General features: G+C 35.0%; 2 protein-coding genes across 2 annotated transcripts; one reads left to right on the top strand and one right to left on the bottom strand.

The window, feature by feature from the left end:
- Positions 1-55,515: 55,515 nt before the first annotated feature.
- Positions 55,516-204,880, top strand: COL5A2 (collagen type V alpha 2 chain). The gene is made up of 54 exons (XM_030802717.1): positions 55,516-55,887; positions 127,044-127,268; positions 133,221-133,234; positions 137,339-137,371; positions 138,725-138,757; positions 140,162-140,215; positions 145,044-145,154; positions 148,677-148,754; positions 150,711-150,755; positions 151,713-151,766; positions 152,271-152,324; positions 153,443-153,496; positions 156,434-156,487; positions 157,452-157,505; positions 158,367-158,411; positions 158,905-158,958; positions 162,025-162,069; positions 165,350-165,403; positions 168,531-168,629; positions 169,145-169,189; positions 169,302-169,400; positions 170,638-170,691; positions 170,923-171,030; positions 172,354-172,407; positions 172,753-172,851; positions 173,384-173,437; positions 174,149-174,247; positions 174,356-174,409; positions 174,501-174,554; positions 175,848-175,901; positions 176,690-176,743; positions 178,563-178,607; positions 178,929-179,027; positions 180,009-180,116; positions 180,406-180,459; positions 183,186-183,239; positions 183,455-183,508; positions 183,926-183,979; positions 184,391-184,498; positions 184,607-184,660; positions 185,184-185,237; positions 185,928-186,089; positions 186,753-186,860; positions 187,975-188,082; positions 189,179-189,232; positions 191,540-191,647; positions 192,209-192,262; positions 194,168-194,275; positions 194,653-194,706; positions 195,732-195,839; positions 197,845-198,136; positions 200,601-200,788; positions 202,253-202,492; positions 203,186-204,880. The coding sequence occupies exons 1-54, from the start codon at positions 55,791-55,793 to the stop codon at positions 203,330-203,332; spliced, it is 4,500 nt and encodes a 1,499-aa protein (XP_030658577.1). The 5' UTR covers positions 55,516-55,790; the 3' UTR covers positions 203,333-204,880.
- A 16,913-nt stretch (positions 204,881-221,793) lies between these two features.
- COL3A1 (collagen type III alpha 1 chain) lies at positions 221,794-259,867 on the bottom strand. The gene is made up of 51 exons (XM_003253838.3): positions 259,672-259,867; positions 249,463-249,665; positions 249,178-249,228; positions 248,645-248,758; positions 247,292-247,372; positions 246,299-246,352; positions 245,790-245,843; positions 244,969-245,022; positions 244,271-244,324; positions 244,062-244,115; positions 243,368-243,421; positions 242,894-242,938; positions 242,703-242,756; positions 242,200-242,244; positions 241,486-241,539; positions 240,970-241,068; positions 240,378-240,422; positions 240,128-240,226; positions 239,873-239,926; positions 239,637-239,744; positions 239,368-239,421; positions 238,683-238,781; positions 238,295-238,348; positions 237,995-238,093; positions 237,350-237,403; positions 237,179-237,232; positions 236,818-236,871; positions 236,248-236,301; positions 235,895-235,939; positions 235,231-235,329; positions 235,037-235,144; positions 234,719-234,772; positions 233,138-233,191; positions 232,999-233,052; positions 232,233-232,286; positions 231,522-231,629; positions 231,129-231,182; positions 230,806-230,859; positions 230,450-230,611; positions 230,229-230,336; positions 229,144-229,251; positions 228,343-228,396; positions 228,150-228,257; positions 227,612-227,665; positions 226,949-227,056; positions 226,617-226,670; positions 226,413-226,520; positions 225,330-225,627; positions 224,183-224,370; positions 223,659-223,901; positions 221,794-222,915 (listed from the first exon to the last, which is right to left on the bottom strand). The coding sequence occupies exons 1-51, from the start codon at positions 259,748-259,750 to the stop codon at positions 222,769-222,771; spliced, it is 4,401 nt and encodes a 1,466-aa protein (XP_003253886.1). The 5' UTR covers positions 259,751-259,867; the 3' UTR covers positions 221,794-222,768.
- Between the last annotated feature and the right edge of the window lie 28,491 nt (positions 259,868-288,358).

Raw genomic sequence — 288,358 nt, 5'->3', positions numbered from 1 at the left:
TACTCCTTTGTCAGATGAGTAGATTGCAAAAAATTTCTCCCATTCTGTAGGTTGCCTGTTCACTCTAATGGTAGTTTCTTTTGCTGTGCAGAAGCTCTTTAGTTTAATGAGATCCCATTTGTCAATTTTGGCTTTTGTTGCCATTGCTTTTGGTGTTTTAGACATGAAGTCCTTGCCCATGCCTATGTCCTGGTCTTTTTAAAATGTTATTTTTTTACTGTCTTTTGAGAGTTCATGTGGGGGAAAAGTTGAAATAGTAAGAAGTTAAGCTGAAAAAAATTTTTTGAGCTCGAGAAAATATAAAAGACATTAGATGACAGGTTAGGAGGCTTAGAATTTATTAAGTAGGCAATAAAGAACTATTTAAGACTTTCAAACAAGGAAATAACCCATCATGATGGTTCTTTAGAAGGATTAATCTTTTGGAGTGGGCAGAGTCAGATGGCAGAGAGATTCTGTCTGTTTAGTTCACTATGAATCTCAAATGCCATGAGCACTGCTAGGAGCACAGTAGGTGTTTTATTAATATTTGCTGGATGGATGAATTCTAGTATACCTTTTGAGTATTAGTGTCTACAGAATATCGTTTCCTCCCCCATGATCTTGATCTGTCTCTCATTTACACACTGGCACTCTCTCCTTTTCATCCATTTTGATCTTTTTATTGATTATTAGAGGATATTTTTCTAACTTTATTATTATAATCCTTCTAATTCATATTCAACAAATATTTAAACATTTTTTATTGTGTAGAGCCATGCCCCCCATCAATTTGAGGGCTTTTTCTACACTTGCTCACATGTAATCCTCACAAGAACCCAGGGAAATTGTGTCATTATTCCCATTTTGCATGTGTTTGATGCCCAGAATTCATACCATTAAGCAGGGTAGACTTCTGGCTCCAAGTTCTGTTCTCTTTACATCACAGAAATTGAAAAATTCACATCATGATTCCTTTTTAGTCTCTGACTAAAGCTTCGTGATTGATTTGGACCCACTTTAGCTGCTTTTCCTGAAAATGAAAATATCAAGGGTGAAGGAATGAAGATGGTATGGTAGCTCTATGGGGGAGTAGGGTTGTGGGATTATTTCTTTTCTCAAAGAAGTAGAGATGGGAATATATAGGCTTGGGTGAAGAAAGAGATACTGTGTAGTAGGGTCAGGACAGTTAAGAATCAAGGTTATTTAAAGAGTATGATAGGGGATGGAATTAAGTGCTAAAGTGGAATGTTCAGTTAGCCTTGGAAAGGAAGAGGGATACTTATCCCCATTGAAGGAAGAAAGTAGAGAAATCCGTAGAGGTCTAAGATAAATTTTCAAGTAAGGGAGGGAAGGAGGTTGCAGAAAATAATATCAGTAATGTTAGCCACTCTATTGAAGATTCTAGCTAAAGTGACTCCACATTGTTTGGTCTCAGATATTTGGGACAATTGGCCAATTATTACTCTCTAGCTTGGTTAAACTTTGTTACTTGGCTAAGAGCATGGGTTATGAAGTCAAATTGTCTGGGTTTTAATTTTGGCTCTTTGGTTTACCAAGTTCATGACCTTGGCAAGTTACTAACCCTTTCGATGTTTTAGCCCTCATCTGTAAAATGTGATAATATAGTAGTAACCTCATGAATTTGCTGTGCAAATTAAATCAGTTCATATATCCAAAGCTCTAGGACCTGTACTCTGTACACAGTAAGCCCTATTTAAGTGGGAGCTGCTGCTGCTATGTGTTTCATTTCCTTAGCACCTTAAGCATCTTGAATATTGTTCATTCTTACCATATAGTAAATATTTTCATGGGAGACATGACTTGGCTGTAGACCAGAATTGAAAAGTGCTATTCTTCCTTCCTCATTTACAACCATACTCATGTACATGGAATAATAATACACAGATGGGCTGGGCACAGTGACTCACGCCTGTAATCCCAGGACTTTGAGAGGCCGAGGCCGGGGGATCACCTGAGGTCAGGAGTTCGAGACCATCCTGCCCAACATGGCGAAAACCCATCTCTACTAAAAATACAAAAAATTAGCTGGGCGTGGTGGCGGGCACCTGCAATGCCAGCTACTTGGGAGGCTGAGGCAGGAGAATCACTTGAACCCAGGAGGTGGAGGTTGCAATGAGCCGAGATCACACCACTGCACTCCAGCCTGAGTGACAAGAGTGAAACTCCGTCTCAAAACAAACAAACAAAACCAAAAACACAGATAACTACACTGGCCTTAATTCAGCTGACAGTTTGGGACTGAGTGGTGTCTGTGTTATTTGAATTGTTTTATGCTTTAATTAAATAATTAAGCAGGATTACTCAATCAAGATAATCATAGATAAAAGAACCACTTTTAACACCTAAATTTGGAACTCTGGAATAAAATTGCAGTGACAATTTATTGTACTTCAATTATACTCAAATCCCTTAATGACTTCTAAATTATTTTTGAATAAAGAAACTTGAACCTGAATTACCATAGGAAACTATAACCAATCTACTCCCTATTTATAAATTAGTCAGCTGCTGAAGTTTTGCCATAACATACACAGTAAACCTCACGCTTCAAGACCAACTGGAGAAAGAATTTAAGCTTTTCATTAATGATAGGTTCATTGCTTAAAAACTGCTACCTTATTTCAATATGACATGTAAACTATCTCTATTTTGGCTATTTTGGTCTATGCTTGCAATTAATGATAATTGCTGATATGAAATTTCAATAGCCATCTTAGAGAATTTTAGTGAGAAAATAATCCTGAGATAATATATGCCTACTATATATATTGCTAACTTCATTTCCTGAAAGTTTATTTTAATAAAACCTTTTTTGGTCTGCCAAAGAGAACTGCAGGATTGGCTAATCTTGTTACAAATAATTAAAAATAATTGTACAATGTTGGGTTAAGCCAACTATTAATTTTTCCCAAATCATTTGAAATATAACCACCTCCTATGTATTGGAATTATCTCTTAATATAGCCACAAAAATAGCCTTGTGGATACTTTAAAATTATACTAATGACGTAGAAACATACGTTGACCAAGAATGAAATGAACATATGCAAAATGGCCAGATAGTTCCAGAAACTTGAATTATTATTCAAACCACAAAATCTTTCAGAAATCATTGCAGACTATTGGGTCATGAATTAGTCTATTTTCTCAAGTAGGGTTAATTTGAAAGCTATAGTATAAATTCAAAGGTAGGGAAAAAAGGATAAAATCCCCAGGCTTATTTTTAAAAGCCACATATTACAAAAAGCAGAAAGAATTTGTAGTTTTTTCTTCAATATAGTATATGTATGAATGGATGCACAGAGTTTTATGGACTCAAACTCATGATGATGAAATACAATGTTTACTGAAAGTTGTTTTCCTTATTAATAAATGTTTCTATGATAGACATTTGATAATACTTCTTTGTTTCATTTTAAATTATTTTTCTTTCAAGAAAGTACAGGCAAAATAAACTCGCCATTTTTACAAGCACTGTTCTCTTACTAATACTCTAGTAGTTGCTGCCAAATACTTCTAAAATAATTTAAAATAAATTTCATTATTCAACATCTGTTTCTTCTCCAATTTTTTAAAACATAGAAATAACTGTAGATAAGGGAAATTTCTCTGAAATGCCAGACTTTGTTGCACAAATATAAATTATGAAAGACACAGCTGTATCTAACAAATGAAAACTACTAATTTGTGACACTGAAAAAAGCACATTGCTATTATCAAAGAAACTAGTAAGAACTATGTTTTTAAAATGTGTAGCTTAAACTATTTTGGGTATAAAGCATTTTCATGTGAATTAATAACAATTAATTTTACTTCTAGAAAAATTAGAACATGTATTGACTTTAAAGCTTTTGAATATTCATTAAACATTTCTTAAGAACCTATCATTGTTTAATACATTGAGTTGCTTGCTATATTGTGGTAGTTTTAAAGCTTGAAAAATTTTAGGCTGAGTGCAGTGGCCCATGCCTGTAATCCCAGCACTTTGGGATGCTGAGATGGGTGGATCACTTGAGGTCAGGAGTTAGAGACCAGCCTGACCAACTTGGTGAAACCCTGTCTCTACTAAAAATACAAAAAATAGCAGGGTATGGCGGCTCAGTCCTGTGATCCCAGCTACTGGGGAGGCTGAAGCATGAGAATCACTTGAGTCCAGGAGGTAGAGGTTGCAGTGAGCTGAGATCATGCCATTGCACTCCAGCTGGGCAACACAGCAAGACTCTGTCTCAAAAAAAAAAAAAAAAAAAGAAAATTTTTTTTAGAACAAGACTTCCTAACCTGGTATGCCATGTAATCTGTTCCTCAGTGTGACAGTGGGCATGTTGCAAATAAGAGTGCCCCAGGAGCAAATAAATGTGGTCACATTGGGTTTCTCTGTGTGGAATTTTTCGGACTCTAATATGTGTTGTGAATCTTGAAGGGGAGTTATGGGTGCATGTTTCACAATCCTGTTTAACCACAGGGCTGCTTTTGGGGAGAAAGGATGGGTTACACAGCACATATTAACATAAGCATGTATTAATGTATATTTTAAAATCCAGTCTGTGTCCCTGCACCTTTACTTTTGTACCTGCCATCTACTTGTGCTGTTGGCATCCATCACTTTGCTCCTCACTTTTACACTTCTTGCACCATCTACAGTGTTCTCTTCTTGGCCTATCTGCTGTGCAGATAGGTGGAGAGGAGTTTGTTGGAGGAATTCAGAGGGTGACACAGCAAGAGAGTAAACATTCCACACAACCAGAAAGGAAGAAAGGTCTCTGTCCTGCTCCATTTGGGCATCCCAGGAAAGTGGCAGGACTTTTAGAATGGTTCCTTGGTGGAAGAGGAGAGACTGGAACCTCACACTGAGACCCTTCTGGGCCTGAGCACTGCTGTGCAGATAGGCCACAACTGGTCCATGGCCGTTTTTTCTCTATTCCTTGATCTTAAACTTCCCAGCCTTGAGAACTATGAGAAATAAATTTCTTATGCTTATGAGAAATTAAAGAGTGGGTGGAATCACCCCTGAGAAAAATTCTTTCTGCCAAGTGACTAATATTGAAACCTAGTTTAGCCTTCAAAGCTGCTAAGGCCCAGAATCACTGATACATGAATAAAATTTAAGAGAATAAGCAGCTGGATTTCTAGGATACTTAGTTTTCTATTTCAGAGTTTTATCAAAATAGAGCAAGAAAACTTCCATCAAAAGCAAGCATGTAGTAATAATAGTCTCAGCACCATCAATACATATGGTCATTATACAGAGGGTACAAATCATTGTTTTCCTGTTGGCATCTGTGTCTTTTCTCTCACTGCTTTCATTTTGTTTCTAGGTAATTGGAGGCTGAGATCCAGGAAAGATTAACAGGGCTTTAAATGCTTCCATTAAAGAATAAAGTTATTATTGTTTCCTAAATCAAAGCTACATGTAGCCACAAGTTGAGGTAAACAATGACAATTAAAAATAAGACATTAACATTTCTACTTCCTGTAGCTGCTTGTCAATAAATATAAACGCTGTAAATAGTCGACTGGAATTGAGACCCAAAGAACTCTAAAAATGGACTTTTATATCATACGGTGTTTTATAACCTTTCTTACTTATAAAATAATTATGTCCTAAATAGCTTCCTATGTGTTGATTATAGGTGTTACTACCTGATGTGAGGTGTGGAAGAAATGGCCTATTACTTTATTTTTACAATTAAAGAAAAAAAAATGAGTCTGAGTCCCTTACCCACCGGGGAAATTAGAACCTCATAATTTTAAATGCGGGTGCTTATCTGTGTCTCTAGTTTGCACAAAAATTCAGGAGGTTTACGAAGTTCCCAGAAAATAGAAGGAGAGTGTCTGAGTCACCATGGTCACTGAGTACTTTCCACTTATCCAAACCCTTGGAGTTACTTAAAGGCAAGTGGCTCTTCTGTTGCTATGCTCAGGCCCAGAAGGGTCTCAGTGTGAGGTTCCAGTCTCTCCTCTTCCACCAAGGAACCATTCTAAAAGTCCTGCCACTTTCCTGGGATACCCAAATGGAGCAGGACAGAGACCTTTCTTCCTTTCTGCTTGTGTGGAATGTTTACTCTCTTGCTGTGTCACCCTCTGAATTCCTCCAACAAACTCCTCTCCACCTCAGCTTTCTCAGGAATATCTGAGAAAGGCCTCCACTTCCTTCTCCTGAGATAGCAATCTTCAGGATTTTCTACATATAAGATCGTGCATCCGTGAAGGGATAATTTTCCTTCTTCCTTTCCAATTTGGATGCCTTTTGTTTCTTTTTCTTGCCTAATTTCTCTGGGTAGGAATTCCAGTACTGTGTTGAATAAAAATGGCAGGAGTGGGTATCTGTGCTTTTTTTCCTGATTTTGTAGGAAAAACTATCAGTTTTTCATTGTTGAGTATGATGTTCACTGTGGACTTGTCATATATAACCTTGTTAGGTTGTGATGATTTCCTTTCGTTCCTGGTTTGTGGAGTCTTTTTATCTTGAAAGGATATTGACTTTTGCCAAATACTTTTTGTACATCTATTTCTATCATCCTGTGATTTCTACCCTTTATTCTGTTAATGTGGTGAATCACATTGATTGATATTTATATGTTGAGCCATCCTTGCATCCCAGGGATAAATCTCACTTGGTCATAGTGTGATCCTTTTAATACACTGTTGAATTTAGTTTGCTCATATATTTTTGAGGATTTTTGCATCTAAATCATCAGGGATATCAACTTATAGTTTTATTTTCTTGTGATATCTTTCTCTAGGTTTGGTATCGGAATAATGCTGGCTTCATAAAACGGGTTTCAAAGTGTTCCTTTCTCTTCCATTTTTTGGAAGAGTTTGCAAAGAATTGCCACTAATTATTTAAATGTTTGGTAGATTTTATCATTGAAGCCATCTGGTACTGGGTTTTTCTTTTTGGAGAGGTTTTTGATTACTGATTCAATCTCTTTACTGGTTTTTAGGTCTGTTTGGTTTTTCTGTTTCTTTATGATCCAGTTCTGATAGGCTATATGTTTCTAGGAATTTATCCATTTTTTCTAGGCTATCCAATTTGGATAATCTATAATTGGTTTATAATTGTTCATGGTAGTCTCTCATAATTCTTTTTGTCTGTGGCATCAGTTGTAATATCTCCTCTTTGATGTCCATTTTAGTTTTTTTGTCTTCACTCTTTTTTTCCTCAGTCAAGTGTAAAGTGTGTTGGTTTTGTTGATTTTTTCAAAAGACCAATTAATTTTGTTGATTTTTCTATTGTTTTTCTATTCTCGATTTCCTTTATTTCCTCTCTAAGTTTTATTATTTATTTCTTTCCCTCTGCTAACTTTGGGTTTAGCTTTTTTTTTTCTATTTCTACTTCCTAAGGTGTAGAATTAGGTTGCTTTAGATGCTTCTTTTTTAACGTAGGCATTTATTGCTTTAAACTTCCTTCAGAACTGCTTTTGCTGCATCCCATAACTTTTAATATGTTGTGTTTTCATTTTTATATATCTTTCCTAATTTCACTTTTCATGTTCTTATTTTGCCCACTGGTTGTTCATGAATGTGTTGTTTAGTGAATTTTTGTTTTCTTTCTGCAATTGATTTCCAGTTGCATTCTATTGTGAGCAGAAGAGATACCTATATGATTTCAATCTTATAAATTAGTTAAGATTTGTTTTGTGACCTAATATATGTGATCTATACTGGAGAGAAGAATGCATATTCTGTGTCTGTTGTATGAAATGTCCTGTATATGTCTCTTAGGTCTATAATGTTCTTCAAGTCCTCTGTTTCTTTATTGATCTTCTATCTGGATATTCCATCCATTATTAAAAGTAGTTTTTGAAGTTTCCTACTTTATGTTGTTGATGTCTATTTCTTCCTTCACTTCTGTCAATATTTGCTTTATGTATTTAGGTGCTCTGATATTGGTTGCATATATATTTATAATTATATCTTCCTGGTAAATTGAACCGTTTATCATTATGTAATATCATTCTTTGCTGCTTGTTACAGTTTTTTACATAATGTCTATTTTGTCTGTATAAGTATAGCTACACCAGTTTTGTTTTGGTTACCAATTACGTCAAATATCTTTTTCCATTCTTTCATTATGTGTGCCTTACATTTAAAGTGAGTCTCTTATAGATGGCACATAGTTGGATCTTCTTTTTATTTTAATCTATTCAGCCACTTTATATTTTGATTGGTGAATTTCATCTGTTTACATTTAAAGTAATTACTGATAGAGGAGAACTTATTGCTGTTTTGTTAATTTGTTCATACACTATTTTCATGAGCTTACTGAGCATCTTTATGATGTTTATTTTTGAATTATATTTTAGGTAATTCATAACCTGTATCTTTAGGGTCAGTTTCTGGAGATTTATTTTGTTCCTTTGGGCCATTATTCCCCCATTTGTGTTGGTGTCTGGATATTTGAAAATACAAACCACCTCTCTCACTCTTTGCAAACTAGCTTTATAATAGGGGAAAACTTTCACCAATCAGCCCAAGTAGAGACTCTGAAGGCCTCTCAGAGTTTTTCTGTGGATGTGTCTTTTCTGGGCTTTGCATGTGTAGATTTCTATTTAGAAGAATGTGCTAGTTTCCTTTTTTCAGAAGTTCATAATCTTTTGCCTTCTCTGATGTCTGCCATCCTGTGGTGGGCCCTCTGACCTGTTGTCAGACCATGCTATCTGAGCAGCAACATGCCACTCAGATCTTTTATACTCTTGGTGGCTCCTGGCATCTAGAGTATGCTAGGTCCCATCTACATTACCAGAAATTCAAGAAAGAAACCAGCCCCTTGGGCAACCCCTCAAAAGGCTGGACTGTTGGACATGTGTTCCACTTTTTTCTTTCCTCCTTGAGGGGGAGGCCTCTGTCTGCGATACTGTGTTTCCTCTGGAGCAGCAGCATACACCCAGTTCTTTTTCTGTTCTCAGTGGCCCCCAAGCATCTAGAGTATGTCTGATGTTATCAGTGCTCCAAGACAGGCAAGACAAAAACCTCCCTGAAAAGTAAGAACATTGGATGTATGGGCTAGTCTTCTCTTTCTCTCACCAGGGAGAATCGAATCCAGAAGCTGGTAGTTTCCCTGCAGTCACATGGTGCTCTGTCAGGCAGAGGGACTATGGTGAGAGGGTGACAAATATTTTTCTACTTGCTTCAATGTGGCTGGCTTTGTATTCTCCTGGGATGCAGGTTCCTCTTAACTGGTTTTGGGATTTCTCATAAACAGAATTAGCCCATATATTGTTATTGATCTGATGTTTTGTGAGATGAAGGAGGTGCTTTTTATTACTACATCTTGCTGATGCCACTCCTCAATCATTCCTCTGTTTACTATTAGGTTTTGCTATTTACATATGCTTTTGTTTGCGAGTTTTGGGGAATGTGATTGCTAACAAATCATGCTCTATCATTTTTATCTGTAGTAGAGAAAATAGCTAGGAGATGTAGACATAATGACAGATACTATTTATTAAGCACTTTTATTGCATCAGGACATACCTGAAGTGTTTATGCGATGATATTTAATATTCATAAAAGCATTGTAGGCATATTGCCTTTGTTTTCCAATTTTGTAAAGGTGAAAACTAGTGCAGAGAAATAATAATACATAACTTTCTGAAAGTCATGCAGCTTAATAATAGAAGAACTGGGAATTAAACACAGGCAGTTCAACTTCAGAGTCTGTACCCAGGAGTCAGAGAAAGCACATATTAGTTCTGTACTCATGTAATTTAACTCACTGGTTGTTCCACAAGTGAAAAAGTATAAGAAACAAAACAAAACAAAACAAATCAGTATGACAACCACACAAATAAAAAAATCACAAAACCCTCCAAATTCTGTGTTCAACTTAGAACATATATGTGAAATGGTGTTTTTTTGTTTGCTTGTTTTTTTTTTTTTTTTTGGTTTTAAACAGTTTAATATTCTTATTTTTCATAGCTGGAAAATAACTCTTTTTGCTGAAAAACTATTTTTCTCCAAAATACTGATTATATTCTGTGTGTTATAAATGGGAAAATAAAACAGGCCCTCACCAGATTTTTCATTTAGCAAAACTATACAAAGAGAAGAAATCTGGTGTTTGGCCAAATTTGAATACAGATTTCCCGGAGAGTCTGACTGTGAAAAATAAGCTGTGATAAGAGTTTTTTAGATTAAGATAATACTAAACACTATATTGAAGATGGGAGAGGTGATTGCCATTTTTCAACTAGTCCATCTGGGTCAGTTTGATATGAATATTTTTCTTTATTTTTACCTCATTAGGAACTAACTCCTGTTGTATCAAAGGTCTTGAGAACTCTGGCCACCTGCCACTCATCTGTGCTATACCCAATAGCAGCCTTATTAGGCTTTTGGATCCTAGAGTTGCTGCTATCTCTCGTACCACAAAACCACCTGCTTCTGATTCTCTAGGAAGACTGCTGAGAGTCAACATTGAGCCACTGGTGGTATGTACAGTATAAAGAGTTTTGATTAAGCTTGGTTAATTGTCCCTCAGTATAGTTTTAGTATTTATACCCCATAATATCTCTGTGTTAACTCCTTGCCAGTTTTATAATTGTAAAATGTCTCACTGTTTTGATATGCCTTGCAGTTGATTTATTTTTTATTAACTTGTATTCTTTTGTGACGTGCCTGCTTGTGTCTCTTGTCTGTTTCTCTGTTAAAAGATTTTAATTGGTTTTTAAGAATTCTTAGCAAATCAAGTATATTGACTCTGCCTTTCATATAAGTTGCAAATATTTCCTCCAGTTTTTTTTTATATGTTCTTACTTTCACTTAATGGTTTTTGGATGCACAGAAATTTTTGACTTTTCAAGTTGAAAAACTTATGTCATGCTTAGAATTGCTATTCGTGCTTCAGAATTGTATTTTCTAGTCTTTATTTTTTTTAATATTAATTTTTTTTTGAGACAGAGTCTCACTCTGTCACCCAGGCTGGAGTGGTGGCATGTTCTCAGCTCACTTCAACCTCCACCTTTTGTGTTCAAGTGATTCTCCTGCCTCAGCCTCCCGAGTAACTGTGACTATAGGCGTGTGCTACCACGCCTGGCTAATTTTTGTATTTTTAGTAGAGACAGGGTTTTGCCATGTTGGTCAGGCTGGTCCGGAACTCCTGACCTCCAGAAATCCGCCCGCCTCAGCCTCCCAAGGTACTGGGATTACAGGCATGAGTCACCGTGCCCAGCCATATTTTCTAGTTTTTAAAAAATAATTTTCTCTTTCATATTTTATTATATCCTGTTCTATATTTTACCTCTCTCTAAATTGGAATGGTAAGTTATTTCTGGGAAATTACCTGGGGTAAGACAGGGAACTAACTTTATTTTTTACATGATTAGTCAGGGACTTCAGTGTCATTTATTTTTCTGGTTGTGTTTAATTTTTGACATATATTTTGCTCACTGGAGAAGAAACTTTTTTTTTAATTTAGGTTTTATCCCCAGTTTACCTCTTCACATCAAGAAACAGGCAGTTATTTTTACGAAAGCATCCTTTCATCTTATTCTTCTTCTCTCTCAGCTTCCTTTGGCACCACCCCTCCTTCCCTGTTGTTATCTCTCATCTTCATATTTAATATATTTTACATAATTTTTCTTAGAAGTATCACAGTGTGACAGAATTTTCTTAACTGAACTTTTTATTGATGTATAGTGTACATACAGAAAAGTACGTGTATAATTTGTGTACAATCCACACAATAAATTTGCTTAGAGCGAACAGACCCTTATAGCTAGGGCACAGGTAAGTAAACAGAATCTTATGAGCAACTTAGAATACTCCCCTAGTATCCAGCTTCAATCAGTACCATCTATCCCTTCCCCTCAAGTTAACCATTATAATGAATTGTAGCACCAAAGTTTACTTCATATAAATAGAAATATACAGGATGGAATAACAATGTAGCTCCTTTTGCTCATCATGTTTGAAAGATTTTTGCATAATTGTGTGTAATTATAGATCATTCATTTTCATTGCTGTATGATCATAACCACAAATTTATTTATCCACGATGTTGTTGATACACATGTGGGTGGTTGCTGGCTTTTGGCTATTAAGAATGGTTCTGCTATAAATATTCTTGTGCATGTCTTTTCATGAACACACATATTCCTCTACAAGTTCATTGGCTTTTTCTAGACTTCTTGGTTTATTTCTGAGTTTCCAACTGCCTAGCTTGGTCTAGTGTTCACAGAGACTCAGTGAATGAAGAGAATGATTTGAATTTGGAAAAACAGGAAGTGGATATGGATTAGGCAAGCGTAGGCCAGGCTAGCTATTTGCATAGAATTCTGTTCAGTGTATGGCTTTGTTGCATTAACTTTTGTAAGTGAGATAGTCTGGAGGAGGAAAAAAATGTTAAATTTGGTTGAAAAACTGGCTTTTCCATAATGGCTTCATTCAGTAATTATTTTGGTGGAGATTTTTTGTGTAAGTCATTTGAAGAAATTTATTGTCTAATGAACATAAGATAAGATGTTTTGTTGTAAAACTAGTTTATATGGGAGCACATTTTTAGCTGGACTGACTTAGACAAAACCCAGATATTTAACCTTTTTAATTGAAATTTAGTATTTATTCATTTATAGCCTTGAATGTTATCCATGAATTATTCTAATATACTCCTGGGAACACTCATACTGGGTGAATGAGAATTTCTCACAATAAGAGACTAGATTAGCCTCATGTGAAGTAGCTTTCAGGACCAATGCTGGCTTACTCTAGTCTTGAGATCTATTTTTCATTGCTTGGTGATATACTGTATTCAGCTTGTAACAGAGTTATACTGTTGGAATTCTGGGAGGCTTTCTACTGGGCATTAGTGATTTCCTTTCCTAAACTACAAACACAACTGCCCCTTCTGAGGAGGAAAGCAGGCAGGTTTGCCTTGGCCAAAGTCCAATGGCCGGGAGTCAAGCCCTTAAGTGCTTTCTCAAGTGCCCAGCCTAGTTTCTCTGAAGATCAGTCTGCTTGGTAGCCTAAGAAGGAAATTACCCGGTCATTTCTATTCTGGCATTTACTAGTACACAGCTGTTTCTTTTGATTCTGTAGAACAAACCTGAACTGGCACCTTTCCTGGATAGGAGGATATCACTGGCAGGAGATAGAAAATACTTTTCATTGATGTACAAGGGTTGGAGAATATATTATAAAAATCATACTTGATAACATATTTATTCATTACATATTTTTTATCTGTGCTACATAGTATTGTTTCTAAAACTACTTCTAACACCAACAAGAGCTTGAAATTCATACATATGTGCTCTAATACTTATTAATATGTGGACCACACCCTCAATCCTACTGAATCTGAATCTCTAAGGAAGGGGCCTAAGAATTTCCATTTTTATCAGTCATCTCAGATGATTCTGATGTACACTAACATTTGTGGACATCTGGCTTAAACTCAAAAGCACATTTAGACTAATTTACCCTACTAATTAGCATCTGTTTGAGAATAAGAGAAAAGTTAAACAGCAACAAAATGATAGTGACTTATCTGAATCAACTAAAATAATGTTACGCATTTTTTAAGTGCTTAATTCTAGTAATGCCCTATAATTTTTTTTTTGAGGCCTCAGGCCTGTGACTCAGAATGGACTCAGGGTGTGGTACAACTGTCTCATGTACACATTCATATTTCAGAAGACAAATATCCTTATATTTAAATCTTGAATAGATCCACATTAGAGAAAACTCCATTCTGTAGAAATGCAGTTATAGTGGGGTTCCAGCATTATTAGTTTGTCAAATTTTAGTCTAACTTTTATAACATTGCCATTGACTACCCTTGCTGCCTGTGAGGGGTAGATAACAGAAGTATATGAAAAATGTGAATGAATTTTTCATAGGGACATGATCTGTTAGAATAAGAAATCTTTCTTTGCAAGGGTCAAGAACTACTCCTGTCTAAGTTTCATGTGCCTTCTTCAATCCTTTATCTAAATATAAGCTTACCTCAGTCACATTTCTTATCTTATGATAAAGAGGTTGTAATGTCTGAAGATAGACTTCACATCAAATATGTGCTTTCAGTGTTAATGTTAGCATCATGATGATTATTATTATTTTAGCCTTTCATTCTAACATCCCACCCCTCTTCCCCAAGGATTTATGTTCCTATATATCAGTGAATGATAAGACCTTAATCATATCCCGAGCAGCAAGGTAGAAACCAAGCTTTATTACCAGCACAGGATACAATTCTCTAGGTCTTTATCCATTTCCAAAAAGAATTAGAATAACTTTCCTATACCTTCCTCAGCTATTTAAGATACCCATTAGACTGCAACAAAAGCATGATTCTGAGTAGATATAATCATCCATGAACAAAAGCTGAACTTCAAACTGGTTTATGCTGTAATTATTTTTTCTAACTCAGAGTGTTTAAGAGTATGAATATTGTCTTATCATTTTGATTTCGATTTCTGTTGAGATCCAGTATAACAGCTCTCCACTTTTGTGAATTGTGAAAATGTGAATTTACAGATAGTATTTTTAGTTGCAATTCTAGAAAGATTTTTAATAGCCTTCTATGGATTTACTTATTCATTCATTCATTAACTGATATTTGAACACCTATTATGGGCCAGCCACTCCTCTTTGCCCTGGAGATATGACAGTGAACAAAACTGATAAAAAACCCTGAGCTCAGAGAGCTTATATTATAGAGGGAAGAGATAAGCACTGAAACTAAAAAATGAGAATAAATTAGAAGGTAATTAGTGCTATAAAAAAATGATCAGGGTATGAGTGATGGGGAGGCCTAGGTGATGGGCCTCATGCTCATGATCTTGCCACAGACCACAGTACATAAGAAATGATACTGAGATGCTAAAATATTGTTTTGGGCTTTTAATTTTAAGTATTGTAACTGCTGGTGATTTATTTTCTAATTTATAACCAAGGTTACAGATGTTGATGTTTTTCCAGATTCCTCTAAATTCAAGATTTTTCTAAAACACATATTTACCTGAAATAGTCTATTTGGAATGTATATCTAAGTGATATTTGATTTAAAAAAATCAGAGACTAAAAATTTTCTTTTTATATTGGCTAATGTGGAAGTGATTGGCATGTTCAAACCATGGAAGAACATTTGCACTTACCGTTTTTTTTTTTTTTTTTTTGAGACAGAGTCTCGCTCTGTCGCCCAGGCTGGAGTGCAGTGGCACAATCTCGGCTCACTGCAAGCTCCGCCTCCCAGGTTCACGCCATTCCCCTGCCTCAGCCTCTCCGAGTAGCTGGGACTACAGGCGCCCGCCACCACGTCCGGCTAATTTTTTGTATTTTTAGTAGAGACGGGGTTTCACCGTGGTCTCGATCTCCTGACCTCGTGATCCGCCTGCCTCGGCCTCCCAAAGTGCTAGGATTACAAGCGTGAGCCACCGTACCCGGCCACCTTTTTTTTTTAATACACCGAGCTTATTAGAGCTGTAACTGTAAAATACAATTAAAATAATTCTGAAGAAACAGTTTTCTACTAATTTCAATTCTCTAAAGAATTTTCTCACTAAGACATTGACTTTGGAAAATGACAGACTTTCTGGTAAACTTTACACACTTATAATGAAGAAGGGGAAAATCGGGCAATGGAAATTATTTTTAGTTTTCTGATAAGATGTTAACACACATAGAGTAAATGGGTGTTATGACTGTGTTGGACACAGCAATATACTACCTGGATCTCGCTGTAAGAAAAGGCTTGTTGTCCAGGTGTCAGCCCCTTCAAGGTGGGCCTCAGCTGCAAAGTGTCTCTTCACCTGACGTCATGTCCTTCTTGTGGCAGCTGCAGCTAGTGACAGCCAGGTGGGCATAAAGGCCTGCATTTTGACCCATCGTGGGACATTGTAATAGGCCATTTGTGCTCTACACAGAACTGCTACATAATTTTATGGCTCAGTGCACGATGAAAATGTGGACCCCTTTGTTCAAAAATTATTAAGAATTTCACGATGACAGTATGGTATTAAACTCAGCAAAGAACACTTCTAAGAGTGGGGGTGGGGGCACTCCATCTGCACAGGTCACGTATCCATGAAGCTGACCCTGGCTCCATAGCTCCCAGATGCTAGGCCAGGGTTTATGTCAGGCTTACACTGTAGTTCAAACCTAGTACACAGCTTATTTCACTAACTCAAGCAAGTTGCTTACTTTTCTAAATCTCAAAGACTTTATAATAAAAAGTTTAAACTATATACTTTTCCCATTCATTCAGAGTTCTAAATACCATGATAGGAGAAACTCTGGGATCTATAATTCTATTTTACCTAAGTTATTTCCAAGTGTTTTATAGTGTAATCTCCACCTTCTTGCCTAAGTCATCATGAATGTGATGATATTAATCCGTTCAGTTTTCACCCTTACATAAAGGTAGTTCCAGATTTTTGTGGGGCCTGAAATGTATTCAATTTGAGAAACTCTCTATAAGGAAAGAACTACAAAATTACAAATATAAATTTGGTATGAGAGTGAATATTTATTTAGAATGAAAAAAGAAATAATAAATTTGAATGTAAAAACCTGACAAATACAAATATGGAAGAGTTTTTTGACTGGAGTGTTAACCAGTCTTTTTTATGTTAATGTTTTTGGCTCCTACTAGAACACTTCCTGTTACATACGAATTTTGGTATAATCAATAATTGTGAGAAATACAAAAAATTAACCTAAAATTAAGGCATAACCAAGAGCAATTTAAATGCATTTTTAAATGGCTGCTATTTTGTATCGTATGTTGACTGATACATGTGTGTGCACTAGCTTTGTTATTGGAACACTAGCTTTTTCAAGCAATTTTTTTGCTGCATCAGTGGCAATTTTGTGGATTGTTTGCTCTGAAAGTACCAGACTTTGCCAGGGGAAGGTAAATCAGATACAGTAAAATATGAACTAATATATTAAAATGCGTAAAACAAGCATTTCTGCGCACTGAAGTAACTTCTGGTTTTTACTACTGTTTTCATCCTTCAAATAGAGGTGTCTGAGAAGTTCATTTTTTTTTTTTTTTTTGCTTTCCACAAAAAAAGCAAAAAGAATATCTAGTGCATTTATCATTGTGCACACTGAAATATCAAGCATACTGTTGACTGTAGAGAACTTCCATTTTGACGAGGCGTCAATGAGAACCTAATGTTCCAATTCAATTGTACACAGCTGATGACTGGAAGAATTTTCCACACACTCGTTGCTGGTTTTATACATTTTAAACCTTATCTTTCCTCTACTACCAGCATATTTTCATTGCAAAATACCATAAGACATGTTCATATTAATATATAAATTCTAGCCCTGGGTGCTGGGTGTTTCTTCCTTTTTTATGGCTTAAAACAACAGAAATTTATTCCCTCACAGTTCTGGATTCTAGAAATTTGATATCAAGGTGTTGGCAGGGCCATGCTCCATCTGCAGGCTTTGGAGGAAAATCGTTCCTTGCCTCTTCTTAGCTCCTGGTGGCTCCTAGTAACCGTTTGTGTTTCCTGGTTTGTACACAATCCCTCTAATCTGTGCTGTGTTGTCATATGGTCTTCTCCTCTCTGTGTTCACTCCTCTTCCTATAAAGGAACCAGTCATTAGATGTAGTGTCTACTTTAGTCCAGTATGGTCTTAACTAGCTACATTTGCAAAGGCCCTATTTCTAAATAAGGTCACAGTCTGAGGTTTCCAGGGAACGTGAATTTGAGGGAGAAAGTATTCAACCCATTATGAAAACCTATAACAGTAACTTATATCTGTTATTATTAGTTAGAAAGTCTCATCAAACACCTCAGTGTATCTGTTAGCATAACGTTCTTAGAATCTGTGACTATCACAGAAAGGAACCACTGAGCAAACCTCAGAAGTGGTCACAGCAAAGGTGGAGTGAGCACAAGGAAAACCACTTCTGCACATGACCACATGGATGCTGTTTCATGGATGAAAAGACCATGATTCCAAATTCCTGAGAATAACAGCTCTTTGTTGAAGGAAATCTGCCAGAAAATCTGCCTGTGAAATATTAATGCTGAATGTGATTCCATGAACTCTGCGGGACACCTAAAATGTGCTCTGAGCTTCATCATCACAGTCCCTTCCTCACTGGGTGTGTGACAAGCTACTCAGGAAAAGGCTAGGGAGAGAACAGGATATGCAAGCTTCTAAACGTACCAGGCCTGTCTGGACCACCCGTGGAGATGCCCCAGCTACACTAATGACATTGCAATTCCCTTTTGGAAGCTGTGCCTCTGCTAGACTTTCTTATCAAGCTTAGCCCTGAGTTTTTATGTTACAGTGCTGCTGCAGTCAGTAAAATGGGTAGGAGCATTTCTGGAAGCCATTCCCACACTAGGATTGTTAGCCATAACGTATGTGTGTAATGGACTGTGAACCACACACACACACACACACACACACAAATCTCACTAAATCAAAGGTAAGTGTTTCCCCCGTTCAGCTTCTTAGTTGGATCCCCAAAATGCCTGTGGCCACTCCAACAGTACTGGACCACAAAGGAAAGAATGACAAAAAGGAAGCCAGAGTGGCCTTAATTTATTACAGTTAAAATGTCTTCTTTTTATACTTTTATTAAAAATATGATTATGTGCACACATTGCTACGGCATATCCCAGAGCTCAGAAGGGCAAATCCACTCTGCTTTTACACTGATTACAGTCCTTTTAAAGGAATTTATGATGTCTAGTCCTGGCATTTTTCTATGATAACAAGATGCTGATGCCTTTCTTACTTCAGAAAGTGAATAAATGCAAAAACTGTACGGAACTGTTTCATTATCTGTAACTAATGAATCTTCATTCTTAAATAATGAAGCAGAGTATTAATTTTTGTTTTGAGAATTATTTTATCAAATCAGGCAGACAGAATGCAACATCGTCGTATCGATGCTTGTTGTCACTTTCCTCCTCTCTCTCTTTTTTATCCTTTTTTGAGAGTTACCTTCACCTACTTTTGCAATTTCATCATGTTGTCCCTCACTGCTCAGTGAAGTATCCATGGGTCTGCCCATGCCTTTCCCCTCCAGTAAATTTAGGTTTCATTAGACCCATTAATAATAAAAATCATACATTATTGAGTATACACAATGTGTCCAAAGACAATGTTGAGGGCTCAGGGTGTTATTAAACTTACTTAGTTACTACTTTTCCTTTTTGAAGAAATGGAGACTGAGAAAGCCTAGATAATTTACCCAAGTTCACACATCTCATAAGTAGCAATGTTCAGAATTAGAATTGTGATTTGCTTGACTCCTGAACTTGTGATCCTAACCTTAAGACTATATTACTTTTTTTTGAATCCTACTATCTGTCTTCCAGTGTGACTGCTATTTAATTTGGTTAATTCACCCTAGCGACAGATATAACCTTGATTGTAATATCAATTGAATTATAATATTTTTAATTTACATACTAGATTTTGAAATCCCAAGGCAGCAGGCATCTCGATTTTTCATCCTTTGAATTTGTATCACCTAGCTCTTAGAGAAAAGAATATTGAATGAATGAGTTAGTGAGTTGTTGAATAAATCTAACAGCACCCAGTAGAGATTAGTGGCTTGACTCAAAGGGATGAATCTTAATATGGAATTTCCAGGCTAAAGTGGGAGGTATTTGGAGGCAATAGAACCTTTGGGACATTACTGTTATCCCTCAAATCATTCCACATAGCTGTCATTGCATAGTACCAATCATGAGAAGAAAAATGATTATTTTCATTTTGCAAATTATATTGATATTATTACAATTAATTTGACTTGCTTTCTTAACTTGCTAAAAATGTGACCAAAGAAGTGTTTGTTACAGGGCTCACACATAAGTGAAACCACTATTCTATATTTTATAGGAGGAATGAGTTATTCTCAAAGCCCAATAGCATGTTTAATTTATTGATACCGAGGTGACTAGCTTAGTAATTGAGCCACACAAGGTAAGTGAGGAGAGGTGAAAAGAAGAAAAATCTGCACCTGTAACTATTTTTGCTGTGCTAGTTACAGGGAAGAAGCATTTGAATTTTGGGAGCTTTCCTACTTTGGAAGAGGTGGGAATTCCCTTACAGTTCTATGTCATTAGCTATTACTTTAGCTAGTTTTTTAATTTAGAATAGGTGAAAGGTAGAATTGAATTTTGATCAATTCTGGACAGGGAAACTACTTTTAGAAGACTGAAAGTTTGAAAACTAAATGTTAAGAGTCTTTCAAAAATGTTTTAAATAGATATGAATTTAACACTATATATGTCTATGTATATATATATATATATATATATATATATATATATATATATTTTGTTTTCTCAGAATAGCACCGCCGAAAAGATATGTAATGTGAGATATCAAATGCAAGCCACACATATAATTTAAAGTTTTCTGGTGGCCACATTAAAAAAAGTAAAAAGAAACAGGTGTAAATAATTTTAATTAATATGTTTTATTTAATCCAATATATCAAAGTATTCTTATTTCAACATGTAATCAACATAAAAATTATTAATGAGATATTTTATATTTTATTTTTTATGCTACATTTTGGAGAAATCTGATGCATATATTACTCTTACAGCATGCAGAATACATCCAGACTAGCCACTTTTCAAGTGCTTAATAGACGCTTCTGCTTAGTGGCTGCTGTTTCAGACAGCCATGTTCTTAGAGTGACTAACCATCCCAGTTTCCTTGGGACTGAGGGTGTACCTAGTATATGGGTTTGTCAGTTTTTAAACTGGGACAGTCACAGGTAAACAGGGATGATTAGATAACCCTACGAGATCTAGCTCTTCTTTTATTATGTGTAACTATTTATAGATTTGTTTCCACTGTAGCTTGAAGTACTCAACAGAGAATGAATCAGAAGACCTAGGTTCAGTTGCTAGATCTGCTATTTACTACTATTGACCTGTGTGTCAATAAGAAATTCCATTAATTTTTCTGAGCCTGAGTTATCACAATTTTAAACTGAAGATAGTACCACTTAACTCACAGGAAATTCCTGAGGATTATAATAAAATTACATAGGAAAATATATCTAGATCAGGTCCTGGCAAAAGCTGATAATAATAGGTGCAGTTGGATACAGATTTCAAGTACAAAATTTATCTAAAGGAGTTCTTTATATTATGCATATAGAAGAAAACAAGTACCTTTCGCGGAATTTCAGATTACCCCAAGAAACTACCCATTTACTACTGAGAATTAGTCACATTGGTTGGTTAGTCAAGCTACAAGTTTGCCATGAACTCTTTTGTCTTGTCTGCCCTGCCTTACCTGGCCTCTACTGCTCTCCCTTTTTCATCAGAAAGGAAGAAATCACTTTTAACTGCCTTTCGCAAATTACACAGGTAATCCACACTTTTTAAAATAAATATTAAAAAATAAAGATAGAGAAATTTTAATAAATTACTCTGTAATGTCACTTCCCAGAAATAAGCTCTATGAAGACTTTTCATCATTTCTTCTTGGAATTTTCCCTATATATATGTGTGTATATAGGGAAAATTATGCACACAAATATAAGCATATATGTATTATTTTTATATAGTATGTTGTGTCTAACATGACATGAATGCTTTCCATGTCATTAATTAGGCATCTCTATTAGTTTCATTATATTAATTTATTATCTATATAGGATTTATAATTTATTTAATCAAGCTGCTATTGTTGAACATTAAGGTATTTCTACTTTCCTGGACATAAAGAATAAGGCTGTGAATAATATGTCTTTGTTCAGGCATTCATATTTTTAGGCATAAATTCTTAGAAATGGAATTGCTGAATAGATGAGTATAAGCTTATCTATATTTTTAAGGCTTTTGATTATGTTTAATATGCCATTTTACATATTTTTAAAAATTTATTTACACAAATAATTATAGAAGTGTAGAAGTAGATGTGTCTTTTACCCCACATCTTAGTTTACACTAGGTACTACCATTAAAAACATTTTTCATTGTATAATATAATCCAGATACAAAAACACACATGCATATATATGTATATGTGTATATGAAATATAATAAGGCAAATAGCTTTGTCACTATACCCAGATCAAGACATACATTTCCAGCTACCCAGAAGCCTTTCTGTGTGTTCCATCCTGATCACAACCCCTCTCTACTTTCCTGCAGAGGAACTGTGAAAAATATCCAGGGACTCTCCTTATTTTTGTATCAATCCCTTTCTTGCATTTCTCTGTGGTTTCGTCACCAACTATGTATTTATAGGCATTGGGGTTCACTCTTGCTCATGATTTTAGCATGATATGTCTCTTAAGTCTTTTAATCTATAAATTCTCTCTCCAGTCCTCCTCCCTTTCGGTTAATTTGAGGAACCCAGGCCATAGCCCGTAGTTTCCTACAGTCTGGATTTTGCTGCTTGCATAGTCATGGTGCAGTTCCTCTTCCCTCTATATTTCCTGCATATTGACAGCTGGATCTAGAGACTTGATCAGAGTTAAATTCAATCATATGGCAAGATCATAGCTGATGTGTTCTTTCTTCAAGAAGCACGTAATGTCTGGCTGTCTCTGTTTTTATGATGTGTTTTGGCACACTTTCAGTGTTTGTAGGAATATTATTCTTCTCTGTATTCTCCTTTTCTTATAGTAACTTTTTATAGCATTTAATCTTGATACTTTTCTCTTGGTCATTTTTTAAAGTTAATTTGTTTTTTCTGAAATTTTAGAAAGAGGCTTGGTTCAGATGATTTTTCTAACTTTATACAACTCCCCCCTTTAAGATTTTTAAAAATATAGTGTTAAGGCAGGGCGCGGTGGCTCATGCCTGTAATCCCTGCACTTTGGGAGGCTGAGGCGGATGAATCATCTGAGGTCAGGAGTGCGAGACCAGCCTGACCAACATGGTGAAACCCCGTCTCTACTAAAAATACAAAACATTAGCCAGTCGTGGTGGCGTGCGCCTGTAGTCCCTGTTACTTGAGAGACTAAGGCAGGAGAATTGCTTGAACCCAGGAGGCAGAGGTTACATTGAGCTCAGATCGTGCTGTCACACTCCAGCCTGAGCAACAGCAGTGAAACTCCATCTCCAAAAATACATATATATATGTGTGTGTGTATATATATATTTAACACTATATTTATACTGTTAAAAATTATAGTAGCTTACTTTTTGAGAGTTTCTGATTCTCTTGTTTCCCCCTCCTCTTGCCACCCCAATTTATCTCGGTCTTGTCTTTCCTTTGTCTCTATTGCCCATCTACCATTCAATTTTTCTTTCACTCCTATCAGTGTCATCTCAGTGTGGGGGCCTGTTCTGGAGGAGAGACCTGGCAGATACTTTTTTTTTGAGACAGAGTCTTGCCCTATTGCCCAGGCTGGAGTGAAGTGGCATGATCTCGGCTCACTGCAACCTCCGCCTCCTGGGTTCAAGCAATATTAGCTGGGATTATAGGCGCCCACCACCATGCCCAGCTAATTTTTTGTATTTTTAATAGAGACTGGGTTTCACCATGTTGATCAGGCTGGTCTTGAACTCCTGACCTCAGAAGTGCTGCGATGACAGGCGTGAGCCACCGCGCCCAGCCAAGTTTTAAGAATTCACAGGAGACAGATTGCCCCAGCCCATTTCATGGGCCTTTTTCATTCATTTGCTATTGTATTTGACAAAATGCCTCCTAGTTCCAGTAAGCTCAGTAGCATCTCAAGGTATAGAGGTGGCAGTGGAAGCAGTTTGCCTTAGGTACAGGCAGGAAGGAGGCCACATTGCCTATGTAGAGGTAAAATACAGATGAACTACTGAAGGTTGATCTGCTTTGTATTATCAGCCTGCACTGGTGATTCTAAACAATGTAAGTGATAAAATAATCCCCCCACTGTGCCACCTCCTCCTCTAAGCCTTTGATCTCAAAGTGGTCTATGGGATTTTTAAGTGAATACTTGCTGGCAGCTATTTTGGGGTTGTCCTGTCGTTTCTCAAGTCCATCAAATGCACTTTCCTCGCTTTCTTTTCACAGCTTCCCAAATCATGGAGGCTCGAGGCTATTGGTGGTTTGTACCCACACATTTATATATTGCCATCAAGTTTTGTTAAAAATGTTGTCCATGGGTTTTTAGTTTTATTTTCTTGCTGCTCTTTTAATGTAGGGTTTCTGCTAGAGCCAAAAACTGTGCAGTCACTGTATCTGTCATCTTCCCAGGCTCCCCTCTGAGTATTTTCATTTTTAATCTTTGTTAATCTGAAATGTAAGAAATATTACTTCATTGTTTTTTAGTTTTTGTTAGTTGATTTTTTTATTTTCTTATCTATTTATTTGTGGCCATTTATATTTTTTAAATATATGGGCTGTCTGTAGTTTTGCCCATTTTTCTCCTGGAGTCTTTGCCTTATTCTCATTGATATATAGGAACTATTCTTAATATATAAACTTTAACTCTTGGTCTACACTTTCTATAATAATAGCGATAATGACTTTTAACAGTGCAGTACTTATCATCTAATTTTTTGGCACAATATAGTTTTAAACTTAAGGTGAGAAAATTTTTTAAGTTTTTAAAATATATGTTTTGATTATATTTAGAGAGACCCACCTACTGGTTGTTGGAGAGTTTGGTAAGTTTTACTCATGAACAATATTTAATGAATGTCCTTATAGGATAAAGAACAATGAAATTTTGGAAAGCATCAGGATTTCTTAATTTGAAATGATACCAAACAGTGTTACTCCCATTTTAGATGATCTCTATATGCTCAGGCCTGTTAAACAAATCATAACTGAGGTTTATATAGGGCTTCGCAATTTACCCACGTCTTTCGCTTATGTGATTTGAGCCTCACAATAATTCACATACTTAGAAAAATAACTGCCTGAAGTCTGCAGTAATAGATTTCTTTTCCAAGTGAAGTCTGCTTAGTTATACGTCTCTAATTGCTAATGGAGATAAAGGTCAGTATTAGCAGCTACAGTTTAAAAAAAAATCCTGGGGAAATCAGTTAGCAGTCATTGGCCAGGAAGTGGATTGTTTGCAGATTACTTGGCATAGATCCCCATAAAGACGCAAACCTTTGGTCCCACCCCTTCACTCTGCTTTTCCTGCCTCCTCTGTTCCAGAGAAGCAAATATTTAGATACATTTGAGCCATCAAAACCAGCAGTTTATACAGTCTGGACAAAATGAGTTATAAAGACCAGATGATGCTTAAATACAGCTGACAAGATTTTAACTTCATACTTTGAAAAACGTTATAGATCACCTTCTTTTAGTGTTTTCTCCATTGGTATTAAGTTAAACATTAAAGAAAACCCTAAAGCACTGTGATGGAATTTGGGGAATTATTTATTGAATAAAAGTTTTTGGTTTTTGTTTTGTGAATGTCTCTTTAAATCAAAGTTATTAGTTTCTATGATGCTGCAATTCTGGTGAGTCAGAAATTCACCATATTTGGATTTTCAGTTTTCCACTTTCAATGGCTTCCTCTGTCCTTTTTTTTTTTTTTCAAGCTCAACCAATGTAAAATATTTTAATCAAGTGAAAACAGACGAAAATATGACTCATTCTCCTCAGCTAGGGATTGGTTTGCTGATGTCATCCCAGTCTCTGCGGCCAAAGCATTCTAAGGAGTATAATCAATCTTGGGGATCCTGCATTTCAGTTAGGAACTAAAGCATTTCATTTTCAACTATCTTTATTTCCTTTTTCCTCTTCTTTTTGTTTCCTCTAAAGAAGAAGAAGAAGAAAAAAAAAAACCAGTTGAATAGTTTCATACTTTTCTTGTGTGTCATGCCACATACATTTCCTTTCATCCCTCATGTCTCCATTTTGTTGTTTAATATATATTTCTTCTGAAGACTGTTTGCTATTCTTTATGTAGAAAAAAGGACCAGAAAGATTTATATTTAACAGCCTGAAAACTCAGCTCACTCTCTTTCCCTAGCTTCCCTTTCAGGGCAGGCATTACCATCTGCCTTCATGGCTTCATGTAACCTCTTTATTCTCAGGGCTCTGAAATCTTTATCTCCAGTGTCAACTTTTTTAAAGGACCTGACTCAAATTTAACTTTCAGCTGACATCACTCTTATAAGCATCTTTAATTCAAAATATTCAAAACTGAATTAATTAGTTATTCCTATCAGGAACCCCAAACTGATCTTTTTGTTTTGTTTTCCATTGCAGTTAAAGGCTTCATAATCTACTCAGCCAAAATTAAGAGTCTGTAAGATTTTCTGACTTCTCCTTCTCCATGATCCTTTGTGTTGAATTAGCATCCAAATATTGTTGCTTCTTTCTCAGAAGTACCTCAAGAATTCAACCCTTTTTTGTTGTTAAAAGGAAGTTCTTTAGAACCAAAAGACTGAGGTTTAAATTCTGTCTCCTGCACTACTATCTGTGTGACCTGGGGCTCATTACTTGAAAACTTCCTGGGTCTCAGAGTTCTGGTCTATAAAATGGAAATAAGTATAGTACCTCTGTCATGGGGATTATGAAACTTAGAACAGTACCTGTATATGTTAAGTGCTACAGAAATATTAGATATTATTATTTTTATCATTTAATCAATCTTCACTCGGATAGTCACTGACTTTATCTCTTGGCTAGAATATTGAAACAGCTTTTTAACTGGTCTCCTAATTCTAGTTCTTCCCACTCCATTTTCTAATCCACAGTAAAGTGGTTATGTCAGTCAGGGGCCAGTCAGAGCAACAGAAGCCAAGCTGAGTTTTTCAATATAGAGAATTGATACTGTATTGATTATCAGTTGTTAGAGGGGTTAAAAAATAAAAGGAATCACTGTAGAAGCTTCTACCACCTATACAGTGCAGGGAACAGAGGCAGAAGGCTGGGGTTTTCAGAAAGAAGATTAAAATAAAGACCCCCACGAAGCAGGACTCAGACTTGGAAGAAGGGGCACTGCCTGCATGCTACTGGTACCTCCGAGGGGGCCAGATGAGGCCAGTTATGGGAAAGCCAAAAAAAGTTCTGCTGCCGTGGTAAGAGGATATTGACAAAAATACAAAGCAAACAGGAAAAAGGGAGTGTTTTTTCCTTTCTTCCATTCTTCCAGTTTCCCTTTATAATCCTCTACTGGAAGAATCTAACAAAGAAACAGCTGGTAAAAGAAGATTTGCAGCATCCCTGTGTCAGCATACCAGAACAGGGTACAGAAGTATGGATTCAAAATGAGAATCAATAGCTCAATAACCAATGTAGTATACTTTCCAAAACACAGATCATCTCTCTTCCTTAACTTTCACATCTAGTGGCTTCTCATTGCCTGTAGGATAAAGTTCAGATTCCTCAAACACTGGTCAAAATCTGATTTTTCAGCTCTTTTCCCAATCCTTCGTTTCTATTCTTATCACTGCCCTTATCCTGCCTCCTAACTTCCAGTCCCTGCTGCACCATGACCTTTGCTCTGCAGTTCTTGTTTCATTCCCCTGAATTATTTCATCCCTCCATTGTTTTGCATCTGTTGCCTCTTCTGCCATCCTTTTTATTGACAAAATCCTATTCATTCTTTAAGAGTCAACTCCTTCATTAAACTGAGAGTTCTGGACAACATTAATGACCTGTTCCTCTGTACTTCTATAGATTGTTTGTTCATTCATTCAGATCAAGTGTGTATGGACTCCTTATTATGTAATGGGCATTGTGCAAAGCACCATACAACAATGAACAAAACATCCTTGGTTCCTGCTATGTGGAGTACCCTGAGGAAGTGACTTTTGAACTGGAATTGGAGGTAACAAGGGGGTAACTAGGCAAAGGAGGGTGGGTTGGAGGGGAGCGGTAATGAATTTGGATTTAGTCAAGTTGACTTTGATATTCCTTTGAACATTTAAGAGGGGAGTTGAGAGGATTGTTGCATAAATGACTTCGTAGCTCAAAAGGAATAGCTAACTGGAGAACTACATTTGGAACTCTAGCATGCACACTCTAACTAAGGTCTTAGTAGGAGAGGAGAGCTAGGCAAAACAGAATTACGGCTAAATTTTTAATAACTTTAACAATTAAAGTTGAGTGAAAGAGGATGACCCCAAATGGCAAGAGTAGCGATCAGAAACAAGAGGAACAGAAACAGTGAGAAAAAAATTCAAAAGGATGGATTAGCAACAGTTTTGAATGTTACTGAGGCTTAGTAAGATAATCATACAGATTTTTGCACTGGATTTAGTGACCTCATTAATGATCATAGGGGGATCCTTTATTCTTTTCAGTAGAGTGATGGCTCTGCCAAGTGGAATAGAGTGAAGAATGAGGTAGTGAAAATGGAGACAGCTAACGTGGAGAAGTTGTTTGAGAAATTTGGCTAGAAGAAGTGACCTAGAATACTTATTTCATTGTATTGTATTTATTTACTGTCTTTTCTAACTAGCTAGCGTGTATACTTCCTGTAGGCAGGTTATTGATCTTTGCAAACCTTAGCACTAAAACCAGAAACTGGCATTTAATGGATGCTTGATAAAAGAATTGTATGACTGGTGAATGCTATTAAAGGGAATTAATTGAAATTGTAAAATAACAAAACAAGTGCTTTGTAACTTACATTTAATAGAATGGAAGCTAAAATGTTTGTTAATTTTTTTCTTGAGTTATTTTTGACATAATTTTGAAAATATGGGTCAGTGGTACAAAAATATTTTGTTTACTAAAAGTTAAAAAAAAAGGATTAGAGGAGTCAATGAGAAAATACAGCCAATTTTTGAAAATACCATAATATGAAACTCCAGTTCACATTCCTCTAGTTTAAGTTTGAAAAGCCATACACATATCCTAATTTAATTCCAATTTAGCATACCCAAACAAAAAACTAAATTTTCTTTTGATCGGCATTGGTATTACTCGTTTACTTCAAAAAATATTCTCCAATCTTTTAAGTGCAAACATGGTTATTTTTCAGTCTTTAATTTGCGTAAAATCCAAGGTTATGTTTACAAAAGTACATTTGTTATTCTTGAAAGTATTCATTAGAATGATCTATAAAAATTGTTGGCAATGTTACAAGACAAATAAAACAATTTTAATTTAGGCCTCTGCATTTAATAGAATTTACAGGTTCTTATTTAATCACTGCTCAAAATTCAGTTGAAACAAATTATCAGAGTACCTTGGGCCAATTCTACATAACTTTCGAGTATGTGACATTGTTATCCAAATCTTCCAAAGTCATCTTTCACAATCCTGCTGTACTCTGTGGCTCTTCATGCCTTCCCCATGTCCCCCATATTTTATTGATCTCAAGCAACTTCCTCAAAATTGCTCTCAATGTGAATAGGTTGGGCAGATACTGTTTCAGGTAAGTTGTAAATGACAAATAAATATTGGTAGATTTTCCTTTCATCTGGTGGTTATTCAGACTTGGCCCTAGTCCTACGGTTTTAACAGGGGACCACTCCTTAGCTTGTAGAACTTCTATCCATCCCAGGGTATATTTTGGAGAAGAAACTTCTTATATTCTCAAATTACAATAGACAGGGATATATAGGCAACTACTATTTGTGCCTCAGCATGCAGTTGGTCTAAAGGGCACACACATGTAGCGTGAAAGCATATGTGCCCTCTGTTCAAGCTGAGTATAGGCCCTTAGGTTTCTGAGAGTGTCGTGACAGATAAAGACAGCAGAATTTGATCTGGGATGCTGTACATCTACTGCTTTGTTGAATTTACCCCCTTTAAGCTTCTTTCAGCATTTGGTTGGTTCCATCTTGGCTGCTCTTGCTCTTGCCATTTGTTTATGTGATTATGGTAACTCCCTGCCCTTCCCGGTTCCCCCCTTCCCAGCTTTGACATAGTCCTAACTACAAATCCTTCCTATGGAGTCCACCAGTGAGCCTCAATTCACTTAAACTAGCTTTTTCTCTACAGTTTCGTGTTCCCTACTTAGCTCTTTTACTCCTGGGCTGTTATGTGATGTACACACCTAGTAATCATTGAAAAGTTTACTGCAGACTTGAGAAATGGTAAGAGCAGTTTGTTAAATGGGGAGGGGCTTATCGCTCTCCTACTTTAAACAGTTTATTTTAAAATACAGGATTTTTTGGGGTAATAAGAAATTGTTCTATAATTACTTAAAACTTCCACCAATTTTTCTAATAAATGTGATATCCTAATTCTATTATGTTATACAAACTTCTAATTCATAAAAAATCGTTATTTTTGCTTCTTTAGTAAATTATGTTTTTTTAAACCTAAAGGTCTTATTACTTACAGGAATCACAAGAAATTAAAATATGAATGTAGATAACCAATAATTACTGACATTTACTATGGGCCAGGTGTCCTATATGCAATTACTTTACTAATCTTCATATTAATTTCACCATTTAGGGAGCATTACTTCCATTTTCCATTCAAGGGAAGTGGTTCATAGTGACTCAGGTAACAAGTAGATTATGAACATAAGAATCAAACCCAAGGCCAAATATAAACTGCTGTTTCTGAACATCAACATTCAGTTCCATTATTTTACTGAAAACTAGAAGTGGCCATTGCCTTGTTTAGAAAAGTAACCTCACATTGTAATTAAGAACATGAGATTTGAGATTTGATTTCATGGGTTCATATTCCTTTTCTGCTACTCACCAGCACTGGGTCCCTGAACACATTACTGAACATCTCCAGGACTAAATGTCTGTGCTAATGAAATAATCCACGTAAAGCACTTAGCACAGTGACTGGTATAGAGTGAACACAAAATGTTCTTTGGTTAATTCAGATATTTTGGCCTCTTTAAAGGTTTCTTCTCTTTTGGCTAACAAAATGGGAAACAGAATAAGCTGTGTTTTTAAGGCAGGAGTCTCCATATTCTTGTGGGAAGATACTATACTTCTTTGCTTTTTTATAAATGACTCAACATGAAGGTGGGAGGTAGAGGTGACTATCAGTAAAATCCTTCAGTGAAACAGAGATCAAGTGTCACTGTTGTTAGGATAACGGTGTTAGGAGTCTCCTTCCCTATTTCCAGGTGTGAAAAACTACAGAGAATGCTGCAGAAAGATGTGTGGTAGTTTTAACTAGTTTAGAGTTTTATGAGATAAAACATTAATGTCTACCAGGAGATCCCAAGACCTGGGGTCACAAATAAATCACAGGTATTCTACCACATCCCACTCCACCATTCCAAGCCCATAGCAGACATAATTAATTCAACACAACATAATTAATCCAAGACAAGATAGAGACTTGTCCTCAGGCTCTTCCCATTACAGTGCTCCAGGCAGTCACATGAATCAATCAGGAGTTAACCCACAGGATGAAACACCTGTTTGTGGTCTTTGATTAAGTCCCCATATTTTTTATAGTATTAGGACAGAAATCTAAAGGAAAAATGAATTAAAGGAGAGAGATACCCTAGCATGCTGAAATTAAAGTTTAAAGATGAAATGGATTCAGTAGTTCGAAAGTGTATTTAAGACAATTTAAGAATTACTGAAACATGAGTCATACAGATCTAAAGCTGAATCAGCAGGGAAGTAGACACACATGAACTCCTAACTTAGAAACAACGTAGGTTGCAGTAGGTTCTTTTAAGAAAGAAGTCCTTAAAATTTTGAAGAGTGGGAGAAATAAGGTACTATGGGGATATTTAGTCATTATTCATTTAGCAAACATCTTTGGGCAAAGTCCTGCTTGGTGAATGGAATGGTGCTTGTCTTTCATTTTCATTTTTGAAATATTAAAGCGACCTAAACTTCTCCATAAAATAGCATAATTTACAAAATTGGGGAATTCGAAGAGCCTTATGTGAAAATGCTTCATTCTGGCCGGGTGCGGTGGCTCACGCCTGTAATCCCAGCACTTTGGGATGCAGAGGCAGGCGGATCACAAGGTCAGGAGATCGAGACCATCCTGGCTAACACGGTGAAACCCCCGTCTCTACTAAAAATACAAAAAATTAGCCGGGCGTGGTGGCGGGCACCTGTAGTCCCAGCTACTCGGGAGGCTGAGGCAGGAGAATGGCGTGAACCTGGGAGGTGGAGCTTACAGTGAGCTGAGATCGCGCCACTGCACTACTCCAGCCTGGGCGACAGAGTGAGACTCCATCTCAAAAAAAAAAAAAAAAAAAAAAAAAAGAGAAAAGAAAAGAAAGAAAATGCTTCATTCTTAGGAAAAGTTACAGACTAAGTTCTCCAATTTTATTGTCAATAATTTTCTAGCATTGCTTTTCTGAACTTCAGTGTGAGATATTTCACTTTTATTGAAATTTTCACACATATGTAACTAATTATACATTTAATTAAGTCTCTTTTAGGCTAAAGAGTCACCGGTTCCTCTGGAGTTAGGAATATACTTGTGGAAAATAATAAAGTCTCTAAAGTAAGAAAAGAACTGTAACCATGTAAGTAGGGCGTGGCCTCGACCATGAAGCTGGAAGTATTTCATTACAGCTAACAAGGTGACAAAAGTGCTTAGTACAGATGACAGATTCTGTAAAAAGCTTTTAAAATATCAAAATGGCACTTTGTTCTGTAAACCTGCTGATACATTGCAACTTTGGGTATTTCTTTATGTCTAATTCAGCAGTTTTAGAAACACTGAAGTATTCTGCATACAGCTGTATTCCTATTTGCACAGACTCCACATCTGCCAAAGCAAATACTGGTCTGCTCCCTGTAATTCTACCACTCCACTAGAGTTTCTCCTGTATTTATGGGATGGGTGTGTTGATTATAAGTTAGAGTTCTGGTGTTTGGTTCTTGATTGTATTTAAGTTCATTCTATGCTTTTTTGGCTAAAACTTGAAAACAATGCCACTTTTAGATTTGGGCGGGTGCAAATAAATGAGGCAGGGCAATTATATTACGGTCATGATATGTCCTCATTGTATTTCTTTGACCTGTACATATGTTTCAAGTACTCATCTTCTCTTTTCCTTCCAAAATATACATTAAAGGGCTGCATTACAGATTTATGTTTTATCTGTACCAATGGAAAGTTACTGAATTTGAACTTCATTTTTAGCATTTTAATGCATTTCCATTCTACCATAGGAAAAAATACTTAGCAGAAGAGGGGTTTGAAAGATATCAGTAATTGTATCATTCTGGAAGAGTGGGCTGTTAAGCAGAACTCTTTTGAAGAATAAATAAGTTCATTTTCAGATTAGAAAGTTTAAGTGTAATAAGTAGTGAAATCAAAATTGATAACTAGAAAAGGTTAATAAATGAATTTTATGTCTCTGATTCCACTTTCCTGTCCTCTTATCCTCATCCTTACTGTCTTGCCAAATCTCCCAACAAAGATAATGATTTTAAAGATGATTCTCAAATTCATCATGCCTATAGTATTATCTTCCTCAGAGTGAGTTATGGAATCTCACACTCTAACCCATGTATGTCAATTTACCCTCCACACTTATGTACTACCATTGTCATTTCTTTCTTTTGCTCAGTAGCTCACAATTTTCTACCACGTGAATTCTAAACCTGGAGAAATTAATTTCTACTGCTTCTGAATGTGAACACTCTGCCACATCTGACCAGTTTACTTATTGCTTCTTCACTAAGTCAAGGTTATTCTAGTCTCCACACTTGTTCTTCTCACCTCTCTTCCATTCATTCCAACTCCTGTCTTTTCTCAACACATGAGAATTCTGAACAGTCTATTGCTGGTCTGATAATCTGTTACTTTTAACTGCATAATTCTGTTTATTTACATTTTCTGTGAATTACATTTAACATTGCATTTTATTCTTTTGATTTATTCTACTTTTTCTCTTTTCCTATTTTCTACTCTTGCTTTTGCAGGGAGGAGTTTAGTGCATTTTGTTTATTGTTCACATTGTATTCTCCCCCCACTGCTAGATTGTGTTTTTTGCATTTAATTTTTACCCTTTTAATTATTATCCTAGGTATTTTAACACACATATTAAAATTAACAGCCTAAAAATAGTATCTTTAATCTCTTACCAGCTAAAACAGGAGCTTAAAATGCTTTGCTTCCCAAATTCTATGAATATATATTTATTATTATATGTGCATATATAATATATATAATTTTAGTTTTATTCTATTTTTATTAACAGACTAGATTTAAAAATGTTTTATATGATCAATGGATTATTTAGATTTACCTATATGCATATCACTTTTCCTTTCTTGTGTTTTCCTTTTGTACCTCATATGTTTTTTCCGAGATAACCTTTTTCTTCCTAAAGCATATCTCTTGAGAATTCCACTGCCTTCTGATTTTTATTGTTGTTGAGAAATTAGCTCTTAGCTTATATGTTGTTCCCTTCACAGCAGTTCGTCTTTATTTTCCTCATGCTGTTTTTGTAATGCTTTCTCTTTGATGTGCTACAGTTTCAATGCAATGTGTTTATTGATTATTTTATTTGTATTTATCCTTCTTAGGTTTTTTTACATTTCTCTAACTTTAGAATCAATATAATTTCTAACTTTGGAAAATTATTAGCCATTATCTTTTTGAATATCTCTTTTCCATTTTCTTGTTTCCCTCCTTCTAGGATTCTAATTAGATATTTGTTAGTACTGTGTGCTCTAATCTCTATTATTTCTTGTGCCTTTCATGTTTCTCATTTTATTGTTTTCCTGTGTTGCATTCTGTATATTTTCTTAACTTGTATCTTCCAATTTTTGAATTTTCCCTTTAAATATGTTAAGTCTGCCTCCTTTGGATTAACTAGGTATTTTGTATTATTTCATTTTATCTTCATTATGGACTTATTATTAAAACCTCTTTTTAATATTTTGTTAGTGGTTGCCCTAGGCTTTAGGATATGCATTTTTAATGAAAGTTAATCATCATATGTATTGTTAAACTTTCCAACAGCATTTTTCCAATTCCTTTTCACATCTTTTGTTCTACCTTTATCATATAATTAACTTTTTATATAATTGCTAGTATTGTTGCTTTAGAGATTCAATTATATTTTAGAGTAAAAATAATAGTCTTTTTTGTTTTTTAAATAAAATATTTACCTTCACTTTAACTATTTCTAAAGATCTTATATTTGTGTATGTGTAGATCCAGGTTTCCATGATATTTCTTTTGTCTGAAGAACTTTCTTTAACATTTCTTGTAGTACAGGACTGCCAGTAAGGACTTATATTAGTTATTGTTTGTGTGAAAGAAAGCCATTATTTCTTCTTAATTTTGAAAGGTAGCTTGCTGGGGAAAGAATTTTTGATTGACATTGTTTTTTTATTTCAGTACTTCAAAGGTGGTGTTCCATTGATCTTCTGTCTTGCAATGTTTCTGATAAGAAATTTCATGTAATTCTTTTTCCCTCGTTATGTATTATATCTCTGTATTCTGGCTGCATTTTCCTTTTTAAGGCTTTCAGGAGCATAAATACAATGTGTGTAGTTGTTTTGTCTTTGGTATTTATTCTGCTTGACATTTTCTGAGCTACTTGAATCAGTATATTTTATTATTTTGGGAAAACTCTTGGTCATTATCTCTTCAGTATTTTTTTCTGTTTTATTCTCTCTCTTTTCCCTCTATTTGTACTGCAATCCCATCTTCTTCCCACATTGTTAGAATCCAGCTTACTTAGCTACCCTATAACCTAAACTTTCTGCTGGGTTAAGGAAAAATTATAATTTTGAAGGTTATCTGGCATTTAATTACTATTAAGCTAGGAGTAATTCACTCACCAGCTTCCTACTTTCTTGTCAGAAGTTAAAAGCCTTCTAATTCCATATTTATTTTGAGGTGTTAACAGTTTTGAGCAATTAAAGATGTGAAAAATAGTACATTTCAGCTTCTTTCTGCCCCCCTCTTCTCCAACTCTTAATTTGGATTAGTTGTTTAGTTAGTTTACTTATTTTTTATACCATCAAGGTATTATTTATGCCATCAAAGTAAGACCAAAAAGATGGTACAGAACCCAGGGCCTGCCTTTATTACCCTTGAGCCTGAAGGTGCAAGGAAGAGAGAAGTTATTGAACTTGAGGAGATGTAACTGTAGGAAAAAGCTACTTCACTGGACTGTAGCCACTCTCTAACCACAGCTGGCAGGAGAGGATTGGGAGAATCAGTGCCCTGACCTCATTCTCTTCCTGCCTTTCAATCCCCTACTGTGCTTTCCATTGGCCTAACCCCAATAAAAAGCCAGAGGACAAGAGTGTCTGTTGATGCAACCTGTAATGGTCAACTTGTAGGATATAGTGACATACAAAGAAGCATGGAGAATAAATCTGGTGGAGTAAAATTAGAAAACCGAGTACACTTATGTTGCTTCTTTTAGGCATTTATTGTATTTTATCTGTAGAAAATTTTGTTTAGCTGTATTTTTACAAAATTAGAACTTTGAATTGTACAGGCTTTTATAACTAGATTCTTAGGATTCTGACTTTTATTTTACTTTTTGATTAGCCACAGTACAGCTTGATGACTTAAACAAACAACTTTGTGGCTGTTCTAGATTTTAAAGAGAAGATAAACCTTTTGAAGAGAATACTCACCACCACCCCTCTATGTCCCTTTCTGCTTTGGTTATAAACATGTGTTTGCTTGTAGTGGGTGCGACCATGCCTTTTTTTGCCCTTGTGCCTAGTTAAGAGCTTTCAAAAGTATGATGGACATTTTTATATGTTATTGTAACTTTAATAAATGCTTTATTTCCCTCTAAACAAATTAAAGCTCTTGACTAAAAGGTATTATACCTTTGTGAATCTTACTCTGTAGATGATTATGGCCTTACTCCATGATCTATCTCCATTTTTGGCAATAGTCATGTGCTTTTACATTTAAGTTTTTAGTTATTACTTAGATAAAGGTTATACAAATCTTTGCTAAACATGAATAGAATTAATAAAGTGGCCAGTGTTGCTTTTTGATCATGTACTGAGCAATTAGTCATGTTGATGGGAATCCAGCTCACAAAAAGTTTCAAAAGGATTTAGTCTTGATTTTTTCTCTTAAGGAGCCATAGTTTACTGAGGTGATAAACATAATCATATGAAAGGATAAATAATAGTATACACCAGCATATGATATGTAGGGAATTAAAAATTTAGATTAGTAAGTGTTATAGAATTTTAGGGAAGGAAATGTTAGCATGGTCGAATGAGTGAATACATAAAGTGGTTGATTAAAAAATTGTAAATTAAAGTAGAATTAGTCTGAAAATAAAAATTATCAACTTTCTCTTGCTTCCTAACTTGGAATGGAAACAAGTGACTGTTTCTGAGAAAAATTTTTAGTTTACCTTTCAGGTTGAGAAATGGTGGCTTGATGTTGACCATCATTTCCAATAATTGCATATTATTATTACCTTATTATATCCCTCAAAATGAAAACTTATACAGGTTTTACAGGGGCAGGTACAGAGTTGATTTTCACACTTTTAACTTCACATTTTCACTATTATGAAAACAATTTCTGCGTCCAGAAATTGATTACATTGATTTCTCAGGTATATCACTAATGAAGGTGTCTGATAAATGACTCTGTTCATTATGTCTCAAACCAACAAATACGACTTTTTCTTGTCCATCCCATCTCTGTAACAAACTTTCTACCCTGTCTTTTCTTCACCACTGGATTTCTTCAAAAAGTGGTACCTTCTACTAAATGTCTCCTCTTTTGCTATTCATATCCCATCCAGTTAAACGTAAATTATATATGGTTTTATATTTATAAGATCTTTTGCTTATAATCAAACAATCACTGAGTAGAGATAAGAGATCCCACTTTACTCCAACAGTATTGCAAAACATAAATGATTGCCAGATTAGATTCTGTACTTGTCAACCCATTACTTATCTTTATAATTGTCTTTGTACATCTTTATATTTATTATATAAAGTTAACATATCCTATGCATTCATTCTCCCAGCATCCATGTGGAAAATGGGCATGATAAAGACCAACATACTCTTCTTCAGGTAGGGGTAATGTACTCCTAGATCTAAATATGTATCAAATTAAAGGTTAAGGTAGGTGGGTGGATCACGAGGTCAGGAGATTGAGACCATCCTGGCTAACATGGTGAAACCCCGTTTCTACTGGAAATACAAAAAATTAGCCAGGTGTGGTGATGGGCACCTGTAGTCCCAGTTACTCGGGAGGCTGAGGCACGAGAATGGCGTGAACCTGGGAGGCAGAGTTTGCAGTGAGCCTAGATCACGCCACTGCACTCCAGCCTGGGTGACAGAGCGAGACTCCATCTCAAAAACAAAAACAAAAACAAAAACAAAAAACAAGAGCCTATGAGAAACTTTTGCCACGTAAGAGGAAAATATTAATTTGAAGCATCTGGTCATACTGGTCATTTCTGTTCCTTAAAGATACCAAACAGATCCTGCCTGAATGTATTTGTATGAAGTTTTGCTGGAGTGTTCTTCCCTGGAATTTCTCACGGTTGGCTATTTTTCTTTGTCATTTGAATCTCAGCTCAACAATCATTTGTAGAATAAATAAATTAACCTAAATGGACATTATTTAAAGCCAATTTAGTTGCATTAGCAAATCCTTCCTTGCCACAACAAAGCATACGAGTTCTTTTGTGTGCCTTCATCTACCACCCAGAAACAGGGAATAGCATTAGGAACTCTTTGCACCTTCTCTTATTTATAATTTTTTAATTAATTAATTTTTTATTTTACCTTAAGTCCTGGGTTACAAGTACAGAACGTGTAGGTTTGTTACATAAGTATATGTGTGCCATGGTGGTTTGACACAGCTATCAACCCCTCATCTAGGTTTTAAGCTCCACATGCGTTAGCTATTTGTCCTAATGCTCTCCCTCCCATCGCACCCCAACCCCCTGGCTGACCCTGGTGTGTGTTGTTCCCCTCCCTGTGTCCATGTGTTCTCATTGTTCAAGTCCCACTTATGAGTGAGAACTTGTGTTTGGTTTTCGGTTCCTATGTTAGTTTGCTGAGGATAATGGCTTCCAGCTTCATCCACGCCCCTACAAAGGACATGATCTCATTCCTTTTTATGGCTGCATAGTATTCTATGGTGTATATGTATCCAGTCTGTCATCGATGGGCATTTGCATTGGTTCCATGTCTTTGCTATTGTAAATAGTGCTGCAAGAAATATACGTGTATATGTGTCTTTATAGTAGAATGATTTATATTCCTTTGGTTATATACCCAGTAACAGGATTGCTGGGTCAAATGGTATTTCTGGTTCTAGATCCTTGAGAATTCGCCACACTGTCTTTCACAATGGTTGAACTAATTTATATCCCCACCAAGAGTGTAAAAGCATTCCTATTTATCCACAGCGTCACTAGCATCTATTGTTTCTTGACTTTTTAATAATCACCATTCTGACTGTCATGAGATGGTATCTCATTGTGGTTTTGATTTGCATTTCTCTAATGATCAGTGATGTTGAGCTTTTTTTCGTATGTTTGTTGGCTGCATAAATGTCTTCTTTTGAGAAGTGTCTGTTCACATCCTTTGCCCATTTCTTGATGGGGTTGTTTTTTTCTTGTAAATTTGTTTAAGTTCCTTGTAGATTCTATATATTAGACATTGGTCAGATGGGTAGATTGCAAAAATTTTCTCCCATTCGGTAGATTGCCTGTTCACTCTGATGATAGTTTCTTTTGCTGTGCAGAAGCTCTTTAGTTTAATTAGATCCCATTTGTCAATTTTTGCTTTTGTCGCAATTGTTTTTGGCATTTTCATTACAAAGTCTTTGCCCATGCCTATGTCCTGAATAGTATTTCCTAGGCTTTATTCTAGGATTTTTATGGTTTTGGGTTTTACATTTAATCTATCATGAGTTAATTTTTGTGTAGGGCATAAGGAAGGGGTCCAGTTTCAACTTTCTTCATATGGCTAGCCAGTTTTCTCAGCACCATTTATTAAATAGGCAATCCTTCCCCCATTGCTTGTTTTTGTCAGGTTTGTGGAAGATCAGATGGCTGTAGATGTGTGGTGTTATTTCTGAGGTCTCTGTTCTGATCCATCGGTCTATATGTCTGTTTTGATACCAGTACCATGCTGTTTTGGTTACTGTAGACTTGTAGTATACTTTGAAGTCAGGTAGGGTGATGCCTCTAGCTTTGTTATTTTTGCTTAGGATTGTCTTGGCTATATGAGCTCTTTTTTGGTTCCATATGAAATTTAAAGTAATTTTTTTCTAATTCTGTGAAGAATGTCAGTGGTAGTTTGATGGGATTAGCAGTGAATCTATGAATTACTTTGGGCAGCATGGCCATTTTCATGATATTGATTCTTCCTATCCATGAAGATGGAATGTTTTTCTTTTGTTTGTGTCCTTTCTTATTTTTTTGAGCAATGGTTTGTAATTCTCCTTGAAGAGGCCCTTCCAATTATTTGTTAGCTGTATTCTTAGGTATTTTATTCTGTTTGTAGCAATTGTGAATGGGAGTTCATTCATGATTTGGCTGTCTGCTTGTCTGTTGTTGGTGTATAGGAATGCTTGTGATTTTTGCACATTGATTTTGTATCCTGAGACTTTGTTGAAGTTACCTATCAGGTTAAGGAGTTTTGGGACTGAGACAGTGGGGTTTTCTAAATGGAGAATCATGTCATCTGCAAACAGACAATTTGACCTCCTGTCTTCCTGTTTGAATACCGTTTACTTCATTTTCTTGCCTGATTGCCCTTGCCAGAACTTCTAGCACTATGTTCATCCCTGGGATGCAAGGCTGGTTCAACATACACAAATCAATAAAGGTAATCCATCATGTAAACAGAACCAATGACAAAAACCACATGATCATCTCAATAGATGCAAAAAAGGCCTTTGATAAAATTCAACATCCCTTCATGTTAAAATCTTTCAATAAAGTAAGTATTGATGGAACTTATCTCAAAATAATAAGAGCTATTTATGACAGACCCACAGCCAATGTCATACTGAATGGGCAAAAACTGGCAGCATTCCCATTGAAATCCAATGCAAGACAAGGATGCCCTCTTTCACCACTCCTGTTCATAACATTTTAAATTAGGGCACAGCTTAAGAATTTAACAACTGGGAAGTGGCTAAATTAATTGTAGATATGAGTTAGAATATTATGCAGCCATTAAAAGACCTGTACATAGGATTTGTAGCATCACACATTAAGTAGTCCTTGCACAGTGTTAATTGGAAAAAAAGCATTATGTCAACCAAGAGATTACATGTAAAATGTATTCCTAAGTGAGAAAGAAACCTCAGAGAGAAATAAATGTTGTAAATGTTAACAATGATTATATTAGGGTAGTGGGTTTGTTAGTCAAATGATTTTTTAAATATTTTCTGCATTAGCCCTTTTCTAGGAGTGAGAGAAAAGCACGTACTACTTTGGTAAACTTGAAAATTAAATGCTATATTAAAAATGTAGATGAGAAATCGACTCACTTGGACCATAGTGTAGAGCAGTATTTGTCAGACTTTTGGTTTGGTATCATGAGCCCTTTGTACTCTTTAAATTATTGAGGACCCCAAATAACTTTTTGTGGTGGATTATATCTATTGGCATTTACCATTTTAGAAATTAAAAATGAAAGACTTCTAAACATTTGTTAACTTATTTGAAATAACAACAATATACCCATTACATATTAATATAAATAATGCATTTTATGAAAATAACTGCATTTACTGAATCAAAACAACTAATTAGAAGAGTGGCATTATTTTTCATTTTTGAGTCTCTTTAATATCTGGCTTTCTCATGATTGCATGAGAATTCTCATGATTGCATCTGATTTTAATCTGTTGCCATAAATTGTTATGGTTAAAGTATATGAAAAGATCTGGCCTTATACAGATTTGTAGTTGGAAAAGGAAGAATCTCATAAACTCATCCTCTCTCCCCCAGAAAATAATGTCTTGGGAGCATCTAAGAGTGCTTATGCCCTTCTCTGGAGTACAGGAAGAACTGTAAGTCAGATCTGGATTTGTGTCCTGAGTGATTTACTCACTACTTGTGTAATTTTTGCATGTTATTTAATCACTCTTAACTAAATGTTATCTATAAAATGAGGTTTGTGCTGCCCATTTCAGTTGAGACAATTCAGTGGGGTCAACTGAATGTTGTGAAAGTCCTTTGCAATTTCAGAACAAAGACTTAGGATCAACAAATGTCATTTTTGCATTATCACCATTCCATCAACAAAGATCATTTATAGTTTATATATTTGAAACTCTTATGGTCATAAGTGGTAAATAAATAGGATTTTGATTTTGTATATTACTTTTAAGCAAATGAAATGTCTATTTTTTTCCCAGCAGGATATTAGATGTCTTCCTTATTATTCTTTATCTTTCTTTCCCTCCAAATTTGTTTTCCTTTTAGTTCATCCTATTAGATCAATGCTCAAGTTGGAAAATCTTTCTGAGTTTAGGCAGTTTGAAAACCAAGTCAAACCAAGCAACATTGCATTGCTCATTGATTTCTTAGTCTGCTTTGGGCTACTAAAACAAAATACCAGAGACTGGGTAATTTATAATGAACAGAAATTTATTGGCTCATGGTTCTTGAGGCTGAGAAATCCAAGATCAAGGGGCCAGCATCTGGCAGGGGCCTTCTTGCTGTGTCATCTCATGGCAGAAGATAGAAGGGCAAGAGAGGGTGACAGAGACAAAACAGGACCAAATGCATCCTCTTGTGATAAGTAGCACTCTTGTGATAAGTATCACACTCTTGTGATAGGAATCCTCTTGTGATAAGTAGCACACTCTTGTGATAGGAACCCATGCTTGAGATAAAGGCATTAATTCATTCACAAGGTCAGAGCCCTCATGGCTTAATCACCTCTTAAATATCTTAACTCTTAATATTGTTACAATGGCAATTAAATTTCAACATGAGTTTTGGAGGAGACATTCAAACCATAGCACTGGTTTTGTCCTTTTACCTATTGAAAATACACTTTTAATGTCCAAAAATAGCTTTGAGACTTCATATTGTTCATACACAAGCAAAAGATTGAATAGGGCTCTTCTCTATTTGTATTGAATCACTCTTTATATGTAGGTAAAATAAGTAATGAGAATGACAACATATTTTATTAATTTATAGAATTTACAAAACTTATTCATGAATGTTCTTGTAACAATACTTGGAAATATTAAGGGGCTTTTACCATTTCATTTTGCAAATAAGGAATGGGGCTCGAAGGACCTATGGGGTCGTCCTCATGTAAAGTGGTTAGTGAGAGGCTTGTAGGATCAAAGCTCATGTTTCCCAAAGACCTACTTCCAGAGAGAATATTCTGTAGAATAGTCCTTTCAGAAATGTCACACTTCAAGTTCTTAATGACACAAGATACGTTTTTGTTTCCTTTTTTTTAACTTAAAATTACTTTGATTATATTAGATATTCATTTCCTTTTCTTCAGGATTTGGAATTTAGAACTATATGCTGTCTTTAAAGTAAAGCATTTTACTTTACAGATCTGGTAACCCTCACAGATTTACATAAATTAGGAGCCTACCTATGTGTATCTTGCACTTCTCTGCTATGTTGATGCAGGCTGCTGAAAAAGATGACTATTTTGAGATGAGCTTGGAAGATAGGTTGAGGTTGTTATGTGAAAAGCAGAATTCAAATCTATGTACGGTTACTGATTCATCCACATTTTTTCTTGAGCTATGTCTTCTTTTGGAAGCAAAGATATGGGTGTGGTTGTACAATAAACAAAACCATGCAGAGTAGTAGAAGTGCTTTTTTTTTTTCCTATAAGAGTAAAGATGTGGGGATATTATTGATGTCTCTCTGTGCCTCCCTCAAGACACAGCATTCTGAAGAATCCAGTTCAGTAGTTTATTAGCTTAGTAAAATCATAAAAAAATAAAAGTACTCTGAAGTATAATGATAAATATATAAATTATCTTGAAATACTGGCTAGACCATTAAAAGATGAAAGTATTGTTAAGGTTGAGATTCATTGCAGTTAGCTTTATTTATTTATTTATTTTTTGAGATGGAGTCTTGCTCTGTCACCCAGGCTGGAGTGCAATCTCGGCTCACTGCAATCTCTGCCTCCCAGGTTCAAGTGATTCTTGTGCCTCAGCCTCCCAAGTAGCTGGGACTACTGGTGCCCCCCACCATCCCTAGCTAATTTTTGTGTTTTTGGTAGAGATGGGGTTTCAACATGTTGGCCAGGCTGGTCGCGAACTCCTGACCTCAGGTGATCTACCCGCCTCAGTCTCCCAAAGTGCTGGGATTACAGGCTTGAGCCACTATTGAGGCCGGGAATACCCGGCCTATTGCAGTTAGCTTTTAAAATATTTCCTGGCATTTTTCTTATCTCCTTTACTGTAAATTCAACATGCTTTCCTCTTAGAATTTGAAAATGTTAGGTTTTTGGTCCCTGCTGTTGTAGCTGTCTTAACTCTGCTAGGCTACTAACCAATTTCTTTAAGCCACCTGAGTGGTTTTTTTTTTTTTTTTTTTTTAATGGTTTCCCTAATCTCCCTTCAGGCAATCTTTGTTGGAGTGCTATGCATTTTCTCAAGCTCTGCTTAAATCCTATCACACCCAGAACCTCTTTCCAAGTTCCTTGTGACTTCAAGTCCTTTTATCATACCCTGTTCTCCTATTATTGTTCTGTGTGTTTGTATAATACAACTCATTCCTTTATTATGTGTTAGATATCAGTGATTGGGTCTATTACCACCAAACCACGTAAGCCCTTGGTGGGCCAGGACTATATCCTGTACATATCTGCATTCTCAAAGTAATCTCTCTAACAAATGTGCATTACATTGATTTGCATATAAATCATAAAACTTTTGAAACCAAAACCCCATCTTAAGCAGGATGAACATATTGGGATGAATAAGTCACATTTGAAACAAGGGTGTGACGACTGATGCTCCTGCGTTAGGAGCACAGTAACTTCTTAATTCTTCCTGCTATTGATAATTTCAATGTCCCAAATTATTTGGAGAGATTTTATCAGATTTATAAAAATGGAGTAGAATACAGAAAAAAAATCTAGGAAATTAAGTACATTGTGGTTTCTGGAGTCAACTGCTGGGCTTTAGAAATTGATTACAAGTCATAAATTAATAAAATAACTCTTTTTACAAATAAATGTGTATACATTTTTTTAAAGTAAATTAACAGGAAGACAAATTGCCAAATGCTCTAAGTATCCCTTGACTGTGTTAGCTGTGTATTATATTTATGGATTTTCAAGATTCCTTTCATTCCAAAATTATGGAAGTGAAGATGATGCTGAAAGGGAGGACAAGGCACATTTATAAAATCTTACTCCTCCAATAATATCTTCTGATTGCAGTTATTCCAGAGAAAACAAAAGTAAGTCTCTGTAAAACAACAAAATGAAATCCATGTGTTCCTCCAAATCTCATGAGATGATATCACTCACATACTTTAAGAAAACATTAAAATAGTACACTCTCCAACTAGTGAATGAAACCTGCTTTAGTATTTACTGTGTATTAAGAATGACCCCCCCGTTTTTGTAGTAAGTGTTCACAGGACCTTTGGTTTTCTTACACTTGGGTGTCAAGAAGGACTCAGATTTATGTAGATGGAATAATTTAAGAACATACACAAAATCAAGTTTATGAATTGCTCTTTCATCAACTTTTTTTTTGCATGTATATTTTAGTGTATGGATATGTACATGTTTAAATTAATTAGTGCCAAATATATGGATTGCTGTTGATTTCTAAGCAGTATCATCAATGCATGGGTCCTTGTGATGTTTAGGACACTGAAAAACTTGGTTATATACTGACCATACTTTAATATATAATTAAGACTTCAATTCTGTGGTCAGAGATTTTCTTAATGCATATTTGTTATTTATACCAATGTGAACTCATTGATTACTTGAAGATATTTAAATAGAAATTCTAATTCAAATGAAATATGTATATACACACACATACATATTTTCCTTTTACTTAAGAGACAGAGTCTTGTACTGTTACCCAGGCTGGAGTGCAGTGGCATGATCATAGCTCACTGCAACTTCAAATTCCTAGGCTCAAGTGGTCCTCACCATGCGTGGCTAATTTATTTTATTATTATTATTTGTTTTAGAGATGGGGTCTCATTATGTTGCTCAGGCTGGTCTCTAACTCCTGGCCTCAAGTGATTCTCCAGCCTTGGCCTCCCAAGTAACTGGAATTATAGGGACATCATATATTTTTAAATCAATAATGCCATTTTAGCTTCATAATGATTAATAAAGTACTTACATACTTTAAAGAATTGGGATGGCAGGGATTGTGAGCACAAGCTTCTGCTTTTCAGTATTAATCAAGACTTGATCACTGCTGGCCATTTCCCATTTGGTACATCTATATCAGGAGAAGAAGAGAGGGATGAATATTTTTATTACTGAGATTTTCTAAAAAAGTATTTTCAAAGAATTTGGTATTGAATTCTTTTGGCATGTTGAGGGCTAGTGCAATTATTTCATTCAAATACAGGACACAAAAATACAACAGAAATGGCACTTAAAATGGCAGATTTGTATAAAATTCTATTTTTCTCTCAAGGGCCAATTTATAAAAAAACTCCTTTCATCTTCTCTCAAAGACAGAAAATTCTATAAATCTGCAAAACAGAATTAATTTCACTGAAGTAGTAGAAGAGATAGTTTTCTCCAATACACAGGAGTCTTTAAAGTATTAAACAAAATACTGATGGACTAAATATGAAAAAATATATCACTTTGACTTCCCTGCCCTGTGCTGCCCTCTCCATACCAAGAAAAGACACGTTTTCCAGACCTCTGGTCGCCACGTAATTGTCAACTGAACAATGCTAGAACTCAGATCCTGTTGAGATGAATGACTCCTTATTTGTTGAGATACAACTTGAGACTTAGGCCTTTAACTTTTTAAAAGCAGGACATGGAGCATAGCACACTCATTTCTTATAGGAGGTCTTTGGTGCCATTGCGTTTCTGGACAATTTCCCCTTTGTAGCCTGTGCCTAGTGCTGCCATTTAAAAAGCTTCTCTCAGGGGAAGCCTTGACTCATGGACTCTCAATTTAGCTACAGAGAATTGTCTATTCCAATACAAACAATCATCCATGTCTCAAGATTTATTAGGCTTAAAAAATAACTGATGGATGAATGATTAAGAATGAGGAAATAAATTTTAAAAATGTAAACATAAAAGCTTTAAAGAAAGGAATGAACTGCTTATGCATGCAACAGCATGGATGAATCTTGGAATCGGCACAAAAAGCTGCATATGGTATGATTTCATTTATATAACATTGTAGAAAGGCAAAACTAAAGAAATGGAAAATGGATCAATGGTGCCAGGGATGGGAATGGAAGAAAGAGATTGACTCCAAATGGTGGAACTTTTTGCAGTGAAGAAAATATCATATAATGGCAGTCACATTATTGTGTACATTGTATACATTTGCTAAAACTCAAAGAACTACACCTAAAAAGATGAAATTATGTAAACCACGTCTCAATAAACATAAAAGAAGGAAAACACAGCAGAATGAGAGGGTGAGTGGAATATAGTGTGGTACATGATTAAACTTCCCTCTAGTTAGCCTGGGTTTTTGGTCTTTAAGTAAATTTTAATAGTAACTTTTTTTTTTTTTTATTTTTGAGACAGAGTCTCGCTCCGTCGCCCAGGCTGGAGTGCAGTGGTGCAATCTAGGCTCACTGCAAGCTCCGCCTCCCAGGTTCACGCCATTCTCTTGCCTCAGCCTCCTGAGTAGGTGGGACTACAGGCACCCGCCACCACGCCCGGCTAATTTTTTGTATTTTTAGTAGAGACGGAGTCTCACCATGTTCGCCAGGATGCTCTCAATCTCCTGACCTTGTGATCCACCCGCCTTGGCCTCCCAAAGTGCTGGGATTACAGGTGTGAGCCACCGTGCCCAGCCAAAAGTAACATTTTAAACTAATGACACATTATATGTTTTTTAGAAGAAACGCTAACAGTTTCTTATTTTTATTTAACCAGCACTTATGTAATATTACCTCTATGCCAGAAATTGTTCCAAGAGTTTTATAAATGTCAACTCATTTAATACAACAATTACCAATAAGGTAGGTAATATTATTATCCCCATTTTTCAGATGAGGAAATTGAAAAGCAGAAAAGACGTGATTTTTTCATCATCACCCAGGTAGTAAGTGGTGGGGCCAGCATTTAGACTGTGTCTGGCTCATAACCACCACATATCTGCAGACATTTTTGTTGCTATCTTCCTAGTTCATAAAATTTGAATTGCAGTTTAATTATCAAGGTACAGTGGATAGAGTGCTAGGTCTTGAAAACCAATATAGGAGGCCATTCATTATATTGTGTGACTTCTGACAAGTCACTTAATATCTCTGAATCTCAATATAAAATGGGAGCAATCATCTGGTGCATATTATTTCACTGAGTTATTGTAAGTCTCAAAGAGTATGTGTGAGCTGGAATAGTATGTAAAGAGAAGAGTGCTACACAAGCCAAGCTCTCATATTATTTATGATCTTGGCTCACAAGACTCTCCATAATCTCTAAATGTAACTGTTGATGCCTTAGGAGACAGCACAATATTCTAAAATGTAAAATGCAAAGTTTTCTCAAAATATGACTAAGTTAAAATATAAGTATTCAGATTAAAATGAAAATTCATATCGTAAGAATGTTAGAATGAAGGTAAAAATTTCTAATACAAAAAAGGAAATATCTTTAATAATGTCTAAATGTTAAAGATATATTTTCAGCAGAGATTTTCAGATAGAGGTAACATATTTATAAAGTTTGGATATAGATAGCATTGATAATTAAATTCATTGGTACATGCATTTGTTTTCCTTGAAAAGATATTATTATAATGACATTTTGGGTGAGTCTCTGAATATTGTAATTTTTTAAAAAAGCAGTGATGGAGCTTAAGCTATGAAAATAAACATCACATAGTTTGTTTGAACCTCCTTGTTAAGAGAAAAAACTGTGCAGCCAGGATTTCAAAGCAGGATCTGTTAATAGTCATTCCTTCACGTGCAATTTGATGCAAATTAGTTTTTTTATTAGCCTCAATTTCCTTCCTCATCTGTAGAATACGAAAAAAAAAATAGCACTTACCCCACAGTGTTGATTTTAGGATTAAATTAATTAATACATTTAAAGTACTGACACAGTATTTGACACATAGTAAGTACTTAATACAGTCTAACCATTATTATTATTGTTCTGGTTATTATTTTCATATTGGCTTTCAGTGAGAAAAAAGTATATTCACAATATGCAGTCTTTTTCTGTTCCAAAATTATGGTTTGTTGCCTTGGTAAGGTGGCTCATGTCTTTAATCCCAGCACTTTGGGAGGCTGAGGCAGGAGGATTGTTTGAGCCCAGGAATTCGAAACCAGCCTGTGCAAGATGGAGAGACCCGTCTCTACAAAAAGGTAAAAAAAATAGCTGATTGTGGTGCTGCGTGCGCAGGAACCTGAGGTGAGAGGATCCCTTGAGCTCAGGAGTTCGAGGATGCAGTAAGCTGTGATCGTGCCACTGCACTCCAGCCTGGGCGAGAGAGGGAGACTACCACTCTTAAGAAAAAAAAAAAAAATTATGGTTTGCTATTTCGAAGCATATATGTGCACAGATGCACCTAATCATTTCTATGCTCTCCTGCTGTATTACTAGTTTCCCCTCCTTGCTTAGATATTTCTTTCTCTAGGACAATCATTTTCCTGGTTCTCCGGGATTGACACCTTGGAATCACATTTATTTATGTTCACTGCCACTTGTCTCATGGTCATTCAATCATCATTTTCTATTGATTCCTTATCAAACAATGTATGTTCAGGAAATAGCTATCAAGCAAACAATGACCCAGCAATGCCTTTAATCTCAGGAAGGTTTCAATATGATAAGGGAAACAGGTAAATATAGTGTGATGTTAATAGAGGTCTACACAGAACATGCTGATGGGATTTATGAAGAAGCAGACCCATTTGTCAGGGGAGGCAATGGTTGAGCTTTGCCAGCTGTATCATCCACTCAATCAGCAAAAGTGTCTTCCTCAATTTCTCATTTTTTTTCTAGCTCTTTGTAATCCATCAGAAATGTTATTTTCAAAATACATCCTGAATCTTTCTGCTTCTTTCTATTTCCACTGTCCTTTTTTAGGACTCCATTATTTCTCATTTGTAGTAAGAGTACTTCTAACTGGTGTCCCTGCTTCTATCTTTGCCTTCACATAATACGTTTCTCACATGCCATACAGATCTTTTAAAAATTAGCATATTAGGGTTGGGCGCACTGGCTCACGCCTGTAATCCCAGCACTTTGGGAGGCTGAGGCGGGCGGATCACAAGGTCAGAAGTTTGAGACCAGCCTGGCCAACATGGTGAAACCCCATCTCTACTAAAGATACAATAAATTAGCGGGGCATAGTGGTGCGTGCCTGTAATCCCAGCTACTTGGGAGGCTGAGGCAGGAGAATCGCTTGAACCCGGGAGGCAGAGGTTGCAGTGAGCCAAGATCATGCCATTGCACTCCAGCCTGGGCGACAGGGCAAGACTCTGTCTCAAAAAAAAAAAAAAAACATATTAGAATATGCCATTTGTTTGTATAACGATGCTTTGTTGATTTCTCATTGCATTTAGGAAAAAAATTTAAATTCTTCCCCATGACCGACAAGGAATTAATGATAAAACCTCGTGTCCAATCTTATATCATGCTAGCCATAATGGCTTTCTGCCTACTTTTACACAATCAAAGTTTATTTCTGTCTATGGTATAGAAAGAATAATAGCCCCCAAAGATCCGCTCACGTCCTGATCCCTAGAACCTGTGAGTATGTTACCTTACACATCAGAAAGGACTTGGCTGATGTGATTAAAGTCTTTGAGATGAGGGAAACTATCCTGGAATATACAGATGGGCCCAATGTAGTCACATGGGTCCTTAAAAGTCCTTTCCAGTTTGTAGTCATGGAAAAATGTGACAACAAAGACATGTCAGGAATATGCTATGTTGCTGGCTTTGCAGATGAAGGAAGAGGCCACAAAACAAGCAATGCAGGTAACTTCTAAAAGTTCAAAAAACAAGGAAATGGATTTTCCCCAAGCACCCCAAAAAGGAATGCAGCCCTGCTAACAGTTTGATTTTATCCCAACGAGATCCATGTCAGATTTCTGACCTTCTGAAATATATTAGTGTTTTATGCCATAGTCAGTAGTAATTTTTATGGCAGCAATAGAAAACACATACACCAGTCCAGGCCGTTCCCACTTGCTGTTTCTTTAGCTTGAAATGTCTTCTTTTCTGTTTTCCAGTGATTTTTTTTTTTTTTTTTTCAAATTTTAGGTCTCAAGTTCACTGTTGCTTCCTTAAAATGCCATCTTTCCCAATGGCACTATTGAAGCATCCCTTCTGCCAACAACTCCTGAGCAACTCTTAAATAACTGACTGTTTATTTCTTTCACAGCATTTAATTGTCTAAGATCACCTTGTTTGTATATTTGCCTACTTGTTTATTGCTGTTTTTCCACTCAAGATTGTAAGCTGTGTGGAATCAGGGACCTTGTCTGTGTTGTTCACAGCTATATATCCTTAGTGCCTTCATTAGAACCTGACGAATAATAGACCCTCAATAAATATTTGTTAAACGAGGGAATAAATTTGACCAGGGAGGTGGTTATTTCAGGCAAAGGTCAGAGCCTGAGTAAAATTATGAGGTGTGAAACTGCTTTATGTGTATGGGAAAATCTGTTTCCTCTGGATAAAACAACGAGAGGAAAGCAGAAGATTGGAACCAAGAAATAGGCATGCATTATTATTATTATTATCTAAACTCATGTTATTATGTTTTGTAGGTAACCGGGAGTCAGCTTTCTTAGAAAGAGGGGTAATTGAATGAAAGAATGCATAACAAAATCCAGAGGACTTGGTGAGTAATAAGATGAAGGTTGAGGGAAAATGAAGAGTATCCTTCCCTCTTTGGGACTAAGATGATGGTGGTAGTGTTAATTGGTATAAAGAACAATTGCAGATAATGGCTTCATTTTGGATTCTGAGTTTTATGCTTCTTCAGTGGGAGATGTTTAATTGAGGCACTTGGAAAATATAGGTCTGTAGCTCAAGAGGAAAGCCTTGACTAGGAGTCATTAACATGTAAACAGAAATAAAGTCAAGGGATTTAATTTAATAGTTAATATACCCCAAGTCAATGGACAAGAAGAGAAAAAAGCTGATAGTACAAGACTGGAGAGCATAGATGACTTCCTGAGAGGAATTAGAAAAGGAAGTTTGACTAGCAAAGCAGGAGGCATAAAAGGAGTATGTGAGACCAGGGAAGCCACGAATGGAAAGAGTTTCAGTATTAAGGGAGTAATCAGAATGTCAACTGTTAGGAGGGGAAAGAAGAAAGATCTTTGGGTTTATCAACAAAGGGATGTTGGTGTCTCTGGCAGTGCAATCTATACGAGAGTGCTAGAAATAAGATCCTGATACAGGGATAGAGGATTACTGAAAGAAGAAGGAGTGGAAGGGAAAAAGAGGCCACAGAAGATGTGAGGTTAAGGGAAATCTCCCCTTCTTTTTTTATTTTCAAGATCGGCTATTAGTGAGGAGCAGCTTTACAGGCTGTAGGAAAGGTACTAGCAGAAGAAGAAAGGTGGAAGGTAGAGAAGAGAGGAGGAGACACTGACAGAGTAACATCTGCAAGGAGATTTGAAGAAATGGGATAAGGAGTGCAGAGGGAGAGATCAACCCTGAAAGGGTGCTGAGACAACTTTTCTTATAAGCCAGAGCATATAAATATGTGTGGCATGCATTAAGCTCAGCAGAAGTTTGGAGAAAGGGAAGATTATAAAATGAGATTAGGTAAGTAAGGCATTATTATCACTTTTCTTGGTGGAAGAAATACAAGAACCTTTGATTTTTATTATTTGTTTTTCTGTTATTCTTCCTGAATATTTAGCAAGGTGGTTTACAAGTCCTGATTTTCTCATACATTCCAGAAAGAAATAGCTGAAGGGTGATTTTTGGTGCTTACTCAGCCCATTCATTAATTGGAAGTAGGCTCGTCCTGGGGACAGTGTGGTGGTAATAGAAGTTTGAGTGTCAAGTAGGTCTAAAAAGAGCTAAAAAGGGGTGAGAACATTCACTCTGGAGTCAGACATCACTGAAGTGGAACCCTAGATTTACTGCTTATTAGGTGAGCAAACTTGAGCAAGTAAACATCTTTGAATGGTAATCGCCTATATATGATGTGAGAAAAATAATAAGTACCTTTCAGGGTTGCTGTGACAATTGGAAAATATTCACCCACTAGCACATATTATTAAAAAACATACACTGTTAGGATAGGCTTCACTGGAATTGGGACAGATTTCTGAGTACCCCACTGCAGCAGTGAGGTCTATAATCACTTTTTTAAGGACTAAGAAATGGCATTGTCCTCTATTCTGAATTCAACCACATATATTAAACAGACATTCCTGGTCAATACCTGCGTATATTTTAGTCTTTTCCAAATTGTAATGTGGGACCCTAAAACCAGACATAGAGAAAAAGCCCAAGTTGCAAAATACTTTGCTATTTATGACTTGATTGCAATAAGATTTCAAGAGTTCACAAGGACAATATGGAATATTTACTTATCTCAGGTCTTCTGACAAATATTTGCTATGCTTCTGTCATACCATGGGCTTTCAGTAGGGTGGGAAGAGGAGACTGAAACTGGTGGCAACCGTGAGAGACTGCTTGGTGGTTTTAACCTTTCTTACATAAGCCATGTTTATAGTTAAATTTAAAACAACTTTATTAACAGATAACAGATACTAAACTACTGATCTGAGCAGCCACTGAGTGTTCCATACACTGACTCTGCTACAAGTCCTGCAATCTTATCTCATCATTGTTTTATCTCCAGCATAGGATCTGAGAGTTGTAGATTCTCCATAAATGTCTGCTGTCTTGCACTTCGGTAAAAATGCTGCACAAGGTGCCTGAAAATTGTGCCAGCCCTTTGGTATCAGGGTGGTATTGGTCTAAAATTGCCTCATGGTAGAATAGGACTGGCAAGCTCAGAGAAAGGTTAATTCCTTCCCCCCACATTTACTTATCTTCCTGTTATCTTTGAATATATAGTCAGATGGATTTCAAGTCCTAGCCTAAGATATTCTAGAAAAAATTAACTGAAAGGTGATTTTTGGTCCTTACTTAGCCCATTCATTAAGTGGAAGGGCACCCCTGAGAACAGTGTGGTGGTGACAGAAGTCATTGAAATGGGACATGTCTAAATGAAAAGATAAACTGAGGGGTACAGGGTTAGAAAGCTGGAAACAACTGGGAAAGTTGACCTCCACTGGAATATTTATCCAGAGTCTAGTTCCAAAGCTAAAATGCAAAGGTTCTTGGATTTCTTCTATTAAGAAAACTAATAATAATGTCTTACTTGCCTAATCTCATTTTATAATTTCTCCTTTCTCTGGGCTTAATGCATCCCTCACATATTTATATGCTCTGGCTTATGTATCTTTATTTCTTGTGAATTTAGTTTCTCAACACCTACATATGTTCCTTGAAGGTGATGGGTATGTCTTTTATTTCTTTTATGTCATCCTTTCCGCCCAGTGCTTAGCACAGTGCAAGGCACCTGTTGCCCAATAATTATAAACAATTGACTCACTTGTTTTGTATAGAACATCCATTCTGATTCTAGGGAGACTCAAGGTGGCAAATACATTAGATTATGTAGAACTCTCTAAGGTCATTAAGATCTTGGCAAGTGTGAGGGTGGCACAAAAGTTCATCGATAATTGTCCTTAAAATGCATGTGCAACTGGGGCTATCATATTCCCTGCAAAGCTGGCTTAGAGCTAATAACACCACCATCTACTTTTATGTAGCTCTTTGCAATTTGGAACTTCATTAATAATACATTACTCATTTTAGTGTCACTAAACCCTGTACACTGGTCAGGGTAAAGCCCTTTTCTCAAATGAGAAAATTGGAGTGCACAGAGATAAAGGACTATGTGCACATTTACAAAATTATTGAGTGGCAGAACCACTCACAAAAGGCAGAAGCAAGCCTTTTTTCATCCAAAGGTAGACTGCTTCCCATTCCTCTGCACTGCTTAGTACACTATTTTTCAACATGGTAAAACTCTCCGGGACAAGAGGAACCTGAAGATGTGGCCCCTTAACAAGAGATGTGGAGAAATTAGGAAACGACCTGCCTTCTTAATTCAGGTTACAATGTATCACAAATTCATTTATCCAAAATGTTTTTCTTACCTGGACTTTACCTGGGCAACATTCTAATAATCCCCTTCCAGAGTATGGGAAAAGAAACCGAATCTGAGAAGGGGATAAGAATACTCCCTATTCAGTCAAAAGAAAGGGTTAAAATGTGATTCTTTAAAGATTTAAGGTGGACAAGAGAGTCTTGAATTATCTAAATATAAAAAAACTAGGGTAAAAGGCTGGATTTCCTTCGGAATGTCTTTTTCAGCTTATAGGGGAAAAGTTAAAGGGTGTGTGTCTGGGGGGAAGGGTTAGGGAGGGGAAAATAGAACGCTTTTCTTCTAACAGCCTTTCTTAAAAAATAAAAGAAAAGAGAAACAAATGTTTGTTTCTGTTATTAAGCCCCATCTATGCTTAAAAGTTAAATGAAATAGGGAAAGTTCAGGCACAGAGACGCGTGTTCTGATTTGGTTGTTTACCATCAATCAGACCGTTGCTTGGCAGACACTGGATGGTTATGAGCCTGAACAAGCTGAAAAGGGGCAGGAAAAGAAGTGGAGGCAGCATTCTTCCTATTTAAAGCTGCATCGCTTGAAAAAAGTTTTCGCAGACTGTGCTGGAGCTGGTGCTGAAAAAGGGGGTTTGCAGAGGCTGCCCTGGGGCTGGTGCTGAAAGAAGAGCCCACAGCTGACTTCATGGTGCTACAATAACCTCAGAATCTACTTTTCACTCTCAGGAGAACCCACATGTCTAATATTTAGACATGATGGCAAACTGGGCGGAAACAAGACCTCTCCTCATTCTTATTGTTTTATTAGGGCAATTTGTCTCAATAAAAGCCCAGGAAGAAGACGAGGATGGTGAGTTTGCCATTTGCTTTGCTTGTAGTGTTTATTGCACGGTTTGGGAAATAGGTGGAATGTTAAGCCTCAGGAAGAGCGTGAAGAGGAGGTTCTGGTTTGAAGTTTGAGAAGGGGGCTGACGGATTTGCACCTGGAAAACGACTTGAAAGACAATTGGGATGTTTGTAAATCCGGAGCTTCTAGATCTGCCGTTGGAGAGAGTACACTACTAAATTTTTCTGGGAAAGCCTACAATAAGTCCTTTTGGCTGAGTGTGAGAGTGGAACGTTTAAAAGAAGAAAAGAGTGAATGCTTAAAACGGAGCACTAAAGGCATTTTAGTTAGAGGAGTTCTGTTCTGTGGGCTGGAGTTTTCAGAGCAAGGAAAAGTCGCGGCAGAAGCTGGGTAGGGTGGAGTCTTTTTGTACTGAACTTCAGCTGCTTCATAAAATTCTTTGTTTAGTAAAACCTCTGCAGCAACTCTGATAGCTTTGATTTTTCTTTGTCTTTGGCTCCTCATTCTTTCCTCTTTAACAATTTACACTTCTTTTTACCATTTTCATTTGTGAAAATGTGATCACTTTTGCTTAGTGGGAGGCAGTCTCGTTTGCTTCTCCATGACAGAGGCTGATAGAAGCCAGATTTCTTAAACAGTGGTATTTTCCCACCCTACTGGCTTGATTAACAGGACAGTGGTGGTTCCCGGTTGGATGGCGGAAGGCAGGAAATCAGCATGCCTTGTATATATCTTATTTGGCATGGAATATTTGCATGGACATTACCCCTTAGACACAAGCTTTTTTTTTTTTTTTTTTTTTTTTTTTTTTAAAGATAAATCTTGCCTGGTGACCACATTTTTTTCCTATGCAATTTTCATATGTTACAGTTGGGTTATATGGTATGGTTAAACAAAAATGCATAGCTGTTGTAGTATATAAGAAAATATTTAAATTGATTCCTCTATTAAATCTTTACTCTTGAGGGTTGCAATTTCAAATACAGACATGTACTCCTTTAAAATAAGCCACTGTAGATTTTCATCAACTCAACCATTTAACATCAAACTCAAGCTTTTAAAACTTTGGACATTCATTAACCTTTTCTATTACTTTCATATATAGACACATAACATACAAGTATATATGTATATATATATGTGTATATCTATATTTTTAGAACAAATATCTGCTTCTGTGTGTTTTTGCTTTCAAAAAGTTTATAAAATTAATCTAGAGATCAGAAGTTCTAAAAAGCTTAAAAAGTGAAAATACAAATTTGTAGATGAATATCCAACAGTCTATCAGGAGTCCCATAGAGGGGGCACTTTCTAAGACTTGGAACTTTTTATGTTACATTTTATGTTTTTAAAATATGAGGTAATTTATAAAAGGTAAAAACTTTTGAGTTTCTTTGTAATGGCGTAAAAAGCATGTGTTGTTTGGAAGGGTGGCAAAAATAATTGAATAGAAAGTAGAAGTAAGAAAACAGGAGGAGAAAAATACAGAAAAATTACAATAGAAATTGAAAATTTGACTCTAAAAAGAACAGTTTACTCCCCTCCCCCACCAAAACAACCAATTTTAATTTAAAACCTTTAATACCACTTTCTTTGTTAATTTATGTTAAAATAAATAAAGTAATAAAGTATGGAAATAATTGAATATGTGAATAAATGAAAGGAATGTTTCACAAGGTACATGAAATAGGCCATATTTTAAAAGACATTCCAAAATAGTTATAATTACTCTGTAGGTGTTTTTGAAAAATGAACAGATAATTTTTCTTAATAGTAATTGACATAAATGTAAGGAATGTGATGCTTGATGCAAAAAAGTCCCCAACTCCAATCCAACCCCAGTGCCCCCTGCAACCAGTATAACCAAATAGCACAGAAAATGGAATTCCAAACATCAAATTTTACAGAATGTGTAATTGCTTGCATATGTGTTGTAAAAAATTCCAGTATTTTATTTCTCAACTTAAGAGAATATAAGTGATAAAAATTCAACAGCAAACGAAAGTCATCATTGCCCTAATCTAAGATAATAGAGAAAAGAGTTCCAGAGCATAGTATATTCAGAGCTGCTTAACTTATATTGTACTTACTTACTATGCGTATTTTGGTTTAAGCTGATATTGTATGGATACTTGGCAATACTTTCTTTTCCTTGTTCAGGTCTATCACAAGCTTAATAAAGGTGTCATAATTTAGAAACTCCATTTGATTTTGAGTTTGGGGAAGAGTAAGCTTAGACCGATGCTTTAAATTAAAGAAATATCTAAGGCACACATTAAAAGCAAGTACATTTTTCAAATTTTATCTATAACAGTCACATAATCTGATATTTACATTTGGTACAAATATGTCTTCTTCAAAATGTAGAGATCTGTTTTTGCATGTAAGTGCATATTAGTAAGTTTTTATTTTTTCTTTCTTTTTATGACTTCAGGGTATATTTCCCTTTACTTGACTGTGGTTATTTACCAGAAATGTAAAATATAATCTGAGTGTGCCTGCCTGATAGAAACACATGAATGAGAAGATAAAAGTAAATAAATAAAGTTTTAGGCATTTTAAGCCAAAATCAGTTCCATTCTCACTGAGTTTTAAGAACTGACTTGATTTTCTAAATTTATAAGAAACTGAAAGGAGAAAGTTTGGGAGTTGGGCTGACTTTAGTTAAAACTAATGTAACAAAAATTAGGGAGTTAAAATGAAAAAAAATCAGCTTTTAAAGAGTTTGTGTGGGTGTATGTGTGTGTGTGAAAAATCAGGGAGTTAAAATGACAATCAGCTTTTAAAGAGTGTGTGTGCATGTGGTGAGTGTGTGCATTGGGGTGGTGGTCTTCGAAAGATTCCACATTTGTGTTAAGGAAAATGCTAGAGCATTTACAGTGTATTTATATTCCTAAGTTAATGCCTAGCATCTAGTGAGCTATATATATTCTTATTAGAAGTAGGCATGCTTAATTTTAGAAAATAATCTTTGTTGTGAATCATTGCATTCAACATGGGATAAGCAATGGAGAAGGGAAGGTGCAGAAATGTATTATTTTGTTTCCAAATACTGTAAACATCAATGCTTTCAGAGGCCAGGCAGGTAATATAAACAAGTGAAGCAAGCCAGTGTTTGTACATCAACAGGTGATGATGGGGCCTGTGGAGAACTGAAGGTGCATGCCCGCTTTAAGGCATTCAGAATTAACATTTTCAGAAGATATTGCATATGACAAATAAAATATATCTGAGTATATATTTGGCTCACAGCCCATGAATTTACAGCCATCATGTTGCAATCCTACACTGATATCCTCCTGGACCCAAGCTAACTTTTGATTACTGAGAGATGAGGGGCTCACAGTCTATGTCATGGTCTCTTGCATTTTTATGATATGTCAGCCATTTATCTCATTGTTACGACACAAAGGAAGCAGATAGTTAACACTCAATAGTATTTGGATGACATAATTTTAAAGGAGGTACACAATATGTAGAAATATGTATACATAGCTTAATATACATGTTAACTCATAAATTGCTTTAAACTCATTACTGTTGAAATACATGCTATGAAACATGTAGGACATTCAGACTTTTATAGTGGGCACATGTAGCAGAACGCAGTAGTTTAAACAAACAAAAAAAGGTTTTCTGGCCAGGCACAGTGGCTCATGCCTGTAATCCCAGCACTTTGGGAGGCCGAAGTGGGCGGATTACCTGAGGTCAGGAGTCCGAGACCAGCCTGGCCAATATGGCAAAACTCCGTCTCTACCCAAAATACAAAAATTAGGTAGGCATGGTGGCGCATGCCTGTAGTCCCAGCTACTCAGGAGACTGAGGCACTAGAGTTGCTTGAACCCAGGAGGCAGAGGTTGCAGTGAGCTGAGACCGTGCCACTGCACTCCAGTCTGGGTGACAGAGTGAGATTCTGTCTCAAAAAAAAAAAAAAAGCTTTTCTTTTTTAAATATAAAGCAATGCTTTTAAGCAGGTAGTGAAAGCTGGCATATTGGCTCCACAAAGTCATCAGGGACTGAGGCTTTTTCTACCTCTCCTGGCTCCCATATCTCTAGGTATTTTTTTTTAATTTATTTTTGTGGTCCTAAATGGCTGCTGAAGCTCCAGCCATTGCATGTACTTTCTAGGCATGTGGATAGAGGATGGAAAACAAAAACTGTGAGCCATTCCCCACCCTGCCCCCTTTTATGAAGACTTTAAAGTCTTCATAACATTTAAACTTACTTACAGTTGGCCAGAATTTAGTCATATGGTCACACAAAACTTCAAGAGGGGCTAGCAAATGTAGCCCTTACCTGGGTGGTGCTGGCAATATACTCTACTGAATTGAGTTCTGCTATGAAGGATATAAGGAAGCACCACTATTAGGAGTTTTATGGTCCCTACCTCAGTGAGCAAAAAGGTCAGCTACTTTTAGTGGCCTAGATCTTATGGTTTCAATGGACAAAATATAGTTGTGTGACTAGATCCACTTTGGTTATTGTTCATTTCTGAGTAGACTGTGAAGCCAAGAAGACTGAATGGAACATAAATATTAGGCTACATTTTCTTTGCTACTTGTCTTTAGATAAATTTTGACACCTATAACTTTTATTCAAACTAAACTGAAGCTTTAGTTTGAAGAGTATATCTCTTTCTACATATGTACATTGGTAGATTCATAGAGTTAGTGAATTTTTAATATTGACTAACACAATGTATACTTGGACCATGACTCATAGGGTAGTTGGTAAGCAAGCCACAGATCAGTGTTGATAAAAAATGGTATAAAGAATCACCTAAGATCTTGTGACTAGTATAGATTCTAGACCCCCCTACTTTCCAAATATCTAGGAATTTTGGATGGAGTCTGGGCATCTGTATGTTTTTAGAGCTCTCCAGTTGACTCTGACTTACATTGGTGAACCACTGTATAAATCTTTGACTGGCACTCTGAATCTTGTTGTGGACCTGTTGGCTTTTATGTTCCAAGGCTACACATTAAGATTTTGGTAATAACTTGCTATTCTAGTTATTCATTTTACTTATAAGGCTGCTTAGTTGAAGTTTGTAGATAAACCATTGCAAATTCACCATCATTTCTGGAAAAATAACTCAAGGCCCAAATCCCCCTCATGGTGGATTAGGCGAATCATTCTACTATGCAAAAGACACATGCCATTCACATGTGTTTCCAGGTGAATGTATGCTTTTCATTTTCAGTATTTCCTGTCTCTTACTTTCTGCTCTTCACACTTTGAGCACTATCGCTACAGGCCTGAAATTCATTGTGTTCATCATTCTAGACAGGTACCTAATGCAGGATGTGAGGCAAAAGCAGAAAGAGGAAGCTTTGTTTTAAGAAGCTGGAAAATTAGAAGATTGGAATCGTGTTAATCTATGGCCACAGAATGTAGTTTTAAAAAATCATACAGTTTTCTCTGGTTCGAAGAATGATTAATGCATCATCACCTGGCCTTACATGGCATTCTTAAAATGTATGGACATGGATCAGCTGATTTTTGATCTGATTTTCTTCTCTGAGATCACAACATTGAAAAGCTTAGATTTACACATTAGAGATATAGTAAGGGTGGGGGAAAAAACTGGAAGTGTTGATTATTAATTGATCTATTGTATAAATTTGGGCAAGTTACACAAGTTTATAGAAGACAAATCTTAGAGTTATATAAAGATAGTCCTTGATTTAATATTTTTTATTTATATCCATGAAACTATAATTTCACTAAAAATGTAGCATGAGACAGTATCAACTTACTGATAAATATGAAGTCTTTGAACTTTTCTTATAACTAAAGGTCACAGCTTGAGTAGGCTTTTGGAGTCCGGATGAAATTATCAGGAAGATACTGATAATCTAGTTTTCCTTTAATTTTATTTCCATATAAAGTTCATATATATTTATCTAAATTTTATGTAAGATGAATGAGCTGTGATATTCAATATTTAAAAGACTATTTACTCTTGCCATTTGCATGGGAAGTAGTCTATCCTATGGAAAATTTTGCTTTAAAGGTGTGACCATATTGGCAGCCTTAAGGTTTTTATTTCATTTTATCAATGTTTTAAAAACGAAACCCTTCAAATAAATCAAGATGGCTTCATCTTATACTAAAATATTCACTAAGAAACAATGTATAAGGGAAATTACAATAAAGCAAGATTATTCCTGTCTAAATCTTGCCTTCTACAGAGAAGATAGAGGCCGGGTGCATGGCTTACTCCTGTAATCTCAGCACTTCGGAGGCTGAGGTGGGCGGATCACCTGAGGTTAGGATTTTGAGACCAGCCTGGCCATCATGGCGAAACCCTGTCTCTACTAAAAATACAAAAAAAAATTTTCTGGGTGTGGTGGTGGGCACCTGTAATTCAAGCTACTCGGGAGGCTGAGGCAGGAGAATCCCTTGAACCTGGGAGAGGGAAGCTGCAGTGAGGCGAGATCACGCCACTACACTCCAGCCTAGGCAACCAAAACGAGACTCCCTCTCAAAAAAAAAAAGAAGAGGAAAAATGTTAACAATATTAATTAATATTAATTCATCAAACTTTGTTCCTATAGCCTTCTGGTGTTATGTTCAAACTCAAAAATGTGTACATGCTTTTTTTTTTAAGTTTAGGATTAGGAAGGAGGAAAGACAGTCTCACAGTTTTGTACCCTTTTTTACCTTTTATTTTGGGATGCCCAATCAGAATTGTGAATTCAGCTTTAAGATGACAGCAAACTATATTATTGGTGGAAACACTACTTGCAACATAAGCATCATAGCCTTGTTGAAGTCTATGTAGTATAACAAGTATAATAAAACTTGGTCCAGCCATCATGTGAGAGAACATCTGGGTTCTGGTCCTCATTCTATTTAGCAGTTTTGCTACCTGCAGAGGGTCCTTAACCTCACTGGGAATTTGTGTCCTCATCTGAAATATTGAGGAAATAGTACCACCTTTGTCATCTGATGGGATTCTTAGGAAGATCATTTAAGACATTTACTTAAAAGTAATTTTAGAGTACTTAAATGAGACACTGAAAGTGACATTACAATCTATTTCACTGACCACAGATATAAACCCTAGTGTATTTTTTGCTTTCACCAAATCTTTGAATTGTTTTGAAGCACCTTCTGGATTTGTTCTTTTGTGTTTTATTTGTTCTCTATCTCCCTGAGGAACTTGTTCCATCAGTCATGCTCTCTTTTCTATAACTTTAGCCACTTCCTATCTGCTCTTTCCCTTTAGCTTGTAAACAAGTCCAGCTCTCTCCCACAGCCTGTGTCTAGCTCCCACCCAGTCTTTATTCTTAGCCCAGCTGCTTTAAAAGGAGCAGTGCAGTTTTCTGTCTCTGCCTCCTGTGCCCTCACTTGGCCTCTTCTTCCACTTAAGCTGGTCTAGCATGGTGAGGATTAAAATGTGCGATGTTCCAAGGGTCCCTTTTCATCTTATCAGGCCTTTCTCCTTTATTGGAGACCATTGACTACTTCAGCTTTCCTAAAATGCTGCTCTCTGAAGGTTCTTCCTCCACCTCCCTGACCTTTCCCTCTCAGCTTCATCCATGGGCTCCTTCTTCTCTGTTCCTGTAGCATTTTGATTTTCTTACAGGATTTAGTTCATTGGTTCTCCCTGGATATTCTCTTCCTAGGCCATCTAGAATAAGGGTTTTAACAGCTGAATGCTGATATAACATCTCTTCAACCCCAATCTTTCACATGAACTTCAGATAAATATATATATTCAACTGTCCCTAAGGCAGCCTAGAACCACTTGAAGTTCAGTGTATCCAAAACTTAATTTATTGGCTTCCCTTCAAGACTTGGTCATTTTGCTTATGTAGTCCCCCTTATGCCAGTTAATGGCAACATGATGCTACCCGGTCATTCAGTCAGTCATTCAATCAGCACAATTCCAATCATTTACTAAGATCTACCATTTTACCTGCTAAATATTTCTCAAGTGTACCTCTTCTCCATCCCTACTACAAATGCCTCAGTTTAGGCCCTCATCATCTATCCCTCAGTTACTGTGACAGCATCTGAATTCATCTCCTTGCCTCTCGTGTGTCTACTTTCCAAAAAACACATATATTGGTGCCTTTTGTTGCTAATGTGATATAAAACTAATATCTAATTTTGTCTTTACCTTCCTTAACAACTTTCATTGGGTCCTGTAACTTGTAGAAAGAATAAGGTTCAAGCTTCTTAGTGTGACATACAAGATCCTGCTGATCTAGCCTATTTCTGTGTTTTAGTCACATCAACTGTCATTCTCAGCCTCAAAATAAGGAATTGCTTGAGGCTCCCACCCCCAAAACACACAGACACACACAAACTCTCTCTCTCGCTCTCTCTCTATCCCCTTTTATTCTCTACTGTCCAGATTCCGCCCAGAACTGACATTCTGTCATTAGTTGAGCTAAGTGCTCCTCTGGCCATCTCACAACAGTCAGTACACCTCTGCCATGCAGGAACCATACCATACTGAGAATGCTTTCTTTCCATGAATCCATTTTACATATTCCCACCAGATTAGTCTATGTCCCACTTTTATAATGTCACTCTCCAGTTTAACAATTTATTCTGAGCTGCCATTGACTATTGCATCACACTTAACACATTATATTGACCTTACTTCTGTGTGACTTTTTTTTAAGCTAAGAGTGCAAAGAGTATCCAGCTGCCTTGCAAGACTGCTCATGTTCTCCTCCACTGTTATCTAAACAAATACTATGATTTCCATTATTGTCCTTAACACTACTGATTGCTGCACACCATGCAGCATCCTTTCTCACTTCAGATCTAACTTTTTACTGTTCCCACATCTAACTTCTGTGATTTAGGTACTTCCGTGCTTCTCTTTTTATCTTCCCTCTGCCTATTGATGTTTTCCTCCAAGTTCTGTTTCGAATCTTATATCCTCTAAGAAACTAAGAGATTCTTATTTGCAATAAATATCCCCTTTCCTTTCAAGGGATGGTCCTTATGTTGCAAGTGTGTTGGTGTTAACCAAGAATAAGTTTCCTGGGAGATAGGGACTATGTCATGAAGTCATTTTATATTTTAGATCCACCCATGCATAAATGCCAATTGAGTACTATTTGTGAAAATCTAGAAAAATTTTTTCCACAATTCATTCACTCAAGTATGAGTGATCCGAATTCAAATTTAGGTTTTGGAAATTGTATTTGCATATTCTTGGGCAATTTTTTTGATTTCTCTGTGTTACAGTTTCTTCATCTATCAAATTGGAATCATACTTCAAATAATTATGATTAATACTATCTATCTATCTATCTATCTATCTATCTATCTGTCTGTCTGTCTATCTAACACCTACATGATCGCATGACTCTCAACTAATAATAGGAACTCATTAATATGGCAGATGATTATTATTAGATTACTATTTAATAATAACAGGCCGGGCGTGGTGGCTCATGCCTGTAATCCCAGCACTTTTGGAGGCCGAGCTGGGTAGATCACCTGAGGTCAGGAGTTTCAGAACAGCCTGACCAACAGCCTGACCCATCTCTGCTAAAAATACAAAATTAGCTGGGCATGGTAGCGCATGCCTGTAATTCCAGCTCCCAGCTACTCGGGAAGCTGAGGCAGGAGAATCACTTGAACCAGGGAGGCGAAGTTGCAGTGAGCTGAGATCACGCCATTGCGCTCCAGTCTGGGCAACAAGAGCAAAAATCCATCTCAAAAAAATTACTATTTAATAATAATAGACATAATAAATGCTTATTGGGTGATTATGAGAACCAAGATGTTAGATGTTACAGAGAAATAAACAACTTTTGCTCTCAGAGAGATTAAGCCTAGCGTAAAACTTTTAAAACGCAATTTTTATGTTTCATTCTACTATGATCATTTTGGTAATATATCAGTGATTTTATCTCTGTGTTAATAAGCTTTTAAAACCCATTTAAAATTTTTACTATTCAAATAAAAAGGCCGTATTGTATTATTTCCTTTTGTAGGTTTACTAATACAAAAAACAAAAGAAAGAAAAACAAAGGCGCTTCCCAATGGAGAGTTTCTAATGGCCCCGTGATCTGAAGCATCACTGCCCCTCTCCTGTTTCGCAGCCCCACATACATTTACTTTGTGTTGGTTCCCAGTGTGTGAGCAAACCAAGCACGATCCACTCCATGCCCCAGTGCCACCTCATGCCTGTCTATCATCCCTGTCTGCTTCAGAGTTTAGTTTGTGAAACTGTGATAGTCATAGAAGTCTCTATTAAAAACTGGAAACCTGTTTTCCACTCTGCATTGCTCTGGGTTGCATTTGGAATGAGAGGCATTGCTTCACTGCACAGGGATTTACAAAGCAGCTCCCAGGACTATTTGGATACAGTAGTAGGGGTGACCATCTTTTCCCAGACTCTGTAGCAAGTCTCTTCACTTTCCAAAAGCTGTGAATTTACCTCACTCCCTTCACTCCCAGGAGACTTTTATGAACTTGACTCCAGAAAGCAGAAACTGGTGTGGGATACTGGCACATTTTTCATACTCACACTTTCCTTACTTTGCTGCACTGTTCTTTCTTTGTAGGTTTTCAAATTCGTAATAAAAAATGATGGGTTTAACTTGGAAGGAGAGATGCAGGTGGAATTTTACCAGATAATTTGTAGCTATGAAATTCTTTAATTAAATTTTTGATATTCAATATGTGGTCATCAACTTTAAATTTTTTTTATTATGGAATTCTGAAAATATGGATGGTTCCCATAGCAAATACAATTTATAGAGATTTAATATTTTCATTTAGCTTTCATGGTAATAGGCTTATTTGCTCTTGAGGAAGAAGAACCTCTCAGATTCATTTATGCTAGTTTGGAAGTATTTTAAAGCTTTTTTTCTCATTCTTTCATTCTCAGATTTTTATATTAAATAAATTGAAAGTTACAGTTTAATTCAGGGCACCATGGTTTTCATGTTGTGATGAATTTTTAGCTAGAATTTTGGTGGAGTGGATTGGACAGTGAGGTTAACTGACTACCATGGAAAGATTAACTGCAAAGTTCCTAGTTTTCTGATCTTTGGCTACAAACATAAAACTTCTGAGGTTTCAGCAAAAAGGGCTATACTTGCTTTGAGAGGACAGAGGGCACTGACCATTCCATGTTAAGTGAGAGATTCTGTTCTAAGAATTAAAAAAAAAAAAACAAAACCCGGGCACAGTGGCTCACGCCTATAATCCCAGCACTTTGGGAGGCTGAGACGGGCGGAGCACGAGGTCAGAAGATCGACACCATCCTGGCTAACACAGTGAAACCCCATCTCTACTAAAAATGCAAAAAATTTAGCCAGGCGTGGTGGCGGGCACCTGTAGTCCCAGCTACTTGGGAGGCTGAGGCAGGAGAATGGTGTGAACCCGGGAGGTGGAGCTTGCAGTGAGCCAAGATGGCACCATTGCACTCCAGCCTGGGTGACAGAGTGAGACTCCGTCTCAAACAAACAAACAAACAAAAATAGGAGTTTGTACTGGGAAAAAAGAGACTCGAGGCTGATGAATGAAGAGCAACTGCAAATTCTATCAGGGAGCTGGTGTTCAAGCCTTTAAGGTGCTACAGTGTTATGCCCTTCTAGGTGATATTTTGTGAAACTTTGATAGTCATAGAAGTCTCTATTAAAAACTGGAAACTTGTTTTCCACTCTGCATTGCTCTGGGTTGCATTTGGAATGAGAGGCATTGCTTCACTGCACAGGGATTTATAAAGCAGCTCCCAGGACTAAAAAAAAAAAAAAAAAATCACTTCTTTCTTCAATCCTTCCCTATTTTTCCTTAACTTTTGATAATTGTTGATTAGATTAGGCAAGTTTTTTATTTGTGGCTTTTGTTGTTCTCTCTTAAGCATAGTATAGCTGAACCGAATTTTGCTTAGACACACAACTCATAGGTTTGTAAACCAATGGAGTTCTCATTAGCCTAGAAATATTTCCTTATACAGTACTTAGAATCATTTTTGTTTGTTTGTTTTAAAAAATGGAGTGAGGGAGTGTATTCTGTTATGTAAAGGATGACAATAAATTGAATTAGAATTAGTTCTATAAAGATAAATCAGTGAATAGACTCTTAAATTTCACTGTGGTTGTTTGTGTTGGGGCATAGGAAGGATGACACAATAAAATAGAATTGGTAAGTTTTAGTATATTCAGCATATAAATATGTCTTGTAAAGTTGCCAAGTGTCCCGCTCACCTGAGCTACCTTGTGCCTCTTGACTTTCCTTGGGTGCAACATTTGCTAAAGTCCTAGGAGTAAGAGCAGGTCCAGTTCTAAGAAAAAAATCTTGAATAGCTGACTTATTTTTAGTTTTTAAGGGAAATATGCTTTCATTCACCTTTCTGTTTGAAGGAAAGGCATTTTTCAGGATTGGGAGGCCATCCTTGCCTTTGCAGTGTGTTGCACTAAGCTCCATCTGGATGTCTCTTTCCCAGATTTTCTTTCGAATTTCAGACTTTTCCTTCCAGCTTGACCTCTTATCACAATTTACCTGTTTGGCATTCTTTTCTTTCCGAGCCTCATGGGGAACTAATATAGTCCAGATGCCCTATAGTTAGCGTCCTAGGACACAGATTTAATGATATTATGCTCTTGTCATGCAAGCTTGTTATATGGTAATTTGCTTTTTAAGATCTTTTTCTCAATATTTTCTGGCCATGAGAATCAACTGACATAGTGGCTCTGGGTAAAAGCCCCAGTATCCCAGGTGGACTCTGTGGCTCACACTATAGACAAATAAAATTCAGCTGTCATAGACACTCTACTTGCCCATGGAGGGTTCCATAATCCAAATGTTAAAATTACTTCAAGTCTTTTCTAATGGAAACTGAAAGTTGTCTGGTTATAATCAAAATGAAAATTTGCCAGCCAGGTTCCTACTGTTTCTGAAGAGGGCTTTTGGGTTTCTTCAGGATAGAACCCTAAAATTGCCCCATGGTATATGCCAAAGTGACCTAACGTGGCCAGCTGAATTTCAGGGAGATGCTTTCCAAGATAACAATTTCACTGGAATAATTTCAGAATAGGTACTTCTCTGCCTATAATGTCCCTTTCCTCTCTTAGGTGATTAAAAAAAAAAAAAATCAACCTATCTTTGTTCTCTTCAAAAGCAAGTTTCAAGTCACACCTGGGTAGAACCTTATTCCTCTATGGAGTCTGCAGGATGTGGAAGACAGGAGAGAGGGTATGGAAAGCAGCAAGAGCCTGGGAAGAAGGGCCCTCCGAGAATATATAAGTGATACCAATGGATATCAGATAGGTGGCTCAGATAGCCTCATTGAAATGCACTAAAATGTAAGGCTCCATGCTAATTTAGTGTGACCATATCTAAATGATGTCTTGGGGGATTTATTTAGTGAATTTCAAAAAATTTGGGAAAGTAGATGACATCTCTCAACATTTGTTCTTTGACTCTTCTATTTTTTACCCTATTTTTTAAACATAGTCATTTTAGAATAAATAAATAGATAAATAAACTGTGTCACAATACTATATTCTTTTGGCTAAAAGCACATACTCTGTCAACTAGGCCTACAGGCAGTAGGAGTAGGACACTGACTCAGCAATAAGTTTTTGTGTTAATTTTTATTTTGGGAGCTTCCCAAGAGTTCCTATTACCATTTTTCTACGTATAGAGGTTTTTACAGTTAGCACTTCTTTTCCATTTACTTTCAACACACAGTTAACAAAAGAAGTGTCTTTGGATTCGCACCTTTGGGTCTAGACTTTGCCGTTTGCTAACCTTGTGACCTTGAGCAAGTTGCAGATCTTCTTCTTTTTTTTTTTTTTTTGAGATGGAGTCTCGCTCTGTGTCGCCCAGGCTGGAGTGCAGTGGCGCAATCTCGGCTCACTGCAAGCTCCGCCTCTCGGGTTCACGCCATTCTCCTGCCTCAGCCTCTCCGAAGAGCTGGGACTACAGGCGCCCGCCATCACGCCCGGCTAATTTTTTTTTTTTTTTTTGTATTTTTAGTAGAGACGGGGTTTCACCGTGGTCTCGATCTCCTGACCTCGTGATCCGCCCGCCTCGGCCTCCCAAAGTGCTGGGATTACAAGCGTGAGCCACCGTGCCCGGCTGTTCCTGATCTTCTTTAAGATTCAGTTTCCTCTCCTCATCTGCATATTGAGGAGTTAAATTAAAATGCATGGCCTTAATGGGCACTGAAGAAATGTGCATGTTATTAGTACTTTTAGAATGGATTCCTTGATTGGCTCATTACAGACTTTTCCTCCAATGACTAAAACAATTTTAATCAGATTATTCCCAGTTCCTAGGTTTGATAGGAGGAGGGATAAGGGAACAGTGAATCCTAGGCACCTGGGACAAAATTGGGGAGGGAGTGAAAGAGGAAAAACTATAACTGGGAGATTTGAAATGACAATAGTAAATTTTCATTTACTATTTATAATTATTTTTATTTATCTCATGTTTTTCCCTTTGGGCAGGTTTGTGCTTAGGTCTTGATTATTTACAAAGCATTTCAGGAAAAGCAAACCAGCAAAACCCCCAAAAATTATCCTTTGGTATTAGAATGCATTTGGCAAATTAAGTGGTACATATACACATTTAATTTAATTCTTTCTTTCTAATATAAAGTTTTTGGCAATTGTTTGCATATTTGGCTTTGGTAGAGTTGTTTGAGAAAAGTGGAAATATGCTTAAGATATAAAACATCTGTTTACTTTAATGATATTTTACTGATGTCAAGACAGACTTATTTGAGCCCTGGGGCAGTATTTTTGTGAGGGATGGCATGCACCTTGCCTGAGCAGTCAATGAAGAGAAAGCAGCTGTTTGAGCTTGCTCAACTTCTACTAACTCAACATGGATAGAGTCCAGATAGCAACTGGCCCTGTGTCAGACGACTACAATAAAGCTCTCTTTCCTTATAGATTCTTTATAAACATGATGTGTTGGGGTCTTAATTTTCTCATTTACAAAACAGAGATAATACTTTATATTTTTCTACCTTATTGATTCAGAAGAAAGAGTTCATAATATCTGTGGAAATCTTAGTCAGCTATAAAACCCTATTACATAAGCATATATTATATTACATAAAGGTGTTATTATTTAGCATGCTTTTACTGTAATGAACAGTTAGCTAAATGCAAAATAAAATTCTTCTCTGAACTAAACCACAATAATAATAATCAAAAGGAATATAAGACTCTCCATAGAAATAAAAGAAGGTAAAGTTGTATTTTTTCAAAATCATATTTAAATCTTTTATTTAGCAAAATAAAATAGACTGATTATATAACTATCTAGAACATCTCCCAAAGCCCCAGAATAGGAATTAAATAATAATAAAAAAAATAAGAATAGAGGCTTTGACTTGAGGAAAAACAGAACAGATAGAAAAACAAAATGTGATTTTTCTGCTATAACTGGACTGTAGTCTCTCTACAAGCAAAATGTAGCTTCCTGGCAGAAGCCTGAATCACTATTATTATTACTTTTTCTTTATTCATCTCGCATCAGGAAGCTTGTCTCAAATTCAAAGTTAAACGCTAAAAGCCTGTTTGTAGCATGGTATCCGTTTTCCCTGGGTCAGAAGGTGACTTGGAGCTAGAAGTTTAAACTGGTGACAAATATCTACAGGCATCTGAGCCAAATGTTTAGAAAAAAGTCCTATCATCCCTCAGGCCTGTCTACATTCTGGTATTTTAAGACTCTCTACTTGTGTAGAGAGAAACATGCAGTTAAAGATATGAGGGCCTCGACTAAATAGGCTGTTACTTTCATGAATGAATTGTTGAAATAATTTGAAAGAAAAGCTTCTAAATTAAAACTGGACCAGGACACAGGAAATCTGCATCATAATTGCAGCTCTGTCACGGACTAACTTGGTGATTTTGTGGAAGTGGCTTAAATTCTCTGGACCTCAGTTACTTCTGTTGCAAAACCTGTGATACATTACCCAGGGCTACTGTCTGCTTTGAAAGCCTATGACTATAGAATATTTACATAAAGGTACTTAAGTCATGTTTGTGCTGTAATACAGTGGAAAGTCTCACCTACACATTTTGGTAACTGGAAGCATCACACATAATCTCTATGGTAATATATTTCTGTACTTGTAAGTTTGCATTTGAAGTTTAGATCAATTCAGGTTTGTAGTTATGTCCCTAAATACGGTTTATTTAAGGAGCACAGCTCCCAATTTATAACTTGTAAATTGATCTGCTTTTCAGTGAGTGACTCTGCAATAAAATTCCTAGACACTGTTATAAAAGGAGATGATTGTAAAAAAATTCAAAATAATCTGATATCAAATTTTTCATATTAACTGAATTTTCCAATTAGAGAGAAAATATGTAAATGCATCATGTGTTGTGTTATACTGTTTAACCACAGGCTCAGTGTTCTCTAAATGTTTTTGGTGAGAAGGGATGTCAGAGTTTAGCAGCATGCCTTCTTGCCCTGATGCTGGTGGATTCATCTTTGCAATGCTTATTTTTTCCAACAATCCTTGAGCATACTACTGCTATTTCATTCAGAATAAGAATAAGAATAATAACGAGGAAAAGAAGGAGAACAATGGGAGAGGTGGAGAAGGAGCAGAATAATGGGGCAAGAGAGAAGGTGAATTATTATTATTATTAAATGGTTGTGGGCTTTTACATGAGGAATAGATCATATTTGTTCTCGATTCCTTATTTTTTGCCTCTTCTTGACTTCTTATTTTTCTTTGCAATCATGTTTATTGGGAGATACGTAAGTGTTTACTATGAATATTTAGAAAATTTGATTTATTCCATTGATATTCCTTGAGCACAGAAATTTTTTGGAATATGCTGCTTGCCCTTGGGAAAATGAGACTCTATTTTTGTGTTTGTTCCCCCATTTCCCTCCTTCACTAGTACTGACTGAGTCCTGCAAACATTTATCTTCTCAAGTCCTGCTAGAATTCCTCTCCCAGGGATTCTGGGCAGAAAACAAGCCTCTTTTTTACATCTTTACAAGTAGTGTGTGTGTGGAATTCAAGTGCATGAAACATTCAGATTAAAAATCTGATAATATTTTAGAAATTCCAGTATACCCACAAATACTCACATCTATGTTTAAATCAGGGATTCCAGTAGGAGAAAACTATTAGGTTCTAGCTTAATGTACTCCTCAATAAATGAGGTATACTTTGGTCATCTTAAAGCACTTGCCAATAATTCACTACTTTGGGGAATTTAAATCCCATTCTATCTTCAGAAGTCATTATTAAAGTGTTATCAGTAACATTAGAATTTGCTTTGGATGATTCTGACAAATTTGACGTTTTAGAATTTGCTTTGGATGATTCTGACAAATTTGACGTTTTATTAAACAAAATGATGCTCTGGTCTCAAATGATGGAGATTTCAACTTGCATTTCTCTACAGAGGAGTATATCCCCCACCATGCAAGTTATGAGGCATTTACCTTCATTTATTCATTAATTTGGTAAACATGTGCTGAGTACCTACTCTTTATCGGGCTCTTTATTGATTAATACAGAAACAAATATTTAATTCTTACTCCCAAGAAGTTAATCGTCTAGTGGGAATGAGACAAATAAAACAAGGATAATACTTTGTGGTCTGTGCTGTGGCAGAGGCAGACAAAGAATCAGGGGAGTAATGGAAGACTTCCCTCCCACGTACTGCCTGAGAGGTGGAGGACTGGGATGGGAGCTCAGGGAAGGCCTCTGCGGAGGGCACACCTGAGAAGTCATTCCGCTGCATGAACTCTGTTATTTTCCTTATCCCTTTTTTTTTTCCTCCCCTTCACATCCAGATCTTTCAAGTCCGCCATTAAGTCTGATGTGCATCCTCTTTGAAACTTTTTTGAACATCATAGACATATTTTTCTCTTTTCTCTAAAAGGTAGCATTTCCTCTTTCTTTAACACGTTTAACACACAATAAATCCTTTTATTTATTGCCCATTGTTTTCTAAATAACATTTATTGTAAATGTCATTGATTTTTTAGTTATATCATACGTTCCTTGAGGGTAAAGACCATCTCTCAAACCCAGAAAGTCAGATCCAGATCCAGTGCTATGCATATAGTAGAAACTCAATAAAAGTTTGTGACTGATATTTCAAGCAAAATATATTTTCTTCATGTTTCAAAATTAAGTGCTTTCTCTCTGTTGTTAGATTGCTGGCTAATTACATTGCACAACCTTGCCTAAGTTTTTATATACATATCACTGAGATTAAAAACATGGAACCAGCTCTTATGCATAATTTAGCTATATTCAGCATCTTTTGGCCCAAAGCCTTATACAAGTATGTACATAAAAGCACTGTAATTAAATGGGAACAAAGTTAAATTTATATTTTACTTGTTTTATTTATAGTGACGAGTATAGGGACACAAAGATGATTGACATATTATCTTGTATTTAAGGAATACATAATGGGAGGAATAGATACGTGAACAAATAACTATAACGCTGTGTAATAAATGCAGTGAAAAAGAATGGCATAAGAGGAGTATCCAACCCACCCTTGAGAGCATGGGTTGGTTTCTTGCAGATGTATCCAAAACATAAAGGATAGATGTGCAGTAACTAGCAGAAATGACACAAGAGGAAGGAAAAGAGGATGGCATCTAGATTTAAAAAAAGTACAGCCGGGCGCACTGGCCCATGCCTGTAAGCCCAGCACTTTGGGAGATGGAGGTGGGCAGATCACCTGAGGTTGGGAGTTCGAGATCAGCCTGACCAACCCCATCTCTACTAAAAATACAAAATTAGCCGAGCATGGTGGCACATGCCTGTAATCCCAGCTACTCGGGAGGCTGAGGCAGGAGAATCACTTGAATCCGGGAGGCAGAGGTTGTAGCAAGCTGAGATCGTGCCATTGCACTCCAGCCTGGGCAACAAGAGTGAAACTCCATCTCAAAAAAAAAAGAAAAGAAAAGAAAAGAAAAAATACATGAAGAAATTCTCAGGAATATTAATTAGCAGTGTTTTGCAGAAAACTACAATTACTTTAATGTCTTAGAGCATAGAATGGAAAGTAGGAAGACATTATTATTAGAGTTTTGATTTTTTTGGCAATTTATTGATTGATTAATTATAAACTCAGTCATCAGTAGTAGGGAAGACAGCAGGTATAGACTTTTATTTTTCCTTCTCTGTGCATTAAAAAGCTGAATTGTAAAGGGAAGAAGAGCTATAGGACCCTAGTCAGAACAGGATGTAGAGTCCAATGAGGATTTTTGTTGTATTTTATTTTCAGATGGCAGAGTAGGCTGTTTATAGGCTTCAGAAAAAAGCTCCATAAAGAGGAAGATGTTGAAGATAGAAAAAAAGGGGAGATAAAGATTGCCCAAGTTATAGAAAGACTTTCTTAGAGACAAAGTCAGGGTTTTCTGAGTTGGCTAATGGTCTATACTCTGTTGACATTTATTTTTGGTGTCTTCTGCCTCTATAAATAATAATATCACACTACATGTAAGTAGTAGTATACAATTCACGAAGCATTCCCACTTCTTTTATGCATACATTCTCAGAACCTCAGATTAAAGATGAGGACACTGAATCTACAAGGAATGAATGATGCAGAGGATGTTGGACAGAAGTATAGAGCTTCAGTTTTCTGGCTTCTATTTCAGGGCTCTCTCAATTGTATCTTACAGAGAGGAGAAAAAAGGGAGGATGGCAATTTTAGTCACCAAGAACAACACTCTATGTTACATGAAAATTATTTGTGTTCACTGCTGAGTTCTTAGAGACTTCACTGAGACCAAACCTGTGGCAGGCAATAATGAGGAAAAAATACAATTTAATGTTTTATTTAAAACAATTATTTATTTATTTTTAATTTTATTATTATTATTATTTTTTGAGACAGGGTCGCACTCTGCCACCCAGGCTGGAGTGCAGTGGTTCGGTCTCAGCAACCCCTGCCTCTTGGGTTAAAGTGATTCTCGTGCCTCAGCCTCGGCCTTCCAAAGTGCTGAGATTACAGGCATGAGCCACCATGCCTGGCCAATTTAATGTTTTAGAAGTTTAGATTTTTTAAAATAATTTTTTCAGTGAATATGCATAAAGAGGAAGATAGAACCACACAACTTTTAATTTATTCAACTAATTCATTTACTTGTAATAAAAGCAGCAACATTATAGCTGGAATCTGGAGTTGAAAACAAATGTAATCACAGGCAGTGTGACAGTGCAAGAGCCAAAAATGACTTTTGAGAAAAATATAATGCTTGTTGAGCATTCAGTGAGACACTCCTAATTGTTAGATTTTCTGTCTTAGCTTTAGATACACTGCTGATTTTAAAATCAATGAAACAGTCATCGGCCAAATATTTATTGAATGCTTTCTGGGTCTCTGGATTCTAAGCACCATGTTAGACTTTGCAAGTAGAAAGAAGAATTAGAAGTGGGCTTACTTAGATACCTAATATGAGAGATAGAATTAGCTATAGATTCCTGTGAAGAGAACCAATGAGTATATAACTAACAACATGCTTGTAGACCAGCTTAAGCAGAGAACACATCTGAACCAAATATTTTCAGTAGGAGGTTCTCTAATGAAAATGTTTATTTGCTAAGAAAATATTTTTCTTCCTGATGTAGTGACATAGATGATCAACACCTTTGTTCAGGTTTCTTTGAGGGTGGTCACAATTGAGTTAAAAATGTAATCATCTGCAGAAATGTTTTACCAATTTGTATGAATGCTGCCTATTTATAATAAATCAATCCATAGAGTATAAATATTTGTGTGACTTCGGTGCACCAAATAATCAATCTATGTATTTAGTAAGAAATTCAGAAGCAGAATCCTTGGTTCCTGACCTTGGGAAGTTTCAAATTTAGTTGTAAAATAAACACTTGAAATAATTAGGCTAAGAAATAGAATATATAAGCACCAAACAAAAAGACATTAAAGTTTTGGTAACAAGTCTAGAGTCAGTTCAGAAAAGGGGAAAATTTGGAGTTGTTGGGAAATGAGTGAAAGATTTCAGAGAGGAAGCAGACAGGAGAATATAGTGTTATGGAAGGTATCAGAGATACTCTTAGAAGAGATCGACAGTTCCTGTATCACAGAGATCCAAGGAAGGATGAAGAAAAGATACTGAATCTGGTACTGTGGTGTTTTCTAACTATTTTTGAGAGAGTAGTTGTCTTTACAGTTAAGAACCAAAGTAAAATTTCCAGAGGTTAAATCTCTTGTATATTCTAACATACTGATTTCTGAACTAATTTCACAGTAGCCATTTGGGTCGTATATTTGACTTAAATTGTACTCAGCTAATTTCTTTTAGTTTTATATTGTTTCTTAATGTTAGGGACCTCTTGAATACTAATAAAATGCTGGCTATGGTCTATTGGTATTTGCACTGTGTTAAACTTTTTAGTACTAATAAATGTTCATAGTGCTAGTAAGCACTACAAAAATAGAGGACTGTGATCAGTGGCTTTAGTAAAGAATTGCAAAAATATTTTGGCTTAATATTTAATCCTTTATGTAATAATAATATTGGTTGTTAACCTAAATAACCCCAAATTTCCATAAATTACTCATAAAAGTCATTACTGTGGAGTCGGTCATTGCACATATCTGTAGCTATTACTGTAATGATTCTTAGTAACTGTACTGATTACTGTATGATTACCTAGCACTATGACTTAATAATTAAAATGCAGCAAATATTTATTGGACCTGTACTATGTTTCAGGTATTGTGCTAGGCTGTAGGGATACCACAGTATATAAGACACAGTCTCTACCTTCATTGAAGTCTATCTAGAGAGAGAAAAAAACAGATGTGTAGAATGGGAATGTTTTGAAAATTTAGTTGTCACAAAAATATTATTTCCTGTTTAGATCAAGAACAAATAATATATGTATGAATAATATCAGATTAAAAATACTGTAGTTTTTTATTGCAGTGATTTCATTGATGGTAAAAATATTGTTTCTTCAAACCAGGACATACCAGAGGAAGTAGAACATTTTGACCAAAGCCTTTAAGTTTTATTTCAAACAAGAATACCACAAAACATTTAGTTCCACTGAAGAATTAGCCCACATTTTATTTTTGTCATCCAAAAACATTACATTCCAATCTTCCTTTTACTGGTATGTGTGAAAAACACTTTGAAGTAGATAATAGTCTGGATTGGGATTCCATGTAGTCTACTCTGTCCAGTCAGGTTTGCAGAGTAGTGAAATATCACCTTCTCTAGAAGATAACAGAACTGTGTGTTTGTAATTATTGTTGAAGATATATGATGAATCATATTCTTGCTTTTTTTAGACTTCTTTATTTAAATGTCCTTAGCATGCTCTGTCAATTTAATGAATATTTTAAATTCTTCTGTACCACTCTTTTCTTTTTTGCCTTTATCTTTGTTTTGGGTTAAACTTCCAGACGTGTGATTATTTGTATATGCTTTAACACACTTGGAAGAAATATATTTAAAAAATAAAGCAGATTTATACAACTTTCATTTTTAATGTGAAATATGATCTAAAAGTCTTAGCACTATTTGTATTTGGGGCTTCATGTGCTAAGCATATATATATATATCTCACAGCTGGAAGTTTCATTAAATTGTGCAGAATATTTAACTACCTGCTTCAGTATAGCCTCAGTGCTATCCATTGTGGAGATGAGTAAAAAACACAGACAGGTAGTTAGAACTATTACATAGTCATATTAACAGTTGCCCAGGGTGAATTTACCATTTTGTCAGTAGATATTATTTTTCAGCTACTGTGGCAACTAATCTTCAGCCATATTTCCACTATTTTATTGCAAATTCTTAGAGTAAGTGAATAGACTATATGCTAATTATATTCTCTAGTGTGAATTAATAGTGGATTTTATGCTAGCTATTTTGGAAGTTTCAGAAGATAATGTGATTTTACACTGTGAGTTTAGTGGAACTTGAGTCAGATAACAGACTCAAATGTTCAGCACAAAAACATAGTTGAGAAATGTCAATACATATTTTTGGCTATAGAAAAATAATATTAATTTTTTGTACTAAAGCATCAATGTGTGATAATATTCTGCTTATAAAAGCCTATGTCTTATTGGTGCAGTCTCTCCAACAAAGCTGGATAGCCAGACTCTTTTAAAATTAATTTATGAGGACAAGACTATCAATATACATCAGTAAACTGAGCATAATTGTAACTTTCAAGTCTTGACAAAGCCTTGTGAAAATGTAATATATTAAAAAGAATGATTTTATATATGAGTTTGTCTTCAAATGTAATTTTTATATTTTTAAAATTCTGCAGTCCTCAGTATATATCAAAACTTGTTCCCCAAAGAAGAAATTTTGAAATTTATTTACTTAATAAATATTTATTTTTAAGGGCAGTGTTGTCATTCTGAGGATACAGTAATGAGCAAGTCTCTGAGCTTCATGGAACTTGAATTCTACTGCAGGGCGTGAATGGCAAAATAATGGCCATCCCCAAAGATGGCCATGCTCTAATCTCTGTAACGTGTGAATATATTACCTTATGTGGAAAAGGGGAATTAAGTTTTTAGATGACATTATGATTGCCAATCAGCTGATTTGAAAATACGGATATTATCTTGGATTAACTAGCTGGGCCCCACGTAATCTCCAGCATCCTTCTATGAAAAAGAAAGAGGTGGAAGATGTGACGAGAAAAGCAGGAATCATAGCCAGAGAGAGAGAGATTTGAAGATACCACTCTTCTGGTTCTGAAAATGAAGAGAAAGCCATGAGTAAAGGAATGTAGTTGGCCTCTAGAAGCTGGAAAAGGCAAAGAAATGGATTTTCTTCTGGGGCTTCCAGAAGGGGTGCAGCCCTGTCAATATCTTGATGTTAGCCCAGTGAAACGCATTTCAGACTTCTGACCTCCGGAACTAGAAGACAATGAATTTTTGGTGTTTAAAGTCACTAGGTTTGTGCTAGTTTATTATGGCAGAAACTAATACAGAGAAATAAAAGATAATAAACAAAAATATATATTTTAAAAAGATAATTTCCAGTAATAAGTGCCATAAAGGAATTAAAAACGGGATAGGATTCTGAAACAGTGCTGTCCAATATAATATACACTAACACATGCAGCTGTTTAAATTTAAATTAATTAAAATCTAAGTGCCACTAGTGTGGCCAGTGGCTACTATCTTGGACAATGCAGATAATAGAACATTGCCATCATCGTAGAAACTTGTCTTGGACATTGCTGTTCTGGAGAATGGTACTACACACAGAGTGGATTCAGTTTGTATGAGGATCTGAGAAGAAGGAATCAGGCAGGTGAAAGGCCAAAGGAGCAAAATATAGAGCAGTGTGTGCTGTAAAATAAATGAAACAGATGTGATGTAAAGCATTTTAAAATCTCCCAAAGGCCTAGTGCAATGGCTCATGCCTGTTATCCTAGCACTTTGGGAGGCCAAAGCTGAAGGATAGCTTGAGTCTAGGAGTTCGAGACCAGCCTGGGCAACATAGTAAGACACTGTCTCTACAAAAAAAAAAAAATTATTTAAAAAAGATAACCAGGTTTGGTGGCACGCACCTGTAGTCCCAGTTACTTAGGAGGCTGAGGTGGGAGGGTCCCTTGAGCCCAGGAGCTCAAGGGTGCAGTGAGCTCTGATTGTGCCACTGCACTCCAGCTTGCACATTAGAGTGAGACCCTCTCTCTAAAATAAATAATCTTTCAGGATACTTTAGGGACCTTATTTTATTTCAAGGTACTCATAACCACTAATTCATTCATTCATCAAGCATTTAGTGACAACCTAATTTTATTTCAAGTTTTATGCCAGGTAAAATATATACAAAAGTGAATATAATGGAGGTGCTAAACTCATAGTACCAAAGTCTAGTAGAATTCTCCTTTTAAAAATTATGGTTCATTTTGGACAGCATGGTGGCTCACTCCTGAAATCCCAGCACTTTGGGTGGCCGAGGTGGGAGGATTGCTTGAGTCAAGAACAGCCTGGGCAACCTTGCGAGACTTCATCTAAAAAAATAAATAAATAAAAATTATGGTTCATTTTGACGGCCGCAGAGGCCATTGATTCTGTAGGTGGAGAATTAAACTGCCATTTCTCATCATGCTAGGGAGGGTGAGGGAAGAGGGAAACCAGCAAGATTCTGCTATGCTGGGGACTGCCCACTTGTCCAGTATCAGAGCCATTCGCCAGGTCATTTTGTGGACCTGATTCCACTCTGATATCAACTCACATCATATTTGTGGAAGAAGAAGCAGCAGGAGTCATGAATTATGATTCTCCTAGCAAATGAGCAGCATCCTTATTAAACCTTGTTAAGTCCTGCGAATAAATTTTGAACTAGAACTTTAACTTCATACTATAGTTTTGTTGGTGTTACTGCTATGCATTCATTATTGCTGTGTAGTTTATATTAATGACATTGACTTTAAAATATCATGTCTTAGAGAATAAAAAATAGAGTGTCTGATATAGTAATCTCCTTTAAGGTATCCAAAGAGTTGTGAGTTGTCTGCATATGTGCATACATATGTGTGTATGTGTATGTGCTTTTTTTGTCTGCTTGATTGTCTTAATTTTTTTAAAAATGTGTTACTTCAAGACACTATAACATTGACTCATAAAATGTGTAGTTATTAATATGACTGAAAGTGCTGGAGTTTGCAGTCAGTAGGTTGCAATTTTCTATAGCCAGGGAATATTGGAAAGCTGTTATTCAAAAGCAATGCAGAATCTTAGGGGGTCTATACGGGAACTACCTTTTAAGGCAAACGCATCTTACCGGTGAAAGTGATGGAGGATGATTTCCAGATGTTCAAATGCTTGTTTTGGCAACTGCTACAGAAAACTGAAACGTGTTGCCAGAACAACTAAAAGGGATGTGAAGCACTGATGTAAGAGTGATCAGGCCATGGAAAGCAAGGCAAGCAGAAACCAGAGAGTATATATAGAGATACCAGAGAGGGGAGATAGTTGAGCCAAGACAACAAACTTTAGAGCCCCAGTAATTACATGTAGTAAAAGCATATCTGCCTCTGTATGAGGATGCACACCCAAGCTTATCACCCCTGTGCACCCCACTTACACTTGCCTGTGCTTTCTTCATTATCTTTCCTGTAACTATTGATATCATTAGTTAATTGGGAAAACTCTTCCTGGCTAATATGCTTGTTAGATATTATGGGTTAGTGAAGCATGACTGGGGTTAAGCAGATTTGTCTTCAAATCTTGAGTTCATTCTTGACTACCAAGATGGTCTTGACTGAATCATGTAACCTCTGGAAGGTTCAGTTTGTTCATCTGTAGAATGGAGGTTATAATATTATTACCAAAGAGCTGTTGTGAGAATCAAATGAAGTAATGTATGTGAAGAGCATGCAAGAATAGGTTTCTTCTTCCATCTGACTCCTTCCAACCAATTTCCAGAAGTAACATTATGTTTTTGCCCAGTTAGGAAAAATACATTTTCAGAAGACATCTGAGAATTGAATGTAATGTTGGCAGACTAACAGATTGAAAATGTTTAGCTAGGTTGACTTTTTATGGGCCCTTGGTTTAGAATCATGTAGGCAACCAGATACTGTGTCTACAAATCAGGCACCCACTTGGGATTGTTTCCTAAATGATGAGAAAATACAAAAAATAAAAATCCAACCTTGACTGAATATGTTCTTTTACACTCTGAATATCTGCAGTGTTTCTTTTCCCCCAACATTTTTTTAAACATATGTGTTGATTTTACAATGCAGACTATTAACTGCCATCCCAAACCAACCAGTTCTAAGCAGTTCAAGGTGAATAAAATTCCCCATCTGCCTTCACATCTTGGTGAGATCTTTGACCTTCATTTCTAAATCATTTTGATTCCTCGCCAACCTCCCCATCGTTACTTCTACAATGCTCTCCACCCTAGCTCCTTTCTGAAAAAGAGATTTTTCCCATCTCTGTGCTGGGCCTGGTCCTGGGCCAGAAAAAGCCAGGCTCTTCCAAAAAGCCAGCCTCTGCAGGAGTTGGAACCTAAAAATCTAATTCATACTGCAACTATTTTCCCAGGGGGTGGAGCAACAGGAGCCAGGATAACAGGAAGGGATCGCTGTAGGGAACTAGCTCATTCCACACCTGGACACCTGGCTGTGTTCCACTGTGAATTCTCTCGGAAAGGTTTTGAAGTCTGTATTTTGAGTTGAGCTACATTGTGTGTTGGCTTTCTTGCCATTTCAACTTACCATATTATCTGTCCATGCCCTTTGACATCTTAATTTCTCTGAGGAAACATCACAGAGATACAATTTAGAACTTTCTGGTATCATAACTTGTAGCCCAGAAGTCATGGAGTGCTGAGCTTACCTATTATTGTAGTTGAAGTTAGAAACTCTCATCTTAAATCCTAGATTTTTCATCTATGAGCTGCATCATCTTGCATTTTAAATCATACATGTGTCAGGTTCTATATCTAAAAAATGTAAATGATGAGAATACTTGCCTAATTAGTTTGCAGTGTGTAAGGATTGAATGAAATCGTGTGTTGAAGTACTTAAAGCAGAGTAGATGGCTCCCTTCCTAGTTATTCTCTGAGATTTTGAAGAATTCTGTTCACATTGCATTGTAATTATTTGACTCTTTCCCTCTACTGACTCAAAAACAGAGATTAATTTTTTAAGCTATGAAGTAAGCAAAATAGCATAATAGTTCTCTTTCTAATATAACTACTGGGGTCTTAGACCCAACAGTACACTTTGAAATGAACTCTATAGTTATGTGATTTTTAAAGTAAAGTGGCTTTTAAATAAATATAGCTTGTATATAATTTCTTACTAGGATAGAGTTTAACCAAAGTTATTGAGAACTATATAAAGTGTGTGCAGTCAGTTGAAGAGGCTCCATTACAGCAGAGTTTTAAGAATAATTATAGAGAGTAAAATTAGAGAAGGTACACTAGTGTGTGTTACAGTGAAGAAGGTAAGAAAAAGAGTTACAGATGAATATGTGTTTTTATGGCCTTGCTTAGATTTTAAACACACCTTGGCAACTCATCATGGAAGAGGGGTAAACTAACTGAAATGAATTGTATAGAAGCAAAAGATAAATGTCAGGTGTTTATTTGATTTGCCAATTATCTAGATCATCCTTACTCTTTAAACATTTACTGTCATGTATGTTTTCAGTCATAGATTCAACAGAAAAGACAGTCAAAACCCAGTTATTTTCACTATTGCTTTTCTTGAGATCTGTTATCTAGATTGTCTTCGCTCTGAAGATTGCTTCATTTGTCATTATGCCTTTATTAAATATAAAACATAAACAATTTAAAGACCTACTATAACACCATTTGCCATAGAAATTAGTTTGCTTTAAAGAAGGTACATTTTGGATGTATATCCAGGTAAGAATGTGTTTATTCTATTTTAATGGAAGGGGTGAAGGGCATGAGCTCATTTCAAAGAATATAAGAGTAAGATGCTGGGGGTTAGTGTGTCTTAAAATGTTTGCAGTGATTATCTGTGTGGAAATGGGTTACATTTATTTCTTATTATAGGCCATGGTAGCTCCTTATGGTAGAAAGAATAATAGGCCAATTTTGGCTGCCAGGTAATCCATGATTTTTTCATCAAATTACATTACAGACTACTCTGCTCCATATTTATGCATGGAAACACTTTCTAAAATGTTATGTGGGATTCCCTGTGGAAAATCTTTTTTAACGTTTGACCTAACTGAGAATACAATGGGTTCCCTTTGAGGTAATGAATTCTCTGTCTCTGGAAGTAACCAAGCAGGAGCTTTACAGCCACTTATGGATGCTATAGAAGAAATTCCTAAGAAATTGGACTAAATAGCTTCTTGTTCTCTTCTGATGCTCTGTGTAAATGAATTTAGTGTTTGAGGAACCAAAGATAAGCTTCGTAGGTTCATTCTAGAACAAAGATCTGAAAATAGTAGAGGTTCCAATAAACATCAAGAAACATTTATTGTCTACAGAAAACTTTTTATCTTTCAAGGTTTTTTAAATGGGAGTAGGAGGTTATATCAAGAAATCCAAGCTTGATTTAGGTTAATTTTATTATAAGATGGAAAATAATAGCAGTCCATGGAGACACTGGCATTTCACACTAAACATTTTAACTTTTGAGAATTTTTTTTAAAACTTTAAAATTTACATCTTCAAAAATTAGCGTGTCCAAGAGAACTCCAGTTGATTAAATTCCAAACAGCAATCACCTCAAAACTGTGTCCTAAGGATTTTTATATTGATATGACAGAATGAGAGTTGCATTTATGTCCTGATATTTGGCAATCAGCATGAGCTCTGTTTGCCTTGTGTGCTCAGTTGATTGTCATCTGAGAGCATTCTGGATATAATTTAATGCCTGTTAAGTCATCTCTAAAGTACGATTGTAATACAGTAAACAATCACAACTGTTTAGTGTTTGAACAATTGCCTGCTTTCATTTGACCTTATTATAGACTGTGAGCCTGTTAGTTTGATTCCTGAAGGCACACACATTGTTCAGGAATGTTTGCCAGTAATGAGTGAGGGCTAGTTTTCCATATTGACCTCATACATAATTACATAAATTAAAGCAAACCATAACAACTGAGGGTACACATAAAATACACTTCACAGAGAGATTTTAAAGCCCTTGCATTGTACCAACCTTGAAATTACATTGCCATAAGACACATATGTCATTTTTGAAAAGTGTATGTTTAAGTTTCTGCTAAGACTTTACAAAGAACACTAAATAAAAGGTTCTATTTTAATAAGCATTACCATGGAGGTTTTCTCTAGAAAAACTTGGCTAAGAGAGAGGATTGCCAGTGTTTTTATTCTGGAGGTTAATGACTTGATGATAGAAATTTCTAATGCTAGGCTTCCAAACAGTCTTGAAACCACTAAACACTTAGGAAAATGCAAATGTAGAATTTAGATCATAACCCCCTGAAAACATTAGTGATTTTTAAAATTCACTTATAGTTTCTTCATTCTTGAAATTTCAGAATAATGTTGATGTTTAGCCAAGTTCAATTTAATTTTATAATTAACCTTTTTCATATGTGATTTTTTTGGTTAATAGTGTAGTCAATTTTTAAAAATATAAAATATACACAAGACCTCTGCAAATGAAATTGCATTATATATGCCTATTTAAAAAATCATAGACTTTCAGAGTTTAATGGAATATAAAGCCAATATTAAATATATTTACCAATAGTTTCTTGTAGATGGTGGAGCCAAAAGTTATAGTTATCAATCAGATATTAAGGTTCCAATATTATGAATCAGCAAGTAATACTTCATTTATTTCACTTTCTAAAACAATTTTGTTTGAAGTTTATAGAACCTTATTTCTATTGTTTTCGCTAGTTTTTGAAGCAACATGTAAGATGTTATCATGGGAAAATCTTCACCTAACATTAGCACATCAAGTTTTCTTTTTGATGAGAAGGAAGTTGAAATGTCCTTGGCTGGAGGAGTATTTTTCATTTTTCAAAACTTTTATTGGAGTACAATGAGTCTTACTCTGTTGCCCAAGTGAAAATGCAGTGGTGTGATCTTGGCTCACTGCAACCTCTGACTTCTGGGTTCAAGTCATTCTCCTGCCTCTGCCTTGCCAGTAGGTGAGATTACAGGTGTGTGCCACCACGCCCAATTAATTTTTTGTATATTTAGTAGAGATGGGTTTTTGCCATGTTGGTCAAACTGGTCTCCAGCTCCTGACCTCAAGTGATCCACCTGCCTCGGCCTCCCAAAGTGCTGGGATTGCAGGCATGAGCCACTGCACCTGGCCACAATCAGTATTTCATGTTGAAGACCATGTCAACATTAAAATGAGCTTAATGACCACTAATATATTTTGGGAATTTCCATTTTTGGTTAAGGCAATGGTCTGTAACTCCATATATGAGATTAAATTTGTGCTTTATGGAAAAATGAAGATTCACCTAAATCTATGATTCTAGAATATGCATTCCTAAGTTTAGCTAAGTCTTTTTGATTGTTACAGCATTTTATAATTTTCTGACAGCCTATTGGAGGGCAATATTGATTCATGTTTATTACTAACTTTATAATGTTTTTCTCTTCTTAATCCTCTTTTTATATCTTTTAAGTCTCAATTCACACCCCTCACAGTTTAGTAGACTTCCCTGGCCTATCACACTCTTCTCGGTTTCATCTTCCCAGGCTAGAAGACCTGTGTCTTCTGCATGGATTCATCCAGAGTCCTTACCTCCCTTGGGCCTGTGGTTGCCCTTTGCTTGATTCTTTCCACCTCTATGTGTCTTTTCTTACATGTGTCAACTTGTGCCACATGACGTTTTTCTAACCCACCCATATTATGACTTTAAGTGTCAGTTACTACTATATATATGTGTATTTTTTTTCTTGACAAATAATTGTTGACCTATAAAACTAGCATTTTGCTTGGCTATCTCAAAGTATGACTGTGCAAAAACTCTGAGATCATTTTTCTGGGTCTTTCCCATCACAATATAGTTTGTCATCTAAGTGAAATTTGGATTCCCCTCCCCCCAGTGAATAGTAAAATAATTTTTTGTGAATGCAAGTATATTTTCCACAAAGAAGTTCGTTTGTCATTTTTCTATTAATACTAAGAGCATCATGGCCCTTTTTAATGATAATCATTGACATTTTTTTGATGCCTGAAGTTTAGGATAATCCAGAAATGGTTCTAAGGATCTGTGATAAAATCCTCAAGAAATTCTCCACCAACTCATTTGGTAGAGTCTCAGGACCATCAGAGAGGAGATAAAGCTTCTCTTCCTCCTTCTCCACCTACTTTCTTACCCTTGGGACTTTGCTGGGGCCCTGGGGTATTAGTTAAGGCATGTAGATGGACTGCAAGGTAAGGAAGCACTCTGATGTTATCTGTTAGGCCAGAACATTCTTGGGTAATGTTTTTTCTAGAGACGTTATAGCACTGTAGTCCTAGGAAGGCCTCAGTATTTGAACTTTTCCACCTGAAGAAATATTTTTTTGGTCTTTACTTGTTTCTTGACTCTAAGACAGCTCCTTACGCATGTTAGAACATCTTTAAAATCCCATGGTGATTCAATCTTCAAGCAGTTTTTGTATGAACCTAGTCATACAAGTATTCAAGCATCATTTTCCCTCCCAGGACCATGGTTCCTCTGTGAGTTGTATTGTGTTAAGAACATAGTTATTCTCTCCTTTGTAACAGATTCCACCAGATCACCTGGTTGGAAGTAAACCTTAGATTTCCAGGGTCTTCACTTAATTCTGTCTTTATGAATGGGGATCATATTGGCAACTTGTCTTTTCTGGTTTGCTTAATTTGTTACTGGCAGGTCATATGTCTTGGCTTACTGTTCAACATTTAACCCTTACGTTTTTTCATAATTTTTGTGTAGATGTTATAGCGTCTTAGGTATTTATCTGTGTCAAATATAACCGCGTTTTTGGCAATTTGATCCAGTGTTTTGGACACACATAATTTAATATGTAGTTTAGGTGTTGAAATAGTCAAATGAATACATTAAAAGAGAAAAGAACTAACTATTCTTTTAGTATTCCCCCAATAATACAATTTTATATTTAGGATTTCTTTGGATTCTGGAATTGGATTCCTTCCTCTGTTTGACATTTTTAAGGGTCTTCTTATTGTTGGCTTTGAAGTTACTTGTGAGATAGTTTCACAAATCTTTTTCTGGTCTGATTTCCAGTTATGTCTGACGTGTCAAATTTTAGAGGCTTCCCTTTCTTCCTTGACTTGGGAAAATTTGATTTAGATGCTTGTTTCTTCCTATGAAGGCAGCTTTTACTGTAATAGTTTGCTGTGAAAGCATTTTTTAATGCATCTGGCTTGTTTTTGTGATTCATGACAAAAAATTCATCTTGGGCTTCTAATGATGTATTTTTAAAATAGTCTCCAGACGTCCTGTGGTTCATTTTATTTTAAACTATTTCTTTTTACTTCTTTTTAAATAATGGCCAGATTTTCCTAAGTTCCATTTACTAAAATTAAATTATTTTATATGGCATTCCTTTTTTCTTGCCAAATGCTAGGCTTAATCATTGTGAATTGAGTAAACGGAAGTGGGCACCCATGATACAACTTGCATCAATTCCTGCTCAAGTCTGCCTAGACTCGGAAAATCCAATTTTGGCAAACTGATGTCTGTAATCAATCTGTATTCTTGTACTCCAATATGTATTCTATATGTTTACGATGGGATTACAATGTAAATTCACCTTCTTTATACTTTATCAAATGTTTTCATTTTCTTTCTTGTTGTACACTATTTAGATAATTTTGCTTAAAAAGTGTCCCTGTAGCCCATAGAATAAGTAAGGTTCATATTTTTTAGTTTAACAACCTATGCCTTTCATAATCTGATCCCTAATTATTCTATCTTCATTCACTTCCCACTGAACTTTTTCTTTTCTTTTGTAGTACAGTTCTTACTAAATGGTAAAATTTCTCAACTGTACCTTCTCCCAGATCTTTCTGGAATACCTTTCCCATTTCCTTCATTGTTCATCCATTCAATGTCATTAAGATATTATCATTCTAATCAGGATGTTAGCTGTAGGTGCCTTTTCAGTTAAATTGCATGTAATCTTCCTAAATCCTTGGTCCTTGCCTTCAATGTAATTCTACTGTCTTGCTCTGTATGAGTCCAGGTGTGAGAGTCATTACCTCACTCATGTGCACGGCAAACTCCACTCATGTCAAGTTTTTGGAAATTTAATAATTTAACTGAAGATTTTTGCTTCTAAAGAAGGATCACAGTATTAAGGACTATCTATCTATTTTCTCCTTTTTTTCCTTCTCCGAAAATAATAATTATGCCTTATCTCATATACTTTTGTAGTCTGGTTTCACCTATTATATGGGTCTCCCCTATACTCTAAGTAGCTTAGAAAAGTATGTATTTTTATCTAAAATATGGTACTTGCCCAATAAAAATCCTTCTGAATAAGATCTTCTTCAGCTCATTAATTGACCATAGTTTTTAAAGAGCCCAGAATGATCTAGGCAATATAACAGACACTGATTATATAGCAAGAAAATTGCAGGTCAGGTTTTTGTGTTCATAATGTTTTAGTGTGTGATCCAAATAGCAATACATAATTGTAAATTAGATATTCAATAGATATTTGGGGTTATGCAAGTGAATATTTTATATTTTCAGCTTAGTTGTATTATTTTAGTGAATTATAGTATATTTGCATTACTGTATTTTACTATTTAAATAGGAAATTCAGTGAACGCTGCCTTGAATCCATGTAAAAAATAAACAAGAAGAAAAAGATGATCAAGAAATATATAATTCTTAATTCCTGACTTGTACAACTTTTCATATTACTTTACTCATTTAAGTAAAATTTTTATTGGATGTGTAGTTCCCATGTCATATTTCTAACCCTTTCTAAGTGCAAGAATCCTTCTGTGTTCTCACATCCCACTTACTCAGAGTCTAAAGTAAGGAAGTTTTTATACAAACATGGAAACACTCATGGCTTCTACTGTTCCATGCATATAGGAATTAAGAAAGTATTTTGAATGCTCTGAAGGCAATTCTGGTTGTGGACTAGGTCAGCTCGGCCTTCCATGAGGTTCTAAACTCTAAGAAGGGCTACTTCAGAAAGGATCATTGGAACAAGAGGAAAATTGCATGCTAATGTATTCCAGGAGATGATGAAATCTCTCATCTTATTAATTTGGCAGTGTTGAGTTCCTCTTCTGTAGAATGTAATTTCCTTTCTAAAAGATATGAAGCATCTGTTCCCACTCAGAACCAAATGGAGAATTCTTCATCTACATTAGCAAGTCAGGCCTGCTTAGTGCCCCAACTGTGCTTACTGCTCAGGATGTTCTACTCATGCTGACTGGTTAGTGCATCTGGTGTTTCACATTATTTGTTGGAATTATAAGCACTTATCATCTTCCCAGTTCATTAGGATTAAAAAACTCTGATAAAAGTGTATATATAAAATGTACGTATTTTTTAATTCAAGAAGCTGGCAAATGGATTTTTTTAGTCTTGAAAAATATATAAATATAACATATACATATAACATATATATATATATGTATGCACATATATTTTTGTTTGTTCTCACTCATTCAGCATTGTATGGTTACAACAAAGATACTGCAACCTATAGTGTCCCTATGAAGCTAACATACATGACTATACAAACACACACCAGTTCTCTAATTCAAAATTTACAATAAATAAACACTGATTGTTTTTCTCCCCTCTCCTTTGAGAAGATTCTTGCCCAAAAACAAAACTTGTGCTCTCCTAACTAGGTAAAACTAAGCAAATTCCCAACTATGTACTTGTTTACTGAAACTGTGTGTCAAACTGCACCTTTTTTTTTCTCTTTCATTTGTCTGTCTTTTGAGTTTTTGAATTGTTCAGAAAATTCTCAAGTACTTTTATGTTCACTGTTTTCAGAGGCCCAAGAGTCTTGCATCACAGCAACATGGTTTCTTGCAGGGAAGAATGTGTTTGAATGTCCACACCCCTTGCCATAACCATCTGGTTTGCAGATGATAAATACAAACACTACGTTGTTTCTTTTTTTTCCTCCCCTAAAGATCTGGGAAACAGATTGAACTTAAAATTCTACCCTGGCAATCCCAATATATTAATCTTCATTACAATGTCTAGTTCTTTAAGAATTCCAGTTCTGCAGCTATATATTTTTTAAAGACTGAACACATAATACATATGATATACCACTTGTAGAATTTTTTTATGTTGTTATAATGTCTTCATTTCTTCCTACAGTCTAGTAATATCTTACTCCTTTTTCAAAGTCCAGTTTAAGACCTGTTTCCCCTGTGAAGTCTTCTCTAGTTATTCTAACCTCCACATGCCTCTCTTTCATTGTTTGGAAGACTTCACACCAAAGCAAGGTATATATTTGTTTAAAAGTTTCATGCATGGGCTTAGCTCCCTAATCAGAGTATGAGTTGTTTGATAACAGATTGTTTATATGTTTTGTAATCATAGTGTAATGGGCACAATGGATATTTAGAACCTAGTTGTCGAATTAATACTTCATTAATGCCATCGAAGAAGCCTCATTCTAATAGAGGACATGAGAGAGACTATATTAGGATGGGATTACATTAGGCAGAAAATTTTACAATGGGAAATATTGACCTTAATTACAGGGTTAGAGTAGGCCTTTATACACCTTTTGTCTGAAATAACATTAGAAATAGAAATAGAAAACAGTGCCACCTCTGGGTGACTTTTGTCTGAAATAGAAAACAGTGCCACCTCCGGGTGACCCTAGGCAAGTGGACAGGAGCAAAATAAAAGGCATTCCTTCTTCCAATAGATACAGCCCCAAGCTAGGGTTCATAGTATGACCAGGAGAGCTTGGATTGAATGTCATTTCCCACTGGTCCCCTCAGTTGGAGTCTTTATGAAGTGTATAAACTGCAAACAATATACAACAGCCCTCCAAACAGTGATATAGATAATGCAGGCAAGTCAAGGCGGCTTGGTGGCTTATGAAGTAGCTAACACTGCATACTCTGTGTGGCATGAAGCTAGAGGCTAAGCACCTAGAAATTTATTTGTTATGCATTAAGAGAGAGATTGAACAGTCATGGCCAATGTGGAAAATGCTTAAGAATGTAGATTTTTCATTGGTATATAAAAATAATATTTAAGAGAATGAATAGCTCAGAGAATAGTCAAGTAGGTCAAAAAGCAGTCGATGAGATTTGTAAGGTATGAACAACAACCAGAGTGAAAAAAAAAAATGACACAACTCTGAAGGTGAGGATGAAGTTATTATTGGGCCAGAGTGTGACTGAGGGCAATTGCTGAGGTTTGAGAAAGGTGACACAATTGAAGGGCCATTTAAGAAGAAGTTTTGATAGCTATGTTTAAGATAGATTGCAGGATAATCATAGTACAAAGAAATCTGAAGGATGTCTATCCTATTAAAAGCAGAATGAACAGGAATTAATTAAGGTAAAATATGGAGAGAATTTTTTGGTTAACTTTATAGAGTGGGCATAAGATAATAAGCATTTAAATTATATTCTTTAGTGGACATTCATTAATATAATGATAATCATTACTTTAAGGCTACCATTTATTGAGTGCTTAATAAGTGCATTCAATTATTAAGTCTGTATAGTGCATTCGTATAAATAAAGCAAGTACATAGTGTTAAGGTGGCATTAAGCTATCTCCTCAGTATAGGTTTAAAGTATTATTTTTATTATAGTACCATTTAATTTCCTCAATTTACAATTTTCTCATAATTTTTATGGTATCAGCTAACTTTATAAATTACCCACACTCTGGAATTCTATGATCTATGAGTGTTTCTCATAGATCTATGAATTCTATGATCTATGAGTGACACTAGTCACTACTAGTACATGAGATAATTTCAAGTAGCACACAACATTTTGTATTTGTAAGTTATATGCTTATATGGATAATAGAGAAAACTATATAGCTTGTTAAACCTGAGGTTGATTTAAAATGAAAGTTTAAGAAAGGGAATAATTTATTCAAAATAGATTTTAGTATAACAAAACACACAAATATTGGTAAATGATATGCACAGATATAAAACATTTATAATTATGGTGAGCTAGTTGGCTGCAGTATGGAAAATATAATCTATGGTATACATATATCATAAATGTTAAGCATTTATTTTAGAAATTAAAAAACAAGGATTTTCAAGGGAAGTATAGATGTTTAAATATACCTAGTTCAAAGAGTAATCTTGTTTTGTACTAAAAAGTATTTTATTATTAAAAACATTTTTGTTTAAAATTATTGTCAATCATAACATGAAAACATATAGATTAAACTTTAAATATTTTGGAATAATCTGTATCCATTCCAATGATAACTTATGAAGTCTATACAATGTTTACATTTACATATAACAGGGAAAAAATCTAGATCTTGATTATATCAGATTTATATTATCTGTCACCATAGGCATAGGAAATTCCAGAAAAGAATTTGACATTATTTATAAAATTACTATCCATAAAACATTTTAAATATTTTTCCTTAGTTTGATGAAGCTCAACCTTTAGTCTTTCATCCTTGACATACACTTCGTTATCAAATCATGCAAGTGAAATATACAGAATTGGATTTCTTCACGTGAAAAAGAGATGGCTTCCCTATTAAATTCTATAAACTCCTTGATCCTATTAAAAGGACTGTTCACTTAATTTTTTAGGTCAGAATACACCTTAAGAATCTGGAAGAAATTTAACAGTGCATTTCGCTATTTTGACGTAGCATTAGTAAATTTCAAGAATTTGGGGGAAGTTGGGAAATGAGTGTGCTAACTTTAAAACTTACATTAACTACATGACCCATGCCCCCAGCTCACTGTCTTCTGCACAGTTAGAAGCTAGTTCAGGTTCTAGTCCATGTGCTGCTGTTTTTTCTATTGTAAAGAAGAAAGGAAAATATTTCCTGGATCCATGGCTGACAAATTAATAAGATAAGAGAAAGCATTTTCCTCTAAGTGAAAAGTATCATTTTTTGTTGAATACACAATGTGTGACTACATCAAAAGAATATTACTTAAAAATTTCAGTACAAAATCAACCCAGCTCACTAAATTTAGATTTCTCTAATCCTGTATTCTTCAATAGTGATCAGAACATAAGTCATCCTTCCTGCTACTTGTACAAAATGACTTCATCAAGTAACATGAGCCAATACAGAATTTGGATTTAGGCATGGCCTTGATATGTATGTTATTATTAGATTTCAAAACTTCAGAAGACATCTCTCTATGTTTAAAATATGAACTTATTTTATATTATTTGGTAAGAGGAAATCTTTAACCGGAGCCATAAATAAATTATCCCAGTCAGATAATTATATATATTAATATATACTCAGCATAGTCTTTTGTTACAGTAATAGAAAGAATGCATCTGCAAAGATAAGGCTCTGAAAACTGACTTTTCACTGCCAGTGAAATCATTTTGCCCCTGTGAACCCCAATCCCTTTATATGTAATAAGGCAAAATAGGCAAATAATTTCTACCTTCAATAGTCATGAGCATTTATCAGATAACATCTGAAAACTGCCTTGAATAAAGTAAACACTAGATGGTCTTTATTATTATTATTAATGGTAACCTTACGCATATTAATTCACCAATGTTTTTAACTGGTCTACTGCACACTAACTTCCAACTTGGCTTCCTTACCAGACCATGGGGAATCCTCAGCTCATATTGCCCAGCCCCATCACTGCCTGTCAAAGTCCTGCTTCATTTCCCAGAATACCTCACTGAAAGCACATCTCCATTAAAAGGAATACATCCGGCTATTTTATAGTTCCTCTTAATAAAAGAATGCTGATTTTATCATTAAAGTATTTTTAAATCTTAAGTGGGCAAGGTGAAAATTTTAATATATTTTAGAATAAAATATTTGAATCTAGGTTAATTAACAAGTAATATCTGTGTAGTGCTTAATAGTTTAAAATGCTTTTTTCATGTAATTTATCCATTTCATTTGCAATAAGAATTATTAAAACTAATTCTTAATTTGGAAAAACTGAGCCTTAGAAAAATATATTACTTAAGTTCTCCCTGATGGTAATTACTAGAGCTACGTCTTCTGATACTAGAAACTGTTTTTCTTAGTATACATTAAGCCTCTACAATGAGAAATAAGATTTAATAAAAAGAAGAGGAGGGGATACAGATAATAACCTAAAAGGGAAATAGTAAGGAAATGTAAAGCTGTAACTGTAGCATTGTACATTTTGAATAAAGATCAACTTCCCTGTTCTCTTTCTTCCTTTCTATATATATATGTGCATATACATACACAGATTTTTCAGTATTTTTATTATAAGCTTTGTTGAAGCACAGTGGTGTCTCTATGTTTAAATTTCTGGTCTATAAACATATCTTTGTTTTATAATATAATGCCAAATGTGCCTCCAGGTTTAAAATGTATTAATGTTCAGAAGAGTCCTCTAATCTGCTTAAGATAAAGGAAAAAAGACAATGTAGAATCAGAGGGCTCTGTTCTGCATTGAGGCCCTGGGCATGTTTTTTTCTGTTTACAATTGCTGGAAAATATTAGTTTTATTTTCTGCCCTATGTGGTATCGTATGATGTATGTACATATGTTAAAGTGTCATTATTTTGGTATAAATACATATTTTACACTTTGATTCTTATTTTTATTCTTGATTTTTATAACTAGAGAATTATAGAAATGCTAACCAATTGTATTTTGAACATGATTTAACATCTGATCACTTTTTTATTTTTTTATTTTTTTGAGATGGAGTCTCTCTGTGTCGCCCAGGCCGGAGTGCAGCGGCGCCATCTTGGCTCACTGCAACCTCTGTCTCCTGGATTCAAGTGATTCTTCTGCCTCAGCCTCCTGAGCAGCTGGGACTACAGGTGCGCACCACCATGCCCAGCTAATTTTTGTATTTTTAGTAGAGATGGGGTGCCACCATATTGGCCAGGCTAGTCTCGAATTCCTGACCTCGTGATCTGCCTGCCTTCGCTTCCCAAAGTGTTGGGATTACAGGCGTGAGCCAACACCCAGCCACATCTGGTCACTTTAAAAATATACTTTTTAATTTTAGAAGTTTTAAATTTACAAAATAATTGTAATGATAGTACAAAGGGTTCTCAAATAATCTGGACCCAATTTTCCCTCCTCTTAACATCTTACATTCACAACGAATAAGCCAATATTGATATTTTACTATTAACTAGAGTCATACTATAGTTAGATTTTCTTAGTTTTTTACCTAATGACCTCTTTCTGTTCCAGGATCCCACACAGGATCCCATATTACATTTAGTTGGCATGTCTCCTTAGGCTTCTTTTGGCTATGACAGTTTCCAGACATTCCTTGCTTTTTAGGATTTTGACAATTTTCAGGAGTACTGGCCTGATATTTTGTACGATGTCCCTCAATTAGGATGTGCATGATTTTTGTTTTCATGATTAGACTGGAGTTCTGGGTGTTGGGAGGAGATAAAGTGCCATTCTCAACTATCAACATGAATTATTATTACTGATGCTAAACTTTAATTAATTAATTAATTAATTTGTGAGAGGGAGTTTCACTCTTGTTGCCCAGGCTGGAGTGCAATGGCGTGATCTCAGCTCCCTGCAAACTCTGCCTCCTGGGTTCAAGTGATTCTCCTGCCTCGGCCTCCCAAAGTGCTGGGATTATAGACGTGAGCCACCGCGCCAAGCCTGATGTTAAATTTGATCACCTGTCTGGGGTGGTATTTTTCCTGTGTCTTCACTGTAAATTTGCTATTTCCTCCCCTTTCCATTCTGTACCCTTTGGAAGGAAGCCACTATGTACATAGAGTCCTTACTTACGGAGTGGAGACTTACTCTTCAACTCTTTAAGGGTGGAGTAGCTACATAAATCATCTGCAATTCTGCATAGGAGATTTGTCCTATTCTGTTTTATATTTTGTATGTATTTACATCAGTATGGACTCACAGATATTTATTTTACATTTTTGGTGATATTCGAATGCTACTTTGCTTATTTTATTTGTCAAACTGTTTCAGTTTTGGCCATTGGAAAGTCCTTCAGTTGGATTCTGTGTCCCTTTGATATATCCCCATCATGTGGGCTTTTTTGTGTGTATGTACTTTTTTACTTTCTGTTACTATAAGATGTTCTAGGCTAATTTTGTACATTTATTGGCCCAGTCCTAGAATCATCTATTTATTCAAAGAGCTCTTGTTCCTTATATTGGAGAATGCTATCAGAAACCACAACCTGGGACCTAGGTGTGTTCATTGCTACTTGGGAGTTGTTGCTTCTGTATTCTGTCAGCTGACAGAGCAAGGAAATATATATGTGTGTACTAATAGGTGTATATACACATATCTATATATATTTCAATTAAGCATGTGTGAGTTAATATTTGGAAACACAGACAGTAGAATAGCCTTGGGTTTTATAGCATTTCTTCTCAAATTTTTTCTATATGTGATATATAAACAGAAGCAAATCAAGACATATTAATAAATAAGATAAGGGTAGAGCTAGACAGAGGCTGGAAATAATACCTTAAAAATATACCCAGCTTGTTGCGTTGGCCCACACCTGTAATCCCAGCACTTTGGGAGGCCGAGGAGGGTGGATCATAAGGTCAGGAGTTCGAGATCAGCCTGGCCAACATGGTGAAACCCCATCTCTACTAAAAAATACAAAAATTAGCTGGGCATTGTGGCATGCACCTGTAATCCCAGCTACTCAGGAGGCTGAGGCAGGAGAATTGCTTGAACCCGGGAGGCAGAGGTTGCAGTGAGGCGAGATCAGGCCACTGCACTCCAGCCTGGGTGACTAAGCAAGACTCCATTATATATATATATATATATATATATATATATATATATATATATATATATGTATATATATATATATATATATATGTATATATATATATATGTCCTAAACCTGGAGTCCTCAACTGGATTAGGCCCACACAGCTATTTTCCTGGGCTCAAACAGTGCTTTGAAAAACTGTTAGAATTACATCATTAACATCAAAAAATTGAGAGATGTCGACCAAAAATACTGATTTCTATCTTCTCTTTAAAATTGCCAGGTCTGAGAAATCCTAGACACACATCATTTATGCATCCATCACCTTGTGCTGAATGGTGGTTCAAGCCTTCCTGAGTATCACACAAGCCCCAGTTCAACAGCCCATCTACCTGTCCCCGCCCCCAGCTCACTGTCTTCTGCACAGTTAGAAGTTAGCTCAGGTTCTAGTCCATGTGCTGCTGTTTTTTCTATTGTAAAGAAGAAAGGAAAATATTTCCTGGGTCCACGGCTAACAAATTAATAAGATAAGAGAAAGCATTTTTCTCTAAGTGAAAAGTATCATTTTTTGTTTAATACACAAGGTGTGACTACATCAAAAGAATATTACTTAAAATTTCCGTACAAAATCAGCCCAGCTCACTAAATTTAGATTTCTCTAATCCCGTGTTCTTCAATAGTGATCAGAACATAAGTCATCCTTCCTGCTACTTGTACAAAATGACTTCATCAAGTAACATGAGCCAATACAGAATTTGGATTTAGGCGTGGCCTTGATATGTATGTTATTATTAGATTTCAAAACTTCAGAAGGCATCTCTCATGTAAGAGTAGGACTTTATTTTCTGTGATAATTTTATGCCTCTTGTCATTTCCTATAAAAGACCAATGATAATTCACTCAAGATCCATAAACCACATTCTATTGCTATATTTAATGTATTATGTTTGTGTTTTTGCTTGAAGAGATTGGTCCAGTTTTATTCAGAATAAACACGAACGAAGAAAACATTTATTAGTTGTAGATTAATAATTGTAGTTATAGAATCTATAATATAGATTTCTACTACACTAAAGAGATGGAATTTAGATTCAGCATTTTATTTGACATTTGACTTCTATTTTTCAAAATGACGAATATTATCAGACAATAAAAAGTTTGGGCCATCAGCAATTAAAATGAATATAAAGTTCAGATTGTAAGTAGCTGGAAGTGAAGCAAGTTTATAGCTTGCCATGGTTTACTAACTGAACCAAACTAAATATATTTGGCAAGACAATGTACTTATGGCAAGAAAATGGAAAAAAGCGGTATGATTACCTGAATAAGGTTGAATTTAAGTCTAATTCCAAGTATTAAAAATAAATGTAAGATAAAATATAATAACTATTATAAAATATAACATTAAAAAGTATAAAAAGATCAGGTTTGGAAATTTGACTATCTCTTTTCCCCACTCTCCATATCATTATTGTTAGCATCATAAAATTTCATAGTGTTTATGACTGTCTGTGTAAACATACAAACACAAGATTTCTCCATTGTTATACATGTATATTTTTATATACATATATGTATTTATAAAAAAGAAAAAATATACAGATGCCAAATGTGAGTGTATATATAACTACCTCCTGGTTAACCTGTGTAACCACACTTGTGTAAAAGAAAATATCTATATCCTCAATACACACATATGAAGCTTTTGCATATATGTAAGTATATACATATATAAACATATATATATAAATATGTATTTATATTTATATACATGTAAATTTGTACTCAGGTATTTTTGTGTATATAGCAGTAAGGTTTTCATTAGAAGATGCTGATTAGCTCACTGGAAACTTTCTGGTTTGCAGAATAATATGTTGTCTTTTTATACACAAATTAATTTCCTATGAACATGTGTAGCATAGAGTAGCATTAAAAATTAATCTGATAAATATAGGGTGAGTTAACTATTAAGTTTCTGCACTTTCAGTGCTGAGAAAACAGAGCTTTAGTCAGGGCCTAGCTCAGTAGGTCCCATACTAGCAATCATTTTATTCTAACACCTCCCTGACCACAACCCATCCAGGGAATAAATGTGACTGGTGGACCTCTTTCTTTGCTGATCCTCCTTACTGATGAAAAGGTTTACACCTGCAATAACACTCTCTTGTTTCAAATCCAGGGCCTATCACTTATGAGGGATGGGAGTTGCTGTGAGCTACTGTTGGTTGCCTCATGGGAATGATACTGTTTATTGAGGATTAAGTGAGATCAAGAATATAAAACAGGACAATCTATAGCACAGATTAAATATTCAATAAATGTAAGCTTCTATTGCTGCCTCTCCTCCTATAACCACTATTATAGCTACTACCAATTTAAACAAAATCCTTTTAAACTGAATGATCTTTTAATATCTCTTATAAAGTATATGTTCTTTTTCATTAATCTGGAGATTTCCTAAATGTATAGATATAAACATAGTGTTTGCCACTACTTGAAGCTGAAACAATTGAAAGATATTAGCCTACGGATTATGAATGATAAACTGCCATGTGGAGTATTATCTTTTGTTGTTCAGTTCACTGTTTGTAACCAATATTTATGACACAGAGAAGTAGGATTTGTCAGAAATCATTGCAGTACTTCATTTTCAAGCTTAGGCAGTATTTCTTTTACCAGATAGGTACTCTGCAGATTCATAGAGCATTCAAAGCCCGTGTGTTACTCTTAATAACTCACAACTGACTGTGTGGCAATATTTTCTCATAAAATATCTCCATTATAAATTATATATTAAATATCCAGGTTAGGAAGAAAAAAGTTGCTAATAGGGTTGAGGTAATAGTCCAGTAATCCATGACCATCTGTGGTAGGTTCTGTTTTTGTAATTTGGTTGGTTTGAGTTAGAATATATGTGGCTTTAATTAAGCCAGTCATTTTTTATTATTTGACTGCAGCCATGATGTAAGCTGAAATGGAAAATAGGAATAGAAAGATAACAAGAAGAAAAGTTATTATTTTTCTTTGAATTGAAGATTTATTACATATGTTATACATAGTCCAGCCAACCCAAGGTTATGAACTGGAGATGTGAATACTATCCTTAAAGGAAAGATAACTTTTCAAAGCTTTAAAATTTATGCTTTGTATTACTTCTCAGTCTATACTAATTTCATGTGGTTAATAAGGCATGCAGAAGCTAGTGTTATTACTAATGAAAGATTAATTGGGATTAGAAGAAATTTCATTTTCTAAATAATAAAAGCTGATTTTCCACCCTATTTTCCTGATTTTAGCCAAGCTTAAGAGATGTATGTGCAACTCTTTTGAATGGCATTTATGATATAACTTGTTTCATTTTCCTGAAATTTGCCCTTGGTTTGTTGTTTGCTGACCCTCAAATTGCAGGAAGGCATTTTCATGTAGGATTTTTTTACTCTATGAGTTTATCAATTTTGAATTTGCTTTATGCAAAACTGTTGACAATGATGTACCTTTAAAAATTTATTTCTGAGATGGAGTCTTGCTCTATTTCCCAGGCTGGAGTGCGGTGGCGCAATCTCGACTCACTGCAACCTCCACCGTCCAAGTTCAAGCGATTCTCCTGCCTCAGCCTCCCGAGTAGCTGGGATTACAGGCACGTGCCACCACACCCGGCTAATTTTTGTATTTTTAGTGGAGACAGGGTTTCACCATTTGGCTAGGCTGGTCTGGAAATCCTGACATCAGGTGATCCACCTGCCTTGGCCTTCCAAAGTGCTGGGATTACAGGTGTGAGCCACTGTATTTGGCTGATAATTATGTACTTTAAAAATATAGTATAGCAAATTGCCAAAAGGTTATATTTATATGGAGGAATTTTCAGCCTTAGATTATAAATAACTCTGTAAAGGCCAGCTGGCTGGTGAGAAGACATAGGGTTCTGCATGACTGGCTTTAATACAGAATGGAGGGCAAGGATACCAATAACTCTCAGAGTGGGATGAAGAGGATGACAGATCTAACAACCTGTATTGATTCCAAAGAAATCAATCAGCATATCATTTTTAGTATTTTTTTTTCTTTTTTGTTGGTGAAAGAAGAGCTTTCATAAAGGGTCGAGCAAATCTGTATGTGTGTCGTCCCTGGACTGCATGGTCATTTTCAAGCAGAGGGTGTGGCAGCGATTTCATGTATGTCTTCCCAGTCCTTCACTCAGAAATAAACACCTGAAGGAAAACTAAAATAGTCATTCAAAGCAGTATATGGTGCTTTAAAAATCTTTTTCTTGTGTGAAACATAACTTCTGAACTCCTTTGATTCTGTCATTAACACTTGGTTGGTGAAGCAGTCTCTCTAGCTTCTTTTTCTTTTCTTCCCCTCTGTTGTAAGGATGGACCCTTCTCAATTTACATTAGGCCCAGAGTAATGAACACCTGACTGGCTTGCTGCATGGAATCTTTCTCTCCTGCCTGACTCTCTTAGTTCATTCTGTAATCTCAGAAGATTCAGTCTTCCTTTTTCCATTTCGCAGCTCAACGAAGGAAAAGACTTCATGCCATCCTTATCACTATCAACCAAGTAAATGCAATGCTGTTAGTTGATGTTCAAGATGTCTGATTAAAGGCAGCCAACACCCTTTGGCATGTATTCCACAAAGAACTTCTTTCTTTCGTAAAGAAGTTGAATAGGCCGGGCATGGCGGCTCACGCCTGTAATCCCAGCACTTTGGGAGGCCGAGGTGGGTGGATTACACTGTCAAGAGATCGAGATCATCCTGGCCAACATAGTGAAACCCCGTCTCTACTAAAAATACAAAAAATTAGCCAGGCGTGGTGGCAGGTGGTGTAGTCCCAGCTACTCCAGAGGCTGAGGCAGGAGAATCACCTGAACCCGGGAGGTGGAGGTTGCAGTGAGCAGAGATTGCGCCATTGCACTCCAGCCTGCCGACAGAGCAAGACTCTGTCTAAAAAAAAAAAAAAAAAAAAAAAAAAAAAAAGGTTGTGCTCGGGCAGTAGTGTAGAGATTGGTTTTCCTGTTACTGAATTCAAACTAATCTCTACGCTGCTTCCCAAGCACATCCTATATTCAACTTCTTTATCCCTGAGAAATTGCTTGTATCTCTCCAACTGTTATTTCCAAAACATCCAGCCAGGTAACACTCAATTAATATTGTTTTATTAATTTTTTTTCTTTTTGAGATGGAGTCTTGCTCTGTTATCTAAGCTGGAGTGCAGTGGCGCGATCTCAGCTTGCTGCAGTCTCTGCCTCCTGGATTCAAGCAATTCTCCTGCCCCAGCCTCCCGAGTAGCTGGGACAGCAGGTGTGCACTACCACACCCAGATAATTTTTGTATTTTTAGTAGAGACGGGGTTTCACCATGTTGGCCAGGCTGGTCTCAACCTCCTGACCTTGAGTGATCCACCCACCTCGGCCTTCCAAAGTGCTGGGATTACAGGCGTAAGCTACTGAACCCAGCCTGTTTTATTAATTTTGACAATAAATGAGATGAATTGTTAAAAACTACATGAAATGCATCTTTTTTTCTTATACATTGTGATTTGGTTATTTGAATTTCACTCATTGTTTTTCAATACTATTCTTCTTTTCCAAAGATACTAAAGATACTTGATTTAAATAAAAGTACATTCAAATTATTATAAAGTTAAGATAGTTTTTACTTAATATCTACAGCCAGGGCTAATAAGTCTATGCAGCTCCCTTAAATACACAAAGTTCATTTTCTCTGTTTAACAGAAATTAAAAGAAAGATGTAAAATCAGGTTTGTAACCTTTCCAAAAACAAGTTCCCTTTTTACTTCTCTGATTTTCTGAAGTTGTCTGTACCAAAATGATACTGTTATTTTGGAATGTTGATGTGGTAGGAAACTTCTACTTATGTCTCTAAAAACTAGACCATGATTACGTATCATAAAAATAGATGCAAAACGTGGCTATTCTGGCCACTTGAGGTCAGAGAACTTTGCCATGACTATGTTTAATTACATGTCCATACAACTCAATGACTTATTTTTTCAAAGAACAGACATTTTAATACAAGACAATCAAAATATGAACCTCAGTGGATGAATTAATAGATACCTTATAATCAAAATCTGTCAGCTTCTGAATTAACCCAAAGTTCAGTATTCACATTTTATCAATTACATTACATAGAATTGCCTTGTTTGAAATATTTAAGTATTCTTATGAGAAATACGTAATTACTAATTTACACGTATAATTTCTTTCTTTCTCCTCTAATTTGTTTTAACAAGTATGAGAGGTAAATTTAGCTAAAAGTTATGTATATGGAGAAACATAAAAGTTATGTATATGAAGCAATTCTCTTAGAGGAACTCTAAAACTAATTGAATCATACCTGAAATATTTGTTCTTTTCAACAATTCAGTTTTTTAATGCATATTTCATTAGGGTACCATCAGTGTGTTTTCCTGAAGCCTAATTACACAAAAAATTATCACATATTTTCCCTCCTTCCGGTCCAGACAGAGCTGTTATTGAGCTCCAGGCCTAGTTGCTGTTTTTGCTCAAAGAAATTTTCAATGTCCAATGGCATCTCAAAGTAAACGTTGGACCCTACATTTTTTGTCCAGTAATGTATCCTGATTGTCTGTGGTCTCTTAAGCCTAATTCATTAAGACATTTTTTTTTCACCCAAGAAATTAAGCAAATGTTAAATTTTCTCAGCGAATTTCATATTTTCGTGAAATTTTTACAATGGCTTGAGCAGTTTAAGAAGAAAAAAACCTTTTTGATGCTTTGCATTTTATTTGCTGGGAAATTACCTAGGCAAAGAAACTCGTTCCATTTTATGAACTTTACAATTCACTTAGCTGTCAAAGTTATTTCTGGTAACCCAAGAAAGAACTTGATATCACTTTTTTTATTATTATTATTATACTTTAGGTTTTAGGGTACATGTGCACAATGTGCAGGTTTGTTACATATGTATCCATGTGCCATGTTGATTTCCTGCACCCATTAACTCGTCATTTAGCATTAGGTATATCTCCTAATGCTGTCCCTCCCCACTCCCCCAGCCCCACAACAGTCCCCGGAGTGTGATGTTCCCCTTCCTGTGTCCATGAGTTCACATTGTTCAATTCCCACCTGTGAGTGAGAACATGCGGTGTTTGGTTTTTTGTCCTTGCGATAGTTTACTGAGAATGATGTTTTCCAGTTTCATCCATGTCCCTACAAAGGACATGAACTCATCATTTTTTATGGCTGCATAGTATTCCATGGTGTATATGTGCCACATTTTCTTAATCTAGTCTATCGTTGTTGGACATTTGGGTTGGTTCCAACTCTTTGCTATTGTGAATAGTGCCGCAATAAACATACGTGTGCATGTGTCTTTATAGCAGCATGATTTATAGTCCTTTGGGTATATACCCAGTAATGGGATGGCTGGGTCAAATGGTATTTCTAGTTCTAGATCCCTGAGGAATCGCCACACTGACTTCCACAATGGTTGAACTAGTTTACAGTCCCACCAACAGTGTAAAAGTGTTCCTATTTCTCCACATCCTCTCCAGCACCTGTTGTTTCCTGATTTTTTAATGATGGCCATTCTAACTGGTGTGAGATGGTATCTCACTGTGGTTTTGATTTGCATTTCTCTGATGGCCAGTGATGATGAGCATTTCTTCATGTGTTTTTTGGCTGCATAAATGTCTTCTTTTGAGAAGTGTCTGTTCATGTCCTTTGCCCACTTGTTGATGGGGTTGTTTGTTTTTTTCTTGTAAATTTGAGTTCATTGTAGATTCTGGATATTAGCCCTTTGTCAGATGAGTAGGTTGCAAAAATTTTCTCCCATTCTGTAGGTTGCCTGTTCACTCTGATGGTAGTTTCTTTTGCTATGCAGAAGCTCTTTAGTTTAATGAGATCCCATTTGTCAATTTTGGCTTTTGTTGCCATTGCTTTTGGTGTTTTAGACATGAAGTCCTTGCCCACGCCTATGTCCTGAATGGTATTGCCTAGGTTTTCTTGTAGGATTTTAATGGTTTTAGGTCTAACATTTAAGTCTTTAATCCATCTTGAATTAATTTTTGTATAAGGTGTAAGGAAGGGATCCAGTTTCAGCTTTCTACATATGGCTAGCCAGTTTTTCCAGCACCATTTATTAAATAGGGAATCCTTTCCCCATTTCTTGTTTTTGTCAGGTTTGTCAAAGATCAGATAGTTGTAGATATGCGGCATCATGATGACAGGACTTAAAGATGACATTTCTTCCAATAAGAATCGTCATTTGAAAATACCATGTTGTTTCCCTCAGGTCTCTGCTCAAATTCTACTTTATTTGTGAGCTTGTCCCTGATTATTCAAAATTAAGCCCAGTCCCCACTCTCCACTCAGTTCACTTTTCTCCTGGCGCTCTTTGTCTTTACCTTGCTGAATTTTTTGGTAACACTTCTTGCTACTAGACATATTGTATGGTTAGTAAGTATAATATTTGCTTATTTCCTGTTTCTTTCCACTAGAATATAAGCTCTTTAAGGACTAAATCTTTTCTGTCTGTTAAAACTTATATTTCTAACATTGATATGTTGCCTAAGATATAGAAGGTAGTCAATAATGTGTTGAATAAATAAAAATAAATATATTAAGCATTTGTGATGTGACTTGGGCTTTATAAACTAAATTTTTCACAGGCACTTGTGTAAAAGGTAGGTTTGTAGACTGGTTTATACTCTAATATTTCATTTATAAAATGGAACGGAAACTTATCTGTGTAGAAGAGATACTAGATGCTAGCTAGATCTGTTTGAAATCTTTTCAGAGCCAAGGTGGCTCTTTAAATATGGTGGCAATACTCTGATTTTATTTCCTCATTTCCCTTTTAGTTCATGTGGCTACAGTGGAGACCCACTATGTCCTAGATCCCTTGCTAGGTGTAAGGGGTACAGCTATGAACAACACACAGATACCCTGCTTCAGTGGAGAGTAGCCTAGCTATTAAAGCAAAAATTAGGAATAAATACGATTAGTGTTTTTACAAGTAAATGCCCTTTTAAATTGAGCACATATTAGGTGCTCAAATATCATTGTTAAATAAATCAGTAAATAAATTTGTAGAGGCTGTATATCAAAACTCAAATCCTGACAGACACTTACTTCTAGAAGTCTATTTCGTAGACTCACCTCTTAAAATATCTCAGTGACTAAAAGGATTTGGAGTAAATTGTCTAAAAGCATACTCATAGGTTCTAACCACAAAATACTTCCATCTTCCCACAAATTACTAAAGGAAGGAAAATTCTCATGTGAAGTTAGACCAGACTGTTTCTTTCAGAAATAAAAGTATTCAGGAATGTGTTTGTCCGTTGCTCTATCACCACAATCCAGGGCAGCGTCTGGCATGGAGAAGACAGAAAATGCATTTTTGTTGAATCAAACTGAAGCAATATAAGGAGGGAAAAAGATTTTAGTTCTATGGCCAAAAAGATTTCTAGAATATCACAATACAGACATTTTTAGCTAACTATTAATTTATTTCATCTTCCTTTGCTTCAAGGTCACATATGCACATATAATTTATAACTGCTGCAGGCAGAACCATTAAGAGAGCACAATTTCAAACAAGTGTAAGCCACATGAGGGCATAAACTTTATATTACGGTAAACCTCCCACCACACAGTCTTTAATGTAGCTGCATAATATGTATATTTGGTAAATGGCTAAATTATAATCCAACCTCTTCCCCTAAATCTTAATATGGATGAAGTTTAAATGGGTGTATGATACAGATAAGTTGCTCTTCAATTCCTAATTTGAAAATGATTTCCTAAATCATATACTATCACTTGTCCCTTTTGAAATCAAATAGGTGATTTACAAAAGTAAATGTCACCTAGTACTTAGTAGCTTTTGCACGTAAGAGAGAGATTTTAAAAGATGAGAAAAAAGGAAATTTGACATAAAATTATTATTTTATTTACACCATTTTCTCTTCATTTCTGAATAATTCAAGGAATGTCCCAGAATCATCTCTCAAAATAGAAGCTTGAAAAATCCTCATTGAAAAAGTCAGTTTTCACACATTTTACATATTTCTTATTGAAAAACATGGATTTTCAGATTTCTTTAGCAAATCATTTATGGGCTGTGCCCCTTTTAGTGAAATGTAAGAAATTTTTTCTGCCAATTTATAAAAGCATGGAAAAACAGGCTGAAGACACAGCTTACAGCCTTTCGGCTTTAGTATCACTAGCCATCTGTTTTCTATAAGGTAGTTGTTTTTTCTTGTTAAGTTCACCGTGTGAAATGTTTTTCTTTTTCTTTTTTTTTCTTTTTGGTTTGTGAATTCTACCCAGTGATAAAACTCACCAGGGGACCATAAAGGCACAAATGGAATCTGGGAGAACTTTGAGACTTCTTATATTCACACCAGAATCTCACTTTACTAATCTAAATCAGAGACTTTTTTCCATGGGGATTTATTACCGAAATACCAAAGAGTCCTAACTGATTAAAGCCATTTTAATTCAAGAGGGTTTTCGCCTTACAACAGATGATTATTGAGAGAGATTTCAGGATTGTGGTAGTTTTTGGTGATACTTTCCTAAGGAGGCAAGTGCCATTTAGCTTTTTTCTGTTATTATAAGGAAGAAGCAGAAGATATAGTCTTCTCTAACAACTGGACATAAGGAAGGAAAGGTGCCTAATTGGGAATGATCATTCTAAAGAACAACAGTTTTCTTGTTGCACATCATTGGAGTGCTTATTGTGAGAACAATAGTAATTATTTCTGAATCTGGCATCAAAATACTAGAGATACTTCTAAAAAATACAAGTTTCCAGTTTCAAAACAAAATCAGAGTCACCAGAAGTAGGGTCTAGGAATCCGTATTTTAAAAAATTCTCTGAGTGATTCTGATGCAAAGCCAGGTTTGAGGAGCACCAACTTAAAAGAAAATCAAGGCTGAAATTAAAAAGAAAAAAATAAAAAACAACAAACTCTTCGATATGAGGGATACACAGCATTTAAAATCACAAACTACATATAATTTTTATGGAACTGACTTTGGATAAAATATTTGAATTACAGAAGAACTGAAAGATCATAAATATATGGTCACAAAAATAACCTGAAGCTTTGGATGGCTTGGAAAGATAATTACTGGGATTTGCCTCCCAATTATGCAAGCAAAATGCCACCTACTTTTTACAAACATAACTAGCAAGGTATGTATGGGTTATATTGGCAGAAGTCACAAAACATACTTCAATGGCTTAAAATGCCTCTTGTCAAGGTGCCCTATAATTAGTTTCAAAAGCCTTCCAGCTGTGATTCCATTAAATGCAGGTGTATTGCTGTGGGCAGCTAGATCAGGTACTGTGGCATTAATAGGCTCAACTAATTGCTGCAGTGGATTTGTGCAGTATCGTATGCTTACTCAGAAAAATTTATCTTGCCCTCTTTCCTACTCTTACCATTTCTGTTCTTGAAATCTGAGTGCACTTCTGTTTTATGATCTTATTTATATAGACAGGCTTGACCTCAGGGCGTTTTGTGGAAGAAGCAGCACTCCTTCACTGTGATCATAGCCTTATATAAATGGATTTTTGTCAATATAATGTAGATTTTTCTCTCCTGCATCATCCTACTCCAGATTCTGATAGGCCCTATAAGGAGGAGAGAGGTGAGCATGACTCTACATTTGATACGCATGTAAATGGATTTGAATCAGGCAAGAGAAATCTGGGAACCTCTGTGCTAAATAATAATGGTTTGTGTCTAAATAACACATACTTATTTTTCAAAGCACTCTCACATCTATTTGATTCTCAGAACAACCTTGGGAAGAGGTATATTATCCCTATTTTTTAGGTGAAAATAAATGACAATCAAAAAAATTGTAATTTGTCAAATGTTACATAGCAAGTAATCTTCAGTGTTGGTGTGAAAAAGCAAAATAAATAAAAAAGCCTAGGTTTTCTGAACTCCTCAATTTCCATTCCTCATGCATCGTTTTGCCTCTTAAGGGTTTCCAGTGAGTAGATTAAGAGCCAAAATACATCTGAAAAGCTGTTAGTTAGAGCTGCAAATTTGCTTTCTCTTCCTCCATTTCTTCTCATTCTTTTGATTTGGGTTGGCAAGATCCTACTCACTCTGAAGATGAAGCCAAAGAAAGAAGACTGAAGGCCATCAGAAATCTGTGGTCCAGACACCTGATGCTGCCATTTTTCCAGCCATGTCCCTTTTTAACCACTAAATTTTGCTTTCCTTTTTTTTTTTTCTCTTCTCCTTCCCTGCCTTTTAACTGTATTGAATTACAAATCGTTTCTGGATAAATTCTACTTCTTTCTCAATTCTCAGTTCGTACATCACTTCCACAAGAAAAGGTATCCCAATCCCCCTACAATGGCTAAGCAATGCTTGTACACACTCCCTTAGCACTCTGAATTTATTTCTGTAAGTTGCTTATTGTTATGCACTTCAGTTCCTTGGTTATCTGATTGTCTTCCTAATTAGGATATAGCTACTTGGAGTTTGTTTGTTTTGTTCAGTTTTGGCACCTAAAGAAGAAATGGCACATAATAGGTACTCAGTATTTGTTGGATGGAAAACTATTGTCTCTGCTCATGGCCTTAGCATTCCATGCAGTGCAGTATTTCTGTGGATATTTCTTTGGAGACCCCAATCTGTTTCCTCACCCTGCCAAGACCACTTCAAATCCCCTACATGGCACACTGGACTGCATATATTTCATTTACTAAATGTAGCCATTTTTGTTACGCTGTTATTAGTCCCTTGGTTTGGAATGCATTTTATTATTATAATGCTACCTCTGTAGGGGAAATTAAATTTGACTTACATGCTTTACTAAAAATACCTAATTTATTCTTCCTGAGTTTTAGAAGCCAAAGAGCTTATTTCCTCTTTCCTCTTAAGAAATTCTGCAGAATGTTCCACTTGATGTGCTCTAAGTGCCATTTCACTTTTCTTGAAATTCATTCTTGTTTAGCACTATGAAAAGAAATAAAAAACTTATTTTTTAATAACTTTAAGAAAAAGAAATAATTTCTTTTGATAATAAACACTAGATATTAACATTTTAAAATAAAAATATTACTTTGGGTTTAATGATCATAACTTAAAGAAAATTTCCATAAACTCTTCTCATTACACAAAATATTACCATTGGAAAGAATCCACATATACTGACTTTTAGGTAATATGCATTTTGCTACTTTATCATACTGGTTTTTTCCTTTACTAATATTTCTAATATTTAAATCTTAAGATGAACAAGCTGAATGATTAAGTGAAATTAATCTCTAATAAATTTAAGTGTAACATAGTTCCTGTGTAAAAATCAATTTTTAAATTTTTGAAAACTTTAGAACATATATAATGGAGTTTGTAATTTATCATATGTAGGCTGGTATAAAGTAGTGTAAAGTCATGGCTGGGAGAGGGTTATTGTTGCAGATTTCATACTCCTGTAAGTTTTGACTAAACTCTTCACCTATCCATCTACAGTTAAAGGAATCCAAAGTCTGGGTCCCATAAGAAATAACCAACTATCTCTTAATTTTATGAGATGAGGAAGAATCATGTTGAATACAGTTGTCTCTCAAACAATATGGGGGTTATGGGTGCCAATAACCTGTGCAGTGGAAAATCCACATACAACTTTCAACTCCCCCCAAAATTAACTACTAATAGTCTACTGTTGACTGGAAACCTTACCTGTAACATAAACAGATGATTAACATGTATTTTATATGTTGTTTGTATTATATACTGTATTCTTAGACAATAAATGAAGCTAGAAAAAGGAAGATGTTCTTAAGAAAATCATAAGGAACGGAAAATATATTTATGATTCATTAAGTGGATGTGGATCATCATAAATGTAGTCATTCTTATTGTCTTCATTTTGAGTAGGCCGAAAAGGAGGAGGAAGAGAATGGGTTTGTCTAGGGGTGGCAGAGGTGGGAGGAAATCCCTTTATAAGTGGACCCATGCAGTTCAAACCTGTGTTACTCAAGAGTCAACCGTATGTGAATACTGCTGTATTTGCAATTTGGTGTGGATATGCAGAATAATTTTGTCTATGCCTTAGAATTCCTAATTCCCAGGGAAGTCATTGGTAAATGTAGCTGGACATAAAATAATGCCTCTAAATCTACTTAACTGTTCTATTTACCAATTCAGATACTGTGAATGGCCTTATTCCCTTATGGTTGAACCTCTACAACATCAGAGAGGTTTCTATTGGTGGGTACATACCTTGAGTTTCTTTTCGTATCTAGCACATCTTGTCATCTCATTTGATAATATGGTCCAGTCATGAAAAGTTTGGTTGAGTTCATAATAAATCCCATAGTTCTTTATACTTGATATTTAGCCCGTAAAATTCCATTAAATAATTTTGTCATTGCTATTCCATTAACACTGTAAGAATATCCAGATTCACTCAGTTATCTTCCATTAAATCAGTATGCAAATGGATCATACTTAGAATTTTTTTATTAGATCATATGCTTTTATTACTATAAAACAAAATGAGCAATTACATTTATTTCATTATTTGCTTTTATTTCTAATGCTTATTGCCAGTCGAATCTATTGTGACTAACCTGACCGTTACTAAACAGGAAAAAATTGAAGTTATAATTTGGTCCTGGGAGGAAGATTCCATTTTCAAATCTATAGCAAAGATTAAATTAAAAAAAAAAAAAGGAAAACAGTTAAGAACTTCTTAAAATACTAGTTCAGACTTCAGAAAAATGAAAGAAAATGAAAACATGAATGTAATGTTATTTAAAAAGCAGCAGTTGATAGTTTTCTTTAAATTGTATTTTATAATGTTGAATTTTATTGAATTTTTCCTCAATGACTTTTTTATCATCCCTTGTTTAGTTTAAATGAAATAGCAAGCATAGTGCATTCTGTTTGCTGAATGGAGTCATGTTTATATAATGCAAGCTGAATATTTCTGGGGAAAAATTTCATTTCCTGCGCCCTATAAACTAATCTAAACAGAACTAAATGATAGTTGGTATGCAATCATTTACTATCCCTACTCATTAAAATACCTGGAAGACTTATTCATGTCATGGAGATAGTCTTTCCCCCATCAATATCCTGTGAGGCCTCAGGAAAGCCAGGGGAAATTTCACCGGATATTAGCATGGTAACATTTGGTGGCTACACAGGCGGAACACCAGGAAATGAAATTTCCACCATTTAGAGTTGGGAAATGAATAGAAAGAATGGGGTTCACAATCTTAGTATATTTTAATTGCTTCTCGTTCTCACACATTTTCTTTTAAAACACCCTTCTTAATCGCTTCCTTTTCTCATCTCTAAGGCAAACCATGCTTTACCTGTTTTTTCTTTAACCCAGGCTTCTCTTGCTCTTCATTCTTCACAGCTCTATTTGTCACTTTTTCACTCTCTTATTCAAAATCCACATTTAGAGTGTGACTTAAGACTTTTGTACATGTAAATGTGCCATCCCCTTATCTTTTCTCTGACATAGCAGTCTGGCTGTCTAACACAATGTATAATAGTTATGGGCGTATATTTTTTTAAATATTGGCTCTGCCACTCACTAGCTTGGTGATCATGATTGACTCCAAGCCTCTACCAGGATGGTTGTTAGGACTACGTGGAAAATTTTTATCAGGCACTTAGCATAACTCTTAGAACACAATTAATAGCTGTCATTAATATTTCTACTGGGTTATTCTTCCTTAAGATTCACTCCAACATGCCTTGAATAAAGTTTAGAATTTTTAAAATAAAATTTGTTTATCTCTCCAAAACTTTTATTTCATTCGATGTCTAGACCATACACCTGTGTTACTTTCCTAGGGGTGCTTGATAACAAAGTACCACAAACTGGGTGGCTTATGACAACAGAAATGAGTATCTGAGTCTCTGTGTCTATTCCCCTCTTCCTTCCTTATAAGGACACCAGTCATATTGGATTAAGGGCCCATCATATTCCAGTATGACCTCATCTTAACTAATTAGGTCATCTTCAGTTACCTTATTTACAAATAATGTCGCATTCTGAAGTACAGAGGATTAGGAATTCAGTATTTCTTTTAGCAGGACACAATTTAACCCAAAGTACCCAGTAGATATTTCTTCCTCCATTCATTTCTGAGACTCTGAAATTATCTTTAAAAATTTTTAGGCCTGGCGTGGTGGCTCATGCCTGTAATCCCAGCACTTTGGGAGGCTGAGGTGGGTGGATCACTTGAGGTCAGCAGTTCGAGACCAGCCTGACCAACATGGTGAAACCTTGTCTCTACTAAAAATACAAAATTAGCTGGGCGTGATGGCACATGCCTGTAATCCCAGCTACTCAGGAGGCTGAGGTGGGAGAATCACTTGAACCCGGGAGGCGGAGGTTGTGGTGAGCCAAGATTGTGCCATTGCACTCCAGCCTGGGCAACAACAGCGAAACTCCATCTCAAAAAAAAATAAATTAATTAAATACTTTATCCCACCCAAACTTCATCAAACCCTTCGTATTTTCTACCTAGTGTCTCGTGGCTTTACCTCTCTTCTCATAACTACTGTTTCTCCTAACTCCAGTATAACATTTTCCACTAGTGGCCTTTGGTCTCATTTATTTCTGATTTATCTTTAATTAAGTAGTTACGGTAATATTCCTGAAAGCTTCTTATATATTCTTTTATTTATTACCTTTATTCATTTATTCAGCAAGCATTTCATGTATCAGGTACTTTAATACACTCATGATATAGAGAGAAATTAAATATTTTTCATTCTCAAGAAAGGTACAGCCCAGTAGAGTTTACATGCAAACAAACCAATAAGTGTAATAGAATGTTGCAGGTATTTGCCAGGTGTACGGATAAGGTGAGAGGAGGGCAAGAGAAGAGAATGACCAAATTCCATGTGGGCATGTCATTAAAACTTTCCTAGTGGAAGAGGTATCACTTGTACCAAGTATTCTCATCACCTCCTTTTTTCGATAAATTAAACCATCCCCTCCTGAAGCTATGTATATGACATGTTTTCCTCCCTCTCTATTCCTGTTTTAGGTGGTTCCCTGCCTTTTTCCCAGGCAGAGTTTTCCTTACCCCCACCATCTCAAATACCTTCTATTTTTCAAGGCCTGCTTAAGAACCCACTTCTATTCATCCCTTCTCAGATAATTTCAGCTTATAGTGATACCATCTTTTCAGATTTCTTATTTGTAATTCTCAAACCTAGTATCTTATATAAACTATTTGCTACCTCAACTAATTGTGGTCATTGAAGAAACAACTGGATAGAAGATACTTTACATTTTGAATGTTCTTAGTAAATATTTGTTAAAAGAGTGATTTTATTAACTTTCCTCTAAGCTCCTCTGGAGTAGTTTGTGTGTCTTTAACTTTTGTATCTTTCTTCCATGGGATATATTCAGGCATACAGTAAGTAGACTCAATAAATACTTAAGTAATCTATGAAAATGAGTATAAGTGGATGTGCTAAGTATAAATAAAATAAGCTTTTAGTACGGGTATTTAATATCTTACTTCACAGTGTTTTCTAAATTACAAAAGTCAGCTTCTTTCAAACTAGACATTATACTAATTTTTGACTTCCTATAATGTGAAAACTCAATAATCCAGAATTCTGTATCTACAATTGAAGAAAGACTGTGTAATTGGACCTAGAAAAATGCCTTTTTTTTTTTTTTTTTTTTTGAGACCGAGTCTCGCTCTGTCACCCAGGCTGGAGTGCCGTGGCGCAATTTCGGCTCACTGCAAGCTCTGCTTCCCAGGTTCACGCCATTCTCCTGAAAAATGCTTTTATAGTTTGTCCCGGTGTGGCTAGAATGAGTTAGTCATCGGCAACAAATGGTTCCTGCCGTGTTGCTGTGCACCACTGTCTTGGCTTCTGGACTGCTGGCCCGCACCACCACAAGAGCCCCACCCCTCCTCCAAGGTACCTTCCCATGGACATACCAGTTGGTTTAGAAACAAGAGTGCTGTTGTTTTACTCCCAGGCAAAGGAAGAGATGGTAAAGAAGTTAAAATCAGAGTCATGGTTGAGAGGGAGTACCTGGTCTCTTTCAGATCCATCCTGGCCAGTTCATAGAGAGAAGGAATCTGTTGCCAATTACCAGCAAAGAGCCAGGAGTAACAATATTATACACCTTGGAAATGAATTTTTGGAAAAAACTGCTTTGGATTTTAATTTTCTCACTTGAAAAAAAAGCAACCCCCAAAACAATAAATTAAAGAAAGGAAATAAGGAAGTTAAAGAACTCAAATCCCAGAACTCTTTTGACTTCTCTGACCTCCAGCCTAGATGATATGCCCTTCCTACATGTTCCCACAACAACCAAAGTTTGCCTATAATTTTATATTTAAAGAATTATGTTCTAATAATCTGTTACTGCACTGGTTCTCTCAGTAGTCTGTAAACTCCTTAAAGGTAGAGAGGAATTCATTACTTTAACTGTATTCCCAGTGCTTGGCAAAATAACAGATAAATATTTGTTGAATAAATAAACAATATTATCAAAATGCATACATTATGTTATTTTGATGTTTGCTTCAAGAATAAATGTATTTATTTTATTATTTGAACACATTCTTAATGCCAAAGGTGTTGGAAGACTAAAACATACAGGGAGGACTGAAACTCACACAGAGGATCTCAAAACTGTGGCCTTAGCCATTATTATGGCTGGTATATTCTGAGGGATCATTGAATGATTTGCATTTATGGATTTCCACTTTCTCTCTGCTATGTATCCAGACTGTCTTGGTGTCTAAGGGTTTAAAATATGTTTCATTATCAAATAGGACACCAAAAGAGAATCAATAGATGATGTACTCAAAAGTGAATGTAATGTTATTCTGTATTCTGTTCACCCTTACTAATTTGAAGTTTGCTTTTATAAACAGAATTTTATATTTCCATAATGATTGAAGGTTGTTTTTTTTGTTTTGGATTCTAGGAAATCCTCAGGTTGATGTTCTCCAGACTTAGTTGTAATTCATGAAAATAAACAGCATTAGACAAAACCTCTCAAAACACAGAGGAAGATTTCCAAGATAAGGACCAATAATTCAACAGGCCCCAGGATACACATAGGTTAGAGAAATGAAAAAATAGAATGAGTTTATGAAATTTCAGTGTGTATGTAATTTTTCCAGAATGCACTAGTGAAATACACATATGAGCAAAATTATTCTACAAAAAATTCATTATCTTTTGCAGCTTCTGTATGTTTTGGTTGTTTTTGGCAAGAAAATTGAACTCCAAATGTCTTATTCTCTGATCCAAAGTTTGCTTTTGTACTAAACAAGTATTTAATAAAATTGTTATTATTTGCTAGATAAATAACTATCGATTAAATGGATTAACTAATGCCTCTATTCCTTTTTCCAGACTGACAAATTTAGGATGAGCTTTCAAACACACTTTAAAGCAAACTTATTTATGACATCTTTAAATATTTCTTTTCCGCAAAAGTAAAAGCTCATATTTTATCTTTTTCTATATGTTAACAAGTAGAAAAATTGAGGCACACTTTTCATTTATTAATTTAGTAATAACAAGTTGACTAGTATACAACTTAGTTAATCTTTTGTCCAAACTAAATTTTATACTCCTTAGTTTAAGAAATGTTATACATTTTTCTCCTCTGATCTCAGCATGTGCTAATGACTGTATTAGCAAGAAATAAGTATTCTGTAGTTACTTGGAATTAAGCAAATTATTGAAAGATTTTAGAAACTTTAAATCTTTCCACATGTATTTAAAGAAAATGACAAGAGTATTATTTTCCTTTATAGATATTTTATTCATAGTCACCACGTTTAAATAAATTAAAATATGAATTATACAATAATGATAAAATTCAGAATTTTAAAAACTGAATGAATAACATTAAGTAATAATCTAAAACTTTTGAAATTCTAATAAAGTTTGCCCATGTTTACTTATTAAGGAAAATAGCAACTTCTCCTTAGAAGCACATGGATTTGTAGGTGAAAAATCTCCGATTCATTCTTTGTATTTTCCCTAATAGGATAAAGAAGTATCTTCAGGTTAATTCTGTTGTTTTCTAAAGAAACTTGTAAAACCTCCTTCCTGATGTAGTAAAGTTATATGGAAAGAAGATGATTGTCTCATCCTCCTTCGTCTACCCCTTTCCCTCCTTCCTCTTTTCATCCTCCTTGTCTGTTTGCTTTTCTTGTCTTTTGTTCTCCCTACAAGTAGAGAAATTACCCAATGAAGAGCTTTGCTGTGCATCTAAAAAGTTATTGATATAACTTTCCAGTAAAGGCAACAACTCTCTTTCTCATACCAAGTATGACTATATGGCATTTGGCTGGTTTTGAGATTCAGAGCATATTGAGTTTTGATCTTAAACATGCAATAAATAAATTGGCTTCCATACAATTATCCACATTATAAGGGATAAACTAAATATGAAGATTAAGAGATGAATTTCGGTTGTGAAATAACAATTATAGTTTTATTTAAATATTCTATTATCTGGAAGTGACTTGGAAAGGAATGCCAGAAAGAAGAGTAAAATCTAGTTTTAGTTTTGTTGTTCAGCAAAATCACTTATATTTTTAATAGCTAGAAAATAGATGTAAATTAAATCTACGTAAAGCAGAACAAAACTGAATACTAATTCAGGTCACTAGATATTTCCAAGAGGATAAAATTAGAAATTGGCCTTCGGGATGACAGCACTAGTCTCCCTTGACCCCATGCCTCCAGAACTGAGCTCCAGAGGGAATAATGCAGAAAGAGACATCCCTTTAAATTCCTATTAGAAATTTTCTTCAAAATATTTTAGAATCCTTGGGAGTGAAATGAATGGGATCAAAGAGCCATTGAGAACTGTGGAATGTTTGGTGGATTGTAAAAGAAATTTCAACTTGCTCAAGGCAAGGGCAGAGAATAAAGAATGAGTTGGAAGAAATAAGCTGACTACAATGTCTGGATTTTCTCTAGAGGCCCTAAATATTCTTCTGTATCAGGGAAAATTGAAAAAGAAGGCAAAATGCAGCTGCAAAGACATAATAAAATACAGAGTTAAATTGATTCTAAAATGTTTTATGTAAAATATTTAATTTTATACTCACTGAGTATACAATAATGAATATTCTCTTAATATACAATAATAATTATTTTCAGTTACAAAAATGAGTAAAAATATATGCTCTTCTTAGGATATAATGTCTGGAATAAAGGATAATACATCATATTCCTATAATTCATGGTGTTTTAAAGTCTAGTAGGTTTGGCCCACATTTAAATAAGCAGCTAAAATGGCGCTTCTCTAAAAATCAGGTAATAGCCCAGGGTTGAAGCATATCATTTTGTATTCAATGTGGCCTAGATCTCTTACTTGGTATTCTTAACAATTGACTTTAGATATAAAAATCCCTTTTTATATACAAAAGAATATTACGAAATGACTTTACCATATAAAGCTTCTTAAGCAAACAACTAATATTCAATAAATTAATTCAACAAATACTTCTTGAGCATTTACTATGATCCTGACACTATTCTAGGATATCAGGATATATCAACAAAGGAAGCAAAATAAATTATATGTGTTCTCACAGAGCTATAATTCTACCATGGGGTGACAAACAATAAACATAATAAATTCAATATATAGTAGGCTTGAAAGTGATTACTACATTAAAAGAAAAAAAAGTAAGAATTAGTGAATTGAGAGTGTTATGGTTGTATGTGTGTGTAGTCATGTGCAATTTTTTTGGTAAGGTGACCAGAGTAGGTAACACTTGAGCTAAGACTGGAAGGAGATGAAGGAAATCTGGAATGTGGATACGATATATTACTGAATATTTACTTCTCCTTTGAAAGAGAAACAGCTAAGCAGATTTTTGGCTCTCCTGTTTATCTCAAGCAGTATTAGGCTAGGAGAGATTAAGTAGACATCATTCAGAACAATTACAAGTTTTTCATGTATTTAGGTAGGCAGACACATTTGGTATAGCTCTGTACCAGACTTATTCACTGAGGATTAATATTTAAGATTAGAACTAAGGTTGGCTATAAAAATTACTGCTGAAATTTCTAGTGTATAGATTATAGAGTTGGCTCAATTCTCTTTGTGGTGTTTTGCAGCTATTTAGTAGTTTGAGGTATGTGGGAAAAAAAAAAATCTATGTCAAATGCATTAGCAGACTGAAATCTGCTCTTCCAGACAGAATTGTAGATGAGCATTGCATGTGCAGTATGTGTAGTTTTAGTTTCACATTTTGGCCACAGTCATTTAGATTTCCCAATGATACATGGAAAAAAACTTAAGTAGTACCTAATATGAGAGTTTTTCCTTTCTATTTTTTCCATTTTAAGTAAAGTAAAAATAGCAGTTTTACTAGTTAACTGAAAAAACTTTGCTTATGAGATTGGAAAACATTTAATGGTTGCACGGAAGAAACCAACCACCTTCACAGACAGTTTATCAAATTTTTAAAATTCATATGCTCACTGAAATGCATTGAAATGAAGCTTTCTATGAGTTGTCTCCTTTTTAATTTTTCAGATTTCAAGGAAAATTTTCAAAATTGTCATTATATTGCTTTAGAATATAAAACATGATTGTCCTTAGTGGAACAGAAATTTAACTCAGCTCAAATAATTATTGAATGCCTACTCTTGTTCAGTTGGTACAAGGAAACAGAGGAGCAGGGCACAGAAAAAGTAATAATTTGGATAACTATCTTAAAACCAGATTTAAGCTTGCGGGGCTCACTAGAAAGTAAAAGTCTTTGTAGTGGATTGAAGAACAGAAGATGTAAAACCCCATAGGCCTGCCCTGTACATACTTATCCTCCCACCATCCCATAGATCTTGAGGCTGAGATAGAAAAAAATTGTCAAAATATGTAATAGATCCCCCTCAACTATCCCTGGTGGCTTCATATGTATTTAACTTTTAAAATTTGGGAGTTGTTTAAGGAAACCAAGATGAGGAATTTGGAATTTTTGGCATCTCCTCTGCAGGGTCTAAAGAAGGAATTGAATGCTGTCCCTCTTCGTCTTCCCCTTCTAATGATAAACAGTGCCCTAGGGCAGAAGGAAGAGAAGGATTTCGTTGGTAGGTTCTCTGGAACCCCATCCAGCAGCCCACGCTCTGCTGTGCATTACCAAAGGCAGCATCTGTGGCATCCAGACTGACACGTGGGCTGCTTTATTACCTCCTCCTTTGTCTCACAAGGCATTCTCTCTCCACTTCATGAGGCCACCAGCTGACAGTGTCATGATTATAGTCCCTCAAAGACCTTTACAGTCAGAGAAACTTTAAGTAATGGTAGCCCAGTCTTCACAATCCCAAAAGGGACCTAAATCAGCTGGGTCAGGAAGGCTGAAGGGTTGCTGTAGCTTTCTGAAGCTTGTTCTAAAATATGAACTGTTGTGACTGACACAGTCTTCTTCCTTTCTGGTCACACAGAGGCCTGAATGTCAGGGACACACCTGGTAAGAACCACCAAGTGACCACTCCCTTTCATTCAAAAAAGAGTTCCTAAGAGCACATCCTCTCTGGAAAGATTAGGGAAGGAGGAAAGAGAGCTAAAAGTGCTTATCTTTTTAATAGGCATATCAATGAACTAGTTCCTTACTTTCCTCATTCACATCTGCATTCATCGATGCTACACATACATTTATCAAAGACGGATTATATAACATTAAATGTGAAGGTTGCTGAGGTAAACACAGTTCTGGCTGTCAAGGAGCTCACAGTCTCACAGCTCACAGGGGAAAATGATCAGCACAAACCTTTGTCTGAATAAGAGATTTAAAATTTTTATAACACGTGTGTGCTGTGTATTATTTCTGCTTGGAAGAACTTTAGTTAATGGCTAGAGAATATCTAACATAATTTTAGGGACTTTTATTTCATATATTTTTCAAAGCCTTTAAGTAGACTCCAATAATTTAATATGCAAATACAATCGTCTCTCTTGGCCAGTCCAAGGTTTCAATATGGCCATTTCTATGCAGGCTTTTTTTTTTTTTTTCCCACAAGTATAATTGTATGAAAAAATGTGGACGCAGGGCATAACATATAGTTGGCAAGCTGCAATTGTGATAATTTACTTTCTAATTGTTATAATAAGATGGTGGATTTGGTCTGCCATCTAGTGATTAAGAACTGAATTCTTACAACTAAATTTAAAAGCACTTGAGATTTATGAGAAGAGAACATTTGGTGAGGGTAAAAGAATCTTGTAGGTTGGGAGATAAAAATTTTGGAAGTTAAAACACCATGAAAATTACAAAACAGTGATGATATTATCAGATTTCTACGAGTCCTAATCAATTTTAGGAAAGTTAAACAGCAAAAACTACAAGTAATACAAAATTATAGTTTTGGCGTTCTTTTTTAGATTATATAAAAATATTTGTTTATCCAATTTTTAAATTTAAATTTTATTTTTATTTTAAGTTCCAGGGTTTATGTGCAGGATGTGCAGGTTTGTTACATAGGTAAATGTGTGCCATTGTGGTTTGCTGCACCTATCAACCCATCACCTAGGTATTAAGCCCAGCATGCATTAGCTATTTTTTTCTAATTTTTACTAATGCTCTCCCTCCTCCAACCCCACCCTACCCCCGACCGGCCCCAGTATCCAGGTATTTTAAGAAACATTTTTTTATTTTTATTTTCTTTTTTATTCCTGGGCCTTGAATCTAAGCTTTGGACATCAGCTTGGGTTAATTTTATGATTTGGATAGAGAAATCAGGAGGACAGAATTGAATTTCTCAGAATGTCATTTGAAAATTTTTGTTATTTTATACTGTATTGTCATTTATAAAATAATTCTATTATGACAACTTTACTGCAATATTTTTCAACAAATTGGCTGCAATTTTGCTTTCTATTTTACTTTTCTTTGTGTTTAAGTAAATGTCTGTGTAGAAAAGAGAAGGGACAACTTAATCATATGGTGTACAACTACCATGTAGATCCGCGAAAACTGCAAGACACCCTGTATTTTCTACCCACTGTTTCTTTGTACATGTCTTTCATTCAGACATGAGCAATGAGAGTTCACTGAGTTTTTGAGCCCTCTGTGATGTGTATGGATTCTTGTCTGAGTGAAGAGAAGACAAAGTTTAACAGTGAATGTGGTTTTTCATCTCCTTGCTATTTAAAAGCATTCCAACCAACTTTCCACATCATCTTAAATTTAATTATAAATTCTCAGGAGAAAGGAACCCATGATGACTCAGAGTATAAAACTAACCTTTAACATTATCATTTAAAGAAAATAATTCAGTGGCCCACTTCTTTGCCCCTTGAGTTGAAGTTGTGTTGTCTTAAACTTTCAGAAAGAAACTGCTCTTCTAGGTGTTAACACAAGACTGAGACAATGTGTCTTTTTATTCCAACCCTAAAGGAGCCACAAGGAACAAGATAAGCTACTCCTTGAAGAGTCCCTCACATATTTTAATATTTAATTGACATTATTACGTGTCATCTTGTTTTTGTTTTTTATATTCTCTGCTTCCAAATATCTAATTATTCCATCAGCAATATATATCCTCATATATAATATCTATCCAATAATAACGTATTTTGTTATAATAATTCATTTTATAAATCTTCAGGGGATAACTTATCCTGTTTTCTATGGCTCCTTCAAGATTTATACAATAAACAAACATATTATATAATTAAAATTATATAATAAATTTATTATATTCATTTATTATATAACAAATATAGCACTCCACAATGTTATATATATAAAACATACATGTATTGTTATATGTGTAACATATATAATATATATAATACTCCACAATAATATATTTTGAGGACAGAAAGGAACACATGTGCTTCCTTCTTGTCTTTTCTTTTTGTGAGTCAGGATCTCACTCTGTTGCTCAAGCTGGAGTGCAGTAGCATAGCGTGCCCATAGCTCACTGCAGCCTAGAACTCCTGAGCTAAAATCATCCTCCTACCTCACCTTCAGAGCAGCTGGAGCTACAGGCACGTGCCACTATGCCTGGCTAACTTTTAAATTTTTGCAGAGATAGTATCTCACTATATTGCCCAGGCTGGTCTTGAACTCTTGGCCTCAAGCAATCCTCCCACCTTGGCCTCCCAACGTGCTGGGATTGTAGGTGTGAGCCACTACACCGAGCCACATGTGCTTTCAATATTTTGCACAATTAGTACTAGGCACATATGCACTTAACTCCCAGCACCCCCACCCAAGAGTGTGTAATGAGAGAAACAAGCTAATTGAAGTAGTATCTCATTTTCAGGTAATAGCATTTAACATTTGTAAGTGGATATTTCCTTCTCAATCATAAAACTTAATGAGCAAAGTTACTCTTAAGTTATCCACTTAATGGAATTGTTCAGTGAACTATGGACATAAGCCCATTTTTATACAGATTGTGTCTTTGGAAATGTTCTTCATGGAATTACACTGTGTTAAAGTGATATTTCATCTAAAAGTCACACTGTTTATTTGATAAATACATTTCTCATTTTTTCAAAATAATCTTGCAGAAAAGCATATTAAAACATAATTTCTATTTTCCCCTTGGTTTTAAATGACTATAATAGCACTATGGACATAGAGCTAATACTGTTTTGTTGATTAGATATGTATTATGTGATACAAGTCTTTTAATGAAGATAAAACAGATTAGAAACTTAGTCCTCATCTTATAAAACAGCACACAAACCATTAGGATGCAGTAGTGTTACTCTCTGAAAGCAATTTTCCATTTGCTAAATATCTGTGGTGAAAGACTAAATATATAAAGCAAAGTATTCCACAGGACAGTGAGAAAAATGTTTTTATTCCAGCTTTATTAAGGTATAATTGACAAATAAAAATTATATAAAGCAGATTTTTGTATTAATATCTGTATTGTAAACTAAAATAATTTTCATATGTAACTTTGCATTATCATTTGAATATATTTATATGCCACATGATAATATCTTTCATAAACTGATTACAACTACATTAAAACATCTTTTTATGAAGTACAAAGTTCACGCTGTGCAATTAAACTAGTTTATCATAGTTTAGATTCATTCATTATATCCATCCAGTAGACAAGTATTTATTAAATGGCTGTTCTATGAAAGGTATAGCATCAAGCTTTAGAAATACAATGATGAGGCCGGGCACACTGGTTCACACCTGTAATCCCAGCACTTTGGGAGGCTGAGGCGGGTGGATCACTTGAGGTCAGGAGACCAGCCTGGCAAACATAGCAAAACCCCGTCTCCACTAATACAAAAATTCACTGGGTATGGTGGCGGGTGCCAGTAATCCCAGCTACTTGGAAGGCTGAGGCAGGAGAATTGCTTGAACCCAGGAAGCGGAGGTTGCAATGAGCTGAGATCGCGCCATTGGACTCCAGCCTGGGCGACAAGAACAAAACTCCATTTTAAAAAAGAAAAAAAAAAAAAAAGAAAAGAAATACAGTGATGAACAAGATGCCTAGTCCTTACCTTCATCTAGTTTTTCTCTAGTGAGGGAGATAAACAAAAATAAAAAAGTAATACTCATTCTAATAAACTTCCTGAGGGCAGTGATTTTTGCCTATTGGTTCACATTTTAGTATCTCTTCAATTACCTAGCATATAATACACAATGAATGAATGAATAAATGAATGAATGGCTGAGTGAATGAGTTCTTTGAAAAGGTCTCTGAAAAATATCAATTGGGTAAAGGAAGTCTAATTTTTGCAGGGTAGTCAGAAAAGAATTTCGCGGAGAGATGACATTGAAGTCAGTAATGATAGATAGCCATGTGGGCCTGGGATGAAGGAAGGAGAGGTAGTGCTGGGCAAAAGTGGTCAAGTTGTGCAAGAAATGGGAAAGAAGGTCTTTAGCCTTTATAAGGAAGTTTTAAATTTAAGTAGTTGGGAAGTTCTTGATGTATTTAAGCAAGGATGATTTGATCCACATTATGTTTTAAAATTCTATAGTATTTCTTATAAAATCACAAAGTTAATGATGTAATATATGTGTTTACTTGTTAGTAAATGTATAATAGAACTGCTCTTGTGCAATATGTGTACACACACACACACACACATATATATGTGTGTGTATTTTCCCAAACTTTCTTAAATTGTAATGTAAATGTAGAAAAGCACTAGACAAATATATATTAACTCACTGTATTATTTTGGCTATGGTTTTCCTTAATTAATTTTGATGCAAACATAATTAACTCATTATCTGCGTAAGTTTTGTATTTCTGCCACAGTTGAGTAAACACCATCAATTTAGGATATAAAATGGAATTCTACTCCATGAAATGGGACATGGTTATACTTTTTTACTGTACATTTAAAAATAATTTTAATAAAAACATATACCTTTTTCTTTTTTGAAATTTTTTTCTATGGTACATGAAAACCTACTGTCTCCTGTTGTGGAATTTACTAAAGTTTCCAGTGAGTTGCAAGTCATAATAGGGTTCACCAAACATTCAAATTATATATTCTCCTTTGAACTATTCATTTTCTCCCCATTTTCAGATGGTTCTCTTTTGTCCCTCTTTATTGATATTCTCATGTTTCATCATTCATACCTTCAAGAATAAAATCTTGAAGGAAGCATTATCTGGTTAAAAAATATGCCTCCATTGTATCACTTTTATTTCTTCCCCTATCATGCAAGGATACATTATCATTATTTCATGGTGAATTACATATTATTTTGTTATGAAATGAAATCAGTTCATCTGTGTTTGGCTCCTTGGAAGGTTACTTCTTAGTCCAGAATTTTTTAGAATCCACAAGATGGCTCACCTTTTATTTTCTCAATTCCATAATTTCAGATTACTAACCTCTTCTTTCTTTTCTTCTTATTTTAGAAGGATATGGTGAAGAAATAGCCTGCACTCAGAATGGCCAGATGTACTTAAACAGGGACATTTGGAAACCTGCCCCTTGTCAGATCTGTGTCTGTGACAATGGAGCCATTCTCTGTGACAAGATAGAATGCCAGGATGTGCTGGACTGTGCCGACCCTGTAACGCCCCCTGGGGAATGCTGTCCTGTCTGTTCACAAACACCTGGAGGTGGCAATACAAATTTTGGTAAGAATGTTTAGGGCCAACTCATAATTGATCCAGTTACTCACCTTTATAGTTGCAGTGTTTTTCACTTTCAGCGTTCAGCAACTCAAGAGAATAATGAAGCAGCTTTTTCGGTGGCTTTTGGGGTTAATGATTAATGATTTCGCTTACTCACTTTATCTAAAGTTAGATAGAGGCAGACAGTAATTTCCTGTCTTCTTAAATATCTGAAGCATTTGGGCTGAATTTTGGTGGTTATGTCTAATCTGAGAATTTCTTGAATCACTTAAGATGGTCATTTGTTACCAGATGCATGATGAGTGCCTCCAAGTTATTTTTCAGTTTCCCTTTAAGTCCATTAATGCCTGAGAGAAGATCTAGAAAACACATTTATCTACAATGATGCCAACTTTGTCCTAGTGAATGGAATACATATTCCTAATGTAATTTAGTGCCACAGCACTGTATTACATTGGCTCTTAAATGCAGAATGCTTTTCATGTTGGCTAGGTAAAGAATGAAATAGATTTCCAGGAGAAAATATAATATAAAGTAAAACTTTTAAAACTTCTTTGAAGAAAAAAAGTTTCTGTGTTTAACAGATATTATGTATTTCAGTATGAGTACATATTTTAAAGATACATGTTAGGGAAACATGCTTATATTTGTATGTTTTAATAAACAAGGTAAGAGCAATATTAAACCTTCAGGTTATTCGTGTTAGCAGTCATGAGACTTCTAATTCATCATTGTCAAGACAATGTCAAGGCTTTATTTTTTTTTTCAAAATTTCATTGCAAATAACAGCAAATACAATAAAGGTTTCAACAGTATGTACATGGAAATAGATAGCAACTTACCTTTTCTCTGCTTCTTGAACAGAAACAATGTGTCTTGGATAAATACTTACACTCACTTTTCAGTAATGTAATAAGAAACATATAAAAGAAAGAATTAAAACCAAGAATATAAGAGCTACCAAAAGCAAATACAATCATCAAAGAAGCCCAGGAATAAAGTAAAATTAAATCGGTGGGGATAAGTGAATAGCAAATGGGAACAATGGTGGCAAATATCAGAAAACACACCAAAATGTACAGTCTCCTTCAAATAGTTGGTCTAGGAGCTGGCAATCGCATTATACACAGATGCCATAAGATAAAAAGTGGTTGAGTTCAGCTAAGTTTACGAGATAAAGAACACACCAGAAAATATATTGCTATAGACCATGTGAAAATTCTGACCTATCATTTTATCGTGAACCAAAAAAAAAAACAAAAAAAACTTAATAAAGTAATTCTCTTTAAGAAAGAAGGCTATAAAGCAGAAAAAAGTAATGGTCAGAAAAGAAATAGAAGGAAAATCAAATCATCACAAAGAAATGAAGATGAAATACGAGGGATCATAAGGAGAGTTGATATTACACAAAATAAAGCAAGGGCCATGAGAATAGGAAAATAATGAATTACAATTTTTAAAGAGTTAAAAAATAATAGATGTAGAAGGCAAGTAAGGGATAACCCTGAAGATGGGCACCCAAAGAAAAAATTAATATAATTGAGTAGAACAAATAACAATATAATACAAGAAAAATTTTATGAAGTAAAATGAAACTTTAATGTCAATATTGAAATGGCAACCACATGTCTGAAAAATTGACCTAAAAGAGTTAACAGAGACATGTGTAACTTAATAAAGTCATTAAACTTTAAATTTAAATAAATACTTCTTTAGAATGTCAAAGAATAAGAACAGATTATTTCTCAAGGGAAATTTATTAAGACTGGTCACAAATTTCTCCACAGTATCTAGTGTCAGAAGACAGTGGAGCAATATATACATATTTCTTAAGGAGAGAATATGGTTAATTAAAGTTAAATATAAATCCATTCTCTCCTTCAAATATAAAAGCTACAGAAAAAACATTTCTCTGGGGTTATTGTTTCTATAAATTTCTCAGGGAAGCTACCATTGGCTAAATGCAAGGCAACCAAGAGTTAATTGAGGAAACTGTCAAAGAACTTATGTGAGCATTTATTATATTTAACTGTAGAAAAAGGCTAAAACAAAAGTGTAAGTTAGGGTGACAGATGGGATTGTAAATATTATAGTTTCTGACAATGCAGAAATAATTATAAAACATATAATGAAAAGGGGAGAGGCAAAAGAAAGTATGAACTAGAGTGAGTTTGGTAATTCCTCATCTTTAAAGGTAAAAGTCAAATAATATCATTCAAACCTGACAAATCACATGAACAAAGTAGTGGCACATTTAACACTACAAAAATAAGTGCTAAAAAGAACATTTCCTTGTTAAAATTGAATGCTAGAAGAAAACCTGAGGGGCATGTAAGGAAAAAGAAACACTGTCAATTTTATCATTTCTCATTTTAGTGGAACTAATAGAAACTGTCTAAACAAATATAGTTCTATGAGTAATGTAAAAGAATGTTAACATAATTTAACAGAATATGGAATATAATTGATAGAACTAATATATAAATCTTTTTAAACATAAGAAGTTCTAACACACCAAAGATACTTGAAAACACAGTGAAACACTTTATTTTTAAAATTTTAATGAAAAATCATACCTCTATGCTTATATAAATAAAAAGAAAGAATAAAAGTATGTGCATTTAGCATCTTTCTCAAAAAGTTAAAAAGAATCAACAAAATAAACTGAAAGTAAGTGGAAGAAAAAAATTGTAAAGACAAAAACAGCAGTTGAAAAGTGAGAAAACTGAAATATAGTAGAAATAATATGTAAATCCAAAACATGGTCCTATAAAAACCCAGCCAAAAGATCTAACCTAAAGCAAAAAATGATAAAATTACCTAACGAAAGTAAAACAACATGAAAGAATCATTAAGAGGTCCCTTTATTCAACTGTATCTTCATAAATTTGAAAACCAATATGAAATGAATAATTTTCTAAGACAATGTAATTTACTAAGACTAGCCCTGGTAGAAAGAGAAAATCTTAGAACATGAATTTTCTTAGAAGAAACAGAGAAATTTGTAAAGCAGCTAGATTCCCAAAGCAGCAAGTCCAGGTGTTTTCACAGTTGTGTCAAACAACTAAAAGATCTTAAAAAGAAATCAGATGGTTTTAATGCTTTTAAATCCTCTTCTTGAACATTGAAAGAGACAGCAAACTTTCAAAGTTTTGCTATGAAGGAAGTATATTATTTACAGCAAAAGTAGTAACAATGACACACACAAAAATCTATGAACTGATCTTATAAACTTTTTTACAATTCTAAATAAAATATTAAGTCTATTAGCATATTAAGAATAATTAGTCATGAAAAAGTGGAGATTATTCCACAAGTGCAAAATAATTGACTATTAAGGAAGCTATTAATAAAAATGATTATCTTAACAGATCTATGAAGAGAAAGTATATGAATTCTTTCATAATTAAACTAAAAGTATTTGACAATGATCAGTAAATACTTTTGATAGATAGTTACTAACTTGGTAATAAATGATGTTAACATAATACAATATTTACATCTCAACTTAAAAGTTTCATTATGCTTAATACTAAAAGCATCCCTACTAAACACAAAGATAGAATGAGTATCCATTATCACCATTACCATTTAACAGTACTGAATGTGCCTGAATAAATAATTTGACATTAAAAAAAGAAATCAGAGGTTTCAAAAATCTAAAAAGAGGAGCAAAAACTATCCATTTGCAGAAAATACAATTGTATGCTTACAAGCCTATTAAATTGAGTAAAAAAAAACTACAAAAAATAAAAGAATTTAGTAAGACATGAGAGTGCAAAATTAACAAGCAGAAATTAATAGATTTACTATGTATAAACAATTACATCATAGAAGAAATAACAGGAATAAAAATTCCTCATTTGTAATAGCAACAGATGCTTAAGGATAAACTTAACACAAAATGTATGAGATCTGATGAAAATTTTTAAATACTGCTAATTCAAACTAAGTATTTAAAAAACGGAATGTCCTATTATGTTCTTGGTTAGAACGACTAAACATTACACTCACCTAAATTCTCCATAAGTTAATTAGTGATTTTAACTTGATCCCAATATAAACACAGCACACTTTCTTTGAGAATTCAACATATTGTAAATTAAGGTTTTCATAGACTAAACAAGAAAGAATAATCAGGCTAATCCTTAAGAATAAGAGCAATTAAGGATGACTACCCCTACAAGATTTTTAAAAGGATTCATTAGTTTAAAAAATGTGATGTAGATACATGAATAAAATAAAATCTTGAAGTAGATCGAAATATACATGGTCAGATTGAATACAATAAAGATGGCATCTTAGCAGTGGAAAAAAGAAGAATTGTTTCATAAACCTTGTTGGAATGGCTAGGCAATCATCTGGAAAAAAATGAAGTTGAATAATAAAAATATATTCTACACTAGCACAAATTCTAAATAAAGCAATGATTTAAATGAGAAAAATTAAATCATAATGATTTCAAAGACAACATAGGATAATTTCTTTATAGTCTTTTACAATATATGACTTTATGAATTCTGACTCAAAGCCCAGAAGGCATAAAAATGTACAAAAATAATAAACATTTGTGTGACACAAAAAATGAGCAAAGTAGAAATGTTTGCAACTCAATTCACAAAGAATTAATATTCTTTACATATAAAGAAATACTAGATATAAATAATTAAAATATCAATAACCTAATAAAAATATAGGCAAGGGAAATTTGCTTGTCATTCAAACAAGGATATACAAATGATTTTTCAATATATGACAAAACTGTCAAATTTTCTCATAATAAAATAAATGTGAATGAAAACTATACTGAGCTATCATGTTTTACCTATCAGGTTGGCCAAAATTAAAATGTTTGATAGCATACTGGGTATCACTGCATATTGCCTGTGGGGAAATGTGTCCATTATTTGTGGAGTGTAAAATGGTATAATTTCTATGAAAGGATATTGGTAATATCTATCAAGTTACCAATGCCTATACCTTTCAACTCTAAAAGGATATTGGGGAATTTATCTTACAAATATACTTGCATGTAGCATATATGTAACAATTACTCATTACAATATTATTTTTAATAGCCAGCATGACCTCCATTCTAGCTTGCCCAGGAAAACCCCAAATTATGTCAATTTTCTTGGCATAATAAACAATAACTTTCACTTTCATTCTTAAAATTGTCCTGGTTAGATGATAAAGTACATCCTAGCGATAACGAAAGATTAGAAACAATCCAAATGTCCCTAATGGGTAAAGGTCAAAATTAGTTAAATAGATTGCATTAGATTAATACAGTGGAATCTTATAAAAAAATTAAGAAAAACAATAAAGAAACTATATACTGATGAGTAAAGATCTGTAAGATTTAATGATCTATGTGATATACAGACAAGTGAAGAACAGTATGGAAAAAGTAGAAAAATGAGTCTATAATAATTTTCTTAAATATGCCAAACTAAACTTGAGAACAACATACGAGAAACCAATAATAGTGGCCTCCTGTGGGGGTGGGGGTAAAGTGGAAATAGTGAAAATAGGACCAGATGGAATGACATTTTTTAGTGTATAATTGTATACTTTTAATACATTTTTGCTTTTGAACCATATGAATGAACAGCCTTGCTCATAAATTATAAAAAGCAAAAATAGAGAATATTGATGAAAGATAATTCATTATAGCTTTAATAGCTAATTTAATAATTTAATGAACTTTAAATGTCATATAAATGTTGTGAAGAATATTAATATCATGTTAGAATTTTCCAAAAAGATGGATTTTTTTGCCTTTTATGGAAGTATTGATCCAAAACCTTTTGAATTCTGCTTTCTGCTGATAGTGTTATCACTATCACTGTAATTCTGACTCCAGAAGAAATCTATTATTGAAAGTAAATATTTAGCAGATTCTCAATAATTGTTTCTTCATAAAATAACACATTTACTCTTTTCTTTTTACAGGTAGAGGAAGAAAGGTAAGTGTTACTTTGCATAGTTTCTTTTTCATAAGCAGAGCTATGTCCAATGCTATCCACACAGAACTGTGCTCTGGAACGTTTGAAAGCTTTTGAAAAGTACAAAGTAACATACAAATACATTGTGACAAGTATATGAGCACAGTTCAGCTACTGTGTTTCCAAAGGACAGATGCCTCTAACCATTCACTTTATGGTTAATTTCTCTTTGTATATCTGTTTCTGCCAGAAAGTTGTGACATCTTTAGGGATTGACAATGTCTTATTAACCTTTTATTCTTTGCATTTATCATTGCATAGTACATACTTTGCACCTATTAGAAGTACAATACACATTTGATGGAAGAAAGAAAAGATAGGAGGAAGGGAAGGAGGAAGGAAGAAAGTGAGGGAAGGAAGGAAGGAAGGAATGAAGAATGTCAACTTGACTTCAATGGGCCTATAGCCCCTCTCTCATTGGTTGGGAAGTAAAGATCCAGAATTAATTGAACATTTTACCAAATAGATATTTCTTCCACTCCTCTCCCCTCCTTCACCTTCAGAGAGCTTAAAATCTAATTCTGGACACAAGCTTTACACTTGAAAACAGGGTAGGCTGCATCCATTACCCGAGTATAGCTGGTCAGCTTGGTCACTTGCCATCAATAAGGTAATCCTATGAAGCGAAGATAGTTCTTTTTGCCTGAGAGTGCTCTCTGTTTTTTGGTTATCTTGAAAATTATGGCATTTGCTTCAATTGTATCCAAATGAGATGAGCACAGGGATCAAGGGAGTGGAAACTGTCACTGGTCCCAATTTCCATAAATTTTGTTTACTTTTGCACACAGTGGAACTTTAATAAAATGATTTATCAGATAACAGATAAAGCAATGCTACACCTTCATGATAAATAAGAGTGATGCTATCAAGGGGAGATCCTGGCCAGTTTTACACATTTTGATTCAGAGGGAAATATCATAAATTTGTCTCATTTGGAATAAATTAGATATGAATGTATGTCAAAGGAGAAGGGCTGCAAATGCTGTCTCACATTTAATTTATTGTGAAAACGAAAATAAATTGAAACTTAGCAGATTGGTATAGGCCTTGAACAAACTTGACACATAGGTGAAAGATAGATGGATGGATGCATGGATGCATGGATGCATGGATAGACAGATAGAGAGACAGATCAATCTATGAAACAACAAAAAATCCTAACAATGAGTACTGCCATGAAATAATCAGTTTAATTCAGTTAGCAGTTACCCGACTTAGAGAGATAACTGGTAGGCTGTGTCATTTGCTGCCTTTCTCCAAAGGTAGTGTGGGAGAGCTGGGTGAAGAATATACTCAAAGCAGCTGCCAATATAGCAGCCACTATCTTCATGACTTGTTTTCATTTGTCATCAGGTATCATCAGAAACACAAGAGCAAAGCAATGTTATAAAAATGCAATTTGTTCTTGGTTTGTATCCATTTTGATATTTATTTACAACTCATTGATTGATTGATTCATTCATTAATTCATGTTAACTCCAACATAATTACTGAACCTTTTTTATATGGCTGTGAGGCAAATGGTATAGATGATGCAAATGTGAGAAAAACACTGTAACTGCTTCCATGGTAATGACATTCTACAAAGTATGTCCACATGGTATTAAATGATAAGTAATTGTAATGCACATCTGGATCTGAGTACATGAACTTTATGTTTCTCAGTGGATATGAAAATTAAATTTAGTAAAACTTTAGACAAACCATTGTTCCATACAAATTAACTCATTCAAAGCCCGTATTAATACAAACAGTAGAAACAAATATTTACATTTGTGGCTTATATCCAAAATAAGAAATCTATAGAATCATTAGGGAATTTATTATCAGAAACCTACAATTGAACACTTAATCCCTTTTAAATATTGTGCAGCAACAAAACAGTCATATATCAAAAAGCCTACAATTTAGGTAAGACAGGTATCAGAGAATTCTATTCTCCTACATACAAAGCAAGTATAAAGTGCATTTTGCTTATAGGTCTCTTAGGATGGAAATTTCACAACTATTCTTAGCAGGCTATTCCATTTTTCTCATTCTGACTGAAATAATTTGTCCTCTCTTTTTATTTGTTCTTCTAGTCTTGTTCTAGAAGGAGCGTTGTTTCAGCATCATAAAGTCCTTTGTTTATTGGACACAAATTCATGTACCCTTTCTAAACAATTCAAATTATTTCAGCATTTTGAAAAATATCTTTTATTATAGCTCTTACATGGTTAAATTTTATTATTTTTCTATTTTTTTAAATAGACTGTAGAAGTTAGTGGATGTGAACATGCAGAAATAAGCCTGTTTTACTTTGAAGCCCATATATGTTGATTCTTTCTTGTCCTAGGCTTTGTGTAGGTTGGCTGTTAGTCCCTAGTGTTTCTATCTTGATCTTACCCTATAGAACTGCCTCCTGCTTCTGGAGAGCCTTTTCATTCTTTTGGATTCTCAGTTTATTCCTGACTTCCAGAGTATTTGCTGCTTCAACATTAGGATTTACAAGTGTGACTGAGTTATTATTAGTTCTGCCCTTAAGTCCATCGTTTCACTTCATGAAGTTTTGTCAGGATAGTATTGGAAGGATATGAGTAGATTGTATCTTTAATAGTACAATTTGGTGATATGGGCTAAAAAACTTAAAATGTCTTTAGTCCACAAATTTAACTTCTAAAAACATATCATAAGGTATTAATCAGAGATACCATGCACACATTTATAAACAAAGATATTCATCTTAATGTCATTCTTAAACTTAAAAATGAAAACGAAATTTAAGAGTAAGATAATGAGGCATTGATTAGATACTCAAAGTGCATGTAGATGGTGGAAAACTAAGAATGCCAGAACATTAACAGTGGTTATCTCTGGGGTGTTGACTGGGATATTTAGGGTTTTTTTTTATATTTCTTCTATTTTCAAAATTTCCTACTATGAACACATATTATTTTTATAATCAGATTAAAGGATAATATATATGAAAGGAGAAATAAACTAGAACTCATTCTTCTTTTTTTCTACATTTTAGAGATAGTTGTTAAATTCATATTCATCCTACACAATTGCCCAGTAAAAAGCATTATTTCTTAATATATTAATGGAAAGTAATACATTTTAAAAATTCATTGCATGCTTTCATGTGCTTTGCTGAGCATGTAAAGTAGACTAAGACACAACCATGACTTTGAGGAGACCAAAATCTGTTGGAAGACAAATTTTGAAATGAAGAATACAAATTAGTAAATGATTAAGTAGAAATATATAAAGCTACAATTCGTCCAATATTATTTAATCTATGTACCTGATATCATGCAATGAGGATTCAATTTCTGAGAAAAGTTCTAAGAATCAAAATAAATTCTATCTACATCTATTACATTTGCTATATCTATTATAAAAGCAACTATACTGACCTGACCCTATTTACTTACATGATAGTTTCTTAATGTTGTTTTTGATTTTCTTAGTCAATTGATTTTTTTTCCTAGATTTTCTTCAGGTATTGAGAATTATCTGAGTGGAATTATTATTTTTTCTTTCTTTTTATTAAAGATGAGCACATGCACTCATTTTTAATGCCCTTCCATGAGTACTAAAAAAGGGTGCTAGTAGTTCAGGAATGGCATCTGATTAGATCCTGAAAACTATGTGTCATATGATACAAGTGTGAAAACTTGTATATATTAATTTATATTAATTTTTACATATTACAATTTCTGGCTCTTTTTGTGTTTTCAGTCTTTCAGTGGTTTTTCCTCTGGTGCTTTGTCTTTACATCTTTTTGTTGCAAGTATTTTGTGCTCTAGTCAACTCTGGATTTGATCTATGTAAAAACTGAAGCAAAATAGCTTTACATATTTCACACATTGGATTTTTTTTATGTCTTTCAGGTGAGCAGTAATATTTTAATGAATAATATCTGACTATCCTAAAAATTGTTAACTTTCTTTTTGCAGTTTTTTGCATTTCTTACATAGAAATTCCCCGTGTTTACATGGCATATTCTAGGGTCACATGTTTTTGCCCAGCAAGCCATTATATTGTGCTAATTGAACTTTTAAATTGTTTTTAATATCACAGGGACAAAAGGGAGAACCAGGATTAGTGCCTGTTGTAAGTATATGTATAATCATTGTTTCCTTGTACCTTAAATAAACTTAGCTTATAGTATAATTGTATATTATTGCTTATATACATACTTTCAAAAATAAATTAGTTATTTTAAAAACAAGTTTTTAGTATAACACAAGCAAACCAGAACAGATTAGTTATTTAATACAATATTTGATATTCTGTGTTCCTGACTTTTATAGTCCCATGACTAAAGGTAGAAAGTCATTGTTTGAAAAAGTTAAATATATTACATGTAGATATACACTGATAGTTAATATTAGTACTAGTTAGTATAGTAGTTTATTGTACCACACTTCTGGAAATACGTCATGCCCTGATCCTGATCAAAATTCCATGTTGCATAAGAATTCCTAAGACTTCTTTAAACTTGTAAATGGATCAAGAAGTATATTACTAAACAGGATTAAAGCTCTTTAACTACCATTCTCTTAGGTTTCATTATTTTTTTATTTTTATTTTTTTGAAACAGAGTCTCGCTCTGTCACCCAGGCTGGAGTGCAGTGGCATAATCTCAGCTCACTGCAACCTCCACCTCCCAGGTTCAAGCGATTCTTGTGCCTCAGCCTCCCGAGCAGCTGGGACTACAGGCGAGAGCCACCATGCCTGGCTAAATTTTGTATTTTTAGTAAAGACGGGGTTTCACCAGTTTGGCCGAGCTGGTCTTCAACTCCTGACCTCAAGTGATCCACCCACCTTGGCCTCATTCTCCTAGGTTTTAAAGGTGTTATCATCAGTCTGTCAAGACAAAAAGAATATGCATGTTGATTTATTTAGCAGTGTTTACATTCTTTATTTGCCTTTAATTGGCTTGTGATTTTTTTAACAGAGATTACTTAAAAATTAAATAATTCATATTGTGTTATTTAATTTTAAAAAGCATTTATGTGTGCTTACTATGTCTTAGGTGTTAAGTGCTTTACAAATAGAAATATTTATTTATTTGTCTTCATAACTCTATGAGGGAGGTAATTACATAATCATCACTACCATTTTACATTTAAGTTTCCACTTAAGATTTTTAAGAACAGAGAGGATAAGTAATTAGTCCAAAGTCACACATCTGATAAGGGGTGGTGTCGGGATTTGAACCCAGGCCTCTTGGCTCCAGTGTTGGTGCTCTTTATCATTATGCCAGCACTGCCTCCCTATATTAGAGTTAAAACTAGATAATATCTTAAATCTTAAGGAGAGGAGGAAATGGGCATCAATTGACAACATCCATTTGTTAAAAAAATTACTGTGGTTTTTTTTGTTATTCTTATTTGTTAGTATTGACCTCTCTGAATATCTGCAAAAGCTTTACCTTTACAACTTTTCTTGTTTATTGTTTAGGTAACAGGCATACGTGGTCGTCCAGGACCGGCAGTAAGTAGTTTCTCCCAGTATTCATGGTACTCTTGTATTCCTTGAGATACTGAAAATCTTTACAGATATTATATCCATGAGAAGATAAAAGAATTAAACAATGATACTTGGTCTCTTAAAATATTTTGTCTTAAACCATCTTCAAGTTAGACATTCCTTTGCAGCAAAGAATGGTAGATAAGGGATCATTTTATTCTGAAACTGAAGAATCATTGTTAGTCTTGCTATTGGTTATTTAAAAGGCAAAACACTTTATTGTTACATTTGTTAATTTTACTGTGACTTTGTTCACTGAAATTAGGGCATACTTGTGTGTCGTTTGACTATGATTAATGGTGGGCTAGTTTTACCTGCTTAATAAAATTAAATTATATATTGCAGTAGAATTTGAGAAATCATACAGCAGGAGAGCGTATTTATGGCTTAGTATAAAAGACTAATTTTTTTAAGTTTGGATTATCAGCAGTGTTCGTAACATATACACACACTTCATGTAAATGTTAAACACATCAAATCAACTTATATAAAATACTAAGTCAGCTTTAATGGACTCACTCTGGTTCTTCTGAAGCCCTCACTTTTAAATGATGCTATATGTTGGATTGAGTAAATACACAATATAATCTTCATACCTCAGTTTAAATCCTCATTTAAAGAGAAACAAAGTCCCCCTGGCAACAGCCGTTTCCCAGGGGGGAAAAAACACATTTTAAGATATCAGCACAATAACACCACTTTTGAAATATAATAGTCATTTGTTATTTAAGGGAAAAGTAACTGTAATTAAGAATTGGAAATTTCTAAGTGGGTTTTAAACATACAAGGGAAGTAATGCAATATTCTAAGTAAAGTAAAAAGAAAAGATGCTTGAGTGTACATAAAGCAGTACTGTAGTAGGCTAAGAGGCTTTCCTTTCCATTGCTTTCATCAGCAACTTGAACAGTGATGAACATTTTGGGGTATCATGTACCAATTTGATTTCATACAGTCCCTGGAAGAATTTATAATTTGTATTTTGCACATTTATGTAATTTTCAAAATCAGAATTGTAAGTTTTTGTGCTCAGAGTTTAGTGGCAAAGGCTTTACTTGGGAAAAGACAGCAAATATGATCCTTAATAATTTGCAATTACTAGTCAAGCTAATCTATTTCGCTCACTATGCTCCATGATGCCATAATGTGCACTAGTTCTTCATAGGTCTTTAAATGTCACTGATAACATAAACAACCCTTCTAAGTGTACAGAACTTTTATATGCCCATGGCTTTATTCTCTATAGTCTTCAACTGAACTGAATTAAGTGTGGTATTTCTGTTTTCCAATTTTCTTTTATCAAGTAAACTTTTAAAAATTCAATAAGGAAGTATACATTTTTGCATGCATAATCATCATTTTCTGTTTTAGGGACCTCCAGGATCACAGGGACCAAGAGGAGAGCGAGGGCCGAAAGGAAGACCTGTAAGTTGACAGGAGGGCTCCTTGTGGGGAATGTATAGCCAGTCAGTTTACACTGTGTTCTCTGAGTGTAGCAAGAAGCTGGGAGCACTATTCCTCTTTCACCTCCATTAAATGTTACAAAAATACAATAATAATTGTATATTATCTTATTAGATAACACAAATGATATTTCCTTGTCCCTTATGAGGTCAAATCAAAATAAAGTAGAACTTAAGGAAGCATAATTAACCTATCATGAGTTTCACTCATGAGTAAGCAATGCCAAGAATGCACTGTTGAGATAAAACATCCAAGTTATGTGATCTGTGATTGCCACAGGAATAACCAAGCTGGATACGGGAAAAAGTTGTTAGAGGATAAGATTTTCTTTCAAGTGGTTGCACAACAAGTTTATTTCCCAGGTAGCATTCTGCCTTTTTCACTCAGCAGCCACTGCAGAGAAGCAAAGGAGTAATTTTAAAAATCAGCAATCCTATTACCAGACAAGTGAAATACCTTTACAATAACATAGTGACCTCAATATCTTTGAGATAAAACATGAGGATATTATGTAATATATACCAAAGGTTTTCTTTTATTACCTATCCGCACAGAATACATATTGTTCTCAAGTGTTAGGGTTACAACTTTGTTGTTGTTGTTGTTGTTGATGGAGTCTCGCTCTGTTGCCCAGGCTGGAGTGCAGTGGCACGATCTCGGCTCACTGCAAGCTCTGCCTCCCGGGTTCATGCCATTCTCCTGCCTCAACCTCCCGAGTAGCTGGGACTACAGGTGCCTGCCACCATGCCCAGCTAATTTTTTGTATTTTTTAGTAGAGACGAGTTTCACCGTGTTAGCCAGGATGTGATCCGCCCGCCTCGGCCTCCCTACAACATTTTTTCGTATATATCACTTCTAAAATCTAAAGTCTTTCATATATTAAATGACTGTATTCATTTGTATATTGCTCCCATTATCCCATGTTTCAATTAGAAAATTTTGTTTGTACTGTTTAATTTTTTCTCTGATGATATCTATTAAAACTCTCAGTAGATTTTTATCCTTTTAAATGTATATTTATCCGTATTGAAATGGGAAGATTAGAAGATAAGGAAACAACAGACAACTTTGAATATATAAATGAGGATAAAATATATTTTAGATCATATGCCTAGGAACTCTTGCCACTAGTTTCATCCTTGTTACTACATTATCCTTCTACTCATTTCACCTCATATATAGTATGATGTCAGTACTTTTTCTTAAATGGGGCTACACTATGGATGGTATTTGCAGGCATGTAGGTGCAAAGCAGTGCCCCAAGAGTTTGGCCATATCCATATAGGTGAGCAGCAAGGCTGTGTTCAGATTATTTTATGCCCCATTCTTCACTGTGGTTGTATTGAATTTTCTCACTAATGTTGGTAGCTTAAACACTGCTGTAGGTCTCCAGATGTCTGTCCTAGATTTAGAAAGACAGAAATAGGTAGAAAATAATATCAGTTGGGTGGAGGATGGGTGGTCATGACAGAAAAACAAGATTTTGCATTGGTGTATTTGTACACTACAAGTAATTGATAACATTGGGTCCTAAGTCTAGGTAGAAGTTGTTGTGGGACCGGACTTCCAGAGTTCCTGGTTAAGATCCAAAGAATCTACGCCCCAACCCTTCTCATTTATTTTCCCTATTTGACTTTGTGATGTGGTCAATTTCCTATCTTGGTTAGGCCTGAGACAATCAATGTGAATTGGGTATAAGTGTGTGCGCGTTGTGTGTGTGTGTTTGTGTGTGTGTGTGAAAGAGCGAGAGCAGGGCCGGGGTAGATTTTTAGGAGGAATCAAGTGAGACAACCCTGGCAGATATCCAAGTAGGAAATCTGTTCCTCTCTTAATCCTAGCAAAGAGATAGCATGATGGTAAGTGTTTAACAACTCTTTTAATGCCCGCCTACGCCGATTTCAAGATATGAAATGATGTATAGCTTTGCATGAAATGATGTATATGAAATGATGGGCATGATGTAACAGAATGCCCATAGTTAGAATGTTTTGCCTCATGTCTCAAGCCTTCTAGGAGCTGCTTAGCTGGACTAAAATTATGGCTGTCACAATATCATAAATATCATTCCCCCCACCCCCGCAATTATATTACCATCAAACAGTACAGAAGGCTCACAATGTGCAGCATGGTTTCTCACTGTTAACACTATTGATATTTTAGGCCAAATAATTCCATATGCATTGTAGGAAGTTTTGCAGCATTCCTGGTATCCACCCACTAGATGCCAGTTGAAACTGCCATCCCCCATACAATTGTGACAGTTAAAAATGTTTCTTGACATTGCCAAATCCAGGCAAAATAGCTCTGGACTGAGAACTAGTATGTCAGTAGTTCAGTATGAGATACTCCCACAAAACCTTCAGGAGTAGCCAATGATTTTCATGACTGTCTCTCATCACACATCCTCAGTTTTAAGTGTATTGTTCAGATAACTTCATAGTGACAAGCTAGCAACCTGTCAGGAGATGGACCGTCAATGACGTGCTAAGTTCTAGTTGCACATGACACTTAACCACTATTGGTATGTTTCTTGATCTGTAAAATGGGAAATATACTAGATCTTAATATCTATAACATTTATGTGTGTGTGTGTGTGTGTGTGTGTGTGTGTGTGTGTGTGTGTGTGTGTGTCAGAGAGAGAGAGAGAGAAATGAAAGAAATGAAGTTCTTGACAGTTCCCGGTCATTCGTCTTTTCTACTTGTGGATGTTTAAACATCGCCACCTAGTGGCAACCTCAAAGTACTTTTTTATTGTAAATTACTGCGGAGATAGTTGAGTATCTTGGAAATGGAAGGGAATGATAATAAATGTAACATTTACCTTAACATAAGAATTATGTAATTCAGCTCACTTGGAGATATAAAAATAGATACTTTTAATGAGCTCCCAAATTCTAATTTGCTTTTGATATTTACCAGTAAACATTCTTGTGTTCACTTAATTTTAGATAATTTTTATAAAAGTTTTTATTAATTTTAATCTTAATTTGTGCAACAGTAAATTTCATAAGCTACTTAGAGGGGATTCCATGGAGGCATATAATGAATCATGAAGTCAATGAAAACAATCTTAGGATCAGACTTTGAAATATGAAGTGTTAATTACAGAAGAATGGAGAAAGTCACAATCTCTTTGGAGGACTAATGGATATTTCACAAACTTATCTCCACTCCTGTTGACAATAAATGTAGTTTTGTGTGTGTCTCTTTGGAACTCTCATTGGGAGCAGAGATTATGCATTAGTTCACTTTTTGTATATAATAATATCTGGTTATTAATTAGCAATTGAACATTGCAAGAACAGAATCAGAGTTTTCTACACAAGGCTGTATGAATAAACCAGACTATTATTTTGTCTATGCTGCCATCTACATATCCAGTTCATGTTACTCACATTCATATGATCCAGGAGTCCTAGAGAACAATTGAAATCAGCCTCTGTTATGTATAATGAAGTGTGAAGTAAATTGTTAGTAGTTTAGGAGTCAGAAAAGTTTTGATTTTTAAAAACTGAGAATAATTTTCTAAGATATCATTTTTTAATATAAGTTTTTCAGGCTAAGTATTCTACTTCTATTTAATAGATGAATTTGCTTGTTTGTCCCACTACTGCAAGAAGTAAATATGTCTATATAAATGTTTAAATATATTAAAATAATTAAATTTCTGAATAGCTATGATGCCACCCTCCCCAAAACCATCATATACAAACTGCCGCCTCCGCCGCCTGAGCTTGTCCTGTGTTTGCTCCCTCTGCACTATCAGCTCCTATTTGAATTGTTTACTGTGGTCCCATAGGTATTCTCATGTTTAAGCATGGGAGTTCTTTTTTTGACTATTAAACTTCATTTACCATATTTCCCTTGATCCCTGCTTATAATTATAAAAAGCATATTGTCTTATGACTTTTTGGTCCTTTCTTTTTAAAGCCTGTCAAGATTCTTTAGGGTTAGGGAGCCAGAAAATACTTAACTAACCTTGTGGGAATGATGAGGTTAGAGGACGGAGCATTTCCAGAACTGAGGACGTGGCTGTTCCCCAAGCTGCCTTCAGAATGTGGGTTAGGAGAAGGGTGGAATTTGGCAGCTAGAAATCATTGCTCACTTCTCTGAGAACTTAGACTTGGCTGGGTCACAGTGCCTTTGCCTCTAATTTCTCAATGGTCTAGTCTTCCTCTGGGGGTGGGAAGGAAAATAAAGTGTGCCAGGCTTAAAGTATTAAAGAGGACTGAAAGGTAACAATAGAATATGCATATATTGAGTGTCCAGTATGTACCAGGAACTATGCAAAGCATTAAACAATTAGATAGAAAATCTCTACAAACTCCAATCAAGAGATTCTTGAATTTTGGGGGGAAGGGAGAAGTTAAGCAGACATATACATAGTTAACTGTAATCCAATGACAATCCACTGTAATTTCACTGACAAAGCGAATTTATAATTGTTGATCAAATACCCTTGCACGGCAAAAACTCAATCAAATAAGGAAGTTCACTTTAGAATACTGTTGAACTGAAAATTTTAAAAATAATTATTCTAAGAATGCTGATTTCTGGGTATTTAACATACCAGATAAAATTCTCACCCAGACCACATCCGAATGGTGGAAGTTCAGACCTATGCTGAAATCAGTAGTGACGTGGTTGATGAAATTACTCTAAGTGGCTAGATTGCCATTTATTTTTAAAATAATAAACACTCCCTTGCCATTAAGAAGTCTGTGCCTTTAGCTTTCTACTAAGTGTATATTTGGCAGTGGGTTCTAATTTTAACTGGCTTGTTTTCCAGGGCCCTCGTGGACCTCAGGGAATTGATGGAGAACCAGGTGTTCCTGGTCAACCTGGTGCTCCAGGACCTCCTGGACATCCGTCCCACCCAGGACCCGATGGCATGAGCAGGGTGAGTTGTGTGCATTGTTTAATGTCACGTACAGGTCATGTTTTAAATTATTGATATATTGTTAGGATTTTAAATTGTGTCAGTTCAGATATTAACACTTGACTGTAAGAGCAGTTAAGTAAGGTCAACACTGCTATGGACAATAGAACTAATAAACCCACAGGGAATTGTTGGAAAAATTTGAAGAAGTATTTTCTAAAGTACTGCTTCAAATTGTTTGTATTTCTCAATGTCAGCTCTGGACTCCATGTGCTTTGTTTTTTCTACTGATTCTAAAGAACCACTGCTTTTGCCCCCTTTACGTGAAATGAGAGATTTATCTGTCCTGTTCTCTAGGCTCAGAATGCCAACAAAATCTGCTCCGTATCCTCCACAAGAGAGGATGACACATCCATGATGAGAGATATGAGAAGGCCATTGAGTTGACACTAAAAATGACACCTAATTATTTCTTCAATTTTAGTTTTTTTACTTGAAGTAAAGTCAAACAAAATGTCTTTCAATACTGACTTCTTTGAATTGTTAGTGTCAGACATAGGGGATTTATGAGTACAGGCAAACCATGGAGATATTGTGGGTTCAGTTCCAAACCACCTCAATAAAGTGAAATACTGCAGTAAAGTGAGTTATGTAAATTTTTTTTGTTTCCCTGTGCATATAAACTTATGTTTTTCCACAATATAGTCTGTTATAAAGTGTGTAATAGCGTTATGTCTAAAAAACAAGGTATATTCCTTTATTAAAAATACCTTATTGTTAAAAATTGCTAATAATCATCTGACCTTTCAGCAAGCCATAGTCTTTTTGCTGATGGGGTGTTTTGCTTTGATGCCGATAGTTGCTGATTAATAAGGGTGGTATTACTGAAGCCTGGAATTGCTATGGTAATTTAAAAAATAAGACAACAATGAAGTTTGCCATATCAAAATCCTTTGTTGTCATTTCAACAATATTCACAGTATCTTCACTAGGAATAGATTGCATCTTGAGAAACTACTTTCTTTGCTCATTCATAAGAAGCAAGTCCTCATCTGTTAAAGTTTTATTATGAGATTACAACAATTAAGCAACATCTTAATTATAATTAATTATAAGGCTCTACTTATAATTCTAGTTCTGTTGCTATTGGCATCATATCTGCAATTACTTCCCCCATTACAGTCTTCAGCCACCAAAATTCATTCGTGAAGGTTGGAATCAACTTCTTCCAAACTTCTCTTGAAGCTTATATTTTGACCAATCAAGAATGTTCTTAATGGCACCTAGAATGATTAATCCTTTCCAGAAGATTCTCAATTTATTTTGACTATTATATTCTTAAGTAATAAGATTTAAAAGTTGAAATTTATTTAGATCCATGGGCTGCAAAATGGTTTTTGTATTAGCAGGCATGAAAACAACATTAATATCCTTGTATAGCTCCATCAGAACTCTTATGTGACCTAGTGCATTGTCACTGAGCAGTAATATTTTGAAAGGAATCCTTTGTTTCTGAGCAATAGGTCTCAATAGTGGGCTTGAAATATTCAGTAAACAATGCTGTAAAGGCTGTAAACAGATGTGCCGTTATCCAGGCCTTGTTGTTCCATTTATAGGGTACAGGGAGAGTTTTATCTTAATTCCTAAGGATGCTAGGATTTCCATAATAAGAAATAAACACTGGTCTTAGCTTAAAGTCTCCAGCTACATTAACCCCTAACAAGAGAATAAGCCTGTTCTTGGAAGCTTTGAAGCCAGGCATGGACTTTTTCTCTCTAAAAATGAAAGTCCTAGATGGCATCTTCTTCCAATAGAAGGCTGTTTTGTGTACATTGAAAATCTATTGTCGAGTGTAGCCACGTTCATCAATGATGCTAACTTGATCTTCTGGATAACTTGCTGCAGTGTCTACATCAGCATTTGCTGCTTCACTTTGCACTTTTATAGTATGGAGATGGCTTCTTTCCTTAAACCTCATAAACCAACATTTTCTAGCTTCCAGCTTTTCTTCTGCCACTTCCTTGCTTCTTTCAGCCTTCACAGAATCGAAGAGGGTTAGGGCCTTGCTATAGATTCGATTTTGGGTAAGATAATGTTGTGGCTGGTTTGATCTTCTATCCAGACTACTAAACCTTTCGCCATATTAGCATTAAGGCTGTTTTACTTTCTTATTATTTGTGTGTTTACTGAAGTAGTACTTCTAATTTTTTAAGAACTTTTCCGGTGCATTCATAAGTTGGATGACTGGTGCAAGAGGTCTAGCTTTGGCCTATCTTGGGTTTCAACATGCCTTCCTTACTGGGCCATTTCTAGCTTACAATGTAAAGTGAGAGATGTGAGACCCTTTCTTTCACTTGAACATTTAGAGGCCATTGTTGGGTTATTAATTGACCTAATTTTAATGTTGTTGTGTCTCAGGGAATAAGGAGGCCCATGGAGAGGAAGAGAGATGGGGAACACCTGGTTGGTAGTTATTGATCAAGTTTATTGTCTTGTATGGGCATGATTCAAGGCACCTAAAACAATTACTTTAGTAACATCAAAGATCACTGAACACAGATCCTTATAACAGATATAATAAGAACAATAATGATATTAAAGTATTATGAGAACTACCAAAATGTGACACAGAGACACAGAGTGAACACATGCTATTGCAAACATGGCACCAGTTGTCTTGCTTGGTGCAGGGTTGCCACAAGACTTGAATTTGTAATAAACATAATATTGGTAAAGCACAGTAAAATGAGGCATGCCTGTAGATTGAGACCTTAACAAAGAGACATATGAAGCCTGAATATGATTTTTGCTTTACAAGAGTTCATACACATTTTTCTCAACAGATTGTAGAAGAAATTGCCAATTTATTTATAAACAGTACACACATTCTTTTCCACCAAAATTTGGAAACTAATTTGACTACTAAAATGTATATGAACAATTTTGGTCACTTTGATTACTAGGGTTTTTTAATTGTGAAAGAGAGTAGGTCAAACTGTTTCCAAACTTGGAACATTCAGGGATTCATTAAAAGGACTATAAAAGTTTTATCAACTTACATAAATATAATTTAAAGTTTACTGGGCATTGAAAAAGAAAGAATATCATCCAAAAGTAGTCCAAAATGGAACCTGGAATCTTTAGGACAAATGTTTTAAAGGCATCTTTTAGGCTTTGTTTAGATGTTTGGCGTCTCTAACCGTGGGAAGAAATCAGTTAAAGAGACTTAAACCTGCAATCAATTAGACTGGCTAGTGCTTATCAGAACAGTCCGTGCTTTTATCAAGTATCAGACATTTGCCCTGTTTCAGAAATTGCTCTGGAGCATCATACCTATAAAATACTCTGGGAAAGAATGGTCAATCAAAGCACAAACAATCAAAACAACTTAAGTCTTTTTCCAGGCTTTAAAGTCAAGCACTTAGAATGATTCTCAGAAGAGTCATTCTGTAAGAATTCCAGAAAGTGTACGTTTATCCATATGAAAAGGATGTTGATGTATGTCTTTTACTGTAGAAATAATGTCAACATATTGTTTTACAGCCGTTTTCAGCTCAAATGGCTGGGTTGGATGAAAAATCTGGACTTGGGAGTCAAGTAGGACTAATGCCTGGCTCTGTGGTAAGCATAAATTTTACTGATCATTGAAGTACTTCAGTGAAAAAAATTATTTTAAAAAGAGAATCTTGAGTTAACTAGTCAAAGAATAACATGCATCTTCTTAAATGCACTCATTCATTCATTCATTCAATTTATTTATTTACTCTACTGTGTGCCAGTTAAAAGCCCAGTGTGTTTCAATCATAATTATGCAAAGTGTTTGCTGACATTAATAAAGGTCTATCTGTACATTTTATTTAATATTGGAAGAAAATAAAGGAGCTTAAGACATATAACCACAACCACAATAATAAAACCTATACCTTTATAAATAAAAAGCAAAACTATTTTATGGTGCTCTTAGAAACAGTGGTTTGGTAAAATTTTAAAATGAGATGTTTTGCTATTTTCATTTTTATTATTTTCTACTTAATATCCTCTGGCTGCCTTATTCCAACAGCTCTATGGTTTCCTGGCTGAGTCTTCTCAATATTCTTACCCTCTTTTGAATTTCTTCAACATCAGACAGACTCCCATTTTTTTCCTGGATATTTGGAGCAATGCACTTTTATTGAATAAATTAACACTTTTAAAACCAACTCTCCTATGTTTTATTGCTCATAACATAGTTCAAAATAATTCCAGGTTAATAGAATTTCAGGCAATAAGAAGTGCAAAATCAGACCTCATAGATAACCACCCCTTCTATCCATCTTTAAGGCCAGCATTGTGAGCATTTTAAATATTATTTGTATATTTTTAAAGTTACTAGTAATATGGCATCATTTAGTGGTTCTATTGGAAATTTTTTTTTGCGTTGCATGTTTTTATCCATTTGGAGTTTAAATTACATACGTGTGGTTTTTTTTTTAAATGGAGCTTTTCTTACTATATGTTCCATTCAAAATAAAAAATTAAAATCTTGCCATAAGAATAAATTTGATTTTGGCTGGGTGCGGTGGCTCACACCTGTTCTCCCAGCACTTTGGGGGGCCGCGGTGGATGGATCACAAGGTCAGGAGATTGAGACCATTCTGGAAGATTGAGACCATTATGGCTAACACGATGAAACCCCGTCTCTACTAAAAAAATAAATAAATACAAAAAAATTAGCTGGGCATGGTGGCGGGCGTCTGTAGTCCCAGCTACTCGGGAGGCTGAGGCGTGAACCCGGGAGGCACAGCTTGCAGTGAGCCGAGATCGCGCCACTGCACTCCAGCCTGGGCAACAGAGCGAGTCTCCGTCTAAAAAAAAAACAAAAAGAATAAATTTGATTTTAATTTATTTTACTTTTTAAAGTATGATATTTAAAAAATAGTAATAGACATATAATAATAAATGTTCTAAAATCGCATTTTTGTTTTCTTCCTTTTGTTATGCCTCAGTGGAACGATTTCATGTTTAAATGAGGAAAGCCTGTGTGGATAGTTTCAATCTATGTTGTGAAAGAAAGAAATCACCCGGGAAACTCAGTGCCCCAGATCGTTTTCAACTCATATTTAATATAATCTAGTTATTATTGTTGATGTTTCATAAACTTTTAATTCAACTTATTTATTTAAATTATAAGAAATTTATTTAAATTATAAGAATTATCTGCTGTGAATCTGAAGAATTAAATAGGCAGTTTGAGAACTAACTTAGGTCTGCCAAGATTTTTCTTTAATCGGATGTTCTTAACAGAACCATCCATTAAACATGCAAGTGTTCTTGTTCTAAAGACATTGGGTGTGTACAGGCATATGGCTCATTTCTCTTTATAACACTGAAGTTATGTATAAAATCATCCCAAATGTTGTCCAAGCTTTAATCTCCTTGAATTTAGCTGCCTTCCAAATGAGTACAGATGGAGAATGTCATCATCCCCCTTTGTCAAAGCTTCACTTTTCCAGATTCTAGAGATGATTCAACATTTTTGAAATATTTGACCTAATTGTCATGAGTACTATGCAATGTTTCTCCTCATTTGTTTTTAAGGGTCCTGTTGGCCCAAGGGGACCACAGGGTTTACAAGGACAGCAAGTAAGTCTCTTTATAATTAAGTTACATGCTGTAGGAAAAAGATACACACACACATATATTACATAAGGTCTCTGTGACATGACTGCTTTTGGCTGGTTTTAAAATTTTATATTGTAATGCTCACTTCAAATAGGATATATTAAATAGTTTTTTATTTAGAAATATATGCAGCATGTTTTTGCAAAGTTTATTGGGATAAATTTTTATCATCTGATTTCTTTATGTGACTGACCTTCGATAACAAAATTACATGCCTTTGCGTCTGAAGTAAGAAATTCATTATGTTATGTCATGAAAATGTTCACAATTGGTTATATGCCAACTCTGAAGCTATGAAATCAGATCATAAGAGGCAATCCCCATGTGGTATTATTAGAAATAAGAATCAAGATGTTTGTTCCATGGGATCTTTAGGAAGAATATAATACAATATACTTTTAAAATGCCTATCAGATACCAGTAAAATAGTGATGTAGAACTATTTTTATTTTTTATAGCAATTTAACAGGCATCAGGAAATAATATTTTAAAAGAAAGAATGAAAATAACCTTTAGTTCAGTCAAGGTTACCACATTGTCATTATCATGTGTGTGGAGTTTTACTTCAAGCTATCAGTGAATAGAAAAGGTGGTTGATGATGGTGATGATGATGATGTTGATGAGGAGAACTGCCATTGATGGAGCACTCATGCACTCTGTGCCAGCACTATTCTAGGTTCTTAACATACATTAATTACTTCAGCAGCCATAACAGCCTAATAAAGTAAGTACCAATATTATTCTGATTTTACACATTAGGAAACAGTTACAGACAGATTAAGTAACTTGCCCAAAGTCACACAGCTGGAAGATGGCAAAGCCAACTGTCTGAATGATTACACTGTATATTGAGAGAGTACAGGGTTTAATATTCTATTTTTCCTTGGTTTGTATATATACTTTGTTCTCAATTGTAGGGTGGTGCAGGACCTACAGGACCTCCTGGTGAACCTGGTGATCCTGGACCAATGGTAAATGTCAAGTAAGCATGTAGACCCAGTTACATTTGGGTCCACCATTATAATGATGTCAAATATTGAGTTATTTATCTTCCCAGGTCCTCCCTAATGTAGGAAGAAATAACAATCCAGTTTGGGAGTCCTGTTCTATGAACTGTTCTTAAGCTGTATGTTTCTCGTAGCAGAATATTTAAATTCAAAGACTATTTAAATATATTTATTTAAATTTAAAAATTCAAAGATATTTACATTCAAAGATTATGATCATTAGACAGTGCTGAGAGATTTGCTTTTGTGCAATTATACTTTTTTTCTTGTTGAGCACATGATCTGGGGATGCAACATAAAATTCAAACCATTAATAAAACTATTTTCTCTGTCTCAACAATATTTATCATTTTCATTTGTTTCAATAATATTTTGACATTTCATTTTGTCTCAATAATGTTTTGAATTATATTACTGGCAAGTAAACGTAAATATTCTTTTTTTCCTTTTGTTTTGTTCTGTTATTAGGGTCCGATTGGTTCACGTGGACCAGAGGGCCCTCCTGGTAAACCTGGGGAAGATGTAAGCTACCTTTCCTCATTTTTCATTCAGGTTTTGAAGAGGCGAAGGAGTTACAATGTTAACAAGAATGTTCTGTATTAATTTCCATTACATTTCCCCACACTTTTAGCTTGCATTAAATTCATTGTAAACAGGAGCACTCAGAATGGAATTTTGCAAATATCTAAAAGGGCTCTTAATTTGCATAGTATTATGTTATTAGGTACTACTGTCTCTTCCTGAATTCCCTGTGTTTTTGTTAAGATTTCTCCATTAGATGCTAGGCTTGTTGTCACAGTAGCAACAACCTTTCCTAGTGGAACCACTGAAATTACCTGAAAGAGAAATATATTGCTCTAATGGCAATACATCATTATGAGGTCTTATTTAAAAGGAAATTTTAAAACGTGTTAGTAGTATAGTGCCAATATGGCTCCCCAATGATGAAAAAATGATTTCTTTGATTGGATTTTTAATTAAAGTTAAGACCCAACTCCAGATTTTAACATTAAGAACATGTAATCAGAGAACAGTGTGCAATAGCAGACTTACATTTCTAGATTCTTAGTTGTACCAAAGTTGAGGATCAAATTATAGGTAGGCCATTAATTTCTATATGATACTAAACCAAGTATTAATAAATATTTTCTCTTTGTGAGTCATAAGATTTATTTAAACAGGTTACACTGAATTTGGCCATAGAGCACATATTTCTGGTAGTCCTTTCTTTTTAACCACAGGAAAGAAATAGAAAGTAGTATTTTAAGAAGCAATACTTTAATTCAGTGTCATGTGATCATATAGAATTCTATAGTATATATCCTATAGCATACGTGTATGTTTATGTGTATAAATTTTGATGTTCATAAAATAGTGAGCTAGATCAGACCAGGAAAATTTCCAACAATTTATTCTTCTGGGTAAATTAATGAAAGCCACAGACTAACTTGATAGAATGGAGTACTATCAGGAATATAAGGAATGGAGTCTATTTTTACTTTACTTTTTGCACCGTTTAGAGAACTGCACATTAGCTTTCTAAAGAAGACTGTTTTATTAGTAATTTATTTATCATTTAGTTTCAGAGAACCTTTTAATCACTTTTGCCTCCGCAATCTCCTACATTTTTTTCCATAAAGGGTGAACCTGGCAGAAATGGAAATCCTGGTGAAGTGGGATTTGCAGGATCTCCAGTAAGTTTATACTCAACATAAAGGCAAACTTTGAAAAATAAAGAACATTGAATTAAATCACAATTCTCTGTATGCACATGTATCAGGCACTAAGTAAATGGAGACAAACAAGCATTGTTTGTTTCCGTAAAAATGTAAAATGTCACAGGACATTTTGCCAGAGTGATTGTTAACTCCAGTTGTCTGCTTTGCATTGGCACCATAAATAAGCCTTCTGGAGCTAGAGAAGTATATTGAACATAACATGAATGCTCTCCAAACTGAGTATCAAATATTAAGAAAATTCAGAAAAAAAGTTGTTTTTTTTTTCATAAAATGAGTTACCAGCTTGACCTATTTACAATTCACACTTCAATCCTATTTTAGGTTTTTAAAATCTGTTTAATATTTTTAGTTTATATTGTCACATATGTCTAAATAATAGCTTGAAGAAAAGCTTGTTGCCTTGTTTTTTATCAACTAGAGACAATAAATTATGGACAGGATGCCTCTTTGGCTGCTCCCCAAACCCTAATTTTGGCTGAAATTCTTGATTAATGTTCTGGGTCCTAAAGTCATGACTATGTACACTGATTTCTAGCCCTCCTAACATAGCTGTTTTCTTCCCCTTTAGCTCCCTAAAAGAATAGACGCCTGGCAACTACTCCACTAGAATCCAAGACCTGGCCCCTTGGCCATTCTCTGAACCCACCTGTCTCTTGTCACTCAAATTGCTTTGCTAGGCTCTCTTCTAGAATGTGTTACACTGGCCATGGGGAAAATTAGAGTATGATAAGCAAGCAAAAATATTCCTCAAACATTCCTACTTCTTGGGTTTCTCCTGCTCAACAGCCCCTAAACATTCACTCTCCCATTTATTATATATTCTATAATATCCTTACATTTCTGCCACTCAATACAATCAACAGTACCACATTACTTTCTGTTTACTTTCTGAAAATTGATGAGGTTCAATGCTAGGAAATGTTTTAAACAAATGAATGTCCCTTATCTTTTAAGGGAAATTTGTAAGGCTCAAAGGATTATTTGGTTGCAAATATAAACCAATTTCCCAATTCCCTGCTTTCTTTCCTCCTCCATCAGCCTGGGAAATAAATGCAGACAGAGACATGAGGTTTAGTCATTAGCACAGATGTCCTTTTCAACCCATCCAGGTTTGAACTTCCCATGTCCTGTTGCACTCTTGCTCATGCTCACAGTGTGGGCCCTCCATGGGGAGGAAGGGTGCCCTGCCAGCACACCACAGATGCACTGTGCAAGCTCAGTGCAATGTGTGATTGCGCTGTAATGACAGTCCTGGGTCAGCAGAATGAGAATTTTTATGAGCATTAGGACATCTGGTTCATTTTCTTGTTACATTAGGGATATGTAATCACTTGAGAATTTCCCTTGCAGACCATAAAAACTGAAGTTAACTAATTATTCAAAAGAACATAGCTCAGCAATTCCCCTATAGGCTTAGATGGGTCTGCACTAAGTTGCCTGCTAAGGATGGAGAGGAGACAAATCTCTGTAAAATGAGGCATTAAATTGAACACTTAAAGGGAGTTCTTGATGTGAAAGAATTCTTGAGCAGGGCTGTGTAAACAGAAGAATTAATGGGACTTCATTTGTTGAGAGAGCATGATTTGTTTTACCCGTACTGTGATAACCCTCTAAAACACTAAAGAAATAATTTTCTTTCAAGAGGTCACAGAGAAATTATTGCTTTGATTTTGTTATATGAATTTCATCCATTGAGTTGCTTATTCAACCCTTTAGAAATAGTGAATGAAACCTATGATTTGCAGAGCAGAAGGATTTTTTATCTGTTTAAGATCATGCTAGGCCAAGAGAAGTTCCTTAGGAAAGGTTGAAGTGCTATGAGAGTAAGAAATATTAAACCATTTCTTTATTTAGTTGTTTATCCAATGATTATTCATTGAATGTCCATTAACCAAACATAAGGCTAAGTGCCAGCTATACATAAATTAACAATAATAATCAATAAGTGATCACATCAATCAATGCTATCAAGGTGCTGAATATACTGGTGGCAGTGGTAATGGCAATTCAATGCAAAATCAATTTAATGTAGGCCATAATAATAAGTAAATAATTAAGTCATTAGCTTAGTATCTTTTAAGACAGTATAAGGAAAAAGTTTCAAGCGTCATTTCAAAATAGTTGTACCACTGGATTTGATTTTCTTTGGTATTTCTATTGTTTTTTATTTAATGTGTTTAGGTGAAAGCTACATAGAATTTGCAGAAATTAAGTAATTATTTAGTCAAGAAACAAAGCATTCTCATATTTCTTGACTTTCTTTTCTGTTGGATATTTTGTTTATTCATTTAGTTTTTTAAATAATTATAAATCCACAAAGTTTCTCCTAAACAATTTATTTTAAAAATTCCTGACCACATTATAATACTGTTCTTCCCATCATATTCTGCTGTCAATATTCAGAAATTCATAGAAAATAAAGACATTGGTTTGCTACAAAGGCATTTAATCTTGTACCATAAATAAAGCACAATGAAGAAGGAAAAGGATATTTTATCTTGAATTTCTCTCCTGAATATTTTTTTTCTACCTTGGTATAGTCAATTCTCATGTTGGATATATTGATTCATGCTTATGTTCTTGTTTTGTTTTCACTACTAATTATAACACAGTGATACCATGTGAAAAATTCAAAATGTCATTAACTCAATACCTGGCATTACTTTGTATCCTTGTATAAGTCATGTTTCCATTTCTAATAGCATATTTACTTTGCTAATTTTCATCACCCAGATATATTTTGACAGATAGAAGTATACTACTTTTTTTGTTCTTCTTAATATGTTGCTGGAAAACTGTGTACTAGCTATTTTTTTGGGGAAAATGACATATTAAGGAATTTTGCATCCTTATTAATGACTGTAAAATGCCCTATCTGTGTTTCCCTCTCAGGGAGCTCGTGGCTTTCCTGGGGCTCCTGGTCTTCCAGGTCTGAAGGGTCACCGAGTAAGTTCAATCTATTGTAATCCTCTCAGATACTGTGGCTTAGTGAATAGGCTCTGGGGAGCATTACCTTCAAAATCTTTACAAGTCAATTTGTCAATTGTCCTTAACTGTCTATGGTTGCAGTATTCATCTGTGGTCACTGAAATCACAATTTTTTTATACATTTCCTTTGAGTTTAATTTGATTCAATAAAGAAATATATTTTGAATTCTTACTATGTACTGGACACTATGCCACAAAAGAGGATACAGTGATGAATGAGAAAAATCTCTAGCCTGAAGCTTCAGGCTAATGGGGGATACGGATGAAAAGGTAGGCAATTCCTATATAGTGGAATAGGTGACATGGTAGAGATAGAGAGTACTAGGTCACCGAAGGGGCCCAGTCTACCTAGACTTGGAAAGCAATAGAATGCCTTTCTTATTACTGAAGATAATTACGATGTAACTATGATATATTGTTTATGTATGTAGAATCTATCATCTATCTAATCTATCATAATATCAAATAGTGATATTCAATCAATATACACTGGCCTCTGTTTTGAGTAGTTGAGATTTTGATTAAGAAGTCTGCTGCTATACTCGTTATTAAGTATTTTGAACATTCACCTTGAATACAAATGATATTTTATAACAATATGAACTCTGTAGTTATGTGTTTCCTCTAAAGCCACTGTAAGTTTTTTATTTGTAGCTACAGATTAAATTTCTATGAAGTCACAAGTGTTTGAAGGGTGAGAACATTGCAAGCTGAAAATGTTATTTAAAGGTGAAAACTCTAATTTTCCTTGAATAAGCTTTCAGAAAAGTTTGAGAATTTGAAAATATTTTGAGCAACAACTTTAAATTTGATATTCATTTTTATAAGGCAATTTCTGCAACCTTATTTTTGGTTCTTCTTTTATGCCTTTGAGAACTGAAAAAAGCAGGATACAAATACAAATCTACGTTTTTATTCTCAGGGACACAAAGGTCTTGAAGGCCCTAAAGGTGAAGTTGGAGCACCTGGTTCCAAGGTAATCTTATAATTATCTCACTGTAACCTCACTTTGGCATCTTAGTTTTTCTTCAGATGTTTACACATTTTTCAGAACCACCTTAATTCAGCAGGAGAGAGCTATAAACAAATGGTTAGGTAAATAAACATAATTTTTCAAAGATGAGTGTCAATGGCTTTACCATGACATGACTTGATATGCCTCCAAGAATAGCCTCCATGGCACTGGGTGTCTGCCAGTGTAGGATGGGTGTTGTCTTCATATGAAGATGGCACTATGAATCTATCTTTTAAAATACAATCATTCATTTTTCTTTTTAAAAAATATCTAAAAGGTTTAGATAGTTCATTAGTCCCATTATTGAGTACTGCTTTAATACCAAGACCTTCTGCCCATTGTTTCTTCTCAAAATTTATTTGTATTTCTACAGCGAGAAAAAACATCAAGGAAGTATAAAGGAATTTTTAGTGGAAAGCATCATGACCTAATGTGGAAAATCGTTTGACTTTAAAACTTTTTTATTTCTAAGTCTCCTAGAATAGATCTTAAGAGAATATTACAATCAATTTTAGCTTTGTAAAGTTTTACTTGAGACATATCAGACATAGCCAGATAAGTCCTTTCCTGAGACTAGTTACTATGGCTAGCTATGATAGTTTCCATCAATCTTAAGTCCCCAATGTTATTTTAGATGTATTTCTTTAAAACTACACTACTATTGCATTTTGAGAAGAGGTAATAAAACAACATTCTGAGATCTTATATCAAAAGTACATCTTTCATATGTCCTCTTTGAAAATATGCTTTTAAAATTACACACACAGAACAAAGGGATGTATCAGTTGTTGGCTTCTCATACTGTAATGTATTCTCATTTAGGGTGAAGCTGGCCCCACTGGTCCAATGGGTGCCATGGGTCCTCTGGTATGTGCTGGTTTTCTTGTTTCTTAAATTTCTAAGGTTATATTTCCTTGCCTTTTAGATTATAACAAAAGAATTTTTAAATGAAAAATAAAAATAAATGGACAACATATGTTGGCTGGTAAAATAATCTTGATTACCAGCTGATAGACAAGCACAAGAGAGTTGAGCCCTTCTAATAGAAAAGGTTTCCTACATTTCATTGTTTCTCTTAACAGTTGAATGCCCTTATTCTTTTTCTGTACTCAGTGATCAAATCAAGATTATCGTAGATTTAGCCCATTAAAGCCAGGTTAAGCGAAATCTATTTATGTAAGAGGTGATAGGTTATTTATCTCCACATGGGGATAGTTTTTCAAACCCAACATTGCCCCTGGAAATACTACTGCTTGGTGGCCAATTATCTTGAATCTCAATTGGATTGAGTGGGGTAGTCAGACTACTCTACATTTCAAATTAGGTGCTTCAAGAGATATTTCTTCTCTATCGTCTATAGGGTCCGAGGGGAATGCCAGGAGAGAGAGGGAGACTTGGGCCACAGGGTGCTCCTGTAAGTATATCTGCTTTTACTTATACTGCTGAGATGTGTATTTCAATTCATTTTCAGATTTGGTTTACTGAACTTGCCTTTTAAATGAAAGTAATAGTATTGGTCACCTTTATTTTCCTTTTTCTTTTGGAATAAAGTCAGGTTTACAGAAAAGTTGAAAAGAAGGTACAGAGAATTCTTGAACAACCTTCCCTTTGCTTTTAATGTTAACATATAGCCACAGTAGATTTGTAGATTTAATACAAAAATTAAGAAAATAATGATTACATATAACAGCATGGAATATAGTCCATAGAAAAATAAAAACTTGCATATGCTAATAAAATTACAATAATAGGAAACATTTATCAAGAGCTTATTATATGCCAAGAATTCTTCCAAGCATTTTACCTCATACTCCTAAAAGGAGGGTACTCTGAGTGCACTCTTTGAAAGATCTGAGCCTCCTGATCACCTGTCCTTGATTCATTTTAATTATACAGATTGAGAAATACTCTTGCAGACTATTTATGTAACTTGAACCTGTATAGGAGGCATATTCTAATTATTCTTTTCACAATTCTCTGAAGATCAGGCTATGCTGACTAATATTTCAAACTTAACAGTTTATTACTTTGCACCTACTTTGCTTTAGAGAGTTAAAGACTGCCACCTTTCCTCTGTTATTTCAAGATCCAATCATCCCCATTACTATTAGCAATCCCAAATTTACACTGTCTCCGCTATTACCTCCAGCCCATAGAGGACAACCAACTCAGAGCTACTCAACAATACCAAATTCAGGGCCCTGATTTGGAAAGTGTAAGACCCTCTCACCAGGCCGTTCTTTATCACTTTAGTAAGCAGAGTGTCCTAAAGGGATATAGAGAATATTATAGAATATAGTCAGCTATTGGCTTATCTAGGCTAACATCGTCTATCAATATAGTATGCTTACTTCTCTGTGCCTTCTTCTACTGTCTGCCAAGGGAGGTCTGACATTTCTGCCCCAGCATGGGCTATTGCTCTTCCCACATTTCTAAGAACTGTATCCCATGTTAGCACTGTTTCTCAGGGTTGGGTGTTAAATTGCAATATCACGAAACAGTGTATCCACATCATTAAAGTTTTCCAACTTTGTATTCTGTTTTTTTGATACAGTGTCTTCAGGACCAAGACTCATACATTCTTTCTCAGATCCCACCTCTACCTGATGTTTAGGTCTTATAGGTGCTTTGGTGTATGATATGTTTTTAAAAAATCAGGAGTAGTGTTAGTTATTGGTCTGGTGTCCAGAAGTGAGGCTTAAGTTGTCTTCCAAAGTAGAGGCTTAGGTATCATCTTCAACAAGAGAGAAGTACCAACTGTTAATGGGGGTAATGGGCCACTTCTCTAGGCCAAGTGACTTTAGATGGACCTGATATTTTAAATTTCTTTTTTTTCCTTTAAATGTTGAGGACAGGGTCTTACTCTGTTGCCCAGGTTACAGGGCAGCGGCACAATCATAGCTCACTGTAGCCTTGAACTCCTGGGCTCAAGCGATACTCTCACCCAAATAGCTGGGACTACAGGTGCATGCCACCATTCCTGGCTAATTTTTTTTGTAGAGACAGGGTCTCACATTGTTGGCCAAGCTTGTCTGAAACTCCTGGCTTCAAGCAATCCTCCTGTCTCAGCCTCCCAAAGTGCTGGAATTACAGGTATGAGTCACCGGGCCCAGCTGAAGTTCTTCAGTGTGTTGTCCCACATATCCTATTGCCAAATCTCAGAGTCTGACTCCTCCCAATCCAGGACCCTGACCATGACATAACAGACTTTCTAGGTTTGAGAATTCAACCATCCTAAGAGCTCTCATAGTCTTGCATTAAGCCCTGTGCTTGGCCTGATATTCAGCTTTTTCTTCTCTCTGGTTGCAGATGAGAATTTTAAAAAATACTGCCAAGGAGTCTTACATTGGTGATTAATCACCATCAGCCTTTTAATGTCTTTCTCCAACAGATGCACTATACAAGACCCATGCAATTCCATCAGCTTTATAATTGTTATTTTCTTAATTCTTCTCAAATGCCCGAGATATTGCATTGCTAGCCCATTCCCTTAAAATATCTCTGTTCACCATTGGTGACAATATTTACCATTGTGCCATCACAGCATGCCAAGGGTGATTCATACTCCGACTGTCACCAGCTGACCAGTGGGAAATCCAGCTTACAAATCCCATTTTAGAGTTTGCTTTCTTGTAACCACTCTGGCATCAATGGTCTTAGGGTCTTAGGTCAGCTTTCCTAGGAAACAGCCTCAAAAAAGTGACTTGTATACAGTACAGGAAATTTATTGGTGAGTACTCTCAGAAACTGTATTTTTGAAAGAAGGAATGAATAAAAGCAGGGTTTGTCAGAGGGAGAAATTGAATCGTGTTGCAATTGCAACAGAGATCTCAGTCAATTTCAGGGGAACTATGGAGCTGAGATGGCTCTTGCAGACTTGTCTCAAATAAGGGCCGATGCTTTGTATTCCTGCATTGACCAGGGAAAGAGCACAATCTTGAGAGAGCTAATTCCCCTTAGCTGAGGGCAATTCCTAGGGAATGTATCAATAGTGAGCCATCAGCAGGTTATATTTCCAGATGACAGGATGAATACTTCAGTACTTAAGGGAGCTCTGGGTGAAACCTACAGAATTCACTATAACTTAATTTATCTCTCTGTGTGTTTTATTTTCTGGACATTGCTTCTCTGAGTTAATCTGGCTATTAAGAATATTGAGGTGTTCAAATTTTCATTGTCTCTGAGTTCATATGTTAGAAGATGATACATTAAAGTAAAAAGAATCGTTTTAACCAGTTTCATTTTCTCAATCTTGATTTTATTTCTTACTGCTATAAGGATAGGTGCATTTATGACTACCATATCAGCTTGTGTAAATGTATTTATATTGCTATTAACTGAGTGAGGGTTATTGTCAGTTAACTTTAATATTTATTCTTCAATTTGCAACATGGAAATTTTTTATAAGGCAAATAAATTATGAGAAAATATAGTCTAAAATGTAATCTTATCCTGTCTTGTCTCTTTTTCTCTTAATTAGGGTCAACGAGGTGCACATGGTATGCCTGGAAAACCTGGACCAATGGTGAGTTATATTATTGTCATATTAATTCATTAATTTATTCATGCATTCTTCCATTTGTACATTCAAAAACATTTACAGAGCACTCACCACGTTCCAGACACTTGGAATAAAAAGCTGATGGACACATAGTACTTCTTCAAAACTGTTCTATTAAGGAAGAGAGAGATATTAATATTGTTGTATAACATAATTGTTAACTCCATAATACAGTATACAACTTCAGGTACGGGAACAACTTTCAAGCCAAGTCCTGAAAGATAAGTATTTAATATATAAAATGGGCAAGAATATAGCACTCTCCATAGGACAGATAGATGACAAAACACAGTGGGCTCAGAAAATTCTAGGAAGGTAAAATTGGATTGAGAAGCAGGAGCTGTATCATGAAGGGTTATACTTACCATGTTAAATGGTTTTTGAGCTCTTTTCTATCGTGGTTAATGTGAGATCATTCAGGGATTTTAAACATAGGAACATTATGACCAGAGGATAATCTGCTGGTAATGTTGAAGATGAAATGAAGATGGCTAAGAATAAAGAACGAGTTTGAATACCACTGACATAATTCCAGAAAGAAATTACAAAGATGTGAACTAAAGTTCTTATGGTAGTAACAGAGGCCGACTGCATGTCAATGAGCTAAGATCTCTCATGGACATGGCCCAGTAGATTTCTGGTTTAAAGTGTTTGATGAATGATGTAATTTATCTGAAATTGGAAATAAAGAAAGAGGAACAGAATACCGTTTGTGGGTTTGAGTTTAGAATGGGAATAAATGAATTCAATTTTGTGATTAGATATGCAAGAGTGGAGCTCAGGATAGAAATTTGAATTTCAAATGTAGTTTTGGAAATTTTTAACATACAGGCAATAAATACAGCTGTGGGAGTAAAAATGTAACATGGAATGAGAAATGATGAGGTCTCAGTGTGTACCAATATTTTGTACATTGTGCTTTTTGGGGCACAAGGCTATTGTATTTTGCTTCAGACCATCTTGCACTATTTCATAGGTAATCCTCTGTAACTATGAACCTTTAATTCACACTTGAAGATGAAAATCTGAATACTTATAACTAGATCTAGATCGTAAAGAGCTATACTTACTTACCCACTTAAAGGGTTTTTGAGCTCTTTTCTGTAGTAATTAATGTGAGATCATTCAGAGATTTTAAACATAGGAACTTTATGACCAGAAAGATCATCTCTGGTAATGTGGATGATGAAATGAAGATGGCTAAGACTAAAGAATCATCTGTAAATTATAAACAAATAATCAAATATAAATTATAAACAGAGGCAAATATTTTAAATTTGACACATCTCAAACATATTACCTTTTTAAAATTCTGTTACTTGCAATAGTTCTCCCATGTGAATAGCCTCAACTGCTGCTCATTAACTGCTGAGTTACCCAGAGGTACAAAGGATCCTAAGAGATATGTGGAGCTGAAGTAGATTTTAATTGTAACAGTGCTGTGGATCAAGGTCTCTACTATTATTTGGTCAAGGACACTTAAATTATATCTCTACAAGCAAAACAAAACTAATTTAATTTTTAAAAAGCGCTTCAAGACATAAAGTTATTTTCTGAACTTTAGAGCAACTTATTATACATGTGCTTTTCTCATCAAATTATGTGACTTCAGTAGTGGTGCCCTGACTTTTAAAAGGAAGATATAATGGTATCTAGAATAAATTATTTCATATATGATTAACACTGGTTGCTAGTAAACTGTACATACTCATATTGTAGGCATCGTGTAGTAAACTTTATCTGTTTGTCATGAAATTAGTGGTTCTCAACTTTGGCTGTACGTTAGAATTACCTGGAAACTTAAAAATATTAATGTCCAATCCAATTTAAATGTAATCTCTAGAGGTAGACTCAGAAATCAGTATTTTTTAAAGCTCTACAGATGATTTCACAGGATCATCAATGTGGATAGCTGTTGCAGGAAACCGAAAAGTGGTGTTTTATAATAGCACAAATATATTTATAAAATGTTTTCTATGGCCATTTTTTAATGTAGTAATTGAGCACAAAGGTGTTACTGAAAATGCTCCTAAATAAATAGTCCATGGAACAATTTTATTTTGCTGCAACAGGAAAAATTGAGTCAAGCTCTACAAGGTAAATTATGCTAACAAAACACCAAGGAAAGAAAATATTATGAGGGAAAGAGAGAAAGTATTGTAGGAAATATTCATGATCAACATGGGCCAAGACTGAACGATCATAAAATAAAAAAAAAATTTAAAGCTATTAGCCAAAAGTAAAGTATAATTATAGAAATTGAAATCATTTGCCCCAAGGATCTTTTCCTTGTTTCTCATAAGTTGGAAACAAAACATAGGATGAAAAAATAAGTATACTTTGAAAGGGCTTCTATTAATTCAAAACTGATGGGATTAAAGTACAATCCTTGAAGAGTCAGAGTAATCTGTACTAGAATTCCTCTTATACTCACTTCTTTTAAATTTAGTCTTTTAATCAATGGTTTAAATTCTATGCATGCCTTCCCAAATGTAGGGTAATATAAACATCCACTTATTATTGCCTGAAAAACCTCTCTAAAATATCCAGATGGTTTTTTTGTTTGTTTGTTTGAGATGGAGTCTCACTCCAGGTTGGAGTACAATGGCCTGATCTCAGCTCACTACAACCTCCACCTCCCAGGTTCCAGCAATTCTCCTGCCTTAGCCTCCCAAGTAGCTGGGATTATAGGCTCCAGCCACTACACCTAGCTAATTTTTGTATTTTTAGTAGAGACTGAGTTTCACCATGTTGGCCAGGCAGGTCTCAAACTCCTGACCTCAGGTGATCTGCCTGCCTTGGCCTCCCAAAGTGCTGGGATTACAGGCATGAGCCACCACGCCTGGCCTCCAGATGGTTCTGAAGCATCATTTTTATAGAATGAAGTACTAGATTTTGATATAAAATATAAATTTCTAAAAACTATATTATTTGATTAACACAAAGAAAGTACATCTCTCAAGAGGCAATTGTTTGAAACACTTTATGTTTGTGATTGACTTAATCTTATATGCTATTTGAGTAATCCAATTATATTTAATACCTTGGATATGTCTTTTAGCATTACTTTAGACTGATGTTGAAGGTACTTATAATGAAATTAGACTATTATCTTTGTAATTTTAAAGTGAAAGGCAGGTTATTCTTATGTGTCAAATACAAAATGACACGAAACTCTAAAAAATGACCTAATTATATACTAACTGAATACATGTCTGATTACTTTTCTGGTTTCTTTTAATAGGGTCCTCTTGGGATACCAGGCTCTTCTGGTTTTCCAGGAAATCCTGGAATGAAGGTAAGATGTTAATGTTAATATACAGTATTTAATGCTACATGATTACATGAGTCCCAAAGTGAAGAATGACATTTAATTAATTGGAAAGTGTGGAAGTTACTTTTAACTAAGGAAAGAGCCTAGAGTATGCTCATTTTTCGTTATTACATGGAAAAAGATAAATGAAAAAACAAAATTAACTGTATAAATATAATTAAAGGAGAATTACTTATAATTGTACCCTTATAATATCAAAGAACCTGATATGTTAGGACTCTAATGCCAGCCAATCAAAACAACTATAAGGAATAGGAGCTTTAAACTGAATTGGAACTCTATTTTCTATTCTTGAATAGAGTACCTGGAAGTAATAAACAGCAGAATGTTCCAAACAATAGGAGGTTAAAATAAATTAGATGCTGTCAAAAGGCTGTTCTTTCACCCAACATTTGTTATCATTCTGCACTTCCTCAGCCCCCTAACCCAATTCTATGCAGCCATTAAAGGAGTGGGCATGGAGAATATTTGGCTCTTCATGTGGGATGGATTAAAGTATTCTGTGGGATGACTTAACATTTGTAGTAAGTCACAATTGGTTCTTTCTCTCAGTACTTTGGGATAAATTCAAGGATGACATTAGATGGACATTAGGATTACATTAGATAAACTGGTGAATTAATTCAGAACACCTCTTTCAAATTGTAAGCAATATAACACATCTGATTCCCCCTGAGGCCATGTTTCCCTTTGGCAAAGACTTTCTTAATCCTGAAGAGATTATGCACAAGATTATGCTGTACAAAAATGACTGCGGTCACGGACAGTCACCTGGCCCCTCCAAACCTTGTTTTCTCATGGAATTTTGTTGAGGATTAAGTGACACCATCTACGTAAACCCGTCACATAGGGCCTGATGCAGAGGACACCCTCAATGTAGGTTCATGCTTCTTATTAGTTGTGCTACTCAAATTGGATTTAAACTTAGAAACAAACCAGAAGAAAAATGTCTGTAGCTAACATTTCAGATACTCCTTGAAAATGTGAGAATCATCAAGTCAAATTATTCTGTAGGCTGTCTCTAATGACATATTCAAACACTGTGCTATGGGGATGCTGCTGCTTTAAAATGGTGCCTTAATTGTTTTCCCTGCATTCACTGAGAACTCACTGTGAACTCAAGTGGGTGGGATCTTCTTGGGTTCTCCTGTGAATCTGATCTGCTCCCTGAAGTCCTAATAATGTCGCTATCACAGACTCTGGCCCAGACTCTCTATATACCCCTATCAAAACATGCAAAATCCCTTCCCTCTTTTTGTGAGACCCTCCGTCCCCAAATTGAGTTCTGGTTAAGGAAATACTCACAAATCTATGAATTAGCAGAAAGAGGTTTATACTGCAACTTTCATGGGATTTACTTTAACTTCACTAGCAATCATAGTTTACACAACCGTTCACTCTGGTTACTTCTCTCTCCTCCTGGGTGTTTGTGGTACTAGTTGTTGGCTACTGAAAACTGCTTAATAAAAAGCATCTAGCAAAACTGTTTCTGTTAGAAATTTTCTGTGTTTTCCTTCCTGCTTCTCTCCACCATAAAATTCCTGGATCTTTGTTTTTGGACAGGATCCTGCTTTTTCTACAAAGTTCTGCCATGGTCTCTGCTCTCTGACTAAAGAATAAACTTCCAAATCCAGTTCTTTGTATTTCAATGAAGTGAAACAGAGATTCAATATGCTTTACTGATACTGATGAGATTCCTAAGGCTTAGAATTTTAGTTTCCCAGGCCCCTTTAGGATTAGATCCACATAGGTACATAATAAGCCAGATAAAATACAGAAACCAAGTTAAGTTTGAATTTCAGATGAGCAAAGAATACATGTTTAGTGTAAGTATGTCCCAAACATTGCATGGGAAAAACTTGTGCTAAAAGTTATTGTTTATATGAATTAAAACTCAACTAGGCATTTTTGTTTGCCAGCTGGACTCACTATCTTGGCTTGAAATAAAGGGAGCTATTAAGTTACCTTAACTACTTCACTCTGCTCTTAATGTTGCATTTTTAAAAGTGTCTTTTAATTCTTATCAAAGAAGTGTTGTTTCTTTGGTTTAAAAATAGATGGCATTTTGCTTATAAGGCTGCCAAAAATGAAGTTTATTAGACTTAAATAAAGTTGTAGCCCAGATGTTTTTCACTTTACTGATAAATGCTTTCTTGAAGGTCAGTGGAATTGAATTTTTACAACTCAAATCTTATACTCTGAAATATTATTTGTTATATTGCTTATATAGCAAGGAAACAATTTCTTCTTCTGTAATGATGATATGAAATTTTATATAGACTTTTTACGGTGAGTCTCACAGATTTGAAAAACTATTGTCTGAATCTTGCAGCACATTTTAGCTGGTATTAGGTTGTTTTATAAATATTGGAAAATAATATGATTTATCCTCTAATGATTGCATGAAGCTTTAATTTTGTAGTAAATTGCTAGACTAATACATTGAACAGAAACAACCTCTTTAAGAACAGTGGGTCGGTCAGTTTTTCTCCTTCATTTGATTTGTGTTAAAGAGTCTGAATATATACACTGTTTATATGGAAATGGGTTTGAATAACCTGAGTATTTATGTAAGAACATATTAAAAGTAAACCATGCAGATTTAAGAATATCTATTCTTTGATAAATATCTTAAATAAAAGATATTTAAGCCTATCTTATTCTTTGAGTAGACTCCGTGTGCCTGCTGAGGTGTAGGGCTGTTTCTAGTTTTTCTTTATGAACTTAGATTATCTTAACTGTTTGATATGTAATAAGTGTAAATTCTGATAGATGTGGTAAGAAAAATTTCAGATTTTGTGGAGGTTCAGAGGAGAGGGAACTTAAGCTAACCCTGGTGTAGGGCTTCTTCAGCTGGAGATTGGATATGGAGAATATTCCTAGTGAAGAGGCCACCAGCGTCATCCCTTAAGAAGGAAGTGGGAAAGTGAGTGCACTCCTTAAGCTTGGTTGGGCACACATCTCTTGTAATCCTCTATGGCCTCTTTAAATATTTGGGTTTCAAATGTAAAATTCCAAATAAGCGGTCAACTTTGTACAATGCCACTCTCGTATTTTTCTTAAATTAACATTTCCCTTTGTACCCTTTTAGGGAGAAGCAGGTCCTACAGGGGCGCGAGGCCCTGAAGGTCCTCAGGGGCAGAGAGGTGAAACTGGGCCCCCAGGTCCAGTTGGCTCTCCAGGTCTTCCTGTAAGTTTCTAGCATACTTAAGAACCAGCCCAGAAAGCTGGACATTTCTTGTAGCATCAGAACAAATTCAACCTATTTTTTTTATTGATACATAATATTTGTACAGATTTAGGGGGTACCTGTAATGTTTTGTTATATGCCTAAGATGTGTAATAATCAAGTCAGGATATTTAAGATATCCATCCCATTGAGCATATATCACTTCTATGTGTTGGGAACATTTTAAGTCCTCTTTTTCTAGCTATTTCGAAATATAAAATTTAATATATTCTCTGAATTCTAAATGAGTGCTTACAACTGTGAAGAAATATATTTCTCTTGTCAACTCTGTAAGTTTTACCTATTTTATGTAAAAGAGAATTAGTCGAAAAAGTAATTTTTATGATATAATGGTGGTTGATTTTTAAAAAACGCTTCTACTTCCTTTTTAAAGATGGCCCGACATCTGTATACTACCACATTTGTATCTAGATATTGCTTAATATTTCATCACATACTTTTAATGTACCTTTTAGGGTGCAGTAGGAACTGATGGTACTCCTGGTGCCAAAGGCCCAACGGTGAGTACTGCATTTATGCCATGTGAAGCTCAAATGGGCATGATTCTTTAGACATTGGCCCCAGACTGCTACCTGTATCTCTACTTATCACATCACTCTTGCTGTTTAATAGGGCTCTCCGGGTACCTCTGGTCCTCCTGGCTCGGCAGGGCCTCCTGGATCTCCAGGACCTCAGGGTAGCACTGGTCCTCAGGGAATTCGAGGCCAACCGGTAATGACCTTCGAAAGAACTATCATCCTTTAGTGTGATCTAACTAAGAGCACCAAGAGTAATAACATGTAATGTGATGCAATGAAACATAGATAACGTGACTTATCCAAATGTGGGAAGATGGGAGTCTTTGTGAAGTGAAACCTAAATGTTGAGGTACAACTTAGATGTTTAAATTCTAAGTGGAACATTACTGCAGTATGTTAAATTTTAGTGTTCTTTTATTTAAAATAAGGTTATAACTTTATGGTTCATCTCATAGAATTTTATGAATAATTGAATAATAAATATTATGAAAATATTATGCAAGCCATGTGAGGAATATGGAGCGTCAATAGGAATTTATAAAGACAATTAGGCTAAAAATGGGTTCAACAACTATTTCTTGGGAGTTATTCTTAAAGAGTGATTCAAATATATTAATCAGGTTGAATGTCAGATTGAATGTTTTCATATTTTACAGAAATTATTTATTAGAAAAAATATTTTGATGAACCCATAAGAAGTAAACACATTGAGAAGTTGTGCTTAATAGCTTTTAGCTTGATGTATAAAAATAAATATTTAAACAAATATTTACAATTCTGTTCCAAGTAATGTGGTCATGCTGATAAATTCTCTTAAAGTGCTGGTGACAGATTTATTAAATCATTAGTGTTGCTAGTGTCACATTTGATTTTACCAAGTTCTGAATTTTGCAATCCAGTTCTTACAACCTAAATTACAATTGGTATTTAAAGACACACCTACAGAAAACCCTTGAACATTCCAAGAGTGAAATGCCCTATTTGAAGTTGCTAAATTCTCAATAAATATAGCATAAATATAAAATTATTTTGATTCTGGGAAAACAAGTTCACATCCTAAAATACAGCCTAAATATATTTATCTATAGAAATTGTCATTGATAGTTCCAATTTTAATTTTCAAATTTGAATAATAACTCAATAATTCTATTTATTCTACTACACGTGATAAAAAACATGATTTTAAAAATAAATCTCTTAAAGACCACTATAAATTAAATAAACGGCTTCCAAATTATACTGAATTTTATAAAAATTTACACATATTAACATATTCACATGCATTCATTTAAAAATGATTATATTATACTACTGATGCAAAACAGACTCAACTGGAGAGAATTTTTAAAGCCTATTTATTGTAACTAATTTGAGCAGATTGGACTAGCTAAATGTCCTGGTTCTTACAAATATCAATATTTTTTTTTCAGGGTGATCCAGGAGTTCCAGGTTTCAAAGGAGAAGCTGGCCCAAAAGGGGAACCAGTAAGGTTTCATTGTTTTAATGATAGGAAGAACATAGTATTGTCTGGAAGTGTACAGCTCAAAATGCTAAAGGGTTTAAAATAATAATGAGAATTATAATAGCTTGAGAAGAAAATATCTCATTATTCCATATACTTTAAAATTTGTGACTGACTTCGTTAAATTAGGCTTCCAACTATAATTCACTGGTTGAATGGGTCTTTCTGGTAACTGTCCTTCTGTTTTTAACAGGGGCCACATGGTATTCAGGGTCCAATAGGCCCACCTGGTGAAGAAGGCAAAAGAGGTCCCAGAGGTGACCCAGGAACAGTTGGTCCTCCAGGGCCAGTGGGAGAAAGGGTAAATTTAAGTAATACAACACATTCTTATAGTTGTGAGGGAATTATGTGTGTAAGTCTAAGAATAGTAAGGAAAACTAGAAGAGTTAAGAGAAATGCTTGCAGGTTCCTTGCATAGTTCAGTACAATTATGTGCAAATAGAAAGAGCCAACTGACTAATCATTATTCATACATTCAACTAATGTTGGTTAAATCACTAGTCTATGCAAATTTGAGCCATCTGTGCTTGGAATTAGATCAGTGAACAAGAAGGCTATGGTCCTAGTCCTCATGTGGAGACTAGTAAATAGTTGTTTGTTTTAGTGGAGAGGTAAACAATAAACAAGTCAACAGGTAAATAAAAATATATGTACACACTTTAAAAAGTGCCATACACACACTAAATAAAGGCATGACACGTTGGAGAGTAACTACACATATATGTCAGTGTTGTAATGTTAGATTAGGTGGTTAGGAAAGAGGATCCTCTGAGAAGATAGCATTTTAGCTGAGACCTGAAGATGATGATAAACCAGTAGAAAACTTGGAAGGAAGAACATTCTTAGCAGAGGAAAAAGCAAATGCAAAGCTAGGAGGGCAGAAAGGACCTGGTGATTTTAAAGACCAGAAGAGGTAGCTGTGACTGGAGCACATTGAGACAGGTCTGAAAAGAAGAACAATAATCTCACATTTATCTAGCACTTTGGAGAATGCAAAACGTTTCACAAAAATGTCATTAATACATGTCATTGTTGACATTTTAATTGCTATAGATAGTACCTATGCCTCTCATCTCTAGATATCAGTTTTCTCTATTTAATTTTACTATGAATCATTAGAATATTTCCTTCCTTCCTTCCTTTTTTTTTTTTCCTGACAGAGTCTTGCTCTGTTGTCCAGGCTGGAGTGCAGTGGCACCATCTTGGCTCACTGCAACCTCTGCCTCCCAGGATCAAGAAATTCTTGTGCCTCAGCCTCTTGAGTAGCTGGGATACAGGCACCTGCCACTATACCCAGCTAATTTTTGTATTTTTAGTAGGGACAGGTTTTCACCATGTTGGCCAGGCTGGTCTTGAACTCCTGACCTCAGGTGATCTGCCTGCCTTGGCCTCCCAAAGTACAGAATATTTCTTGATTTGAGGAATTATTTGGCTCAGTACTTACATATTCTTCAAAATTTTAAATGTTTTCCATCGAGTCAGATTTTTCTTATGCATATCTATAGCCATGTTGGCTTGATGATGGCTGCTAAAACTTTATAGTACTAAAAATAAAAATCACCTATTCATTACATATTGCAAAAATATCAATAACAATTAAGAATCACATTTTGGTCATTTGTAGGGTGCTCCTGGCAATCGTGGTTTTCCAGGCTCTGATGGTTTACCTGGGCCAAAGGTGAGGTTGCCCTGTCAATGTTGATACTTACGTGGGGGGTGCTCCAGAAGATGCCATTTTTCAGCACTGTGATCTAGCTATGGCCTGCATAGGCTCAGATCCAGAAAGGAGATGGATACAGATACCAGGCCTAACCCCAATCCTCTCTTGTGTAATTCCTGTATTAAGAGGCATGGGGGGAAGGATGCTAGTTGGAGGAATGTGGTGACAAAATTTTATGTTATATTAGTGCCTTGATTTGTATGTTATATTAGTGCCTTGATTTGTAAAACATTAATTTTACTTCTGCTTGCTTTTGTTTTTCTATACTCTTTTTCTTCATGCATCTGCTTTACCTTGGTACAGGGTGCTCAAGGAGAACGGGGTCCTGTAGGTTCTTCAGGACCCAAAGGAAGCCAGGGGGATCCAGGACGTCCAGGGGAACCTGGGCTTCCAGGTGCTCGGGTAAGAATGTAGCAAGTGTTTGCTACATCAGTTGGGAGAAGTGCTCCTGAGCATGCATTGATCAGGTTTTTGTTTGTTTGTTTTTAAATTTAGTTGGTTTTTACAGTTTAGAACATTTCTTTGTTTTTACGGTTTTGATCCAATTCATTATTTTAAAAAATACTGGTTTGTTATTTTTATCATATATAGAAAACACGGTAACTTTTAGTCTCTCTCAAAGCAGTATGTATTAATAGCTTTATCGCTTGGCATGAGAAAAAAATCCTGTTTGTCAAATTTTATAACTTTACTTGTCAGCAAGTAAAGAATTTATAAATATTCGTAAATATGCTTTTATAGCAATATAGCAAAAAAGTAATTTTGGCAGAGAAATTCTGAAAAATTTTATTTTAACAATACATCACTTAAAAATTTGATTTACAGAAATGTCATTCTATTCAGTTGACAAAAATGCAACACTATTTTTACTCTTGAGAATCTTTACTTCAACTGCAGATCAGCAACAAACTGACAGTTGCTTTTTTATTTTCAGGGTTTGACAGGAAATCCTGGTGTTCAAGGTCCTGAAGGAAAACTTGGACCTTTGGTAAGTAATTTAAACAGAAGTCCACAACCACTAATATTTTTCAATAGACATGCAACTTAAATGATATTTATTTAGGTTAATGTTTTTGATTATGTGGATGCTGGTCATATTGACATATTTATAACAACTTCTGGAAGCATATTCTTAGTATCTATTTTCAAGTTGACAAAAATGTAGATCAAATTTTACTAAGATAAATATTTGAAATTGAATTGCTTCCCTGCCTGACATCAGTGAAAAAGTTAAAATGATATAGTTTTTAATATTGGTGAAATTTGTCTATTAGCAATATTCTCATTTTTATATCCTTTTAATTTTATATGTTTAAGAGATAAGTAGGTATGAATTTTGACAACTTATATATTCTAAGATCTTTCCTTGTCCTGCAATGTGAAATAGAAGTCCTGAATTTTCATTACTGCAAACCAGAGTAAATGAAAGAAGAAAGATTTCCCCTATTAATATGATTGTCAGGAGACATCATGAGGAAGCTTATGTCTAGAATAAGAATAAAATCTCTCTTCTAGTTACTTAAAATACTTCAGTGTTTTTAAAAAACCCATTCAACTGTCCTGATTCTTTAACATGAAAATGCAAGATAGTTTAAAATTTATGTAACATAATAGTAAGCAAAGGTAAGTGACACTTTGGGTGATGCTGTATTTAGAAACAACTTACATGAAACTTACATGGCTCCTGTCAATTCCACAGGGGGCTCCAGGGGAAGATGGCCGTCCAGGTCCTCCAGGCTCCATAGGAATCAGAGGGCAGCCTGGGAGCATGGGCCTTCCAGGCCCCAAAGGTAGCAGTGTGAGTACAGTGTATAATATGTTGGCCACCTCATCATGATCCTCATTTGGAGGAGGTGTGTTTTTGACAAATTGAAGGAATTATACAAAAGTTTCATTTATTCTTTAGGGTGACCCTGGGAAACCTGGAGAAGCAGGAAATGCTGGAGTTCCTGGGCAGAGGGTAAATATACATTTTCTGCTAAAGAAAAATAATGTATGTACTATTTAAATTCTCATGGACTCAGCTCACAAATATCTGTGTGTGATACTAGGGAGCTCCTGGAAAAGATGGTGAAGTTGGTCCTTCTGGTCCTGTGGGCCCGCCGGTATGTGATTTTTTTTGTGTGTGTGTGAGAATATATATATACATATGTATATATGTATATGCATATATATGTGTATATATATATATATATATATACACATTGCATTTTTCAATGATGTTTGTTCAAGACTTATGCATAAGTTTCAGGGAAAGTGAGTAAGAATGTATGGGAATGAAGAATTTCTGTTATAACTTCTCTTTTGATTTCTGTGATACAATGTCTTCTGCCTTTTTAAATATAATGATTGATCTTTTTACTTTAAACTTCTTTAAAAGTCTGACTGCAAAGGTTTTTATATGTCACAGTCAAAGACTATATCAACTGAGGAAAATAGTGTGTAACAAATATTTTATAAAATATTTTATTTAAAATATTTAAATACTCAATTATATACCTTCTCTCAATAATGCATCTCATAAAAATTTATTTAAGGCCGGGCATGGTGGCTCACGCCTGTAATCCCAGCACTTTGGGAGGCCAAGGTAGGTGGATTACCTGAGGTCAGGAGTTCAAGACCAGCCTGGCCAACATGGTGAAACCCTGTCTCTACTAAAAATACAAAAATTAGCCAGGCGTGGTGGCGTGTGCCTGTAATCCCAGCTACTCAGGAGGCTGAGGTGGGAGAATCACTTGAACCCGGGAGGCGGAGGTTGTAGTGAACCAAGATTACGCCGTTGCACTCCAGCCTGGGTGGCAGAGCAAGACTCCATCTCAAAAAAAAAAAAAAAAATTATTTAAGGTATTTTTTAGGAGGTAAAAGGAATAATACTTATTCTTCGAGGTCTATTTTCATTTTAGGATTTTAAAATGAAGTGTTTATCAGAAATATTTTGGCATATTTGTTTTGGGGTGGGGCAGTTTAAATCTTTCTAAAATGTTAGCTTTGCTTTCTTTAGTCATTCTGTTTTTGAAGTCTTGATAAACCTTAAGACATTCAGAAATAAACTATAATAAAAATATTATGTTTTTAGATTATATATACAAAAGTAATGGGTTTTCCTATATTCAATCCAATTTCCCCAGAAGTTTACAATTGGCTCCAGACATTTAAGTTTGGATCAAAAAATAAAGACATGTTATCAGTCACTGGCTTTAGTAGATATTTTCTCGCCTCCAGAGACTTCAAACAATACCATTTGATTACTATTAATACTAGTTTATTACCTGGCTAAAGAGAAAAACATGTGATTGGAAGAAGTACAAATAAATATCAGTACTTCTAGTGGTTCACATAGAGAGGAAGCAGACAAAGATCTGGTTATATTCACAATTATTTTCTCCTTCACAACTTAGGGTCTAGCTGGTGAAAGAGGAGAACAAGGACCTCCAGGCCCCACAGGTTTTCAGGTATGCACTAATTCAGTTTTCCATTTCATCTTCCATTTACTAAAATGCTTTTTTTTTTTAAAAAAAAATATATATATATATATGGTCAGAAGATTTGAAATTCTACAATTTTCAAAAAGTCATCCCTCTTTCAGTAGATAGTATAGACATTTGGATAAAATCGAACATTTTTGTTCAAAGTAAAGGAATGGACTTCTAAAAAAACTGATCAAACCTGCAAATTATGAACAAAACAAATAAAAAATAACAAAAAAGTAATAAAAAGATATCAGGAATAAAATGTTTCTAATAGCTCAACAAAGTTTATTAAACCATTTTAAGGCTGATTTAGTTTTATTGGCACAGTGACAAGAATTTTTTATTGAGCAAAGTTTCATAGTTTATCTACATATATCAGTATGTACATTATTTAATAGGAGGATGATCATAATTTGTAAAAAAAACTTTCTGGACTGACTTTAAATAATATTCCAGCAGTCTAAAATATTGTTCACAGAGCCATAAAAACTCTATAAATATGAAGAAACTCCTGTTACATTATCTCTTTTTTTGCTAAGTGGTGTGCAGATGAAAATACAATCCTATAAATTGACTAGCTTTTGTGTTTTGTTGGTAGTTTTTTTTAATGCTTCTGAACAATTTTTTTTTGCTTAAAATGTCTGAACAATACATTTTCATTGAAAATACAGTCTTGGAGACTCCATGAATTGTAAAAGGTAAACTGTTAACACTGGTAGCCTGTTAAACTTTCACAGATTCACAATTTTATTTTCTTACTTTTGTTTTAGGGGCTTCCTGGTCCTCCAGGGCCTCCTGGAGAAGGTGGAAAGCCAGGTGATCAAGTAAGTGTTTAAATAATAATAATGGCAACACTATACATTGGTGGCTCAATTATCACTTTTTATGCGTGAGGCTCTGTTGTGCTTTCCTTTACATACATTATCTCTTTGAGTTCTCAAAGCAGCCCTATGTACTAGGTACTATCATTATCTCCATTTTATAGATGAGGAAAATGGGACATACAGATATTAGATAACTTTCCCAAAGTCACACAGTTTATAGATTTGAACCCAGGTCATCTGCTTCCCAAGATGTGTTCTTAACCACTTTATATAAACAGTTATGAACAAATACTAACAATTTTATTCTGTCGTTTTCCTGGCACATAGATTTATTTATTTTTCTTTGAATGATTCATTTGTTCATTTAATCATTTAATAAATATTTGCTGAACACTCTGTGTGCTTGCCTCTACAAAGCACTGGCCTGAACCAGCTGAACAAAATGGATTTGGACCTTGTTGTCCTTATAGTATAGTAGGATTCAGAGAGTATAGGACAATTACAATAATAGCATGCTCTAAATGCTATAATAGGGGAGGTACTATGTTTATGGAAACAAAAAAGATGCACCTAAATAAGACTTGGGGGGTTTAGGAAAGGTTTTCCAGACAAAGTAATATCTTTTATGATATCTGAGAGATGAATGATGGTAACGATGAAGGAGGGAAGATAGGAAAAACCTCCAGGAAATGAGACAAGCTTACAAATCAGAGTGGGTAATGTGATTTGAGGAAAATAGAAAGGGGGCTGCAGGGTGACTCAGGGGCCTGAGTATGGAGGGTTTTAATTTGATTCTAACTTGTTCTTCATCATTAGAGTAATGGGAAGCTAAGGAAGGGTTTTTAGGCTGGGCACAGTGGCTCACACCTGTAATCCCAGCACTTTGGGAGACTGAGGCAGGTGAATCACTTGGCATCAGGAGTTCGAGATCAGCCTGGCCAACCGTCTCTACTAAAAATACAAAAATTACCTGGGCGTGGTGGCACATGCCTGTATTCCCAGCTACTTGGGAGGCTGAGGCAGGAGAATCACTTTAATCCAGGAGGTGGAGGTTGCAGTGAGCCAAGATCATGCCACCATTGTACTCCAGCCTGGGTGATAGAGCGAGACTCCGTCTCAAAAAAAAAAAAAAAAAAGAAGGGTTTTTAAGAAAGGAGTAATATGATCAGATTGGGCTTTTAGGGAGATCAGGCCACAATGAGGACAGTCCATTTCGGAGAATAAGATTGGAGGCCTATTTGACAAAGTTATCATCTTTATCAAAGAAAGAAATTTCAAATTGACAAACTTTCTTTTATGTAAGAACAAACAAACTTTTAATTTAGACATAACTGCACTGGTTTGAACCCACAATACCTAGTAGAGTGCTTTGTCCATATTATAGGCTCAAGAAAGATTTACTTAATTGAGTAGAATTGAATTGGTTCTATTTAAAAGATCAACTCTTTAGCCCTTTTATATAACTTTTCTTTATTTAAACTTTTTCATCTTCCATTAGTTTAAAAAAAGACATTTAGCATGTATTTTGTTGCCTCTAGAAAACTAATGCTCTATCTTTGTGAAATAGTATTTTGCATGTTCTCATTGCCAAAAATCAAACATTCAGGTATAATACAAAGCTTTTGGAAAAATGTTTTCATCTAAAACATGTAATATTCCCTCATTTGTAAAAATGTATGTACTTTTCTTTCTTTAAATTGTTGGCTTATGCAGCCTTCTAATGGCACATTAATAGAAACTAGGTGTATGAACTGGAAAGTTTTCTGATAAATGCCTGAACTCAAAGCTCTTGTTCCATTAAAAAAAAATGTGTTTATAGGGTGTTCCTGGAGACCCCGGAGCAGTCGGCCCGTTAGGACCTAGAGTAAGTATTTTAATCTTCATGATTAATTTTGTTTCCCACTGGCTTCAGTTTTAAAAGGTGTCTTTTAAAATCTTAAATTGGGATTTATTTTAACCTATAAATTCTTTGACTGGATAAAAATCAATTTTGTGAGAAATATTTTGTGCTATGAAACTAGCATATCCTTACTTCAAATTTATTTCTTATCACTAAATTAGAAAATTGAGATTTAGTAATGTCTCATTTCCAAATTTTTCCCTAGTAGAAGCCATTTCTCAGAAACATTTTAACCTATTTTTAGATCAAGTATTGAGATTATTTGACATCCCAATTTTGTGCTAGGGAGAACGAGGAAATCCTGGGGAAAGAGGAGAACCTGGGATAACTGGACTCCCTGGTGAGAAGGGAATGGCTGGAGGACATGGTCCTGATGGCCCAAAAGTAAGTGTCATAGTGATCTCGGTGTTTTAAAATGGTTTAAAATTGCTGCTCAATAAACGCATGATGGTCTGAGAATGCATGTCTTGTTTCTGAAAGATAATTTGATTATATCATTTTCTTCTTCCACAAATATTTAATGAGCACTTATTAGGCTTTTTCCTTGCACCTGAAGTGTCAGTTAAAAAGAAGACTCTTCTGTGATGGGGATTGTGGTTTAGTGCACATGGTGATAGATTTCCATATACAAACACATTTCTAATGTTTATGTACATTTTATTAGTGGCTTCTATGAATAGAAATAGAAAATTGCATGATTTATTAGGAGGCTTTTCTAATAATATGCTCCATTTTCCTTGTCTCAGGTTTCACAATTCTGCTTACTACATATGTGAAAATATGGAACTTTTAAAATCTGAAAATATAATGCATCATAAGGCAGAAATGTGTGCCATTTAGTGATTGGTAGAAAATAATGTGGCCAACTTCAGTATAAACAATTGAAGTAGAATTTTTCATGATCATGTGACATGGTCATGTCATTTCAGGGTTTAGAGTGATTGATACGGTCTACTACAATTTAGACACTATTAGCCTGAAAACCAGGTTAATATCAAATATCAGTTTCATTAAAGAGAGAATGAAATATTTCTCTAAATGTAATGTCTTTCTTTCTTAATATATTCCATTATGTTGCCAACAGAGGGAAAAAAAGGCAACTCTATCCTTTTTATTTGAAATAGCATTCAATTGCCTCTTAAGAGAAAAGTTAAAAACATAAAGCAACAATCAAAAAACAAAATCTGGTTTTTTTAATTTCAAAAAAATCAACCTACTCAGAGACAACTTTCTCAGATGAAAAATATAAGCACTAAGTTGAACTACATGAAATTGCTGACAACTATTTTTGACCCACTAAAAAGCAATTTCATTAGTTTAATCTTAATATTATTGGTATGGTCACTTAATGTTGGTTCATTTTAGGGCAGTCCAGGTCCATCTGGGACCCCTGGAGATACAGGCCCACCAGGTCTTCAAGGTATGCCGGGAGAAAGAGGAATTGCAGGAACTCCTGGCCCCAAGGGTGACAGAGTAAGTCCTTTTTTTTTTTTTTTTTCAATTATTTATTCAGACTTTCTACTGAAAATTAAATGATTTCCTGGGCAGGCTTTTATTTCTACCATCCTGAGTCACTAGTCATTCATTTTTTCATTCTTCTAATAAACATTTACTGAGAAAATGCACAGTGTGAGGCACCATCCCAGGCTCACCTGGATACGACTAGGAAAATGACAATTGGCCTTCACTCTCATGAAACTAACACAGAAGTGTGGGAAAGAGACAATTAAATGAATCAATTGTATTTTGTGTGTTTTCCCAGGGTGGCATAGGAGAAAAAGGTGCTGAAGGCACAGCTGGAAATGATGGTGCGAGAGTAAGTAAAAGCATTCCTTTTCTAGCTGGGCTAGGAACCAACATTACAGTATCATATGAGTTTCCCTGAACTTTCCAAAATAAAGTCAGTCATGTTTCCTTGGCAGTCAGGAGTTGGAGAATAATGGCATGTGAGATCTGCTGTGATTCAACCACGGGTTATTCATTTTGCTTACCCTGAATTAAATGAAACTTAAATAAAAACATATTTATTGTGCCTATGAGATAAGTGCCTTAAGGGGATGGGGGCCCTCTTTATCTTTCTCTATCATCTTTTTATTTCATACACAAGGTTTATTTCTGTTAAAATGCTAATCTAGTGAGCTGGCCAATACCTCATTCCAGCATAGACAAGCAGAGCTTTGTGGAGTCACCAAAGTTGTGATAAATATTTCTCAGTATATTGGATGTTGGGGTGAGAAATTTACTGCACAGTGAATCGTCATTAATGTTATCATTAATAAAGAGTTTGAATAAGCAGAATGTCAAGAAGGATGGTCGACTGCAGAGCATTGTTTAATGTCATGTCAGAAATTGACATTTAACAAGCATTAGGTCTTTGAAATTAGAATGCATTTACAATTCCAAGGACAATCAGACTTGAAGGACAATGTATTTTCAGACATAAATGATTTCCTCATGTAAGAGTGGCTAGTCACAATGGCTTAAACATCCATCATTTTCTGGAATAGTGCCTGATATTTGACTAATGATTTCTGTTTCAGTATGACATGGTTTACTGTTAGTTGTCATGTGTGCCCTGGCAATTACAGTTGTAACATAATAAAAGAGAACTGCTATTTGGTTCTGCACATGGAGTCATTGTTAATACATTGGTTATAATAGATTTGGATTAAGGAAATATAGTGAAATATACTAGCAAATTTTCATCTTAAGGGTAATTAGTCCTTTTTATGCAAATTTAATTAAGGATGCACCACTTCTTTTAACAAATTATGCACAAAAGATACACCTTGCCTTTTAGTTAAATCTAATATTTAATTTAATATTTCAAAAATAGTCAAGTAAATCTGGTATATTTTTAATATTTTACATCATGAATGTCCTGGAATGCATAAGTAGTACAGTACTATTTATAGGAACGATGCATTAGCAGTTTGTTTTAAGGGAAAATCCAAAATACATATCAATTGTGCCTATGAACTAACTTTGAAATTGCAATGTGATAGGATCAGGATGTAAGCAATGACTGCTTTGTTTTTAATGAGGACACTACATTGTTGCAGGAAAGAAGCAGAGCAAAGCACTTACTGTAATCTCACAGTAGGGAAAAAATGAATAACATGTCTTCTCTGTATAAAAAATCTATAAACATAAGTAATGAAGTGATACTTATATTTCATCAAATCCTTTAAAGAAGTATATTACATAAGTTATTGGAATGATATCATTCCATTGTAGATCTAGAGACTATAAGAACACAGATTTCTTATGTTCTTGTCAAAACTATAAAATTAAAGTCATTTTTGTTCCTTAAGTTCCTTTAGTTGTACATACAGAAATTAAACAATGAAAGAATATTTGGGCTGTATATGAAGAGGCAATACGCAGTTATAAGATAGAACACTTGTTTTAGAGAGGACTCCAATATTCCCACAGTTTCAAGATTGTGATTACATGTCAAGAAGACTCAGGTTGTGTCCCCATGTGTTAGCCGTACTGTCCTCTAAGTGTTAGCTCTCCTGTGCCCATAAATCTCAAAGTAGCTGGGGTTTTAGGCTGTAAACTTTAGCTAATTTTCCTTTTCATCTCAAAAGAATGAAGAAAACTGGCTGGGTGCGATGGCTCACGCCTGTAATCCCAGCACTTTGGGAGGCTGAGGCGGGCGGATCATGAGGTCAGGAGATAAGACCACCCTGGCTATGGTGAAACCCCGTCTCTACTAAAAATACAAAAAATTAGCCAGGCATGGTGGCGGATGCTTGTAATCCCAGCTACTTGGGAGGCTGAGGCAGGAGAATGGTGCAAACCCGGGAGGTGGAGCTTGCAGTGAGCTGAGATGGCGCCACTGCACTCCAGCCTAGGCGACAGAGCGAGACTCCGTCTCAGAAAAGAAAAAGAATGAAGAAAACTAAGCGAGGCATAGGGGCTTGTGCCTGTAGTCTGTTACTCTGGAGTCTGAGATGGGAGGATCACTTGATCCAGGGTAAGAGTTCAAAGATGCATGTGCTGTGATCACATCTGTGCATAGCTACTGCACTCCATTCTGGGCAACGTAGAGTGGAGACCCTGTGCCAAAAAACAAACAAACAAAAAACCTAAAATGCCTTAACACAATTTCAATTTTTAAAAATAAAAAAGTGATACTTTGCTATTATAATTTAAGAATATAATATTATATGCAAAAGAAGGAAAGCCTCTTTTCAATTTGTGGTCAAATGTCCGAAAAATATTAGCAAAGCTAATTATGCTAAGAAATAGAAACATTTTTGTAGCTTAACATTAATTTAGTGCTAATGCCTGAAAACAGTTTTATGTATGCATGAATTAAGTTGCATGAAAGAGATTAAAACAGTGTGGAGAAAATAAACTAGACAGAAAACTCTTGAAAATATATAGATTATATCATTTATTATAGATAATGATTTGCAAAAGCAGCCAAATTATAACAAAATAGTTGTTTCTTTTTTGTTTGTTGATTTGCTTAAGCATGAAGATTTCTGTGCATTTTTTACCTCAATATGCCTATGTTCTGTTAATTGACAGGGTCTTCCAGGTCCTTTGGGCCCTCCAGGTCCTGCAGGTCCTACTGGAGAAAAGGTAAGTCACAAGTTGTTAATTTGTACACTCAAAATTATGAGTCCTGAATAGCTGGCTCTTTCATAAATCTTTTCATTTTATAACATATGGTATCTGAGCAAGATCATTTCAGAGTTCTTTTCCACTATCTCCTCCTACACAGTGACCAATGTCCTAAAATTATATTATGTTTAGCTACTGTTTTGGACAGTAACCACCTAAAATCTGCTTTCTAGGGTGAACCTGGTCCTCGAGGTTTAGTTGGCCCTCCTGGCTCCCGGGGCAATCCTGTAAGTGACTGTATTTTGGTGTTCTTTAGTGTGAGATTGAGCAATAAAACAATTCATCATTTTGTTTTGATATTTATATAAAACAATGCTTATTGGTTTTAGGTTATGTATAACTTCCTGGTTTTTAGCTTTTGCTTTTCTAATTAAACTTAAAAATTATCTGCTATACAATCTATTAAGTGTAGTTAGGCAGCTTGTTTACTAGCTAATTTGGAGGCTCTTTTGAGACTTCTGACCTTGGGAATTTTGTTCTATGACCTATATCTTTATATAATCCTTAAGGGCCTTCCTTAAGCAATATGTGTAATTTTTCTATATTTACATGTCTAACTATCAAATTTATATGATCATATTTTAAAATACTGTTCCTGTTTAGAATAATGTGTGAAAGCTACAGTAATCTTTGTCTCCTTCTAGGGTTCTCGAGGTGAAAATGGCCCAACTGGAGCTGTTGGTTTTGCCGGACCCCAGGTATAATTTTCAAATATCCCTAATTTACAAATAAACACTTACCTTGTTATAATAAGTTTAATGATTATTGTCATATGTTTTGAAGTCGCATTAATTCTGGAAAATTTACAGTTTTCTAGACAATATTCTCATTTTCAATACGTTTTTTTATAGACTGGCACAAAACTTGAGTTTGTGCTAGTTAAGCTTCTTTAATTAATTATTTGTTAAAATAAAAATGCAGTGGGATAGCTTATTTTTTAGGCTGTTTTGAAAGATCTCATCAGAGTACTTTTTTTCCTTTAGTATGCTTTAATACTGATTATAAAGCACTGTTTCACAATATATGATTGATACGTTAGTAATAATTACTCTAAAGTAATTTGTCTATAAGTCTTATAATCAATTGCTTGTTTGTATAATTTCGTATAGGGTCCTGATGGACAGCCTGGAGTAAAAGGTGAACCTGGAGAGCCAGGACAGAAGGGAGATGCTGGTTCTCCCGGACCACAAGGGTTAGCAGGATCCCCTGGCCCTCACGTAAGTTAACAAGAAAAAGGCATAACTTGAGTCAAGTGCCCCATGTTTGGAGTGTACATTCAGCCTCTTTTGCTTCACTACAGTGCTCTTTTGTTTGTTTCTATTTAGGGTCCTAATGGCGTTCCTGGACTAAAAGGTGGTCGAGGAACCCAAGGTCCGCCTGTAAGTTTATTTGATGCTCTGCAAAGTATGCACAGCTAATTCTAGTTATCTAGTGCTTCCTGGTCATGTGAAAGATAATTTTCATCTGAGGCTGAAATAACAAATTATTACCTGTATCAGCTGTACTATAGTGCAAAGGGCACTTAACTCAGATGGAGATTTGGGTTAAAATCAAGTTTGTAATCTTGGAGACCCAGGTGCCTCACCTGTAATGTAAGTAACATATTACCTATATAAAAGAGTAAATAAATAATGTGAAAGCACTTTATTTAATTCGATTATATAAAATATCAATGTGATTCTAGTACTACTTGCATAGAAAAAGGAAAATAGTGCCCTTCCTACCAGTTAATCTAGATTAATTCCCCAAAATATGGGATTTGTATGAAGAAAAAAAAAATATTGCTTACAACATGAAAGGAAATCTAAAGGCTTCAGTCTTCCTGTGAAAAAAATCCCAGGAAAATACATGTAACTAATTTATATTACCTTAAAAATTGCTTATATGATATTCTGGTTCTAGGGTGCTACAGGATTTCCTGGTTCTGCTGGCAGAGTTGGACCTCCAGGCCCTGCTGTAAGTCAACTTAGTGAGTCAAGTCACTGATAGTGAAATAATTACACACACACGTATACATTTGAGTTAAATTTATTATTTTATTTAATTTCTTAATGGTATGTTTTCTTATTTAACAGCTCTTATTCCAATAATGCATACTGGTATTTCAGCAAAGCAAATCATCCTTAATAATCTAGTATTTCTTGGAGGAGCTAATCTGCAAGTTCTTTTTAGCCCCAATGTTTTTTTATTATTCCGTTTAAATACCGAATACTTACAGTATTATGTGCGAATAATCATTCACTTCAGTTAAGATGCAACTATGAAACTTTCTTTAATAAATGTCATTCATTATAAGATCAAATCATAATAATAAATAATTATCTCAGAATGAAGTATTATATATTCATCATTGGAGTGGAGCCTTAAATAAGTTTGAAAATTCAAGTTAGTTGCACCACTCTTTAAAAATTATTCAAAGGGAATTGACTGCAAATGATATTTAGATTTCCCCCTGGGGAATGAATCTACAGCTGTGTTTTCTTTTGTTTTGTTTTGTTTAAATCCTGTTGAATGACTGATTATCTAACAGGCAAAATGAACCTGCGAGGCTTGGACATCTGCATCTGAGGCCGACAGCGTTATATCAATCACTCTTACTTGGCTTCCATTTTGCCCTCCTGGGTGTTTCTTTCTTTGTTATACTAGGGAGCTCCAGGACCTGCGGGGCCCCTAGGGGAACCCGGGAAGGAGGGACCTCCAGGTCTTCGTGGGGACCCTGGCTCTCATGGGCGTGTGGGAGATCGAGGACCAGCTGGCCCCCCTGGTGGCCCAGGAGACAAAGGGGACCCAGGAGAAGATGGGCAACCTGTAAGTTTGGCGTATCCGTTCCAGACCACCTTCAACTGAGATATTTACAAATAGAAACCCATAATGATCAGTGCCACAGAAATGCTTAAATATTATGCTGGGCACATTCCTGAAATTTTTAAAGTGCATTATGCCCTACATATTTTAATTTACAAATCTATAAGGCTTTAGGAAAAATGTGTATATATATAGATTTAAAAATAGCAGTAATGGATATGGTATCTAAAAACGAAACCAAAAAAATTATTTGTTAAATGTTCATTATGTATGAATAACTTTAAAAATATATGTATATTGTATTTTATATGCAAATGCCTTTAAATACTGTGTTTAGATAACTATTTTTTCCTTATTGTAGAACTGCCTTTTTGTCTTTTTATAAAGAAAAAAAATATTTCTCTGAAGTTACCTCTTTTATTGAGTCAGTATTCACATTAATCTTCAGTTTCTTTCCAACGGATGAGCTGTTTTCACCTTTAAATAATGTTAGAGGTTCTGTGTGGATTACAATTTATGACTACTCGTATGTAGTATGATTTTGAGAAACAGAGAACTTCTTTTTCATACTGAAAAACCTGTAAAGCTGTACCCAACTTATTGTAAATTCCTTGGGTACAGTTTTGCCCTGGATAGTTTCTGATTTTAGTTTGTCCTCAATATTAGGGTCCAGATGGCCCCCCTGGTCCAGCTGGAACGACCGGGCAGAGAGGAATTGTTGGCATGCCTGGGCAACGTGGAGAGAGAGGCATGCCCGGCCTACCAGGCCCAGCTGTGAGTAGCTGCATCGGTCAATATTTTATCTCATATGTGCAATACAAATTGTTTAGAGAATTGATTTTATTTTTTTTGCTTGATGAATAGATTTAAACAGTATTGTAGGGACATTAATTTTTGAGTATCTTAAAAATCTTTTGATCTTAAATGTCAAATTCTTACCTACCTTACAAAGTCTTTGAAAATATGTATTTGTTTAACCCTGAGACTAGACAAGTAGGCAAATAAGGATATGGATTTTTGGTGACCTTTAAATCCTTCTTCAAAGATTAAAAAGATCCCGGAGCTAGAGGAGGGGGATAATCTCCTGGTGAGTAGGTAGTGTCTTTTTAAGTAAACATGCTTAACAAAAATACCATATTTCACAGTAAACCATCAAAGGGAAGACATAGTTGAGCTAAAGTAATATTTGAGGTGAATGTAGGGGGAATGCTGAAGAAGGATCTGAAGGTAATCTCCTGTTCCCTGGAGGGTGCTTTAGGATTTTATATTCCCTGGAGTATGGATAAAAGTTTGATTCAAAGTTAGCTTTGAAGAGACTAAATTTTATTGCTAAAAGATTACAATGCTTGAAAAAAATTAATGATGTTTTCATATGGAATGTAGACAGAGAGATGTATGGGATCTTGGAACTGGGAGACATGTGGGTTGAAATATGAAACCAACAAAGTAGGAGCTAAGGGATGTCTTACTGTTATCAGAAGTGAGCCAAGGATGTGAAAGTAAAATCTCTCAAGAGTGAGATCAAAGTATCAGAATATAGAAATAAAATGAACAGACAAAGCGGAACGGGGAAAAAGGATGAAAGTGATGCAAATTCCAGAAGGGCAGCCAGAATCACCTATGGTACACATGATTAGAACCCAAAATGCACACCTGTGCTGGTGGCAGCAGATGGTTGGTTTTTAGTCCCTTAGATATATCAAGAGGAGTCTGATAGGAGGTGGACATGCCTCTAAGAAAGCATTATGATTACATGAGTGTTTTAAGATAATGCAAAATTATTATTATAGAAGGAGCCCAGAGGCACCATTTTGAAAACTTAGCCTTTATAGGAACTAGCGTTCTTCAATTTCTTCACAAGTGTTTGACATTTATACTTCTATTTCAGGGAACACCAGGAAAAGTAGGACCAACTGGTGCAACAGGAGATAAAGGTCCACCTGGACCTGTGGGGCCCCCAGGCTCCAATGGTCCTGTAGGAGAACCTGGACCAGAAGTGAGTACTACAGTGAAAATAACTCTTCTCTTGTTATCTGGTGTCATGGGAACAATTTTTTCATTTAGCAATTGATTTAGAATTTGATTGCATATTTGACCTTAAGAAAGTTTCTTAGTAATGTTATTTGATGTACTCTACTTCCCTAGAGAGTTGGCTAAGTGATGACATAAAGAAAAGGTAACAGGATTGGTGTCTTTGCACTGACCTTCATCTAGTCTGGAGCTAAGTATTTTAGTTCATTTAAGCTGTTGCCAAACTGTTTCGAAGGTGGAAGGACACATCCATTCATCTTTCCCCTTGTTATTATTTCATTTTGTAATGGCGTATTTATCAAAATTGCCAAGTTTTCTGGTGATAGGATTAATATAGCTATTCCAGCTTGTGAAAAGGGCAAAGTTAGTAGACATCATTTTACTTAAATATCACTATAAAGTAACATAATGGATATCATGTTCCTTTAGGCACTTTTGGGAGGAAATCAGTTTTTGATAGGCAATTCGAGAAGTTAAAGGTTGGAATATGCTCTGTTCAGCATTTTAAGGAGTGAATCATCAAACAGTTAATGTAACATTTTATTGAAAGAAAGAATCAATAGCTTTTGGAACAATTTTTGATCAAATAGTAAAGACATATTTATGAAATAAATCACAATAAAATAGAAAAGGACGACTATATATTTCTTAAAGTAGTTTCATATCATTGAAACACAGTTATTTTATTTCAAAACTTTAAGGATATTATTTGAATAATCTTAAGAAGTAAATGTAAGAAAAACCTTTCATTGGTAACACAAGCAAAACATTAAGTGGCAAGAATGTAATTGTTATCTATTTCAAAATATTTGTGGATTTTTCGTTTTTCAAAATAAGAAATATAAATGAAGAATATGGATTAAGTAAGAATGTGTTAATTTTACAGTAATTCAAAATAATGAAAAAGAGTAGAAACCATTCTTCTGCTGACATTTGCATAAATGCTAATTTACAGTTTATAAAACACAGGTGTAAAACATGCTGTCATTTTTCTGACAATTGGAATGAGGATTTTTTTCATTACTCAGTTAAGTAGTTTTTCAAACCATTATTCTTTATAGGGTCCAGCTGGCAATGATGGTACCCCAGGACGGGATGGTGCTGTTGGAGAACGTGTAAGAGCCATTTCACTTATTATAAAATCTAAAGTCATGCAAATCTGAAATCTTTTTAATTTACACTAAAAACTGTCATTTTTCCTGATAGTTCCAATGCACTTCTGATTTTTCTGAATAACAACGTTTCTGTAAGGCCATAATTTTTATATCTTGTAAATGAAATGATATTTGAATATACAACAAATTAAGATGGTATTTTTTCAGAGCAGGAAGATAAAATTGATTCCATCTTTGGTTTAACATAAAGGCTTTGGATGAGGATGTATATGAAGTGTTCTAAAATTTAAACTCATTAACAAAAGCATGAAAGCCAAAATAGTGCTGTGTCATGTCTCAGTTTTTCCATTCACCATCTAAAGTGAATGTCCTATGAGAATATAAGCCATGTGGCTTTTTAAACACCGTATATTCTATGATGTGTTTTAAATTAGAATGTGCTGAACTGAACATGTCCCCAACTTTCTCTGAAGCCCCAGTCCCTTCTGGCAGTTGCACAGTCGTCTCATGCTGCTGAGATGAGCCACTGAAGGCAAAATCACTCCCCACTCCAAAGTCTGTTATGATGTAATTAAAGCTCATCATGTAGCAGAATGGGCTTTGGAGCCAGTCAGACTTGATTTGGAATATTGTTTCCCTAAGTAATTAACTATGTAATCTTAAGCAGATTTTCTGAACCTCCATTTTCAAATGCTTTAAATATAATTAATACATATGCCATTGGGCATTTGTGTATGAAATGACATGTTTAAAGACTCCAGTACAGGATAGACACTCAACCTCATATTGAAAAAAAAGGGGAAGAAAGGATTTGGAGGAAGCTTGGGCTAAGGTCCGCTCATCTGCTATAATCCACAGACTGCAAATTCTCTTGGCATCTTGGGCTTTTTCCTTTGTCAATATATGCTATATAGTGCAACCATCTTCAAAGGTTTTGCTGAAGTAATTATGAACATCTATAAATCTCTCTACTTATTTTAAGTTGCCATCGCCCTTTTAAAATCACAAGTTTAAATAGTTGCGAAGGAGGTGATTCCTGGTAAATTCTAAATGTACAAGTGCTTTAAGTTTTTTTTTTTTTTTTTTTTTTTTTTTTTGAGACAGAGTCTTGCTCTGTTGCCAGGCTGGAGTGCAGTGACGCAATCTCGTCTCACTGCAACCTCTACCTCCTGGGTTCAAGCGATTCTCCTGCCTCAGCCTCCCCAGTAGCTGGGACTGCAGGCACATGCCACCACACGCGGCTAATTTCTGTATTTTTAATAGAGACTGGGTTTCACCAGGTTGGCCAAGATGGTCTCGATCTCTTGACCTCATGATCCACCCGCCTTGGCCTCCCAAAGTGCTGGGATTACAGCCCACTTTGTGAGACACTGTGCCCGGGCAAGTATTTTTTTTTTTTCAAAACCTTGAAGTTGCCAATTTAGCTTATTCAATGTATTGTGTTCTGTAACCTAATTGCCAAAATTTTTCTAGGTTGATAAATTTATCAGTCAAATAAGACAATTTTTTGTCAGAAAATGTAGTCTGACTTCATTTTTCAAGTCAAATATTTATGTTTAGACATGTTCATATAACGCTTGTCTCACCTCTGACTTCTTAAGGAGACAAGTAATATTTGGAGCCTTGTCATAATTGTGTCATCTGGATAAAATAAAAAGGAGCCTCTTTATTTTCCAAGTCCTTTATAGCTTTATACTCAAGTAAACTATGCATTCTGGAAAAGTCCCTTAGTTCAGTGCCTAGAGGTATTTATTCCTTGGGACATTGCATCATAATAAGATTGCAGATAGTATGATTTCTGCTTTTCTTTTACAAAACGGGAGAAAGTGGATTATTTAGGGGAAGTAAGGAAGGATAATCAAAATTTAGTTTTCTGAAAGAATACGTATGGAGACGAAAATCTAGAAGGTGGTTTCCTTAAAATTTTCTTTGTTTTCACAATCTTTGGAAAGTCGTTGTGTATTCCAAGTATACCAATATTCCAGCTTAAAGATTGGTGCTCTAGAAAACATGTTAAATTCTGGAGGTGATCACTCCTGTACTCCAATGATCTTGACTGTGCAAGCAATAGGGAGTAGGTGAGGGAAAGGGTGAGACTTGAAATTAGGAAGAAATAACTTTATTCTTTTCAGTTTGACTTATTAATTAGTAAATATAAGTAAAATAGTTAAGTAAAATAATAAGTAAAAATAAGTTTTCAAGGGCCTATTTTTCCTATTATTAATACTATAAGAATAACATGAACATATGGAATATTGTTGTTTTAGAATAAATGTTAAAAAATAATATCATGGTTATTCTTGTCAGGGTGATCGTGGAGACCCTGGGCCTGCAGGTCTGCCAGGCTCTCAGGGTGCCCCTGGAACTCCTGGCCCTGTGGGTGCTCCAGGAGATGCAGGACAAAGAGGAGAACCGGTAAGGAGGGAGTGAATTTCACACTGACAGTTTTGCACACCCATATGCTATGTTATAAGCTGCATATAGGCACACACACACATAGTCATACATGTGCACTTTGTTAAGGACTCTAAATAATGAATGATAACAGCTAATTATGAACTACTATATGTTTCTTAGTCTGAAAGGCAAAATTTCATTTCTAAGAGGGAATAGAAGATACTGATGCTTTGACTTCCATCATCTGAAAATGCTGTAGTTTCAGAATGTAATAAGTATGCATCATGTTAAATGTAAATGAATAATGTCTTACTGTATTCAACTAAGGTGATACTTATTCAATGAAGTCAATGAATAAAATTGACCATAAAAGTGTCATTGAAGTTATAGTGACCACAGTCGTGTCTACACATGGACATTTGCCTGATTTCAATTAATTAATCATAAGAGTATGCACATACACACACACACACATATATATATAAGCATCCAACTGTAAACATATTGTTGACATCCTATATCTATATAATATGTGAATATCTTTTTTACATGCCAATTTTTTTTGTAAATTTCTTTTAGGGTTCTAGGGGTCCTATAGGACCACCTGGTCGAGCTGGGAAACGTGGATTACCTGTAAGTTCTCTGTTTTTGTTTTTTAAAAAATGTTTTCTTATATAAAATATACTCCCAAAGAAGTATAATTTAAGATTCATAACTGAAAAATATGAAATTCCTCAAGCTTGAACAAAAATATTAAAAATTATACGAGTTTACACTTATTTTTTAAAATAATACGAGTTTATTTTTATAATTTTAACACAATTCTTCTGAATTTAACCATGAATTGTATCAATAATCATGGAGGCTTTTAAAGTCACAGATTTCTCCTAAAATAATAGGGATTATAGTGCATTTCTCTCTGAGCTATTCTAAAAACTACATAGGAAAATGGATTTGAAAGCTCTCTGTAAACTTGAAAAGCACTATTCAAATATTATGTTTCATTTTCAACTGGATTTTTCTTTCTATGTTCTGATCTTTGTGCTATTTGCAATCAATCACTTTCAGGTTAACATTGTTATATAGATGTCTTACCATGAATGAATCATCTCATGTGCAATCTAATAGGTCATATGCTTTTCATGCCCATCAGGTAAATCAATGTCTGTTCTCAAAAAGAACAATTATACTTTGAAAATCATGGCCATATTATTAAATAATTCTCCTCTTTAATTTGAGCTTGACTGGCGAATATTTTACAGTTGCATAGCATGTCAAGTAACAGTGTTTTGAACAGTTATAGAAACATTGTAATTTTGTTTTCTATGAATAAATACATTGTAGTTAGTAATTCAAATAGGTGCCTTCTGATTTAGTTTATTTTTAATTATGAAACTTTGGGTCATCCCCCAAATAAAAGAACCTTTCAAACATTATGAAAAACTTCAGGCCGATTTTGATAGTATTTAAATGTACATTGTTATATAAAATATGTAAAAGCTACTGAAATCATCTTATTTTTATTATAAATGGGTCCCTATACTGTATGATAATTAGGAAATATAAATTCAAAATCAAAACAATAAGGGAAAAATTAACCTGAGAGCCAGTTGATTTGATGATTGCAGTCATCTTCCAAAATCAGATAAATAGGGATTCAATTATCTTTTGGGAAAACACTAAAAGCAACAGAATCCAGTTCTATAGTAGATGACTGTATGCCACTTGTCAGTTTACTGTGAACCACTGTTTTCCTGGAGCTGTTTTTAATTTCCTAGGACTTAAAACAAAACAAAACCAACACCACCAACGACAATAACAAAACATCTGAGATTGATCAGATAATTTTCACCTCTTCTCTGGGTATAGCTTCTATCTCAAAATAAGATCCTTAACTATGGCTTTCTTTGTAGTTTCTCAGCATCAAGATCACTGGATTTGGTTACAGATATTGCAGATATGGGATAACTTAGAGTTGCTTTGTTCTTTAGAGGAAAGTGGCTTAAAGATGATATTTCTGTTTAATTTGTTCAAGCAAGTTTTTGCCAATTTCTTAATATAGTTGCAGCTATCATATCCAGCTAGTTTATTTTCATATGTAAATTTAAAATAATTTCATTGTTACACATGGCAAGTATGAAATGTTTTAATTTAAAAGCATCTATATATGGTAGCAATATTTTTATATAATAATATCAACTAAATATGTGAAACATAATCTTTAAAAAACATTTCAGATAGGCTAGATCAAACAAAAATATCTAATTTTAGTATGAATTTAAGATAAACATTTAAAAAATAAATCTTCAGAAAAGTATTGTTGTATATCTTTTTTCAGTGATCACCTACCATTCCTTGGGAAAAATAAACAGAAATTTCTAGGTCTAATACTATTTAGATAAGTAAATATATTAATCCATATAAAATACCATGTTCAAAATTGTAGTAAATACAATTATAAAAAGTAAAATTTTAGTAAATTTTAGTCTCAACAATAATATGTAGAAAGTAATTTTCATGCCATATCTCTATTTCTAGGGACCCCAAGGACCTCGTGGTGACAAAGGTGATCATGGAGACCGAGGCGACAGAGGTCAGAAGGGCCACAGAGGCTTTACTGGTCTTCAGGGTCTTCCTGGCCCTCCTGTAAGTTATTCCTTTAAGTATTATTCTGCCCTGCAGTTGAAAATACACGGGTATCTTGACATGAACATTTATCTGTCTATAAAATAGGTGGATATGTTTGTATCTTATTTTCAGTTCAAAGAATATCTTGATGAATAACAAGTGATAATTGCCAATAATAAGCTATAATTTTGTAGGGAAGAAATGAAGCAGAAGCTATATGCACTGTTACTCCTACAGGTGTCTTTAACATTGGTCAACTCATGTAGACATTGCAGAGATTGATGACTTTTTCAAAGTAGTTTATGCTGCTAAAGTCAATGATAGCACATTTTTGAGAATGGCACAATGCAGGATCCAAATATTTTGGCAACATTTTTTATTGTATTCCTACTTAGGGTCCAAATGGTGAACAAGGAAGTGCTGGAATCCCTGGACCATTTGGCCCAAGAGTAAGTAACAAAAAGTAGTAAGTTGCAGGTGTAAATAATAATGCCTTTGTTGATGTACTGCTAATGCTTGAGTATCATTTTCATGGTATTGAAGCTGGAGTTGGCTCGTCTTCTCTGAGGTTGGCAACACACACATGAGACAAGCTATTTAGCAATTAATTTTAAGTAGAAACGTCTTGAATATGATATATTACCTCATGGGCCCGCATTAAAATTTCTTATCTAGGATTTGGATATATTCCACTGTTAGTTCATTTTGTTACATTGTGTTAATTTAAATTTCTATTAAACTTTCACTTTTTGAGATGATATAATAGAATTTACTATGAAGTGGAGACAGATTTTGAAGGTGAATATATTTTGTCTTTTAAGTAATTGTGGTAATTCCTCAGAAGTAGTTTACATAAGGCTAATTTGGAAGTAAATAATAAAATGAAGCCAATAGTTGAAGCTTTTAGAAATTCTCCATTAGTATTAATGTTGCTTGTAATAAGTCATTGATGGCATAAGACAATTGGTATACATAATTATTTAGGAAAATCGAAAACATTTTGTAGAAAAAATTAGAAAAAATAATTTAAAAAATCTTGGTATATCTGAATACAGTGTAAACAAATCATACACAAAATTGAGAATAATAGTACCAGATGATATTCTGAGGCATAAGCACAGAAATTTCACTTAAACACTCCAAATTCTGTCATTTTCTTATTTCAAGTTAATTGAATGTCTAAGTTTACAATATGTGAGGTTTAATGAAAGTTACTACCAATAAAAGTAGGTGATTAGTCCATTAAAGATGTAAACTCATATTTGTCTTTTACCATGCATGGATAATGGAAAATTCTTATGTGATGAAATCATAAATGTTACAAAGTACCAGAAGTTCACTTATTAATCAGTAAGAAAATGAATCTTAGAAATGACTGTAACAGCTCCATATGTAAAATAGTTCTTTGATTAGAGAAAGGCATTGTAAAATTTTTTCTTCATAGAATCTAAACTACAGTCTTTGTTTCTTGCAGGGTCCTCCAGGCCCAGTTGGTCCTTCAGGTAAAGAAGGAAACCCTGGGCCACTTGGGCCAATTGGACCTCCAGGTGTACGAGGCAGTGTAGGAGAAGCAGGACCTGAGGTAAAGTCACAAGGGTTTACATGCAAGAAATGCTGCTCATTTCAATAGCTCAGATTCCGTCCAAGAAATGTCTGTGCAGCCCGATTGACAAGAGACTTAAGGGACCCTGAAAACAAACCTAGAAGTCACACAAGAGTATAAGTAACTATTTCAAGTATTTTAAAACAGATAAGTTAGAGCACATAAAATCAGAGTCCAACCTACCCAGACATTAACATAATATGATACTAATAAGAGCAAAGAACAAGTTATAGTTGTATTTATAATTAAAGTAATGAAAATGATGATTTGCTCTCAAGGGCAATATTTTAAATGTTTGTGAGGTATAGTTATTACTTCATGAAAACTCCATAAAAATGCTGGACAATGAAGAGTATGAAATTGAAATTTTTCTCCATCGAAAACATTCAGGGAGGACTTTGATTAAAACTTTTTGTAAGAAGTTTCAGTAGTGTTGACTTGAGGATGATACAAAGCTGTATACTATGTTAGTTAGATCCTTGCTTCTCAGGTCTGGGAAACATCTTCATACATCTTCCATGCACAGGTGTACTCATGTGCATGTTTGTATATGAGCTTATGCTTCTCTCTCTGGTGTTTCTTCCTCATTGGCCTTCTTTACCTTTTCTTCCTTACTTTTCCTTTGCCCTTCCTAGCAATACTGTTAAGCCATATTTACTTCTTATGTGGATCAAATAGTCTTATATTTCCTATGGACAAGAGAAATGTTTTCTACTCATTTGTTTCTCTAACTGTGAATAGGAAACAGCTAGAGAATTGGAATACCTTCGGCTTATGTGGCTGTTGATTGACTTTACTTTGTGATTCAGTGGTCCTTGATATATTAGAAAAAAGTCTTTTCTCCTAAAATTAGTGTAAAGGAATGCATGGACTCAATATATGACCTTAGAGACAGAAAGAAAAAAAATTATGTAACAGCCCTTTGAGAGTGAGGAAACATTGGCACTGAAGGTAAAAGCAACTTGTCTGGAGTCATATAACAAGTGGCAGAGCCAATAGTAGAACTCCAGCCTTCTGGAGAGTTCTTGCTCCCAGATCTTGCTCTCTACATGAGATGTGGACTATGTGTCTCTTCAGGTTGTCACCCGGTTCTTTCAAGTTGCTGAGTTCTTCCTTGGGGAAGTGCAGAAGGGAATTAATAGAGGGGATCCATTTCGTAGTCTCTGCCACCTTTTGTGCTTATCTCGCTCTCATTTCAGTGTGTCTTATTTGGCAAAAAAAAAAAAAAAAATCGGGAGGGCTCCTTATTTATGTCAATTCAAAAGCTAAGGAAAACTGGGCACCTCGGCACACACCTGTAATTCTAGCTATTCAGGAGGTCAAGGTGGGAGGATTGCTTGAGCCAGCAGTTTGAATCCAACCTGGGCAACATAGTAGCAAGACCTTGTCTCTAAAAACCAAGACTATTTCTTCAATTTTTCTTAGGACAGAGAATTTTTATCTGTACAGGAATTAATGCACATAAAAGGACTTCCTGTGTTTCTCTCCCTCTCATTTAGAAGTAGGAGTTTAATTCTCTTGTGGGTATTTTCTTGTTATTGACATGTAATCTTATAGAACCAGCAGCCACCATTACCCCGCATGCTTTGTTCAGCTTCTGTCCAAAAACACTTTTAAAACATTTTGGTTGTACCTTGACCAAAATAGTTTGCAAATGAACACACATATCTGCATGCTATTAACATAAAATATGTTGTATCTTCAAGGTAAACACCTAAGCAAATATTTTGCGCTTTGATCTTTATTTATCTTGGATGCTGACTTGAAGATATGTTGCCTGAAAAATGGTTGGGCATCATTTCTCATCCTTGAATGTTACAGCCTGTTAGACCACCCACATCTAGTTACGAAAGGGCGCAAGTCATAGATCTCCCTTTACTGTCAAATTAGAGTGTCTCATTGGAACTCCCTATGAACCAAGTTCTACCAGTTAAGTAAAACAAAAACAATGTGTTAAATGTCTTTCCGGTCTCTTTTTAATTAGGGCCCTCCTGGTGAGCCTGGCCCACCTGGCCCTCCGGGTCCCCCTGGCCACCTTACAGCTGCTCTTGGGGATATCATGGGGCACTACGATGAGAGCATGCCAGATCCACTTCCTGAGTTTACTGAAGATCAGGCAGCTCCTGATGACAAAAACAAAACGGACCCAGGGGTTCATGCTACCCTGAAGTCACTCAGTAGTCAGATTGAAACCATGCGCAGCCCCGATGGCTCAAAAAAGCACCCAGCCCGCACATGTGATGACCTAAAGCTTTGCCATTCCGCAAAGCAGAGTGGTGAGTAGACAGCAGCCCATTTGAGCAAAACCCGTTGTTTCTGATTGTTTTATTCTCAACTGCATTCCAAAATATGTTACTGACTTTCTACTTAGTGATAGATTTGAGATAAAAATAGTAAACATATCCTGGAGCTTATAGTTTAATGGTGGAAACAGTCAATTTTGTGAAAACATTAAAAAAATGCTCAGCATCACTAATTATCAGAGAAATGACAATCAAAGCCACAATGAGATACCATCTCACACGACTCAGAATGGCTGTCATTAAAAAGTCACAAAACAGGCTGGGTGCGGTGGCTCATGCCTGTAATCCCAGCACTTTGGGAGGCCGAGGCGGGCAGATCATGAGGTCAGGAGATCGAGACCATCCTGGCTAACATGATGAAACCCCGTCTCTACTAAAAATACAAAAAATTAGCCAGGCATGGTGGTGGGGGTCTGTAGTCCCAGCTACTCGGGAGGCTGAGGCAGGAGAATGGCATGAACCCGGGAGGCAGAGCTTGCCTGTGAGTTGAGATAGTGCCACTGCCTGGGTGACAGAGCGAGACTGTCTCAAAAAAAAAAAAGTCACAAAACAACAGATGCTGACAAGGCTTTGGAGAAAAGGGAATGCTTATACACTTATTGGTGGGAATGTAAATTAGTTCAGCCACTGTGGAAAGCAGTCCGCAGATTTCTCAAAGAACTTAAAGCAGAACTACCATTTGACCCAGCAATCCTGTGACTTGGTATATACCAAAGGAAAATAAATCATTCTTCCAAAAAGACCCATGGATTTGTATATTCATCACTGTGCTATTCACAGTAGCAAAGACATGAAATTGACCCAGATGCCCATCAATGGTAGATTGGATAAAGAAAATGTGGTACATATATGTGATAGAACATTATGTGGCCATAAAAAAGAATGAAATCATGTCCTTTGCAGCAACATGGATGCAGCAGGAAACCATAATCCTAAGCAAATTAATGCAGGAACAGAAAACCAGATATCATATGTTCTCACTTAATAAGTAAGAGCTAATGAGCACACATGGACATAAATATGAAACCATAAACACTGCAGGCTACTACGGGGGGGGAGGGTGTAGATGGGAGCGAGGGTTGAGAAATTACCTGTTGGATACTATGCTCACTACTTGGGTGACAGGATCTGTACCCCAAACCTCAGCATCATACAATATCCCCATGTAACAAATCTGCACAGGTACCCCTTGTATCTAAAATAAAAGTTAACTTTTTAAAAAAATGTAGTATAATAGATGATATATCCTATTAATAATCCAGTTTCATGATGGTGGTTCCATTTCCATCCAGAAATCTTTAAATATTGATATTTTTGTGGAGTAAAAGCATTTTGTGGAAATGTGGAAAATACTTGCTTAAGTATTGTTCAAAATATTTATTTACTTGCATGACCTATAAGTGTCTTCATGTTAACATATTGTTTGATCATCAAGCATATATTTCCCACATTTAAATATGTAATTCCTTTCATGTAGTTTAATGTTCTATGAGTCTTTTGGAATCTCTGCTGGCAGGATTATATTATTATGAGGTTCCAAGACATTTTGGAATCAAATAGTTGTTCTGCCTTAGCTGCATGTACCAGGCTTAAAGTTTACCTTATTCTGTCATTTTAATTCAATACGACCTACAGAAGAGGGATCCTAAGTCACCGGAGACAAATGAGCTACAAAGAGCTTAAGAATTTAAGTTAACTTTGAAATAACATTGACAGGAATAGCTAAAATTATTATCATTGAAGAAAGGACAATTTTATTAACTCTATACATTACATTCTGGCACTTTCATTTCATTTAAAATGCAATTCTCACATATTATTTATATAATATACACACAAATATATATATACACACACCCATATATGCAAATGCATATTAAATTGTGTATTTGACTGTATGCCTACCACCAAGCACTGCCTTGGTATTTCCTATTTTAAGAATCTCTTATATATGAGAAGAGTAATTTTAAAAAGAGCCAATGAAATGATTCATAGCATTCTAATTGTAATTCAACTCATTTATTACCTTTACTCATAGTTTTGATGTTACATTATTTTACATTATTTTATTACATTATTTACATTATTTTGTTATACTAATTCTAATTTGCTTTAAAATATTGGAAACACATCTATTTTGGTAAAGCCACTTACTGTAGATTGTCTCTTTTCGGTATTGTTTTCTCATCTATAAAATGGGGGTAATGATATTTCCTTCACATGGATGTTTTGAGCCTTAAGTACATGGTTTGGCAAAGTGCCTTACAATAGCTACTAGAATGTAGAAAGGCCCCCAATGCATAAAAGGGGCACTCTTGCTTAAAAGAATCCTTAATCAGTGAGTATATATTTTCAAACCCTCTGTTAATTCTTTTGGAGACTTATAATCATGATTGAGATTGTCTTTATTTAGTAAAATTTCTATTTTGAAAAATAGGTGAATACTGGATTGATCCTAACCAAGGATCTGTTGAAGATGCCATCAAAGTTTACTGCAACATGGAAACAGGAGAAACATGTATTTCAGCAAACCCATCCAGTGTACCACGTAAAACCTGGTGGGCCAGTAAATCTCCTGACAATAAACCTGTTTGGTATGGTCTTGATATGAACAGAGGGTCTCAGGTAATTTAATATGCTTACTTAAGATTGTATTCTTTACTTTTTACTGCTTATTACATATTTTTGATTTATTTAGGACTTTGCTATTTTTTTTAACCAGGCTTATTTTACCGTGTTTATTTTGAAGTGATATAGTCTCAGTTAAAATTGTAATACCATTGCATAAACAAGGTTTTGCTATGAGTCAAGTTAACATAAATTTTGAATTAAAAATTTTCTCATTGATGAAATATAGAAAAGTAATTATTTTTACTGTAAGTTTCTCTAATGTATGTGACATGGACTGTGCAGTGTACCAGAAGGGATAAACTATATTGCCACAGTTGATAAACAGTTATTTCCGTATATTCAGCTTCAGGAGACCTGGTTACCTCACCGGGATCACGTACTGACTTTGGGGCCTTGTAAAGTCTCTGAACTTTTTGGAGACTCAGTTTTGCCAGTTTAAAGTAAGGGTGATAATATTTATTCCATAGTTTCCATGTGGATATAAAATTCTTAGTTTAAGGTCTCTTGTACTATGAGATAGATGGTAAATTAATATTAGATAACTGCTATAATAATGTTTAAATAATTGAATTATTTTGTAAAATTTTTAGTACTATTTAAACTTAAGGCATTTTTGTAATGTTATGAGATCTATTGATATTTTTCTGAGTCCCAGTCTACCCTGTTTCTGTCATGGTCTGGTGTTCAGACAACTGTCTGGCCTTTCCACTGCCTGTTGCAATGTGAATATTTCATTCTGCATCTCTTTATGGCAGCCTAATTGAAATTTTCTTCTCACTTCTGCTTCTGACCTTTTCCTAGAAATCACATTCAGAATAAACATTATATGAGAACATTATGGGTGTATACAAGATAAGCTGTTATCTATCATTATTTAATGAGCACAAAATTTTACATTTTAAATATAAATAGTTGAAATATAATTTAGCTAATATAATATGTAAAATAAAAGCCCCAGATGGGAGTGCTGAAACCAAAGCTAAAAGTAGAAGGTGAGTAGGAAAGAGTCTCTAGAAAAGATTTTTTGATTATTTTTGTTAGCGCATGGAAAACTTTTAATATGTATTTCCTACAATTATGTAATGGTTGGGGTAAAAAGATTTTATACTACTAGTTAATTCTAATTTTTATTATAATTGGCAATAAAAATGAGTTATTTTTGATACATGAGTGAAGCAGATTTAAAAATACTTATGCTTGTTGTGGTGAATTACTGTTATTATTGGTTTCATTACCCTTTGTCTGGGTTAGTAAGGACAGAGGTTGTTTTGAGTATTCATAGACATTTTAAGACATGTTTATATGTACAGGTAGAATAGCTTGCTTTATGACAAGAATTAAAGTAATACTCTTCAAAATTGATTTATCTGAAATCAATTTATATATTTATCTATACATGTGTAAGGCATTATGAAACACTTCAGTCTTGTGTATGACAAAGACTCTTTGTTTTTCTAGTTTGCTTATGGAGACCACCAGTCACCTAATACAGCCATTACTCAGATGACTTTCTTGCGCCTTTTATCAAAAGAAGCCTCCCAGAACATTACTTACATCTGTAAAAACAGTGTAGGATACATGGATGATCAAGCTAAGAACCTCAAAAAAGCTGTGGTTCTCAAAGGGGCAAATGACTTAGATATCAAAGCAGAGGGAAATATTAGATTCCGGTATATCATTCTTCAAGACACTTGCTCTGTAAGTACTTTTCGATCTACGTTGATATGGTTGAAGAAAAAAAATATTTTTGTTAAAAATACCATTATGGCACTGGAACTGGGGGAAATTTTACCTTGTGTATGAGCACAATAGAAGTTTGTTTATAGTCATTCCTTAGTGTAAACTTGAGTGCATGTTAGCACATGAAGCATGATAGAGGTTTGAATCCATATAGTAAAGAAAGAACTGGATCCCTAAGATCTGATCCAGTTCTTCTGAAGACTTTCTTTGGTTCTTTTCCAAGTTATTTAACTTACTGAATCTCAGTCCTATGCTTAAAATTCCTCATTTCTAAAATGTGTAATCCAAGATACTTTATTTTTTCTAACAATTTGTAATTCTCCGCGCTTGCATATTGAGATATAAAACAAAAATAATACTGAATAGTGAATTATAGTTTCATTTGTGAAAAACAAAAAAGCTTTCATAATTTATGTTGCTAGTGACCATTTAGGAAGCTGCAGAAGAACCAAGGAAATTTACTTAAAGCATGAAAGAAATTCTGTTACATAAGTACACTAATATCTCACTTTATGTCTTCATTCCTTTCTTTTAAGTAGTACTCTAAAAATTATTGCCTTTGCATTATAAAAGTTGTCTGGGAAGGTTGCTGTCTAACATACTTGGAAAAAATTGTATGTACGTTTAACCGATTGCATCATTTAATTTCAGAAGCGAAATGGAAATGTGGGCAAGACTGTCTTTGAATATAGAACACAGAATGTGGCACGCTTGCCCATCATAGATCTTGCTCCTGTGGATGTTGGCGGCACAGACCAGGAATTCGGCGTTGAAATTGGGCCAGTTTGTTTTGTGTAAAGTAAGCCAAGATACATCGACAGTGAGCACCACCATCAATGACCACCGCCATTCACAAGAACTTTGACTGTTTGAAGTTGATCCTGAGACTCTTGAAGTAATGGCTGATCCTGCATCAGCATTGTATATATGGTCTTAAGTGCCTGGCCTCCTTATCCTTCAGAATATTTATTTTACTTACAGTCCTCAAGTTTTAATTGATTTTAAATATTTTTCAATACAACAGTTTAGGTTTAAGATGATCAATGACAATGACCACCTTTGCAGAAAGTAAACTGATTGAATAAATAAATCTCCGTTTTCTTCAATTTATTTCAGTGTAATGAAAATGTTGCTTAGTATTTATGAGGAAATTCTTCTTCCTGGCAGGTAGCTTAAAGAGTGGGGTATATAGAGCCACAACACATGTTTATTTTGCTTGGCTGCAGTTGAAAAAAATTAGTACCATTTTGTGACCTCTCATTCCAAGATTGTCAATTAAAAATGAGCTTAAATGTTTAACTTGTGATTGAGACCTACATGCATGTCTTGATATTGTGTAACTATAATCGAGACTCTTTAAGGAGAACCTTAAAAAAAAAAACACCAGTTTCTCACTGTCTTAAATAGAATTTTTAAATAGTATATATTCAGTGGCATTTTGGAGAACAAAGTGAATTTACTTTGACTTCTTAAATTTTTGTAAAAGACTATAAGTTTAGACATCTTTCTCATTCAAATTTAAAGATATCTTTCTCCTCTTGACTCAATCTATCAATATTGATAGAAGTCACACTAGTATATACCATTTAATACATTTACACTTTCTTATTTAAGAAGATATTGAATGCAAAATAATTGACATATGGAACAAACAAACGTCCAAGGACTCTAAGTTGAGACTCTTCCACATGTACAATCTCATCATCCTGAAGCCTATAATGAAGAAAAAGATCTAGAAACTGAGTTGTGGAGCTGACTCTAATCAAATGTGATGATTGGAATTAGACCATTTGGCCTTTGAACTTTCATAGGAAAAATGACCCAACATTTCTTAGCATGAGCTACCTCATCTCTAGAAGCTGGGACGGACTTACTATTCTTGTTTGTATTTTAGATACTGAAAGGTGCTATGCTTCTGTTATTATTCCAAGACTGGAGATAGGCAGGGCTAAAAAGGTATTATTATTTTTCCTTTAATGATGGTGCTAAAATTCTTCCTATAAAATTCTTTAAAAATAAAGATGGTTAAATCACTACCATTGTGAAAAGATAACTGTTAGACTTCCATTTCTGAAAGAAAGAGCATCGTTCCAATGCTTGTTCACTGTTCCTCTGTCATACTGTATCTGGAGTGCTTTGTAATACTTGCATGCTTCTTAGACCAGAACATGTAGGTCCCCTTGTGTCTCAAGACTTTTTTTTTCTTAATTGCATTTGTTGGCTCTATTTTAATTTTTTTCTTTTAAAATAAACAGCTGGGACCATCCCAAAAGACAAGCCATGCACACAACTTTGGTCATGTATCTCTGCAAAGCATCAAATTAAATGCACGCTTTTGTCATGTCAGTGGTTTTTGTTTTGTGAAATTCCTTTGACCATATTAGATCTATTTCATTTCCAATAGTAAAAAGGAGATGTGATGGTATACTTTGTTTGCCATTTGTTTAAAAGATACAACAGATACCTTCTATCATGTATGTACTGGCTTATAAATGAAAATCTATCTACAACATTACCCACAAAGGCAACATGACACCAATTACCACTGCTTCTGTCCTTAAAAATGTCAGAGTAGTATTATTGATAAAAAGGGCAAGCAATAGATTTTTCATGACTGAATAAACTGTAATAATAAAACATATGTCTCAAAGTTATCACATATGAATTTAGCCTAATTGTTTTCAGTTTTGTTTTCAATATTTAGTTTACAACATCATTTTCCCCTAAACTGGTTATATTTTGACCTGTATGTCTTAAATTTGAGTATTTATATTCCTGAATACATGTGTGAGTTTTGTTTTACTTCCTTCAAGTCCAAACTATACAGATTATATAAGTTCATATAGATGGATCAGAAATATGTGGTAATACTATTAAGTCACAAACACTAACAATTCCCAACTACAGAAATAACAGTTCTTATTTGGATTTTGGGAATGCTACCAATAAAAGCCTGCCCAGACCATTCCAAAGCTCTCAGATTTCTTGCCTATATATTAGACCTGTCAGTGGATTTCTTTACTTTCATGTCCCATAGACACCTCAAATTCTACAGTAGAAAAAGTGAAATAATCTACATTTGGGGAGGATGGTGGCATACATTTATTGTTGATTTATTTAAAAAATACAAATGAAAATTCTCAAAATTAACAGAAATTTTAAAAAAGACAATAGCCTCATTATCTATCCATTTAGGCAGGCCAGAAACCTGAGAGTCATTTTTGTCACCTCTCTCTCTCTCTCTCAGACCATGCCAGAGTCCTGTCCTTCTTAAATATTTCCAATTCTGCCCCATAATATTCCCTAAGATCGTATCCTTCTCTTGATCTCCACTGCCTCTATCCTTGTCCACGTAATCATTGTGTCGCCCGAGCTTTTTCAATAGGCTCCGACAGGTTTTCAGGCATCCGCTCTTGCCCTCTTCTGATCCATTGTTCTCACTACAGCCAGAGAAATCAATTTGAAATAAAAATCTGAGTATGTCACCTCCCACTCCCCCCCGCCACCCTAGCTAACACAACACACACGCACTCATTATTATAAAAAGCTTCAGTAGTAGCTTCTAGGATAAAGACAAAAATCTTCAAACTATGAGGTACTGGCATGACCTGACTCCTGCCTTCTTCCCAGGCTTCCTTACACCACTGTCTCCGTTACTCTGTGCTCCACTCACGTGGGATTTTGTCCATTTTCTAAAAGCTTCTAGATTCCTTGTCCTGCTGAAAACCATTTGTATGTGTATTCTTTTTGCCCAGTTTACTTGTATTTACCTTTCAGAACTCTTCTCAATGCCTCATCCTCACAAAATCTTTACTAGGCTCCTCACTCCTCACCACAACCCAGGTAAGATAGTCCCTGTTAAATTTTCTTGGCACACTGTATTTCTTCTTATAAATATTTATATTTATAGCACAAATTAGAATGTTTTATAAAGGGTGTGATTATTTGGTAGGTGTCAGTCTTTTCTATTAATTGTATTTGTTACAAAGGCACGGACTGTTTACACAGGATCTAAAAATTTTCTTAGTATTTGTGCATGCTCAACATACATTCATTGAATGATGAACAATTGTATACTATGTGTAACTGGAAAAATACATTCAGAGAGTAATCATACTTGGTTTATGTACTAGTGTGAAGCATACATCGTTATTACCATTATATTATGTTACTATTTCTATTAGTACTACTGGACAGAAACACAATTGAAGAAGGGATTATTATCCAATAACAATAGCAACATACAACGTATACCTAAACGTGACAAGAAATTTGCAGAACCTGATTGAAAAAAACCCATTAACGCTTGACTGAGACATGTAAATTAAAATTAGGGCTAAACCTACCTTAACATAGGGCAGCTCAATATTTGAAAAGTGTAATTTTTTTCCTAAATTAATAAATACTCCCACTGAAAATCTCTATAAGATCATAAAAACAGAAAACATGACAAAACTATTCTAAAGCTCATTGGAATAAAAAATTTGCTAGAAAAGTGATTAAAAAATCCCCTCCAAAACAGAAGCGGTGAATAAAGGTGGACCCTGGCCCAAGTAAGTATTTAAAAATAACAGAAAGCTACCAGTCATAGGGAACAAAAAATATTTAGAAATGAATCTATGTACCTGTATTATAATTAATATAGAAAAAAATTCCCATTTATTCAGTAAATGCTATTAAAGTAAATTTATAACTATTTATCATTTGAAAGCATGTTTCTTTCTTTAATTCTTATACCAAAACAGTTCCCAAGTGAACTAATTTAATTTTTAAAACCTCTAAATATGTTTGCATAAAAATTATTGAGTAGTTGAATAATCCTGGAATGGAAATGAAAACAAATATATAAATAATAAAATGATGAAAGATCAGATCCTAAAATACATCTTAAATCTGTATTATAACCAGGCACAATACTAATCACTTGTTGTCCCAGCTATTCAGTAGTCTGAGGTGGGTGGATCACTTGAGTCTAGGAATTCAAGGCTAGCCCTGGCAAGATAGTGAAATCCCACCATAAAAAAAAAGAAAACTATATTATAAAACTCTCAGTAGTATGCTTCAAAGCATGTTCAAGTTGGGAAAATTTATGTAATATATATTACAGAAATGGTTTAATACAGTTTCTGTAAAAACCTCCAAAATATGCATAGTCCTATACAGGTAATTTACAAAAGCCACAATATAAAAACTGATAAATGTGGAAGATATTTAATATTATTAGAAATAAAAATGCAACAGAAACAATAAGATATTGAATTCAATCAGAATTTGACAAACATTAAAATACCTGATAGTATTAAGTGTCAAAGAAGATGCAGAAAAACACTTACACTTTTTTCCCCTGTTTTTTCCCCTGGAATGTGGAAAGAATAGTTAAAGTCATTTTCTCTAATTGGTTTATTCACAGTTCCCATAAACGTGAGAAGGTAGTAGGCCCAAAAGTGAGCCAGAGGTTGAGGATAGAGTAGTACATACTAGGATGTCCTTTGGGGCTGTTGATTTTACCTGATGACAAGTAACTTAAAACATTATTTGTAAAACAAAAAACAACAAAAGACAAAACAACTCCACAAATGTAAATATAATAAATATAATATAAGATAGAATAGAACTTAAAAATTAACATGATAAAACCAGTTTCACAATGGTGCCAGATTATTTACACTACAGACTTAAGAATCTATTGTGGGTACATGCTTTTCGTGTGGATTTCATGTCAGATACTGGTATTTTTGCTTTGGAATGTAAAATTATTACCCAGAACATGGTACAAGAAATCACTCCATGCTTTATATGCTGTTTATACCATTTAGTGGGTAAAACAGACCAACATACCAACTAAGCTGAATAAATACATGGTGATAACTAATGTTAATTAGGTATGCACATGGGAAGCATGGGACCTAGCCATCTAAGCTAGGCTGGAATTTGGAGAGGAGAGGAAGCAAGGAAGAGTAGCTGGAATACACGCTTTCTTAATGAGTCTTGAGGGTTAAAGACAGTGTCTTGAGCAATGAAAGAAGGTAAGACACAAAGAACAACATAGATCAAGGCATGGAGTTCTTAAAAGTCATGGCCTTGCCTGGGGAGCCCCTAGTGGGCAGTTTCTGTAATAGATTGCATACAAGCGGTTGGTGGGAGATGAAGTTAGAGAAGCAGGAAGAGGTATCATGAAGGGACTTGTGTGTAGAAATAAAGAGATTGAAAATTATTTTGAAGGTGTTTGAAGGAAAGTATCTGTGGTTCTTAGCTGGGTGTGTATCCATACCCTCTAGAGTGCCCTTGGAAATGTGTGAGGAGGATGTTAGTGTTTGTAATAAAGATTGGGGAATATTTTAGGCATTTTGTAGTTGGGCCCAGGATGTTGAAATTCTTGTATGTAGGCCAATGCCTTAGAACAAAATCTGAACCACCCAAAATACCAATAGAAGTTTCACTGCAAAATATTGAAGTGTTTTGGCAAGTAAGACACGTTGTGATTTGCATGTTAGAAAGATCACCTTGGCAGCAATACTGAAGGAAGAATTTTTAATGTGAGTAAGACTGAAAAGAGAAAGATTAGTCGAACAATGTATAAGAAAAGCAGGAAAGAGCAGTTCATGTCACTGCACATGGAGAGAGATGGATTTGAGAGATATTTAAGAAAAAGCATCAAGGCAATCTGTTGAAAGAGTGAGGGTGAGGAACCAAGATTTTAAGATTGTTTCCAAATTTCTGGCTTAGGTAGCTGGAAGGAAGTTGCTGGCATGTACTGAGATGGGGACTAGCAAAGGGGGCAGCCTGAGGACATGTGTTCTATGTCCATGGGGCATCTAGCTTGAGATAGTCAGGGATATACATGAAGATAGATGAGCCATCACATCCAGTAATTGTTTGAGATTTCAATGTGAGTGCAATCATTCACAAAAGTGGAGACTAGTGAGCCCGGAACAGACCACTGGAGAATGCTGATGTTCAAGAGGAAAAGAGTGAAGGAGGAATATATATTATATGAATATTACTTTTTAGTCATAGAATTCTAAACCTCGGATGTTAGAGGTAACTGTGAAGTCAGAAAAGAGAGCTTGAAGCCATGTCTAATGCTATAATGCATCTCTTATTCTCATTTTTATACTTTAATGACTAACCTCAATAAAACCAACAGAATGAAATGTGAGAGAAAATGAAAATTCTATTTGAAAATTGAACTAGACAAAAGCATTAGTGAGACATAATAAGGAGCTCTAGAGATAAAACTGTAAAAATTTAGCAAAATCCTATAAAAATTTGCTTGTAATTCTCTGCTGGATTTTATTTTGATGCTATCAACAAAAACCTCAAATGATATTTCATTCATATGTGACTATCTTACAGGATAAATAATGCCCTGAAGATTGCATTTATTTTGATTTTCTTTTTCTTTTTTTTTTAAATTTTGTATTTCCCTAGGTTATTGGGGAACAGATGGTGTTTGGTTACGTAAGTTCTTTAGTGGTGATTGCTGAGATTTTGGTGCACCCATCACCCGAGCAGTATACACTGCACCCAATTTGTAGTCTTTTATAGCTCACTCCCTTTCCACCCTTTCCCCCTGATTCCCCAACGTCCACTGTGTCATTGCTATGCCTTTGCATCCTCATAGCTTAGCTCTCACTTATGAGTTAGAACATACAATGTGTGGTTTTTCATTCATGAGTTACTTCACTTAGAATAATAGTCTCCAACTTATCCACATTGCTGTGAATGCCATTAATTCATTCCTTTTTATGGCTGAGTAGTATTCCATCATATATATATATGAGAGATATTTAAGAAAAAGCATCAAGGCAATCTGATGAAAGAGTGAGGGTGAGGAACCAAGATTTTAAGATTATTTCCAAATTTCTGGCTTAGGTAGCTGGCAGGAAGGTGCTGGCATGTACTGAGATGGGGACTAGCAAAGGGGGCATATATATCATATATATGATATTTATATATCATATATATGATATATATATATCAACGAGTGGATAAAGAAACTGTGTTGATTGATGGGTATTTGGGTTGGTTCCACATTTTTGTAATTGCAAATTGTGCCACTATAAACATGTGCATGCAAGTATCTTTTTGGTGTGATAACTTCTTTTCCTCTAGGTAGATACCAAGTAGTGGGATCACTGAATCAAATGGTAATTCTACTTTTAGTCGTTTAAGGAATCTCCACACTGTATTCCACCAGTGATTGTACTAGTTTACATTCCCTCCAGCAGTGTAGAAGTGTACCTGTTCATTGTGTTCATGCCAACATCTATTTTTTTAAATTTTTTCATTATGGCCATTTCTTGCATGAGTTAGATGGTATTGCATTGTGGTTTTGATTTGCATTTCTTTAATCATTAGTGATGGTGAGCATTTTTTCCTATGTTTCTTGGTCATTTGTATATCTTCTTTTGAGACACAGTCTTGCTCTGTTGCCCAGGTTAAACAGCAGTGGTGTGATCTTGGCTCACTGCCACCTCTGGCTCCTGGGTTCAAGTAAGTCTCCTGTGTCAGCCTCCTGAGTAGCTACGATTACAGGTGTGCACCACCATGCCCAGCTAATTTTTGTATTTTTAGTAGAGACAGGGTTTCACCATGTTGGCAGGCTGATCTCAAACTCCTGACCTCAAATGATCTTCCTGCCTTGGCCTCCCAGATGCATTTATTTTTAATCAAAGAATATGATTCACCTCATTTTGAAGAGTGCATACCAAAAGCACATGCATATAAGCAGTTATGGTTAAATGCCATTGATACGGCAGAAAATTGGTCTGCATATATGTGAAGTACAAATGCAGATTCAAGTGGTAATAAATAGAGAAAGGTAGAACTGTAATGGTAATGTGAACAATTTTCCCAGCAGTTGAAACTGTTATGAGATAGATCCTATAATGAAAGGCGGCTGGAGATACAGAATGATCACAATTGTTAGCCAATTTAATGAGAAAAAAAAAAAGCAACATAAATTGTAAACATCTGTAGTCAGAATTGTAGCCCTAAAGACTCAAAGGAAGCTAAAGTACCAGCCCCTCCCAGAGACATTTGACGTTTCCTTGCATAATACTGTGCTTTGTTGGGTTCTTACAGAAAGTGATCGCCTCTTTCAAAGCTGTGCTTTTGCTGACTCTGCTGAGGACAGTCTCCAGGTGGTTTAAATTCAAGACAAAATTTGAAAATCAGTCCCAAACGATTTTTATCAATAGCACTAATGAAGCCCTCCTTCTGTTCAGTTTCCTCTCTCTCCTCATAGCCCTGAATTAATCACAACCTCAGCCCTCAAAATTGAATCCACCTTTTTAAAAATGATTAAAAGCTACAGTATCCCCAATCAGACCCTTGATGATGTTTCCTCCACATCCTCCTTCTCACCATGTACACACCATGCATGCTGTTCTTTTCCCCTTTCCTTTGGAAGTTTTGCTCCCTGATGATTTCATTCTGGAGCCAGATGATTTCATCCACCATCTGCAGAAGGATAATTTCCAAATAGACTTAGCTGCCTCTGACCTAGTATTCTCCAATCAGTCACACATTTTATCATGTTCAACCACCCTTCCAAATGAATCACTGCCACGTTTAACTGCCACGTAGAAAGCTGCAAGTAAGCCTGAAGTTGTGTAAATTTCCACTGAGTCCTTATTAAATGGAAACATCTCTTGCCTGATTATTGATATTCTCCTTCAGCCTGACCCCATTTCCCTCCTTAACCTAATTTTCCCAGCAAGTATGTCTACACTCTGTGACTCTTTCTTCAGTCTAGTCTTTGAAGAAAAGGTGTTCTGATTCGCTGCTAAAATTGTTTTGTCTCATCCTCATCTTTCCTAAAATGGAGATCCAATCTGCCTCCTTCTTCCCACAATGGGTATCTCTTCATTGCCTGCAAATCTGACCATGGCTCCCCATGTTTCCCTTGATTTTGTGCTCTCCTCAAGTAACAGTTTTTCAATATTTACTACCGTTTTATGACTCTAGACTGAGAAGCAGACAAAATAAAAAGTCATCACCTTGCTATTCTAAGGCCTCATGTCTAGACTGTATTTCCAGCCTCATCTCTCACAACACCACTGCTTGAAACCCACGCTCCCTCTGAAACTGGGATAATTTAAATTGCCAAGTATGCCTCCCAACTCTGCACCTCTTTCCTTACAGTGTTTTCTGTGGTCTTCCTTTCTCTTGCTACCTGAAAAACATTTTATTATTTAAAGTTGGCCCCACATGTCATCTGCTTCATGTAGCCTGTCTTGAGAGCCTCCATGTGGACATGAGTGTTCATTCCTTGTCCCTTTCTTGTGTTACGGGATCTCTGGAGTGTCGATTTTCTGACTGGAAACCTCTGTGGCCATGGTGCCTCAGCCTGAATTCTTGTTCTGCATCCAGGAAGAACGAGGTATACAGACAAGTGAAGTGTGAACAAGACGAAGATGAGCTTTATTGAGTGTTACAAAAGCTCAGATGAGACCCACGGCGGGTAGCTCCTCTCCGCAGGCAAGTCATCTGTGGAGTGTTCAGTTCTCTGCAGAGAAGAAGCCCTGGAGAGGGTAGCTCCTCTCTGCAGATCATTCAGACGTCTCTGCAGGTCTCTGAAGTTCTCAGCAGAGAGGGTAGTTCCTCTCTGCAGTTGGTTGTCCTGTTGTCTCTCTGTCCTCTCCATCCTCTGCCTTGCTCTGGCAGAGCCCAGGGCTTTTATGGACCTCACAGGGGTGGAAGTGCCTGCCGATTGGTCATGGATGGCCATGGGTGGCCTGGGAGAGGCACCACGAGTCCCCATTCTGGTCCATGGAACAGGCAGCCTGGCCCCTAACCTTTAGGCCGTCTCTAGCCTGAAGGTGGGGCCTTACCAGAGACCCACCAACTTCTGCCCAGGACTCTGTGTCCCATGGTTATTCATGACCCCAGGGCTCAGCTGCAACCAGGGGTGAGATCAGAGCTGTGGCAGCAGAGGACAGAGGCCAAGCAGCCAGAGCAGATACCCCCAAGCCTATGGGGATGTGCAATGGGGGACTTCCCGTGACCTCAAGTATGCAGGCTACAGAGATGTACAGGTCCTGGGCCTGGGAGGGCAGCTGCAGCTGCACCTGAGAAGCTCATACCCCCTCCAAGAGTATAGGGAGGCTCAGATCCACAGCTACAGTTTTGGTGACTATACCCCCACCAAGGAGGGCAGGGCTCCTGCCTGCTCCACAGAGTGGGAGGCCTGGGTCTGCAGCTGCAGTTTGGGCAGCTGCAGTGGCACCTGGGGAGCTCCTGCACCAACTTGGGTCAGGGTTCCCACCAGCTCCATGGAGTGTGCAGCCCCAGCCGTGCCTCCCTGTGCCTCCTTGCTGCAGCCTGCATGATGGCTACAGCCGCTGCCATCACTAGTACCTTGTATTTCTCTAATTCAAATTATTATGTTAAGTCTTGTGACATGCTTGTGTCGTCATACTTTTACTAAATTTCATGATCTCTTATTCTCCTTGAATAATCTTGGGCACTTGGTTCTGAGCCTTGCATTTAGTAATTGCTCAATACTGTGGCTGAATTAAAATGAATGGATTTAGGTAGCCTGGATTCTTCACTGTGCTATGGACATAGGATAATCATTCTTCTATTTGTTCTCTTCTTTTGTTTATTAGTCCAAAGTGATTTTCCTTTTCTCCAGTGCTTACTCAAATAACACTCTTTTTTATTGTACAATACATTTTATCTTTTAAAGAAGACAGTCCTGAAAATATAATCATCATTGACCAATTCTTTTTCTCATCTGCTATCTATATCTCTTATAGTTAGCCCAGCACAATTTAGCACTTAATTGCTTGTCTTGAATGCTTTTGTGCCACTTCATTTGGGTTCAACCTATCTACCCTAGACAACACACACCTAAAGAGGGACAATCATGTGATATATTTCCGTCTAGTGTTTAGAAGAGTACTGAACATATAGGAGGAGGTTATAATTTGGTAATCCACATGTATGCCCTTTTCAAAGCCAAAACATTGATAGCAGCTGATAGCAGCCACTGAAAATAGTTGTTACTGAGGGTTCACAGCAGTGTCTCTCACATAGAATTGCCCCCAGTCTCGAAGACTGCTTTACCAAATGTAACCTCCACCCCTTCCAAATTTCAGCCCACAGTCAATGACTGTCTGATTCAGGAATAAAAAAACCCATCCCTCTTGCTGTGAATTATAACAACTCTGAAGGACCACCTCAGTTCCAGAGTTTCCTGTAGAGTCCCCTGAAACCTCTGTCAATTGCAGGGGTCAGCTTCTCCCTCTGTTTAAACCTATGTTTCTCATTTCCTTACAGATGTATCTCCCAAGATGACTCCCCAGTAAATCTTCTGCTCATCATTAGCTGCCTTACAGTCTGTTTTCAGGGAACTCAACCAAAGACAGAGCTTAACTTTTGCTTCTTTTCCTACTCCATTATGGGGTATCTCATTTTAAAGATAATGGAAAGTATATCCCACACAATCACTAAACTGATGTGAAATATCGTAACTCCTATTTCTAAATTTTACAGACCTCAAAAGGCAACCTGATTTCTGTTAATAAATATCATAGCAGATATTGTCCAAAAATGCAAAGTAATTCAATGCATTTTAGTGAAAACATTCAGGAGTTATAAGGGTAAAGATGTTTTTGAGGAATATTAAAGCAATGAAAAGAAAAAGGATGAGCAAAATATCAGATAAAAACTTGTTTAATAAAAAATGTTAGCCATAGATGATAGTCTTTTTGTTTATGGCATTGACTCAACAAGTGATTATTTGCAAGATTTCTGAAAACCTTCAATGGGGCAGACTAGAGAATACGGAGATTTGGGGAGATCTTTCAAGTATGCTGTGTTGTATAAAATGTTTTCACCAATATTATATCAAGCTATCTTAGTGAGTTATGACTCAGTGAAGAATTATATATGAAAAGAAAATATTTTTTCATAGTTTCAGACTCACTTTTAAAAATAGGCACATTCCTCTAAGACAGAATCCAGAAAAATAGGATTTTAGTATACACTAGATAAAAGAAATTTCCCTTTGATGTGATTTCTAACTTTGGAGCCATTACTCTGTAAGAACGGTTTCCTCTATATTTCTCCTAATTTGACCAAAAATTTAAAAATACATTTTTATGGATAAAATAATATTATGTTAAGTAAAATAAGCAGCATACAATATTGCATAAATAGTATTATCCCAATTATGTTAGAATATGCATAGAAGACTTGAAGGAAATAGCCACTGATCTGGAACACGGATACTCTATTTTTCTTCTTAGTTTTCTGCTAACTATGTTCTAACTATGTTATAACGCCTACATTAACTTCATCCTCAATCTTTATAAAATACATTTTATTTTAGTCAAGGAAGTAAAATAATTTTTGTTAAAATGTCAGTTTGAGGGTGAAGAAAGTTGTATTTAATCCTCCATCATGAAAGAGATAATAAAGAGATAACGTAACTGTGATATAAAGGATTACATTGCATCACTACTGCCATTTATAGACAGAAAAACTCATATAACTTCACTTGACCTTGCTTTTAAAAATCTATAATTAGTGATCTTGGAATACATTGACTCTAAATTCATTTGTTCCCTTAATGCCACAATTCTTAAATTTAAACTTTTTCACCTGGCACCTAAGTCCCTACACTTTCATGGTTTCCTTTCATTCTTTCTCTGTCTCCTTTGTTGCTTCCTCCACATTTCTCCAATTTGTGAATATTAAAATATCCCAGGCTTTCATATTTTCTTCTTTCTACACTCTATTATTTCATGATCTCTACTTTTCTTCCCCCCTTTTTTTTTTGTCAAGCAGAGTTTCACTCTTGTTGCCCAAGCAGGATGCAATGCCATGATCCCGGCTCACTGCAACCTCCGCCTCTTGGGTTCAAATGATTCTCTTGCCTCAGCCTGCTGAGTAGCTGAGATTACAGGCCTGTGCCACTGTGGCTACTTTTTTGTATTTTTAGTAGAAACGAGGTTTCACCATGTTGGTCAGGCTGGTCTCGAACTCCTGGCCTCAGGTGATCCTCTCACCTCGGTCTCCCAAAGTGCTAGAATTACAGGCGTAAACCACCATGCCTGGCCTGATCTCTTCTACTTCTAAGGATGTAAAAGCCATATGCTGAAACTCTTAAATTTATTTCTCTAGCCTGGACCTCTCCTCTGATTTCCAGCAAGTCTGCTTAGAAGAGTGATAAGCATCCAAAATGTAACATGCCCAGCTTCAAAGTACTGAGTTTCTCAAGATTTTTACCTTAGTCTCCCCCATCTTAGTTACATCTCTATTCTTCCAGCTACTTGGACCAAAAGCCTTGGATTCATGCTTGATATCTCTCGTTCTCTTAAACCACACATCCAAACTGTCAGCAGTTCCTCTTGGCTCTGTATTCAAAATGCATCCAGAACATGACTACTTTTCATCACTTCTACTATTACCACCCTGGTGGAGTCGACTGTCATCCTTGGCTTAGAATATTGCAATGGACTCATGACTGTTCTCATGGTTTCTGCTCTTAAAACACAGTCATCTCTAAAGAGCAGTCACAGAAATACTCTAAAACTGCAAGCCAGATCGTGTCATCCATTATCATAGTGGCTTCTCATCTAACTGAGGCAACAGCCAATATCCTCAGTGGCCAGATAAAATTAGGGTGACCATATAATGTCATCAGATCAGGAAATTTCTGAGTTCTACAATACTAAATCTTATTAGACACTGGGAACATAGGCATAAACTGTTACTTTCCAAGGCAAAGCTGCACCTATGGTCACCCTTCTTATATGACTCCACATGATTTGTCTCCTTCTCTTTTTCTGTGGCTTTCTCTTATACTCCTCCCCCAGATGCTAATTTTGTCACAACCATATTCCCTTTGTTTTTCCTTGAACACATCCGGAACATTCCTCTCCTCATGCTATTGCTCTTCTCTCTTCCTGGAATGATCTCTTTAAAAGCTTTATATTACTTGCTACATTAAAGATATTCAAAACTTTGATGGAGATTTCAATTAGTCCATAGAATATATGGGTCTTTAGTTCCACAAAGCCAGAAGTCAATTTGTGAATTATCTTTAATTTAATTGATGACTAGCATTATGGAAATAGATGAGATTGTCAAGGAGAGATAGTAGAGTGACTGCTGGTACTCTAATGACTAGGCAGAGGAAGATAATGAAGATAGAGAAGGCATGGCCTAGAAAAGGGAGGAAATTCACTTAGGATAAGGTATGACGTCCATACATGGTACACATTAGATGCTCAATAAATGTCTTATGACTAAGTGATTTACTAAATAAGGTAAATGCATGCTTACCTGAATTATGGTACCTGAATTAGCTATGACCACTCTGGAAGTGAGTAATCAAAATCCCAATTCAAGTTTTAGAGCGCTATTATGAATCTGTAGTAACTGGTAATAATTTATAATTACTCTTCCATAGTTCCCTCAAAGTCATGCATTTGACCTTTCACCAGTGTACCACAAAAATGTTAACTTAGGTTTCTTTTGGAGAAAGAATATAGTAAATATTTTAGACTATTTGGTGTCATGGCTTAGAGTATTAGCTGTAAAGCCAAAATGTTTGGGTTAAAATCTAAGCCCTCTCTCTTATTAGTTAGGGGACTTGGGACAACTTACTTAAGCTCTTGTACCTCATTTTCTTTCTTGCTTTTTTTTGGTAAAATGAAAATACTAGTACCTCATTGAATTAAAGTGAGTAATACACAAATTAATAAGTTTAAAGTGACTGGAACAATGCTTGGCCCATGGTAAGTGCTTATCAGTTGTGATTCTATTGCAAGAGATTTCCTCCAAAGCACTGAACTTCTGCTTCCTTTAAGGAGACTAGGTTTATTAACCATCTTATAGTCTGGGAATTGAAGAAAGTCTTGAGGCCTGTGTGGTTGCTAATCTGAGGTCTCTTTTACCTAAACTAAATATGTTTGTCATTATTGTTTATAAAAGACGTAAATGTGACTGTCCCAGACAGCTCATCATTCTCATTATCAATCAGCCACTGACAACATTACTTCTGAATTATGCCATTTTATTTTTTCTACCATGACAATCCTGCTGTCTTGTGCAATATCATTCTCACTTTGTTTCCGGTAGTCTAGAGTTGCCCTTTGTCCTCTGCAAGCTCGGACTCTGTCATCTCCATTGAATCAAGAAGCCTATTTCAGCTAGATTTTTTTCTACTTCCATCTTCAGACTACAGACACACAAGGAGATTATTCAAAGGTGCTGGCATGCAGCCCACCACGTGTTTCTCAAAACCTTACTGGTCCACCTTGAGAATATACTCAGAAGGTGAATGGTTGTATCACATATAATAAATTCATTCCAATATTTCTATCTTCTTAAGTTTTTGAATTACATTCTCCACCTGTCAGAAAGTTTGTAATGTCTCAAATTCATTCAGTTTGGGCAACTTCTGAGGCCTGAATTCAGTTCAACCATGTTAATAATTATAATGTTCCTATAACTCTTTGTTACATTCATATATTGACACATTTTGTCCAAATTTCACTGTTCTTTTTTGTCTAGTATCTCAAAACCCACTCCTACACACGTTTCTCAGATTTTAAACAATATAAATTAGTTAAATCCTTCCATTCTTTTTATGTGTAAACCTCTTCCGAGATTGACCTTTAAATTGCTACCCCCTGAGGCATTCTGGGATCTGACTTCAGTTATAAATCTGGAGACAATAAGCAGTGGTGAGAATGAGGTCTGAAGAGAATTGGCTTTTTCTTGTAGTCATCTTGCATTTTAAGAATGGGGGAACAATTACCAGGCAAGGAATGCAGATCCCATTTCAGATGTCTAAAGAAACTTAATGTGAAACTGGAATGTTTAAAGAGAATTCTTCCATAAACCCCATTTAAATTTCCAGGGTCTTGCTATTTCCCAATTACAGAGAATCAAATAGAGAATTGGAAAATCCATTTAGATTTATGTTGAAGTCTGGTGATCTGCAGAATTAAGATTTGTATTTGGTTTTTAGTATCTCAAACCTTTGGCAAAAATATGAATTATTTTTCTTTTTTTCCAGAAAGATAGTATGCTTTTATTTTAGCATAGTCAGGGAAAGGGCATAGATTTTCTTCTGTGTCTTAAATCAAGAAGTTAGGGATTTGAACTTGTCATTCTGTTTCTGTTCATCACCATTCACAGCAGCCACATTCACATGCAGTCCTGCAATTTCTCATGAAATTCAAACATATTGTTGTGTAGTAGAGGCGGCTTCTCTCCTTAAGCCTTGTCTTTAAAGTGCAAATCACTCCATGTAATCATAAATGATGAATCCTATTTCCATGGACTTCCAAATTCTCCTTCCCTAATACAAGCTGGATTTTCTATTTTTGCCCCCAACTAGTACAAACATTTGATCTCAGAGTCTTTCCATTTGCTTGCATTTTTGCTTCCTGCCAGCCCTCCTGTTACCAGTTGCTGGCCTAGTCAGGCTTCTTAGTTGTAAACAATCTAAACCAACTTTAGCTCACTGAAGTAAAAATGTAATTTATGGATTTTTTTCTGAAATTCAGAGGAATTCAGAGAAAGCTATAGAATCCAGGTGCATAAAATCAACAAAAAATGAAGTGAATGCTGACATTCAGAGCCATCTTCAAAATCATACCCTAAAAGCAACCTGGCAAAGCCATCATAAACACAAAACAGTGGATGCCATCATAAACACAAGACAGTGGATGCCATTTCTGGCACTGTTGGCCATGCTTCTTTTGATATCTGGCAGTTGCTGCCCCAACTGCAGCTGTGATCACCACCAAACTGGACTTTTAATTCTTTTTACTTCTTTGGATCACTATTGTTGGTAGGTGGAATAAGGCTCCCTCAAATATGTTCGTACCCTAATCCCCAGAACCAATAAATATATTACCTTTTTTGGCAAGGCAAGGAGCAATTAAGGTTGCAGCAGGCAACACAGTTTCTCCCTAGTGTCTCTAGAAAGGAAGACAGCCTTGTTTGACACTTGGATTTTAGTCCAGTAAGACTCAGTTTAGGCTTTTGATGTTCAGAAATGTAAGACAAGAAATCTGTGTGGTTTTAAGTCACTAAATTTATGGTAACTTGCCATGAAGTGAATACAACTATCCCCAGATTGAAACCTTTAGGTGTGTGTCTCTAATTTGCCAAGCTCAGGTCACATGGCCACTTGCCTACACCCTAACTCAAGAGAGGTTAGGAAAGCAACTGTCTATGGCCTCTAACCTCAACCAAGACTCATTTAACTGTAACTTCCCCACAATGAGATAGGGCTTTAGATACTTGGTAGCAAATAAATAAACAAACAAGTAATTTTAACTCTAGTGTGTTCATTAAACTGAGTATTGGGATCAATAACACACAATAAGTTAGAGCTATATATAATGAAATGAACTACTCTCCATGATATATTAAGTTACAAATACAGGAGGCAGAACATTGTGTTCCAGATATGTTTCTTGGTCTAAAATAAAACTCCAAGTATCTAATTTATTAATTCATACTATTGATTTGAGTTCTCGCTCTCTCTATATATACACATATATGTATGTGTATATATGTATATGTAGAGAGACAGAGATACATATACATATATATATATGCAGTATCTCAGGTTCTCATCATTTCTTGTGGTGAGAACACTTACTCTCTTAGCAATTTTCAAAAATATAATACGTTGTTATTGACTGTGGTCACCACGTTTTACAATAGATCTCTTGAGCTTATAACTTCTATCTTACTGCAATTTTATATCCGTAGACTCAAATCTCCCCACCCCACCCCACCTTCTGCCCTTGGTAACCACCATTCTATTCTTCATCAATGAATTCAACTCTTTTAGATTCCACATAGAAGTGAGATCATGTGGTACTTGTCAATTTTTCTTAATATTAATCTATTTCAACAGACCCATATTACAATTACTTTCTGATAAACTATCAACATCTTCCTCCCTTATTATTCCCAGTTTGGGAACACCTTGATTTACCGTGTTACCATTTCCAGGGATTGATCCTTTCAAACAGAATGCCCTCAGTGTTCAGTATGTCCCACAGGGGTTCCAGCAAATATGATCTAAAAATCTGCAGGATTCCTCACTGAGCATTATCTCTATTCTGAATATATGTTATATTATTTTATATTCTTAAAAGTTATTGCATTATTAATATGTAGAGTTAGAATTCAATATACTTTTTCAAGATGACTGGAGTTCCTTAATGTAGACATGCATTTTTTAAATCTTTGAAAAGTGACAAAAAACAGAAGAATTTTAATATGATATTTTATTATGGGTGTCTGTAAGGAAAAAAAAGATCAACAACCACATACAAGCTTACAAAGTTAAATTTCAACACATTCTGTATGCTAGTGTGACAAAAGCAGCCCCATAATTTGGTTTTTATTGTTGACCTTTACAGGATGAAGGAGGAGAATCCCCCGTGGCATGCCAATTAATCTTTCTGATGGGAGACATGTACAGATTTTGTGCATTTATGTTCTGAATGCAAGTCAACAATTCTGATCTAGAGTTTAAAAGTGAAAGTACATTAGCACCATAACATGCGTCTTTAAAGCCTTCCCAAATATTAGTAATCTTGACCAGTAATGACAAGAAAAAAGAGGAGCACCTTTACAAGCAGTTGATATCCAATATTAAAATAATTGTGGCTTTAAAAATATTTCTTTAAATTCTTGCACTACTACACTTTTCTTTTTAAACCAACCTTCCAGGAGATTAATCAATGAAATTTATAAGTTTTATCAACTTATAAAATTTTTTTCATCTTCTGGGACTCATAGAATACAATCTGTGTTTCTGACCAGTTGAGGTAGTTAAAATAGGGAGGGCTTTTCTAATTTCGTATTCGACTATTTCAGAAAGAAAGGTTATCTTTTGCTGGTGAGCATAGTCATTTCTCTGCAGATGGGCTAGGATTCAAAGAATATAACACAGTGTTGTTATCGTTAAGAGTGTTGAAGTTTATTTATTATAGCACCATTGAGACATTTTGAAATTGGAATTGGTAAAAAAATAAAACAAAAAGCATTTGAATTGTATTTGGTGGAACAGCAAAAAAAAAGAAGTATCATTTTTCTTTGTCAAATTATACTCTTTCCAAACATTTTGGAAATAAATAACTGGAATTTTGTTGGTCACTTGCACTGGTTGACAAGATTAGAACAAGAGGAACACATACGGAATTAAATTTTTTTTGTTGGGATTTCAGATAGAGTTTGGTTTATAAAAAGCAAACAGGGCCAACGTCCACACCAAATTCTTGATCAGGACCACCAATGTCATAGGGTGCAATATCTACAATAGGTAGTCTCACAGCCTTGCGTGTTCGATATTCAAAGACTGTTTTGCTCCATTCCCCAGTGTGTTTCTGTAAAAAAGGACAAAATGTAAGTGATCATAACATTACAATTACTTAGACAACTCTGACTGATCAAGTTAAAGAAAACCGTTTTACTCTAAAGGAGCATTCATCGTGCCATGTTATTATTCATATATATGAGACCTGCTCCACTTCAAAGCTGTAATCTTCTTAGTTGATAAACAATATTCTTAAATAAATGCCTTGTAAGGATTCTTAGTAAATGCAGCAGGGCAATTGCCATAGACCAGTGCATCCTCAGGAGGCCTGGTTCCGGCTATTGCTAACAGGTTTTTAATTGGTTTATTAAAAAGAGGATAGGTCCCTCACAGTGAAATTTGCTAATATTAGAAGTGAGTTTTCCCTTTCTTCACAAATAACAATAACAAAGGAGAGATTTGAAGTTAACCTTTAAAATTTTAAAAAGCAGATATTTCAAATTGAGTTAATGTGACAGATATTATTCAAAACATATAGTAACCATCCCAATTATCTGATAAAGTTTGCATTGTGGATTTAAATTTTAAATGCTTTTATTTCAACTGGTTTTCATCTGGAGGCTAAGATCCATTCACTTTTTGTTGCATTTAACATTCCCTGCAATGAATCAGTAGATGCAATGTATGTAATTCATACCAAATGCTATCTTTATTTCATCCTATTAATTTTATTTCTTCTATTCAAAATAATTTGCATGATTAAACTAAAATGCTGAATGCATTATGACCTATATTGAGAAAAATGTTTCTTACCGTGCAACCATCCTCCAGAACTGTGTAGGTGAATTTGCTATTTCCTTCAGCCTTGAATTCACCTTCATTTGACCCCATCAGCTTCAGGGCCTTCTTTACATTTCCACTGGCCTGATCCATGTATGCAATGCTATTTTTGCAGTGATATGTGATGTTCTGGGAAGCTCGGCTGGAGAGAAGTCGAAGGTATGCCAGCTGCCCATCAAGGACATCTTCAGGAAGTTCAGGATTGCCATAGCTAAACTGTAATAGGGAACAAATAAAACAGATCAAACATTTTAGTTGCAACTGCACACAAGGGATTCATGTAGTATGTGTATGCATGTTGTAATATGGGCTGTTTATATATTTTATGTATGAATATTTTATGTGTGAACATATTTTTATTGCATGCCATCACTTTCAGGGCAAAAACTGCAATTATGTTTGTACCAGCCTGATAACTTTGCTTTGTGATGAACACACAGTAAGAATACAAAAGATATAGAGGTGACTTATTTAAAAAAAGGTATATCCTTTCCTACCTGAAAACCACCATCCATGGACTCTCCAAACCAAACATGTTTCTTCTCAGCACTAGAATCTGTCCACCAGTGTTTCCGTGGAACATTCAAAGGACTGGCACTTATGCATGTTTCCCCAGTTTCCATATTACAGAATACCTTGATAGCATCCAATTTGCATCCTTGGTTAGGGTCAACCCAGTATTCTCCTGAATAGTCACAAAAAAGAAGAATGGGAATTGGTTATAAAATCCAGTAATAAAGTGATTTTGTTTGTTTACCTGTAAAGGCATTCATAATGTTGACTGCTAATGTGTCTGCATTTTATATATAGAATGATGGAGAAACTTTTTGATTGAAATTGCTGAGGTAAAAGAGTTAGCTATGACTATAGAAAGCACTGAAATAAAATGCAACATCTTGGTTTCTAATAAGGATGATACACTAAGCTAAGACCTTTTAATTGCTGTATAATATTTGCAAAAGTCTCTCCTTTAAAAATGATGATTATTATGTGTAATCTTGCTTAATAATATAAGCTGGTTGTCTAACCTAGATTTATTCCAATAGTTCTAAAGCTGAAGTCCCTATGATTGATGCTTGTCTCCTATTTTAAGTAATTTCTAGAAATGACTCCTAGCAAAGGCAGTGTTCCATGTCAAGATATTTGAAAACTTGAAATAATTTTGCTTTTCAGAAATATTTAACCCAATATATGCAAAACCGGAAACTATTACAATATTCTATTTAATTTTATACAGTATTCTGAAATTTTTCATTTGTTTAATTTGAAAATTTTAATAATTAGATTCATTGCAATAAGTAAATATTACAATAATCAGATTATAATTGTCTGCATCAAATTACATTTTTAATCCTGAGAAAAAAATGATATATATTACTTTATACTCAAATAACTTATGATTTAAACTACAACTTCTACAAAACTGTCTTTATATTTTTCTATGTTTGGCATGATCTGAAGTTATGTTATATTTTACATCTGCAAAGTTTACTCTTTTATATCAAGCAGTTTCAGTTCAGTTAACTTTCTTAAAGTACTATTTCAGCTTTCCATTGAAAATGGATGTTTTTTCGTTCTCATTCTAATCTAAGCAGCTTTCTCTGTAATCCTGTTGCCATGAAGATGAAGGACTCCCAAACATACCACTCTTGAGTTCAGGATGGCAGAATTTCAAGTCTCTGCAGTTTCTAGCAGGGTTTTTACGAGAACCATCAGGACTAATGAGGCTTTCTATTTGTCCGTTAACAGACTTGAGTGAAGTCATAATCTCATCGGTGTTGATTTTGAAATCCATTGGTTCATCTCCATAATATGGGGCAAAACCGCCAGCTTTTTCACCTCCAATCCCAGCAATGGCAGCGGCTCCAACACCACCACAGCAAGGACCAGGGGCACCAGGAGGTCCAGGAGGGCCTGGTTGCCCTGGGTGGCCTGGGGAGCCCTAGAATGAGTAAAACATGGATCATTGAGGTATGCACGTTCGGTCGCCACTCTAAGAATACATTGCCAGTCCAAGAAACTGCCTTAAAAACAATTCATTCATTGTGTTATCAAAATTATTTTACTAAAGATTTATTTGGGTGCTTTTAGGGTCACGTGATCACCGATTTATAATAACTACAATTCATTCTCAAGAAAGGTATTGTTCCACTATGTAAGAATCAGTAGTGTCAGAGCACAAGTTTTCTCAATCATTCTTCCTTCTGGATGAATGATGTAAGCAAACACCTATGAGCTACAATTCCAATATTGACATGACAGAAGGGAGTATAACTTTTTGGGATAATAGTTTTTATTTCATTTACCCAAAGGCATGGAATAGAAAGTATTAGGAATGATAGTATCATTAACAAAATAGTAACCATGGAAGCTGTTTGAGAAGTAAAATGCACTACATAAATGCAGATAATTATGAATGTTGTAATTCCGAGATCTCTAGTGTGATAGCAATACGGACAGGGTTTATTTGGTTAATTGGGCAGATGTCATTATTCTGATACCATGGATACTTGATCAAATTTTTAAAAAGATATTTTTCTCTTTTTATACTGTGGTAGAAACATTTTTGGTGTGATGGAGAATGTCTTAAAGTCATTGTTCATTTTCTAAATTGAGTGGTTGCATTGCGTCTACCTCTCTATTTCAATTTAAACATAGTGCACAGTGTTTCTGAAAATTGGAAGATTATAGCAAATTAAATACACATACGTATAAGTGATGTCTTACCTCAGATCCTCTTTCACCTCTGTTACCTCGAGGCCCTGGTGGTCCAATGGGACCTGGATGTCCACTGGTTCCATCTTTGCCAGGAGGTCCACTGGGTCCAACAGGTCCCTAAGAAAGTATCATGACATTACAATGCCAGAATATCTTTCTGAAGTGCAGACATCTGAAACATGTGGACCTCTAATATCTTTCTGTGCTACTTACTCTGGGGCCTGCAGGTCCTGGACTGCCGAGTGCACCCTGTTGACCAGCAGGGCCCTGGAAGGAAAGGAAGTGTACACATGAGTGAAGGCCTTAAAAAGCACTGGGAAACTGTACATTCAAGATCAGATCAAGAAACATGGGGGTCATGATGAAATATTTTTTTCTTTCTTTAATCTTCCCATTGTTTCATGCTGATTGTTGTTTCAAATTAGTCTTCAAATCCATTTCTCATCTCTTCTAGTACATATTTTTAGAGATGGAAAGCTTTCTTCTCTTAATCTCTAAAATTTGTATACATTGAAGGGATTTTCCAACAAAATAAATGCACTTACTGGAGAACCTGGGGCTCCTGGATTACCAGGGAATCCTCGATGTCCTTTGATGCCAGTAGCTCCACGTTCACCTGTTTCACCTTTGTCGCCACGTGGGCCTTGAGGACCCTTTAGAAACATATTTTGAATTGAAGTCATATACACACATACATATTGGAAAAATAAAATAGAATTTATAATAATTAAATCTATTTTATGGCTTTCTATCAGCTAAAAAAATCCCCCATCAACAGACACTTCAGATAGGAAATGAGATTGTTTTTATGGCTGTTTTAATTTTGGACTGAAATTGCATGGATCCCTAACAACTGATGTTTCTACCCTTGGCTCCAAAGAACTTTTAGATCCTGAACTGCTTTCCATATCATCATCGTTAAAGGAAAGTTTATATTTGTTCTATCTATCTATCTATCTATCATCTATCTATCATCTATCTATCTATCATCTGTCTATCTTCTATCTATATATATCTATTCTATCTATATATATTCTATCTATCATCTATCTATCATCTATCTATCTATCTATCTATCATCTATCTATCTATCTATGATCTTCATTCTTTTTTCCTGAACATGCTGGAAAATAAAATATTTCCTACACTGTAGAATGAGTTAAAAAAAGAACAAAACAAAATAAAACAAAAAAAATGACAAAACTTACAGGAGCACCTCGGGAACCAGCAGGACCAGGAGCACCAGCAGGGCCAGCGGGGCCCTAAGATGAAAACATTCAATTGAGAAAACATACACGGAATTAGTTTTATGTGTTGACACAATTTTGTTTTCAAAAGTAAATAATTTCGTTATCATAGAATTGTAGTATGCATGCAATTATTGGAAGTTAATATTGTTTTTGCCTTTAAAGTGCTAAAGCCCTGTTTACAGCTTTATCAGGGGATCTAAACAGAAAAGCTGGGCAAGAGCCCTGTTAATTTGGCCTTGCATTTACCCAGCAAATAGATAGTTGGTCTGATTAATATGATTTCGGGTTTCAGTAATGAATTCTTTATTGACTACTGCCAGGTACTTCTGGTACTGATTTATTCACACATTTGTCTAAGGAACAACTAGCATTAAAACTGTAAAACAAATGATAGTGGATATTTTGGTTGGCAGATCTGACATTCTATCTTCTACCTACAAATGTCTTTATTGAAGGAAACAGACAAACAAGAGAGATGCTGCTTCTGGGAACTCACACTTTCTCCTCTGTCACCACTCTTTCCAGCTGGACCGACAGGACCAGGTGGGCCTGGATGACCAGGAGCGCCAGGGGCACCAGGAGAGCCATTTTCACCACGATCACCCTGTGAACAAATTCGTAGGTCCAAAATAAATATGACGATCACTTATTTTGATAACACAAATCAATTGCACATGTGTTTATTATACCTTGCCACCAGGAGATCCATCTCGGCCTGGAAGACCATCTGATCCAGGGTTTCCCTGATTAAAAAATGAGAAAGGAAATAAAATTTATTGAAACCTTCCAAATGCCATTTAATCCATGCATTCTCAGCAGGGCAACAGAATTCTCAAGGGGGTGAAAATTAGTTCTTGGGGGTAACAAATCTTAGATATTACAAAGGGATGTGGCCCTTCAAAGGGTCACAATATCCAAACAGAAGTTAGTGTATTCATGGAGGAGAGGTGATTAGAAAAATAATATCCAAAAAGAGTCTTTACAGACCTCTAATAAATAAAAATTTAAGAAATAGTGATCTAAACTGTTAGTGGAAATCTACAGTTTAATTAGTTTGCTTTAATCATTCCACATTGTATACATATATTAAAACATCACATTGTACCTTATAAATGTATACAATTATGATTTGTTAATTATAAATAATATTAATTTTAAATTCTTTAAAAATAATAAAAGACTAGTCACAGATAACTGCAGAATATTTTCACACAGAAAACATGTGAATTGTGGTTCTCCCCACTAACTTTTTTCCTAATTTAGTTAGAGATAATATTTTCTCCACAAATGATTATTCACTGGGTAAATACTAATGAACAAGAGCTTTTAAGTCTATTCTAAGTTGTAATGAAGGAATTTCTGTTATTAGAGATAGAAGAACTTTGCTATGTGGCCATATTTACACTCTTAGACATTAAGGCTCAATTTCACCTTTGCTGAAATAAATTATCAAATTCTACCTGGCTGGTTGAATAAAAACTGCTACTCACATCTCTTCCGGGTTCACCAGCTGTACCAGCCAGACCAGGAAGGCCCTGGGGTCCAGGGGGACCACGTTCTCCACTGAGACCATTAGCTCCTGGTTTCCCACTTTCACCCTGTATACAAAGGAATGAAAAGCATTTTGTTTTAACTTAAGAAATCAATTAAAATGGTGTTATCAGATATCTTTATTTTCAGGTAAAAAACTTATTTTATTTAATCTTTATTGAATTTTAAAATTAAAACTATGCCTGCTATGGGAAAAAGTTTGGGGGAGCAAGCTTCTTGCATTTTCTAACTTGCTCAGTGACTCTGGATGGCAAAGGGCTGAATAGTTACATTGATTATCTAATTCATAAGACTGTACATTCTAATCTGAGATGAATACATAAACATGATTAGTATAGGGAAAAAAAATGAGCCATCATGAAACTAGAGGTTTATGGTGATCCTTAAAATTAGGTTATTTGTCTCTATCTGAAGAATATACACTTACCAGAAATATCATATCAATTGAACACACTTAAATATGAAATATTAATTTTATGACAATATTACATAATATTTTGTTGAAAGAAGTACTTAAAGTGCCATAATATGAGCCCTAATAAAAATGTAATTTTATTACCCTGTTTACCAAATGAATGTTTTAGACGCTAAGCACTAGAATGTTATAGGAATATAATACTAGTGAAAGAGAGTCAGGAGTGCAAGATGACTTGAATGGATGGATAACCAGCATTAATGAAAGACTTTCCTAGATCTGTAAGCTAACACTATTTCCCCCTTCAAAACTGACAGTCAACAAATTGAAGAATATTCACAAGTTTCCTAAAAGAGGTGTTTGAGATGGCAATATTGTTTTCATCATATTATTTGTGTTTATATTCAAGGTTGGTCTACGTTATGCCCTGTTTTGTGTTCTGGAGCCATTTATTAAAATTTATGCTTTTAAAAATCTAAAAATAAAAAAAAATTATCTCCTGGCTAATTTACTCCAGTGCCAGAAAAACTTTTCATCCTGGATATGGTTAAGTGATCTCTGAAGGCTACCAAAGGAAGGAAGAGTGTAGTGGAAAACGACTATACTCACCTTGACACCCTGAGGGCCAGGGCTTCCCCTAGGACCTGGCATGCCTGGTGGTCCTGCAAGACCCCGTGCTCCGGTGATCCCAGCAATCCCAAGTGGGCCTGGAGCTCCCTAATACAGATAATGAAGACTTAGCTCATCTTTATGTGACAGTGTTTTTCTCTAATCAATTTGTGATAAAAATCAAAATAGTACAATCAATTTAAAAAAATGAAGTTACTTACTGGGGGGCCCTGGGCACCAGGCGATCCCTTCTCTCCTGGTTGGCCAGCATCACCTTTTGGTCCAGACACTCCAGGGCTGCCAGGAGCACCAGTGTTACCCGCAGGACCTGGGGGCCCATCCTTGCCTGGAGAACCGCTGGCACCTGGGGGTCCTGGGTTACCCTACAAAGAATTGTTTGAAATTTGAATATTTATAATAAAAAGCGCATTTTTTCTTTCTTTTTTTACTTACTTCAAATAATTTTATTTGAGACTTACTAGAGAAATAAGTAGCAATGTGTAAGTTTCTCATCCTATACATATATGAATGCTCTTTCTGAAGTGTATGATGAGAAAAGACTTTAACAATTACTTACATTACTACCAGGAGGACCAGGAAGACCACGAGCACCAGGGAAGCCAGCAGCACCCTGTGAAATGGTAATATATTTTTGAATTTCAAAAGTAGAACAAATAACTATACAACAAACAAAAAGTATAATGTGTGGTATGATCTGCATTGTACCTGAAAGTCATTTATGGTTTGTGTTTCCCGTTGGAATTTACATATAACTCATGTATGAATGAGCGATTACAATTTTTACATTCTCTTTATGGATCTAGTTTCTCAAATGCAGCTTTTATACAGGTTGATATCAATTAATGCTTTTCAGTAATAGTTAAGAGGATCAATACTTACGGGTCCACCAGGACTGCCACGTTCACCTTTGACACCTTGGGGACCAGGAGGACCCTATATGAAATGGAAGGAAGGTATGTAAGAATAGCACCAAAATCAAAATTTGGGAAAAGCATTAAGGCTTTGAAAACCAGTAACTCTATGAAGAGGTTAAAATAACTTTTAGACTGCTGGTGCTGAGATTCATACTTGGACTATATTCATATAAAGATTATATTCTTGCCACCATGACATGCTATCTCAGTATAAAATATTAAATTACTGATAAACCTCCACGTTTTTCCATTAGAACACTTAGCACTTAGAGAGGGGGGAGAGGGAGAGAGAGAGAGAGACAGATAGATCAATAGATGGATAGATGATAGATAGACAGATAAAGAGGAGGGAACTTACAGCAGGTCCGGAACCTCCAGGGGGTCCTGCAACTCCAGGAGGGCCTCCTTCACCTTTCTCACCCGGAGCCCCTCTTTCTCCTTTACCACCAGGTTCACCATTCTGTCCCTACATGCGACAACAACAACAATCTCTCAGCTGAAACTCTTTATGATACACTTGGCTTATTATTATTTCTCTTCAGAATATAGAATTCTTCAGATGGAAGGAGTTGAAATAAAATTTAAAAACAAGGCTTTCTGAAGACATGACAAAACGAAGCCAATCAAAATATTTTCATGATCAAAGAACATGACCAAGAAAGCATAAACTGTACATTATTTGCCATTAGGGAGGGAGGAAGTGTCTCTGAGGATTAAACATTCAAAAATCAGCACCAGTAAATTTTTTTGAGAAAGACTGGATTTAAGAGAAAATTTTAATTAGTACCATCTTATAATGGAAGAACTTACATAAATTCAGAGTGCATTTAAATCTATGGTGCTGCTTTAGTTCATTACCCAGTCATAAAGGCAGGACAAGTGTTTTTATTTCCATCTTTTAAAGAGCGACAATAGGGGTAAAGTAAAACAAAATAGGGGTACAATAATCCTATAGGGAATGAGCAGCTAAAATGAGACTAGAACCCAAACTTGACTATACTTCTGTAATTTTTCAGCAAGATAGAGATCCTGGGCTATGGGACATGTATGTATAAATATTCACACTTACAGGAGCACCAGGGAAACCAGCAGGTCCTGGAGGGCCAGGTTCACCTCTCTCACCCTGAAGAGAAAAATATCCTCCTTAGTCACAGTGAAGATATCCCATGGGGAGTGTGCGTCACCCCCTTTAGGCAGGAAATGTCATCTTATCATCTTATCTTTTCTTTCCTTTAAGCAGGAAATGTGCAGAGTAGCCAATAAACTTCTGAAGACTTTGCCACTTCTCAATCAAATTAGGAGTGGAAAATACCAGAACCATTGATTCCTTCTGCCTCCTACTGTGATATTATTTGCAAGAAAAATAGTTTGAGAATTTTAAAGTATTTAACACATTTATATATATATAGATATTTATGTATTTCAATATATAGTAGAGGCTTAACTGAAAAATTAACTGATTTATTTTAAAAAAACATTTACTAAATATCTTTCCAGAGTCTTAAATCGTAAAGGTCAAGAATTTTAAATCTAGAAGGAGTCTCAGGCAAAGATTCTGTAGGCTTAAGAAATACCTAATTCAAACATATACTACTTGTGCAATTCATGTATTTTTTCCAAAGTTATTTAGGAAAGAAATCCTGATTTAAAATGGTCTCTTGTGAATGTTAGATTTAAGAAATTTAACATTCCCTTGCATGCTATATGGTTCCTGAAGATAGTATCTCCAAATTGAGGCTCAGGGAACTGGGGGCAGAATTGCTAAAAAGGGAAGCATAAGTAGCTACTGTCTGTATGGGGTTAAAAAGTATGTTAAGAATGTCTTTAACACTTACAGGGCCACCACGAGGTCCAGCTATACCTGGAAGTCCGGGGGCACCACCTTCACCCTGGAAAATGAGAAACCATGTCACTGTCTGGCATCCAAAAGAGAGAGACATTTTCTTTTTATCTCCAGATAGTACTAAGGGTTACCTTATCTCCAGGCTGGCCAGCTGGGCCAGGAGGACCAATAGGACCAGTAGGACCCTAGAGGAAATAAAAATATTTTTTAATTTTGAAGATACAAATATCGTTTTTTGCATTAATCAAACAGAAAGTATATAGACATAGATACCTAATAAACTAGATAACATACTTTTTAAATTTTTTTTTATGGCTTGAATGCTATGCTTTTCACTCAATGTGTAAATACTGCAGAGCTCAGTAAACACAAGACTCTTTGGGGATAACTCTGGGAGAAAATAGGATTCAGCAGTAGTTTATTGATTCATTTATCTTTATCTCTATTGTAGAAGACAAATAGGATGTCATGTAAGATCTTACAGTAATGTCTTTTTAAATTAAAGTACATTTCTTTATTCAATTGCTTGATAATTTAAATGTTTTCTCAAAGTATCATTGTACATATTAAATTTTTCAACTTGAAATTTTCAAATAGTAGTTTTACTTATATTACAAAAATGAAGTATTGAGCACTTTTTTTACTTGAATGATGGCTTATCTACTTTGTCTGTCAAAAGTGAAGCATTTATGAATTTCTTTAAGGCAACTATTATATAAATTTATTAAATGACTTAATTGTAATCATATTTAGAAGATTTTTTGTTTTATTTTTTACTTTTAGTTTGAATTATAGATTCACAGAATGCTGCAAAGGAATACACAGGGCAATTCTGTGCACTTTTCTCCCAGCATCCCCTAATGTTAACATCTTACACAACTATAATACAATATCAAAATTAGGAAATTGACATTGATACCATCCATAGAGCTTATTCGGATTTCACCAGTGATACATGCACTCATTTATGTGTGTGTATATGTAGCTCTATAGAATTTTATCCCATGTGTAGATGTGCCTGACTACCACCACAATCAAGATACTCAAATGTGCAATCACCATAAGACTCCTTTTTGTCACTCTCCATAGCCACATCCATCTCTCTCTTTCTCATTCCTAACTCCTAGCAACCACTAATCTGTTCTACATCTCTAAAAGGATGTTATTTTGCACATATTGTAGGAATAGAATCATGTAGTATGTATCCCTTGGAGACTGAATTTTCTTCACTGAGTATGTTGTCCTTGAGGTTTGTATAATTTGCTGTGTGTACAGCGTCAATTGTTCATTCCTTTTTGTTGCTAAATACTATTCCGTAGTGAGAATGCACCATAGGATTACAATTTTTAAATATGAAGTCTATTAATGAGGAGTGCTTACTATATTGAATTTTGATGACTTTTAGTTTCTTAATGAGCAGCACTGATTATCTTAAACTTCAGTGATTATCTCAGATTTTAGTGACTCACAAATGCTAGTTTGTGACCTTTATCGTACTCTTGAGGTTTTTTCATTCTTTGGTCACTGTAGATCTATCAAGTAGCCATAGATATAGACCACAAATTCAATTATAAATCAAGTCATTTGGGTCTTTAGGTGGTAAACTATCTAACTTATCTTGAATAGTTTTTGGAAAAAATAAAAGTTGAAGTGCAGGATTGTCCCATATGGCGTATAGATAAGGCCTGCTTCTCCTCACTGGGGATACTTACCCTTGGACCATCTTTCCCTGGGACACCATCAGCACCTGGACCGCCTGGTTCACCCTGTCAAATAAAAGCCAATGTCATCAGATTCAAAGTATCTTCAGTGAAAATCAGCCAAGAAGAGGAGTAACCCTCAGGATTTGTTGGGATATATACTGGGTGTTCTAATTCATTGTTGCTCTAGGAATCCATCTTAAATTTCACTTACTATAAAATGACAACATTAATTTTGAAAATACAGTTGATTACTTTCTAGGAGTGTTGCTTTTTTTTAAACCTACAATGACTGATTTGTTGAACGATTAAGAGAAAACAAGTCAACACCTTGTCACCCTTTGGACCAGGACTTCCAGGACCTCCTCTTTCTCCAGGCATTCCTTGCAGACCAGGAGTACCAGCAGCACCAGGTGGCCCAGGAGGACCAGCAGCACCCTGAAAATAAGCGAGAAATAATAAATGATCAGAAGGAAATCAAATGCATTTTTTAAACCTAGGTGAATGGAATCCTGTGGAGTTACCTTTCCTCCTTCGGGACCAGGGGGACCAGCTCCACCTCTAAGTCCTGGGGCCCCTGCCAATCCAGGAGGTCCACGTTCACCAGGGGCACCAGCATCACCCTGTGATAAAAATATGTAAATAACCATATTAGACAACCCAAAGCTAAAAACAAAACACCTTAGCTTGCATCATTTTGAATAAGGCCACTAGGTTATTTTATTGTGAACAATCTGGAAATTTGTATGCTTAAAAATAGTTGAACAGCTGGGTGGGAACCAGAAGCTTAAAAGAGTGTCTAAAATAAAACTTGGGTACTTAGTCTGCTTAAGTGTGAGCTGTCATTGAAATACTTATTATTTTATTCACAAGGGCAACATTTTAAAGTTCTTTTACCAAAACAGTTTTCCTACATAGAATCAACATATTGGCAATATTTTTCCATTTGAAATTTTAAGCCCACATTTGATTCTGTAGTGATTATGAACGTCAGAGAATTGGACCTTCCAGATTAAAGCAAATTTAATGTATTGAAAATGTCTTGAGTTTCTCTAAGTGTACTTACCAAACATTTGCAATGATGCTCTTTTAAAGGAAGAGTATTTTGGCTTGATATACTAAAAATATACTACTAATCAATTGCTCTATAACATGCTGAAGAAGGTAGAGAATACATTGAAATACTACCTTGCCTCCTGGAGCTCCAGGTGAACCGGCATCACCCTTTGGACCCTGGGAGATTGGCATTATACGATTAGGCCCATATCAGAATGCATTTTATGTAAATATAAGCAAAATACACATTTGTCATGTTGGCATACTGTATAATTTTTCAAATCTTGAAACTATAAACTATTTTATGGTAAAATTCAAACTATATGATAGTTATCTTTTAAATAATTTGTATTTGTTTTGATAATATTTCAAAACCAAAAAATCTCAAATATCATGGCATAAGAAAATTAAGAAGTTAATAGTTGACAAACAATTAGTATGTATTCTTTTTGTTTCTGAGTTTTGAAAAATGAAACGTAACTTACTGGTTCCCCAGGTTTTCCATTTTCTCCTGGAGGACCACCTGTACCAGGCAAGCCCTAGAAAGAATCATATTTGTATTAGGTAATTAGCTCAAACATGGCTTATAGAAAAGCTTCTCATATGTACACATGTTTCCGCAAGATATTTAAAAAAAAAAAGTTTCAGTGGTCTTGTAGGGGTAGAAACGTTGTGCCACTCAAAATCCAGTGACACATATGTGATAATCATATCTTACAAATCCATGTTCATCTCTCTCTGTTCTTTCAATTGCTACACATAAAAATGTATTGACGAGCATGGCAGGATAGACTTGGCTATATGGATTTATGTTATAATAAAAATAAGTGTAAGCAAATAGAATTATTTGAGTTTCATTAATTCTTTTAAATAATTTATTAATGTGCTCTGGAATGGACATGGAAGATATGCCTATCTATTAACATTGCCTAACATTTTATTTCCAGATGAAGGACAGACTCACAAGTTAAGCTTCAGATAAATTATAATCTATTAGGGACACAAAAAAATTTGATGGTCAGATATGACATGACATTTAAATAACAAGTTCTTACTTGTAATCCCTGTGGACCAGGGGGTCCTGTGTCTCCTTTGTCACCACCAGGCCCCTAGAAAGTTATAATGATACACTCTGTTATAAACATCCTTTTGTATTTAGTCTACAGTATCCATTTCAACAGGCCTGTTGCTTAATTATAAAAGTAGTGATGTGAAGAAAGGGGAGGACCTGGACCCAAAGCACACATGTACATTCTAAACTCAATGCTAGCATTTAGCTAGATAACTAGGTCAGCAAGTTTCATCATTGCTTTGGTAAACTATAATAACATAGTGTCAGAGATTATGTAATTTTTGAAGCCTTCCTGCCCCATCTCCACCCTATTTTCATCTCCAATTTTATGTGAGTGAACTTACAGTAGGCCCTGGGGGTCCCTGAGGTCCAGTTTCACCATTCTTTCCAGGAGGACCCTAAAAACAAGAACAGTTAGGGAAGTAGAAATAATACAGATTACAGAGAGAAGTCACAAGGTTGGAGATGAACGCATCTATTAGAAGGCTAGAAATAAATTGATGAAAGCTACATACCTGAGGGCCAGGTCCTCCAGGGCCACCTCGTTCTCCATTTTTACCAGGAGCACCCTAAAAAAGAAGTGGTCAGAATTTACTAATTCTCAAGGGGCAATAACTAATCATATTATTGTCTCATACACACACACACACACACACACACACATTTCTGAGACTGAGTCTTGCTCTGTCGCCCAGGCTAGAATGTAGTGGTGCAATCTTGGCTCACTGTAGCTTCTGCCCCCCGGGTTCCAGTGATTCTCCTGCCTCAGCCTCCTGGGTAGCTGGGATTACAGGCACACGCCACCATGCCTGGCTAATCTTTGTATTTTTAGTGGAGACAGGGTTTCACCATGTTGGCGAGGCTGGTCTTGAACTCCTGACCTCAGGTGATCCACCTGCCTTGGCCTCCCAAAGTGCTGGGATTACAGGCGTGAGCCAGCGCACCTGGCTTGTCTCGTATTTTTTATCTGCCTGCTCCATACACACACATACAACCATAACCAATTATATATTTAGCTCCCTTCCTATACGCAATTTGATTTTCATATACCCCTCCATGCTTTGAAGAGGAGACTGAGTTTTGACCATTTCTATACTCCATATGGAAAATAAAAGCCTTCCAGTCAAATATTTATTGAAGAAATTAATGGAGGAACTCACATCATTTCCTTTAGGACCAGGGAAGCCCATGACACCGGGCTGACCTCGGGGACCAGATGGCCCAGGAGGACCTGGTCGACCACTTTCTCCTTGACTTCCCTAATAAGAAAAAATTACATTAATAAAAGTTTAATAAAGATGAGATTAAAACATACTATATATATAGCATGTGTGTGTATATATATCTACATATATATATATATATAGATATATATACACACACACACACTCAAGGATAGGCCAACATATACATTCCATTTCAACTGGCCTTTTAAAATGAGATTTTAAAAATGTACATACAGGAGGCCCTGGTTTCCCATCACTTCCTGGTCCTCCTGGACTTCCAGGCATGCCCTGAAGTAAAGAAGTCAGTTGTTTGGTGATTTAAAATGAAACAATAAAAAATTACAACATACACTATTTATATGATTTTCATATTTTCACTTATATGGGAAGCCTCAGATTTGCACATCTTTTTTCCTGTCTATAAAGTATCTAAGGCAAGTGTTCTATGTTCTCTTCTCCTTGAACTATCTCGGCTTAAGTTTACTTAAAAGAATTTTGTTTTGTTTGGGGCCTTACAAAATACGTAATCTGATTGATTTAAGTTGCTTTTGATCTGTCTTCATTTGTCTTGCTTTTCTTCTATCTAAATTAAAGTGTCATTCAAACAAATGTTTCTCTATACCCTCATTCCTGGACCTCCAGGGACACCATCTCTGCCAGGTTCTCCAGCAGCTCCTCTGGGCCCTGCAGGGCCTGGAGCACCACGCTCTCCAGCAGGACCCTAAGTAGTGAAAGAAATTTAAAAAAATTAAAATAGCCTTCACTAACCTAGATAGCAACAATATTTTGGTTACAAATAGAGAACGTCATTTGAACTTTTAAAAAGGGTTCGTGTGTTGCTGAAAAATTTATATGTAAAATCAGTTATCTTAGCTTGGATTGCCATATTGAAAAAATTTTGAAGTAACTGTGTGAACATCACATGCTTAATAAAACAGTATTCACTGTGCTTAAAAATATATTTATGTGCATCTAAAATCAAATATCTTAATGATATGAAATCATATTTGGATGTAACCTTAGAGTTTTCAAAGACTTTTCAGGCATTTTAGTTTATTGTACTCTTGCAATGATGCTCAGATAAATGCTTTCCAATTAACAGATAAGTAAAGGATTCTCATAGAGGGTAAGTAAGTGGCTTTAGTTACAAAGCCAGGAAAGTGGTTGAACAGAGGATGCATTACATCAGGAATTTTTTTAACTCTATGTTTTTCAGATATTTAGGTTTTGATGAATGAGAAATTGTACACAAGAACTACCTATTTGTGGTGCTAGCATTTAGGAACATAGAAACTAAAGTTATCTACCTTTTCTCCTGGGATGCCATTTGGTCCAGCAGGTCCTCGGAACCCAGGGGCACCCTGAAAATAATGAAAGACGAGTATTTCAGTCCAAAGGATTACAATTCTTTTTCATAATTCTTGAGTAGCAAATATCTTTATGTCATAGAATGCTTTAAACAATATTTTCCACTGAACACTCAACTTCAGAAAAATTGGCTGTCTCACCCTGAAGGTAGTTTTATTTAGATGACAGTGATGCTGTTTTTCTTTTAGATGCCCCATGGAAAACATACCCTTTCCCCTGCAGCTCCTGGAAGCCCATTTGCACCAGGTTCTCCAGGTGACCCATCCTTGCCATCTTCGCCTTTAGCTCCTGGAACACCTGGAATACCAGCCTCACCCTGAAAAAAAAAAAGATGGTAAAATAAAGAATTTATGACTGAATTTAGTTCAAAGTCTTTACCTGTTTACTTTCTAATTATGTTGCATTTTTTCAAAAAATAATCAGATCTGTTGCAGTAAAACTTACGCGTTCACCACGTGGTCCGGGCTCTCCTCTGGCACCATTCTTACCGGGCTCACCCTAAAGTATAACAAAGTCTTGGTTGAAGAACAGGGAGGATTCGACTAACAAATCATCACCAGTAACACATAATTCAGTTACAAGACAAGAGTGAAGTCAATATAAATTCAACTGAACGGGAGCAAAATTTTGCTATTAATTTTTTGTTGATGGAATTAAACTATACCTTTCAGTCAACAGAGAAAAAACAAGGCAACTTACTGCACCACCTCGCAGTCCAGGAGCACCATTAGCACCGGCTGGTCCTGGAGGACCCCGGGCTCCCATCAGTCCAGGAGCTCCAGGAATGCCAGCGGGACCCTAAGAGCAAACCAAAGACACTATATTAGCCAAACTTGAATGTTCTTTTATGAATATCTCACTTAAATATCACAAACCTATTGTCATGCAAAATGCAAAAGAAGCCAGTAATGTGTGGATGAGATAAGGGTGAGGAGTGGGGACAGCTTACCATTTCGCCTTTACCACCAGGACTACCACTACTCCCAGGAGGGCCCTAAGTATACAAAAAACAGATAATGTATTAATAGTAATGCAAATAGTTCGTATATATTTGAAGTTGTTTGTGTGAAAATAAATGTATTGGTGAGTGTTATGCTTTGTAGAGATTAAGTGAATCCTCCAACTATAACACAACGTACGAAATGTAGTCAAAAGAATCATCATTATCTAAATAAATTAGAGATAATATGTACTTGGTATAAATTATTAAATGATACATAAATAGAAGAGATTTTGAATTTGGTTCTTCTCTGAATTTTTATGATTGGTGATTAGCTTGGGGCACATCCTTGAAAGCATCAGAAAACTATTCTATCCTCTATTCTTTCATATAAACATAAAAAATCATGAATTCTGGAATAGTGCAACAGTCAAAAACTACCATTTTTACTACTAATCAAATCAGTATGTGTCACAGGAGGATCATTTTAGAGCACTAAGCAACAATTTTTTCAAAGTAATTTTCATTGATAGCCATATTGAAGCACATGCTTTCGTGGAGTAAGTGTAGCAGCACTCTCCCTCTCAACTATGATACTTACAGGAGGACCTTGAGCACCAGCCTGTCCCTGAGGTCCAGGTTCTCCTCTTTGTCCAGGTGCACCATTTGAACCAGGAGACCCTGCAGGTCCAACTTCACCCTAATGGTAAAACCTTATGTAGTCAGTTTCTCTTACCACTTCTGCTCACTTAGCTACTTCACCCTTCAGTCCTGTTTAAACACATCTCCCAAAGGTTGGAGTAGTAGGACTCTATACTGCAGGTAAAGCAAGGAATCATTAGTCATAAAGGCAGAGAAAAATGTAACTATGTGTGTGATTGTGTTATCAGTTTCCTAGAAAGAGTCTGGGGAAAACAGAAGGCATCAGAAGAAATATCAAGATAGTTGAATACTAGGGACAACACCTCTTTTAGAATCAAGAATAAGGCTTTAAAGACATGTATAGATAAAAGCTATCCATTTGACTGATTAAAAAAATCAGTTGCAAGAAGTAATCTAATGCTTTTCTCTTGTCTCCAAGATATTTTTATACCCTTCTATAGAAACACATGTTTACCTTAGCACCAGGGGATCCAGGGAATCCGGCAGTTCCAGGAGGACCAGGAGGGCCCTGAAAAAATTAAATACAATTTCAAGAGCTCTTTTTCGACTAAATGAAAGCTGACATACTACTAAATACGTGAGCACATATAAAGTAAAGAAGGTATTTGTGCAGATAAAAATGATATTCATATTTTATGGATATTACATAGAGAAACAATGTGGTAAAATAAGAAGAGAGTGAAATCTGAAGTTAGAAATTCTTAGTTTCTCCCTACATTGCCATGAATTCTGTGACTTAGTGCAGGCTACTTTTCCCTGGGCTTTTGTACTCCAGTTTACAAAATGGAGGTAACATCTATTTTATCCATTTTGTAGGACTCTTTAAAGTGCCATGTCTTACATAGGATATTAACTAACATTGGGAGCACCATTCAAATGTTAGCAGTTGATCAAGCAGAATGAGTGTCAGAACCTAGATTTTGTTTATGGGCTCAGTGTCAGTTTTAATCACAGGTATATATACAATATTGAGTATTGGGGCTACAATATTTTTTCACTTTTTAAATTGTAAAAATGGTCAACAGAGATGCTAATGTGTATATTAGATATATACATATGCATATATATATACCTAACAGTATATATATATATATATATAATATTAAATAATCCACAATCCATAACTTCTCATTACCCTATAACAAATAAGAGATAGAAAGTTACTTACTGGTTGACCATCACTGCCTCGAGCACCGTCATTACCCCGAGCACCCTAAAAAGAGAAGTTTACATCAAATATCTTTTTAATTCTGAATGGCTGGTCATGAGTAATATTTTGACTAAAATTCTGACTCAAGTGAGTTGAGTTTTCTTCAAGTACATTGAAATCTGCCTAATAATTATATATTTTAAAGTCAATGATTACAATTCTGATATATACAGCAACAATCAAATGTAGAAGGACTGGAGTCTGTGTTTTCAGGACTGAATGCAGATATAATGGCTCTAATGACATGTGAAAAGTTAACACAAAAATTCTCAGTAGAGATAATAATTGTAAAACAATTATTCATTTCCTTTTAACTATAGCCAAAACTTTATCACAGTATCATTGAGTATAATTTTGTAGAAAGGTCTTTTTCCTAACATATTTTTACAGCCTGAAACTTTACTGAGTCACCAATCTGTCACTTTGGGTTGCAATTGTGTGGTCTTAGCAGCAATACTCACTGCAGCCCCAGGAAGTCCTGGCCGTCCTCTCTCACCAGGAGTCCCTCTTGGACCCTACAGAGTAAAATTGAAATATGGTCTTACTCTAATCTTGACACGTGTAAGAACAGTTGGGGTGGGAGCAAAGCTAATTTTAGGTAACAATGAGGTTAATGATAAAACTGAAAATTATACATAAGAAACATAATTACCATGGGTCCAGGAGCTCCATTTTCACCTGGAAGACCATTTTCACCCTAGATACATATAAAATATGTTACTATTTTATATAAGAGGAAGAAAATATTATAGATTTTTAAATACAGAATATTATGGAAAAGTTTATAGAGCCTAGAAAAAGATATACATTTTAACAATATTAATTTTCTGTTAGTATTTTATTTACCAGAAATCTCAATTTCTGTATTTAAAAACTTAAAGACTAAAGTGAAGTAATTGATAAGTTATACTAAGATGCTCAACTATTTCTAATCTAGACTCTTCAAATTGTCATTTTTCATGGAAGCGTTAATAGAATATCTCAATTAGTTACCATTATTCACACCTAATAGGTAAAATTCAGGTAAATTTCAGAAAACAAGTTAAGGCTCACAATATGAATCTTAAAAGTAGCTTTAATATTTAATGAATTTACTTATGAAAATATGATTTTTGTTGTGATTTACCTTTAATCCAGGAGCACCTGTTTCACCCTTTTCTCCAGCTCGTCCATCGAAGCCCTAAGAAATGTATAAAAATAGCAAAATTATTAAAATCTGTTAATAATCTAGAATGACAAAGTTTACATTGAACTTTTCTAATTGGTCTTTATAACACTACTTCAAAATTAGCTTAAATAATTTAAAACTTGTTTAAAGGGGTTGAAGACATTTCATACTGATTTTACAGCAGGAAAACATGAACCAACTAGAAAGTGCAATTTAGTCTGATAGGAAAGTTGCCTTAACCATAGAGTAGCAAACATGAGTTTCATAGATTTTATTATAATTAAGTTGATAGGTTGTAGGCACAGTTGGTTGAATGTACTAAATGTTTTGCATAGAATAAAGTTGTTCAACTCAATCTATAAATCAGATTAAGTCAATAAAAAACATAATTCATAAAATGTTTTTATTTTTCTGATAGTGGTAGTAAGAAAACGATATTTTTCAAGAGTATTTTCTACACTAGAAATCAACTCCTCTATTTTGCAAAAAATGACTAGTTTGGTCAACAAACAAACTTGGTAGACTTAAAAATATCAAATTAATTAATTGTCAGAATCATCTTTTTTGGCACATAATTGTCCAGTAAAATTGGTTAGGCCAGTAAAAATAGCCCAGCGGAATACCTTGTAAACAACTTAGAAACTCTACTTACTCTGTGTCCTTTCATACCAGGGAATCCAGGTATCCCAGCTGGACCTTTGATACCCTAAAAATAATGAATGAAAAAATATTAATGAACCTTCAAATAGAAGCACAATCTAGTAGTAAAACACTTTGTTTTTAAGTTTAATTCCATTGAATTACGTAATAGTTTTCGAGCTAAGATTATTCCAATTAATTTATTAGATGCTGAAGACTTACTGGAGGTCCAGGCAATCCTCGCTCTCCAGGTCGCCCGGGTCTACCTGATTCTCCCTAGGTAGAGAAATAAAGAATACATAGGTGCTCATGTATGAGAAAATACATTGTAGCCAATAAGCAAAATGGTTACTTTGCATTTTTCTTGCAAAGGACTCATTAAAATGGTTACACAAAATGGATAGTTGAGATCAGCTTTCTTGGTAGAAGGCATGAGGAAGACCTTTCCCACTTTGACATAAGCTTATAAAGAGATAATGCAGGTGCTTCTAATCACTGAAATAACATAACCCAGTGAAAAGAATTAGGCATTGGAGAGTAAAAGGGAAAGAAGGAATGCCATTGAATTGAAGGCATCTACAACTTCTCAAGTTTATTAAATAGTGGTATCAATTTCATCATTACAAGAGGCAGGCAGAGACACCTATTTCTCCTCCAGTTAAATGATATATTCAATGGATGAGTCTTCTCAGTAGTCAAAAAGCACTTTAAGGATTTTATTTTGGAATTCAACAAATGATATATATAGGTACGCAAATACTGTATAGCTACTCAAAGATTAGTATTAACTAAAATGTTGTTAAAACAACAATATTTTGACGAACTTTTTTTTCTTCCGGGATTCTGACATAAAGCATATACTGTTTAGAATACACCAAGTTAAATTTTGCTGTATTCTTATTTAATTTTTAAAAACTTACATCTTTTCCAGCAGGACCAGATGGACCCATAGCACCAGGAGGTCCTGGAGGGCCCTGAAAATAAGAAAATAAGAAATGAATAGATTTGTAAGTTTTTCTGTTACAATTTATTATTACACAGTGTATGTATTCCCAGAAGGAACCTCCTTTTAGAAAATACTTTTAATGTTTCTCATAATGAAAATGATACTAAGTTAATATTATACCCCTATTATATTAACTTACTGTTAATAAAAATTAAAAGCATCACATATCTGTATTTTATATTATGTGTGTATTTATAAATCCAAATGCATTTCTACACGTTTTGGGATATTAAATATATCTAAATATACAGGTATTTCTAAATTTCGTGAAATATTGTATTTAAATAACTATTTTACTTGCTTATTTACAGAGCATATGCTTCTAAAGGACTCTCTTAGATTATGTTTATTTCGACTGCCTAAGATACATGTATATGTATATTTACATACGTAAATATATATAACTATATTTATCAATAGATTAGATATAAGAGTGAACTGAGTGGTTACTGAAAAATGAAATCTATATTTAATATATACAGAATTTTTATCATCTCTGGGAAGTGGACTATTTTGATGGCTAATGATGAGGGAATTCCTTTATTAACTAGTGTCTCTAAGATAGCTAAACAATTGAAAGAATCCAAAAGACTCAATAGAATGCTATTTGTTATTTACAAATTTAAGGGTAAATTTAATCTTCATTCTGTAAGGACCTATACTTGTTTTAGAAAACACAGGTGGGTTCCATATAGAATTATCAACTTATTAAATATAAATTGAATTTTTACTTACTGCAGGACCAGCTTGCCCCGGTTCACCAGGGGGTCCTTGGTATCCTGGAGATCCCTAGTGAGTAGAATATGTAAATATTTTTAAAGTAACAAAATCGTCATGTAATTCATTTACATCTTGACAGTAAGAAATCAGGATTGTGAATGTAATCAGCAAATTTTACTCCAGTTTATAAATATTGAGACCAAATTTTTTTCAGATCAGAATGAAGTTAATGTATTTCATTCCATTCATTGCAATCCATCGAAACTGAATGGTTTTGAACTAAAAGCCATATTACATGCAAATTAATGTGGTTTAATTTTACCAAGGTTTCAATTGCTAATAACTGTTGGTGGAAAGGAATTAAATATGGAATTCCATCTTTGAAGCCTTAATCAGTTTCTTGGTTATGATTTCGCTAGTTAACAGGGATTATGCATGCTGGAATGGCTGAATTACAGCAGAATATGTATAAATTTGATTTTTCTAAAAATGAAGAAGAAAACACCACTAATGGCTATACTTACAGGTGAACCAGGATGACCAGATGTACCAGGGGGACCGGGAGGGCCTGGGGGGCCCTGGAATGTGAATTTGAATGAAAAACAAAATAAACGAATGCAAAATATACTTTATCCGTGCTTCAGAGCGATGACGCTAGCATTGTTAAAACTATGAACAACTATATCTCATCTTTTGATAACTTTTTGATAAGTATTCATGAGATCTATAATGAAGATCTTAGTAAGCAAACATTACTGTAATGAAATTCTCACAGATTCCATATAAATTATTAATAAATGTTATAAAATGTTGTCCTGAACTCTTAAGGAAGGGAATTAAAAATCTGGAAAAATTAGTACACAATGCTATGAAAATCCCTGCAATGTTAGGATTATATTGCACTGGTGAAGAAGCCATTTCTTGCTTGGCAGCCAAACTCAGTGCAGAAAAACATTTATTGTCACACTACAAATCCTATAATCAAGTATCTAAAATACTAATGTAAATCAACCCTAAAGTCCATAATTATATTGATATATCTATCACAGAGTTAACTGACATAGAGATTTATATGATCACACAAGAATCATCATACATAGGACAATTGATTTATCATTGTTCAGAAATACATATTAAACTAGAAAACCTTCAGCATGCTGAAAACAGTATGTTTCAGTTTTGTAACATGCTGTTTCTAAATGCTGATAGTAAATTTATAAAACAGTAGTTTGTATATTTCCATTTTCTCTTATAAACACTTTTCTGAAATGTTAAGTGTTGACTTTGGTTTTTGTTTTTTAATAAAAAGTTTATATGTGATTAAAAATAGGTTTAATAATGTGAATGAGATAGAAAGAACATGATAATGCTACCGTTTTCTTTTCCAACCTTAGTAGGAGTAAGATATTTTGTACAATTCCATACAAATACTGAATTCCTAGAAGAGCAACCATTCAAGATTTTACAAACCGGAAAGATAATAAAGCTCTAAAATGCTGAGAAACATTTGTACATACAGCTGGTCCAGGATAGCCACCGATTCCTCCTACTGCTACTCCAGACTTGACATCATATGAATCATACTGGGGAGAATAGTTCTGTGGCAAGGAGACAAATAGATATGATCATTTTAATAGACAGTTCATAATTCTTTTAAAAAGCATTTAGAAGTGCATGCAACATCTACTACCTACTGATAGGTTTTTGTGTGCCAAAAGATGTGGTATGTATCCACTAATTATCTTGTTTATCCTGTCTTTCTGTAGATTTAGACATTAGATATCCTACAGAAGCATTTTCTTGTGTGATGCACAAAGCTTTCCACTGTGTTCAATGTTGGTTCTCCCCAATTTTTCCTATTATGCGCTTACTTAAGGTATTATTTCTAAGCAGTATCTACATCATTACAAACATAGGATCATAGGCTGTTTTAAGCCAAAAGAGTCTCGAGGTCATATAATACACCTTCTCATTTTGAGCAAAAAATGAAGGCAAATTATTTTTCCAACACTTAATGATACAAGTAAAATTCATATCCCCTGGATTCAGGTTAATAACTAAAAGATTCACTCAAAAATAAACATCTCCATAGAAAATAAACCAAAAAATAGTAGGAAGGCTCATATGCTTATTAGATTTCTTTGAAGCTTTTTTAAATTCTGAGTTCTAGTTCTAGAGTTAGGTTCTATTTGGTTACTAGAATAAGAATAACTTAGACAATATACTTTGGTTCTTGTTGAATTGCTTTTTGAAAAGCACTTTTTAACCTCACAAAGATTTGTGTAATATATTTTCTTATTTCACCTAATTCCATGCAACAGAAATTTTGTCATATTTATTTGTCTGGTTGTTTTACATGCAGATTTATTTGGTTGCCATGCTTCAGGAGAAGCAAGATGTGCTCAGAAGTATTAGCAAGAGCAGTTTCATAGGCAGAAATAATCCTGTTCAATAGGAGTATTTACAGTTCTTCAACTTCTTTTTGTCTAAACTTTTAGAGGCTTTGACATTGGTGTTAGTAGGAGAATAAAGTATAGATATAGTACTAACTAAATTATTTAGGGTTTTTTTGTAAGTTGATAGTTCACTTCTTAAAAATAATGTGTATGCCATATATCTGCTGAGAAATTGGCAAATTTTCCAAGGATATAGTAGCAATGAAATTAGTATTATGAGGAAGAATGAATACTTAGAAAGCACTTAGAATAGTGCCTAATACATAGAAGCACTAAATAAGGATTTGTTAAATACATAGAATCAGAGAACAGATACAAAGAACTTGTAATAGTGAGATGTAATATCGAGTAAAGAAAGAAGATGAACTAGATAGTTTTACGAGGGCATTTTTTAAGTACCGTAATTTGTTATACCTGAGGACCAGTAGGGCATGATTCACAGATTCCAGGGGGGCCAGGAGAACCAGGGGAACCTGGTTGTCCTGGAATACCAGGGTCACCGTTTCTCCCAGGAATACCGGGAGGGCCCTAAAAAAAGAGATAAAAATAAATTAAATAGTGAAAAATCCTGGTGATTCAGAATCATTATCAGATTGGTGTTTCTCCACCTTATAATATTAGGAAACAGTATAAGTAATATATTTTCTTTATAACACATACTTTTTAATCAAAATCTTGTGAATAATTTAAGTATAATATATTCCTTTTGTGTATTGACCTACACATTTTCTTTAAACTGATCATGGGGGCGGAGACATAATATGAAGTTTGGGAAATTGAAATCTTTACATGTACAATTATGGATTCTCAGTCTGTTGTTTGGTGCCATTATTCAAATATGTGGTAATAAAGAGAATGTATGATGAAAGTTCAAATCTAGAAAAAGCAAACTCTTACTAGAATTACCATTAGTATTAATTTTATTCTACTGAAGAATGTTTACTTACTGGATCTCCCTTGGGGCCTTGAGGTCCTTGACCATTAGGAGGGCGAGTAGGCTAATAAATGGAAAAGAAACAAGTTAAACAAGACACAGAATTTGCATATTATTTATTAACCCAGATTCTAACCAATCCTTATCTTTAAATTGAAACGTCCACTTTTTACTTGTAATACAAATATGGCTATTTGACCAACATGACTTTCATTTCCTTTTAGGCTCCTATGATATAGGAATTATTCATGTGTCTAAATATGAATACTGAAGATGTACAGTTTATGTTTAAACTCACAGCAGTTGGAGGCTGTGGGCAAACTGCACAACATTCTCCAAATGGAATTTCTGGGTTGGGGCAGTCTAATTCTTGATCGTCACATATTATGTCATCGCAGAGAACGGATCCTGAGTCACAGACACATATTTGGCATGGTTCTGGCTTCCAGACATCTCTATCTGCATAGGACTGACCAAGATGGGAACATCCTCCTTCAACAGCTGAAAAACAAATCAGATGACGTGAAGTTTCCTTAGATTTTGCTGAAATGTGATTTTTGTTACTCTGTCAAGACTATTAACAATAGCCAAAGTTGAAATGGTTTGAAACAAATAATTTCTTCCTTTCATTAGGAAATTATATTTGTCCTATGTAATTTGCTAAGTAGCAAGAAATTAATTAAAATATCATATCTGCTTATTAACATAAAATTGACACACCGTAGTCAATTTTCCTTAAGACCAACAGGTATTTTAATTTCATTTATAGTAAGAATTAACATCAATGTATATCACACAAGCGTTTAAATATTTATTTATTAAAGGCAAAATTGAAAATCAGCTTTTCTACCCAATTGCTATTCTTTGCCTTAACAGCAGATGGGAGCATTAAACTAAAAAGATGATTTTGTCTAACTCTGAAGACTTTCTGGATTTTATTAACCTAGTTGAGAAATTCAGGGGAAAACTGAGCTAATCTTGGCACCATAAAACTCCACCAGATTTTCCTGGGAAAGCTTTAACAGAACTTATTGTGTGTATTGAATGTCACTGTTAGCTCTATTTGGCATTAATATGTCAACATGATATGACATAATATATTGTATATTCCATATGGATGTAAAGACATTTCCAAATCACCAAAAAGAAAAGAAAAAGATGTTTTTAAAATAAATATTGGCAAGGAATAAGTAAAAATAATAGGGAAAATATGAATCATAACCATCTGTATTTGTGGCTTAAAATGGTAAAAAAAAATTGTTTCAACCAAAATTTTAGACTTGCTTCATAATTATATACAAGGTACTGAAATTTCAGCAGCTATTAACTATGAATCAGCTTAGGAATTGCCAAAACAAAACCTGGTCTCAATTCTTAAAGCATTAGCTGTGTATTGTGGTTAAATACAACTTTAGTTCTTGATGATTAGTATGATAGTTTGCCAGTAACTGAGTAAATAAATAATAAGTTTCTAAGCATCTGCAAAAATTTTTGCAAACAACAAATGATGTTGTTCAGTAATTTATATTTTTGTGAGACGGTGAAATTTTTATTTTCTCAAAGCCAAGATATTTAAAACGTCTACTGAAAGAGGCCTGCTTCTGAGTAGGCAAGTAGTTCAAAATTAGTTTTTGCTGCCTAGTGGTCAAGAGTCCTTTTAGTGGTCCTAAGATTTTTCTATCTGGGCACTACATGCAGCCACAAAAAATCACCTTTCAAGTTCTTGTTTCTATGTCATCTCTCTGTCTAGGGTAATACTAATTTAGGTTTGTATTTAAATGAGTTGAAATGTTTAGCTGATTTAGTAAATGTTCACCAAAAAGAATTTCAAAACCTAGACTCTAGACTGAAATTGCTTCCCCATCTCATTTCCATTTATGTGTTCTGATACAAATTTAATGATATTGTACAACACACTTGATCTATTTGAGAAGTTTCAAAAATCCATTCTTTCTTCATGTTACAATTTCTCAATGTAGTTTCCAGCTAATGAAGGAAAGCTTCATTTTTTAATTGCAATTTTAAGTAGGCAAATAACTTGTTTATTTAGAAAAGTTATTCCAATTCCTCCCCTGTGTTTGAAACACATATATGAGAACATGGGATATATTTTCTATATACATTTCCTAAGCTTTTAAAAGAGCATTTCTTAATTCTTAGTGAATATAAAAGCTGAATACCAAAATACTTATCTCAGTGGAAATGAAGTAGGCCTATTTGAACGGTGTTATGGAAAATATATTTAAGAGAAGAGCAAACAGTCATTTACACATTGGTATGAAGAGTAATAACATAGGTGAGTCTATGCATTAAACTCATTTTGTTCTCTAGACAGAACTGGCATCTTATATTTAAGTACTAAGTTCACCAGTTTGCAGAAAAGGTCCGAAAATTTGGGGTTGGAAGATTGTGCAGTAAAATTACATGGAACACTGTAATTACATTGGTTCCTGTTCTCAAAATGAACCACTTAAAAATTTTCTCCAAATCAACTTTATATGAAATGTTCCTACAGATTAGTTTCAGCTCAAGATTTTCCCATTAATAATGTGTATTTTAAGCTCCCCAGATCCATCCTCAAAAACATTGTTAGATTGTACGGATGATTCTTTTAGCTCTTTGCCTCTGGATCAGCAATATCTTTTCACACTTAATATAGCATGTGGATTATGAAAAACAGCTATTGAATACTAAGGGCATATTAAAGACAAATGAAGATAATAGTTAAAGCTAGGCTCAAACATTTCCTATTTTAAGTATCTTCTATATGTTCTTGATTTGCCTAGAAATTAACATAAATACTTTTCCCTCCTGTGTATTCATCCTCCTATGTTTATGTCTTATTAAGGGTGTCCTTGCATCATTAGAAATACAGTACTTTCCATTTGTTCTGCTAATTATTAAATAAATGAGGACAATATTCACTTATTAAAATTGTAAATGAGTTTGTTAAAATTGGGTTAAACGCAATGTTATAAATATTAACCTTGTTATTTAGCTTATTGTTTCCAAATTTTATTAGAAACATATAGTACTTTTTAAAACACAGAGGCCTCAATATAAAGATTATTTTAGTGCAATTTTAAAAATTATCATATTCTTAAAATATTTTTTTCTTCTCACCTGCACATGACAGTCAACATGGTGCATGCATGTTTTGTTTTACTTTAGAAAGTCATATTGTTTTAAGTAAAAAAAAAGAGAGTTGGAATGCTTAAAAAATAAGAAGTAATGCAACATTGTTTATTGCCATAACTTATTTTGCATCCACTTGAAATAAATTTGGCTCTCCTGAAAAGTCAGTTCCTGTAAAAACTTGTGGCTGAAATTAGCCCTTTCTCTGTTTTTCTACTTTAGTTACCTTTGCTGAAAAAAAAAATAGTTTTGTATAGCTTCTTTTATTATTCCATGCATGACAAAATATAGTTAGCAATATATTCTACTGAAAGTTAAACCTCTTAGACTGATGTTTCATGGACCTTCATTTAATATCTAGTAATATGTGCGAAAATCATGGCAAAGTCAAGGAAAAGAATGTTTTGTTTCTAGAGGAATAAAAATGCTCTAGTTAGCCATTGCCAACATTTAGAAATAGAATAGAAAATGGGATTTAGAAGTAAGTCATCTCATATTATTCTCTTCATTTCTAAGATATCTGTATTCAGAGTAGCTTTGGTTAAAAAAATGTTAATTTTTTCCAAAAATATTAAATAAAAGGCAAATAATTTCATTTTACTATTGGAAAGTAATGGACTTTCCAATTACTTCCATTATTTTAGTTGTTTAAATTAAATCTCTCGGTTCCAATTTATAATTAATTTTAAATTCCATCTCCCATGTCATTTGGTGTTTCTGTTCGTTACTACTAAGTACAATTCTGAAAGACATTTACTTGTGATCACAGAAGCAATGTATTAAACTCAATCATCTCCTTGCTGGAATCTATAATATAAAACATATTGAAGCTAACACATGTCTTAAACCACTCTTAGCTGCTTCTTTCCTGGTTTTCTATTTTGGAATTTTAGAGAAAAATAAAGCCATATTTTTAGATGTGCATAAAGCTTACTATTTTGTGATTTTTTTCTTTCCATTCTTCATGTTAAATCATGCTGACTTGAAGAAATCATATTGTTTGGACAAAAAATGAATGTTATGTTTGTCTTAATACTATTTTTAGAGCAATAATATTATTCCCTAAAGCACCTAATTAAATTAGTTAATTTGGCTTGAATGAAAAGTGAATATTTTTTCCTTTTCTCTTCTTACTAAATCCGTATCTGGGAAAAGCTGCTGTATAATCTGAAAATCTAAGAATCACAAATATGATATATAAATTATCATAATTATTTTCGTTACTTTAGAAAGCTAAATATTTTGTACGTGTGAGTATTTGGCATTCATATAGTTTCCAATTGAAATATGTTTGGTTTGCCTTTTAAATGATACTGTTTGGAAAACATAAATTTTAATAAAATATTTTTTCTGCTGCTTATGTATTTATCAGAGTATGTTAAAATATGTTAGATTACTTAACAAAAAGGACTCTAAAGAAAGTATCTGTAGACATTCTAGGTGAATAATTTTAATTTAAAAGCACTGTTTTGAATAGAAAATAAGATTTTATTTATTCTTGCTACCTCCAGGAAAAAAAATTGATAAAGTATCATTTGTAGATATTTTCTTGTTTCATATTTTATAGATGTATGATTTTTCAATCTCCAGTTATAAATGTCGTTTAAGTTGATTAATATTTTATCCTGTTAAAAATAAAAATAATTAGATAATTAGAAAATTTTAGGTATCATATATCTAACCACCAGCAATTGCGTATATAATAAAATCTGCTTATTGTCAAATTATAAAGTCATTGAAGAGAATATATTCTACTTGTCTTATTACATTTGGCAAACAACTTTAAATTGTATAGTCTTATAAATAAAATTTTACATTTCACCATCCTTATCACTAAGTTACTAAGTACTTTAATTTCTTCCTTAGAGTAATTTTATTTGCCAGCATTAGTAAAACTAGTGCTATAGTACCTCCTATCTTGTAGGCACTGCTCTGAGTAGTTTGAATATCTATTTTGCTTCATCCTCCCAAAGGCCTTATGAGCTTAGAGCTGTCATAATCCTAATTTTACAGATGAGGAATCTTAACCACAGAAACATTAAGTAATGTTCCCAAGGTTACACAGTCAGGGTAAAAAAGAAGATCTGAGTGTAAGAAGGCTTTCTCTAAATTTGATACTCTTAATTACTGCATTCTATTTTCTTTCTGCTATTTCAAAACTGAGTGCGATTAAAGAAGCCAACTCCAAAGCACTGTCCCATATGATTTTTTATCCCTGCAAAGTTAAAATCTGAATCTAGATAGGTATATTTTTAAGGAGAACAGTTCTCTGCAAAATATTTTTCTATCTGGCCTCAAAACAGGAAGATGCCATCTGGAGTTAAATTCTCCTGTTTATTTTCTCTTGACCTTATGAAGAAGGGTTATATCTCTAAAGCTACCCTGATGACATCCAGACCACCAACAGAATAAATGTGTGACTCAGAAACCCTGCATACATTTTGCTATATACAAAAAAGTAGGGTTCTAACAACAATAGTACCAGACAGAAAAGACTTCTGCATCCAATGCAAAAATATATTTAAGATATCTCATTAACACACTGTTTTTCAGAAAATATAGTTACTAAATGATTCATGTTAATACACATCTGAGTTCATCAGAAGTTTTCATTGAATGAAACTGGAAAGTTGTGAACATGCTATGCAACTCCGAAGAGTATTTCTGTGATTTTAATTTACTTGAGAAATGCAGTCTCTGTCATCCTCCACACAAAATACTATAGAAAAACAGTTTCAGAAAAATATATGCCATTTTACTGAAGCAGTACTTTCTTAATACTAGAATTCAAGGGAAATTTAACTTTTAATAATTTCTGGATCTTTTCTCTTTGATGTTTACATCTTTTGGGCATTTTGACTCGTCCTCGTTCAACGTTTCATTTTGTTCATCAAGACTACATTTTAAACAGCAGTGCTTGACCTCAGTCATGGAAAAAAACAAGGGTTTTATTAGTTAATCTGAAAGGAATCCACTTCTGCTGTGTTTTCATTAGACACAGACTGAAACTCTGGTGGTTAATGTAACTCCCCCAACTGCAGTTCACAAATGATTTATGTAAGAATAGCTATCTCATTTTTTCCGTTGTCATCTTGACATGAAACAGGCAAAGTTTTCCCTTTGAAAAGTCTGGAGAGTTTTTTTTTACACTATATGACCTTTTTTTTATTATTTTTTTTTTTTGAGTGTGGAAACAATGGGATTGAGCTTTTATCTTAGGGAAAACTTTCACAAGAAACAGTTCACTGACAGGGTTCCAGAAAGTTATTGTAGACCTGGAAACTTTACAACTGTTCCTCATGTCCAGCAAAAGCAATAACATCTTTCATCTTTAAAGCTTTAATTCTTAAGCAATCTACTTTAATCACTTCAAGGCGGTGATATCATTAGATGTTACAAAATTAAAGAGCTGGGCTACATAATTTTTGGAACTCTGCACCAAAGAAGCCATTCACAATGGAAACTGCGGAGTTTCGGTAGATGGCACTCTTTTCTCTGAGTGACAACTCAAGGTCCAGCATGTGACTGTAGATGTAGAACAGGGGCTTTCCTGAGGAGCTGTCCTTTAGCCTCAACTATAATCCTGGTAAACTCACAGCCAATCATTCTTGGTTTTTAAAAAGAAGCCTGTAGATAAGACATCAATCCAGGAATCTGAATTAGTTAAGAGGCATTTAATCACAGTCTTTCCTTCTTTCCCGGAATTGTTCCAGTGGCTTTGCTTTCTTTTCTTATAATGCTGAAATGTTTAATTCCAGAATTTAATAAAAATATCTTTTTATGTGTAGGCCTTTAGATCACTTAAAGAGTATTCAACATCAGATGATCTAAAGGCCTATACATAAATAGGTATTTTTGAAAATCCAAATTTTTCAAAGCTCTGGTATTACCTGAGCACTTTTCTTTCCCTAGAAGAAAAGCTCAGGTAAGTAAATACAAGGCATCATGGATGAAAAACACAAAGTGTTATAATACTTTATCTACTCACACAGAACTGGTGATAATTTCTTTTAAAATGATAAGATCCTGAGCTTCTGGGCTTTAAAAAAATAAACGTACTAATCTCTATAAAATTGAATATTAAACAGAAAAATACCTATTCTTTTTTCACCTTTAGAAATGCATTATTAGCTCATGTACTTTCTAGGACGATATATAATTTTTTTAGTATCTCCTTTCAATGACAAATAGTCACGAAACTAAGAAAATTAAAATATTCTGATTTTAACATGTGTTCTGTAATTATCTAAGACTTAACAGAATATTGGTCCTAGCCTCGACTCTGTCATTTTCTAGTTTTGTAATCTCAAATAAAGCACTGATCCATGTTAGGTGACTGACACTGAGATATGTGAGCAACTATGCATCCTCTCCTCTTAAAAGTGCAATTGTTCCTAAATTTATGTAACCTTTTCCTGTTAGTTCAGTGTGCTTAATTGTAGGGACAAACATAAACCAGAAAACTTGAATGTTACCTGAGCAAGTTACAAATTCCCTCTTAAAGCATAATGAAAAAATATACTCTCATGACGTCTAATAAGAAACTGATTCTCTGAGTCCATTTACAGTCTTAAAATTCTAAAACAACTAGAGGCCTACAGTTTGTTTTACTGGAATTATCACTGTAGCAAAATATAGAAACTCAAACGTTAGTAAACATTTAATTAAAATAAAGTTTCTGTTTCTGCCCTAATGGAGCAGTATTACTTAGTAACAGCTGTCTATAATCTATCTAGCAATTAAGCAGTGAATAAAATACTTATGTCAAATAAGGACTTCATCAGAGACATGAAAAATATATTTAAACAATAGTCACATGTGGCATTTTTTAAGTGGCCGTAACATTTAAGCCAATTTCCAAAAAGACTCTGAATATCGTTACCATTGTGTGTTCGTGTCAGTATATGTGTTTGCAATATTTATCCGTAACATACTAATTTCCTTAGGAAAGCAGTGTTAACATTTAAAATTCACGCATACGATTTTTTTAAAGCGCATTAGAAACTACCGAAGCCAGCTACGTAACATTAATATTGGCATTCGTTATGTAAATGCTAACCTGGCTTGTCAGCCACTAGGTGACGCATCTTTGCACTTAAAATTTGGCATGTTTATCAACTACAGGAAATATAAAACAGAGCATGTTTCTCCATTGGTGGGATAAAACACATGAATTAAATACAATTTTCACAAATTTGTAAGAAGACCAAAATTATTTAAAAGGACTTGTTTGTATCCAGAAAATGCCTGTGAGTGAACTAGAAGTGAGTGTTCATTAAAGCTGTGTCATCTCTGAAGTTATGAGGGCATATATAAGAAATGCCACCCCAGAACTTTATGACAGCTCTCAGTGTGCTGTATATTCAGATACCTCCTGTAACTTTTCCAAAGCTTATCTAATAGCAGAATTTTCTTGTCAAACCCATAGGGAACATAAGATGTACTGTCTTAAGTCACTTAAACTTTACTTTTATCCATGAAAAAAAAAATAGGCTGAACAGTTCTCTTTCCACTCTTTTTGAGCTTAAGAACACACAAACACATATCAGCAAAATTTTATACTTATTGATTATTTTTTGCATCTAAAGAGAAAAAGGGAAATAAACAGAACTTAATGTGAAGTCAAGGTACTGTAAGTGTCAAACACTCCCTCTAAAGTTGGATTGAGAAGAAAAATAGCCACAGTGCTTATAAAAAGCTTGCAACCACTAGGCAACTACAAATATGTTGCAATTTTTTGAGCTAAAACCCCAAAGTTTGTAGTCTTTTCAATAAATGGTTGGTGGGGGATAGCAGTCATTTGGTATCCTAAGAAAGGACTGTGAGTTGTAGCATCTCCTGGGAAGAGCAGGATAGGGAGGAAAAGGGGAGAGGAATAAGAAAGGAAGAAGGATTGAGAGTTCAGGGGAAAGAAAGGGTGAGGAGGCAAGGAGAGAGAGAACTAAAAAAAGAAATGGAGGCATAAGGAGGCCACATGGGGAGTAGGGAGGGAGTAACAGGCAGGGAAGACAGAGGAGGAGAGAGGAGTAGAGATGGGCTTGCGTAGGAAGGGGTGGGGTGATGAGTGAAGAGAAGTCTAAAGGAGCCAAAAGGGGTGGGGAGAGACAAGGAGGAGGGCAAAGGGAAGGAGAGGAGGGGTAAGGAGGAGAGGAAATTAAGGGAACAAGGAAAATGGGTGTTTCTTTTCTTTTGTGTCCATGGGCTGAATATAACTGAAGACATTTCATTGTATATCTACCCCTCCCCTCATACACACATTTACATGTATTACCTATAAGGACAACAAATACATTTGATATTACAAACAAAAACCAAATTTTCATGCAATGTCCTTTGCAAAATCTATAGGTGTAAATGTAACCGTGTTTAGTTATGTGCAGTAAAAGTTGTCTAATAATTTCTCCTAGCTATCTTTACGTTTAGCACTTAAATATTTATTTCTATGGAAGTTTGTATTCCAATTTGTCCAGCATTTTCATGACTATGGTAAATAAAAGAATATTTTCACATAAATAATAAGACAATGTGTTTTTAGGGGAAATTAGAATATGAAAAACATTACATGCAATTATTAGAAAATATAGCAAAACAGCTTTCTGAAGTCAAACAGTACTAGTATCTTTACCTTGTTTGCAGTAAAGTCAAACCTCCTGTTGAAACATTTTAAAAAATATTTTCTTCATTAATGCGAATGTGGTTAAAATGTAGACTATGTGGAAAATATTAGTCCCTTAATATCAAGCTACTAGAAAAGATGAATTAATCAATCATTCTTGAAACAAAATAAAAACAGGAATAATAAAATATTTTAGCAGTTTGATCCCTTTGAAGAATGTTTATAGGTATCTTGTAGCCATTTTACAGAAATATATTCAATGATTCTGATAATGCATAGAACCTTCCTTTAGACTGTTCTTAATCCATGATATCTGAAATGCATTCTTATTCAGAAAACTATGCTCAATATTCTAACCCTACAAAGAATCCAGCAGACAAAGAGGAACATAAAATCATTGCAAGAGACCAATAACTTCCAGACTGCCTGGGGAAGTATTCCAAGATGTTAACAATCCAGGAGGGAAAAATTTTGAAGCCGTTTTTAAAAGTTTCCAGTGCCTTTAACATGAAAACAAGTTAGTACAAGAACATCTTATCTTAAACAACCACAGAACTCTTAAATACATACATAACGCTATTAATTTTCAAGTAATGTAAAAAGCACAGCCATGGTCAGTTCAACGTTTCACAATTCGGAGCTTATAGAGGAAATTATCTTTAATCAGGCAGCTGATTTTTCCCTTTACACCCCTCTTTGTGAGGAGAAGAAAAGACAAAAATCCCATAAAGTTTCTTGAAATCAGTACCTACTCACCTTCCTGTTGTGCCAAAATAATAGTGGGATGAAGCAGAGCAAGAAGTAGCCAGCTCCCCTTTTGCACAAAGCTCATCATGTCTAAATATCAGACATGAGACTCTTTGTGCAAAAAGGAGAAAAGAAAAGCAGTTCAAAGTAGCACCATCAAGTTGTTCCCTGCCCTTCAGCACCGGGCCCGTCATAAAACTCAGCCACTGAGATTCCTTTGCTTTGGCCTTAAATAGGAAAAAGTTTGGCTTCCCTCACTTTCCAGCCCCTTTCTGAAATATGAGAGCCGCACCCATCCCCTCAGCAGTAAAAGAAATGATAAATATTTCTTTTTCCCTTATAGAAGACACAACCCACAGTAAGAAAAAGAGCACATCTGGAGTTTGTATGCATCTGCTTATGTAAAAGTTTTTTTTGCATATTTCAGTCTTACATATATGTTTGTATAACTTAGGAACGTATAGAAATGCTCTGCCTTGTTTTAATACATACAACGTAAATGCATACATTTTTATTTCCCCTTATAAAGTTAACAACTGCATAATTTTGAAAAACTGCTTGATGCCCATTTATCTAGTACGTCTAATTTGCAGATCTGATCTTCCTAGAAGATTTTTATGTTGGGATTTTGCCAGAAGTAATCCTAACTCAATTTATATAGGGGACTGTAAGAGATTCACTGAAAGAAAAGCCTCCGTTTGCCCCTTCGACTCATCCACCCACCCTGGGTCCTAGAAGTTAAGTTTCCGGCAAATGTCAAAAGACAAAGTATTTGAACTATGTTTGAATGGCTTCCTAAAAGTTAGATACTTATCTATAGCTGTTTCCATTTCTCACGAATTTCTTTAGCAAGCCAGAGTGCTTTCTTGTGAGATTTCCAATTTTTATGTTGCTTGAGAAAGACAGAGCAGATTTTTCTAGAGAAAAATTCAGTCTTTTCATGACATAACTTTTTAGGAAACTGGAAGAGAAAGAGTTTATCACATAGAATAGCAAAAGAGTACCGAGAAAGTGGTCATTTTTTCTGCATTACTCTAAAGATTAATATAAATATTTCTAATCTGGACTTTTATGTGTATACTTTCCAGATCCTCATCCACAAAACTTTCCAATGTATTTCTGGATCTATCTAAGCAGTAATTTTTGTGCCATATTTGAAAGAGGGGCAAATACCATTTATAGGTCTTTGATAAATCTCTGCAGGAAAAATATGCTTGTCCACAGTATAAGGCTATATCTGGCAATGGAGATATTTCTTTACACCCTAATCATCAGTTCATAGTTAGTTCATCTATCTCTATAATCTACAGTGGACATTTCAACTCTAATCAAGGTCACTTGAACTAATTTTCTTTATCTTCACCTTAACATGTCCATCTCTATGCCTGTGCACATAAAATTCTCCTGATTTCACACCAATTCATGGAAGTCACTTCCTTATGCCTCAGTGCAAAACTTTCCTCCTTAAGTAAATCACCTCCTTTAAACTAATTTTCATCTTTCTCTTTCTTCTAATTTGTGTTACTAAATTTTCACTCGGCTCACGTCATATGTATATTCCCAGGTGTACATGAATCCTGTAAGCATGGACAGTGGCAAACTTGCTTTCTTACATATATATATATTTTTTGAGACGGGGTCTCCCTCTCTCGCTCAGGCTGGAGGGCAGTGGCGCGATCTCGGCTCACGGCAAGCTCCGCCTCCCGGGTTCACGCCATTCTCCTGCCTCAGCCTCCCGAGTAGCTGAGACTACAGGCGCCCGCCACTACGCCTGGCTAATTTTTTGTATTTTTAGTAGAGACGGGGTTTCACCGTGTTAGTCAGGATGGTCTTGATCTCCTGACCTCGTGATCCGCCCGCCTTGGCCTCCCAAGCTTTCTTATATCTTTAGTCACAAGGGCACAAACCAAGACATCCCAGTGTAGATGACATCATTTGATGACAGGAAAGGAAAACTAGAACGAGACCAACCTCTTGTGTATCTTTATTTTAGATTGGAGAGTCACTGCTTGGGGGCGTGGGAGAAAAGTAACTGTTGAGAATGGTCATGAATATAAGCTTTTCTACTGGATCACGGTAGAGATGTTGGGGAAAGGCTGTTATATGCATCTTTCTGTCTTTCAAACATCTTTGTCCTGTACACCAAAAATATTTCCTGTGTTCAAACCAATTCAGAAACATAGTTTTTCTCATGATGTCTTTGTATCTACACAGAATTCATATATCTCTATTAGATTTCTCTCTTTGTTTTAGGTGGTCTATACAAGCTGAAATTTATTGAATTTCTTCATTAGATTTATTTTCCACTGTGAAAAATTAGGAATGTTATTTTTATAATAATGCTTGTTATGCTTTATTTTAGGCATTATAAATAAAATTACTATTGTTCTAAAATTCTTAATTTGCTTAGCTATTCAAATAAAAGCCTTATACTCATGAGAAAAATTCATGATTGATGCACTCACTTAAGAAACATTAGCTGATGTTTTGCATATGGAAGGATTGTTGTATTTTAAGGTCTTCAGGAGAGACCTAGAGAATTCATTCTCCAGATATTCTGATTTACCATTTTTCACTACCTCAAATATATGATTATATTTGGAGGTTTTGCACTAGGATCCTTTGCATTCTGTGTCCCAGATCCTATTTCTCTACCTCCTATCAAAGCATTTCCTAATACGGGGTCAAAGCATTTCTTAATACAAGGTCTGAACTAGGTGAAATGCATACATTTCTGAATCCTATTATGCCGTCCAGGAACTGCTGTCCTCATTGTTATCTAGACACACATTTCTTCCCATACTTCCCTGACTTCATTGATGTTAACCAGGACACATAAACATGTCATTTTGCTTTTTGGATTGCATTTGGAGCTTTAACACAAATCTAAATACCTGCACCAACTAAAGCACTGATTAATCTGGATCTCCTTTAACAAAGAGAGTGCCTGGAAAGATGAGGCAAAGCAAGGGTGTGGCAGATTATCAACCAAAAATTCAAATCTTTTCCAATTCAGTGGAAAGTGGAGCTTGAGAGAGATGCACAAGCACAGCTGTGATGAACTCAGTAGGCCAGTGAATGCCAGCAGCGCTTTCTACAAGAGCACTAAGAAAATCAATTATCTCCATCATGGAAAACACATGGAACAGAAATGTTTCAATCTTTCTCTCTCTCCTCTCCCCTCCCCTTTGTTGTGCGGCTTTATGTGTGATTTTCTTTTTGAAGCCAACAAGATGCTTTATTTTTAGGGACATTTTCTAGATCTCAAATCACTGCAAAGCCATTTAAAAAGTACTTGTGCTAATAGGACTACCAATACAACTGTAAAATACAACGCAGGTCTTCTTATTCTCAGAGAGGTGGATAAGTTCACTCAGTTGATAAAGGTAAAGCTACATTTGAAGAGTTGTGTTTCCTTTAAAAGAATTTGAACAAATACTAGTATGTGCATAGTACAGCCAAAAATATGGTTAAAAAAGTCATGTTGTACTTGCAGGACTTAAACATGTTTAACCATAGATATTTCCAGGATTGAGGCAAATTACACTGGCAGTGGGACATGATAGTCCAGTATTTGAGTGATTATATGACCAAGTCTTCAAGACCCTTTCCTTTAATTTCCCCTTAGTCCCCAAGGTAGAGTTCATTGACCCCTTGTTTTTTTCTTATAGAACTAGTTTAGTAACCATTCCTTTTTAGCCTAGAGATTTCACTTTTGTACAAGATTTATATTTTCTTGACATTTAGTAAAATAAAGTTTTAGTAAAATTTAGTTAGGAAATACGAAGTATGTCAATTCCTATCTATTCTTTGTTATTAAACTTAAGGCTCTAAATTTTTATCTTTGTATTTTGCAACTGAAAAGTATCCCAAGAATGAACAGAAAGTTTAAAGAGGTTACGTGACTTTCAAAATTACTCTTTGGAATTGTAACTATCTAAAAATTTTCACTTTTGTACAAAATCCATATTTCCTTGACATTTAGTAAAATAAAGTTCCAGTAAAATTTAGTTAGAAAAAACTAAGTATCTTGATTCCTATCTATTCTTTGCTGTTAAAGCTAAGGCTCTGAATTTTTGTCTTTGTATTTTGCAGCTGGGAAGTATCCCAAGATTGAACAGAAAGTTCAAAGAGGTTACATGAACCTCAAAATAATTCATTGCAATTGGAACTGACTAGCACACTTTACAAATATTTTCACCATGCTTTCCACTAATCACTGATTGTGGTAAAGATATTTTTATGCAATTTAGGAGTGTGGTAAATACAAATCTGACACTTAATTTTGTATTTTTCTAATGAGGCATTGTGAAAGGATGAAAAAAACGATAGTGTTATGGAGTTAATGGCCAATTTACAAAAATTACTATTCTGATTTTTGTCTTGTCATTAATTTTTGAGTAATTTTCTGTATTGTGTTTAAGTAAAAGTTCACTACTTTACACTTAATGAAGTACAATCTTAGGGCATGCAAAAGAGTTCACATATGTGTTTTTGTGTGTTTGCGTGTGTATATGTTTATATACCCCCCACATATATATGTACAACTAAATACATATGTATATACTTTTAAAAGCTGACAGAAATTCGAGCAAGTAAAAATTTCTAGGAAACTTCCTTAATATACATGTAAGTAACTTGTATTTGTCATATCAATGTTGCTTCACATAAGTAGATAAGTATCTATGAGTTTTGTCTTATGTAGATATAAACCTGTCACCTGAAATCTTATTTAACATAACAGACTATTAATCACTGAAAGGGAAACTACTGGCAAGCCTCTACCTGAATTGTGAAACTTTCTGAAGTATTGTAAGCATGTTCTCTTGAACGAAGTCCTTATATACTTATGTTTTAATTATAGCTTTATTTGCTATCATAATTATTATTGTAATTATATTTGAAAATTCATAGAAAATTGAAATTCATCTCCTTACCTAATCTCATTCCTGAATAGTGTGATTACTTTATACATTTACCACAGGGGTGACACAGAAACTGGGATGCCACATCGTGAAGCAGCTCAGGAGTTCCCTGTTGAGTCTTCAGTTAACTTAATCATTCTCAGGGTTGAAGCTCCACTCTGCAAATCCCACTAGACTCTCTATCAAATATAATTTGTCATCTGAGTCATCCTTAGGAATTTTCAGCAATATCCAACACAGCTGTAACAGCTCTTCAGATGTAGCCAATTCTGTATAAAGATAAAAGGAAGGCCCAAATCATGATCTTCTGATAGATACATGAAATAGGTCAAAGCAAAACAGGGAATCTACATGCTTCAAATGGAGACTGATTTTTAATTCCTATCAATATCCTTTCTATTCAGATACACAATGGGGGCTCAGATTTAGGATCTTTGATTCCAATTAATTCTTAAGTACACAAAAATTGAAAGCCTCCTCATCAGGCTCCCTTGCCTAAAATAAACAGACATAAACAGACCTTTCTGTGTTTAACTTGCCATGGCTATTAAATTGTCTACTAAATTGTCTAAAGCCTTCATTTTTGTCTGTACATTAAATCATGTGTAAAGAACTCTACATTTAGGTATGTTCTTGGTATATGGAACATTATTCTTGGAGGAAGGAGGCCGCAGCAAATAGTCTCCTTTTGTTCCCAAGGATTCAAGTGTTGCCCTCTGGAGTCTTGGCTTTCTAGTGGCAATGTCCGTTTTAGAAGCATTGTTTTCTATTTCTTTATGTACTTATTTTATTCCTTTTTATAACCTTTTTTGTTTCCTACCCTCACCCACTTTTAAAAATCATGCACAGTAGTAAACACAGTCCCTTATACATAATGAATACTGATCAATGTAAACAAGACTGACTGAATTAGGATGGTATTAAATAGTATTTAAAATATTACGTTTAATAATATAAGCATTTCTTAAAAAAATTATAGGACCCAGACCATGGATCGGTTTCTGCTCTTCACCTCTTCATTTTATAGATATCAGATACATTTCATAAAGTGATTAAGGTAAAACATGTGACTCATGAAAATAAACTAGTCCAAGTAGAAAGTCTTCACATAAAAATTATGCCATATTGATTATTCAAAGTGGTAACCTTTGGATAATAATACTAAATAGATTAAAATAATTTGATTTCTATTATTTCATGTCCAGCTACCCCCTCTATTTCTCAACCCAAACCCAGCAGGATACAAAACACTATTTTAGATAATTCTTGATATGCAATTCATCTTGATCCAAGAACTATCTTCTTAGTAAATCAAATGGCTCTCTCTTTTTTTTCCCAATACCTACTCTACATTTCTGGGTTTCTATACCTTTGCATATACTGTCTTTCTGTCTAAAATGATTGTTCCTCATTCTATATGTTCAAATCCTGTTTTGAAGATTCTACCCAAAGATCAAGTAATCTACAAAATCTTTCTGATCCTCCCTGTTAAAATCATTTTGCTCTTCTTCTAATTTACCTTACCTTTCCTATGCCTCTTAGTTTATTTTAATTTACATCCTTTTATGTCCTTTACTAGGCTGAAAGCTACTCCAGGGAAAAACTAAGGTTTATCTTTCATTTTATACTCCATCGTAGCTATTACATGGCCTTGTGCATAGTAGGAAATTAATAAGAATCAAATGGCAAATGATTTAAAATATGAAACACTTAATCCAGAAAAACACATCTGAAGTAATCTATTTCCTTTGTATCCTTTAGAACTCATGTAATTTTCAATAAGTTAATTATTTCCAGTATTTCCATCACTCTTAAAAAGGAAGGTCACTCTTTCCAGCATAGGAAGTCTTTGGATTTATAATTGATTTAAAAAACTTCCAGATGTTATGAATTTATTTATAAAATAGAAAAAAATAAACAATAGAACTAGTTAGCAAATAAATTGAAAGCAGTCAAACTCTGTGTTCACCACGAGTATTACAAGTCAGAGACCACTAAAAAAATTTATAAAATAGAAAGAAATACAGGTAATTTACCAAGGATTATGAAAGAGAATGACAGAAAAGCCAGAAGTTAATTTCAAAATGAATTGAAATAGTTGAACTAGAAATGCATCATAATTTTAATTTATTTTTATTTTAGAGTAAAAAGAAAAAAATGACATATAAATGAGCATCATGAAATTAAAATGCTTCAAAGAGGAATTATCACACTTTTTGTTTAAATTGTTTTCACTTTTCTTGAGTCAATTTCCTTACAGTGAAATTTTTAAAAGGAAAAAACTATGCAAAAAGTCAAATAAAAAAAAGAAAAAATACAAATCAAAACACTGAAAATTCCTTACCTTCCCACAAATACAGACACCCTGCATGTAATGTAAGACAAATGTCTAAAGCTTTATATTTGATTGCTTGAGTTATTAGGTTCAATTCCCATGAGAATTGTGGGAACTTCAATCTGTTTAGTTGAGCATGCTAAGGATACACACAAGGCGGATAATAGTATTCTAGAGTGGTCCCTTTATGTGTAGGAATTGTAATCCATTTTTTGGTTGTTAAGGGCAAGGTCAGCTGCAAAGTGGGCAACCACATTGACCTAGATTCAGCATCAGGGGTGTGTTGCCATGGATTGTGTCCTGGTGTCCAGCTGAAACAGTCACTTCTAAAATTTTAGTTAGGGTGTGGCTGGCGGTGTTAGATCAACAGCTGAAGGCTAGCTGTTGGAGGTAATGTGTGATCAAACTGCGTAGGATTGTGTGAGATTTCCCTGACCCTTCCCATTTCCTAACTTGAAGTTGTGCAAGTGACATACTTTTTATGGTGAGGAAGGGGAGAAAAAAAGTACATTTGCTGGTTATTTGTTACGATGACTAACTAGAAAGAAATAAGTAGCTAAAATAAGGCTCTTGAATTGTTTTACAATACAAATATTTCCCATGCAAAATATGATCGAGAACTATTTGATCTTTTGTTATCATATAGATTTAGAAGGGAAAAAAGATACATCTTGGAAGATTTCATCGAAATTAACATCAAGCTGAAGAAGATAATTTTATAGCTGCACTTTTTGCTATAGCAAACACCAGGGCAAAATATGGCCAGACAGTCAACTGGGACAGCATGACACATCACTGGAAAAAATGATTGTTGAGTACAGAATTACGAGAAAAGTAAAATCATTGTTGAAGCCACGTTAGCATACTCTGCTCAAATTATATCTGATTCTCTAGACACTTCTTTTGGAAGATTCCCCAAAACAAAAGCAGAGGAATTACATAAATGGTTTTACAGGCCAACCTTTCTGATTTAGTGTGCTGTAAGTTGCTTACACTGTTTCTCCAAGTAGGGGATCCAGGAAAATTCCTAGGGGTTGTGGATTTTGGAATTTCACCAAGTCCTTAATGATTGCAGCCCACTAGTTAGCAAAATCCTTCCTAGCTGTTATTAAGAAGAAACTATGACAAGGCAACCAGAGGAAACAACAGCAACAGTGATAGCTAGTCAACATCTCCAGTGCCTATATGTACCCATCACGGTGTCAGCTTTCTTCACTGTTATTCCCACCACTACATTGCTGTAGTTAACTTTTCTTCTGCTTCCCTAGAAAAGATAAGGATAATGCTTCTGATTTCTTCTTCTCAAAAGTTTAGAATTTTGGGACAATGGGCATCAAAATTTTGGGTAAAGATATTTTACAATATTGAAGAAGAATACCTAAATATGGATCATATTGAATGGCTACATTCCAAAAGTGCTTCATTTTCTGATAGTTATAATAATTTGCTCGTAATTATTACTTTAGGTTTGCTGCAAGACTGGAAGCTCCTCGGGGAAAGAGTTGCATCTGTTTTGGTGGTCACTGTTTCTTTAGCACCTAGCAAGCAGTCCAAAAGGGCAGACATTTGGTAAGGACCTGTTGACTGATGAGATACTGAGATTCTAGTCAAATATGGATGATTCAAAATTTTCTGGCAATATCATTATTTGTCCAGTCTATTTTATATAGTTTAAGTTTAAATTAAGCCCCCCCAATTTTCAATCTCGAGTTGTGGTTTTATAAGAAAATTATCACTTTATAATAAAAGTATCCATGTGTGAAATCTTAGGACATTTTCTTCATTTTTTTTTTAACTTCCAAATTAAAATCCCTGCCAAGTGAAAGAAATACAAGGAAACTCAAATAATTTGCCAGAGGCAAGTTTATTAACATTTTCCCAAAGCCTATCTTATTTGAACTGTTTATTTTGGATCCCTATCCAAGAGATAATTTTTTTTTTTCCAAAAGCTTGTAAGAAAAAGCTTGGCTTGCAAATGTTAGTTTGCATAGATAAAGGCAAAAAATGGGGTTGAGTGAAGAAGAGGAAGAGAGTCTTTCACAATTAAAGTAGTCTCAGAAATGGTTTTTGACTGTGTGATTTAAGTAGTTAGCCCTAAAAAGTGTTATGCAGAGAGCTTCAATCATCTCAAAATAAAATCTGAGAAATATTAAATATCTAATGTCTGATGCAGTTCCTGGCATGTAAGTTGCTCAGTAAATGTATATTTAATGGTGAATTATGAAATGGGCTACATATGTTGATTTTATTAGTATAAAAATTGTTATAAAAAAATTGTAGATTTTTTATAATTAAAACAATAAAGCATTTCTGAATAATAATAGCTATACACACACATGCACACATATATAAACTTAGAATAGGGCTCATGCATACTAGGTACTATACACACACACACAAACACACTCACATACAAACACAGAAAGTACCATCATCATATTCTTATGAATGTGTACTACTTTTATATGTTTTTTAAATGAGTAAACTGATTTGTCTAAGATTACACACTTGGTGAATGACAGAGCCAAGATGCTAATCCAGGAAGTCTGGTTCAGGAATTCATTCTTTTAATCCCAGTGTATTATGTGAATTTAACAGCCCTATGCTTTTAAATATGTCAAAACTGTATATTCAAATGAGTGGTTTCCTCTTTGATGGAATAATTTTGAGTAACTACATTTTGTTCAGTTTTTTCTCAATTACTTATTTGTTCAAAACATATTATTGTCATGTTCCTATTGGTGGAACCATTGAGGGTAGGCTTAATTGTTTTTAAATGCGAAAAACAATTTGTTGCAAGTTGTGGTTTGACATTGCATCAAAAAATATGAATATATGGTAATGATTCTGACTTTTTGAATGTCTCATAAAATGATCCTAAAGGAAATTCCATAGAATAGTTCCAAAAGTGTTTTTGAAAAATATGTGAGGATCCAGTCAAACACACATTCTTTCTGTTGTGATTACAAAAATAAAAGTAAATAATAGAAAAGAGAAAAACTCAGTACTCTCTGACATTTAAAAGTCAATGGAAAGCTCTTTAAATTTATTGTTTTGAATTGAGATGGTGTGACCATACAATGGAATACAAAAGATCTGAATGAGTAGACTCACGTTCTTCTACTAAACTAGATTTTTTAATCCTATTTTTATTTTTCTTAAAATCTGTTAGGATAATCCGAGTTTTACCGTAGTCAGTATTAAGCTTAGATTAGTTGAGTAAAGCCAGAAAGTGACAAATTAGGCTTTCCCTCCCCTCAGAGCCCGTCCACGTTGTAAACTGTACAAAATGATCCCACCCTGACAGTGCACAAATGAACACAGTTGCCAACAAAACTTTCTTATGTGGCAGGGAGCTGTCCTGAAATGACATACTTAGGCAAGTATTTCCAAAAGGATCATAGGTTTTTCTTTACAACACTCTCCCAGACTTTCCAACATTTCTCAACTTAGACATCTCTTTATCACTTTTTCAAGCTTGATAAATTCCCTAGTTTCTTCAAAGAAAATTTTTTGCTCCAAATAACATTTTAATTGTTATATATACATATAGTTATGTGTGTGTACGTATATATGTATATATAATTTATGCAGTGCCAAAAAGCAGTTGAAGAACATGAAAGACAGTTAAACTGAGGAACATTGTGCATGATCAACAGTTAAATAAATAAAGACAGCTAACCAAATTCCAATTTTTATAGTATTTAAGTTTTAGTCATTAATTATTTGATAGATGTGTCATTTACTCTCACTTTATAGATGTGTCATTTACTCTCACTTTATAGATTTGGGTTTTCAAGGGCATTATCCACTTTGTACATATTGCCTCCAAATTACTTTCCAACCATTTAAGTAAGTGCCTCTATGCGGATAGTGGTATAATTTACAGCTCAAACAATTTTCCTTCAATTAGTTAAGTATGCTATTCAAATACATACTGTATGCACAGCACCATACTGAGTTTGTCAGGATAGAAACAGAAAAGCAATGCATAAGCCTTAGCCTTAAATACATTATAATCTAGTTAATATTAAACAGATTATCTGGCTACTCTTGGTATAAATTCTCTCACTTATAAAATGGTAAATTTAAACATGATGTAACGCTTATTTGTGTAAAGAAGAGTGAGTGTACTTAAAGTGATAGGGCATAAATTGCAAAGTTACTACCATATGCTTGGACAATTCTACATATTTGAGACTAAGCAGAGATGCTCAATGTACTTCCTGATACTGCAGGGTTCATGTTAGTGAATTTGGGCAAAGCTCATATTATCCCTTGCCAGGTAAGTTGAGACCTCTTAGTGAAATGATATTGAACTAAGATGTATGAAATTATTTTACTAATATTTCTACAGAATAATCATTAGTAGACATAGCAAAAATTCATATCAAGTTTGTAGGTAAGACAAGGCGACACACGCATGATAGCCTTAAGATTAAAAGAAAAAAGCTTTTTGTTTTTCTATTAGACTAATAAAGTTGTATAAGAGATAAATGCAAAATCATTGGTAAAAAAGTTGATTGCACAAGAATATGGTGAAGAGAAATATGGCTGCACAGTATTAGTTGATATAAAAAAATTAGATGGGTTTCAGACCAGTTTTTCTATGAGATAAAGTAGGAAACAGGATAGATAAAGGCACTGTAAAAGGCAGACTAGTTTTTCTTTTTTATGTACAGATCATAATCCTAGTACCCTTAAAATATTCAAAGTTAGAGCAAGCAAATCTACAAAATCCTGAATATACCCTATTCCACAGTTCTGTCAATAACGTTTACCAGTAAAAGTGGGATGTTATATACTACACAAGGGAGACAGGCAATTTTGTAATGCGTGTGAAGAAGGCTTTATCTAAATGGATATTTTGGCGGTAATACAGATAACCTTTATTTTAAGGTAAAGGATACCTTTTCTTTTCTCTTCCCTTGCCTTCCCTTTCCTTGCCTACCTTCCCTTCCTCTCCTCTCCCTTTCCTCCCTCCCTCCTCCCTCCCTCCCTCCCTTCCTTCCTTCCTTCCTTCCTTCCTTCCTTCCTTCCTTCTTGCCTGCCTGCCTGCCTGCCTGCCTGCCTGCCTGCTTGCCTATTTGCCTGCCTGCCTTCCATTCCTCCTTATCCTTGTCCTTCTTCTATTCCTTCTTTATTATCCTATGATAGTTTTTCTTTTTAAAAATTTATTTTAGGCCAGGCGCGGTGGCTCACGCTTGTAATCCCAGCACTTTGGGAGGCCGAGGGGGGCGGATCACGAGGTCAGGAGATCGAGACCACGGTGAAACCCCGTCTCTACTAAAAATACAAAAAAAATTAGCCGGGCATGGTGGCGGGCACCTGTAGTCCCAGCTACTTGGAGAGGCTGAGGCAGGAGAATGGCGTGAACCCGGGAGGTGGAGCTTGCAGTGAGCCGAGATCGTGCCACTGCACTCCAGCCTGGGCGACAGAGCGAGACCCCGTCTCAAAAAAAAAAAAAAAAAAAATTATTTTATATTTCAATAGGTTTTGGGGGAACAGGTGGTGTTTGATCACATGAATAAGTTGTTTAGTGGTGATTTCTGAGATTTTAGTGCACCCATCACCCAAGCAGTGTAAACTGTACTTAATGTTGTAGTCTTTTATCCCTCATCCCACTCCCACCCTTTCCCCCTAGTGCCCAAAGTCCATTGTATCATTCTTATGCCTTTGCGTCCTCATAGCTTAGCTCCTAATTATGAGTGAGAACATATGATGTTTGGTTTTCCGTTCCGGAGTTATTTCATTTAAAATAATAGTCTCCAATTCCATCTAGGTTGCTACAAATGCCATTATTCCATTCCTTTTTATGGCTGAGTAGTATTCCATGGTATATACATACTACACTTTCTTTGTCCACTCATTGATTGATGGGCATTTGGGCTGGTTCTATATTTTTGCAATTGCAAATTGTGCTGCCATAAACGTGTGTGCAAGTATCTTTTTGGTATAATGACTTCTTTTCCTCTGGATAGATACTTCGTAGTGGGAATGCTGGATCAAATGGTAGATCTACTTTTAGTTTTTTAAGGAATCTCCACACTGGTTCCCATAGTGGTTGTACTAGTTTACATTCCCACCAACAGTGTGAAAGTGTTCCCTTTTCAACGCATCCATGCCTACATCTGTTATTTTTTGATTTTTTGATTATGTTCATTCTTGCAGGAGTGAGGTGGTGTTGCATTGTGGTTTTGATTTGCATTTTCCTGATAATTAGTGTTGTTAAGCATTTTTCCATATGCTTGTTGGCCATTTGTATATCTTCTTTTGAGAATTGTCTATTCATGTCTTTAGCCCACTTTTTGATGGGATTGCTTGTTTTTTTCTTGCTGATTTATTTGAGTTATTTGTAGATTCTGGATATTAGTCCTTTGTCAGATGTACAGATTATGAAGATTTTCTCCCATTCTGTGGGTTGTCTGTTAACTCTGCTGATTATTTGTTTTCCTTTGCATAATCTTTTTAGCTTAATTAAGTCCCATTTTTAATTTTTGTTTTTGTTGCATTTTCTTTTGGGTTCTTGGTCATGAAGTCTTTGCCTAAGACACTAATTCACAGGAAAAGGAAAGAAGGAACCCTCCCTAAATCATTCTATGAAGCCAGTATAACCCTGATACCAAAACCAGAGAAGAACATAACAAAAAAAGAAAACTGCAGACTAATATCTCTGATGAACATAGATGCGAAAATCCTCAACAAATTACTAGCTAACCAAATCCAACAGCATATCAAAAAGATAATCCACCATGATCAAGTGGTTTTCATACCAGGGATGCAGGGATAGGTTAACATTTGCAAGTCAATAAATGTAGTACACCACGTAAACAGAATTAAAAACAAAAATCACCTGATCATCTCAGTAGATGCAGAAAAAGCATTTGACAAAATCCAGCATCACTTTATGATTAAAACCCTCAGCAAAATTGACAGAGAAGGGACATAAGTTGAGGTAATAAAAGCCATCTATGACAAACCCACAGCCAACATTATACTGAACAGAGGAAAAGTTGAAAGCATTCCCCCTGGGAGCTGGAACAAGACAAGCATGCCCACCTTCACCATTTCTATTCAATATAGTACCGGAAGTTCTAGCCAGAGCAATCAGACAAGAAAAAGAAACCAAGGGCACCCAAACTGGTAAAGAGGAAGTCAAATTATCACTGTTTGCTGATGATATGATTCTAAACCTAGAAAACCCTAAAACTGATCCAAAGGGCTCCTAGAACTGGTAAATGAATTCAGCAAAGTTTCAGGATACAAAATTAATGTACACAAATCAGTAGCTCTGTTATACACCAACAGCGACCAAGCTAAAAATCAAATAAAGAACTCAACCCCTTTTACAATAGCTGCAAAAAGTAATAAAATAAAACAAAATAAAATACCTAGGAATATACCTAACCAACGAGGTGAAATAGCTCTACAAGGAAAACTACAAAACACTGATGAAAGAAATCAAAGATGACACAAACAAATGAAAACACAACCCATGCTCATGGATGGGTAAAATCAATATTGTGAAAATGACCATACCACCAAAGCAATCTACAAATTCAATGCAATTCCCATCAAAATACCACCATCATTATAGAGAACTAGAAAAAACAATCCTAAAATTCATATTGAACCAAAAAACAGCCCATATAGTCAAAGCAAGACTAAGCAAAAAGAACAAATCTGAAGGCATCACATTACCTGACTTCAAACTATACTATAAGGCCATAGTCACCAAAACAGCATGGTACTCATAAATATTGGCACATAGACCAACGGAACAGAATAGAGAACCCAGAAATGAAGCAAAATATTTTCAGTCAATGATCTTCAACAAAGCAAACAAAACCCTAAAGTAGGGAAAGGGCACCCTATTCAACACATGGTGCTGGGATAATTGGAAACCCACATGTAGAAGAATGAAACTGGATTCTCATCTCTAACCTTATGCAAAAATGAACTCAAGATGGATCAAAGACTTAAATCTAAGACCTGAAACCATATTCTATTATTTTAATTACCAACATATCCTTACTTATATATTGGGCGTATCCTTACTTATTTATTGGGCAAATCCTTGCCTAGGGCTTTTGCACTTGCTAGTTCTGCCACCTGGATCACTCCTTCCCAATGGCTTCGTGGTTTGCTTGCTCATCTTCTTCAGGTCTTTGCTTAAATATAACCCTAGTGAGTACTCTTTTCTTTCATTTAAAATGGCGTATTCTTATCAGCACTCTTCCTTCTCTATCTTGCTTTATTTTTCTTCTCACTATTTGTGATTCTTTGATACACTATCTATTTTACCTCTTTTTATGTTATTCTCTCTCCAACTGGCTTAAAAGAACTTATAAACATTGTTTGCTTTGTTCTCTTTTGCAGCACCAGTAGCTAATTTCAGTCCCCAATATGGGACATGGTAGGTCATAAACAAATATTTTTAAAATAAACGAATCACAAAATAAACTCAAACGTTGACTTCACTTCTGATTTCTTTTCCAATTGTTAAGCCGTATATCCAACTATTTACTAAATACATCCACTTGAATGTCTCATGGGCAACTTAAATTCCATGTTATAAACGTATTCATTGTTTCAAATCTATGCACATCACTACCCCAGAGGTCATCACTATAGTCTATCTTCCGCCTAGATTTATGTAACATCTTCCAAGTTTCCAGCCATTTCCAGTTTTAAAAAAAATATTTATTCTCTTTACTTTCTTGAGAAATAGTTCTAAAATCCAAATCTCATCCTTCTACTCTCCAACTCATAAATTGTCAATGGCATTTCACCACCCATAGGATAAAAATTTACACCTTAAGGATTACCTAATTCTTCTTCACCTCACTTTGTTGTCTCAGATTTCAACATGCTAGTCTTCATTCTGACCATTCTGAGCTAGTTTAAGTTCCTCAAAACTGATCACCTTCTTTCTTAACCTCCAGATTATCAAATATATTCTGCTTGACACTCTTCCCACAACCCACTTTATCAGACTATTTCCTACCCATTTTTCATCGTCAGATGGCCATAGTGGGGGAAGTTTTCTCTGAAGCATAGAAAAGTCAGTTGTTTCTCATACGCACCTACACTTTCTTAAAACAGTCATCATGCTATTTAAATTGATGATTTCTCTGTTAATTTTAATAGAGTCTAAGAATCAAGCAGATAGTCATCTTATTTGTTTCACTCACACCTAGATCCCTAAAGGTCAGCATAACCCCTAGCTTCTAGTATGTGCTTGATATTTGTTGAAAGTAAAAGCGAGAAAGAGTAAGAATGAATGGAAGGGAGGATGTGGAATTAGATTTTATTGTTGTAAAAGAAGGTCAGCTTAGATTACCCATGGAAATAAACTTTCTCAAAGTTTTTCATTGGATAATAAAAACATGTCTAAAATGCAGCAAAGAGTATTTCAACAGTTATGTTTAAGTCATTCTTTTGTTTAAATAACCCAATATTCTCCCTAGCCTGTAACAGGTGCTAAATAAATATCTGAAAATTAACACACGAGACAGATAGCTAGAGGTAAATTTTGTGAGTATGCATAGATTGTTTGTCCGATACATTTACTATATTTTAGTGAGAGCATTCAAAATGCCCTCCAGGCCAGGACATGGTCCAGCCAGCCTGTGTTCACCAAGAGACTGACAGTGACATCACAGGTAGAAATGGATGTATTGATTCTCAAAGGCTGTCTCAATATGTGTTTGTCTCTTGCAACTGCAATATGTCTCTTGCTATTTTAATCAAGTAATTCTAAACTAACTGTATTTTTATCTTAATTATCTTATTATCAGAATTACCATTAAATTGCTTACCTCTTCAGGCAGCATCAACTATTGGGCAAACAAGTGATTAGTCACTGTGTTAAATAAGTGTTCTCAACGTTCCAAAACTTCCTATTCAAAGCTTTCTGGGATGCCCAACACTTGAAATATTTTTGGACTTCCCAAACAACTCCAAACCACCAAAGGCTTAGCGTCCCTTCTTGTTTTCCTTAACTTTGCTCACATTTCTTATCTGCTTTGCCTTTCAAGGAAACAGAGGCAAATATTTCCAAACAGTCTGCATAGACCTGGAAGCCCTGCGTGGACCTGACATCTCCATTTATAAAGACAGTAACATTAAATAGGTAAAATAGATAGTATATCAAAGGATCGTAACTGGTGAGAAGAAAAATAAAGCAGGAAAGAGAAGGTAAAGGGCTGGTAAGAATATGCTTTTTTAAATGGAACAACAATCACCCATTAGAGTGATACAGATAGAGTGGGGTAGACTCTCAAGGATGTATAGACCAATAAAAGGCTTTTTGTTTGTGTACTTTTCTCAAAACCAAAACACCAATTTGAAAAAAAAAGTTGGAAACGTGGGTGAAGAAAGAGGGAGGAACCAGTTTGAGCCTGAGAAACTGCCGCCAAGACCTGTGTATTATTTTTCCTTGTCAAAATGTTATTGCCATCTTTCAGAACTCTGCTAAGAATTTGGAATTCAACTCTTCACTGAGTCTGCCACGTGTTAGAATTCTCCTCAGACTATGAGCTAATACAGAAGGCTAACAGACCATCTGATATTATTAGAAAACTGAACTTGATCTTCATGCCTAAGACAAATCACTGATGAGAATCTTTCATATGTTAGTAAGTAGAACTTTCTCTTTCATACCACATTAACAAAATTATATACACACTGAAAAAACAAAACAAAACAAAACAAAACAACAACAACAATTTAAAAATACAGAGTGTACACAGGAACATTTTATTTGTTTTTTATTTTTATTGTGCCTGGATTTTTTTTTATTTGCCACAGTCAAAATATCTTAATCACGTTTTAATGTAACACTTTTCTTATAGTTCTGCTTAGATATTTATGACTAAGACAACTATTTTCTAACTAAATGAAAGGGTAATATGTGGGAAGGAGAATGAAGTTACGAAATGCTAAGAAAATAAAATTTAATCAAATTTTATTATTTAAATCCAAGTGTCTGATATAGTTATTTATTGTTTTTCTGCTTTATCCTCAATTACTGAAATGATTTGATAGTATGTTGGATTCATCTCAAAATTTTCAATTTATTGCAATGTAATTTCTAGAATTAGGACTAACAAAACTTGATATATGAAAGTGAGATATTAGAAGTGAGAGGAAAGAATGTGTAATTAACATATAACATAACTTGGAAGAGGAATTGAGTCAGAATTGAATTTTCAGATAGAAAAAGTATTGAACAAGTTTGCAATGTAGGAGCCAGAAGTGCTGACTGGGTTAGGAGTGCAATAGAGGAAAGGAAGAAGAGATTTGGGAAACATGTATTGGGTACTCCTATTTTATTTTATATCCATAATTTGAATATTATTATTGAATTTCTACAAATTCTTCAGGTAATAAATAATCTGGTATAATAAGTACATTCTCTAGCAAAACTCAAGTGAGGAATATGAACGAAAAACCTATTAGCTAAGTACAGGTTTTTTTCTTAAATTTGACCACATTCATACCATTAGGAAGAATAGGCATGCATTGTATTTACTGTAACCTACATAAACTACTTATTTTTCTCAACATATAACCTTTTATTTATATACCCCATGGAAAATATATATTGTTGCAGAGCAGAAGCAATGGTTTATAAACAAAAAAGATGGCAGCCTGCTCTTTTCTTTTTCTTTCCCTTTCTTTCTTTCTTTCTTTCTTTCTCTTTCTTTCTTTCTTTCTTTCTTTCTTTCTTTCTTTCTTTCTTTCTTTCTTTCTCTTTCTTTCTTTTTTCTTTCTTTTCTTTCTTTCTCTTTTTCTTTCTCTTTCTTCCTTCGTTCTCCTTCCCTTCCCTTCCCCTTCCTTCCTTTCCCTTTCTTCCTTTCTTTCTATTTTCTTTTTCTTTCTTTCTTTCTTTTGCTGTCTCTCTCTCTTGCTCTCCCTTTTTCTCTTTCCTTATCTCTTTCTTTCTGTATTATGCGATATGATTACTGAGAGAAAATAAGAAAAGCACGTGTTTCTTGTACTTTAATCCACAGATAAATTATCAGAAGTCAATGAGTTCTCTATGACACTTTTATTTTTGTGTCTTTATTCTGATGATGCACAACCATGCATATACATATTTATACTTCAGAAATACATACCACTCTTTTATCACCAAGTAGTGACAAACAGTAACAAAGTTCAAATGCTGTCATGGCTTGCTATGTGAAATTTCACTGTAGTTCAAAAAGAGTAGTTGTAGAACAACTTGAGGTGAGAATAAGGTGGGAGTCATAAGGGGAAAGAATGACATTTTCTTCAGTATACCCTTTGCATAATTGTGGCATTTGAAACTGTGTAAGTCTACATTTATTTTAGAAATAAATTAATAGAAATGTGAAAGGGGAAATATAACTAAAAAACTGAAAGAAGACTGAAACAAATAGATCTAATTGCATTTCAATTGAATATCATAACCACAAGGAAGGGAAATAAATTAAATGACAAACTAATCAAAGTAACTCATGAATATGGTATTTAAATATATACCTTCATTCAAGAAGAGATAGTAATAGCAACGAACCCACGTGATGCCCTTGTTTTGTTCTCTGTTACTTCTCTTCATTAAAATGAACCAGGGCACCTTGTCTAATAGCAGGGCTGAGGTATAGTAGGTTCAAGATGATTGTGGCCCTTCTTGTTAGGCTTGAAAGTAAGGAAGTATAAAAAAAAAATGGAAGTGTATCATAAGGATACAGGTACCAGGCTGAAGGGGGCTCTGATTGGCCAAATCTAGGACTATTTGAGCACCAAAATAATTACATACCTTAATTAATTATAATCTTCTGAACAAATGGGAATTTATAAATAGAGAAATAAATAAATGGAGAAAAGAGATATCTTCCTTAAAGTAAATATTGAGGACTAACTGACAAATGTGGAGGAAATGTTAGACTTGGAAAATAATCATTTGGTAAATATGTAATATATTGATTTAGGCAGGCTCATGATTCTGCTAACCTTAGAAAGAACTTTTCATTAGGAGAATATATGCACTGTCTTTAAGTGTCACCCAAAGGCTGCATATTAATTTCAATGGAGAAAAAATCAGTAATTATTCAATGGAGATTTGAGCACTCTATTGTGACCAGGTGATCAAAAATTTAACAGCATCAGTGAGGAAGAGATGGACAACATGTACCTCCAGATGTGATAATTTAGAAAGACATAAAATCAAGTATGTAGTGTTCTAGGTGAGAATACATAACCATAATCCAATCGTGAGGAAACATCAAATACAAAAATAAAGAAAAATTTGAGTCTAAAAGGTGATTTTTATTCTTCAAAGTGTCAATGTCACGAAAGATTTTTAAAAAAACTGTGAAAATGTACCAGATTAAAGGAAAATAAAGATACATGGCAGATAGCACACTATCTTACTCTAGACTGGATCCTGTCTGAGAGCAGAAAATAATATAAAAGACATTAATTGATCAACTGATAAAATTAAGGTATAGACAGTAAAATAGATATAAGAAATGTATCAATATAAACTTACAAAATTGATAATTGTACTGGGATTACATAAGAGTACATCTTTATTTTTAGAAAACACACATCAAAGTTTCTAAGGGCAAAGATTTATGGAGCATGTAATTTATTATCAAATGGTACAGAAAAAATATATATTAATAGATAAAAACTTACAGAAATAGATTTAAGGCTAATTTTAATAATAATAACTTTAAATATAAATGGACTAAACACCCTGTTAAAAGGTAAAGCTTATCAAATTGGACAAATAAGTGAGCTCAACTAGATGCTGCATATATGAAATTCACAAGCTAGAAAATAATAAATATAAAGGCAACAATAAATGTAATATCAACCAGGAAAACCACGGGGAAAACAATGAAACCAAAAGGTGGTTTGTGAGGTGACCAATAAAATTGATAACACTCTATCTGGCTGATCTGGGGGAAAAAAGAGAGAAGAAACCAATTACCAGTATCAGCAATGAGAAAGGTGACATTAGGACAGATATTACAGTTATTAAAATGATAGTAACAGATATTATAAAAACTTTATGTCAGTAAATTTGACAATTTACATGAAATAGGCAAATTCCTTAAAAACCACAAACTATAATATCTACTCAAGAAGAAACAGATAACCTGAACAGCCATAGGTCTATTAAAAACAATGTTATTGCAGATAAAAAGAAATCTTCCCAGAAAGAAGTTTAATTCTAGGTAAGTGATGAATTCGATTAAATAAAGAAGACATAATATCCATACTATATCAACTCATCAATAAAAATAAAACTTATGAGACTTGTGTTCTGTGATCCTAAAATCAGATGAAGATATTACACAGATAGAACATAGCAAGCCCACATGCCTTGTGAACATAGGTGCAAAAATTCTTAACAAAATGATAGCAAATTGAATCCAAGAATACTTCATAAAACATAAAAATCACTGACCAAGTGAGTTTTGTCTGAGGAATACAAAATTTGTTTAAAGTTTGAAAATCAATGTAGTTCATTATATCAGCAGACTAGGAAATAAAAATACATAATAATCCCATAGGTGCAGAAATAGCATTTGACGACATCAACCATCCACAAACTTTCAGCTTTCTAAGCATATAAGGAAACTTTCTCAACCTGATAGAGTCATCATGAAAAATCTACAGTTAAATATACATTATGGTGAAAGACTGAATACTTTTTCTCTAAGATCAGCAAGAAGGCAAGGCTGTTCACTCTCACCATTTCTATTCAATATCACGCAGGATGTTTTTGACAGTGCAATAAGCCAAGAAAATAAAGTCATTTAGGTTAGAAAATAAGAAATTGGAACTACTAAGTGAGTTTAGCACACTGCAGGGTAAAAGACGAATATACTAAAATTAATTGTATTTATACATGTCAGCAACTTAAAGTTGGAAAATGAAATTTAAATAAATACCATCTATAGTAACATTAAAATATAAAATACTTAAGAACAAATCTGAAAAACAAACATGTGCAAGGCTTGCCTGTGCACTAAAAATTGTAAAATGTAATAATAAAAGATCTAAATAAATGAAAAGGTATATCTTCTTTATAAATTGAAACACATGATAATATTAAGATATCTATTCTCCTCAAGTTGAACTGTAGATTTAATGCCGTCTCAATCAAAATCTTAGCATGATTTGTTTTCAGAAATTGGCGAGCTCATTCTAAGGTTCATATAAAAACACAAAGCACTTAGAATAGACAAAACAACTTGAAAAAAGATTCAAGTTGGAAGACAAACTATCTGGCTTCGGGACTTATTTTAAAGTTAAGGTATTCAACACAAATTGATAATGGTTTATGTATAAACAAGTAGATTAATCAAACAGTTACATATTCAATTGATATTCAACAAAGGTGTGAAGTTAATTCCATGAAAAAGAATATAATTGTTTAATTGTTCTGGATTGGATATTCACTTAAAAAACAGAACCTTTCTTCATACCTACCTCCAGATACAAAAAAATAGACTCAAAATAAGTAATAGACCTAAATGTAACAGCTCAGACCATAAACTCACTAGAGGAAAATATGAGAACACATTGTTTTAACCTTGGGTTGACTAAATAGACAACACTAGAATCATAATACATAAAAGAAAGTGTTGTAAAATGGAAGGTTATCAAAGTAAAAAACTGGCTCTTGAACAACACTGTTAAGGAATTGAAAAGAGAAGTCACACATCGAAAGAAAATATTTGCAAATTGTATATCTAATAAAAAAACCCTTGTATCCAGAGTATATATAGAACTCTCAAAACTCAGTAAGACAACAAAGAGCTCAATTAAAAAAATCAAAAGATTTGAACACTTATTAAAGAATATAAATTGATGGTAATAAGTATATTGAAATGATGCTCAACATCATTAATCACTGGCGAAATGCAAATTAGAACAGCAATTTCATAACACTACACACTTATTAGAAAGTCTAGAATTAAAATGTAAGGTGTTGATGAGGATGCATTGCAACTGAAACTCTTATACGCTGTTAGTATAAATGTAAAATGTGTAAAATGATACAACTGCTTTGAAAAACAGTTTTTCAGTTTCTTAAGAAGTTAAACATATACCACATGACCCCATCATTCTATGTTTAGTATTTACTCAATAGCAAGGAAAGTATATGTCCATACTTATTCATAAATGTTCATAGCAGCTCTATTTATAACAATCAAAACTGAAAATAATCCACATCTCCAACAATAGGTCAATGGGAAACATATTGTGGAATTTTGTATACAATGGAACACCACTCAGCACTAGAAAGCAATAACTATTGAATCACTCATCAGTCTTGAGGCTCACACAATAATTATGCTGAATGAAAGAAACCAGACTAAAAGGAGTACTGCTATATGATTCTATTTATTTAAAATTCTATAAAATTCAAACTTATCTATAGACAGTTTGCTTATAGATAGAAAGCAAATAAATGATTTTCTGTGGTGGAGGGGGTTGGGAGGGGCAGGGAGAGGGTTGCAGAGACTCCAGGAAACTTTTGTAGATAACATGTTTATTATGTTGATTGTGGCGATGTTTTCATGGGTGTATACACATGTCAAATCTTATTAGTTTGCTTTAATCATGTGCAGCTTATTTTATGTTTACTGTATTTAAATTAAGCTGTTTAAGAATGAAAAAAAAAACCAATACACACCAGTGAAGAAAATGGGAGGATGATCAGTAGACAGGAGACTTCTTGCAAGAGGAAATATGGGTAAATAGTACTCATGGATTAAACAAAATAAATACAGAGGTGCTCTGGGGAACAGGACCACACTTCGTTTGGTACAGAGAAACTTGACAGTCTGCTATAGGGGGCTCACATACCCCAACCACACAAAATGCAAAGTGTTAAATGCAATGGCATTTAGGCAAACAGTGAGAGAATAGTTCCTACAATATTTCCCTTGCTTCAGATGCTAGCCACAAAGTTGGGGATCCCAAGACCACCCTTACTTCAGACCAACTGGCTACAAATTTGGGAGTTCCCACAACCACCCTCAGATTCAGCCATTTGCTAGAATAGCTCACAGAACTCAAGAAAACTGTATACTTATGTTTACAGTTTTATTACAGTGAAAGTATACAAATTAGAACCAGCTGAAAGAACAGAACATAGGGCAAATCTGGGCGGGTTCTGAAAATGAAGTTTCCGTCATTATCATGGACACATTACCTTGTTGGTATTGAAGTGTGACAATACTCAAAGAATACAGTTGTCCGTTGGTATCTGTGGGGAAACGGTTCAAGGACCTTCTGCAGATACCAAAATGCATAGATACTCAAGTCCCTTATATAAAATGGCATAGGATTTACATATAAACTATGCATATCCACCCATATACTTTAAAACATGTCTAGACTGCTTATAAATACCTAATACAATGTAAATGCTATGCAAATAGTTGTTATATTTTATTGGTTTTTAGTTTGTATTATTTTTATTATTGTATTGCTATTTTTGTCTTAATATTTTTGATCCAAAGTTGGTGGAATTCATGGAAATGGTGGGCCAACTGTATTGCCAACCAGAGAAGCTCCCCCTAGTCATTGGTGTTCAGAGTTTGTATTGGGTTTCAATTACATTTTACCCCCATAGCTGACTTTTGGTCTCCATTATCCAGAAGTTTGGTTAGTCTCCATTTTCTCCAGAGGTTGGAACTATGTGGTATGTTCCACAGCCTCGGCCATAAGTTACATTGTTAGGCCGCCTAGTGGCCAAAGACCCCCCCCGCCCCCCTCCCCTCAGGTAAACAAAAACACTCTTAAGACATTGAAGAAACCTAGAGATCACCTCCTAGTAGTTAAGGACAAAGGCCAGACCCCTCTTTGAGTAAAGTTAATTATTCACTGTACACTAAGGAACCTATGAGTTCTTCTGTTATGTGATGTTTCTATATGTACAACATTTGGTACATCCTTCACTCAGGGTCTAGCACTTAGCACCAAAACGGAGCAAAGGCATCATTACTCTAAACATCCGTAATTTGAACTGATGAGCGGGGAGCTTTCCCTTGACCCCCTTGGCGGGCAGGAGGCAACTGGAGTGGTTCGTTTCACTCAGCCCACAGCTCAGAACCCCTTTCGGAAGGGGGAGCATGCAGGTAAGCCAGTGCAGGAGCCAGGGGCGAGCACCTTTGAGCTCCCGCCCCACAGCAGAATCTAGGGGTGTGTTACAATGCTCCCTTGCTCTGCCGTCGGGGACGGCTGAGTGTTAACCCTCAAGTTCTTGTCTGGCTGTCCTGGACAAATTAGGTCACAGAAACTATTTGAAAGATGAAGAATGTGAAGACTTTATTGAGCAGTAGAGGTGGCTTTCAGCGGGATGAGGAGCTGAAAGTGGGAATGTGGGGTGGAGGGTGGGGGCAGAGATAATCTTCCCCTGGAATTCAGACACCTCTTCTCTTCTCTCCTTCTCTCCCATGCCGGTCTGCTGGTCTGCGGCTCTCTGCCCTTCTCTTCTCTGCCGCTGTGCTCCTCTGTTCCTGTCGACATCCAGTCACTATGTCTGAGCCAGCTAAGGCTTCCGGTGTATCTGGCACAGAATAGGGGGCGTGGCAGGACAGTGGCCTTGGAAAACGCAACATTCCGGTAGGAAAACAAGAGTCCCTGTTCTCATTTAGGTTCGCAGGTACAAGCTTGAGGGCAGAGCCCTCACCAGGGACCTCGCTCTTTTCTACCTAGTATGTCCTTGCCCTCTTCTGGTATCATTAACACATTCAGACCTCAAGGAAACTGTTTCTCCTGCTCTATGTTCTAGAAGCAAAAATCAACCCAGTTTTAATACCTTGAAAATTTTGGTTTGTGTGATGCCAAAGTTGGGGACCTACATACAGTGCTTAGAAGTGTCCAGAGATTTAGAATGGTAGAAGAGCTTAGACAAGAGAAAATTCAAAATAATTAATGTATCATCTTCTTCCACTACAATATCATAGGAGATTCTTGCCTAACCTAACGGTCTTTCCGAGCAGTACTAAGATCCATTTATTGTGTTTCATTTTGTTTCCATTTGTGGTTTTGGAGACATTAACAAATTAGCATTATATTCACAAGTATTGCCCACGGCAGTTTAAGAGTATTTTGGAATTTTAAATAATTCATATTACTTTTACTTTGTTTCTCTGGGAGGCTAGACCAAACATATTTGAAGTGTGTTATTGACTTTTTTAAAATTGGCAACTAGATAGATATTGATATAAGATACAATTTAATTTCCATAAGTTTGATATTTAAAAATTTAGTTTTATTTAATTTTGATTTAAATATTAAATATTTGTTGATTTTAATTCCCTTTTCTTCTCAAAATTCTAATAGATGATTGTGAAATTAAAAATCTTTTTTGGAAAACTGTGCAAATAAAACAATCATTTTGATTTTTACATTTATATTTTTAATACAAATAGTAAATTATGTGTATTTTAATACAATTAATTTTTATTTTGTGTTTCTATATTATTATACAACATGTATTATGCTGAAATGGGAATAAGTAAAAGCAAATTTTATAGACTAAGTGAATGATAATTTGTGAGTTATCTGTATCCTGATTTTAGTCCTGTTCCCTAAAAAATGTCGGGTCACTGATAGAATGCCCAGATGTACAATAATGATTCAATTCAGTCATCCTTGATATTATTTTGACTTTCAGTAATATACAAACTATGGCTTTACACAACTGTTTTTAAATTACGTTTTTCTGAATGTTAAGAAATTGAATTTATTAAGAATTTTGAATTTATTAAGAATTTTGAATTTATTAATGAATAAATTTGTTAAGAAGCAAAGATAAAGCAGACTTTTTTAGCAGCTTGTTAACTTAACTTACAGCCTTTAAATATTTAGCCATATTCATGTAGCCTCTGTTTATTCTCTTAGTCAGGACTCCAAAAACAGTAGAATTGGGCATGTTGATGATGATGACAGTCTAATTGTCCAAGGGATATTGAGGGAGGATTTCAGTGTCAGTGCTTGCAAATATAAAGAGGGGAGTGACACATGGGGCTCATATGAGGCAGATCAATTCAAGATCTTTGCACGTGTGTGTGCAAGTGCTGCACAAGCTTGAGGGCTCCAGGACATATATCCAAAGGAAAATCAGACAGTTTTGTTGAAAAATTGATAAATTTAAGGATTGAGAGAATTTTTTTTTTTTTGGTTAACAACAAAAATATAAAGACACTTTAGACACTCCAAGATACATACATGCCCTACCAGAAAGTCATGAATCAAATCGAAAAGTAGTGTGATTTACAGCAACTAATGGAGCACAAAAAGAAAAAATCGGCTGGGCGCGGTGGCTCACACCTGTAATCCCAGCATTTTGGGAGGTCGAGGCGGGTGGATCTCTTGAGGTCAGGAGTTTGAGACCACCCTGGCCAACATGGTTAAACCCCATCTCTACTAAAAATTAAAAAAAGAAAAAAATAGCAGGGCATGGTAGTGCGCGCCTGTAATCCCAGCTACTAGGGAGGCTGAGGCAGAAGAATTGCTTGAACCCAGGCGGCAGAGGTTTCAGTGAGCCGAGATCACGTTATTGCACTCCAGCCTGGGTGACAGAGGGAGACTCCGTCTCAAAAAAAAAAAAAAAAAGAAAAAGAAAAAATTACCTTTACCACATTGATAGTTAAATGCACATGAAATTTACCTTCAGAAGAAGAAATACATAGGTACATTTCTATCACACATGGGGCTCTTCAAAATTTAATTTTTATCTCATTATAATATCTGTTTTTAGCCAGTTTATAGATATAGATACAGCATGAAAGACTTACCTGTGGTTACAAAATAGATGGATTTGGGGTTCGGTCACAGCATTTTCAAAATTAAAACCAAACCTAATAAGTATTGGCAATCTGTACCTAACAGATAAGATTATGTCAAGAAAAATGTAAGATGTCTGGTAAAGAAGTAAAGGAAAGTAAAACTCATTTTCCATGATTAGTTTTTTCTTATTTTTGACCTTGATAATTACAGAGAAAAGTGCTTTGAAATATGCTTATGGAGGACTTACAGTATCAGAAAACAAAACAATACAACAATGTGAAATTTCTCAAATAAAGATCTTGCGTTTATTATACCTTTGCATTAGCCAAAAATTAATTATAATTACACATTGCATGTTTATTCTTGTGAATTTTGTGGGAAATATTTTATCCCAGTTTCATAAGTGAGGAAATTGAGGCACCTAGAGATTAATTGGCTTCTCCTGAGGCATGAAGTCAGTAATTTACGGTGAACCTCTCATGTCTTTCAAAACAGTTATTGGAATCTCATCCTAGGTTTTTCCTAGTTCCTTCTTTCGGCTTCTGTTTGTCACTCAATGTTCTAGTTTCAGCTTGTACACTTTCTAGCAAATAAACAAAGACGAGGAAGCTTGGTGACCATAATTATTGGTCAAATATTT

Source organism: Nomascus leucogenys, chromosome 22a (assembly GCF_006542625.1).
Source record: "Nomascus leucogenys isolate Asia chromosome 22a, Asia_NLE_v1, whole genome shotgun sequence".
Lineage (NCBI taxonomy): Eukaryota > Metazoa > Chordata > Mammalia > Primates > Hylobatidae > Nomascus > Nomascus leucogenys.
Note: the sequence above shows the minus strand (reverse complement) of the source record. Positions and strands in the feature narration are given on the sequence as shown.

What these genes read in the sequence shown, in the direction of transcription:
- COL5A2 (XM_030802717.1), top strand. Translation starts at nt 55,791, where the DNA reads ATGATGGCAAACTGGGCGGAAACAAGACCTCTCCTCATTCTTATTGTT. An exon ending in CTGGGCTTCCAGGTGCTCGG is followed by an intron (nt 172,852 to 173,383) that starts GTAAGAATGTAG and finishes TTTTATTTTCAG; the next exon opens with GGTTTGACAGGAAATCCTGG. An exon ending in TAGGAGAACCTGGACCAGAA is followed by an intron (nt 188,083 to 189,178) that starts GTGAGTACTACA and finishes TATTCTTTATAG; the next exon opens with GGTCCAGCTGGCAATGATGG.
- COL3A1 (XM_003253838.3), bottom strand. Translation starts at nt 259,750, where the DNA reads ATGATGAGCTTTGTGCAAAAGGGGAGCTGGCTACTTCTTGCTCTGCTT. An exon ending in GAGGCAGTGATGGTCAACCA is followed by an intron (nt 241,540 to 242,199) that starts GTAAGTAACTTT and finishes TAATTTTTTCAG; the next exon opens with GGCCCTCCTGGTCCTCCTGG. An exon ending in ATGGAAAACCTGGGGAACCA is followed by an intron (nt 235,940 to 236,247) that starts GTAAGTTACGTT and finishes CCAATCTCCCAG; the next exon opens with GGTCCAAAGGGTGATGCCGG.